Below are 288358 nucleotides of genomic sequence, written 5' to 3' on the forward strand. Positions count from 1 at the left end.
CTTTTCACAAACCAGGAGGCTGTGATGTGCCAGACGTCACACGGCAGGAGGGCCAGAGCCAGGATCCAATTCTGACCCAAACTCTCAACCACCAGGCCTCCCCTGGAGGGAGCAGGTCACCAAGTCCCTGATTCCAGCCTGGTTTCCGGGGTGTCGCGTCCCACGGGCCCTCCCAGGGGCCTTTGCCCCCAGCCCCACGATCAGAGGCAGCCGTGGGCCTGGGGAAGGTCTGCTGGGCTCCGTGACCACCCAGAACGGGGTTGCAGGCCCTCGTGAGAAGGGCAGGTGCCCAGAGATCCTCCTGGGGTAGCTGGAGGCAGGGAGACTGAGGGAGCACCATGCCAGGCCTCCAGCGGGCACCCCCTCCCCAGACCTTTCTCAGATGCCTCTTCCTCCCGGTGCAGGCACGGCTGCGACACATCGGGCCCGAGGAGCTTGTCCAGGCTTTTGTGAACAAGGACCCTCTGGCCAGCACCAAGGCAGAAGGCCCTCGGGCGCGCTGTCCCTGCAGTGACCCACCGTCCCCTGGGGAGGGGGGGGGGGCGATCCCCCTAACATCAGCTGGGCCAGCTTCCTAGCGACCCAGGACAGGCGACCCCAACAGGGTGCGTTTCGGTGGACGAGGGGTTCCCTCCAGCGGTCACTCCGAGAAGTGCGGGCTGGTGCGCGCTGCCCAGGGAAGCTTCCCTCCGAGGGTGGCGAGGCCCTTGGGCCAAGCGCGCAGGGCAAGGTCCTCACACAGATTTCAGAGCTGCCCTCCCCCTTCAGAGCCCAGCCAGCAGGGGACCAACGGGGTCAAATGAAATCAGAACGGGAGACAGTGTGTCTTCTGCCCAGCACCTAATAAATTAATTAAATACGCGATTGCATTCCCGATCAGAGTAGCAAGGTGAACGCTGTGCCTGTACAGCAGGGAGGGAGCTCTCACCCGCGGCGGGCGGGGAAATCGGCGCAGCCACTTGGGAGGGCAGTGTGGCCGTAGCATCAACACTTGACATGCACAGCCTGGACCCCAGCTTTCCGCACCGAATAATTTACCCACCAGATAGGCTAGCACACACCCACGCACACAGAGATGTGCACACGACGATTTGAGATAAACCGTGTTTATAATGTCCACAGGCTGGAAGCAAACTACCTTATCACCCATAGAAACTGGATTTAACATTTTAGAGCATCCATTCATTCTATGTATGTTACGCAACTGTTAAAGAGAATAAAAGCAGCTGTCGGTATGGAGTGATCCCAAGATGCATTGGCGAGAGAGGGAGGTAGAGTGAACAGCAGTGACAGAGGGTGGGGCTGTTTGTAACAACAACGACAGGGAGGGTGCGTGATACGTAGCCACTTGCGCAAGCTGTGGAGACGATCATGGTGGAGACGATCTCTAAGAAGACGGTCACTGCGGTCGTTGTGTTCTATTGGAAATTTGTCTTTTTCTGAAGGATTTTTATGAGTTTTTGCATTAGATAGTTACCCTTTGTCAACTAGATGGACTGCAAATTTTCCTCTCCTAGTGTCAACCACAGTGATTAGGAAACCCAGCAGGGGTGGGAAGCAGACTTGGCCACTCTTTGCTGGCTTTTTGTTCCTCAAGCATTATTTGGCCATTTTCAAGCTTTTTTTTTTTTTTTTTTTTTTTTTTGTGAAGTACATCAAGACCACACATGACATTTATTTACCCACTCTATTGTAAGTGAACATTTGTGTGGTTTCTGGCCTCTTGCCATAATAGGTATTGCTGCTGGGAACATTCTTACACGTTCCTGGTACACATTTTCCTAGGCCATCAGTTCGCAAATGTTTTGGTCTCAGGACAGCTTCCCACTTTAAAAAATTAGGGAGGACTCCAAAGAACTTTTGTTTATGTTGATTTTTCTGTACTGATATTTATCATTAAAATGGCCATCATATTAGCTGTTAAAACTGATAACTTTTTAACTTATTTATTTATTCATAGTAACCCACTATACACAGTTACCATATTTTATGAAACATAACTATATTTTCCAAAATAAAAAAAACTAGTTTTTACTTTTCCGAAATAAAAAAAAAGAGTGACGTTGTTTTACAGCATTTTTACAAATCTCTTTAATGACTGATTTAGAAGACAGCTGAATTTTCTTATCTGGTTCTGCATTCAATCTTTTGACATTATTGGTGGAAAATCTAACCTCCAAAAGTATGTAGTTGGAAAAGGGAAGGGGTATTTTACAGCCATCATCCTATATAATAAAAGGCTAATATGCAAATTGCCCCCTCGGGAGTTCGACTGACCAGGAGTTCAACTGCTCTCTATGATGTGCACTGACCACCAGGGGGTGGCACAGAACGAATTAAGGCCCCAGCCAGCAGCTGGCAGCCGGGGAAAGGAAGGCCCTGGCTGGCAGCCAGAAGGCCCCAGCCAGGCCTAGGGACCCTACCCATTCATGATTTTGTGCACCAGGCCTTTAGTTTTAGATAATTGGGAATGTTCTTTTTTTTATTTTTTTTATTGCCTAAAGTATTAGAAAAAGTATTACATATGTCTCCTTTTTTTTTTCCCCCCGCCCTTGACAATCCCCTGGCCTCCCCTACCCCCCAGTGTCTTATGTCCATTGGTTGTGCTTATTTGCATGCATACAAGTCCTTTGCTTGATCTCTTACCCACCCCCCTGGGAATGTTCTTTGATGCTCCACTGCAACTGGGCGAGTGGTAGTCTTTAAAGATTAGTTGCAATGTGCAATATGAAAATACATCAGTGGACTTTCTGAGCTCTATTACATTAAATCCATTGGGCCATCTTGCATCTTGAGTAGCTCCCTTTTGCCCAGGCATGATTTTGTAATATTATACCTTGGTCATTTGGAAAATATGGCTCCACTGAATCAAGCTGATCTTCCAAATGTTGGCACATTTTATTATAAAAGATTTTAAAATCACCTTTATTAATAACACTTACTGGTCTCATCTATAATAATAAAAGTGCAATATGTTAATTAGACCGGACAGCCTTCTGGACAAAGCAGGGGTTGCAAGGGAAGCTTGGGTCCCAGGTGACTGCTGGTGGCCAGAGTGAAGCCGGGGTCCTGGGTGCTTGCTGGCGGCAGGAGGGAAGCCCGGGTCTCAGGTGCCAGAGACAAGCCGGTGCTGGCAGCCGGGGGAAGGAAGGCCTACTCTTGCACAAATTTCATGCATCGGGCCTCTAGTTAAAAATAAAAAAGTCCTTACTCATGGGAAGCTGTCGAGCTCCCAAAGGTGGGCACGTGTTTTACAAATTCCCAATTTCCTCTTGAAAACTTGAACTCTATCATTGGCCACAAATACTATCAATTGTCCTCAGAAGGGACAGGCTCAATTTGTTCATTTTCAAGACCATCACTGCCAAATACTGACGTCCGAATAACCATATTGGGTCAGTCCCGCTTTCAAGTAAACACTGTCCCCTGAGAAAGGTGTCGGCTCTCAGGTCAGTCACACAGGGTCAAAATTTAATAAAATTGAAAAAAGTTTGTCTCCTCGAGGACGTTCTTAAGTCACACTCGCTGCTTTTCTTTCCCTGTGTGTGATTAGTAGGGAAGAACACAATGACCGCTCCATCCGGCCTGGGTGGCAGCGATTTTCCCATCATTCTCTGACGCATCACTGGTGTCTACGTGAAAAGACTGCAGCATTGTGTAAATAAGAAAATGGTTTTGCCCCTGTGAACCCACAGCACTCTGGGAACCGTTGCCCTAGGACCGTGGTCAGCAAACTGCGGCTTGCGAGCCAAATGTGGCTCTTTGGCCCCTTGAGTGTGGCTCTTCCTATGCCTTAGGAGCACCCTAATTAAGTTAATAACAATGTACCTACCGATATAGTTTAAGTTTAAAAATTTTGGCTCTCAAAAGAAATTTGAATCGTACTGTTGGTATTTGGCTCTGTTGACTAATGAGTTTGCCGACCACTGGCCTAGGATATACCTCGGAGAGAAGTACTGCCTCCCTCACAGGTGGGCACGTGGCCAGCCTTCCAGGGTGGTGCCAGTGAGGCTGTACCCGTTCACCCTGCTAGCAGGGAGCTATTCTTGCTCTGCATCCTCACTGATACTTGAAATTGTCAGATTTCTTAATTTTTGTCAAACTGTTAAGGGGACCATCTTTTCGTGGGTTTTGGACATTCTTGTTTTCTCTCCTGTGAAATGCTTGTCCCTAACTTTCATCCAGTTTTCTATTGGGGATTTGTCTTTTTCTTAAGGATTGTTATGAGTTTTTGCGTTAGATAATTATCCTTTGTCAACTAGATGGACTGCAAATTTTCCTCTCCTAGTTAGTGTCTTTGGTTTTCATTTCCATTATTATGTCTTCCGATCAGTGTGTGTTCTTAGCTGAAACCTAGTGAAAGTTACTAAACGTTTCCTTTATGGTTTTTGGAGAGTTTCTTCAGATACATTCCCAGAAGCGGAATTGCTGGGTCACAAGGCAGCTCCATTTTTAATATTTTGAGGAACCTCCATTCTGTTTCCCAATCTGCAGTCCAACAGCACTCCACATCCTTGTCACCACTTGTTTGCTGTTTTGTTGATGGTAGCCATCCTGACAGGTGTGAGGTGATAGCTCACTGTGGTTTTAATTTGCATCTCTCTGATGATTAGCGATGTTGAGCCTCTTTTCATATGTCTAATGGCCATTGGTATGTCCTCTTCTTTACTGTTTTGTAATTTATATTTTTCCAGGAATTTGACCGTTCCTCCCAAGTTTTCACTTTATAGACAAAGTTATTCAGAATCTTCTCTATCTTTTTAATTTTTTTATCCGATTTTTTTTTTTTTGCCTTCATATTTTGAAGCTGTGTTGTTAGGTGCAGACAAGTTTAGACTTGCAACATACTCTCGATAACTTGAACCTTTTATCATTATACAACTACCCTTTAATCTCTTCTAATGCTTTTCGCCTTGGAGTTTGTTTTGCCTAATATTAACACATCACTGTGGTGTTTATCATATCTGTTTTTCTATATTTTTACTTATCTCCTTAGGTTTGGGGTGTGTCTCTTGAAACTAGCATGCACCTGGGCTTTGCATTGTAGTGATTGTGATTACTGCTGTGTGGGGTCTGTGCTAACTGCTCGCCTGCCTTTGGTGGCCTCCCTCACCTTTCCTGTCCCTGTTTTTCTCCTTTCTTTGCTTTCTTGGATAAGTCCCCCATTCCTCCCCCCCCCCCCGCCCCACTATTTACTGAAAGTCACCTCTCAATTTTAACGTCTATATTTAAGTTTAATTTTTAAAATTGTGGTGTATTTATACAGTGGAATGTTCTACATCAATTGAAAAAATTCCAAAGGATATTGGATGGTACATGAAAGGTTCACGTGGAAAAATATGGAAATATATGTAGTTACATAGCAAAAGGAAGATACAGCCGATTTTCATTATTCATGGTAGTTATGTCCTACAAACTTGTCGGGAACTCTGCATCAGCAAGCACCCATTGCTCCTAAGGGAAACGCAGGGTTAGGTTCCTTGCGAGCCTCTCATCCCAACATTGTCATCAACCAATCAACAAAGAGCCTTAGTTTATGTGTGTTTCTGTTTAAAGACATCTTCTTCAATAAATATTGTTCATTCAATGACATTGAACTCATTGCCAGTAGCACTATGACTCATGCCTGAAAGCGCATCTCACGCCTACGTTCCCTTCGGGCACCACAAGCTTCCTGCTTGGGGAGGCAAGACAGCCCGGCAGCACTGTGCTGGGCACAGGACGCGTGAAATCACCGTGACGCCCGATGGACGGCAGGAAGGACACGTGTCAGCACGGGGCTGAAGCAAGAAGGCCAGGCACCATTTCGCTTAACCCCAGCCTATGTTGGGTGACTCCAGTATTTTGCCACTCTGCACACGTCCGTGAGTGAGAGGGAAAGTGAGGCGCTGGGGGTTACAAATGAATTTTTAGGGAGTAGGTAGAGTCACAAATACAGAATCTATGGATAATGAGGACCGACGATTACATATCATATTGATATATATCATGTTACACTACATCTCCACGTGCATTGGAACATGACTAGAAGGTGAACATCAGATCATTGGTGTTTGTGGATGGTTTTGAGGTTCCGACATTTTCCAAATTGTCTATCGTGATTGTGAACTGACTTCATGTTCCAAAATTCATTGACATAAAGACTGAGTGCAGTCCTTTCATCTCTCCTAGCCCTGTTTCGGTGATAAGACCGAGAACCTGGAGGCTTACGTGAAATGGTTCAACAGGTTGTGCTCCCTCGTGGCCACTGAGGTCTGCATGGTGCGCAGAACCCGGGACGGAGCGGGCGTGGCAGAGCGCGCAGGCGGGAGGAGCTCGCCTGGGGGGAGCCAGAAGGGCTTCTGGAGCCATCTGTCCCCAAGCCCGGCCAGGCTGGGCACCCCCGGGACACCAGCTGCCACCGGGCTTGCCTGCAGTGACATTTCCCCTCTGGGCAGAGCCAGCACGGACCCTCCGGCCTCTAGCAGAGGGTGCCAGGGGCTGCTTGCCTCACGGTGCCTGCCTGCTGGGCCGCGGGCCTGCAGCTCCCTCAGATCTAGAGGTAGAAATGGCCCAGCCTTTAAAAGCCAGGAGACTGCACGCTCCAAGTCCAGCCTCTGGCTTCTCCGGGGAAGCAGGTAGACCGGGCTGGTCTAAACCGACATGCATGTCAGCAAGAACCGTCCATCAGCCAGGCGGCTCTTCCCCACAGCAGAGGGCCCCCCTCTGGCCACCCCGCATCAGGCGAGGCCGGGCCACGCGTCGCCGGGAAGGACTGCAGGCAGCACGCGTGCCCGTGGGCTCTCCAGCACCAGATGATGCGACAGAGCTTGGGGTGCACGGGGCTTTCGGGGGTGAATGCCTGTGGCAGGCGAAGAGGACGAGGCCTGGCCAGAAGGAAACGATGGCCTGTGGCGCCTCTGCGGTGGGAGGGTCCTGTCCCAGGGCCCCCTCGCTCGGCCGCCAGCCCAGTCACCTGCTCCCTGAGGGACAGGCAGGCCGGAGGCAGGGCTGTCTGAGGGGTTCGGGCGGCCCGTCTCTGCAGACACACAGCGCACTGCTGGGGGCAGCAGGCCCAGGCCAGTGTTATCTGCGGGAAGAGCACGGTGGGGCCTGGAGTCTCCCTGGCAGCGGGCAGCGGGTTTACCTGAGTGGAGTCGGCGTGTGGTCCGGGGTCGGGTGTGGTCCCGGCTGGGGAGACCAGCCCGATGCTGGGAGGAAGGAGGAGTGAGCGTGCCTTCTGCCTCTGGAGGGTGTGGCGCTGGCCTGGGAAAAGGGCCTCCCTTGCTGGCAGTGGCCCCCTGCCCCTCACTGGCAGTGGCCTGCGCTGCGCTGCTCAGAGCCCTGAGCCCGAGGCTGCAGATGGCCCAGATCACACATCCCAGCCCGCAGGAGGGACTGGCCGGTGGGCAGGGTGGGTGGTCACGGTAGGGCGGGGACCTGTCATTGCTGAGGCTCAGGTGCTGTCCCCAGCTGTCCAAGAAGAAGCAGAGGGCCCAGGTGATCGAGTTCTTCATCGACGTGGCCCGCAAGTGCTCAACATTGGCAACTTCAACTCCCTCATGGCCATCGTCTGTGAGTAGCTGGCCTGAGCCCAGCACCCGGGCAGGCGGGCGTGGGCACCCGGGCAGGCAGGCGTGGGCACCCGGGCAGGTGGGCGTGGGCACCCGGGCAGGCAGGCGTGGGCACCCGGGCAGGCAGGCGTGGGCACCCGGGCAGGTGGGCTTCGAGCCAGGGATCTCCTCTGAGCAGAGAGTGAGTGCCAGCTGGGCCCGCATCCCCACCCAGAGGTCCGGGAAGGGTGCCAACTTTGAGGTGGGCTCAGCCTGCTCAGGGTGCTTGGCGAGGGTGTGGCAGTATGACCCCGGATCCAGGGAGAGCAGGGCCCAAAGCTGGCCCTGGCGCCGTGTGGGCCAGTGTGCGGAGGACTGGGATGGGGCCTGTACATGCAGAAGCCAGGTCGCCCCCACACACCTACCTGCTGCCTGGCGGCCGAGGCTGCTGCAGACTCAGCCCAGGTCAGGCTGCAGCCGCAGAGGATGGGCAGGGGGCCCACACAGAAGCCTTCCGCCCAGGGCAGTGATGGGAATGCGGCCCGGGGCAAGCCGCCCAGCTCGGCCTCCCGCTGCAGCTGGCATGAGCATGAGCCCCGTGTCCAGGCTGAAGACCTGGGCCAAAGTGAAGACAGCCAAGCTTTTCATCCTGGAGGTGAGCATGGTGTTGGCAGCGGGGGGCGCCGGCCTTCCCCAGGGACAGTGCCCAGCTGCGTCCCTGTCTCCTTCCAGCACCAGATGGATCCAACCGGGTATTTCTGCAACTACAGGGCAGCCCTGCGCGGGGCCGCCCACCGCTCCCTGACCGCCCACAGCAGCCAGGAGAAGGTAGGTCAGAGGCTTGCCTGGTCCTCAAGGCTCCTGCCTGCGCTAGACACCTTGGTCCAGGTGGGCTGCATCAGAGAACCTGGACGCTCACTCCCAGGTCACCTGGTCCACCCCCGCACTTCTATGGCTGTGTGACAGACATGCTGCCCGTCTCCAGTACGGAGAACTCGCCACCTTCCCAAACAGATCAGCCCACTCCACGGGCCTAAGTTTCCCCGTCTGCCCCGCCCAGCTGAGCCATCCTTGCTCTGTGCTGTGCAGAGCGGCCAGCGCCCAGGTCCTCACCTCAAAGCCTTGGCTGACTCGAATGGGGCGGAAGCGGGGGTGGGCTCAGCACTCCCTGATCCAGAAACGCCAAGGTGTCTGGTCCCCAGGGTGACGGGCTGGCCTGGCAGCAGGCGCCCAGCTCTGGCCCCGAGGGCGGAGCCGCCGTGCTCGCACCCTGGGGCTGTGCCCAAGCAGGCGGCTTCGGACAGAGCCTGTCCTCGTGCAGGGCTGAAGCCTTATCAGGGCGCCAGGGCCGCCTCCCTCCGGAGGCCCCAGGGATCCTTCCAGCGTCGGTGGCCTCGGGGCTCCTTGGCTAGCGGCCACATTGCCCCATCGCTGCCTCCGCCTTCCCATGGCCATCGTCCCTGTGCGTGTCCAAAGTCCCCTCTTTACAAGGACATCAGTCCCTGGACTAGACCCGCATGGCCAGTGTGACCTCACCTTAGCCTGATTCCGTCTTAAGAGACTTGCTCCAAACAAGGCCCCACCAGGACTCGGTACACCAACATGTCTTTGGGGGGGACACAGTTTGAAGCAGGACACAGGGTAGGGCCGGCTGCTTCTCCGGGGTGGTCTGAGCCATGAGCAGGGGTCTCTAGGGATCGGCACGGCGCACGGCATGGCAGTGAGGCAGGGGCCCCGCAGGCTGAGCTCGGCAGCCCCACCGTCAGCAGCTGCGGCCACGCCTTTGGCCTCACCGTAGCACAGCGGGGTCAGATCTTCAGCACCAAGAAGGACATACAAGGACAAGCTGTTAAGTATGTGTTTAAAAGGAGGCCACAGCTGACCCCCAGGCCCTATGGACTGACTCTGTGCTCAGCGTGCTCCGTCCGTCCGTCCGTCCGTCCGTCCCCGCAGCAGGAGGTGGGGGAAATGTTCCAGGGCCACCACCCACAGCAGGAGCTCAGTCAGCACCGGGCCTGGGAGGACACCGTTTGGCCTCAGGGAAGCAGACCTGTACCCCCTTCCTTTGTGGTTTCCACGTTGCCCCCCGGTGCATACTAAGTAGCCTGATCCCCACGCAGCCCCAAGCTGCCAGCTGGGCCCAGGAAGTCTCTCCCGCCCTCTCTAGCCTGAGCATGCACCGAGGCCACGGGCTGGGGGCGCCGGCAAGGGCTGACCTACCCTGTCCCTTCCAGATCGTCGTTCCCTTCTTCAGCCTGCTCATCAAAGACATCTGCTTCCTCAACGAGGGCTGGGCCAACCGCCTCCCCAATGGGCACGTCAACTTTGAGGTAGGGTCCAGGGCCCAGGGTCAGACAGGACGGAACAGCTCCGCCAGCAGGAGGGCTGGCCTGACCACCACTCACCACCATGTCAGGGCAGGTGCACTGGCGTCTCCCCACCCTCATCCTCCGCAGGAAACTGAGGCTCACGCAGGGTTGATTCCCACTCTGCAGGCCTCGGCCCAGCACGTGTGAGGCAGAATTCATCCCGGCCCTCAAAGAGCACCAGGCTGACAACAGGCGAGGTGCTGACAGGGGCACAGGGGCGCAGTGCAGGGGCCCGGGGAGGCCCCCAAAGGAGGGGCGCTGAGCAACAGGAGGAAGTAGGCGGAGGGTAGAATGGGCACAAGGGACATTCACCACGGTCAGCTCAAGTGTCCTCTCCTCCAGGAGCCCCCCTGACCTCCCAGGCAGAGGGAGACCCTGCAAAATAGGCCTGGCCAGTCCAGCAGTCGGAGCAGTCCAGGCTGGAGGTGTCATGGCAGAGGCTGGGCTTGAGAGAGGCCACAGGGGTCTGACAGCCTGGGAGCTCCCTCTTCAGGCGACCCCAACACCCACCAGCTATGGGAATCCTGTCCTTTGCCTTCTTGAGTTGGCCTTCAGCACAAGGCTGACGGGCAAGAGCAAGACTGCCAGCTGCTTGCGGGGCCCCAGATTCAGGGTGGAAACCGTGGGGGCGGAGTTGGCCCAGGGCTGATCACAGGAGACCAGGAATGGGGCTCCCACCCAGTCATGACTTGGTGCTGCTATTTATTTAAAATCCTTCTTTAAGTAAGCACATATTTTTCTAGTTAAATAAATGTTTTTAAATTTCACTTTAAAAAATTCTACGTCAATGAATTTTCTTGGCTTATTTAAATACATTTATTTAAATTTATTTGCATATCCTATGTAATAAAAGGCTGATATGCCAATTGTCCCCTTGACCAGGAGTTCGACCGGGAGTTCAACTGGGAGTTTGACAAGGGGGCGGAGCCTGCTCACCAACCACCCGTGGCCCCTCCCCTGGCCGGCCCAGCCCTATACGCCTCGATCCATCAGGGCGGGCCAGCCGGCCCCCACCCATGCATGAATTCATGCACCTGGCCTCTAGTTCTTTAAATAAACAAACTTGCCATAAGTAAGGATAACCACATCTATAATAATAAAAGCGTAATATACTAATTAGACCAGATGAAGCTGGGGCTGCGAGGGACGCCTGGGTCCCAGGTACCAGAGGGAAGCCGGTGCTGGCAGCCGGGGGAAGGAAGGCCTACTCTTGCACAAATTTCGTGCATCGGGCCTCTAGTAAATAAACAGAATGAAACTAAAGTAATGCTCACCTCTAGCTAGAGGCACTGGCTAGTAAGGGCCATAGCCCAGGCCCCAGGGGCTGGAGAGTCCTAGGTGTCAGGTGTGGCTGATTCCTCAGAGGGGATGAAGAGCGGTGATGAACACCCAGGTTTTCTGATGCTGGCGATGCCATTTACTGCCCCGAGTTCCAACTTGCTCACCCAGAGGTGGTGAGAGAAGTCTTGCCAACCCCGCTCTCCCAGGGAATGTCGAGCCCTGGGAGTGGAGTGCCACCATCCTGTGTCTCTGTGACCCTGGCAGAAATTTCTGGAGCTGGCCAAGCAGGTTGGAGAGTTCATCACATGGAAACAAGTGGAGTGTCCCTTCGAGCAAGACCCCAGCATCACCCACTACCTGTGCACTGCCCCCGTCTTCAGTGAGGACGGTAAGGTGCCCCTGGCCTCACTGACTGCTGGGCCCTGGGACTCTTGTGTGGCCTCTTAGTCGCATTGCCAGTCAGGGCCCCAGCTTTGAGCACAACACACCATGCCCATGTTTGCTGGCTCTGGGAGGGAGCAGAGAAGGCTGCCCCCCTCACCGGCCCCCCGCCTGGCTGCCTCCCCCAGAGCCTGCGGAGCTGCAGGTTGGGTCCCCCAGGCCCAGGCTTCCCCCTGGAGAGAGTTTGGAATTGTAAATCTATCTTACCCCACTTCCTCTTCAGAAAAGTGGGGGTGATGGTAAGAACCGCCTTCCCAGAGCTCATGTTCGGATCTTTCCAGAGCTGGTGTGAGTGTGTGCTGTATGTTGTGTAACCCTGGGCGGGTCCCTCGCCTTTTTTGAGCCTGCTCGGCTGCATCTAGAAAGTGGGGGACTGAGAGAGCCTACTTCCCAACGCCAGGTGAGATTTACTCGAGTCGGCACAGCAAAGCCCACAGGACTACACGCAACACTAGCTGTATTAGTTTCTTATTGGTGCTGAAACAAATCACCACAAACGGGGTGACTCAAAACAACACTAACTGATCCTCCTACAGCACTGAGAAAGACGTGACACTTTACCTACAAGGGGGAAACAATCCAAAAGCATCAGATTCCTCATCGGAAACCCTAGTGGCCAGAGGCAATGGCACATTTTTTAATGGCTGAAAGAAAACAAATATCAACCCAGAATTCTATATTCAGTGAAATTATCTTTCAGGAATTCACTATAGATAAATCAAAATTGAATTTTAAAAAACTGTTCAGGTAACCCATAGGAGGACAAAAAATAAAACAGAAACAAAACACAGAGAGAACAAACAAAAAAATAATAAATAAAATAGCAGACTCAAGCTCTACCACATCAATAAATATACTAAATGTAAATGGTCTAAATATACCAAGTAAAAGACATTGGCAGAGTAAATTAAAAAGGTGATGATCTGCCCTGGCCACTGTGATTTCAGTTGGTTGGAGCATTGTCCCATGCACCAGAAGGTCATGGGTTGGATTCCAGGTCAGGGCACATACCTAGATAGCAGGTTTGATCTCCAGTCAGGGTGCATACAAGAGGCAACCAATAGATGTTTCTCTTTCATCTCTCTCTCTCTCCCCCTCCCACCCTTCTTCCCTTTCTCCCTCCCTCCCTCTCTTCCTCCCTCTCTAAAATAAAATTTAAAAAATTTTAAATCATGACCCAACTATATGCTGCCTATAAGCAGCTAATTTCAAATATAATAATACAGACAGGTTAAAAAGTTAAAAATGGGGCCCTGGCCAGGTGGCTTAGTTGGTTACAGCGTCATCCCATACACCAACATATTCCTGGTTTGATTCTTGGTCAGGGCACATACCTAGATTACAGGTTCAATCCCCAGTCAGGGTGCATACAGGAGGCAACCAACCAATAGATATTTCTCTCTCATATCAATGTTTCTCTCTCTCTTCCTCTCTCTCTACAAATCAATGTAAAAATATATCCTTGGGTAAAGATTAAGAAAAAAGAAAAGTTAAAATAGGGAAACATTAACCAAATGAAAGCAGGAATCACAACATTAATATCAGATAAAGTACACTTCAGAGGAAAGAAAATTTCCAGAGATAGAGAAGGACTTTATATAATAACTAGTGGCCCCATGCACGAAATTCGTGCACATTAAAAGGGAATTAATTAGAGGAAATATTTTAATATCACTATTTGCCCTTTCTCTATAATAGAAGTGTCAGAGATGAAAGAAAATTAGTAAAATGTATATGAAAATCTCCCTCCTGTCAGAGTCTGGGGCACCCCACGGGACCCAGAGTCAAGTCCCCACCCACCCGCGTGTGCCTCGAAATCGCACGAGACCCAGACCCGGCCGGCCCCACTCCTGTCAAGCCCCGAAGGGCGGGGGGCACAGCCTCAGATCCCCTGGCCTGGTGCCAGGGCTGAGGGCATGGCCTCAGGTCCCCCAGCCCCAGTGTGAGGGCATGAGGGCATGATGACAATTTGCATATTAGCTCTTTATTATATAGGACAAGAGGGTCAATCTTCCAAGAAGACATAGCAATCCTACCTATGTACCCACCAAACAATAGAGTTGCAAAAGTTGTGAAGCAAAAACTGGTAGAACTGAAAAAGATATAAACAGATCCACAATTATAGTTGGAGACTTCAATATGCCTCTGTCAACAATTGATAGAACAACTAGACAGGAAATCAGCAAAGACATAGAATAGCTCACCAATGCTGTCAAATAACATGATCTACATTTATAGATACTCCCTACAGCTACGCATTTACAAAGTACACTTTTTCAATTGCCCACAGGATAGGTGCCAAAATAGACCATATCCTGAGCATAGAAAACGAGCAGCAAGAAATTAAAATAACTGAAATCACACAGAGTGTGTTCTCTGATCACAATGGAATCGAACTAGAAATCAGTACTTTTGAAATCAGTAATGTAAGACAACAGGAAAATCTCCAAACACTTAGAGTCTAAGCAGCACCCTTCTAAATGCATTAAAAAAGAAGTTCCCAGGGAAATAAAAAATAATTGAGGAAACTGATTTTGTAATTTCAAAACACCCAAAAACGAAGTCACTAAGCCCACATGGTTATACTAGAGAATTCTATTAAACATTTAAAGAGGAATTAATACCAATTCTACACAATCTCTTTTAAAAAATAGAAGAGGGAACTTCTTAATTCATTTCATGAAGCCAGTGTTACCCTGATACCAAAACAAGATAAAGCGAGTATTAAAAACAATAATAAAGACCAATATTCCTCATGAATACAGATGCAACAATTCCTTAGCAAAATATTCACAAATAGAATTTGGCAATTTATAAAAATAATTATAATCATGACCAATTATAATTATAATTTTATAATTATAAAAATAATTATAATCCAGAGATGCAAGGCTGTTTAATATTTGAAAATAAAAAAGAAAATCAATAAATGTAATCCACTATATTAACAGACTAACGGAGAAAATCACTTGATTATATCAATCTATGCAGAAAAAGCATTTCACAAATTTTAATACCCATGCCTGCACAAAACTCTCAGAAAAATAAGAGTAAAAGGGAATTGATCTCTCTTGAGATTAATTGAATTGAAAGACTCAACATAGCAAAGACGCTAATTCTCCTCAAATTTAAGTACAGGTTTAATGCAATTCCTACCAAAATCCCAGCAAGATTTCTCTTTTATAGTTATAAATAAGTTTATTCTAAAATTTATAAGGAGCAACAAAGGAACTAGAATAGTTGAAATAATGTTGGGGAGATAAAATAAGATGGAAGGAATCACTCTACGCAATATTAAGGCCACAGTAATAGAGACAGTGTGGTGTTGGCGGGACATATGTCCATGGGACAGAACAGGGATCCCAGAAATAGGCCCACACAAATATGCCCAATGATTTGGACATTTGGACATCCATAGGCCCCAAAATGAACCTTGACCAAAATCTTAGTCTTTATGCAAAAAATAATAACAAAAGAATCACAGACTCAAATGTAAAACTATAAAAAAAACACACAACAGAAAATCTTTTAAGATGTAGAACTAAACAAAGAGTTTCTTATAAAACAAAATATGACTCAGCAATTCCACTTTTGGACGTTTCTTCCAGAGAAATAAATACTCACATTCACACAAAAACCCTGATGTTTACAGCAGCTTAGCTTGTTATAGCCGAACATTGGAAATAACCCAGAGGCCCTTCAGGAGTGAACGGTTAAACAACGGTTAGTCCATCCACACTATGAAATGCTATTCGGCACCAAGAAGTAAAGTATTGATACACTACCTCATGGACACATCTCCAGAGAATTCTGCTGAGTGAAAAATGACTCCATTTATATAATATTCTTGAAATGACAAAATTTAGATATGGAGAACAGATCGGTGGTTGCCAGGGGTTAAGAAAAGGGTGGAAATGGGAGAGAAGTGGGTGTGGCCACTGAGGGGCAACGTGAGGGGTCCTAGTGGTGATGCATGCGCAGCATTTGACTGTAACAGGGCCAATATCCCAGTGGCCATCTGTCCTACAGTTTTGCAAGTGACTGCCATTCGGAGAAACTTGATAAAGGGTACACAGATCTCTCTGTGTCATTTCTTACAACTGCATGTGAATCTACAATTATCTCCCAACCACAAGTTTAATTTTAAAACCAAAAAGTAGGTCAGACTCTGAGTGCAGAACAGGTTATTATCATCAACCATAATTGTGTAATTTCACTTCATTTTCTGGCTAGGTCTTTATTTGGCATCCTATGAAAATAGAGCCCAGAGAGCCACACAGAAAAAGAGAGATGGAAATCTCTAAGGTGAGTCCGTGTGCCTGGATGAGATGGGGGGCTGGGGGAGGGGTGGAAATCTCTAAGGTGAGTGTGTGTGTCTAGATCAGTGGTTCTCAACCTTCCTAATGCCGCGACCCTTTAATACAGTTCCTCATGTTGTGGTGGCCCCCAACCATAAAATTATTTTCGTTGCTACTTCATCACTGTAATTTTGCTACTGTTATGAATCGTCATGTAAATAGCTGATATACAGGATGTATTTTCACTGTTACAAATTGAGCATAATTAAAGCATAGTGATTAATCACGAAAACATTATGTAATTATGTATGTGTTTTCCGATGGTCTTAGGCGACCCCTGTGAAAGGGGTCACAACCCACAGGTTGAGAACCGCTGGTAAGGTGAGTGTGTGTGTCTAGATGAGATGGTGGGTGGGGGAGGAGGAGTCTCAGGATACAGGAGAGGGGTGGGGTGCTTGGGGCCAGAACAGGGCTGAGGAACCTCATCAGACCCAGCTCATTCGCCTCCTAGGAGTGTCCCCAGCCCATGAGGAGAGGGCTGGTCTGGCCAGGATCTTGGGGTGGGGGTGGACCTCAAGGACTGCATAGAAGGGGAGGCTGGGACCACAGCCCCTCAGGGCTGGTGGCTGCACCTGTGGGCAATGACGACGTATGTCCCGTCCTTGGAAGCCCTAGTCCACATTCTTATGCCGGAACGTGAGACACACACCTCCTGCTCGCTCAGCCCGTGAGCACACAGAGAGGAGCGGAGGGGGTCCCCAGTGGGGGCCTGAGCCAAGGACATTGCACGATGCCCTCTGGGGTGGGGGGCTGCCTGTTGAGAAGGTAACACCTGGAGGGAAAGAAACATAACCACAGGCCGCCGGGCCTGCTTAAATCTATAGGTCTTCTGTTTGGGGGAAGACGTGAGGCTCGGGGCGCTGGAGGAGGAGGAGGAGGAGGAGGAGGAGGAGGAGGAGGAGGAGGGGAAGAAGGAGGAGGAGGAAAAGGAAGAGGAGGAGGAGGAGGAGGAGGAGGAGGAGGAGGAGGAGGAGGAGGAGAGACCGCAGACGCCCTCTGCAGCCCTGCCCAGGCTGGCCCAGGGCCAGGGGAGGCCTGGCTGCCTCACCGCTTTGCACACGGTGCCCCCATGGTCTGGTGCCCGCCACAGTGACCGCAAGGCTCCGGAGACTCTTCTCCTTCTGTGGACCCTCAGCCCGGCAGGGCCCAGACCTCCAGCCACACGGGTGGCACGTGGCTCAGGACAGCGGCGGTTACCTTGCTGGCGGTCTGTCCGTCCTCGGGGAGAAACCGGCTCACTAGTGTCTAAGCCCTGGAGGTTCTGCCACCAGGTGCCTGGGAGCCTTCACAGCCCCAGCAGGCTGTGAGGGGCCGAGCCCACAGGGCCCTGCCGTTCTGCAGAAGGCCCTGCCCTGCCTGAGATGGGCTGGTTTCTGCAGCCCTATGGACCCCCTTTCTGGACCTTTCTGGTCCCAGGGGTTAGCTTTCTAGTGATAGCTGGGATGCCAGTCAGCAGGACAAATGCGAGTCAGAGATGACAACGTGTACAGCACACTGTAAACTGTAGCGCTGGTGTAAACACATCGGTATACCGTGCATACCGTCTCTCACCGCGGGCTTCTGCCAGGACGCAGGCCTGGGAATGGCGTGGCCTTGGGGCAGAGCGGGTGTGGTAACCATTTCCACGCCATAGACCCCAAGCCATGCTGACAGGACCTGGGGCATAGTACGTGCTTGAAAGACCTCAGGTGGACAGATTCTGACAGTCCTATGAAGACCTTTGGTCCCAGCCCCCTCTTTTAGGCAGTCCTTGAGGCCCACCCCACCCCAAGAGATGCCTCTCTTTCTGGGAGTGGGCAGTAGGGGGGCTTATGAAGCAGGGGAAGGCCCTCAGCCCACCACAAGGTCCCCCCATGGACCCCCTCTCAGCCCTTACCCTGAGCCAGGAAGCAGGTACGCTGTGGAGCTGCTAAGCCCTCACCTGGCATGTGACCAGGTCCCCCAGCCAGGAAGTCAGGGGGTGTGATGTGCACCCCTATTCCTGTTCTGCCGGGAGCTGGTCCATGCTTGCTGTTTCAAGGGACCTGGCATATATGGCATACTGTTCTTAATATGTTTGCTCACCTTCTAGGCACTATGTGTTTTAACCAAGGTCTCTGAGAAAGGTTGTTTCCCCAGGTAGGGATTTTCCCCTGAGGTTAGGGAGGGAATAAAACCTCTTAACTAAGTGCCAGGTGGGTAATTAATCACTTTAACTACAAACAATCATGCTTAAGCTACATAATCTTTACTCCCTGGAATGGAGATAAGAAACGCCCTAACCTTTGAAATAGAGATTGATAGGATTGGAATCAACTGGTATAAATACAGATGTAAGAAGACAGAACGAAGAGAGACAGAAATTGGCACAGAACCTACACAGAACGTTCTCTAGAGACAGAAGAACTTTGCTGGAGAGAACATGGCAAAAGATCCTGGACAGAAACTGGCCTCAGAACCTAGAGACAGAACCTAGCTAGAGAACATAGCAAAAGATCCTGGAGAGAGACAGAACCTAGGCACAGAACCTACACAGAACGTTCTCTAGAGACAGAAGAACTTTGCTGGAGAGAACATGGCAAAAGATCCTGGACAGAAACTGGCCTCAGAACCTAGAGACAGAACCTAGCGAGAGAACATAGCAAAAGATCCTGGAGAGAGACAGAACCTAGGCACAGAACCTACACAGAACGTTCTCTAGAGACAGAAGAACTTTGCTGGAGAGAACATGGCAAAAGATCCTGGACAGAAACTGGCCTCAGAACCTAGAGACAGAACCTAGCGAGAGAACATGGCAAAAGATCCTGGACTGAACCTGACTACAGAAATTGGCAAGAGAACCTGACTGGAGAACCTGGACAGAACCTGGCTGGAGAACCTAGCGAGGGAACATGGCTACAGAACCTGGCTGGAGAACCTGGAGAACCTAGCAAGAGACCATGGACACAGAACCTGGCTGGAGATCCAGAGCAGAACTTCCTGGAGATCCAGACCAGAACTTGGCTGGAGATCCTGGCTAGAGATCTTGGCTAGGTTGCTGATCAACTGAACGCTGTCTCCGTGTCATTCCTTCTTCGCCAACTCCGTCCACACCTTTGGGGACCCCTGGACCCGCAGGGGTTGGACCCCGGCACTGTTCAGGATCTGCTGGGCAGAGTGGTATGCTGAGGGTGCACTGACACAGCCTGCTGGCTCCTGGCCACGCCAGCTATCCCAGGACCCTGCAATAGGGCCCAGTCGCCTGGCAGAGGTGAGCAAAGCAGCATATAAGGGTCAAGCTGAAAAGGAAAATGAGGGGCTTGCAACCTAGTTCAGTGTCTGGTTAAAACTGCAGTCTTACTTCCCCCTCTGACTGACTTGGGCGGAGCTGCAGAGCCTAACCCCAGGGTCCCACCACCGCTGACTTGAACTGCAGGGACCCTCAGGGGCCGCCACAGGAGCAGATATATAAGCCAGAGCCTCTCGATAGTTCAGTTCAGGCTTTGGATCCGGAATGCCCTGGACTAGCAGATCTGCGAAAGAAAGGATAAGCTCTCCTCCCTCAGAGCTGGCTGGTGGTTCTCCGTGCATTCTGCCATGACATTGGTGCATTGGCCGAGAAAGGTCAGTGGAGCTGGCTCTTAGGCCACTGCTGACAAGAGCCGACTTCAGGGCACTCGCTTCAGGCTCTGGGACCCAAGGAAGGCGCCACCGGCACATTCGCCTCCGGTTCCTGAACTTGTGGGGTCCGGAGGGACTGCGGGGACTCTGCGCTCAGGTGGACCCAAAAGAGGCAGGAAACACCTTTCTGGGACTTCCAGAAGGGAAGTCAGAATCAGACGTCTGAAACTGAAGTTCTCCCCGGGAAACAGGTCGGAGTTCTGGCCTGTCCTATGGGACAGAAGGGGTAGCTGGCCCCTCCCTAGGTACCTATTGACCTCAGGAGAGCTTGGTTCCTCTAGAGCAGTGGTCGGCAAACTCATGAGTCAACAGAGCCAAATATCAACAGTACAGCGATTGAAATTTCTTTTGAGAGCCAAATTTTTTAAACTTAAACTATATAGGTAGGTACATTGTTATTAACTTAATTAGGGTCCTCCTAAGGCTTAGGAAGAGCCACACTCAAGGGGCCAAAAAGCCCCATGTGGCTCGCGAGCCGCAGTTTGCCAACCATGGCTCTGGAGGAACGGCTTCTGGACGGTTTTCACCGTCTCTGGGACTTCCTGGAGGGAAGTCAAAGCTCAGCCTGGCTAAGGGTCTGAGTCTGGCCGCCTTTGAAAAAGGCAGAAGAGAAGGAAAGGAAAAGGCACCCATTAACTGAGGTCCCGACCAGGAAAAAGCCTTCACGGCCATAAAGGCACAGCTCACTGAGGCGCCGGCCCTGGGGCTCCCAGATGTGACTCGGGACTTTCCAACGGGGCAGCCCTAGGAGTTCTGACTCAGCAGTTGGGACCTTGGCAGAAGCCAGTAGCCTACCTCTCCAAACAGATTGACCCGGTTGCTGGGTGGCCCCCATGCCTCAGGGCCCTTACAGCCACAGCCTTATTCGTCAAAAAGGCAGACAAGCTCACTCTGGGACAGAACTTAAATGTCTAAGTGCCTCATGCTGTTGTCACCCTATGGAAGCTAAGGGGCAGCACTGGCTGACTCATGCTCAGGTGACTCAATACCAAAGGCTCCTACGTGAAAATCCACGAATAAGATTAGAGGCAGTAAGAACTCTTAATCCTGCCACTTTCCTACCCATCCCAGAGGGAGCCCTGAGCATGATTGTCTGGAAGTCCTAGGGGAGGTCTACTCCAGCCGGCCGATCTAACAGACAGGCCTCTACAGAATCTGGACTTAGTATTGTTCACGGGCGGCAGTAGCTTCCCAGATGAAGGGAAAAGACGAGCCAGATAGGCAGTGGTATCAAACTTTGAGATAATAGAGAACCAAGATGGCGGCATAGGTTAACGTCAGAGTTTGCTGCCTTGAACAACTACTTCAAAAGTGAAACTAAAAAACGGAAAGGACATCACCCAGAACCACAGGAACGCTGGCTGAGTGGAAGTCCTACAACTAGGAGGAAAGAGAAACGCATATGGACGCTCAGAGGAGGTGCAGTGCTGAAGTCAAATTCTGAGGTGCGGAGTGCACGGAGCTGGCTGGCGGCGGAGGGCGTGGTTGGCGTTTTCAATCAGGAGGGAGTCGCAGACTCTGAGCTCCAGATACAGGCGAGTCTTTAGGGACCCAGACTCAAACAGGAGAAGCGGGACTGTCTGGCTTCGGTCAGAGCGAGTGCAGCTTTCCCTCTGAGGTCTGCAGCGAGTGCTGGGACTCAGAGAGGCAGAGCCCCTGGGGACAGGACTGAGAGCCACCATAACTGCTCTCTCAGGCCCACCCTGTTGATCCTGTGCGACCCGCCCCGCCCAAGCCCTGCACAGAAGCATTTGCCAGATAGCCTCTCTGCTAAACGCCAGATTAGCACCTCCCTAGAGGACAGAAGTTCTCTCACTGCAGACACAGCTGATTCTCATAGCCACTTGGCCTGGAGGTCAAACCCTCCCTGGTATTAGCTACAACAATCAATGTTTAACTATAAGACTGCGCACAAAGACCACTAGGGGGTGCACCAAGGAAGCATAACAAAATGTGGAGACAAAGAAACAGGACAAAATTGTCAATGGAAGATATAGAGTTCAGAACCACACTTTTAAGGTCTCTCAAGAACTGTTTAGAAGCTGCCGATAAACTTAATGAGATCTACAAGAAAACTAATGAGACCCTCGATGTTATGATGGGGAACCAACTAGAAATTAAGCATACACGGACTGAAATAACGAATATTATACAGACTCCCGACAGCAGACCAGAGGAGCGCAAGAATCAAGTCAATGATTTGAAATGCGAGGAAGCAAAAAACACCCAACCTGAGGGGCGGAATGAAAAAAGAATCCAAAAATGCGAGGATAGTGTAAGGAGCCTCTGGGACAGCTTCAAGCGTACCAACATCAGAATTATAGGGGTGCCAGAAGATGAGAGAGAGCAAGATATTGAAAACCTATTTGAAGAAATAATGACAGAAAACTTCCCCCACCTGGTGAAAGAAATGGACTTACAGGTCCAAGAAGCGCGGAGAACCCCAAACAAAAGGAATCCAAAGAGGACCACACCAAGACACATCATCATTAAAATGCCAAGAGCAAAAGATAAAGAGAGAATCTTAAAAACAGCAAGAGAAAGAAACTCAGTTACCTACACGGGAATACCCATACGACTGTCAGCTGATTTCTCAACAGAAACCATGCAGGCCAGAAGGGAGTGGCAAGAAATATTCAAAGTGATGAATACCAAGAACCTACAACCAAGATTACTTTATCCAGCAAAGCTATCATTCAGAATTGAAGGTCAGATAAAGAGCTTCACAGATAAGGAAAAGCTAAAGGAGTTCATCACCACCAAACCAGGATTATATGAAATGCTGAAAGGTATCCTTTAAGAAGAGGAAGAAGAAGAAAAAGGTAAAGATACAAATTATGAACAACAAATATGCATCTATCAACAAGTGAATCTAAGAATCAAGAGAATAAATAATCTGATGAACAGAATGAACTGGTGATTATAATAGAATCAGGGACATAGAAAGGGAATGGACTGAGTATTCTTGGGGGGGAAAGGGGTGTGGGAGATGCGGGAAGAGACTGGACAAAAATCGTGCACCTATGGATGAGGACAGTGGGTGGGGAGTGAGGGCGGAGGGTGGGGCGGGGACTGGGAGGAGGGGAGTTATGGGGGGGGAAAAAGAGGAACAAATGTAATAATCTGAACAATAAAGATTTAATTAAAAAAAATCTGATGTTGGGGCTGGGGAGGGGACTTGAGATTTGGAGAGCAAAATGCCCCCTCGTAGTCCCGAATTTGCAGTAAAAGTGACTCCTTAATTCGAAAAAATAAAAATAAAAAAAATTAAAAAAAACTTTGAGATAATAGAGGCACAGGCCCTGCCTGAAGGATGGTCAGTGCAGAGGACAGAACTTTGGGCCCTAGTCAGAGCCTTAAAACTCCATAAGGATAAGTGCACTAACATCTACACTGACTCTCGCTATTCCTTCACTCCCTCGTAGCCGTGGGGCCATATACAAGGAAAGGGGGCTCCTGACAGCCGCAGGAAAAGGAATCAAAAATCAGAATGAGATCTTGAGTTACTAAAAGCACTCTGGGAGCCCAAGGAAGTAGCAGTCATCCCCTGTAGAGGACACCAAAAAGGAAAAGACTCGCTCTCAGAAGGGAACCGTCACGCAGATGCAGCGGCAAGGCTATCTGCTAAGGAGCGGGCGGCGCCATCGAGGATCATGCTGGTTCCTGAATTACCTGAACCTCCGAAATACACCCCTCAAGAAGAAGAATGGGCCCAATGAGAAGGAGGTAAAAGGACGAAGGAAGGTTGGTGGATGCTTCCAGGTCATAGGGTCTACGTTTCAGAACAGTTAGCTTGCAGAGTAGTCCTGCCGCAGCGTGAATTTATCCATTTAGGGAAACTAGTTCTAAAGGCCTGGTTAAGCAGATACTATCTAATTGCCCGTCTCCCCTCCTTTTGCGTCCCAGCCTCTCAGCACTGCCTCCACTGTGCACAGAACAATGCAAGGCAGGGTCCTGTAGGACCGATAGGAGTTCAGTGCTGTGGGCAGGCTTCCTCTGAAGATCTAGAGGTAGACTTTACAGAAATAGGGCTTAGTAGAGGAAATAAATATCTTTTAATTTTAGTTACCCCTTTTCAGGCTGGGTTGAGGCATATCCTACCTGCATGGAGAAGGCGAGAGAAGCCACTAAGGCATTACTGAAGGACATAATTCCGCGGTCTGGAATGCCATTAACCATAGGGTCAGATAATGGCCCAGCCTGTGTGGCTGAGGCAGTACAGCAGGTAGCTAAGGCCTTAGAATTAAGTGGAACTTACATACAGTCTACAGGCCCCAGAGTTCAGGGAAAGTAGAACTCATAAACTGGACTCTCAAGCAGGCTATGGCTAAGCTAAGCCAGGAGATGAACTTACCCTGGACAGATATCTTACCACTTGTGTTCCTGTGGGAGGGCTGTGCCCAAGAGCCAGGGTAGGGTTCTCTCCATTTGAAATTCTATGTGGCAGACCCACTCCCTTAATTTGGCCAAAGGGAGATTTGGGGAAAATAGGGAACTTAGAAATTCAGGAACAGCTACAAGGACTTGGGAAAAGTATCCTTAAAGTCCACAGATGGGTTACTGATCTATTGCCCATCTTTCTAGGAACAGCTGTGCACCCTCACAAGCCTGGGGACCAGTTTGGGGTAAAAGATTGGAAAAAGGAACCCCTTAAGCCAACCTGGAAGGGACCTTATCCAGTCGTACTAACCACGCCCTCAGCTCTCAAAGTTGCAGGACTGAGGACCTGGATCCACCACTCCTGGGTAAAAGCAGCCCACAAGCTGGACAGTCAGCATCCAGAGTGGAAGGTGACCTCTGACCTGAACCACCCCCTGCGGATCATCGTCTAGAAGACAGTGGACCCAGCTGACCGACCTGAATCTCCTTATTCCCTCCTATCTGGATAGTTACTGTTTTTGTTTTGGTTTTCTAACAGTTTTATTCTGTCTTCATACAAGTGTCCCCGGAACCCCAGACTGGTATTGGGAGGAGAACTTGTCTGCCCTTGCTACTCCAAAGACCCCCTTGGGGAAGGTGGGGAAGACTCGGGATACTGAACCCCCCTTTTTTTCATCGCTCCCCCCTTCAGCAGGAAGTAGCTAGAGCGGTCATCGACCTTATCCCCAATTCCTGAGTCTTTTGTAATCCTCAAGGCTAAGAATAGCTTGTGGAACAAGAGGGGGGAATAAAAAGGAAAATGGCGGGGGGGAGGGGGGCGGGCTTTCAACCTAGTTCAGTATCTGGTTAAAATTGTAGTCTTACTTCCCCTTCTGACTGACTTGGGGGGACCTGCAGAGCCTAACCCCAGGCCCCGCCACAGCTGACTTGGGCAGAGCTTCAGAGACCCTCAGGGACCTGCCACAGGAGGAGATATAGAGGCCAGAGCCTCCCCACGAGTTCAGTTCAGGCTTTGGATCCGGAACGCCCTGGACTAGCAGATCTGCGAAATAAAGGTTAAGCTCTCCTCCCTCAGAGCTGGCTGATGGTTCTCCCGTGCATTCTGCCACAACAAAGCAGGATCTGATCTGTGCCCCAGCCAGCCCACCCCTTTCCATCTGAGACCCCAAGAGGGTGAGTCATGCAGGGAACAGGTGGCAGCACAGGGACTGGACTTCAACCAAGCCCAGGCTCCTGCCTGCCTCACACTGAAGCCAGACAACCAAGGGATCCGGGCCGCCTGTCACTACTTGAGCCAATTCAGCAGAGACAGGGTTGCATCATGAGCGTTTATTCCAATATTGCCGGCAGTATGATGCCGGCAGCAGGGAGAGTAGCAGGTCATCCACAAAATCTGCTCTGCCCCCCACCATAAGCCAGCTGCTTATATTGGATAGAAGGACAAAGATTACATGGGTAAGCAAGCAAAAGGGCTAAGAATGGGTATGCAAACCAGGCAGTTTACAGGCAATGTGGGCTGGGGGTACCAAAGGCCTGGGGGTTTGCAAAGTCCTGGTGCCTCTGGTTTCTGCAACAAGGTTGTTAATCTTTCCATGATAACAGGCATCTCCCGATGGGGAGGATGGGCTGCATTTCCAGGTGAGCTCCCAGGTCCCGTGTGAAACTCTCAGCCAGGTTGGAAAGTGCCTTCTTTAATCAGAACAAAACAATCACGGCTAACAGAGAGTGATTAATATTTCTTATAATTATAGCTGGTCCCTAGTATTCTCTTTCTGCCCCTAACCACACTACATCCAGCTCCTTCCTCCGGGGCAAACCCCAGGAGTCCTGGGCATCCCTGGAGTGGCCAGAAGCACCTCCTCATCCTCTCATCCCCACCCAACGTGCTCTCAGTGCCTGGCCTTCCCTGGGGCAACGTTAGACCGGTGCCCGGCAGACCTCAGCTGGGACAGCCTCTGCCCCGGCCACACTGCGCTCTGCCGTCAGGAGCAGGGGCCGCGGCACAGGAGTTAGTAGCCTTGGAGATGCATGATGGCAGCTCCGGGACTAATGTCCTTGGAGCTCTGTGAGGCCTGCCCAGGGCCCAGTTCCCACCAGAGCAGGCTGTGTCCTATCCCGGCCACAGGGAGACAGGACACTCTAAAGAAGGCTCCCAGGCCACACCAAGGGCTGAGGCCTTGCCGGTCACCTGGCTCCCTCTTCTTAGCCCTGAGTCACTCGCTGCAGGGGCCAGTGAGGGAACCCCAGAATGCCGAGCTTCAGGGACAGCAGGTGAGGCCCAGAGGCCGGGGGGCCGCTCACCACAGTGTCCTCCCCCGCCTCACACAATCCCTCACCCAAGCCCACCACCCAGCCCTCTCTCCAAGGCCGGTCCCCAGGTGCCTCCCGCAGCCACGCCCCTGCAGCCAGGCCCAGCTCTGCCATCTCTGCCTTCTGGGGTGATAGCAGCAGCCTCCTCCCAGCTGCGAGGAGCTTGAGGAAAGGCTGCTGGAGAAGGAAGTGCAGGGCCCCCGGCTGACACGCCCGAGAGGCCAGTTAAGCTTGTCAGTGCGAATCGAGGGTGTGGCCAGCACTGCTGCCCTCAGGCCTGCTTCTGTGGCCCTGCTTCTGTGGCCCTGCTTCTGTGGCCCTGCTTCTGTGGCCTTGCTTCTGTGGCCCTGCTTCTGTGGCCTTGCTTCTGTGGCCCTGCCTCTGTGGCCCTGCTTCTGTGGCCCTGCTTCTGTGGCCCTGCTTCTGTGACCCTGCTTCTGTGGCCTTGCTTCTGTGGCCTTGCTTCTGTGGCCTGCTTCTGTGGCCCTGCTTCTGTGGCCTTGCTTCTGTGGCCTTGCTTCTGTGGCCCTGCTTCTGTGGCCTTGCTTCAGTGTCCTTGCTTCTGTGGCCTTGCTTCTGTGCCCCTGCTTCTGTGGCCCTGCTTCTGTGGCCTGCTTCTGTGGCCCTGCTTCTTTGGCCCTGCTTCTGTGGCCTTGCTTCTGTGGCCCTGCTTCTGTGGCCCTGCTTCTGTGGCCCTGCACGTCTATTCCCATTGCCTGGCGTGTTGGTCCCCACCTTGTTGATCTGGTCAGAGCTCCTGCCTCTGGGGCAGGCTTCCTGACACGCAGTCCCCCTTCCCCACCCCCCCTCACACCTGCTCCCTCCAGCCTGCCAGCCCCTCAGGGCCCAGCACAGAATGGGTGTCAGGGAGAACGGTGAGGTGAGGCCTGGGCTCACCCCAGGTGGGGGAGGGCGCAGAACAGGAGGGAAGGAGGCGGCCTGCTCCCAGCCCTGCAGAGGCTGATGCATTTGTGCCTCAGGTTTATGAAGGGCCCTGGGCTGCTCTCCCCTCTCTGAGCAGCCACTCGGGCCCAGGCCCCAGTGTAGCCAGGAGGAGGGCCTTCCCTCAGAGAGCCCACCCAGCAGCCCCGCCTCCCCACGTGGGGATCACGGTGCCCTTTCTGTGGGTGCCGCTTCAGAGCCCAGAGAGGGATGGCACCCTGCCCACAGCCACACAGATGGCTCCTTAGCCACACCCAGGACTCGCACCCTTCCCTGCAGAGACCCCTTTGCCCTCCGCCATCCTGGGTGGGCCCTACACTTTGGGGGCAGGTGTCAGCGGCACAGGTGATGCCCAAGATCGACACCCCTGCGGACCGGCTCAGTGCCAGGTAACACACACCCAACACCCATCCCTGGGCTGAAAGCTGCCAGCTCAGCCAGGCGGCAGGTGCCTGGACCTCAGGCTCCGGGACGGCCAGGAAAGGGCCGTGGCCACGGTCTCTCCTTTGTTGCCCGCACTTTCCTCCTGAGCCCTCTGGGAAGGGGACAGTGGGGTAGGGAACGGAACCTCCCTGACGGGCTTGCCACAGAGCTGACTGGGATTCAGAATCAATTGGTTCTCACATGGATGATCCGGGATCCTCTGTTGCTCTGCCACACATTGTGACATCCTTGGAGAGCCCCCCACCATCCCAGCATCTCCCATGCCCTGCAGTTCCCTGGGATGGCATCTCGTTGTGACCAGTGACTTATCCCAGGAATCACCCCACCCCCGAAGTCCTTAACAACAGTTAATATCATTAGGATGTGCTCCTGCTGCGAGATACGTGCACCAACCAAAATGAGGAAATAAATCGAGAAAGACGATGAAGTCAGAAATCATAGCATCCAACCCCGGGAGAGAACAAGGCAAGTCCTGGGGGGAGAGATGGACAGCGTCAAGAAAGCACCAGGGCAGACTGGAGCGAGTAGCAGGCGGGCCTCCAGGGAAGGCCTCTATCGGAGACGGCCGGCCGGCCGGCATGGCCATCCTGACTGTACCCCAGAGTGCCTCTGGGGGGTGGAACAAAGGAGGGGAGGGGGTCTTCTCCCAGCGTCAGGAGCAGAAACCCCACAGAGCAGGCTGGTGGTGAAAGGAGCTCCACCCACTCCCAGCAAAACAAGCCTCAGTGGTGAAAATGATTTTAAGAGAAAAAGCTTCTGGAAATTCAGAGCATAGAGTAAGTGAAGAAAAAAAATAAGAAAATATACTAAAACTCAGAATAGCGAGAGTGTATGTCATCTGGCCCATGACCCACTTTCCCAGTCTTCACTCTCAGCTCAGCATGACAGACGCTCCACTCCAGGCAGGTGAGCCAAGAGCATAGGGCTCCCTCCCAGACCAGGTCCTAGTCAGAGGCCACCATATGTCCCCAAGCGGAACAGGCTGCCAGCATGTCTCATCCCTACCCCCAGCTATGAGTTGCCAAAGGCAAATCCTGAGTAAGTACAAGTTGAGTGGCCTGGGCCCCGTTCCTCCACCAGCCCCCACATTCACAGAACGGAAATTCAGAGAATATTGAGCCCTGATTGCCCTTACCCCAGCTCACTTGTAGGATGAGGTTCCACATTGGGAGAGACAAGCCAAGAAACGCAGGTTGAGCTCTGGGAAGCATCTTGTGACCACATGGCAGGTGTAAGAATGAGGGGGTGGAAAGCGCAGTAGATGGTTGATGCATGAAGAGAATTTTGGCTTTTACCTTCTAGGTCCTTGGGAGCCATTGAAGGGTCATGGTCCCTGAAAGGGTCACATTCTTTTCCATGTGGTCAGTGTACCAGTTGGGAAAGAGGGCACCCCTGAGGGCAGACAGGCCATCATGGAAAAAGGAAAGTGGGTAAAGAGTTAGGGGGTGAAGCTTGCCTACGTCGATGGGTGAATGGATGGACGGATGGATGGATGGGATGGATGGATGAATTGAGGGAGGGAGGGAAGAAAGGAGAGAGTAGGGGAGGGAAAATGGGATGATTGGATAGATGGGACAACAAGATGGGAACGGATGTCAGGGGCAGAGAGGGAGTAGAGTGCTGAAGCCCAGGGGTCTGACACAACCTGCAGAACACTGCCCACCACCCTCTGCTCCTATACTCGCACCCCATTTATATCCTAGTTAATCAATATGAACAGCCTGGGAGAAGAGGTCCAAGATGGCAGCGGAGTAGGTGGAAGCTACACTCACCGCCCCCTCGGGCCAAACTAGAATTACAACTAAATGATAGAACAATCCTCCTGAATGACCAACTAGCTGAAGCTTGCCTAGGTAGATGGGTGAATGGAGGATGGAAGGCTAACTGAAGAGTAGTCTTATAACAAGGATGTACAGAAGACTGGTAGGAAGGGTGGGGATACGCACAGGGCTGGCCCTGCTCCCTGGGCAGTGGCTGAGGTTCTGGAGGGATATCTCAGCTGCGGGAGGTTCCCCCTGAGAAGCATGGGGTCTAAACCCCAAGCCTGACTCCCAAGCCCAGAGCACAGAGTGAGGAAGAGGTGCTCATATAACATCTGGTTGTGAAAAGCAGAAGGGCTTCTGTCTGTCAGGGAGAGATGGGAGTCCACTACAGACACAGGGCCAACACACAAAATTTCCTTCACAGCCACTCACTCTGGGCTCCAGCACAGGGAGGACAGAGTGGCCTGGAGTTGTGGGATGAGAGTCTGGGATTTTGTGACTCTAGGAAGAGAGATGAAGGGACAGCCGTCAGGATCCCTGTGCCGAGTCATTCTCCCATATCATGATGCCATCTTTCTTGGGTGCAGCATTCCCCTCTGCGTGGTATCAGCCTGTGGGGAAGCAACAGCCCCACCCTCTACACTCCCTCTCGCCCCACTCTGCAGAGCTTCCTCCTGCTGAGGAGTCAGTTGCCTTGGCCAGAGTGTAGAGATTTGGGCAGACTGGGGTGAGGGGGGGGGAAGTGCTGTCAGTGACTGAGTTGTGTGGCTTTGGGATGGGAGCCAATTCCCCCACTTTCCTGTGTACCTGCCTGGTGCTGCCCCTCATGAGAGGTCCACTAGAGCCACCCTCTGAGCTCTGGTTCTGGTTTCAGAGGCCCCACCCACTGGACTCCTAGTGGCTCCACCCAGCTAAGGTCAGGGCAAAATCTGGGACAGACTGAGTGGTGTGGCTCTGGGGTGGGGGCAACACTTCCCACCTTCCCCGTGACCTACTGACACCTCCCTCTCATAGGAGATCTACTAGCCCCATCCTCCCAACTCTTGCCAGCCCTACCATCTCCTCCTGGAAGAATCTGGGACAGACTGAGCTGTGTGGCTCTAGAATAGGGACCATTTTTCCCTCACACACCCAACCGGAGCAGAGCCCTCCCTTCACATGGTCAAATCTTGGTCTGAAAAATTTCGTTTGGGCCTGAAAAATTCTGCTGACCTCACCCTGACAATTCTCTGAGACCCCGCTCCCACACAAAGGTGTGCAAGCACCCAGTGGGTGGCGGCTGGACTTGGTAAACCTGAGCACATTTGCTGAGTGGCGTCAGACTCAGCATGGCACCGAGTTTGAACCTGTATCAATTTGGTAAACATGACTTGCCTTACCTGGTAATTCACTGTGAACCTACCTCATGTAACTTGAGTACCACCAGCGGCAGCCAGCGGTGGAGGTAGGCAGAGGCAATCTCAGAGTGCCTTGGAACTTTCGCTGACCTGACCCCAGGCCCAGTGCCGGTAACATCCAGCCCTGGTGCACAGCTTGGTCCTTCCCATGTGCACCCAGGCCCAGCAGAGGCAGCCAAAAACTGTGGGTCACTTGTAGCTCCAAACAGGTTACTGCGGGCCAGTCACAGGAAGCACTTTACACGCTGCACCAGAGCCCTTTCTGAAAAGCCCAGAACAAACAGACCCAGTGGCCAACTCTAGACACCATCAGAGCAGGACCCGGGAAGCCTCACAGTGGCATATCCACAGGGCAGCCTCGGCAGGCACCAAACCCTGCTGAGGCAAATTCTACTTTGGGTACTCGGCCCCTGCACAGCAGTTCACACACCGGGGTCAGGATTGAGCCTCACAGTCAGCCAGCCTAAGGGTCAACCCCAAGCATGAATGGGCCAATCGCAATAGAGGCTCAACCAGCCGTGGGCAAACTACGGCCCGCGGGCCAGATACGGCCTGTTTGGCTGTTCTATCTGGCCCGCGGAGCCGAAAGAGCGGAGGGTTCTCTTGCTCTCCCCTCCGCTCCTTCACCAGCAGCAGTGTTAACATGTATTAGTTCACACAAACACTCCATCCGTGCTTTTGTTCCGGCCCTCCGGTCCAGTTTAAGAACCCATTGTGGCCCTCGAGTCAAAAAGTTTGCCCACCCCTGGGCTCAACTTTAATAGCAGGGCCCACATAACTGACGCAAGAGACATTCCAGGAGCACTCAGCTCAGGTGATCAAGGAGATTACACCATTGGACCCCACAGGACACCTACTATATAAGGCAACCCCTCAAAGACTGGGAGTTGTAGCAGATCTATTTAATAGAAGCAAACACAAAAAGGCAGTCAAAATGGGGAGATAAGAAACAAGCCTTAAATGAAATAACAGAAGTCTTGAGAAAAAGAGCTAAATGAAATGGAGGCAAGCAATTTATCAAACATAGAGTTCAAAGTAATAGTTACAAGGATGCTCAACAGTTTGAAAAAGAACATCCTAGACAATAAAACCCTGATATGCAAATTGACTGAGCAGCAGAACGACTGGTCACTATGATGCTCACTGACCACCAGAGGGCAAATACTCAACACAGGAGCTTCCCCCTGGTGGTCAGTGCACTCCGATGAGGGGAGTGCCACTCAGCCAGAAGCCAGGCTCACAACTAGCTAGCGCAGCAGCGGTGGTGGGAGCCTCTCCTGCCTCTGCAGCAGTGCTAAGGACCCTTCAGGGGATGTCTGCCTGCTGAGTGGAGTGGGCCTAAGCTGGCAGGTGGACATCCCCCGAAGGGTTCTGGACTGCGAGAGGAAGCAGACCGGGCTGAGGGCCTCTAGTAGAAACCATAAAGAAGGATCAGTTAGAAATGAAGAATACAATATCTGACATGAAGAATATCACTGGAAGGAATAAACAGTAAGTTGGATGATGCAGTGGATTGAATCAGCAATTTGGAAGACAAAGTAGAAGAAACACCCAATCAGAGCAGTAAAAATTAAAAGAATTTTTTTAAATGAGGGCAGTTTAGGGAACCTTTGGGACAACATGAAATGTAACAATATTTACATCATAGGGGTACCAGGAGAACAAGAGAGAGAACATAGGATCAAGAACATGTTTGAAGAAATAATGACTGAAAACTTCCCTAACCTGGTGAAAGAAAAGGACACACAAGTTCCAGAAGCACAGAGAGTCCCAAGCAAGACAAACCCAAAGAGGCCCACACCAAGACATACCATAATTAAAATGGAAAAAGTTAAAGATAAAGAGAGAATCTTAAAAGCCACAAGAGAAAGACAGTTAGGTACCTACAAAGGAGCTCCCATAAGACTGTCAGCTCATATCTCGATAGAAACACTTCCAGCCAGAAGGAATTGGCAAAAAAATATTCAAAGCAATGAAAATCAAGGACCTACAACCAAGACTACTTTACCTAGCAAGGTTATCATTTAAAAAAATTCAAAGAGAAATAATAAAGAGCTTCCCAGACAAGAAAAAGCTAAAGGAGTTTATTATCACCAAACCAGTATTACAAGAAATGATAAAAGGCTTGCTTTAAGAAAAAGGAAGAAAAAAAACACAGAAGAATATAGTAAAAGAATAAAATGGCAAAAAATACATACCTACCAATAATCACTTTAAATGTAAATGGCTTAAATGTTTCAAACAACATAGGATAGCTAAATGGATAAGAAAACAATACCCATGTATATGCTGTCTACAAGAGACCCACCTCCAAACAAAAGATACACACAGACTAAAAGTAAAGAGGTGGAAAAAGATTCATGCAAATGGCAGGGAACAAAAGCTGGAGTAGCAATACTTATATTTGACAAAATAGACTTTAAAACAAAGCCTACTAAGAGACAGAGAAGGACACACGTAATGATACAGGGAGCGATCCTACAAGAGGATATAACCCTTGTAAACATTTATGCACCCAACATAGGAGCACCTAAATATGTAAAGCAAATCTTGATGGACATAAAGAGGGAGATTGTCAGTAATACAGTCATAGTAGAAAATTTTAACACCCCACTGACATTAATTAATAGATCTTCCAGACATACAATCAACAAGGAAATGGTGGCCTAAAATGACATTTTAGATCATGTGGATTTAATTGACATATACTGAGCATTTCACCCCAAAGCAACAGAATATACATTCTTTTCAAGTGTGCATGGCACAGTTTCCAAGATAGACCATATGTCAGGACACAAAACTAGTCTCAATATATTTAAGAAGATTAAAATCATATCAAGCATCTTTTCCGACCATAACGGTATGAAACTAGAAATCAATCACAAGAAAAAGACTGAAAAAACACAAAGGCACGGAAGCTAAATAACATGATGAAAGCTTGCACATAAGAGATCGTATCCTCTTTACCAGACCCTTGGCAACACAATTCCAATTAGTTACTGGTGTATAGCTGCAAGTTGACCAGTCAGCTAAAATGCGATCCCATGGACTCTGATGGGATCGAGGCATAGCTGCTCATTCCAAAACAGACACAAAAACAATGTTTAAAGCAAAGACAAAGTTCAAACCAACGAGTGCTCTCAAACTAAATCCTCTAAAACAACAGTCGCCAACCGGTGGTCCATGGACCACTGGGGGCCCGTGAGGTCCGGGAGGTTGGTGACCGCTGCTCTAAAAGGACGGACTGGACACTAGCCTGAGACTCTTGCCTCACAGCAATTGGTGCTGTGAGTGACGTTCACAGATCTAAACGGCAGGAATCCCGAATGGTGGAGACCGAGGATTCCCTCCATATACAAAACAGCAGTGATTAAACCAAGTCCCCAGAGGTTAGGAAAGCAAGCAGAGAACAACTGTAACCAACGTTTCATTTCAGACGAGAGCTCACAGAGAGCTCGCAAACAGAACAGACAGAAGGGAACTCTCAAATTGAAACTAACTTCCTCCCATGGAGGAATCAGGTTTTAAAGCGATAGACTCTCATCCCCTGCCAGAACGGTAGATGATGCGTTGCTGAACGGCTGTGAATGTGCAGGTTGTGTCTCTGCTGGCCCCGATATGGATCTTCAATGTCAGCATACTGAACCTGCTCAGTGCCAACCACATTCCTGCAGTTGGTTAAGCCGTGTCAACCAACGTTGTGGCAAAGGTCGTTTTGTACAAGCAGGAACTGGGATGCCTACAGTATGTTTCTAAGGAAACTGTCAGTGTGAGTTCTTTTTAGCAGTTTGTTAGTACATTTTATTCTAATTCCACATCATGGTTAGTCAGAGTAGTGTAAAGTATTTATTGCCTGATACAATACAATCTTCCAAAATGGAATCAGGAAGAACCAGAGAATTTGAATAGACAGATACAACTAGTGAAACTGAAGCAATACTTTTTTTTAAATATATTTTTTATTGATTAAGATATTACATATGTGTCCTTATCCCCACGTTACCTCCTCCCCCCCAGCCCCCGCTCATCCCCTCACCCCCCCATTGTCCGTGTCCATTGGTTAGGCCTATATGCTTGCATATAAGTCCTTTGGTTGATCTTTCCCCCTTACCTCCACCCTCCCCTACCTTCCCTCCAAGGCCCGACAGTCCAATCAATGCCTCTCCATCTCTGGATCAGTCCTTGTTCATCAGTTTATGTTGTTCATTATATTCCACAAATGAGTGAGATCATGTGGTATTTATCCTTCTCTGACTGGCTTATTTCACTTAGCATAATGCTCTCCAGTTCCATCCATGCTGTGGCAAATGGTAAGAGTTCCTTTTTCTTCTTCCTCTTCTTAAAGAATACCTTTCAGCATTTCATATAATGCTGGTTTGGTGGTGATGAACTCCTTGAGCTTTTTCTTATCTGTGAAGCTCTTTATCTGACCTTCTATTCTGAATGATAGCTTTGCTGGGTAGAGTAATCTTGGTTGTAGGTTCTTGCTATTCATCACTTTGAATATTTCTTGCCACTCTCTTCTGGCCTGCATGGTTTCTGTTGAGAAATCAGCTGACAGTCATATGGGTACTCCCTTGTAGGTAACTGACTTTTTTTCTCTTGCTGCTTTTAAGATTCTCTCTTTGTCTTTTGCTCTTGGCATTTTAATTATGATGTGTCTTGGTGTGGTCCTCTTTGGATTCCTTTTGCTTGGGGTTCTCTGCACTTCCTGGACTTGTAAGTCTATTTCTTTCACCAGGTAGGGGAAGTTTTCTGTCATTATTTCTTCAAATAGGTTTTCAATATCTTGCTCTCTCTCATCTTCTGGCACCCCTATAATTCTGATGTTGGTACGCTTGAAGCTGTCCCAGAGGCTCCTTACACTATCTTTGTATTTTCGGATTCTTTTTTCTTTTTGCTTCTTCGGTTGGGTATTTTTTGTTTCTTCGTATTTCAAATCTTTGACTTGATTCTTGGGATCCTCTTGTCTGCTGTTGGATCTCTGTATATTATTCTTTATTTCAGTCAGTGTATGCTTAATTTCTAGTTGGTCTTTTTTCATATCCTCCAGGGTCTCACTAAATTTATCGGCAGTTTCCATAAAATTCTTGAAAAACCTTATAAATGTGGTTTTGAACTCTATATCCAGTCATTTGCTTTCCTCCATTTCTGTCATTTGTGACCTGTTTCTTTGTCTCCGCATTTTTTATGCTTCCCTGTGTTGGTAGAGTGGCTTTGTGTGCTAGGTGTCCTATAGGGCCCAGTGGCCTCCCCAGTTACCTGAGGTGGACACTCTTGGTGCACCCCCTTGTGGGCTTTGTGCACAGTCTTGTTGTAGTTATGCCTTGATTGTTGTAGGTATCACTGGGAGGAATTGACATCTAGGCCAATTGGCAGTGAGAATTAGCTGTGTCTGCAGTGGGAGAACTTCTGTGCTGAAGACACCCTTCTGGGGCAAGACTTGCTTCAGCGGGGATTTGGTGCTCACTGAGTCTGCCCCCTGAGTGTGTCCCTTATAGATCTGAGGAGTTGTAATCTGGATGGTCCCACTCTGACCACTGGGTACACTGGCTCTTGGATCTAAGGAGGTGCTAATTTAGTCTCTGCCTGTGGTTACCCAGCAGAAGCTACAAAAAGATCTGCAGATTCCCCTTCCTTTTTTGGAGTTTGGAGGTGCCCAGATGAGGCCCAGATGTGAAGCAATGCAAGCTGCTGTGGGTCCTTGGGCCTTCTCTTGGAAGTTCTGGGTCTGTCTGGCCCAGCTGTAATTTGTTAGGTAATTTTCAGGTTGCAAAGGGCCAGGGCATTCATATGCAAAAGCCTCTGCTGCAGCCTGAGTGGGGCGGGGTCTCAAGGAATCAACAGCGTGGAGCAAGCAGCTATGGCAGATCCTCAGCCCTGCCCTAAGGGGCCGAGCGTCTCAGTGTCCTGGTAATTTAATTGCTGCAAGCCCCTCTGAGAGGAAGTCGCCCTTGAGTTCTGCCCTCTGCCAGACAGTCCAATTTCTCCCCGTATGAGTCCTGGGTCCCCAGAGACTTCCCGGAACTGGAGTTCAGAGCAGTCGGGAGCTTGTGACTCCCTCCCAATTCAAAAAGACAGTCGCGTCCTCAGGTACCAGCCCCTTTCCTCGCGTGCTCGAGCCTCCGTACCTTTGCACTTTACTTCTGCAGCTCCTGACTCTCAGTGTGCTTTTCTCTTTCCTTCTAGTTGTAGAATTTCCACTCAGCCAGCCTTCCTGTAGTTCTGGATGATGTCCGTTTTGTCTTTTTGTTGTATTTGTGAAGTTGTTGTAGGAGGCAGCAAGTTCGGTGTTTACCTATGCCACCATCTTGGTTTTCTCCCTGAAGCAATACTTTTTTAAAAGTCCCAACAAATAAAAGTCCTGGACTGGATGGCTTCCCAAGTGAATTTTACCAAATACCCAAAGGAGAACTAACTCCTATTCTTCTAAAACTATTCAACAGGAGGGAAGACTGCCAGGCTCATTTAAGGAGGCCAGCATTATCCTAATTCCAAAATCAGATAAAGACACTACAAAGAAAGAAATTAGCCAGGCTGGTGTGGCTCAGTGGTTGAGTGTTGAACTATGAACCAGGAGGTCACAGTTCAATTCCTGGTTGGGGCACATACCCAGGTTGTGGGTTCGATCCCCATTGTGGGGCATGCAGGAGGAGCCAATCAATGATTCTCTCTCATCATTGATGTTTCTATATTTCTCTCCATCCTCCTTCCTCTCTAAAATCAATTAAAAATATATTTAAAAAATAAAGAAAATTATAGGCCAATATTCCTGATGAACATAAATGTTAAAATCCTCAACAAAAATATTAATAAGCTGGATCCAGCACTATCTTTAAAAGATCATATGCCATGATCAAATGGAATTTATTCTGGGAATGCAAATTTGGTACAAAATCTGCAAATCAGCCAAGTAGTATTTTTTTACAGACAAGTTGCATTCCATTGTATAAGTGTCCCACAGCTTTTGGCTTACACCACAAAGTGAAGGATAAAAACCACATGATCCTATCAGTAGATGCAGGAAAAAAAAATGATAAAATCCAACACCCATTTATGATAAAACTCTCAGCGAAGTGGGAATAGAGGGAACATACCTCAATGTAAGAAAGGCCATATATGACAAACCCACAGCCAACATCACATTCAATGGGCAAAAATTACAAGTGTTCCCCTTAATATTGGGAACAAGACAGGATGCCCACTTTTACTACTCAACATAGTACTGGAGGTCCTAGCCATAGTCATCAGACAAGAAGAAGAAATAAACGGCATCCAAATTGGAAAGGAAGAAGTAAAATTGTCAGTATTTGCAGATGGCACGATACTGTATATGGAGAGCTCTAAGGAATCCAACAAAAAACTATTAGAATTGATAAATGAACTCAGTAAGGTAGCAGGATACAAAATAAATATCCAGAAATTGTGGCATTTTATATACCAATAATGAACTATCAGAAAGGGAAACTAACAAAACAATCTCATTCACAATTGCTTCAAAAAGAATAAAATACCTAGGAATAAATTTAACCGAGGATGTAAAGGGCATGCATTTGGAAAATGATAAAACACTATAACCAAAGGAAATGAAGAAGCTACAAATAAGTGGAAGCTTGTGCCATGTTCATGGATAGAAATGTCCATACCACCCAAAGCAATCTTCAGAGTCAACACAATTCCTAGCAAGATATCAATTGTGTTTTTCACAGAACTAGACCAAATATTCCAAAAATTTATATGGAGCCACAAAAGACCCCAGATAGCCACAGCAATCTTGAGAAAGAAAAACAAAGTTGGAGGACTCGCTCTACCTGATAGCAAACTATACAAGGTCATAGTAATCAAAACAGCATGATACTGGCATAAAAACAGACATACAGATCAATGGAACAGAATAGAGAGCCCAGAAATAAACCCATACCTTTATAGTCTATTAATATTTGACAAAGGAGAAAAAAACATACAATGGGGGTAAGGATCGTCTATTCAATTAAGGGTGTTAGAAAAGTTGAACAGATAAATGCAAAAAAAGAAAGAAAGAAAGAAAGAAAGAAAGAAAGAAAGAAAGAAAGAAAGAAAAACAAAAAGAAAAGAAACTAGACCTGTGGTCGGCAAACTGTGGCTCGCGAGCCACATGCGGCTCTTTGGCCCCTTGAGTGTGGCTCTTCCACAAAATACCACATGCGGGCGCACGTACAGTGCGATTGAAACTTCGTGGCCCATGCGCAGAAGTCAGTTTTCGGCCTGGGCGAGTGTATTTTGAAGAAGTACTGTTGATATTTGGCTCTGTTGACTAATGAGTTTGCCGACCACTGAGACCAACTTCTTACATCACACATAAGAATTAATTCATAATGGATTAAAGACATTAAATTTAAAACCATAAAAAAATCCTAGAAAAAACATAGGCAGTAAAAGCTGGGAAATTTGTAGCAGTATTTTTTGGGGTACATTTCCGCAGGCAATGGAAACAAAAGAAAAAGTAAACAAATGGGACTACATCAAACTAAAAAATTTTGCACAGCAAAAGAAGCCAACCCATTTTTATTTTTATTTTTTTAAATATATTTTATTGATTTTTTACAGAGAGGAAAGGAGAGTGATAGAGAGATAGAAACATCGATGAGAGAGAAACATCGATCAGTTGCCTCCTGCACACCCCTACTGGGGATGTGCCTGTAACCAAGGTACATGCCCTTGACCAGAATCAAACCTGGGACCCTTCAGTCCGCAGGCCGATGCTCTATCCAGTGAGCCAATCCGGCTAGGGCAAGCCAACCCATTTTTAAAAGGAAAAGACAACCACTGTATGGGAGAACATATTTGCCAATGATACATCTGATAAGGAGTTAATATCCAATATTTATAAAGAACTTATAAAACTCAACACCAAAAAAAACCAAAAAAACCACCACAAGAATCTAATTAAACAATGGGCAAAGGAGTTGAATAGACATTTCTCCAAAGAGGACATACAAATGGCCAATAGACATTTTAAAAGATGCTCAACATCACTAATCGTTAGAGAAATGCAAATTAAAAGGACAATGAGATATCACCTCACACAGGTCAAAATGGTTTTCATCAATAAATCAACAAACAACAAGTGTTGGCAAGGATGTGGAGAAAAGGGGACCCTTATGCACTGCTGGTGGGGATGCAGACTGGTGCAGCCACTGTGGAAAGCAGTATGGAGCTTCCTCAAGAAATTAAAAATGGAGAGAGAACCAAGATGGCAGCATAGGTTAACGCCGGAGTTTGCTGCTTTGAACAACTACTTCAAAAGTGAAACTAAAAGACGGAACGGACATCACCCAGAACCACAGGAACGCTGGCTGAGTGGAAGTCCTACAACTAGGAGGAAAGAGAAACGCATACGGACACTCAGAGGAGTCGCAGTGCTGAAGTCAAATTCTGAGGTGCGGAGTGCGCGCCCGGAGCGGGCTGGCGGCGGAGGGCGTGGTTGGCGTTTTCAATCAGGAGGGAGTCGCAGACTCTGAGCTCCAGATGCAGGCGAGTCTTTAGGGACCCAGACTCAAACGGGAGAAGCGGGACTGTCTGGCTTCGGTCAGAGCGAGTGCAGCTTTCTCTCCGAGCTTTGCAGCGAGTGCTGGGACTCAGAGAGGCAGAGCCCCTGGGGACAGGACTGAGAGCCGCCATAACTGCTCTCTCAGGCCCACCCTGTTGATCCTGTGCGACCCGCCCCGCCCAAGCCCTGCACAGAGGCATTTGCCAGATAGCCTCAGGCAAACACCAGATTAGCACCTCCCTAGAGGACAGAAGTTCTCTCACTGCTGACACAGCTGATTCTCATAGCCACTTGGCCTGGAGGTCAAACCCTCCCTGGAATTAGCTACAACAATCAAGATTTAACTATAAGACCACGAACAAAGACCACTAGGGGGTGCACCAAGGAAGCATAACAAAATGCGGAGACAAAGAAACAGGACAAAATTGTCAATGGAAGATCTAGAGTTCAGAACCACACTTTTAAGGTCTCTCAAGAACTGTTTAGAAGCCGCCGATAAACTTAATGAGATCTACAAGAAAACTAATGAGACCCTCGATGTTATGATGGGGAACCAACTAGAAATTAAGCATATACTGACTGAAATAAAGAATATTATACAGACTCCCGACAGCAGACCAGAGGAGCGCAAGAATCAAGTCAATGATTTGAAATGCGAGGAAGCAAAAAACACCCAACCGGAAAAGCAAAATGAAAAAAGAATCCAAAAATGTGAGGATAGTGTAAGGAGCCTCTGGGACAGCTTCAAGCGTACCAACATCAGAATTATAGGGGTGCCAGAAGATGAGAGAGAGCAAGATATTGAAAACCTATTTGAAGAAATAATGACAGAAAACTTCCCTCACCTGGTGAAAGAAATGGACTTACAGGTCCAAGAAGTGCGGAGAACCCCAAACAAAAGGAATCCAAAGAGGACCACACCAAGACACATCATAATTAAAATGCCAAGAGCAAAAGATAAAGAGAGAATCATAAAAACAGCAAGAGAAAGAAACTCAGTTACCTACACGGGAATACCCATACGACTGTCAGCTGATTTCTCAACAGAAACTTTGCAGGCCAGAAGGGAGTGGCAAGAAATATTCAAAGTGATGAATACCAAGAACCTACAACCAAGATTACTTTATCCAGCAAAGCTATCATTCAGAATCGAAGGTCAGATAAAGAGCTTCACAGATAAGGAAAAGCTAAAGGAGTTCATCACCACCAAACCAGGATTATATGAAATGCTGAAAGGTATCCTTTAAGAAGAGGAAGAGGAAGAAAAAGGTAAAGATACAAATTATGAACAACAAATATGCATCTATCAACAAGTGAATCTAAGAATCAAGTGAATAAATAATCCGATGAACAGAATGGACTGGTGATTATAATAGAATCAGGGACATAGAAAGGGAATGGACTGAGTATTCTTGGGGGGGAAAGGGGTGTGGGAGATGCGGGAAGAGACTGGACAAAAATCGTGCACCTATGGATGAGGACAGTGGGTGGGGAGTGAGGGCGGAGGGTGGGGCGGGAACTGGGAGGAGGGGAGTTATGGGGGGAAAAAAGAGGAACAAATGTAATAATCTGAACAATAAAGATTTAATTAAAAAAAAAGAAATTAAAAATGGAACTGCCATTTGATCCAGTGATTCCACTTCTGGGAATTTATCCAAAGAAACCTAAAACACTAATTTGAAAGAATATATGCACCCCTATGTACATCGCAGTGTTATTTACAACAGCCAAGGTTTAGAAGCAGCCCTAGTGTCCATCAGTAGCTGAGTGGGTAAAAAAGATGAAGTACATTTACACAGTGGAATACTACTTGGCTGTAAAAAAAAAAAAGGAAATCCTACCTTCTGTGACATGGATGACATGGAGAGCATTATGCTAAGTGAAATAAGCCGGTCAGAGAAAGACAAGTTCCATATGATGTCACTCATGTGGAATCTAATGAACAAAATGAACTAACAAGCAAAATAGAGACAGACTCATAGACAGCAGGCTGACAGCTCTCGGGCGGGGCGGGGCGGGGGGGGGGGGGAGATTGAGCCAAAAAGAAAAACCTCATGGACACAGGCAACAGTGTGGTGATTGCTGGGGAGGCGGGTGAGGGGAGGTGGAGGAGGGCAGAGGGATATATGGTGATGGGCAGCGGCTTGACGTGGGGTAGTGAGCACACACCACAGTGTACAGACGATGTGTGGTAGAATTGTGCGCCTGAAACCTGTGTAATTTTGTCACCCAATAAATTCAGTAACATATTTACAGCCTCCTGGGCATCCTTTCTCATCTTCTCCTTGTTCTTATAAACATATAGAGATAGTGGTGGAGCAATTTTTAACCAACATTGGATCTTGCCCACATTACTCTATAACTGGCTCTTCTCTGTTGAATGCAATATATACAGGTGCTTCTCACCTTTTAAAAATAGCCGTATGACACCAAGAATGGGTGTTTCTCCATGTATTCAGCCTCTCTTCCACTGATGACATGGGACTGGGGGAAGCAACAGGAAAGGGCACAGTTTTTTGTCACTATAAACAAGGTTAAAATATTGTGTGTGCGTGTCCTGCTGTACTATATTTGTAATTCTATAGAAATTAAATGAATACAGCAAAAAAATCATTAAATTTGACTGCATAAAATTAAGGATTTCTGTTCACAGAAGTACACAATGACAAAGAAAATGGACAGATAATAGGCTGGGAGAAAATACTTGTGAAGTCTAAAATTGGCACAGGTCTAACACATAGATTCCACAGCAACTTCTGTAAATCAGCAGTAAAAAGATAGGGAACACAATTTAAAAGTAAGCAGAGAAGACAGACAGCAAAAACAGGAGTCCTGAAAGAGTAACACTTTTATTTTAAAAAAAGAAAACTAAACTAAAACATCGGGGGGGAAAGCACATAAAAACCAAGGTGAAATACCATTTTATACCCAAATGTCAAAAATTAGGAAGGTAGAAAACATGAGATATGGATGAGACTGCGATGGGTGGCTCTCGGTCCCTGCTGAGAGAGATTGTGTGGTAGCCAGGCTGGCAAGCACTTCAACAGTATTTTGAAAAAATTATGTGTGCATATTTCCGGGATATAATTCCTGCTGTCCCTAAAATGATTGCACGGGGATGTAGGACACAAATCCATCAGAATCCAGACAGGAAAATAAAAATCACGCTAGCATTTCAAGTGAAAGTACAGAGGGCTGATAAAAGGAAATTGAATGGATTTTTTAAAAATGTAAAGACAGCCCTGGCCGATTTTTCTCAGTGGTTAGAGTGTCAGCCTGTGGACTGAAGGGTCACAGGTTCAATTCTCAGTCAAAGGCACACACCTTGGTTGTGGTCTGATCCCCAGCACCGGTTGCACATCTCTCTCATGTTGATGTTTCCCTCTCTCTCTCTCCGCCCCCCTCTCTCATCTCTCTCTCTCTCTCTCTCTCTCTCTCCCTCTCTTTCTCTCTCTCCCCCCTGCTCTCCCGCCTTCCACTTGCTGAAAATCAGTGGAGAAAATAGCCTCAGGTGAGGATTTTTTTAAAAATGCAATAACAACTCCAAAGGAGAAGTAAGGTTTAAATTTTAACAAATATTGACAAACTAGAGACCTGGTGCACAGATTTGTGCACCATTGGGGTCCCTTGGCCTAGCCTGCAGGGATCAGGCCGAAACCAGCTCTCTGACATCCCCCAAAGGGTACCAGATTGCAAGAGGGCACAGGCCAGGCTGAGGGACCCCACCGGTGCACAATCGGGACCACAGGAGGGCTCCAGGGCATGTCTGGCCCTTCTCGCCCATTCCTGATTGGCCAGACCCCAGCAGCAAGCTAACTTACCAGTGGGAGCGTCTGCCCCCTGGTGGTCAGTGTGCATCTTAGCAACTGGTCGAATGGTCGAACGAACAGTCAGACACTTAGTATATTGAGCTTTTATTATATAAAAATTTACTTTCCAAAAAAATTGCATCAACACCCAATCCTCTCCGTCATGAGGAAAAGAGACAGTCAAAGAGAAGCTGTGTCTCAGGACACTGGACAGCAGAGAAGTGCAGGACAGAGCCCTTGCCGGATGCTATGGGCAGCACCAGACGCCTTTGCTCTCTAACTTTTGCCTAATTTCCAATAAGATTTTATTTTAATAAGCAGGTGGCCGTCCCACAGGCAGTAAGTTGCTTGCTGGTTTAACTTTTTAAATACTGCATTAAAAATACGGATCTTGTTTACCGGGTTTTTTGGTGCCCCTCTAAATTCTGCACCTGGGTTATGGTTCCGTTGAGTTGTTTACCAGGAGGCTCACAGAGGCCGTGGCCGGAGATGGCACACATGGAGCCACCAGGGAGGCACCCTCCCTGTCACCCCCAAATAGACATGCGTCTGAGAAGCAGCCCCAACTATCCCAGTCCTGGCCACCCTGACCCCAAAGCCATGCTGGGCCTCCTGCGCCACAAATGCCAGGGGTCAGATGTGCACTTGACTGGGAAAAGCCCTCTGCCAACTCCCCGCCATCAGCTGCTTGCCGGCCTGTGCCCATTTCTTCTCTAAGATGTCCTGGGATCTCTTTCGTCCTCTCCATCAAGCAGCGCCGTCGCACAACTCCCTGAGGTCTAACTTCAGCCCCTCTGGCCTGGGGCTTTGGGGGCGTCAGAGGGGCTGTGGTCCCAGTTTGAGGGCTCACCGTAGAGGCAAAGCTGACCGTACACTCCTGCTCACAGGCAACCCTTTTCTCCAGTCAGACCTGCACTTCCCGGGAGCCAGTCCATGCCAGAGGTAAAGCACCGTGATGCTTACACTGAGGGGCGGGGGCCACGAAGGCACCTACCTCCCCCGTGAAATGCATGAGGGTACAAAAACTCAGTCATCGGGGTTAATAATACCTAATGTGAATTTTTAAAATCAAAACTAATGCAAAAATATCAACATTTTAGAAGTCCAGTGCACAATCCATTGCGCACAGAGCCACCCAAAATGTCAACATTTTCAATAAAGACGGGATTAAATTTTTCCTTTTGCCTCAGACTCCAGCACTTTGAGTGATCCTGTCTTTGATTTTTTAAAATATTGCATAAAAATATTATTTGTGCTGATGACTGAGGTTTGGAGCAGCCTTCTTAAATGTAGTACCTGAGGCAAGTGCTTTATTCATTTCACCATGTCCCGGCCAGCAGATACAATCCGTAAACAAGTAAGCTCAGTAATAACCTCAGAAAGTTATAAAAGCTTTCAAAAAAAAGTAAATAAAATATTATCATATGACCCAGTAATTGTCCTGGGTGTACACCCAGGGGAAGTGAAAATGGACCTCCACACAAGAACTCGTATGTTAATATTCATAGCAGCACTACTCATAGTAGCCAAAGAGTAAAAACACCTCAGATGCCCAGCAACGGGCAAACGGGTGAACAGCCTGTGAACTGTCCACACAATGGTATGTTATTCCAGCCATAAAAACTGAAGCACTGGCAGGTGCTACTGCATGGATGGATCTTGAAAACAGTGACAGGAGCCAGACACAAATGGCCACATACCGAATGGTTCCATTTATATGAAACTAGAGGCCCGGTGCCACAGCCCTCTGACGCCCCTCAAAGCCCCAGGCGAGATCAGGCCTAAACTGGCAGTTGGACAGCTGTCTCTCGCAATCTGGGACCACTAGCTCCTAACTGCTTGCCTGCCTGCCTGATCGCCCCTAACCACCTCTGCCTGCCTGCCTCATCGCCCATAACCACTCTACCGTCTGCCTGATTGCCCCTAACTGCCTGCCCACCTGCCTGATCCCCCCTAACCACCTCTGCCTGCCTGATTGCCCCAACCACTCGCCTGCCTGCCTCATTGCCCCTAACCAGCTCTGCCTGCCTTCCTGATCACCCCTAACCACTCGCCTGCCTGCCTGATTGCTCCTAACCGCTCCCTGGGGGGCAGGGCCAGCGGGGGAAGGGGCCGTGGTCATTCTGGTCTCTGGTCATTCTGGACATTCCACCGTTTCGGTTGCTGGGCTTTTATTATATAGGATGTCCAGAACAGGTAAATCCAGAGAGAAAAGAAGTAAATTAGTAAATAATGAGGACTGGGAGGAAGGGGATGAAGAGCAACCGCTAATGAGCATGGGTTTTGGGGGGGATTTTTTCAAGTGACAGAATGTTATGGAATTGGATAGTGGTGATAGTTGCACAACTTCGTGACTATACACAAAAACACTGAAAAATAGTGACTTTTATGTTATGTGAAATTTTATGTTATGTAAAGAACATCTCAAGTTAAAGAAAAATAAAATAAAGCAGGTGATAGGAAAGTCTGAGGGATGGGTTATCAGGGAGACCAGAAAGGCCTCTATGATGTAAGGACACTTGATGGGACCTGAATGACAAGGAGCCAACTGTGGGTTTAACTAGGGGAAGATCATTCTAGGCAAAGACACCAACCCATGCAAAGGCCCTGAGGCAGAAATAACTGTTGAGGAGTCATTCATTCATTCATTCATTCCACAGATAGTTCTTTAGCACTGATGGCTAGACATTGTCCCCTGGGGATACCACAAGGGACAAACCATCCTATAATATGATGCCAGAATGTGAAAGCAGCTAAGGGCCAGGAAGGAAAATTAGGTAGGGAGGGAAGAGAGTATAGAGTGGGAGGGGGGTGGGCAAACTTTTTGACTTGAGGGCCACAATGGGTTCTTAAACTGGACCGGAGGGCCGGAACAAAAGCATGGATGGAGTGTTTGTGTGAACTAATATAAATTCAAAGTAAACATCATTACATAAAAGGGTATGGTCTTTTTTTTTTTTTAGTTTTATTCATTTCAAACGGGCCGAATCCGGCCCGCGGGCCGTAGTTTGCCCATGGCTGGGCAAGGTGGTCAGAGAAAGCCTTCCTGAGAAGTGACATTTGAGCAGAGGCAAGTGCAATGGTGGAGAATGACAGCAGAAATGTGAAAGGATCCTAACAGCGATGGCCTGAGGCTGTAAGAGGACCCAGAACTGGACTGTGGGTGTACGTACAGCTACTGCAGGGTGTAAGCAAACAATGCCATGGCTGGAGTCGTCTTCATAAGATCCAGATGGCTCTGTCTGCCAGGGTTCTCCATGCTCCCACCCTCCACCTGGGTAGAGCTAGGTGAGTAGATGTAAGTCCCAAACATGACACTGATTGGGGCTAAACAGCTCTGGATTCCTGGGTTCCTCAGGGATCCACCATGGACCTTGGACAGGGTCTCGAATCCAGCAGTTTTAAAGGACTCGGGGCTATGGCACTCTGGCAGACGCAGGGTCCCAGACCCCACCTTTAGGACTCAGGCTCAGGGACCCAGGTGTGCCTGGGAGACACACTGGCAACAGCGTCCCCAGCTGATGCTGGTGCAGGGGTCCACAGTCCTCAGGCAGAGAAAACAGCAGCCTGGGGACTGCCGAGCACAGTGCCAAAGGCCCCCCCACACAGGCGCAGTGGGGACCCACACCCCAACGCCCTTAGCCCAGCCTGCGTGAGGGTTACAATCTACTTCATTGCCAGCAAACATTTAGAATTGGAGAGTGTGCATAGCAAGGGGGCCCCAGGCTTCTCTTGAGATGCTGCACCATCTGCTAATTCTGGGCCACGTCTCCAGACAGCAATTTCCCCCAGCAGCCTCCTCGCCCATCTGTGTAAAGTGTGTGGATGTGCAGGGCTGGGGGTCCAATTGCAGCCACGTCAGTAGACAGAAGCCACACGTGTTCTCTCTGAATCAGCCCTTTCCAATCCTTGGCAGAGAATGGGAATCTGTGGGGAAGGTTCCCAGGATTCGTCGAAGCCTATTTACCTCGTTTAAAAGAACCAGGGAGACACGCTCCTGAGATTCTTAGAGAGCCTCCTGTTCCGCAGAGATCGCGGAAGCCTGCTGGGTGTCCCCTTAAGCCCTCCTTAGGGTGTCAGGTACGTGCCCTCGCCTGGAGAATGTTCTGCTGGCAACGATTAGGGATGAAAATTTTTATTGTTCAAGCCTAGGTAGTCCTAGCTTTAAAAATTCTTATCAAAACTGTACTCTAAGTTTTGTTGTTGCTTTTTTAAGAGAAGTAAGCCTTTATTTCCTTGTTTCTCAAATAGAGCTGGTTGAGCCGGTTGCTTTTTGGAAATTAATCAGAGACCAAACCCCATATCCTCGTCCGACTCCTCCGACTCTTCCTTTGCTTCAACCTTGGCTGGGGCTGCAGCAGGAGCAGCAGTGGTGGCAGCCACAGGGGCAGCAGCCACAACAGCAGATGGATCAGCCAAGAAGGCCTTGACCTTTTCAGCAAGTGGGAAGGTGTGATCAGTCTCCACAGACAAAGCCAGAACGCGCTGGTACCCGTTGAGGATAGAATGGGGCACTGACGCAACAGCTGGGTAGCCAATCTGCAGGCATAGGCTGGCCACTGCGGACACCCTCCAGGAAGCGGGAATGCAGTTTCCTCTGTGATGTCAAGCACTTCCGGGCTGTAGGTGCTGCCTCTGTCACACACCTGCTGGCCGATCAGCCCCAAGGAGAAGGGGGGGGGGGGTGTTTGGCATGTGCAGCAGTGTGGCTGTGCTGGCTCTCACTTCGTCTCCGGTCTGAATCAGCTGGGCATCACTCGGGATTTCAGCGGTGCCCCTGGAGATGTTAGCGGTGATGCCCAAAGCCTGGAAGGAGGAGGTCTCTGGCCCCAGACCAGTGTTCTGGGCTGGCACAGTGGCTTCACACGGGGCCATGGCACCAGCACGGGCAGCAGCTGGCACCTTACTGGCCAGCAGCATGTCCCTGGTCTCAGGGAGGACCTCCCTGGTGAACACAAAGCCTGCATTCGCCCGGATGTGAGGCAGCAGCTTCTGCAGAGCCGGGCTGTTCTCCAGGTGTCCTCCGACGGCCTAGCGCCTCGTGGTGTTCTTGCCCATCGGCACCACCGCCTTCCCGCGGAGGGACCTGCGGATCTGCGGCCTCTGCGTGGAGTTCGCATTGCCTGCTCCCACGATGAAGCATTCTGGATAACCATCCAGAAGTTGGATGATCTTAAGGACGTAGTTGGACTTCCAGGTCGCCCTGTCTCCCCTGGGCATCGCGGCGGTGCGTCAGGGATTGCCACGCAGGGTTTACAGACGATGTCACTCCCACGAGGACGCCTGGCGAGAGCTGTAGGTTTTTTCCTTAATCTCTTGTTTCATTGCAGGCAGGTAGAAGAAGGTCAGTTGGCACTTCCTCAGTTCTTGCCAGGGTTCTCCCACCAGGTTCACAGGCTCATGGAGCACCATTTCTACCTCCCACAGGCGGCGCGCTGACAACCTCCTGCCACGCACAGCAGGGCCTGCTTCTCTCCAGCCTCCCAGAGCATCGCCCACCGGCCCCTCAGCTGCTCATCAACAGGCCCCCAAAGGCCCCTCAAGCTCCCACCCATCGACCATCCCAAAGCCAGTGCCGCAGGTTTCCGTGAAGATAATGTGTTCCAGTTAGCTATCGCTGCATAAGGCATTACCCCAAGCTAAGCGGCTTCCTAAAAACAGCCATTTTCTTTTCTCTCACAATTTGGTGATGATCAGTTCAAGGAGGGCTCAGTTGCAGACTCCTCTGCTCCATGCCACATCCACTGGGGTCCATGGTAGCACCCAGCTGGCAGGTGGGCTGGCCCAAGCGAACCTCGCTGTGAAAGCAGCACCCACATTCTCCCTTCCTCTGAGGGAGGAACTCGGTTCTTTCCCACTACGAGTGTCTTCCTGTGAGTCTCCACGGGGCACTTTACTTCTCATACCTCTGGTCGCCAGTTCTGTGGAGGTTTTTCCCCACAACAAGCAATTTTCTGTGGCACCAGCGAGGTGTCCTACAATTTAATTCAATTCTGACGCTACCTTCCTGCAGATTGTGTCAGATCCCACAGGTTAAGGGCTCAGTCCCCCAGGACGACACACCCACCTCCCACTTCAGACCACGCCTGGATTTCTGGGTACGTGGAGCGCCCAGGGAGCCAGAGGCTCTGTCCAGGAATTCAGGTGGGGCCGGGGGCCATGCTGAGTGGCACAGGTTTCCGAAGTAGCTGCCTAACTTCAGAGAAGGAAAGAGAAACTAGGAATGTTGCCTCCATTCTGGGTCATTCGTCAAGCGTTGGCCCTTCTCTTCCACCTGCCTGCCATTGCCAGCGTGTCAGAGGCCTCAGCGACTTACTTTCCCTGATCCCGAGTTCTTATGGTGGCCAGAGGGACAGACCTATTGTAATGGCCAGCATCAGAACCCATAAATACGACTTTAAATGTTCCCAATTACCGTGTGAGATCAATATTGATTCCCCCACTTTAAAGATAAGAAACTTGAGGCTTAAAGAGGTATGGTCACCTGCCTAACCCATATAGCCAATGCTAGGTTGAAAATATATAGGATTAAAATTAGCTCACGGAGCAGGTGTGTGGAGTGGCGTCTGAACGCAGGAGAGGGCAAAGAGGAAACAGGAAGTGGAAAGCCCAGTGGAGGGGAGAGAGTGTAAAATGGAGAGAAACAGAAGAAGAGGCAGGGAAGGAGAAGAGAGGAGGGAAGGTGAGGAGGTCAGGGCAGTATCAGGGGACGGCAGCTCTGCATTGACTATGCCCACCCAGAACTCACCCCCCTTTACACCCATCCCCCTTTACATGCACCCCTTCCTCCCTGACGTTAGTGTGAGCAATAAAGTAACCCTATCCCCTTCTCCACCAGGGTCCTGGCTTTCCCCACTCAGCCGTGGCATTTCCTTGTTGACCCGACTTGCTCAGGGGCAGCTGGGCACCTCACCACAGTGGGCTAGAGGTGAGGATTTGTGCTCTACCGTTGAGAAGATGCTGTCTCCCCACCCATTGGGAGCAGGAACACATGTTGTTCCAGCTACTGCCGGCATCTATGTGTCACTGACCAGAGAAACCCTGGAAACAAAACCCACGCAGGAGAGCCTGCCTGGCACTCCTTTCCTCTGGTTTCCTCCTCAGGTGAGCCAGTTTAAGTCAGGGCTCCTGTTACTTGCAGCCCAAAGCACCCTAATTGACTATCAGCCTGAGCTGCCCTTGGACGTGTTCCTGGAGCTACCTGCCCCCAGGATGGTGCTGGAAAAATGGCTCCAAGTGCGTCTTCTATTGGCCCATCCAGAGCTACATCCCTGTGCTTTGTAGGTGTCCCGGGGAAAACCCTCTGTTACAGCTGCTTTTTTTTTTTTTTCCACATCAACAACAAATTCTTCAATTCTCTGCACACCAACCAATTCTGACACCAACTGGGTGTCCTATAATCCAATTTAATTCTGACACTAATGACCTGGCAATAGCACAGACACCACAGGTTAAGGGCTCAGCCCCACATGTGTGCTCCACTTCAAATGCCAGTCACAAGTAGCAGATCCCCAGGTTACTTGCACTTCTGTCCCACAACCCCTCTCTTCAAGTTCAATATTTTGCTAGAATGACTCATAGGACTCAGGAAAATACTTTACTTACTGTTATAAAGGATACTAGAGGCCTGGTGTACGAAATTCGTGCAGGGATGGGGGGGGGTGTCCCTCAGCCCAGCCTGCACCCTCTCCAATCTGGGACCCCTCGAGGGATGTCCAACTGCCTGGTGGGATCAGGTCTAAATGGCAGTCAGGATCGGGCCTAAACGGGCAGTCGGACATCCCTCTCACAATCCAAGACTGCTGGCTCCCAACCATTCACCTGCCTACCTGCCTGATCACCCCCTAACCACTGCCCTGCCAGCCTGATCAACGCCTAACTGCTCCCCTGCTGGCCTGATTTCCCCTAACTTCCCTCCCCTGCAGGCCTGTTCCGTCCCCCCCCCCCACATGCCCTTCCCTGCTTTCCTGATCGCCCACAGCTGCCCTCCCCTGCTGGCCATCTTTGACCACATGGGGGCAGCCATCTTATGTGTTGGAGTGATGGTCAATTTGCATAATACCTCTTTATTATATAGGATAACATGGGAACGGCCAAGTGGAAGAGATGCCTAGGGTAAGGCAGAGGGGAGACGAGTGTCCATGCTCTCTCCAGGTGCGCCTCCTCCCCAACACCTCGATGTGTTCATCAGCCGGGGAGCTCTCCAAACCCTGTTGCTTTGGGATTTCATGGAGGTTCCAATACATAGACATGATTGAGGAAATCATTGGCCATTACTTTAATCTACCTGAAGGCTGGGGGTCGGAGAGTCTGAAAGTTTCAATACTCTAACCAAGCTTTGTTCTTTCTGGCAATCAGCCCCCACCCTAAGCTACCAAGGGGCCCCCAGCACCTCCTCCCCTGAGCATACAAAAGACACTCTATCACTCCACAGATGCCAAGGTTCCAGGAACCAGGAACAAAGAAAAATATTCATTTTTTATTATATACACCCGTCATTCTCAATCCATGGGGTTGGATCAAGGGGACTCGTGTCTGCCTCCAAGGGTGAACATGAGGTCAGGCCTGGCCAGCCAGAGCACCTAAATCAGTTGACCACAGCAGTTGGCTCAGTGGGGAACTCATGACACGACACAAACCAGTGAGACTCAGAATATGAAGCGGAAAGTCCTTCTGTCCTGCTGCACCCTCTGGGATTCTGAGAGAACAGAATGCGCTCCCTGGGTCTGCAGGGGGTCACCTTGCACCATCTGAGGAGAGCCTCCCTGCGAGTGAGTGAAGGCGACTGTGAAGACAGCAATGCTGAGAGGGGACCAGAGGAAGCCCAGCTCTAATGATATCATTTGACCTCCTAGATTCACTTGTGCCTATGGTTAGACCAACCCCAGACTCTTCATAAGTGACCGAGTAAATGCTCCTCCACATTGAGTTTGACTTCTGATACTTGCAACTAAACTGGCTCCAGTTAATACATACCATCCTGTGCCTACATGGCCACCAGGCTGACCAGCCTGCTGCAGGGCCCTCCTCAACAGCCCTCGTCACTCATACCCCCAAATCCCAACTCTTTCTTTATTCTTAGAGTTGGGTCCCCTCAGTCGGGAGGAGCTCCCTTTTTAGAGTAGGCCTAATTTGGGAGTCTTTTAAAATAAGCAGTATGGCCCTAGCTGGGCTGCTCAGTGGTTAGAGTATCAGCCTGCAGACTGAAGGGTCTCAGTCAAGGGCACATGCCTGGGTTGCAGGCTTGATCCCCAGTAGGGCACATGCAGGAGGCAGCTGACCAATGATTCTTTCTAATCACTGATGCTTCTATCACTCTCTCCCTCTCTCTTCCTCTCTGAAATCAAATATGTGTGTATATATATACATATATATATATATATGTATATATATATCTCCTATCTAATAATAGACAAAGATGGTAATTGACCATACCTCCACTATGCTTGCCATGGGCTAATCAGCAGGATATGCAAATTAACTGCCAACAAAGATGCGGCCGGCAGCCACACAGCTGAAGTGAACAGGAGGCTTGCTCGCTCCAGTGATGGAGGAAGCCAAGGTCCCCCGGCTGCCGCGGCCCAGCTCTGAGCTTCGGAAGCAACAATGTTTCAATTATAGAAGCTAAACAAACCCTAGGTACCTGCTTTCAGCCAGCCGGGGCCTCAGAGCTTAGAGCGTCAGTGATGACAATAGAGTTTCAATTATAGAAGCTAAACAAACCCAGATACCTGCTTTCAGCCAGCCACAGCCTCAGAGCTGGAGCCGGCTCTCAGCTCCAGTGACAGCTATAGAAGGTAAATAAATCCCAGAATTTTAAAAAAGGGGAAAAAAAAGAGGCTGGGAGCTTCAGTCGCCCACCAGCCTGAAAACAGCCCTCAGCCCCTCACCCAGGCTGGCCAGGCACCCCAGTGGGGACCCCCACCCTAAAGGGGGTGTGACCAGCTGCAAACAGCCATCAGCCCCTCATCCAGGCTGGCCAGGCACCCAAGCGGGACCCCAACCCTGATCCGGATCACCCTTCAGGGCAAACCAGCCAGCCCCCACCTGTGCACCAGGCCTCTATCCTATATAGTAAAAGGGTAATATGCAAACTGACCTTAACAGCAGAAAGACTGGGAATGACTGGTCACTATGACACACACTGACCACCAGGGGGCAGACGCTCAATGCAGGAGCTGCCCTCTGGTGGTCAGTGCGCTCTCACAGGGGGGAGCTCTGCTCAGCCACAAGCCAGGCTGATGGCTGCCAGCACAGCGGTGGTGGTGGGAGCCTCTCCTGCCTCCTCAGGAGCGCTAAGGATGTCTGACTGCAGCTTAGGTCTGCTCCCCGCTGGCAAATGGACATCCCTCAAGGGCTGCCGGGCTGCCAGAGGGATGTCTGATTGCCATCTTAGGCCCAATCCCCCAGGGAGCAGGCCTAAGCCAGCAAGTGGTCACCCCCGAGGGGTCCCAGACTGCGATAGGGCACAGGCCGGGCTGAGGGACCCCCTACCCCTGAGTGCACAAAATTTTGTGCACCAGGCCTCTAGTATTCTAATAATAGACAAACATGGTAATTGACCATACCTTTGCTACTTCTCCCATTGGCTAATCAGCAACATATGCAAATTAACTGCCAACAAAGATGGCGGTTAATTTGCATACGTAGGCGCGAAGCAGCGGAGCAAAGACTGAAGGCGGCTCCGGCCAGAGCGAAGGCCTGGGCCCAGGTGTGGGAGGAAAACCAGTGCCGGCAGCCAGGGGAAGGGAAGGCCTATTGCACAAATCTTTTCATGCAACAGGTCTCTAATATATATATTAAGCAGTATGGGAGAAATTTCAGGATGCCAAAGCACCTAGAGCCCAGGCATAAGGCTGTGCTCAGATGCAAATAACAGGAAATCTTTCACATTGCTGTTTAAATAAAGAAGTTTAGGAGAATGCCCAGAGCATAAACCCAGGCTCCTTCAGCCTTGCTCCTCCATCACCCTTAGTGTGTAGCTTCTGTCATGATCCCATCTGAGTAGGAGAAAGAAGAAGATATGACAACAATGGACCTCCCTTTCCAGTGCATTGGCCAAAAACCCATGTTGGTTGGAATATGCACTGATGGTAGGGATCTTCAATTATTTGCTTATGTATTCCACGTACCTAGAACTGCTGCTCAGCAAACATGTGCTAAATAAATGAGTGGATGAATGGATGGATGTGTGGGTGGGTAGATGGATGGATGGATGGATGGATGGATGGATGGATGGATGGTTGTGTGGGTGGGTAGATGGACGGATGGATGTGTGGGTGGGTGAATGTATGTGTGGGGGTGAGTGGAGGGAGGAACGAATGGATGTGTGGGTGAGTGGATTTGTGTGTGGAGGGGTGGGCAGATGGATGGGTGGATGGATGTGTGGGTGGGTGGGTGGGTAGATGCATGGATGGATGGATGAATGGATGGATGGGTGGGTGGGTGGATGTGTGGGTGAGTGGATTTGTGTGTGGAGGGGTGGGCAGATGGATGGGTGGATAGATGGATGGGTGGGTGGATGTGTGGGTGGGTGGATTTTTGCATGGGGGGGCAGATGGATGGTGGATGGATGGATGGGTGGGTGGATGGGTGAATGTATGTGTGGGGGGTGAGTGGAGGGAGGAAGGAATGGATGTGTGGGTGAGTGGATTTGTGTGTGGAGGGGTGGGCAGATGGATGGGTGGATAGATGGATGGGTGGGTGGATGTGTGGGTGGGTGGATTTGTGCATGGGGGGGCAGATGGATGGTGGATGGATGGATGGATGGGTGGATGGGTGGGTGGGTGGGTGGATGTTTGGGTGGATGTGTGGGTGAGTGGATTTGTGCATGGGGAGGCAGATGGATGGATGGGTGGGTGGATGGGTGGGTGGGTGGGTGGGTGGATGTGTGGGTGAGTGGATTTGTGCATGGGGAGGCAGATGGATGGTGGATGGATGGATGGGTGGGTGGATGGGTGGGTGGGTGGGTGGGTGAATGTTTGGGTGGATGTGTGGGTGAGTGGATTTGTGCATGGGGAGGCAGATGGATGGATGGGTGGATGGATGGGTGGGTGGGTGGGTGGGTAGATGCATGGATGGATGGATGAATGGATGGATGGGTGGGTGGGTGGATGTGTGGGTGAGTGGATTTGTGTGTGGAGGGGTGGGCAGATGGATGGGTGGATAGATGGATGGGTGGGTGGATGTGTGGGTGGGTGGATTTGTGCATGGGGGGCAGATGGATGGTGGATGGGTGGGTGGGTGGGTGAATGTATATGTGGGGGGTGAGTGGAGGGAGGAAGGAATGGATGTGTGGGTGAGTGGATTTGTGTGTGGAGGGGTGGGCAGATGGATGGGTGGATAGATGGATGGGTGGGTGGATGTGTGGGTGGGTGGATTTGTGCATGGGGGGGCAGATGGATGGTGGATGGGTGCCCATACAGGAAAGTTGAGTTTTTACCTTCTAAAGCCCCTACAGTGGAGTCAGGCAAGAGAGAAGAATCTAGAATGGCCACTGAGATCCCTTGCAACATCTGCCACCCATTCCGCATGAGGGCACACAGTCTCCTGGCATCCCCAGGGGCCTTTATCCTCCACAGGTAGGATCTCTTGGGAAATTTCTTCTTTTATAAATCTGAGCAGATCTGGATAACCCCATATCAAACTTTCTTAGGATATTCAGACCCAGCGCAGGACATATGCTTCATTGGAGAAATATGTTCTCCACCTTTCTGTAACTTATCCTGGAGCAAAAATGGTTGACAGGAATGAGATTCAATTGTGACTCCAGTGAGAGCAACAAGCTGACTTCCTCTGCCTTCAGTAACAATATTAAAGCCCAAGCTCATGCAATTTTGAACAAAAGACTTCTTATAGGAACACAAGAAGCCTGGTGCACACAGTTAGTGTACTTGGGGGATCCCTCAGCCTGGCCTGCACCCTCTCGCAGTCCAGGAGCCCTCAGGAGATGTCTGACTTCTGCAAAGGGGGAGAGGCTCCCACCACCCCCGCCACCACTGCTGTGCTCACCAGCGGTGAGCCCGGCTTCTGGCTAAGTGGCGTTCCCCAACTGACCACCAGGGGGCAGCTCCTGTGTTGAGCACCTACCCGCTGGTGGTCAGTGCACGTCATAGCAGCTGGTCATTCAGCAGTTTGGTCAATTTGCATATTAGCCTTTTATTATATAGGACTAGAGGCCCGGTGCACAAAAATTTGTGCACTCGGGGGGGAGGAGGGGGTCCCTCAGCCCGGCCTGTGCCCTCTCACAGTCTGGGAACCCTCAGGAGATAACAACCTGCTGGCTTAGGCCTCCTCCCGGGTGGCAGAGGGCAGGCCCAATCCCTAGGTGCACCCCCTGGTCGGGCTCAGAGCAGGGCTGATTGGGGAGTTGAGGTGCCGCCCCCTGTCATGCACAGAGCAGGGCGGATCGGGAGGTTGCAATGCCACCCTCAGTCACGCTCAGGGTAGGGCCGATTGGGGGGTTGGGGCACCGCTCCCTGTCACACTCAAGGCAGGATCGATGGGGAGGTTGAGGCGCCACCCCCTGTCATGCACAGAGCAGGGCCAATCAGGGGGTTGGGGCGCTGCCCCCTGTCACGCACAGAGCAGGGCCCATCAGGGGGGTTGGGGCTCTGTACCCTATCACGCACAGAGCAGGGTCAATCGGGGGTTGGGGCGCCACCACTGTCACACTCATGGCAGGGCCGATGGGGAGGTTATGGCTCTACCCCGTCACACACAGAGCAGGGCTGGTGGGGGGAGGGGGGCTGGGGTGCCGCACCCTGTCACTCACAGAGCAGGGCTGATCAGGGGGTTGGGGCGCTGCACCCTGTCACTCATAGAGCCTCAGGGCAATCAGGGGGTTGGGGAGCTACCCCCATCAGGCATAGAGCAGGGCTGATCAGGGGGTTGGGGCGCCTTCCCCTGTCACGAACAGAGCAGGGCGGATAGGGAGGTTGTGGCCCCGCCCCCTGTCATACACAGAGCCGCAGGGCGATCAGGGGGTTTGGGCGCTGCACCCTGTCATGCTGATCCCGGTACTGGGAGGCCTTGCAGCTCCACTGATCCCAGTGCTGGGAGGCATATTACCCTTTTACTATATAGGATAGAGGCCTGGTGCACAGGTGGGGGCCAGCTGGTTTGCCCTGAAGGGTGTCCTGGATCAAGGTGGGTGTCCCCACTGGGGTGCCTGGCCAGCCTGGATGAGGGGCTGATGGCTGTTTGCAGCTGGTCACACACCCTTCAGGGTGGGGGTCCCCACTGGGGTGCCTGGCCAGTCTCGGTGAGGGGCTGAGGGCTATTTTCAGGCTGGCAGGTGATTGAAGCTCCCAACTGCTCCTTTTTTTCTTTTTTCTTTTTTTTATTCTAGGCCAGCTTTAGCTCTGAGGCTTGGCTCCAGGTATCTGGTTTGTTTGGGTTCTATAATCAAAACACTGTTTCAACTCCAGTTCTGAGATCCCGGCTGGCTGAAAGCAGGTTTCTGGGGTTTTGTTTAGCTTCTATATTTGTAACAATGTTTCAAACTGCAAGCTCAGAGGCTGGCAGCAGCAGGCGGGGAATGTTGGAGTCCTCCGTCACTGAAGCAAGCAAGCCTCATGTTCGCTTCAAGCTGCCTGGCTGCCGGCTGCCATCTTGGCTGGCAGTTAATTTGCATATCGCCCTGATTAGCCAATGGGAAGGGTAGCAGATGTAAGGCTAATTACCATGTTTCTCTTTTTAGATAGGATTGCCAGCATTCATATCTTATGCAATGCAATAATGTGAAACTTATCTTTAGCAAAGGTACACACAGTCGACAGACCAAATTTAGGTCTATTTTTCCCCAAGGGATAATGATAGAATCATTAAATGTATGGAAAATAAATGACCTGTAAAGGAGAATTTGACTAAGGGTGACCTGGAACACCCCTAACTCTACCAGCCTGACTCTCCCCCTCCCCATACCGCTCCCCCGGCCCCCTCCCCTTCTGCCCTGCAACATTACTCCAATCCTTCTACCCTTGGCTCCACCTGCCAGAATCCCACACTTCTAATAGGGACCTTGGTGGTCTTTTAATAGGTCATTAAAGACACCTTTTTCTATTTGGAAAAAGAACACAACATTTTGAAAAATAGGAAAAAAAGAAAAGTAAAAAGAATCACCCATAATACCCCCAATAAACCAAACTATTTTTGTTTTGCTAATTCCCTTCCAGGCCTGGTGCACACATGCAGACTTACTCTACGTAGTGACAACCAGGGTTTTATTTTGTATTCTGCTTCTGCACTTAACAGTACATTCCAAGCACTCCTTATCTGCATAATCTCCTCAAATTTGCTTAACATGTAAATGAGTTTATTTTCAATGAGTTTATTTATTGTATCTAATGCTGCAATAAACATTCTTGTACACAGAGTTTTGTTTTCTTTTTCTGTGTTGAATGCTGTTCTGAAAGCCACACAAAGGCTGGTGTCAGCTCTGGACTGGCAGCTTGCATGGCCTTGCGTCACCTGAATCCCACATGCTGGCCAGAGGAGCTGCTGGGCCTCTAACATCAGTCTCGTGGCCAACCACAAATGAATTGAAGCAGCATGGTCCCCCAGCGATGGCTTGTCTGAAGAGAGCAGCTTGGAACCCCACCTCTACTTCTGGAAGAAACCATAGCATTCATCTGGCAGGATGTGGGATCAGGCAGCAGACACAGCTGCCCAGTCTCCCGTGCCCACTGGGCTGTCGCCTCTTGGGGGCTATTCCTTCTGCACTGGCTTCTCTATGACAGGCCGACACTCAAGGTGCCCTGCGCTTCTAGGATCAAGTCATGTGCACCTGACTCACTAGACAGGTCAGATGCTTTCCGCCTAGAGAGATGCAATGCTGACTTAGGCCAACAGCAGTGCCTGATGAAGCCACCCCGCGAGTCCGCTGCCCGGGTCCCTCGAGCTGTGTGGGTGCTATCCTTTCTGAACCGAGGCCGGCTGTCTTGCCTTCACTTGCAGCCTTCCAAAGGAGTCTCTTTCTGTACATATCTTTCCTGCCTGTGGACAGAAGGCTCTTCCAGATACAGCCAAGCCCCTGGCAGAGGCGCTCTGGGGTCCCCAGGCACCACTCCAGGTCAGCCTGAGGACCAGCGGTCAGACAAGAGGGCTGGCCTGCCCAGCCCAGCGCAGCCTAGCCAGTGTCTCCTCTCAGTTCTGTCTGCTCAGCCATTCATCACTCTTACCAAACATTTCTTGACAAAGGACTAGGCAATGCCTTCGATCCTGCTAAAAGGCAGCCACCCCGGCAGCCTGTGTCCACTCAGCATCAGCCCCAGGCCCCACCTGAATTCCTGGACAGAGCCTCTGGCTTCCTGGGCTGTGCCTAGTACTGAGAAGAAAATCCAGGCACGGTCTGAATCCTCAGCCTGGCGCCCACTGGTGGGAGTGAAATGAGTGAGGGTCCAGGAGCCAGCTGGACTGGGCTCTCACCTAGCACCACCACTCACTGCTCACCAGCTGGGTCAAGTTCAGGGCAAAGAGCTCACTTCACTGAGCTTCAGTTCCCTCATCTGCAAAACAGGTGTCATAGTTTCTATGGCTGAGGGTCCTCAGGAGAATTGAATTCTGGTCCCTGGACCATGACAAGTTCCAAATCTGAGTCATTTTGTCTCTCACCAGTTCTCTGTCTACAGGGCTTTTCACTCCCCCTCCCTGTTATCGCCTGTGAGCCCTGGGTTTAGAGGCTGCCAGTGCCCCTCTCCCACCCCACCCCTCAGACCACGCCACATGGCAGGGGAAGGGCAGTACTTCCTTCCTCTATCAGACCTCTTGGAGGAGGGAGGAACCTAGGCCACTTCCATTTTTTGAAGTTCCTGGTATATTAAAAATGATGAAAGTTACAGTAACTGTGTACACAGCAAAAATACAGTATGACGCAATATACAGTGGTGAGCAAAACTAGGTTTACAGTTATTCATATGGAAAATATATAATACAAGAATAAATCTATATATATATAAAAGCCTAAGCGACTGTTCCACCATTCCGCCGGTAGCTATGATGCAAACTGACCACCAGGAGGCAGATGCTCAATGCATAGGCATGGAAACATGGAACAGATTGATGAATCTCAGGGGGAAGGGGGGACAGGGAGGGTGGGAAGAGATTAACCAAAGATCTTGTATGGAACCAGAGGATGGTCCCTTGGCCTGGTCTGTGGGGACCTGGCCGAAACTGGCAGTCCAACATCCCCCGATGGGTCCTGGATTGTGAGAGGGTGCAGGCCAGGCCGAGGGACCCGACCAGTGCACGAATCTGTGCACCAGACCTCTAGTAATAATATAAGAATAAACCCTGTGTTTCGCATACTCACAACTGTAAACCTGATACAGGACACTAAACGGGTCTGAGGCCGCCTGTCACTACTTGAGTCAAATTAAGCAGAGACAGGGTTGAATCACATATGAACCTTTATTCCAATAGTGCTGGAAGTATCAGTCACCCTGGAAATTCTGCTCTCACTTTTTTCCTATCGGCTGGCTGATTATATACAGGCGAGGGAGAAGGTAACCACGCACAGCTTTGAGCTGGGCTGCGCGTGTAACAGGGAAAGGGGAGGGGAGGGTCTGCCGTCCGGCCTTCAGGAGCTCAAAATCCGAGAACAAGGGGGCTAATTTTCTGTGATGTTACAAACAGCTCAGTCTGTTCCTGGAACCAGAGGGTGGTCAGCGTCCCTGAGGCAAACTCCCAGGCAGGGTCCAGGCACAGCAACCAAGTCAAACCGTGTCCTGTCCTTGCTCTGCTTTCAAAATGTATTTCTTTTTACAGCCCTTTTTTCTTCCTGCCACACACCCTCCAGTGTCCTGGGGTCTGCAAGGAAACCTCTTGTCTGTAGTTCGTAAGGTGGATAGTCATTAAGCAACTGTGGCTCTAGCCTTATGATGTGCCCTTCCCCCTAGGAAACCTTTCGCCCACCCTTGTATTTGTGTTATTGACAAAACTAGAGGCCCAGTGCACAAAATTTGTGCACTGGGGGTTGGGGGGTGTCCCTCAGCCCAGCCTGCGCCCTCTTCAATCTGGGACCCCTTGAGGGATGTCTAACTGCTGGTTTAGGCCTGATCCCGCATCAGCAGTTGGACATCCCTCTCACAATCTGGGACTGCTGGCTCCTAACCACTCGCCTGCCTGTCTGCCTGATTGCCCCTAACCACTTCTGCCTGCCAGCCTGATCGCTCCCTAACCGCTCCCCTGCCAGCCTGATTGCCCCCAACTGCCCTCCCCTGACAGCCTGGTCACCCCCAATGGCCCTCCCCTGCTGGCCTGGTCATCCTCAACAGCCCTCCCCTGCCGGCCATCTTGTGGTGGCCATCTTGTGATGACAGAAGGGTGTCGTGCAAGGGTGTGACACCACCTATGCTTTTATTATATAGGATAATTGCAGAACTCAGCACATCTTCTGATGAAGCCTGAGTGGGGCAGTCTGGGACAGGACACAAGCTCAGAGTTGCAGGATGGCCACCCACTGCTTGTCATCAGCTGGAGCCAGGGCTGTGCCTTCAAAGTCTGAGTTTTATAGAAACAGACAACATCGAACCAATGCAGAACCTTCACTAAATCCCATTCACAGCAAACAGTAGGGGGTGGAGGACATGTTTAGATGTTTGGAAACGTGTGAAGAGGGAGGGCATGGGATTATTTCATGAAATGACTACCCATTGTCTTGATCGGGGAGTAAGGGACAGCCCACGGGTCAGAGAACAGTCCAGGAAAAACATTTCAGAATACAATCAATAGGGAAAGTGCTTAGGATCAAATGTTAAGCGTGCTTGAACCCAAGTGGTGGCTATCAGTGCTTCCCTGTGCTGTTCTTTCTTGAAGTTTTTTGTTAAGGAAATAAAAGGTGTGGATTGTGCATCTTTCTACATAAGGTGCCATTATGCTGTGCCCCTGCTGGCAGCAGGGTACCTGGTGCCTGAGTATGGGACGCTGGCCGGCCCGAGTGCCATCTTTTCAGGATGGCCTGCTTTGGCGGATGCCTAGTAGGGCAGTGAAGCAGCCCTCACCCAGCCTCCATTTGAACCCTAAACAGACCCTGTCCTCCAGTGACAAGTCTCAGGGTCATGGGGAGCTATAGTTTCCAGGCACCCGCCTTCTGGTTTCCATCTGTCAGAGGTAGAGAGAGAAAGGTCATTTTGACAAATGGCTTGCACCACTGATCTGAACCCAGTCTCTGAAACCCCTGCTCTGTCCTCCGTCAGCATTTCCTACTCTGGTCCTTTGCATATCACTTTTACAATGTTGCCACGTCTATGTTCCACCTATTACTTATTAAATATTTTCCTCTAAGGTACCTCACCTTTTAAAGACTGGTGGCATTACAGCCATCAAAAGTGAAATCACTTGCCATAAAATAGAAGGCAACGTAAAATGAACATTTAATTATTAAAATAATGTTCTTTGCACGTCCCAGAATACCCTTTCTGTATGTTGGCCCCGTGGACTCAGGGGTGACCAGGTCTGGAGACCTGGGGCCTGTCTTCTGTAAAGGCCATCACGTGAGGGGGCCATGGTGTGTCAGTGGGCCCTCCCAGAGGAGGACACGGCAACTCTGATCTGCATGTGACATGTTGGCTAGTATTCAGAAACGTCTCTGGAGTGACCTCGGTGTCTCTAGGGCCTGTCACCTGCAGCCTCTCTCAGAACTTTAAGGTCGGTGAGGAAGACACTCTGAGCAGCCTCTCCAGGACAGCCTGCCCCGTGGGGAGGGGACTGAGTTTCCGCCACCATTTCCCTCTCTGCCACACTCTGGGGGGAGGTGTGACCATGAGCAGCTACAGCAGTGGGGGCAGCCAATGCGGGTCAAGACCTTCACGGGACAGAGCCCAGGGTAGAAACAGGGAAAGAGGCTCAGACAGGGGTGAAGGGAAGACAGCCTGAAAAGACAGAGTTGGTGCCCACCCACAGTGAAAGGGTGCCCAGCCTCTAAGGTAGCCATTCTACTCGGGAGGGCACGCTCTTGGAGAGGCATGCCCGGTCCACCAAAGGGCACAGCGTCTTCACAGCAGCTCTCTAACAGTCGCCCCATTTGGAAATCAATGCAAATGCCCATCAATAGGAAAATGGACAAATCATTTTTAGAATACTATACAACAAAGAAAAAGCCAACAAGTACATGAAAAAAAAATCTCACAGACATAACATTAAGGAAAAGAAACTAGACACCAAAGAATACATATTGTATAATTCTGTTTCTATAAAATTCAAAAACAGGTCCTGTTCTCCACCTGGATCTCTTTGGTGGCAACATAATATTATTAATGATTAAATGTAAGAAAAATATTTAAATAAACCACACAACATAGTGCTGGGTGAAGAGAGTGAGAGATAGAATGATATTTATAACCAATTCAGTTTAATAATTAAGAAGTACACTAAACAATAGTGCACATTTTGCAAGAACACAAAAGATACACTTTAAGGGCATTAGAATGGTTGCCTGTGGGTTAGGAATGGGAGTGAAGGGCAGTGAGAAGGGGAACGCATAAATAATAAGATAGGGGCTTTGCTAGGATGAGAGGGGATCATATGCCATTTAAGAAAGAAAAGGAACAAGAGGAGGAGGAGGAGGAGGAGGAGGGGGGGGGGAGGGAGGGGGAGGGAGTGGGGAAGAGTGAAACTCTGGAAAACCCTTTGAGGTATCCACGGTTGCCCCGGGGAGCCCGGCTTGGCCTCTGATCCCTGGAGCCCCCAAGTGTTCCATGGTGTGCTTTACGCAGAGGTTCCCGTCTTCATGGCCCCCGGAAGGTCAGCATTGCTCCCAGAGGAGGCAGACTGACTCCTGAAGGAAGGAAACCCTTGCCAGGACTGGAGCTGGGAGGTGGCGGCTGGGCCCACCAGAGCTCTGCAGAGAAGGGGAGTTTCAGCTAGAGACCGGGAATTCTCAGGAGCTAGGAGTTGGGGGCAGAGGCAGGGGCAACTCGTGTGTGGTGGAGTCCGAGAAATGGCCCCACGGAGAGAAGGGCTGTGGGCAGCTCAGGCCCAGGCCAGCATGGGCCTGATTCAGACCTCCCCAGGTGTCCTTCACAAGATCTGCATAGCCAAGTGCCACCTGTGCTTTTAGTTACTTAAGATTTTAAATTGACTCATGTTTTTACACTCAAATAAATGTTTTAAAAGGTAGTTTTGCCCTAGCCGGTTTGGCTCAGTGGATAGAGCATCAGCCCGTGGACTGAAGAGTCCCTGGTTGGATTCCGGTCAAGGGCACATTCCCAGGTTGCTGGCTGGATTCCCAGTAGGGGGCGTGCAGGAGGCAGCCGATCCATGATTCTCTCTCATCATTGATGTTTCTATCTCTCTCTCCCTTTCTCTCTGAAATCAATAAATACATATATATTTTTAAAAGGTAGTTTTGTCCAAAGTATTGGCATGGATGTGGAGAAATTGAAACCATTGTGTTCTGTTGGTGAGGATGTAAAATGGTAATGTGGTTTCTCAAAAAATTAAGCATAGCCCTAACTGGTTTGGCTCAGTGGATAGAGCATCGGCCTGCAGACTGAAGGGTCCTGGGTTCGATTCCGGCCAAGGGCATGTACCTTGGTTGCGGGCACATCCCCAGTAGGGGGTGTGCAGGAGGCAGCTGATCGATGTTTCTCTCTCATCGATGTTTCTAACTCTCTATCCCTCTCCCTTCCTCTCTGTAAAAAACTCAATAAAATATATTTTAAAAAAATTAAACATAGAATTACCATATGCTCTAGTATTCCCACTTCTAGGTATTTATGCAAAAAATTTAAATCAGTATCTCAAAGAACTATTTGAACACCCATGTTGATAGCATTCACAATAGCCAAAAGGTGGAAGCAGCCAAGTGTTCACTGATAGATGGGTAAACAAAATGTGGTATATGCATACAACGGAATACACTCATCCTTAAAAAGAAGAAAAAATCTTACATACCACAACATGGATGAACCTGGAGGACATTATGCTAAGTGAAGTAAGCTAGTCACAGAGAGACAAATACTGTGTGATTCCAATTATATGAGGAGCCTGAAGTAGTGAAATTCACAGAAGCAAAAAACAGAATGGGGGGCCGAGGGAGGGGGTGGGAAGTTGTGGTTATAGAGTGTTTGTTTCACAAGATGAAAAGAGTTCTGGGCGGTCGGGATGATAGTGGTGATGGCTGCACAACGTGAATGTGTTTAATGACACTGAACTGTACACTTATAAAATGGTGAAGATGGTAAATTTTGTGTTGTGTGTCTTTTACCACAATTTTTATTTGTGTGGTTTTTTTCCTTTTTATTGAATCTATTGTGGTGATACTGGTTAACAAAATTATACAGGTTTCAGGTGCGCAATTCCACAGCAGTCACCACCATTTCTAAAAGGTATTTTTGTGTCACTACCATAAATGTAAAACCTCTTGACCTAAAGACAAGGTCTCCATAAAACAAAGGTACTTACCCCCGCAAATGCTGGGTGGTCTTCACATCCCGGGAGATGCTGGTGCCGGCTAAGGCTGTGGGTGGAGACCTCATCGCACTCTGCTTAACAGAAAGATGGTGAAGTGCCAGAGACGTGTTCGAAGTGTTTCTGAGCCCACTGTCTGCTCGACAAGCTCAGGAGGGCCCGAAGAGCGTGCTAGAGGGACTTGCCTTCTCCCCTCAGGTGGGCTTCCATAATCATTTCTCATTCTAGGGCGCATGATGCACCCCACACTTTGATAGACCCTTGTAAGGACAAGGGAGGAGGGGCACGAGGGGTCAGACAGGAGCGGCCAGAACATGCCAAGTGAAAGCAGCAGAGCAAGGAGACCCCCATCCGTGCAGGCCCTAAGGGCCCGAGGCTGTCCGGGCAGGCATGCCAGCTCTCAGGTGTTTGAGCATGGGCACCTAGGGCCCAAGGACTCCTTGCCCTGTGGGGAGGCCAGCTGCATGGGGCCAGAGCAGAGCCTCTTTACTGGTGAGTGCTGGGCTTAGGGAGGGGCCTGGCTAATACGGTTGAGGGACTGTACTTCCTGGAGGCAAGTAAACAAAATCCAGCCTCAAAGGGCGGGGCCATAGACTAGACCATTGGTGATGGTGGGGATGGAGCGTGAGAGGGTGGAAGGAAAAACACTGTGGAGAGACATTGTGAAGACTGTCGCTAAGGCACCGGTGGAGGCCTTATGATTCAGCCTGCGTTGCATCCATATCCTTTCCCGGAAACAGCAACTCCGTTTTCCTTGGGGAAAACTCCGGGATTCTCAGTCTGTTTGGTTGGCCAAGGCTGCTCCACCCCTCCTCACTGCAGGAGGCAGGGATACAGGCCTGGCCACCCCTGAGCAATAATGAGGACACTGCCAACATCCTAAAAACTGCTGAATTCAGCAGCACGGGAACCTCCTTCCCCTTCGTGTACCCTTCCGGAAGGGTGCAGAGTGTAACTGACAGGCACATGGGGTGGTGCAGATGGGGGAGTGTGTGGGGGTGTAGAGATGGTCACCACCATCGCCTCCTTGTCCAAGGCCTCGGGTGGTTGGTTTCAACTGGTCTGTAGAGGTCCTTCCTCACCACTCAGGTATCCTCGCAGGTCCAGGCTGCTGGGCTCCCGATGGTCTTTACTTATTTATGTAAATACTAGAGGCTCGATGCACGAAGATTCATGCAAGAATGGGCCTTCCTTCCTCTGGCTGCCGGCACCGCCTTGGCCGGCCGGAGCTGCCTTTCCACCTTCCCACGATGCCCAGAGGCCCGCAATGGCTGGGGCAGTGTGGCACCTGCATGTGCAAATTAACCCACCATCTTTGTGGAGTTAATTTGCATGCTCACTCCTGATTGGCTGGTGTGAGTAAGGTCAACTTGCATCTTTCTCTTTTATTAGTGTAGATATTTCAGAGAGGAAGGGAGAAGGAAAGAGAAACATCCATGATGAGAGAGCATCATCCATTGGCTGCCTCCTGCGGGCCCCCCACTGGGGACAGAGCCGTAACCTGGGCGTGTGCCCTACGGGGAATTGAACCGAGACCTCCTGGTCCACAGGTCGGCCTTGAGCACGGAGCCACGCGGCTGGCGACTCCTTCTACTTATTTACAGACCCCCCCCCCCATGATGTCACTGATGCGCCTTGGAGTTGAGATCTCAGACATTTTCATGATGAAGCTTTAGCCTTTTCTCCTCCGTCTGTGCGTCTCAGACTTTCCCACCGGCTCTGGGAGCGTTCCCAGGCTGCAGGCCCTGCTCCCACCAGCAGGACAGACAGACAGGGCTCTGTGCGGGCCAACGAGCGACGCGCCGCGGGCCGCGTGCGGGAGGGCGGGAGGGCGGGAGCGCGGGCTGGCACGCAGGCGCGGGGCGGGGCGGGGCGGCGCGGGGCGGGGCTGCCAGGCCCGCGCGCTGCCGCGGGGCCTGCGGGCGGGAGGCGGCGGGAGCGCTGTCCTGTGTTCCAGACGCTCCTTTGGGTGCGTCCCGCCCGCGTCCTTGACAGGTGCCCCCGCTCCGCGGCCCGGCCCCGGGGATGGCAGGGGCCCGCGCGCACGGCCCCGGAGCGGCCCCGCGGGGACGACCGCGCGCCACCTGACCCGCCGGCCTCGTCGAGGGCCGTGGGCGCGTCCCCGCGGGCGGGCGGCGGGCGTGGGGGAGGGGCGGGAGCCGGGCCGGCGCCGGGAGGCCGCCCTGCGCTCGGCCGCGCGCCGCCAGCGCCCGCCCCGCCTCTCGGCGCCGCCGGGACCAGGTCCGCGAGCGGCGGCGGCGGCGGCGGCGGAGGGACGATGAGCGGCGCGGCGCGGGCGGGCCCGGCCCGGCTGGCCGCGCTGGCGCTGCTGGCCTGCAGCCTGTGGCCGGCGCGGGCGGACAACGCGAGCCAGGAGTACTACACGGCGCTCATCAACGTGACGGTGCAGGAGCCGGGCCGCGGCGCCCCGCTCACCTTCCGCATCGACCGCGGGCGCTACGGGCTCGACTCGCCCAAGGCCGAGGTGCGCGGCCAGGTGCTGGCGCCGCTGCCCCTCCACGGCGGTGAGTGCGGGCGGGCGGGCCGGGCCGGGTGGGCGGGGGCCGGGCGCGGTCTCGGGCGCGCGCCGCCCGGCCTGGTGGCGCCGGTGCGGGAGGCTCCGGGCTGAGCGACGCGGGGCTTCGTTCCCCCGAAGCCTCGGGAGCCCCGCGGGGCGCGGGAGCTGGTTTACCGCAGGGCGCCCGGCTGCGGGGCGCGGGGCCGGCGCAGACAAAGGCGGCGGCGGGGGGCGGGGGGCTGGACCCGGGCCCCCCTGGACGCTGCAGTGCACCTCGGAGGAGGCCCGCGCCGCGCGTGAAATCGTGCGGGTTTTCTCTGGGGCAAGTGGAGGCGGCGGGGATGGGAGAGGAGAGGGACACCGTTCCTGTTGCTTTGGGCTCCTCTTCTGCCCCCGCAGTTTTACTTTTATTTGACGCCTGAAAACCTCGGGTGGAGAGAATCTGATCGCCAAGGTGTCGGGGGACGGGGAGGGCTGGCCGAAGGGGAAATAGGTAACATTTCCCCCGAATTGTCTTTGAAGCCATTTGGCGCATCCTCTCCTAAGCATACACACGGGCCCCGTTTAATTATTTGGTATAACACACGTGTCTGTAGAAATTGCTGGTCCTGCTCTAAGGGCACCCTCTCCCGCTCCGGGAGCGCGGTTCCCGGCTGCTGTTGGCCCAGCGGGAACTTTTGGGGAAATGCCTGCTGCCCTCTCCCCGCCGCTCTCGCCCTGAGAAGGCTGAGCGGGGTTAAGCTGCTCTTCACGTTAAGGTGACCTGAGCCGGGCGGCCTGTGTGAGGGACGGTGTGCGCCTTGTGCCCTGACACGCAGACAGCCCCTTGTGAGGTCTCCGTGCCAACCTGCCAGGCGCTTCCTTCTCTGAGGCTGTCTGGCTGCGGGAAAGAGCATCGCCTAGGATTTCATTGCAGTCTGTCCCCAGTTTAGACCGGCCTTTGCAACGTCCACTTTCCTACCAATAACCAGGTGCTTAGGGTGCATTTCTCATCTCCACTTGGTTAAAAAAAAAACAACACACACACACAAAAAAAAACGGTCCCAGGCTGCCCGCGGAAACAGCCTGGTCTTTGATTCATCCTGTCAATATTTGCGTGCCTCGTCTGTGCCAGTCACTGTGGTTGGGACACACACACACTGTTGCCACACTGTGGCAGTGACAATGGTCGCCTCTTCTCTGATGCGGAGGAAAGCCCTGCGGGTCACGTGGAAGGTAGGAAGAGGAAGCGAGGCCAGCGAGCTGTTCTGGAGCAAGGCTGGCCCCGGACAGTGTTTTGAAACCTGTGGTTTGTCTTTGGGGTTGGGTTCCCCTGGGCCCCGAGTCCGTGACCATCGCTCCACAGTGCTCACCGACTTGTTGCTTTGCCTGTCACCCCATCATTGAGAACGCTTGTTGAAGTGTTTGGATAGAAGGGCACTGAAGTGTGGGTGAAGGTTATTCCCCTGTCACGGGGTTGAACGTTGTGTCATGCTGTAGGCAAATCGTGTGACACTAGGAAAGCAATTTGGCCCCTTAACCTCAGTTTCATCTGCAAAATGAAATGATGAAATACTTACCTCCTCAGGTTGGTGAGAGGCTTAAATGGTCCCTGCGTTTTTAAGAGAGGGATCTTGTTAACCTACATGGACCTCTGAATTGGTGGGTTAGACACTGCATCAAAGTGAAAACGTTGGAGCAGTGTGTGAAGACGGAGTGTCTTTCTGTCCTTCCCCCCCTCCTTTCGCCAGGGGCTTATTTTGAAATTTTTGTTGTTGCTCGTCCACACTGAGGATATTTATTCCATTGATCTGTAGAGAGAGTGAAAGGGAGGAAGAGGGAAGAGAGAGAGAAACGTCTATGAGAGAGAGTGAGATACATTGATTGGTTGCCTCCCACATGCACCTCGACCCGGGCTAGGGATCCAGCCTGCAACCGAGGTGTGTGCCCTTGATCGGAATCGAACCCAGGACCCTTCAATCTGAGGGCCGATGCTCTAACCACCGAGCAAACTGGCTACGGTGCTAGGGGCTTATTTTATATTTGCACATGAGTTTACTCCAGGTTTTCTCCTGGTGCTGGTGGGATCCTACATGTAGTTTGTGCTAAGGGGTCTACACACACAAGTTCTCTCGGTCCAGCTAATACGAATTGAAACCCTTCTGCGTTGAAATCCTGCGTGCCAGGCAAGGTATTGGGGATGAGGAAGGGGCAAAAGCCATGAACAAAACAGAGAAATATCTCTTTCCTTCCTGAAGTTCCCATTCTAGTTGGGGTCTTTGTAAGTCAATTTACCTGTAACTTGTTTCTAAACCTATGGGTTTGCATGAAATCGAAGATACTTCGCTGCATTTACAGCAGGAACCTAGGAATGTATTTTAAAAACAAGAATGGTGGCGGAAATCTGTTACAATTTTTCATGTTTAAGAAAATGATATGTCCGTTTCAATTTTTGAAAATGGCTTAAAATTGGAATAATGTTGGGGTATTTCACATTATGATATTTGATTTAGTGAGTTTACACATTTTTATGTTTTTAGAAAAAATATTGCATTCTTTATGACCTTCATGCTTTTATAATTTTGAAGAAAATTCTTAACACCTTTATTGAGGACAAAGGGATGTTCAAACTACAAAAATGAAAAGTCTGAGACAGTCCTGGGCAAAACTAAAACAGCTGTGATCAATAGATGTGAAAATAATGAAAAGTCATTTTGAGCATAAATGTTTGGTAGAAATGAACATAAAGTCAAAATAACTACAGTTTTCCTAGAGCTAAAAAACATAATAATGACTCATTTTAAATCTCTGACTTGGTTTGTGAAATTAGAAACCTTCCTTGTTATTTTTCAGTGCTTACTATCAAGTAAATATGTGTGAATTACTAAACAAGATTTATTTGTCCTATACTTTTGAAGAGCAGATTGGCAATTTTTCCTTAGATGCTGTGGTATTTAAAAAGTACATTTTGGAAAGTGTTAAAATTTATAAAATACATCATAAACACAAGTGTACCTTCAAAATATGTTTTTTGTTTTTAAATAGAATGCATTTGTAAATGGAGATTCCTTTGTTTGGTATTAACAAGTTGCATATTTTAACTGGTAGAGTTTATTTTTAGAAATGGACATTTGAAGGAGCATGTCTTGTGTTTAGTTTCTTTGCAAAGGGCGAGCTTAGAACCAGAAACAATGGAAAGTAGCTAGTGTGGTATCTACTGTGGAGCAGACATTGTAAATGTGCTTTATGTGTGCACACACTAACTTTTTGTTTGGGCCTAGAGTGGGGTCGTGAGAGGAGAGGGTGCTGTGTTGATGATGTCATTGTGTATGCAGATGTGCTGATGGGAAAAGTTTGGTATCAGCCACTTTTTGCTTTGCATAGAAATTTTCAGGATTGGATCTTGCAGTTTGATTTCAGGCGGTTCTGAATGATGGTTGTTCTGTAGTTTAGTTGTAATTTTGATGAGGTTGTGGGAGGAGGTGAGTACTGCTTTTACCTACCTGTCATCTGGGCCGGAAGTCCCTAAAAAAATCTTTTAAAACAGACCTGCTAGAATATAACTATTAAGGAGAGTAGTGTGTGTGATTTTCAAACCAATCACATATGTGTGTATATATGTGTACACACATACACATGCACATATTGTGCAGGAATGAAAACATAAATGCAAAAACTTTAAGAATTTGCTTTGTGAGATTACCTGTGTGCAGTTTAACAGATATTTGTCTTTTCTAGATTTGAATTTTGACAGTTGACAGCTATTTTGAAGCTATTATTTTCTCCTGTGCTTACCAACTCTCTCTTTAGCTGATGCGCAAAGAGGATTCAGTTGTGTTTTGCGCCATTTCTGCATCACCGGTGTGAATGCATGGTCCTCAGAGCTGGTTCTTTTAAGGGTAGCAATCTTGACTTATAAAAAGGAAACTTTAGTTTTCAGGACGGTCAACATTTGTGTGTTTCATCTTCCTTGAGATATTTTATTCATTAGTCATATTTCCCATAAATTTTAGTAAGTATAGCTTTCTTTAGTGTTGGAGGCAATTTTGAATAAAAGGGAGCCCTTCAAATGTCAAATGAAATAAATTAAAATACTTAATATGTACCTACTCTGTGCTTGTGTTAATGCAAGTCCTGTGCTGTGTGCAAAAGACATGGAATGCGATTCCTGCCTGAGAGAACTTCATCCCTTTGCCGAGAACATCAGCCTTGTCTGGAGGGCACAGTGAGGGCGTGCCATTGCAGAAGGTGGTGTGGCTGTCTCCAGCCTGCAGGGGCATTTTGTTCTGAAGCAGAGTTCTGCAAACTGCAGTCAGAGGCCAGCCACCTGTTGTTTTAAATAGTTTATTGTGAGGAGCGGCGTCAGAGGAATGGCATAGTGAGAGATACCCCCTGGCCTCTCCCCCAGAAACTTGAGCAAGTTGATCAACTAGAGCTCAACAAAGGATTCCCTGCTCTATATAGAGGTGCTCCTGAGAGACCCACCATTGACGCGTCTGAAGGTGGGCACAGGGGAGCAAACAGGGAGGCGAGGAGGGAGGACAGTTCAGATGGCCAGGTACACAGCCCTGCAGCCGAGGTGGCGGTAGCAGGCGCTTCCTTCGGCTTGGTGGGGCAGAGAGCCTCAGTGGGCGTTCCAGCAGGGCAAGCTGTGAAAACTACAGCTGCGTCAGCCAGGACACCTGGGCGAGGACACAGTGCAGGATTCTGACACATTCTTTGGTGTTCCAAAGAATGGAGCCGCAGAACCCTGCCACCGGTTGGACTCCGAAAGCTCGCTTCCTTTGCCTTTGGTGACAGGTCAAGGAGCACATTATCTGCAAACTGAGAAGTATTACAGCAGAATCACTGTTTCCCTCTGTGAGTGATCCTCAGGTGGAGCATGTGGGGGGAGGGGAACCAGTTGGAGGTCCGGGCCACCATTATAGTGAAGGCAAACAAACCCCAGCCCCAGGCAGCAAGCAGAATGGCTGTGCTGTTCTGTCTGAGGGCAGCTGCTGAAGTCAAAGGAGGGAGTTACAGAGGTAAAAATCGTATGATTCAGTGCCACCTACTGGAAAATAATAGACCTCTTCAGGGAAAGCTGCTAGAGAAAGACCAATAACACACAGGTGCCGAGACAGAGGAGACCCGTGAATACTATGAATAACCATGGTATTCATAAAAAAAAGGAAAAATCTCCAAAAGCAAACTGGGACACATGGAAATATATGACATAAATGACATAGAGAATTCAAAATTGCAGTTCTGAAAATACCAGGATGTGGGAAAATGCAGACAGGCAACTTAATGCATTCAGAAGGCAAATTAACAAAATGAGTACTTTACCAAACAGATTGAAACTTTAAAAAAGAACCAATCAGAAATCCTGGAAATGAAGCATTCGGTTAAGGACATTAAGGGTGAACTACTGAGCATAGGAAACGAAGCTGACCAGATAGAGGAAAGAATTAGCGATAGTAAAGATAGAAATCTATAATGATGCAGAGGGAAGAAGAGAGAGACCTGAGCATTAAAAAAATAATTAAAAAAAAAAAAAAGACCTCTACAAGAACTATCTGACTACATCAGAAAAAGCAATGTAAGACTAATAAGCATACTGGAAGAAGAAGGGGAGAAGGGAACGGAGAGCCTCTTCAAACAGTCGATAAAAACTTCCCAAACCTATGGAAAGAACTAGATCCTTAAATCCAAGAAGCAAACGGAACACCTAGTTACCTCAATTCAAAGAGGCCCTCTCCAGGGTACATTGTATTAAAAGTCAAAAATTAATGATAAGAAAAAATTCTCAAAGCAGACAGGAAAAGAAAGAAGTGGCCTGCAAAGGAAAACCCATCAGATTATCATTGGACTTCTCAGCAGAATCTACAGGCCAGAAGGAACTGGAACCAAATACTCAAAACAACTGAAAGAGAGAAATTACCAAACAAAAACAATATATCCAGCAAAGTTATCCTTTAGATATGAAGAAATAAAGACTTCCCCAGACATACAGCAGCTGAAGGAATTTATCATCAGAAAACCTCCATTGCAAGAAATACTCGGGGTTATTCTACCTGAAACAAAGAGCATAAGGTCACAACACTACATGTAAGATCACCAAAACTCTTAAAACATAAACGGATAATTTCTGACAACAAAAACATAAAAGGGGAGGGAGGTAAAGGTCTGAACTGGCAAAGGAACATGGAGATCAGATGCACTCAGAAGGAAAAAAACTGTAGATATGCAACTTTCTTTTTCATAAACGTAATGGTAACCACACACAAGAACACCAAAAGTAAGATACACCACTTAAAAAGAGAGGAATCAGAGGAAAGAAGTATGGAATACCACCAAACAAAAACAACGGACAGAAACACAAAGGAAAAGAACCAATGGAGGCACAGAGCTCTCAGAAAATAAAGGATTAAATGGCTACAGGAAATCCTCATACATCAATAAGTATCCCAAATGTAAATGGACTGAATTCATCAATAAAGAAGCACAGAGGAGCATATTGGATCAAAGAACAACACCCAACCATATGCTGCCTTCAAGAAACACATCTAAGCTGCAAAGACAAAGGTAGTTTCAAAATGAAAGGATGGGAAATTATTCTCCAAGCAAATAACATCCACAGAAAAGCAAGTATAGCCATACTTATATTTGACAAAATAGATTTCAAGGTAACAAAGACAACGAGACAAAGATGGACATTATATAGTGATAAAAGGGTCACTACTTCAAGAAAACAACACTTCTTAATCTATATGCACCCAATCAGGGAGCACCAAAATATATAAAGCAACTACTCACAGCATTAAAGGGAGAAACCAATCAAAGCAGTCATAGTTGGGGTCCTTAATATTCCATTGACAGCTCTATAGGTCACCCAAACAAAAAATCAATAAAAAAAAATCAGCCTTAAATGACACAATTGACCAAATGGACATAATTGACATTTACATCAGATTACACATTCTTCTCCAGTGCATGTGGAACATTCTCAAGGATAGACCATAGGTTGAGTCACAAAACTAGCCTCAGCAAATTCAAGAAGATTGAAATTATCCCGTGCATATTCTCTGACACGATACCTTGAAATTAGAAATCAACTGCAAAGAGGAAGTAAAGAAACCAGCAAATACCGGGAGATTAAACAACATACTGCTAAAAAATGACTGGGTCAAAGAAGAAATAAAAGGTGAGTTCAAAAGATATATATGCAACCCTGGCCAGTGTTGTTTAGTGGTTAGTGAGTATTCCCACTCACCAAAGGGTCCCAGGTTTGATTCCCAGTCATGGGCACATACCTGAGTTGCAGATTTGATCCCTGGCCATAGTCAGAGCACATGTGGGAGGAAACCAATATCTCTCTCTCTGCCTCCCATCTCTCCCTCCCTCCCTCCCTCCCTCTTACCCTCCCTCGCACTCTCTCTCTAAATCAGTGGAAAAAATATCCTTGGGTGAAGATTAACCAAAATATAAATTAAAAAAAATTTTTTAAAATACATAGAGACAAATGAGAATGACAGTACAACATATCAAAACTTCTGGGATGCAGTGAAAGCAGTAATAAGAGGGAGCTTTATATCATTACAGGCCTATCTCAAGAAACAGAAATCCCAGGTAAACAGTCTTAACATTACATCTTAAAGTACTAGAAAAAAGAAGAACAAAAGCAACCCAAACTCAGCAGAAGAAAGGAAATAATAAAAATTAGAGCAGAATGTAATGAAATAGAGGACAAAAAGACTATCCAAAAATCAATACAACAAAGAGCTGGTTCCTTTTTAAAAAATTTATTGAAAGTATTACATATGTCCCCCCCCCCTTTTTCCCATTCACCCCTTCCATGCTGTACTGCCCTGGTTCCTTTTTTAAAAATACGGTTTTTTATTGATTTTAGAGGAAAGGTAAGTGTGAGAGAGAAACATCAATCAGCATGTGCCCTAACCAGGGATGGAACTGGCAACTTCTCAGTGCATGGGACAACATTCAACCAACTGAGCAACACTGGCCAGGGCAAGAGCTGGTCTTTTGAAAAGATTAATAAAATTGGTAAATGCCTGGCTAGACTCAATAAGGAAAAAAAGAGAAAAGACCCATATAAACAAAATCAGACGTGAAAGAGACGTCACCACGGACATCACAGATATACAAATGATCATACTATGAAATACTTTGAAAGAATATATACCACCGAATTCAACAACCTAGAAGAAGTGACTAAGTTCCTAGAAATATGTAACTTGCCTAGACTGAATCATGAAGAATTGGAAAATCTAAATAGACTGATCAGGAGCGAGGAAATTGAAACAACCATCAAAATCCTCCCCAAAAATAGAAGGCCAGGACCAGATGAATTCACCAGTGAATTGTACCAAACATTCAAAGATTAAAAACCTGTCCTCAAACTCTTCCAAAAACATTGAGAAGAAGGCAAAACTTCCTAACACATTTTATAAGGCCCACATAACCCTGATACCAGAACATGGCAAGGGTAACACACACAAAAGAAAACTATTGACCAATATCTCTGATCAATACAGATGTAAAATTCCTAAACAAAATACTGGCAAATCCAATACAATAATATATCAAGAGAATTATATGTCACAATCAAGTGGGGTTCATTCCATGGGCATAAAGATGGTTCAACATACACAAATCAATCAATGTAATACACCACATTAACAAAAGAAAGGATAAAGATCAGTATCTTATCAATAGATGCAAGAAAAGCATTTGATAAGATACAATATCCATTTATGATTAAAACACTCAATAAAGTAGGAATAGAAGGAAAGTCCCTCAGCATAATAAAGACCATATATGACAAACCCTTAGCCAATATACTCACTGACGAAAAACTGAAAGCTTTTCCTCTAAAATCAGGAGCAAGACAAGGATGCCCACTCTCACCATTCTTACTTTTTTTAAATTCTTTATTATCAAAAGTATTACATATGTCCCTTTTCCCCCCGTTGTCTCACCACTCTTACTTAACATAGTTTTGGAAGTCCTAGCCAGAGCAATAAAGCAAGAGAAAGAAAGAAAAGGTATCCAAATCGCGAAGGAAGAAATAAAAGTTTCACTTTTTGCAGACAACATGATTCTGTACATAGAAAGTCCTAAAACTCCACCAAAAATAACAACTGTTAGAAACAACAAACAAATACAGTACAGTTGCAGGATACAAAATCAATGCACAAAAATCCACTGCCTTCCTATGTACTAACAACAAAGCTTCAGAAAAAGAAATGAAAAAACAAACACAATTCCTTTTGCAATTGCAGCCAAAAGAATAAAATGCCTAGAAATAAACTTAACAAAGGAGGTGAAAGACCTATATAGTACTGAAAACTAAAAGCATTAAGAGAGATTGGCCCTAACCGGTTTGGCTCAGTGGATAGAGCATCGGCCTGCGGACTCAACGGTCCCAGGTTCAATTCCGGGCAAGGGCATGTACCTTGGTTGCGGGCACATACTCAGTGGGGAGTGTGCGAGTGTGCAGGAGGCAGCTGATCGATGTTTCTCTCTCATCGATGTTTCTAACTCTCTATCCCTCTCCCTTCTTCTCTGTAAAAAATCAATAAAATATATTTTTTTTAAAAAAGAGATTGAAGGAGACACAACAAAATGGAAAAATATCCCATATTCATGGATTAGAAGAATCATAATTAAAATGGCTATATTACCCAAAGCAATATATAGATTTAATGTAATTCTCTTCAAAACCTCAATGTCTTTTTTTAAAAGAAATAGAACAAAAAAATCATCAGATTTGTATGGAACCACAAAAGACTGAATAGCCAAAATAATCCTGAGGGGAAAAAGAATGAAGCCGAAGGTATCACACTACCTGACTTCAAATTATACTACAGAGTTACGGTAAAACAGCATGGTATTGGTAGAAAAACAGACAACACATATCAATGGAACAGAATTGAGAACCCAGCTATAAAACCACATGTATGTGGGCAGATAATTTTCAACAAAGGAGCCAGAAACACACAATGGAGTAAAGAAAGCCTCTTCAACAAAGGAAGCCACATGCAAAAGAGTAAAACTAGATTGCAGTTGTCCCCATGTACAAAAATCAATTCAAAATGGGTCAAACACCTAAATAGAAGGTCTGAAAAAATAAATTACATAGAAGAAAACAGGTACTAAACTTATGGACCTTGGTTGTAAACATTTTAGGAACCTGACCCCAAAGGCAAGGGAAGTAAAGGCAAAAATAAATGAATGAGACTATGTCAAACTAAAAATCTGCACAGCAAAAGAAACCAACAACAAAGAGGCAACTGACTGAATGGGAGATGATATTTGCAAACAATAGCTCTGACAAAGGTTTAAAATCCAAAATATATAAAAACTCATAAAACTCAACATCAAACAAATAACCCACTTAAAAAATGGCAGAGAACCTGAACAGACATCTCCCAATTAGACATACAAATGGCCTTACAAATTAGGAAATACAAATCAAAACTACAGTGAGATATCGCCTCACACCTGTTAGGATGGCTATTATCAACAAGTAATGATAAGTGTTGGAAAGTTGCGGAGAGAAAGGAACCCTCATTCAAGGCTGGTGGGAATATAGACCGGTACAGTCACTATGGAGAACAGTCTGGCGATTCCCCAAGAAATTAAGAATATGACCCAGCAGTCCGTCTTCTAGGTATCTACCTGAGAAACTCAACAGCATGTATTCTCAAATGATTTCTTTAAGAAAACATTTAACAATCCCTGTTCTAAAGATTCATTTATACCTTACTTTTTCCCACTAAAAAGTATGTTATGGGTTTTTGGGTAGGAATTTGATTACTACCTAAACTAAATTTTCCCAAACTGTGAGGTCCTCCTGGAAGTTAGGGACAGTCTCTTCTTTGTTTCAAATAAACACCTAGGACTGAGCCTTACTCTAGCAAGCCACTGGAATGTATGATTTGAATTTTTTTTTTGTATGATTTGAATTTAATTCTGTGGTGCTTGGTCTGTACTGGAACTGATGGCAGGCATTGTAGGAAGGTGGAGGAGGGGAGAATTGATGGACAGAGACTATTGTAGGGGCTCTGTTATTCTGTTAGAATGTAAGTGGCATGGAGACCAGAGAAATAACGTATTTGGACTTGTAGTCTAGAAATGTTTCATTGAAAAGGTGGAATTTGAAGTCAAACTTGATGAGTTCTGCTTCCAGCCATGGAGTAGCAAGCATCAGGTTTACCTTACTACCTTAAGTGACTGGAAAACTTGACAAAATTATGAAACAGCAATTTTAGAAATAGGTCAACAAACTGCACAGGACAGTGAAAGGAAATAAGAGCCCTGTAACTGCCCTCGCCTACCACCTGGAGGCTTTCAAGCTGCAGTGCAGTGGGGGTGGGAGGTCCCAAAAGAACCTGGTGGGCTTCCTGACCTGATGAGAAAAGAGTGCAGGTCCAGCTCTGGAGAACTACAGTGGGTTCCTCACTGATCTGCACGTTTTACGAAGGACTGTCAAAAACTCGCAGGTGGCGTTCACACAAAACTGGGAGTCGCTCACATTCCCACTAGCCAGAGAAGAAAGACCTCCTAGTGCCTGGGGCATGGAGTGAGGCCAGATTAGCCCTAGAGAAAAGCCTGTCGGGACCCACCATAGAAGCAAATCTTAAAAGGATCAGACTGAGTTGGAGTAATTTAACTGGTTCAGAACAAAGCCCAACAATAATATTGAAAGAAATCCAATAAAGTCTGGCTCCCAAAAACATAAAATTCAAGTCGGACGTCCAATCAAAAATTAAGAAACAGGGAAATATGACCCATAACTAGACAGAAACACTCAGTGGAAACAGGCCTGGAAATGGAACAAATGATGAAATTGCAGATAAGGCTGTTAAAAGTATTATAAATATATTCAGTTTACTCAAAGAGGTAAAAACCAACAACACATGATCATGGTGAGAGAAATGGATGTAAAAAAGACCCACATCAGACTTCGAGCAGTGAACTCCAAGTTGGAAAAGTGTGGGATTTATATTGACAGAGTGGAGGGGACAGAGTGCACTTGGGAGGTGATATTTCCTGTTTGTTGCTCCCGGTTTATCCCAGGCAGTGACGTGTTAAGCTCGTGTTGGGTGCATACTGCGTGCCAAGAATGCTGCCAAACATGGTACCCAGTTATCATTTAATCCTTTTCACACGCTGGTGACGGGTGATGGGGTGAATGCAGCAGATGAACTTCATGGCATGCCGGGGATGAAATTGTCCTTTCATCCAGGTGTGCAGTAAGATTCCCACTCCTTTTCCTTTGCCCACTACAAATTAATTCTGCTCCCTGTTTTTTTTCCCCTTTGAAGAAGCTTCATGTTTTCCCAACATCTGATTCTTCCCCAACGCCGGTGACACGCTGGGAATGTAGGGTTTTGCAGAAACTAAGCCCTGTCTCAGGGGACCTGCTTAGTTAGGCACTGACGATGCGAAACCAGTGAGTGAACTGGTGGTCTTTCATGAACAGATCTAAGTCCATGGATCCTAAGACAGTTTATTTTAGCAGCTGCTACAGGGCCTGGCTCACAGCGTTTCCCTTGTCTCTGGCAACTCTCTCCCTCCCCGACCATTGTGGTACGCCCACCCTCAGCATTATTTGAACCCCGCACAGTATGACCCCGTTCCTTGGGCCCCATCAGGCACCTGCTCCTGGCTTCTCACTTCTCTCCTTTGTGATAATCACCCCACTTTCCCTTGATCCTGTGTCACACTCACTTGGTAAAATCTCAATTCTGGATGAACCATGTACTATTAATCTTCCCCATGCTTGCTCTCTCCAAGCAGCTGACTGTTGCTGGAGAACATCTCAGAACCCAGCTGATGCAAGTTTAAGATCAGAAAATGGAAGCAAAAACAAATGGGCACTTAACATGGTGCAGTAATCCAATATTTTCTCATAAAGAAATAATGTAACTTTCTGAGACAACATGTTTTTTTTACGTCCATGTGCCTCCTATTACCTCTTCCTGGATCTTTATTTTTAGTCTAGTTCTCTCCTTGACCTCTAGACTCACACAGTCGATGCCTACTTGGTATCTTTAATTTAAATGTCTCGAGGACACCTCCAAATTGATAAGTCTCAAATGGAGTTGGGTTTTTGGGTTCTGGTTTTGCCTTCTAGTCTGCTACTACTGCTCCCCAGTCAAATGGCATTCTTGTTATTTAAACAAATTTAGGTGCCATCCTTGCTTCTTTCCTCATATTTCACATCTAGTCTGTGCTGCCGTTTACCTTCAGGCTGTATCTCTCTTAGTTCAAGTTGTCATTTCTTACTCTCTTTTGTTCTCTTAACTTCCATCAATCTTTTCTCCCTGCAGTAGTCAGAATAAGCTCGAAGCTTCACCAGTCATGTTACTCTTGTTTAAACCCCCTCAGTGGCTTCTCATCTTTGAGTGGAACGCTGAGCTCATGACTGGTACAGGCACTCACTGCTCGGTCCACTCCAGCCTCTTCCCTCAGGCTATTCACCTCGCCCTTGTTCACCATGTGGAAGCTGTTCTGATCAGCTTCTGCTCCTGGGTCTCTACGTTTTCTTTCTTTTTTTTTTTTTAACATATTTTATTGATTTTTTACAGAGAGGAAGGGAGAGAGATAGAGAGTTAGAAACATCGATGAGAGAGAAACATCGATCAGCTGCCTCCTGCACACTCCCCACTGGGGATGTGCCCGCAACCCAGGTACATGCCCTTGACCGGAATCGAACCTGGGACCCCTCAGTCCACAGACCGACGCTCTATCCACTGAGCCAAACCGGTTTCGGCTCTACGTTTTCTTTACAGGTGTGTGCCTTCTGGCTGCCATCTCACTCACCTTCACTCCCCACTGCCCCCACACAGTATCTGCTGTATTAATAGATCTTACTGTTCTCTGGTTCTGTTTAATGGCCAGTTAAAGGGGCAGATGGGCATGGGAGAGGAATTAAAATTTCAGAAGTTAGTGGTCACCAGTGATCAATCGTCAAGTTTAGGCCCCCAGCCTGGGCCTCAGCATTCATATCCTGTGATTGTCCAGCCCAAGCTAGAACAAACGAGTAACAGCTCGACCACATGTCTCCCTGGGAAGCAGAATGTTAGAAAGTCTTTATTTCATCTGAAAAAAGTAACTGGTTCAAATATTTATGGACAATAGTTAATTCCTTGTTTGACAAGTTCTTGTTTGTTTTGTCATGTGAGTTGTCTCCCACAGTGTTATTTTTTTTTTCTAATTGTCCTCCATAAGGACTTAATTTCATGTTTTTATTTTCATGTTCTTCTACCTCCTTCCTCAGCAGTTTAGCTCAACCTCTGGACACATACTTCTCCCCTGATAGTGTGAGCTACACGCTTCCTAGTGTGTGTGTGTGTGTGTGTGTGTGTGTGTGTGTGTGTGTGTGTTGAGAGTGAGTCATTTCTTTTAATTCACATATTAATTCAAGGGATAACAATATTACACACACAGATGAAACCTATGAAGCAAGGAATGATAAGAAACTGTGAATAGAAATTTGCATAAAATAGGGACCCTAGGAAGAAGAAATGTTTTTCCTTTTGAGTTCTTTATATATTTTACATATTAACCCCCTATCAGATTATGAATTGCAAATATTTTCTCCCATTCCTTAGGCTGCCTTTTCATTTGGTTGATTGTATCCTTTGCTGGGCAGAAGCTTTTTAGCTTGAACAGCTTTTTAGCTTTTTAGTCCCATGTATTTTTGCTTTTGTTGCCAAATCTAAAAAAATTATTGCCAAGACCAAAGGACTTTACTGCTTTGTATATTCTTCTAGGAGTTTCACATCTTAAATTCAAGTCTTTAATTCATTTTGTGTTGATTTTTATGGGTGGTGTAAGATAATGCTGTCCAGTTTTATTCTTTTGCATGTGTCTGTCCAGTTTTCCCAGCACTGTTTCTCAAAGAGACTCTCTTTTCCCCGTTACATATTCTTGCTTCCTTTGCCATAAATTAAGTGACTATATATGTGTGGGTTTGTTTTCTGGGTTCTGTATTCTGTTCCATTTATCTGTGTGTCTGTTTTTTTATGCCAGTATCATAATGTTTGATTACTATAACAGTGTGGTATACTTTGAAATTGGGAAGCTTGATGCCTATAGCTTTGTTCTTCATTTTTCAAGATAGCTTTGGCTATTCAGGGTCTTTTGTAGTTCCATACAAACTTTAGCACTATTTGTTCTCTTTCTGTGAAAAATGCCATTGGAATTTTTATAGGGATTGCATTGAATCTATAGATTGCTTTGGGTAGTATGGACATTTTAACAATATTAATTCTTCCAGTCCATGAGTAAACATATCTATTTATTTGTGTTGTCTTCAGTTTCTTTCATTGATGTCTTACAGTTTTTCGTGTACAGGTTTGTCACCTCCTTGGTGAAATTTATTTCAGGGTATTTTAGTCTTTTTGATGCAATTGTTAATGAGGCTTTTTTCTTCATTTCTCTTTCTGATGGTTTGTTATAGTGTATAAAAGTGCAACAGATTTTTATATATTAGTTTTATATCTTATGACTTTACTGAATTAATTTTTTGGTAGAGTCTTAGAGTTTTCTATATAAAATATCATGTCATCTATGAAGAGAGGCACTTTTACTTCTTCCTTTCAGATTTGGATGCCTTTTGTTTATTTGTCTTGCCTAATTGCTGTGGCTCGGATACCGTGTGTTGAATAAGAGTGGTGAGAGTGGGCATCCTTGTCTTTGGTATTATGTTCCCTCTATACTCACTTTGTTGAAAGTTTTTTTTTTAAATCATAAATGATGTTGAAGCTTGTCAAAAGTTTTTTCTGCATCTGTTGATATGATTGTATGAGTTTTAGCTTTCATTTTGTTAGTGGCTATATCATGTTGATTTGCAGATGTTGAACCATCCTTGCATCCCTGGAATAAATCTTCTTGATTGTGATATATGATCCTTTTAATGTATTGTTGAATCTATCATTCTTATTTTTGAAATTATGTTCCAGATGGCCCAGTCTTTGTCAAAACAGTCATCATATCAGAATCAATAGTATAAGAAGTACTAGTACTAGAAAAAAGAAGTGATAAATAAAACAAAATAGGAGTGTTCTAATGGTTTTTTTAATTAAACTTTTTTATTATTAATTTGAGGGGGGTAGAGAGAGAAACATAGATTTATTGTTCCACTCATTTACTAGTATGCATTTATTGGTTGATTTTTGTATGTGCCCTGACCAGAGATCGAACCTACAACTTTGACATTTCAGGATGATGCTCAAATTTAAAATGCCTTCCAATGTTGCAGACTTTCAGTTATAAAATGAGTAAGGTCTGGGGATTTTATGTATAGTATAGCGACTGTAGTTAATATACTATATTGAATATTTGGAATTTGCTAAAAAAGTAGATCTTAAGTGTTTTCACCACAAAAAAAAGTAACTATATGAGGTGATGGATATGTTAATTAGCTTGATGTGGTATAGTATATCACATTTCACATAGTATAGGTACATCAGATCATCAGATTGTAATATATATATACATATATATGTATATACTAGTTTGTTTGTTAATTACACCTTAATCTGGGGGGAAAGTAATGCCTTCAGACCTCCTCTGGGCCTTGGTGGTGTTCTGACTTCTTTCTGTGCATCAGCAGTGTTGAGTTATAGTCAGTGGCTCTGCTCTGTCCTGATGGGCTCTTGGTGCAGCCAGAAACACTGAACACTATTGACTGAGCTGAGTCTCTCAATGGCCACGTCCTTGTTTTTCAGCAAGGATTTCAATCTTGTGTATTTGTGTAGATGACCATGTTGTCACTCAGGAATTCCACATGGAAAGATCACATTTGAGGGGTGAAGATAATGAGTTTGAGATACTCACTATTCGTGCAGAAATACCCAGCAAGCATTTGAAATTTAAAGGCTAAAGCTCAAGAGAGAGATTGAGATATAGACGTTATCTATCTATAGGTGATAATTGATGCCATGGGAATGGATGAGATTGCCCACTGAGAAAAGAGGGCTTAAGGCAGAACCCTGGTGAACACTTTCAGCTTAAGAGACTACTAATGGAAAAATGAGGTAGAATATCCGAGAAGTGGGAGGAAAAGGTGATGGATAGAAGCAAGTAGGAAAGAGAGCCTCAGAAAGAGTTGTACTTGATATTTAATGCTTTTATGGAGTGAGAAATGATATGAGTTAAATAATTAACACTTATGTTGTACTATGATGCCATGTTTGTACAAGGATCTAGCTGTAATTTGTAGTTATTTTGTTTTGCATCAAATACAAGGTGAGGCAAACATTTATAGTTGTTCATATGGAAAATGCCATCTACACTAATAAAAGAGAAACATGGTAATTGTCGTACGACTGCTACCCTTCCCATAGGCTAATCAGGGCGATATGCAAATTAACTGTCAGCCAAGATGGCGGCCAGCAGCCAGGCAGCTTGAAACTAACATGAGGCTTGCTTGCTTCAGTGATGGAGGACTCCAACGTTCCCCACCTGCCGCTGCAGGCCTCTGAGCCTGCAGTTTCAAACATTGTAACAAATACAGACGCTAAACAAAACTCCAAAACCAGCTTTCAGCCGGCTGGGATCTCAGAGCTGGAGTTGATACAGAGTTTCGAGAACCGAAACAAACCAGATACCTGCTTTCAGGAGCGGAGGCCTAAAAGCTGGAGCCTCAGAGCTAAAGCTGGCCCAGAATAAAAAAGAAAACGAAAAAAAGGAGCAGTTGGGAGCTTCAGTCACAGCCTGAAAACAGCCCTCAGCCCCTCACCCAGACTGGCCAGGCACCCCAGTGGGGACCCCCACCCTGAAGGGTGTGTGACCAGCTGCAAACAGCCATCATCCCCTCACCCAGGCTGGCCAGGCACCCCAGTGGGGACCCCCACCCTGATCCAGGACACCCTTCAGGGCAAACCAGCCGGCCCCCACCCGTGCACCAGGCCTCTATCTTATATAGTTAAAAGGTAATATGCCTCCCAGCACCTGGATCAGCGGAGCTGAGAGGCCTCCCGGCACCGGGATCAGCATGACAGGGGGCAGCGCCCAAACCCCCAGATCGCCCTGTGGCTCTGTGTGTGACAGGGGGCGGGGCCACAACCTCCCTATCCGCCCTGCTCTGTTCGTGACAGGTGAAGGCGCCCCAAACCCCCTGATCGGCCCTGCTCTGTGCCTAATACGGGGGAGCTCCCCAACCCCCTGATCGGCCCTGCTCTGTTGGTGATAGAGGGCGGCGCCCCAACCCCCCCCTCCACAGGCCCTGCTCTGTGTGTGATGGGGTAGAGCCATAACCTCCCCATCGGCCCTGCCCTGAGTGTGAGAGTGGCGGCGCCCCAACCCCCTGATCGGCCCTGCTCTGTGGGTGATAGAGGGCGGTGCCCCAACCCCCTGATCCGCCCTGCTCTTTGTGTGATGGGACGGTGTGCCAACTCCCATATCGGCCCTACTCTGTGAGTGACAGCGGGGAGCTCCCCAACACCCTGATGGGCCCTGCTCTGTGCGTGACAGGGGGGAGTTCCCCAACCCCGATTAGCCCTGCTCTGTGCGTGACAGGGGGTGGCGCCACAACCTCCCCATCGACTCTGCCTTGAGTGTGACGGGGCGGTGCCCCAACCCCCCAATCGGCCCTACCCTGAGCGTGACTGAGGGTGGCATCGCAACCTCCCAATCCACCCTGCTCTGTGCATGACAGGGGGCAGCGCCCCAACTCCCCAATTGGCCCTGCTGTGAGCCCAACCAGGGGCTGCACCTAGGGATTGGACCTGCCCTCTGCCACCCAGGAGCAGGCCTAAGCCAGCAGGTCGTTATCTCCCAAGGGGTCCCAGACTGCGAGAGGGCACAGGCCAGGCTGAGGGACCCCCCCCCCCCCCAGTGCACAAATTTTTGTGCACCGGGCCTCTAGTAATTAATAAATAATAATACAGGAATAAACTCTGCTTCACGTGCTTACAACTGTAAACCTACTTTTGTCCCACCCTTATTTGTTGTGTGAGTTGTAACAGAAATTATTTTTGAATCTGACTTTGTAAGTGAAGTGATTTTTATTGACCATCATTTGAAATTACTCTTAAGAGTTTTTTATGTCATGGAGAACATTCAGCAGATATATTTAAGTTCTAAGGATGTGAAAAATAATCAAAATTCATTTGAAATACACAGTAACTAAGTATAGAAGACAAATGATAATGGATGGCTATTGACAATTAAACTTGCTGACAGTTCAGCTGTGTATAGCCCTTCTTCCAATGTTGATTGATATATTCAGCATTATAGGGATATAAAAGATATTTTATTGTTGCCTTCTTAAAAATTCTCAATGAAAGGCTGATATTTATTGTAAAAATGTGTTTCTTTAGAATGTAACCAAAGAAGTAAAAACCATCGATTAGGAGAAAAATTTTAAAACACACATATTTTACTTTTTAAAAATGCTAGATTCAAAATTTAAAAATACATTAACATTTGAGAGCCTTCACAATGAAAATGTTTTGTTCAGCCTCTTCTCAGCATAAGAAGCGGAAGACAATGGAATAATGTCTTCAAAATACTAAGAGAAAATAATAATCCAGAATTTTTTGCCTGAGTATGCTACCATTCAAGAATGAGGACAAATGAAAGATGATTTCGGATGTAAGCAGACAAGTTTACCTTAGAAAGTGACTTTACCCTTAATAGATCCTCATTGAAAGACCTTCTAAAGGATGTAGAATAAGGAAGAAGGAAATGAAACACAGAAGGAAAAGTAAGTTGTGAGGAGCATGATGGTTAAGTTTATGTCACCTTGACTGGGCCACACGGTAGAGATAATGGACAAACATTGTTCTTGGTGTTTCTGGAAGCTTGTTTTGGACGAGATTAACTTTAAACTTGTTAGACTGAGTAAAGCAGATTAAAGCAGGCTGCCCTCCCCAAAGAGGGTGTCCTTCCTCTAATGAGTTGAAGGCCGAATAAACAGAAGATCGGATTTTCCTCCCAGTAAGAGAATTCCTCCTGCCTGCCTGTCCTCGGAGTGGGACATCAGCTTGTTTCCTGCCTTGGGACTCAAACTGAAACATTGGCTCTTCTTGGATTTCAAATAAGCTGTCCATCTTGCTGAATTACCCTGCAGATCTTGGAAGGTATCAGCCTCTAGTCTATAATCATGTGAGCCAGTTCATTATAATAGCTATCTTTACACACACACACACACACACACACACACACTCACCCTTATTGGTCTGTTTCTCTGGAGAACCGGTAGGGGCGCACAGGGTAACTAGTTAGGCTTATTTATTTTATTATTTTTAAAAATATATTTTTATTGATTTCAGAGAGGAAGGGAGAGGGAGAGAAAGAGAGAATCGTCAGTGATGAGAGAGAATCAGTGATTGGCTGCCTCCTACTAGGGATCGAGCCCACAATCCAGGCATGTGCCCTTGACCAGAATCGAACCCAGGACCCTTCAGTCTGCAGGCCGACGTCCTATCCACTGAGCCAAACCAGCTAGGACTAGTTGGGCTTATTTTTATTTTTACTTCTTTTGTAGGAAACAGCTGATAGAATATTGCCCAAGTCAGAATATTTCCACATGAAGCAGAGAGGTCTTTGGCGCAAGGTTTTCCTTTATATTCGTTCTGGCCTAGTCCCCCTGTCACCCTTCCCTCTCGCCCTCCATCAGGTACAGTAAGTGTCTACATGCCAGACATGTTAAAGGCGATGCGAGACCTCACACTTAGGAGACGCTCAGAATAAGCAGCCAGTCACTAATGCAGTGCAGTGAATGCTAAGATGGCTGTGATCTCGGGGTGCCTGGGAGGCATGGACACAGCACCCGCTCCGCTGTAGGGTGTCGGGGAAGATGTTAGCAGAATCCTAAAGCTTCAGAGGTGGTCAGCAAAGGAGTATTAGCATTGGCATTTCAGGTGGAGAAAATGAGACACGGGCTCTGAGAGTGAGAGACACACTGAGGCACCTGCGCTGTGCGCCTGGCGAAGTCTGACCTCCCGTCCTGCGGCCCAGCCCCATGTGGCGCTTACAGCAGCAGACTGACGTCTGGGGCGGGGGAGGAGACATCACCCAGGTCATAACTTGGGGACGGCTACTCTTAGGTGGGTGTTTCCTTTTTTAAAAGATGAGGTCTTATTAAGTCAAATGGATCCTAGTGGAGCCTTTCAGGCCGCTGGATTGGGGAAGAGAAATTTTCTTTTTTTTTTTTTTACTTATTCACTCACAGAACCATTTCAATATTTACATAGTCTTTGTACCAGAATAGTCTTCCTCTTTTCCCTTTACAGTGGAGGTCTTCTTTTTAGAACTTGATTATCTTAAATTTGTATAATGTCGTAACTTTGGCTGTATAATCTTTTTACTTGCTTTTCTCTAGAGTTTAAGAGAAGGGATTAATCTTTCTCTTGTGTTCTTGTGCTCTTCACTTCTGCACACGCTCCTTTCAGTTGGAGTTTCTCAGCATTCCGTGTAGGTTCCGTGGCCGTTACGTTGCTCTTTTCCTTTCCGGATGTTGAAGCACTCTTCATGCTGGTGCTCCATGCTACCTGTGAGCATTTCATTCTGGGCCCGGCATGCCTCCTCGGTACATTCAGAGGTGCTTCAAGATTCAAGACCAAACTGTTTGGTTCTATTCTAATTCTCTGCAGTACTTAGTATGTTGCTGAATGTCTAAGTTATTGTGCATTAAGGTGAGGATTCCATAATTGTTCCTATTGAGAATTGTTTGGTTCTAGTCAAGGAGTAAATACTAGTAAAAGTCGCAGACTATTTCTGGTTTTGATAGGAAAGGCCATACAGGGGAAAAAATTGAAGTTAAGTTTTTCTATAATACAGTATTTTTCAGCTTTATTGGGTATAATTGTCAAATTTGTAAGGTATTGTAGCACAATATTTTTTATTATATGTGATTTCACATTTTTGTGATAACTTCAAGTAAGTTTTTCCTGACACTATGACTAATAAATGCAAAGAAGTCAGAGGTGATGTCCTCTTCTAAACTTTAAGGTAAAAAAAAAAATTTCTGAATTTGAGCAAAATTGCTATTGACATATTTTATGGTTCATAATTATATAGATGTTTTATGTCTTCACTTAATACATTGCTTCAAGTACAAATAACTGGTATTAAATTTTGCCACTTGGTCACCAGCCATAGTCATCATTCCTCTTGTGAAATGTGGGGTTTTTAGCTGTTAACATTTTTATTGTTCAAGTTATTTTTTAATTACAGGAAGGAATAAATGGATAAAATAAGCATACTATAGTATTAAATGCTTATGAAAACCCCTTATTTCCTTTTTCTGAACAATGAAAACGGCTTCTTTGAACAGGAACTTGCACATCTTATTCTTGTTTATCATCGCGTATTCTGTTCTCACCGACACACGTCTTGAGACCTTTCACACGTGGTGGTTTGGGGGAACAGGGGCATTCTTTTTGCTCATACAGCCTGTTGTTGGAGTCTGTTTGGATTGTGCACAGAATCTGTTCTTAGTGGATGGAGATTCCTTTAAGAGATAGACTGTGCTCCGTGGTTGCACCCCTTGCTGTCTCTTTTAGTCTTAGACGTTGTGACCATTACTGAAAGGCTGTCCTTCTCAGTGGACAGTGACATTGTCAGAGCCACAGGGAGGAAGGGTGAGACTGGGGAGCTGTTGGGAGAGGGGACACAGGATGTGCTGCCCAGCTCTGGGGGGTTTCATGAACGTCAGCATACAGTCCCCGTGTCACCAGGCTGGATCACCAGCACAGGACAGGCGGGCACCCATAACACCAACGGAAGGGAATGGATTGGAGGCACCCAAGAGTAGAGGAATTGTTAAAGCCTTTTTCACATAAACATAACTCTTGTGAGGGAAGAATTTTATCTCAATTTTACAAATAAGTGAAAGTGGGAGATTGGAGAATTTGTACCCCCAGGTCTTGCTGGTCCCTAACTGTGTTGTTTCCTCTTTACCACACAGTGAACAATAGGAAGTCAGAGGAGGTCAGGAACGTCGCAGAAAAACGAATGTTTCACAGAAGACAAGTATATAGATCTCTTTCTATATTCTTTTTTTATGTTTTTACTGGGGGTTTTTTTGTGGGTTTTGTTTTTGTTTTGTTTTTTGAGAGAGAGGGAGAGAGAGAGAGAGAGAGAGAGAGAGAGAGAGAGAGAGAGAGAGAAGAAGGGAGAGGGAGAGAAACATTGATATAAGAGAGAAACATCAATCAGTTGCCTCCCACATGCACCCTGACCAGGGATCGAACCCACAACCTGGGTATGTGCCCTGACTGGGAATCAAATGGTGACTTTTTGGTGCACGGGACAACGCTCAACCAACTGAGCCACACTGGCCAGCGCTCTTTAGATATTCTTGATTCTGCATTTTCCTCAAGGTTTGTGCAGCAGTGTATTTTGAAAAATCACAAATGGAGCACTTAAAACAAGCTCTTTGCGCCTACTTGGATATAGTATTGGAAATTTTCCCAAGACACTGAGGTTATCCTAACACATCACCTAAATGCTTATATTTTAAAACAGCATAGTAATCGGTGAAACGGACCGGCATCACTGACAGTAAAGTGTTTCACAGTTTCAGAGTTTCACAGCGCCTTGACTGTGTCTTTCAGTAGTTGACTCCTGAAGTTTAATTTGCTTAAGAAAGAACTAAACTGTGTAAGGGAAAGGGTGAATCAGTTGCAGACAGTGTTCGTCATGACAGACTATGAAATCGTTGGCCACCCACTTATTGTGTACTAAGAGACCTCTGGTAGCAAATCCGTTTTCATTGTTGCCCCTCGCCATGATGAGAGAATTTGGGGAAAGATATTTAAGTGGAAATGATAGATGTAACATTTCTCTGTAGTTAGTGGCATCTCTCCATTTTAGTTTCTTTAAGTAATGTGAACATTTCATTTCTTTTAGTAAACAGTGTGCTTTCAGGGAAAGCAAACATTTCCCCGCTGGTGTCTTTTTCACACTTTATTTTTTATCAATACTTATTTGATGTTCTTATTACTTATTTGCTTCCAGTGTTACTCTTTTGTGCTGTACCCCCCCCCCGCCCCCCCCAGCCTGCACAGTGCTGGCAGGGACTGACTCAGGAGGCAGAGGCCCGCTGCCCTCTGGCCCTGGGAGCCGCAGTCTCCAAGCTTACCTTGGTGGCTTCTTCCTCCCCTGCACTGCCCCCCTTTCATTTTAACCTGTTATAAATTCAGGATGAGGAATGGAAAGAACAGCCAGACACAGGGTCTCAAGACTTACAAAGGGCGTCAGAGCCATGATGCTCATATTTGCAGAATCAAAAATCGAGGTGCTTGCCCTAACCACTTCACATGTATTTGAGGGTTCTTGAAACAAGCTGTTCCCCCAAATCTAGGACAGTGACCATGTAATTTGTATCTCAAGGGATAGTCTTGGTGTATCCCCTTAGACAGGAAGAGTAGTAAGTTAATATGTATCCTAATGTGGAATTAATTGTAGGGTAATTTTTAACAATAAATGTAAATTAGAGGAATAATCTACCTATTCTAATTGTTATTTTAGCTATTATAACTTTCAGATGCAAGCCCAAAGTGAAGTTTTCTAATTTCCTTATACTTACTAAGAAATTTGTTTAAGCATGCTCGAATTTCTTTTTCTTTTTTTAAGCATGCTTGGATTTCAAGAAGACCACTTGATAGCTGAACAAAAGAGTAGTTTGCCTTCCTTACTTAACCCAAGCAAAATCGTCTCCTCCTGGAGGCGGTGAGAGGTGGGGCATGGAGAGATGAGTAAAGGCAAATGAATGAGCGAAATCAGGGGTAGCTCATTCTCCTGGGTTTCTGGCGGGGGGGGGGAGGGGCGGGGGGGGTCTCTGTTTGCCTCTTCTTCCTCCTCTCTTCACCACCCTACAATGGATATTACAGTCTTCTTTATTCTTGTCACTCTGTAAACAGGATTTTCCACTTTTAATTGGGTTACAGGGGCATCTTTCTCCCTTTACAGATGAGGATTTAAATTCTGGGTAATGTCCTTTCTGGATGTATTCATAGCTCTGCTGTCAGTGAGCTGCTTGATGTGCTTCAGAGAAAGAGTTGATTGGTTTTATTTATCTTTACTTCAGAAAAAAATTAATGTGTTTTTTCCTTTTCCCTGTAGTTGCTGATCATCTGGGCTGTGATCCTCAAACCCGGTTCTTTGTCCCTCCTAATATCAAACAGTGGATTGCCTTGCTGCAGAGGGGAAATTGCACATTTAAGGAGAAAATATCGCGGGCTGCTTTCCACAATGCAGTTGCTGTAGTCATCTACAATAATAAGTCCAAAGAGGAGCCAGTCACCATGACTCACCCAGGTAAGCAAGCAAAGGCGGCGGGAGATTTGCTTTCCTCCTAGAAACCGTTGCCTCATAGGTAGGCCTCCCTCTGCTGAAACCATATCTTTTTCATCATAATTCTGTGATTATATTTATTTTTGATATTACCATTTGTCTTTTCCCCTTAGCTGAATTTTTTTCTTAAATAATGGCCATACGAACCTATAAAACTTGTACTTATTAAGAAACTGGCTGTGCCGAAACCGGTTTGGCTCAGTGGATAGAGCGTCGGCCTGCGGACTGAAGGGTCCCGGGTTCGATTCCGGTCAAGGGCATGTACCTGGGTTGCGGGCATATCCCCAGTGGGAGATGTGCAGGAGGCAGCTGATCGATGTTTCTCTCTCATCGATGTTTCTAACTCTCTATCTCTCTCCCTTCCTCTCTGTAAAAAATCAATAAAATATATTTAAAAAAAAAAAAAAGAAACTGGCTGTGATGGAATCATTAGTCATTTTACATTTCTACATTTCGCTTGGAAGCTTTGAAAAATAACGTATTAGATTTGGAATCATTCATCCAGGTATCTCATAAATTCTCAAGGGTTACTTCTTTGAGAAGATGCTTTTATCTTGTCAGAATCAATTTTGAAACTGACTTAGGTATAGCATAATTACAGTTGGAACAATATTATTAATTTCCTGCAGAAACATTTAGGGTATTTCTAATGTAATTGTTTTAATAACAATATATTTAATTTATTGCCAGGCACTATAATATGAGCTAAATAGACTTTATCTTTAGAGCAATTTTAACAATAGGAAAAGGATTTATATTATAATTAGATACATAGAAAATTAGAATAATGTGGGAAAGTAAATTGGTACAATTCTTTGGAGGGAAAGTTGGCACTATCTGATATGTTAAAGAACGCAGACATTGTAGTTCTAGGTACATACTCTAGAGTACTTTTCAAACTTAAATATGCTATCAGTCACCTGGGAATCTCATTAAAATGCAAATTCTGGTTCAGTAGGTCTGGGGGCCAGCATGAGCTTCAGTGTTTGCCATGTTTCCAGGTGATGCTGATGCCACTCTGGTCCCTAGATCTCGCTTTGAGAAACAAGGAGGGAAAGACAGGAACACGGGTTTTAATCCCAGATTTCCCACCACCTTCCTCGGCGACAGAGGCCCCGCTGCCTCCTGAGCGGGAAGCCGCGGCGAGTCTGTTGGGGAGGACAGCAGAACGGCTTTATGAGCCGAGAAGCACTGGCTTTCCTGGCTCATGAATGCGTCACAGCTGCTCTTGCCCGGCTCCTGTAGGACAGCGCGGCCCACGAGAGGGTTAAGGACCCTGGCCTCAGAGCCACCGCGCCCAGAGATCCCCGTGTAGCCCTCCCTTGCTCCCATGTCAGTTGTCGCCCCTTCATTTGAGTAAAGAAAGCTTTGTGCTGTGCATTCTAAAGCGAGCTGGTAAGAGCTGGGGAAGAGACGCCGGGGTCACGCCCCCATGAGTTTACCACCCAAGGCCCCAGCAGGCTCCAGGGGGCCTTCTCTGTGCCTCTCTGACAGTATTTTCCTTTTCCTTTCATGTCGTCATTATTTGTGTACTTGATAGCAGTATGGAAAGTATTGCAGGTTTCTTTAAAGTTTGTGTCTTACTTTCTATTCTGTGCAGTAGTCAGCCCCATACCTGGAACAGAGTGAGTGTCCTGCACGGAAATGGTTTCATACAGACGTCGTTTTGTTCAGTTTTCTTTGAGTTTAAGATACACGTGATAAACTGATGTTCAGATTCCACACTGTGAAGTGTAAGCATTTTGTTTTCTTGACTTGTCGATGTTTCAAGAGGTTGCTCATGTTTGTCCTCGTCAGTGCCCTTCATCTGGTCCCTGAAGGACATTTCCCAATGCAGCGCTGTGACATCACTGACAGGAAGGACGCTCAGTTCGTGGTTTTATTTGTTAAGCAGAATGAGTTGGTGGATATGTGGTAGGATAAAGGGGAGGTTATAGGCTCTTGGATAGTTTAAAACAATGCACATTTGGGGGAAGTTAAGGATTTATTTTCCTGGTTTTAAAAAAATGTATATAGATTTTACTGTTATTTAACAGTCTTAAATTTGTCAAATTATTGTCAAATTGAAAATCTCTTAGTTTTATTTGTGTCTCTGTAATAATTTATAGATATTCTTTTCATTGTTTAAAGAAAAGTGAGGTAATTTAGATAAACATGTAGCCAAATAATGATGTTGCTTTTCTGTCTTCTTCAGTCAGCGGTGTCAAATGCTTTTTATTGTTTCTTCAGCTGGTTGAACAGAATTAGTTGAGTGCCTCTTCACCTATGTCCATCTTATTCTCTTAAATGTATTATCTAGTAGTGACTAGAAAATGTAGAATATTCACTAAGTGAATATAAAAATCACACTTTATGAAAGCAAGATAAATCACAAACACTTTGCAAAACACCTTTAATATCAAGAATTTGGGCTACTTAATATAAATCTGTTACCTTTATTCTAAAAGCCCATCAAGAAAATGAGTAACATAATAGTCATACTATTGTTTTATTCTTTAAAGCTTTTAGGTTCTAATTGAATGTGGATTTAATTACTTCAGTAAAGGTAGAACCTGAAGTATAAATGGACTGCTATGGCAGGAAGTAAGAGTTTAAATTTTATGTATTCTTTTTGCTTTAGTTTGCAGATATTTCTACTTTATCTTCTATGTGATCCATATATTTTTTAAAAATTCATAATTATTCCCCAAGTTATCTAAAACTGAATCACTTAGGAAGTTGCTTTTAAAAAATAAAAATAGCTTTTAAAGAATAACTGCTGATGGTTTTGTTTTAAAACTTTTGTATAAGCTTCGAATTCTTCTTTTATGTCTCTAAATGTTAGGTGGATGTAGAGAACCCCTACCTCTGTCAGATACTTGAGATGGTTCTTCTACAAGCCTTCCTTCTGACTTAGAGATTACAGGCTCCATGCAGTCCTGAGCAGTTGTTGGAACTCATCGCTTGATTTACCTTTTTACCTTTCGTGCTACCCCTTCCTCTCCTGCAGCAGAAGAGGAGGGAGCTACAGTGATATAAAGGGTCTGGGTTAAGAATACTGACCGAGAAATCAGCCCGATCGGGTACAGGTTGGAAGACATTTTTCACTTGATAGCTGTTCACATGATGATGACCCTGGACTTGATGCTACACACTCAGCATTAGTCCCTCCGGCACAGATGCTGAGGAAGGTGATGCGGCCTGGCTGCATGTGTTAGAGGTCTGATGGGGCTCCCTCACCCCTTGACTGATGCCTTAGAGTGCGCCCCAATTCAGGTTTTTCTTGAAGGGGGTGCAGATAAAGAGGTATTTGGCGCAGGATATTCTTTGCCTCTGCAGGAAGTTTGCATTATAGAATGGTTAGCCTCCCAAGGCCCATGCCTAAGACCAGTGGCCTCCCTCCATGTTTGTTCAGTATAAAACCCTCCCCGTAGATCCCGGACTGACGCTCCCTAGGAAGGCTTTCTGCCCCTGCTGAGACCCTGTCAGACTCTAAGTCTAAGGAACCTTTAGAGCAGTGGTTCTCAACTTTGGCTGCACATTAGAATCACCTGGGAATCTTTTTAAAATCCTGATTTCTAGGCCTCATCCTCCAGAAATTCTGTTTCTTTGTTATGGGGTGGGGCCACAACATTAGTAACAAAGAAACAGAATTTCGGGAGGATGGGGCCCAGAATCAGGATTTTATTTTTATTTTATTTTTTTTAATTCTTTTTTTTTTTTAATATACTTTTTATTGATTTTTTACAGAGAGGAAGGGAGAGAGATAGAGAGTTAGAAACATCGACCAGCTGCCTCCTGCACACTCCCTATTGGGGACGTGCCCGCAACCGAGGTACATGCCCTTGACCGGAATCGAGCCTGGGACCTTTCAGTCCGCAGGCCGACGCTCTATCCACTGAGCCAAACCGGTTAGGGCAGAAATCAGGAGTTTAAAAAGATTCCCAGGTGATTCTAATGTGCAGCCAAGGTTTAGAACCACTGCTTTAGAGGAGGAATGAAAAGGGGCCCCTCATGGGGCAGGAGAGTGGGATAGGCTTTGTATTTCCCACTTACTAACATTTCTGGAGTTCTCAGTCCCATCTTGTCATTTTCCTTTCTACCCAGATCATTTTTTTGATCACTTCTTGCAGTGCACATCTTTTTTTTTTTTTTTAATTAATTTCAGAGAGGAAGGGGGAGAGAGAGAGAGAGAGAGAGAGAGAGAGAGAGAGAGAGAGAGAGAGAAAGAGAAAGAAACAACGATGAGAGAGAATCATTGATCAGCTGCTTCCTGCTGGGGGTTGAGCCTGCAATCTGGGCATGTGCCCTTGACCAGAATCGAACCCAGGACCCTTCAGCCCACAGGCTCATGCTCTGTTCACTGAGCCAAACCAGCTAGGGCGCAGTGCAGCTCTTGCTGGTGATGAATTTTCTCATCATTTATCTGAAAATGTCCTTTTTTAAAAACATACTTTTATTGATTTTTTTAAATTTTTTTTTAGAGAGAGAGAGAAACATTGATGAGAGAGAACATCAGTTGGCTGCCTCCTGCATGCCCCTCACCAGGGATTGAGCCCACAACCCAGGCAGGTACCCTAACCAGGAGTCGAACTGGTGACCTCTTGGTGCATAGGTAGATGTCAACCACTGAGCCACACAGGCTGGGCTGAAAATGTCTTTTTTGCCATCATTTTTCAGCACTTTAAAGTGGTGTTGTTTTTCTTGCCTCCTTTTTTTTATGAGAAGCTGTTCTCTTTTATAATACCTTTTTTAAATAAACTTTATTTTTTACAACAGTTTTACAGTAGAAAAATTGCAAGGATCCTACAAAGAATTCCCACAGACTCTGCAGCCAGTTTCCCCTATTATTAATATCTTAACATAGCGGTACATTTGTTATAATTAAGAACCAGTATCGATACATTATTATTAACTGAATTCTATACTTCTTTCAGATTTCCTTAGTTTTTATTGAATGTCCTTTTCTGTGCCAGGATCTCATCCACGGCACCACTTGACATTTAGTCCTGTGTCTCCTTAGGCTCCCCTTGGCTGTGACAGTTTCTCAGACTTCTTTTGTTTTGCTGACTTACTATAAATACTTTTATGGAGTCCTGTTCAGTGATTTTATAGACTGCCCCTCAGTAGGGACTTATTTCATGTTTTTCTCGTGATTAGACTGAGGATATGGTTTTGGGGAGGAAGACCACAGGTGACGTGCCATTCTCATCACAGTGGATCCAGGGCACGCACTGGCCGAAACGTGTGTCGGCTTCTCCGCTCTCTCCACACGGTACTCATTGGAAGGAGATGACTATACACAGGGAGCTAGCCCCGCCCCCTTAGGGCAGGGAATTTATACTTATTTGGAATTATTCTGCATAGATGATTTGTTCCTTCTCCATTTATAAATTTATTCATTCATTTACTTTTATATCAGTGTGAACTCATGGATATTTATACTTTGTATTATCATACAGTACTCCTTTATTTTGTTGCTCAAATTGTTGTGGTTTTGGCCATTGGGAGCTCTTTCAGTTGGCTACTCTGCCTTTGATGTACCCATTACCATCGGTCGGTTGGTTGGTTGGTTGGCCTTTTGCGTTTCCTTCCTTCCTTTCTGGTGCCTTAAGATGTTCTAGGCTCATCTTGTTTCTGTTTCCTGTCACAGTACTGGACTCAGCCATTACTCCAAGGAACTCCTATTTTATTGGAGAAGGATACTAGAAATCAAGACCCGAGCATTACATGTGCTTTTACTATTCACTTTTTGTTGCTTCTGGTCCTTCTCAGCTGACAGAGCAGGGAAATATATGTGTGCATACTGACCCTTGTGTACACATGTCTATAAATATTTCCATATGTAACCATCTCTATCTATGTCAGTGATGGCGAACCTTTTGAGCTCGGCGTGTCAGCATTTTGAAAAACCCTAACTTAACTCGGGTGCCGTGTCACATATAGAAATTTTTTGATATTTGCAACCATAGTAAAACAAAGACTTATATTTTTGATATTTATTTTATATATTTAAATGCCATTTAACAAAGAAAAATCAACCAAAAAAATGAGTTCACGTGTCACCTCTGACACGCGTGTCATAGGTTCGCCATCGCTGATCTATGTTAACCTAAGAATGAGTTGATACTGATATCTCCAGCTCGAATCCATTACCACATGGCTCATGAAGCCTCCTCCTCTTGTTATCTGTAAACTCCCACTCCAGCAATAAGAAACCTGGCCCCCATCATCAATTTTCTTAATTGTTCATTTCACTGAGTTCTCAGGCTTATATATTCTGAAACATAAATAACAGATTTGAAGGCTGTTAGAGTTCTGGTGCTTGGTGTGAAAGTTAGTGTAGGCAGCTTTCCTCTCAGTGTAAATCTTCTCGATAGGAATACCTAACTCTGTACTTAACCTTTTTTCTCCACCCATTTAAAATTCTTGTATCAAAAACTTGTAAGAAAACTTAGAAGTATCTCTAACTTGAAAATGACACAGAACTAGGTGGATCTTGGAAAACATATAACAAAAAGAAAGTATTTATTAAGTCCACCTCCAAATGGGTTCAAAAATTAGTAACAATGGTTTGTGCAAGCCTGGCTTCAGTAGCAGTTCAAGTGGCGGACCCCTAGCAACCTTCATTCACATAAGCTGAGTGTACGCTAACATCTGCCACGCCGCTAAAAACATACATTGAAAGCTTGAGCCCGAGCCAGTGGCTCCATTAGAGTGTCGTCTCCGTACAGCTAAAGTTGCAGGCTCGATCCCTGGTCAGGACACATAGGAGAGGCACCAGTTGGTGTTTCTCACATCAACGTTTCTCTCTCTCTCTCTCTCTCTCTCTCTCTCTTTCCCCTTTTCTCTTTCTGTAAAAATCAATAAAAATAGATCTTCAGGTGAGAATTAAATATATATATATATACACACACACACACATATGGCTTGAGCTGTATCCCGTGAATATAATATTCAGATGTTAGTGAGATGTTGGTCTCATTTTTTATTATTAGAAGTATTGTATTCATTTTACCATTTTATTTTTAATAAAGACATTGATAAACTGATGCCCCCCCCCCAAAAAAAAGGATAGAAAAAGTCTGTAAACAGTGTTTTATCAAAAACAAGTTGAAATTTGAGCATCAAATGAATAATGATAGTAATTATATCAGCCCATTAAATAAAACAGGAACCATGAGTTTATACTGATCTCAAAAATAAGAGTAAATTGAAAGTTTAATTTATCTGGTCTCACAGAGTACTCAATAATTACAAAGGGAAAAAGAGCAATTTCACAGTGGAAATGCCTGGAGAATGGCACTTTTACCAAATGATCAGAGTGAACTTGAGCAGGACGAGACATAGCAAAATGTGCCACCCGGCAGCATACGCGGAAAAGAGCACAGCATCCCTTCTGTTCTGTGTACCCGAGGTGCGTGACCTGACCTGGCCACAAGGAACATCCGATAAATCCAGAATGGAGGGACATTCCACAAAACAGCTGGGCTGTAACCTTCAAAAGTGTCAAGGTCGTGAACATCAAGGAAACTCTGGGAGACTTTCAGACCGACAGAGAGTAATGCGATGTGCTGGCTAATGCGCGTGAGGCTCTGTCTGGCCTGCTATACGAGCATTGTTGGGGGGTTGGGAAGACTTGAAGGGACTCTCACATTAGACAGCAGTAATGTGTCAGTGTTAATTTCTTGATTTTTTTGGTGGTTATACTCTGTTTACAAAATCTTTGTTTGTAGAATACACAGTAAACGGGGTGATGAGGCATCATCATGCTTGTAACTTTTCAATGGCTTTAGGAAAAGAGGTATTAATATAGTTCCAAGTTTTTTGTAAGAGAGTCTTTAACGATATTTTTTTAAATGAATAATTTGAGTCTCTAGGAATAGTTAATATGGAGAAAAGACTGAGGTGAGTTCAGGGAAGATGTATTTGACTATCTGAACGACTATTTTATGGAAGAGGGATTTTCATTGGTCCTGGGGTGTACAGCTTGAAGTTGGGGTATTTCTTATATTTAATGGCATCTTATAGTTTACTGAGAGGATTTTTTTCTTCATTATGCAGTAATGATGTACCTTATAGTCTATGGTATTTTACATGATAAATAAGTGAAATACAGTTTATCTCTTCATTGGTGCTTCTCCAGAGAAGAGAACCAAGGACCACGAATGGGCATTTAGGAACCAAGATTTTAGTTATAAGGTAGCCCCTTCTCTTTTTTTTAATTAAACCTTTATTGTTGAAAATATTCCATATTCCTGTTTTTCCCCCTCTAGCCCGCCCCCACCCCCCACCCCAGGGCTTCTCCACCCTGTTGTCTGTGTCCATGGGTTATGCATAGATGCATACAAGTTCTTCGGTTGATCTCTTCCCACCCACCCACCCTCCCCTGCCTTCCCTCTGAGATTCCACAGTCTGTTCTATGCTTCTGTGTCTCTGGATCTATTTTGTTCATCAGTTTATTTTGTTCATTGGATTCCACATATGAGTGAGAGCATGTGATACTTGTTTTTCTCTGACTGGCTATTTCACTTTTCCAAGTCCCTCCATGCTGTCTCAAAGGGTAAGAGATCCTTCATTTTTACTGCATTTTTACTACATTCCAGGGTGTAAATATACCACAGCTTTCTTATCCACTCATCTATTGATGGGCACTTGGGCTGTTTCCGGATCTTAGCTATTGTAAATTGTGCTGCTATGAACATAGGGGTGCATACATTCTTTCTGATTGGTGTTTTGGGTTTCTTAGGATATATTCCTAGAAGTTGAATCACTGGGTCAAATGGCAGTTCCATATTTAATTTTTTGAGGAAACTCCGTACTGTTTTCCATAATGGCTTCGCCAGTCTGCATTCCCACCAGTAGTGCACGAGGGTTCCCTTTTCTCCACATCTTTGCCAGCACTTGTCATTTGTTGATTTGTTGATGATAGCCTTTCTGACAGATATGAGGTGATACCTCATTGCCGTTTAATGTGCATCTCTCTAATCATCAGTGACTTTGAGCATTTTTTCATATGTCTCTTGGCCATCTGTATGTCCACTTTGGAGAAGTGTCTAGGTTCTTTGCCCATTTTTTCGTTGGATTATTTGTCTTCCTTTTGTTAAGTTGTGAGTTCCTTATATATTATGGGTATTAACCCTTTATCAGATGTATCATTGGCAAATATGTTCTCCCATATAATGGGCTCCCTTTTCATTTTGTGGATGGTTTCTTTTGCTGTGCAGAAGCCTTTATTTTGATGTAGTCCCGTTATTTTCTCCTTAGTTTCCTTTGCCCTAGGACCGTGGTCGGCAAACTGCGGCTCTTTGGCCCCTTCAGTGCGGCTCTACCACAAAATACCACGTGTGGGGTTGCACGTACAGTGCGATTGAAACTTTGTGGCCCGTGCGCAGAAGTCGGTATTTTGTGGAAGAGCCACACTCAAGGGGCCAAAGAGCTGCATGTGGCTCGCAAGCCGTGGTTTGCTGAGCTGCAGTTTGCCAACCACTGCCCTCGGAGATGTATCTGAAAACATGTTGCTATAAGAAATGTCTGAGATTTTGCTGCCTATGTTTCTTCTAGGATTTTTTATGGACTTGACTTACATTTAAGTCTGTTCTCCATTTGAGTTTATTCTGGTGTATGGTGTAAGTTGGTGGTCTAGTTTCATTTTTTGCATGTATTTCTCCAATTTTCCCAACACCATTTATTGAAGAGACTGTCTTGACTCCATTGTAGGTTCTTGCCTCCTTTGTCAATATTAATTGAGCGTAATTACTTGGGTTGATTTCTGAAGTCTGTGTTCTGTTCCATTGATCTATATGTCTGTTCTTGTGCCAATATCAAGCTGTTTTGATTACAGTGGCATTATAGTATAACTTGGTATCTGGTATAGTGATCCCTCCAACTTTGTTCTTCCTTCTCAAGTTTGCTACAGATATTCAGGGTCTTTTTCTGTTCCACATAAATTTTTGGAGTATTTGTTCTAGATATGTGAAATATGATATTGATATTATAGTAGGGATTACATTGAATCTGTACATTGTTCTGCATAATATGGACATTTTAATGATGTTAATTCTACCAATCCATGAACACGATATATTCTTCCACTTGTTTATATCTTCCTCTATCTCTTTTTTCAATGTCCTGTAGTTTTCTGAGTACAAGATTTTACCTCCTTTGTTAAGTTTATTCCTAAGTGTCTTAATTTTATTTTTGTTGCAGTGGTAAAGGGGATTGTTTGTTTAATTTCTTTCTGAGAATTCATTATTGGTGTATAAAAATGCCATCAATTTCTTCAGTCTGCAGGCCAATGCTCTATCCACTGAGCCAAACCGGTTAGGGCTAGCCATCAATTTCTGAGTATTAATTTTGTATCCTGCTACATTGCCAAATTCATTAATTAAATCTAGTAGTTTTTTTGGTGGAGTCTTTTGATTTTCTATCTACAATATCATGTCATCTGCATATAATTACAGCTTTCCTTCCTCCTTTTCAGTTTAGATGCTTTTTATTTCTTCTCTGGTTGCTGTGGCTAGGACTTCTTGTACTATGTTGAATAAGAGTGGTGAAAGCAGACATCCCTGTCTTGTTCCTATTCTTAGAGGAAATGGTTTTAGTTTTTGCCCATTGAGTATGATGTTGGCTGTAGGTTTGCCAAATATGGCCTTTGTTACATTGAGATATGCTTCCTCTGTTCCCACTTTGCTGAGAGTTTTTACCAAAAATGGATGTTGCATTTTGTTGAATGCTTTTTCTGTGTCTATTGATATGATTATGTGATTTTTGTCTTTCAGTTTGTTTTTGTGATGTGTCATGTTTATTGATTTGTGAATATTGTGCTAGCCTTGCATCCCTGTTATAAATCCCACTTGGTCATGGTGTATTATCTTTTAATATATTGCTGGATCTGATTTGCTAATATTTTGTTGAGGATTTTAGCATCTATGTTCATCAGGGATCTTGGCCTGTAATTCTCGTTCTTTGTAGTGTCTTTATCTGGTTTTGGAATTAGGATAAAGCTGGCCTCAGAAAAAGAGGTTGGAAGTATTTCTTCCTCTTAGATGTTTTTAGAATAGTTTGAGGAGGATAGTTGTTAGTTCTTCTTTGAATGTTTCTTAAAACTTCTCTGTGAAGCTGTCCAGACCAGGACTTTTGTTTGCTGGGAAATTTTTTATTACTGCTTCTATTTCATAAGTTGTTATTGGCCCGTTCAGGTTTTCTGATTCTTCCTGATTTAGTTTTGGGAGATTGTATTTTTCTAGGAATTTTTCCATTTCATCCACATTGTCCAGCTTGTTGGCATATAGTTGTTCATAGTATTTTCTTACAGTCCTTTGTATTACTGCAGTGTCAGTAATACATTTATTCGGGTCCTCTCTCTTTGTTTCTTGGCTAGCATTTCATCAATCTGTTTACCTTTTCAAAGAACCAGCTCTTGGTTTCATTGATTCTTTGTATCTTTTTTTTTAGTCTCTTATGTCATTTATTTCTGTTTTAATCTTTATTATTTTCTTTCTTTTACCTAGGGCTTTTCTTGTTGTTCTCTTTCTAATTCTTTAAGTTGTATAGGGTTAAATAGTTTATTATTAATTTTTCTTGGGGTTTTTTTTTTTGTGTTGTTTTTTGTTTTTTGAGGTAGGCCTGTAGTGCTATGAACTTCCCTCTCCAGACTGCTTTTGCTCTTTTCCAGAGATTTGGGGTTATTGCATGTTCATTTTCATTTGTTTCCTGGAAGTTTTTTTCTTTCTTTCTTGATCTTGTTGGTAACCCATTCATTTTTTAATAACATGCTATTATGCCTCCATATGTTTGAGTGTTTTTGAGTGTTTTTACTGTAGTTAATTTCATTTTATTGTGATCTGAGAAAATGCTTGATATGATTTCAGTGTTCTTAAACTTGTAGAGCCTTGTTTTGTGTCCTAACATGTGGTCTATCTTTGAGAATGACCCATGTGCACTTGAAAAGAATGTATAGTCTGAAGTGAAATGTTCTATGAATGTCAATTAAATCCATCTGATCCATTGTGTCCTTTACAGTCACTGTGTCCTTGTTAATTTTTTGTCTGGAAGACCTATCCAGTGAAGTCAGTGGGGTGTTAAAGTCCCCTACTATGACTGTATTGCTGTCGATCGCTTCCTTAAAGTCCTCTAGAAGTTTTTTATATATTTAGGTGCTCTTATATTGAGTGTATATAGGTTTACCAGGGTTATATCTGTTGGATCGATCCCTTTAGTATTATGTAGTGACCTTTGTTGTCTCTTGTGATGGTCTTCGTTTTGAAGTCTATTTTGTCAGATACAAGTATTGCTGCCTCAGCTTTTTTTGTTTGTTTGTTTCCATTTGCATGGAAATTATTTTCCATCCCTTCATTCTCATCCTATGTGAGTCCTTTGTTCTGAGGTGGATCTCTTGTATACAATATTAGTATATCCAATCCTGATCTGATCCTTGGCTTCCCCTAATCTGCTGTATTCCTCCCAGTGTGCTCGTTATTAGTGCTGTGTCATTCTTTATTTCCGACTCATCTTTTTTCATAGTTGCTATCTTTTCTCATGCTGTTGAGCATCTTTGCTATCATTATTCTGAACTCTATATCTGATAAATTTCTTATCTCTATTTTGTTTAACTCTTCTTCTGGAGAATTCTCTTTGTTCTTTCAAGTGGGGATTGCTTTTTTGTCTTCCCATTTTGGCTGCCTATTTGGGTTTGTGCCTATGTATTAGGTAGATCTGCTGTGACTCCCAATCTCTAGAGCAGGACTATGTCAGACACTGTTTCTGACTGGCCCTGCGTATCCTGTTTGGGGCTCTCAGCAATTCACAGCTGTGGCTCCCTCTGCTGGGGCCGGTGCCTTTGGAGAGAACCGAGATGTGCCTTTCCTAACCCTGGGCCCAGAAGGAGATCATGCAAAGACTCAGAGTTTCCAGAGACCTGCCTCGGCCTGCAGTCCGATTGTATTCAGGCTTGATTAGCCTCAGTGTATCGGCCACAGTGCGGGTGAGAGGTCTTTTAACAGGGTGGGGCAACTGCCTTCCCCCCAGGCAAAAACTGCTGGAATAGCAAAGGTCCATCAGAGAAAGATGTCCTTCACAGTGTGAGGGAATGACTCAGCACGGGAAACCGAGGTGGCTGCCCTCCTGGCTCCAACCCCACAGCCTGCAACCCTGGACTCTCCTCACACACTCCAGTCCACTCTGCCGGAGCCCAAAGTGAATGGCTACACATGAAATTTTGTGTGTTGGCCCTTTAGGTGAGTGCCTGCATTTCCAGCCATAGCTCCCTGGCAGACAAAACCCTGCTGCTTTCCACAGCCAGATGTTATGTGGGTTCCTTTCTCAGTTCTGGTTCTCTGGGCTGCAGAGCCCAGCTTGGGGTTTAGACCCCAGAGTTCTCAGTGGGAACCCCCCACAGCTCAGATATCCCTCCGGACCTTCGCATGCTGCCTGTGGGAGCCCTGCCAGCCCTTAGCGTCTCTGCCCCTCCTACCAGTCTCTACGCCGTCTCCACTTTCCGTCCTTGGTTGCCAGAGTGCTCTCCAGCGAGTCTTCAGGGTGGCTTTTCCGTACTTATTTGTATTTTCAGTTTTGTCCTGGAGGAGTGTCAGTGTAGCTTCTACTTACTCCGTCACTATTTTCAAGATTCAGGTAGCCCTTTCTAATACTCAAAACTACCTGTGTACAGAAACAGCTGCCCAAAAAGAGTCAGTAATTTATAGGGGTCTTGTGTTGATAGTGACCCCTAAAACTCTTTTAACTACAAGATTCTGTGGCTCTGCTTCCTGGTGATTTGTCTTCCCAATTAACCCAACCCCATCCTTGTGAAGGAAGGTGGCTTTCTCTTCTGTGCAGGTCTTTGCTCTGCCATCTTTCCCTTTTTATGATGTGGAAAAACAAACAGATTCCATGATGAGTGCATGCAGTCAGGAGACAGTATACGAAGAAAAGACACTGACGTCTGAGTGCTGGGCATTGCGCCTTAGCTCTACGTTGTGAGACTGGAGAACTTCCTCAGCACCCATGTCAGCCTCAGGTTCAAGCTTTAGCGCAGTTACAAGTTATTGGTTTTTTTGTTTGTTTGGTTTTGTTTTTTATTTAAATTTTGTTTTATTGCTTAAAGTATTACATATGTCTCCTTTTTTTCCCCCCCTTGACCTTCCCCCGGCCTCCCCTACCCCTCAGTGTCTTGTGTCCATTGGTTATGCTTTTATGCATGCATACACGTCCTTTGGTTGATCTCTTACCCCCGCCCCCCCCACCCTCCCCGGCCTTCCCGCTGTACTTTGACGGTCTTTGTGGGCACTGACCAGGCACCGTGGTGCTGGTGTGTTATTCCGTACAGCTGCTTTCAGATTAACACGCTTTCACAGGGACAGAGCTCCCGCCCCCCCCCCCCCAACCCTCCCCGGCCTTCCCGCTGTAGTTTGACGGTCTTTGTGGGCACTGACCAGGCACCGTGGTGCTGGTGTGCTGTTATTCCGTACAGCTGCTTTCAGATTAACGCGCTTTCACAGGGACAGAGCTTCCCTTTCGTTCTGTTTCCACACCGGTGTGCCTCTGCATCGCGGTCATTCACTGCCTTGCCCGTCACTTCACATCCACCAGAGGCCTTGGCTCCTGGCTTTCTCACATAAAACCCTGCCGTCATCTGGCCAGCTTCAGGATCCACGTGGAAAGTGACAATCCTACCCTAAATTCCTTCCCTCGTCCTCTGACCATTCTACCACACCGAAGCCTGGTCCCATAGCTACTTCCCTGGGCCTCATTGTCTCCTGGAATTGTAGCTTTTGACCCTCAACTTCAGTGTCTGTCATCTGACTGATGCTTCTTCCCTTTTCTCTGTCACTTGGTTTTGTTGATGCTTCCAGTTCCTTGAACCCGTTCTCCGTTATCCTCCATTCCTCCATTTTAGATGACATGTGAGCCACTATTTTAGTCACTTGGACCAGCAGTTTCATTTGGTCAATAAGGAGTGTCTGCTATCACCTGACTGTCAGTTACCTTTGGGCTCATTTAGCTCCCAAGTGCCTTGAATGTCAGGGTAAGGAGTTTGAACTTTATTTAGCTGGCAGAGGGGTACATCAGAGGCTTTGAACAGAGGAGAGAAATGACAAATGTATGTTAGACAAACCACCGATAAATCTTAGCAGGAAATCTATAATTGATATAACCTATCATCTACATCTGTCAGGATTATTGCTACACTCATTTCATAAAAGAATGTAGCCTGTTTTCTCTCTTGAACTTTTTTTTTTTTAAGATGCGTTGTGGAAAGAAGGGAAGGATACTCCTGTTGAGGGTATATGCTCTTTTAAAAAATATATTTTATTGATTTTTTTACAGAGAGGAAGGGAGAGGGCCAGAGGGCCAGAAACATCGATGAGAGAGAAACATCGATCAGCTGCCTCCTGCACACTCCTAACTGGGGATGTGCCCGCAACCAAGGTACATGCCCTTGACCGGAATCGAACCTGGGACCCTTGAGTCCGCAGGCCGATGCTCTATCCACTGAGCCAAACCAGTCAGGGCTCTCTCTTGAATTCTTTAAGGGGTTAGTGAAGAGAAGAATGGGGAGTACTGGGTTTGAAGAAGTGCAGGTAAGGTAGATACGGATTGGAGAAGGAGCTCAGTTAAGTCAGTGGGAGTGGAGAGAAGGCCTCCGACCTTGAGTGAGCAGACTCATTGAGACACGAGCAACAGGGCGCCTTGATCTGTGCAACTTGGCTGAGATACTGTTACAGAAAATCCCTGCGTCACACTTAACGGTTCCCTCCACAGCAGCATTCTAGAATTTTAAAGCAGTTTTCATCTCTGACTTACAGCATATAGTGTTCTGCTTTACATATAAATAGGGCATTAAATTCTGTAGGAATAACTCTCACGCCATTGACAGTAACCTACCAGAAGTCACAAAGGTATCCTTGGAGCTATCTGCAATCCACATTTTAATGTGAGGATGCAGCATCCCTCCAAAAATACCTTTTTTTATGGGACATTTTCTAGAATTATCTAAGAGCTTTAAAATTTCTTAAAACTTGAGCAGTTGATTTGAACTGAACAAACAAGTTTATCGCTAAAGCGTAGAACCTCCACTAAGTGGGGTTTTGCACAGGATTTCCCCCTTAAACAGGTAAGCTTACAGTAAAAAAGTGGAAAGAAAAAAGCTTACTGGTATAGGAAAAGCACCTCTCTCCACTTGTGTGGGCGGCCACAGCGTGTGGCCAGGTTCAAGCCGCGGACTGAGGAGAGGGCACAGGCCTCTTGTTGCCACGTGCAAGTCCCCGCTTGGAGGGCAGAGCCTCCCCAGCACAATTACAGCCAATAGCTGTAGCTGTGAGCTTGAACCTGTGGTCCGAACACGTGACCCACGTGCCTGAGTGATAGAGTTCAGGTGCATGTAGTTGAGTGGGGTTGAAACCCACGAGAAGGTTGTAAACATCTTGATCACACCCTTACTTTGCCTCCTGGCATCTGCTATAAAATAAAGACACGGCTTGTGGGCGCTGGTGCTGTCCGTCAGAGGGGCAGCGTCCCACCGAGACCCATCTTTCATTCTCATGTCTGTCTTTTCTAAGCCTTTCACCGCCCCCACTCAGGGTCACTGAACCAGGCTGAGCTGGCATGAGTATGCCATGGCCGTGCCGGCTCCCCATATACTGTGGTCTAATGCCTCACAAATTCACGTGCTTTCTGAGTTTGCCTTTTTGGGGTGAAAGAATCAGCTGGGCTTGCTCTGAGATTGATGCCCAGGAGCGAGAGACAGTGTGGAGGGGGTGGATTTCTGATACTTCCCAGCTGGGAGGACTCCCTGAGCTGAGGCACGAATCCTCTTGGAAGCCAGGCAGATTGTGTTGTCGGCAGGTGCCTGAGTGCTTCCCAGGGTGTGGGGAGGAATTAAAGAGAGGGACTAGCAGCCCCAGCATTCTGTGGTAGGGGCTTTTTGGTTTTCGCAGTACGCTGTACATTTACTGAGCACCTGCCATGAATTCTGCAGGTAAGATCTCATTTTTTTAAAGAAGAAACTGAAGTTCAGAGATGTTAAATGTCGTGCTGGAATTTGAATCTAGACATTCTGACTCCAACGCCCAAAGGAGGTTAATTCTGAGCTTTCTTTCGTTGGCCACTAAAAATTGATTTTGTAGTCTGGATTATAGCAGCATTACCATATTTTCCTACTTATCTTTTTTCCCATTACAAAATAGAATTGTTGTGAGGGGGGGCTGGTTTTTACAGAAAAATTGCCCATCCAGCAGTTACATAATTTTAAAACAGGAAGAAAGATAGGTACCAAAATATGTTAGTGCCTCTGATTGTAGAACACTTTTACACGGTGTAGAAGACATTTTAGCATTAGAAAATCACTGTTTTCAAACTATTGAAACTGATTCACGTGGGCATCAGTGGGTGCTGAGTGCATTGCATGAAAGCCTATTGGAGAACTGGGTATTCTGAAAGTACCCCATAGTTTGCTTATTAATTAAAAAGAGAAAAGCATTTGTTTACAGTAGAGAGATCTGGCAGGTAGTAGAGCAGTGGTTCTCAACCTTGGCTGCACATTAGAATCACCTGGGAATCTTTTCAAAATCCTGATTTCTGGGCCTCATCCTCCGCAAATTCTGTTTCTTTGTTACTAATGTTGTGGCCCCACTCCATAACAAAGAAACAGAATTTCCGGAGGATGAGGCCCAGAAATCAAGATTTTAAAAAGATCCCCAGGTGATTCTAATGTGCAGCCAAGGTTGAGAACCACTGTAGTAGAGTAACCAACTGATAAAATTTGCCATCACCAGGAAAGGCAAAATTCTGTATGCATGCTCGAAGGCCAGAATGTTGCCTGTGTAGCATTCCAACCAGAAATGTTTACTTCTGAGATCTCATCATGAAGAAACAATCAGATCCAAAGTAGGGACATTTTCTAAACATGGCCTGAACTCTTCAAAAAGGTCAGTGTTGTGAGCAACCAAAAGTAACTGAGGACCTGCTCTAAACATTTTATTTTTGTAATATGATTTTGTTGATTTCAGAGAGAGGAAGGGAGAGGGAGGGAGATAGAAACATCAATGATGATAGAGAATCACTGATTGGCTGCCATCTGCACGCCCCCGACCAGGAATCTAGCTCACAACCCCGCCATTGCCCTGACCGAGGAATTGAACCGTAACCACCTGGTTTAAGAATCGAGAGTCAACCACTGAGCCACAGCGCACAGGCCACCTCTGCTTTAGATACAAAGACACTAACAAGATAACTAAGCACATGCCCACCAACCTGATTGCATCCCAGGTGCTAAACTAATTCTGACAGTCATTATTAGAGCTAGGCAGAGATATTTGAGTGTGGTCTGTATATTACATAGCACTGTGTATCAGAGTTCATTTTCTTGAGTATGATAAATGAGTTGTGTCCTGTTCTTACGAGATAAGCTGAAGTATTTAAGGAGGGAATGTCATGATTACTCTCAATTGGTTCAATAAAAATAAATACATATAGAAAAGGTAAAATGTTGCCAGTTGACAAATCTGAATGAAAAGTGCATGTGTGTTCATATAGTATTAAATTTTTTTTGTGGGCTTAAAAATTACCAAATAAAAGGGAATTGTGTGTGAAAGTAGCCAAACTCAAGCAGTGGAAGCATAGATTCACATTAAAGAATAATAATGGAGAATATTTAGAAAAAAAACGGTGAAAGCAGGGATCACAACTAGGGTTTTACTTAATTGTCATCTCTGGTAAATTAATCTTGGCTGCCGAGCATATTGAAATACACGGGATTCTGAGGCCACATCCATGATTTATTAGCAGTATTTTGCCAAGGACTTGGGATGTGAGAGTGGTGATGGATGTTCCAGATATTTGTCCTCTCTCCTTGGTGTAACCATTATAGTCTAACTAGAGGCCCGGTGCACGAAATTTCGTGCAGTGGCAAGGGGGAGGGTGTTTTCTCAGCCTGGCCTGTGCCCTCTCGCAGTCCAGGACCCTCGGGGGATGTCCGACTGCTGGCTTAGGCCCACTCCCGAGATGTCCTAAGCCAGCATTCAGACATCCCTCTCACAGTCCAGGACACCTTGCTCCTTACTGCTCACCTGCAGCGGAGGTGGGAGAAGCTTCCACCATCACTGCTGTGCTAGCCAGCTGTGAGCCCGGCTGAGGGGCACTCCCCCTGTGGGAGCGCACTGACCACCAGGGGGCAGCTCTGGCGTTGAGCATCTGCCCCCTGGTGGTCAGTACGTGTCATAGCGACCGGTTGTTCTGCCGTTCAGTCAATTTGCATACTAGGGTTTTATTATATAGGACTAAAGCTTCGTGCACTCAGGGTGGGGGAGGGGGTCCCTCAGCCCGGCCTGCACCCTCTGCAGTCTGGGAGCCCTCAGGGGATGTCCAACTGCCACAGAGGTGGGAGAGACTCCCGCCACGACTGCTGCATTCGCCAGCTGTGAACTCTGGCTTCTGGCTGAGCAGTGCTCCCCCTGTCATTCTGCCATTCGGTTAATTTGCATGTTAGCATTTTATTATATAGGATTAGTTTTAACTCTTATCACTCACTACTTGATCTAACCCTAGTTTTATCTTAAAGCTTACATGTTTCTCTTGCATTAATATCCCCCCAGGAGCTAGGCCAAGTCTTTTGCAAAATTTTATTTATTTATCTTATTTTTTTATCACCATTTTTCTCCTCTATATCCTTTTCCACCTCCACCACCCCCACAATCACCACACTGTTGTCCATGTCCATGAGTTCTCTTTTTTTTCTTTTTTGCTCAATACCTAACCCCTCCCCCCAACACACACCCCAACCACCATAACTGTATGCCTGCTCTCTATCTGTGAGTTTCTCTCACTTTTGCTTGGTACAGTTTGTTCATTAAATTCCACATATGAGTGAAATCATATGGTACTTGACTTTCTCTGGCTGGCTTATTTCACTTTGCATAATGTTTGTTCTCCAAGTCCCATTTATGCTGTTGCAAAGGGTAAAATGTTCTTCCTTTGACGGCAGAGTAGGATTTCATTGTGTACTAGGTGTACCAGTTAATAATGCACATTTTTTCCAATAGATGGAGTTACACATATGTTGATATATATGCGATTTGATATGTATGCTATTTTTGTTGTATTGACAGCAAGCTTCAAAACTTCATATGTCAAATTTGCTAAAAGTGTTAACATCATAGATATTTTTACACTTAAAGATGTCGAATTTCGTGCCAAAGAAAGAGCATTTGTGGGAAGTTTTAATTCATTACGTTACTTTAAAGAAAAAGTTATCGTATACTTTAGGAAGCTTTTGGTGAACATGCTCCATCTCAGGATACTTGTGAACGCTGGTTTAAATGCTTTCAAAGTAATGATTTCGATGTGAAAGACAAGGAACGTCCAGGTCAACCAAAAAGTTTGAAGACCAACAGTTACAAGCGTTATTGGATGAAGGTGCATGTCAAACTCAAAAACAACTTGCAGAAAGATTAAACGCTGCTCAGCAAACAATTTCTGATCATTTACAAGCACTGGGAAAAATTGTAAAGGAAGGAAAATGGGTGCCACATCAACTGAAGGAAAGACAAATGGAAAACTGAAAAGTCATCAGTAAAATGTTGCTTCAACAGCACGAAAGAAAGGCTTTTTTGCATCGAATTGTGACTGGCGATGAAAAGTGGATTTATTTTGAGAATCCCAATTGCACAAAATCATGGGTTGATCCAGGTCAACCATCAACATCTACTGCAAGGCCAAATCGCTTCGGAAAGAAGGCAATGCTCTGCGTTTGGTGGGATCAGGAAGGTGTAACGTATTATGAGCTTCTAAAACCAGGTGAAACCATGAATACTGATTGCTACTGGCAACAAATAATCAATTTGATTGTGAAACGACCAGAATTTGCCAGAAGACACGGCAAAGTAATTTTGCTTCATGATGACGCACCATCACACACTTCAAAACCAGTTAAAGACACAGTAAAAGATCTTGCCTGGGAAGTATTAACCCACCTGCCGTATTCACCAGACCTTGCTCCTTCAGATGACCACTTGTTCTGATCGATGGCACACGCACTTTCTGAGCAGCACTTCAAAACATACAAAGAAGTGGAAAATTGGGTCTCTGAATGGTTTGCCTCAAAACAAGAAAAGTTCTATTGGGACGGTATCCACAAATTACCTGAAAGATGGGGGAAATGTGTAGCTAGTGATGGACATTACTTTGAATAAAGCACTTTTGATGTTTCTCTTGAAATTACTGTGTTTTCTTTGATTACAAAATCCGTCATTAATAACCGGTACACCTAGTAAATATACCACAGCTTTTTTTATCTACTCATCTAATAATGAATACTTGGGCTGCTTCCAAATCTTGGCTATTGTAAATAACACTGCAGTGAACATAATGTGCATATATTCTTTCAGATTAGTGTTTCGGGTTTCCTTGGATAAATTCCCGAAGTGGAATCATTGGATCATAAGGAAGTTCCATTTTTAATTCCTTGAGGTAACTTCCTACTGCTTTCCACGGTGACTACACCAGTCTGCATTCCCACCAACAGTGCCCTAGGGTTCCCTTTTCTCCACATCCTCGCCAGCACTTGCTCTTTGTAGACTTATTGATGATAGCCATTCTGACCTGTGTGAGGTAATACGTCATTGTGGTTTTAATTTGCATTTCTCTAACGATTAGTGATGTTGAGCATATTTTCAAATGTCTATTGGCCATTTGTATGTCCTCTTTGGAGAAGTATCTATTCAGCTCCTTTGCCCATTTTTTAATTGGACTCTCTTTTTCTGGTGTTGAATTTTATAAGTTCTTTACAAATTTTGGGTATTAACCCCCTATCAAATGTATCGTTGGTGAATATGCTCTCCCATTCAATGGATTGTCTTTTCATTTTGATGATGATTTCCATTGCTGTACAAAAACTCTTTAGTTTGATGTAGTCCCATTTGTTTATTTTTTCTTTTGTTTCCCTTGACTGAGGAGCTGTATCAGAAAAAGTATTGCTCTGAGAAATGTTCAATTTTGCTGCCTATGTTTTCTTCTAGGATTTTTATGGTTTTGAGTCCAATTTGTGTGTGTATGGTGTAAGAAGGTGGTCTGGTTTCATTTTTTTGCACGTTATCTGTCCTATTTTCCCAACATCATTTATTGAATAGACTGTCTCTAATCCACAGTATGCTTTGACTCCTTTGTCAAATGTAAATTTACTATAAAGGCATAAGTTTATTTCGGGGCTCTCTATTCTGTTCCATTGATCTGTATGTCTGTTTTTTTATGCCAGTACCATGCTGTTTTGATTACTGTGGCCTTGTAATATAGTTTGATATCAGGTAGCATGATTCCTCCAACTGTGTTCTTCTTTCTCAAGATTGCTGTGGCTCTTTGGGGTCTTTTGTGGTTCCATATAAATTTTTGAAACATTTGTTCTTGTTTTGTGAAATATGCCATTGGTGTCTTCATAGGCATTGCGTTGAATCTGTAGATGGCTTTGGGCCTTATGGCCATTTTAATGATGCTCATTCTTCCCGTCCATGAACATGGTGTGTGCTTCCATTTATTTGTATCTTCCTCGTTGTCTTTCTTCAGTGTCTTACAGTTTTCCAAGTGCAGGTCTTCTGCATCCTTGGTAAATTTATTCCTAGGGATTTTATTCTTCTTGAAGCAGTTGTGAGTGAGATTGGGGTTTTTGTTTGTCTTTCCCTTTCTGATAGTTCATTATTGGTGTATAAAAATGCAACTGATTTCTGGGTATTTATTTTGCATCCTACTGTGTCTTTGCAAATCTTCAAAATCAGGTGTCTGAGACATCCTTAAATCAAGGTCTTGAGGCCAGATTGGCTTTGGGAGTGAGGAATGAGGAGAAGGTCCATGATGTGGGGGGATACTTTTCTTCTAGAAGGGATCCGGTATTATCAGATTTTCAAGGGATTTACAACCTAAAATGATTAACCTAGCGCCTTCACTAGTATTCTGATGATCTATAATTATTTTCATTTCGCTTCACCTGCAGGGTTTTCCTCCTCTGTACTCGCATTATGAGACTACCTGAGTCTGGCTTCTCTCTCTAGTTGCTTTAAGAGTCTCCTTTGCCCTTTGAGGGTTGAGTTTTTATGTAATCAAGAGCAAACACTCCTGCCTATATCTCCTTTACTGCTCGCACGAGCACTTCACTTCCGACACTTCTGGTCACCAAATGTGTATGGGGTTTTCTCTATACCAGCAACCTCAGCAACACCAGCTGGGTGTCCCATAATTCAATTGAATTCTGACACTACCTGAAGTTAGCTTCAGCTCCGACAGGTTAGGGGCTCAGTCCCACAAGGTCCCGCCCCTCACATACACACACCTTCAGAAACCTTCACAAGCCCTAGATTGTCACCTATACTTCTGACCAACTGGCTATAAATCGAGGTTTCCACAACCCCTTTCTAGGGGAAATACTTACATGCACTGGTTTATTACAAAGGATATAATAAAGCAGGGGTGGGGAATGTGTGGCCCCTGGGCCGTGTAAGGCCCTCCTTGGGCCTGGCCATGCCAAGGCGTTGGGGTGAGTTAATTAAATGTTTGACCAAATACCGCAGGCTAATTTTTAAGTTGACAATTTTGTATGGCCTGCGAATGATGTTATAAATATCCAAATGGCCCTTGGCAGGAAAAAAGGTTCCCCACCCCTGTCAGGGATACAGATAAATAACCAGATGAGCACTTACAGAAGACAAGGAATGGGGAAGGGCTCTGACACCCCACCTCCCAACTCCTGCACGTGTTCACCAGCCCGAAGCTCTCCAAGCCAAGGTTTGTGTGGCGTCTTGGTCACCTAGCCCTGATGGGTCATTCAGTCAGCCTCCAGGCCCTCTCCCCTCCCCCGAGGAAGGTCCAAGCGTCTCACCCTGGCTTGGTTTTACTGGTGACCAGTCCCCATCCTCGAGCTATCCAGGAGCCATCAGGAGAGGACTCATTAGAACAAAAGACTCTCCTATCACCCAGAAAATTCCGAGGGATTAAGTTCTGTGTCAGGAACCAGTGTCAAAGGCCAAGACAAAGGAGGTTCCTAATGCTTATCACTTAGGAAATTTCAAGGGTTTTAGGCGCCCTGTGCCAGGAACCAGGGGTAGAGATAAATATATGTATTTTTTATTTCACAGTAGGTAATTTTCCGCTCTCTTTGAAAGGTGAATGTTAAGGAGCCTTGCTTATAGTATGTGCTCAATAAACATTGCTGAAGGGACGGCTGAAATAATTACACACTTCTTCTCCCACACAGCCTTCCCGTTGAAATGAGGTGGTGCTCACGTAGTGTTCTCTGAGTGGATGAGGTGACTGGACGGCTTCCCCTGCTGGCTACCTGTGCAGCCTTCCCTGCTCCTTTTCCAGCTTGAGTCTTCACGGGGGAGCCTCAGGCCTGATTTCCAAAACCCTGCTTGTACCTGGTGTGATTATAAAGCAGTGAGACTGATTGTCGTGGGTCGTGTGTGGGATCCGTCTCAGTTACTTTATAGCCATACCTCGTATCTTACACCACAGACCATTGCCTGTTGAACAACATTTTAAAAGCACAAACCTAAGGTTTCTAAATTGAAGTTTAAATGGTTTAGCATAATATTATGATTTGCTCTAACTTACTGATCAGAGCTTTTATTTCAGAAAGATAATTAAGATGTTAACTTTGTTGCTTGCTTTAAATTTGCAGTTTTCATTTTTTGGGGGGGTTTTTAATCAGTATTCTGATGAATTGCTGTTCTGATAAAGTGGATGGCACAATTTTGAATAAGATAGTACAAAGGTATATGTTCCATTGGATTAAATTTTTCATAAAACTACTTTTAATTAGCTACTTTGAGTTTATTTTCAGTTGCATGTGATCTTTGACTGCACATGATACAAGGATAGTCCTTTTAGTTAAATATCATAAATTAAACATATAAAGTAAATGTTCAGTAGTAGTATTCATTGAAGAAGCCTTTGAAAGGGCAAGTTATGGGGGGTATTTTGTCTTGGTGGTCTACATTTATATGTGCAGACCTTATTCAAATTTGTGTAAGTGGTTATAACTTTCTCTTCCCCCAAATAAAATGTTTATTCTCCTTCCTCTACTGGCCAGAGTCTTTGGAGCTCTTTGAGAAAAGCAAATTGTAAAAGCTGCATGTTGGCCAGACAGCTTCAGTTTATGACAGGACAATTAATCACAGCTAGATTTTTGGTAAAAAAGCTTCCCTTTTTCCGGACTGTAATTTCGTGCTATGCATAGGAGAGTCACCTGCCTTTACTGAACTACAGTAAATTATCTAAGTGAAAGAACTAGATGACTAGAAGTGCAACTTCAAAACATCTTTATAATTAAACTAGAGGCCCAGTGCATGAATTTGTGCACCAGAGGGGTCCCTCGGCCTGGCCTGTGGGATCAGGCCGAAACCGGCTCTCTGACATCCCCCGAGGGTTCCCGGATTGTGAGAGGGCACAGACCAGGCCGAGGGACCCCACCAGTGCATGATCGGGGTGGGGGAGGGACCACAGGAGAGCTCCAGGGCGTGTCCGGCCCATCTCGCTCAGTCCCAATCAGCCAGACCCCGGCAGCAAGCTAACCTACCGGTTGGAGCATCTGCCCCCTGGTGGTCAGTGCACGTCATAGTGAGCGGTTGAGCCACCTTAGCATATCATTGGCATATTACGCTTTGATTGGTTGAACGGACAACTGGATACTTAGCATATTAGGCTTTTATTATGTGGGACTCGATGGTCTGTGACTGTGGCAGAACCTCTGACAGCTGTGAGGAGCTGGAAGCAGCTTGATGCCCAACTCGTCCAGAGTGCTGGAGGTGGATTATCTCAGGAAGTTTGATTTCCCGCGGGCTCTGGGGGGAGCTGGAACGCCGCCTTCCTCCAGTCGACCTGGACTTAGGACCAAAGTTAGTTTCAGTGTTCTTTTTTTAAAAATGTATTTTTATTGGTTTTAGAGAGGAAGGAAGAGGGAGAAAGATATAGAAACATCCATGATGAGAGAGAATCATCGATTGGCTGTCTCCTGCACACCCCCTACCAGGGACTGAGCCTGAAACCCAGGCATCGCACTGAGACCTCCTGGTTCATAGGTCGAACCAGCCACTGGGCCATGCCAGCCAGGCTCAGCTGTTCTTAATAAAAGATACCACCATTTGGCATTTTGCTGCTGTTAATTCAGTTACCAGATTTGTGTCCTAACGTTCAGTGCTATTATGCAGCTGCCCTGCCTGTTTTCTTTCTATTTCTTGTACTAGTTCTACACAACAGGTGTCACAGAAATGTTTCTAAGAATGATTAGTGTGAAAAGTACCAATTTTTGTACTATAAATAACGGCATTTTTTTTTCCTTTTCTGAAGGAGTTGGACTTCCTAAAGAGCATTTTAATATGGAAAACATTTAACAAAGAAAACCTGCCATGATTTTATTACGTATTCTGTGTTGTCTGTTTTCACATTTGACTGATATACTTTCTTTAAATATAGTTGTAATACAAGTTAATATGGCTCTTAACCCTGCAATTGTTTATGCTTTAATATAAGTCTTAAGTGCTACAAAACAAATTCCTGTTCTCGCGTGGTGCCAGCATACATATACCCAACTGTGACTTCATTTCATTTAAAAAGTTGAATCTGAAAACTCTTGCTTTTAGCAGAAATTGTAGTATAGTTTTTCTAAGCATTTTTATGTATTTGATGTTCCTGTGATTTTTAAATGTATATGTATTTATTTTACATTACAGGCACTGGCGATATTATTGCTGTCATGATTACAGAACTGAGGGGTAAGGATATTTTGAGTTACCTGGAGAAAAACATCTCTGTACAAATGACAATAGCTGTTGGAACGCGGATGCCGCCAAAGAACTTCAGCCGAGGCTCTCTGGTCTTCGTGTCAATATCCTTCATCGTGTTGATGATTATTTCTTCAGCATGGCTCATATTCTACTTCATCCAGAAGATCAGATACACAAATGCTCGCGACAGGAACCAGGTGAGCCGCCAGTACGCTAGTGATTGATGCTTACCAGCCATGGAGTTCGTAGATACCTGTTGTGATCGTACATACTACAAATATATTTTCACTTTTTTAAAAAGTTGTAACCTTCAGTCATTTCAATGTTGAAAACATATCCACACGAGTACTTTAAGGATATTTTAAATGCCTGCCTGGGGAAATTACTAAATTATAGCGATCACTTGGAGTATTTGAGGTAGATGGTTAGCTTAATATTATAATGTGGTCTAGCTGATTCTAGTAACATGAAGAAATACAGAAAGTTGCGTATTTAAACTGGTAGCACTGGTTGTCAGTGGGAGGGGAAGGACGATACACATTTCTTTCCATGAGAATTTTGAACTGTGTATTATCTATTCAGAAAAAGAAACTGTTAAAAATCAGTTATCTATCCTGTCTAAGCGTAGCCATGGGGTGCTGGTGACAGGGGAAGGACTGGTAGAAGAGCTGTATGACGTAGCCATCCTAGATAGCCCATTGACCAGCGCAGCCTGGGCGCTTGGTGGACTTCGAACGGGTGAGCAAAGACACGGGAATGACAGGGTGCCTGCCACTTGTAGTGGAGCCCCTACAAACAGAAGTCAGTACGTTTGTTACTTGGTTGTCTGATGTGCTACAAGCAAAATATCCTCCCTGAGAGCTGAGTTCGTGGTGTTAAGTCCCTGTCACCGTCTTAGGCTTTTCTCATAGGAAACTAAGAAGTGAATTGCTTGGAGGGTGGTTTGAAGCCAATTTTTATATAACGCCATCCTCTCCTTAAACAGTCCATACACATCCTTGGGTGGGAAGGAGGGGTGACATTTTCATCCTTCCTCATTCTCATGAAAGGAGCACAGACTTTGGTCTGGAACAGATGTGAGGACCTGAGTTAGATCCTGACCTTACCACCAATTTGCCATAGTTCCTCCTGACAGTTTATTAGCTTCTCAACTTGTTTTTTCACCTGAAAATCAGTATAAAACATCTGAAAACTACTTTATTGAATGTTTGTCTACCAGGCTCTGTGTAGTATCTTGTACCCCTTTAAAATTTTTTTATTATAATTTTTCTTTATAATTTCAGACTTACATAAAAATTGCAAGAATAGTCTAAAGTATTCCCTTGCCCAGATTCTTCAGCTGTTAACATTTTACCATATTTCCTTTTCTATGTGTATATTCATTTTTTAACCATTTGAGAGTAAGTTTGGGATATGGTGCCCCAAACTTAAATATTTCATTAAGTATTTTCTAATATAGTACTGTTAATCTGATCTATAGATTTTTTCTTGAGTTTTGTAAAATTGTCTTAATGATGTCTTTTGTAGCAAAGAAAACCCTGGATTATTCTATCAGATTATATGTTGCATGTACTAGTCATGTCTCTTTCTGTGTCATGAGATTGACACTTACGAAGAGTTACTAGAGGCCCGGTGCACAAATTCGTGCACAGGTGGGGTCCCTTGGCCTGGCCGGCGATCAGGGCCAATTGGGGCCGTCTCACCCAGTTCCTGTCGGGGCCAATGGGGGCAGGCTGTCTGGGGAGGGACCATGGGAGGTTGGTCAGCAGGCCCCGACTGGGGCGTGTCCAGCCCTCTTGCTCAGTCCTGATTGGCTGGACCTCAGAAGCAAGCTGACCTACCGGTCGGAGCATCTACCACCTGGTGGTCAGTGCATGTCATAGCGACTGGTTAAGCAGTCAGCATATTACACTTTTATTATATAGGATAGGCCAGTTTTTGAGTTTGTCTGATGCCTGCTACTCCTTCATGATTAAATCCAGGTTACATGCATTTTTGTCAGCAATACCAGTCTTTTACATCTGCTGAAGTTTTGTTTTGTTTTGTTTTGTTTTAATTCAGGGAGGAAGAGAGAGAAAGAGAAACATCGACTGGTTGCCTCCTATACATGCCCCAACCAGGGATCAAACCCACGAGCCCTGCCCTAACCTGTTTTGCTCAGTGGATAGAGCGTCGGCCTGTGGACTGAAGGGTCCCAGGTTCGATTCCGGTCAAGGGCATGTACGTTGGTTGCGGGCACATCCCCAGTTGGGGGGGTGCAGGAGGCAGCTAATCAATGTTTCTCTCTCATCCATGTTTCTAACTCTCTATCCCTCTCCCTTCCTCTCTGTAAAAAATCAATAAAATATATTTTTTAAAAAAAACAAACCCACGACCCTTTGGTGCAACCAACTGAGCCACACCAGCCAGGACTAAATTTTTTATTTTAAGACTAGAGGCCCGATGTCTGAAACTCATTCATGGGTAGGTTTTCTAGGCCTGGCTGGCGATCAGGGCCAATCTGTGGGGTGACCAGTGAGGCATTCGGGAGCCTCCTGCTGACACCCGCCTTGGCGGGCCTGGCACAGCCCTCTTGCCAGCCCCTCCTCCCAATTGCCCTGCTGCCAATCGTCGCCTCCCTTTGCGGGGCAACCGGGGGGCAATTGGGGGGACCCCTACTGGCACCCATCTTGGCTGGCCTGGAGCCTGTTGGCTGGGGGCAGCTCCTGCTTTGAACGTCTGCCCCTGCTGGTCACTGCACATACTAGCGACCGGTCATTTCACTGTTTGGTTGACTTGCATATTAGGCTTTTATTATATAGGATAGTTGTAGATTCAGATGCATTTATAAGAAATGAGACAGATCTCATATACCCTTCACCCATTTTCCTCCAGTGGTAAAATCTTACGTAACTAGTAAAATACTCAACCAGAATATAGACATTGATACAATCCACTGATCTTATTCAGATTTCTCCAGTTTGACTTGTACTTGTGTATGTGTGTCTGTGTATTTATGTCTCCACAATATCGGGTGACCACTACCGCAGTCAAGGTACAGGAGAGTTTGTCCCCAGCACCCCTTGTGCCGTTCTTTTATAGCCACAGACACCTACCGCCCTCTTACCTCCTACCTAATCCCTGACTACCACTAATCTGTCCCACACACTAGTTTTTTCATTTCAAGGATGCTATACAAAGGGAATCACATAATACTTAACCCTAGAGTTTGGACTTCTTCACCTAACCTAATTAATTCCTTTGAGATCCTTCCAAGTTGTGTGTATCAAAAGTTTATTCCTTTTTACTGCTCAGTGGTATTCCATGGATTGGATCTACCAAGATTTGGTTAACCAACTTGTTTCCAGTTTGGGGGTATCCTATCTAATAAAAGAGAAACATGGTAATTAGCCATACCTCCGCTAGCCTTCCCATTGGCTAATCAGGGCGATATACAAATTAACTGCCAGCCAAGATGGCGGCTGGCAGCCAGGTAGCTTGAAGCGAACATGAGGCTTGCTTGCTTCAGTGATAAAGGACTCCAACGTTCCCCGCCTACAGCTGCCGGCCTCTGAGCTTGCAGTTTGAAACATTGTTACAAATATAGAAGCTAAACAAAACCCCAGGAACCTGCTTTCAGCCAGCCAGGATCTCAGAGCTGGAGTTGAAACAGTGTTTCGATTATAGAACCCAAACAAACCAGGTACCTGCTTTCAGCAGCCGAGGCCTCAGAGCTGGAGCCAGGCCTCAGAGCTGGAGCCAAGCCTCAGAGCTAAAGCTGGCCCAGAATAAAAAAAAAAGAAAAAAAGAAAAAAAGGAGAGACTGGGCGCTTCAGTCACCCGCCAGCCTGAAAACAGCCCTCAGCCCCTCACCCAGACTGGCCAGGCACCCCAGTGGGGACCCCCACCCTGAAGGGGGTGTGACCAGCTGCAAACAGCCATAATCCCCTCATCCAGGCTGGCCAGGCACCCCAGTGGGGACCCCCACCCTGAAGGGGATGTGACCAGCTGCAAACAGCCATCATCCCCTAATCCAGGCTGGCCAGGCACCCCAGTGGGGACCCCCACCCTGATCCAGGACACCCTTCAGGGAAAACCAGCCGGCCACCACCCGTGCAGCAGGCCTCTATCCTATATAGTCAAAGGGTAATATGCCTCCCAGCACCAGGATCAGCGGAGCTGAGAGGCCTCCCGGCACTGGGATCAGCGTGACAGGAGGCAGCGCCCAAACCCCCAGATCGCCCTGCGGCTCTGTGTGTGACAGGGGGCGGGGCCACAACCTCCCTATCCGCCCTGCTCTGTTGGTGACAGGGGAAGGCACCCCAAACCCCTGATCAGCCCTGCTCTGTGCCTGATAGGGGGGAGCTCCCCAACCCCCTGATCGCCCTGCGGCTCTGTGTGTGACAGGCTGCGGCGCCCCAACCCCCTGATCGGCCCTGCTCTGTGTGTGACAGGGTGCAGCGCCCCAACCCCCACCACGGGCCCTGCTCTGTGTGTGATGAGGTAGAGCCATAACCTCCCCATCGGCCCTGCCCTGAGTGTGACAGTGGCGATGCCCCAACCCCCTGATTGGCCCTGCTCTGTGGGTGATGGAGGGCAGCACCCTAACTCCCCTCCCCCCATGGGCCCTGCTCTGTGTGTGACGGGGTAGAGCCATAACCTCTCCTTCGGCCCTGCCCTGAGTGTGGCAGGGTGCGACGTCCCAACCCCCTTATCCTCCCTGCTCTGTGTGTGACAGGGCAGTGCCCCAATTCCCCTATCGGCCCTACTCTGTGAGAGACAGGGGGGAGCTCCTCAACCCCCTGATCGGCCCTGCTCTGTGCGTGACGGGGGGTGGCGCTGCAACCTCCCCATTGACCCTACCTTGAGTATGACAGTGGGCGGTGCCCCAACCCTCCAATCGGCCCTACCCTGAGCGTGACTGAGGGTGGCATTGCAACCTCCCTATCCGCCCTGCTCTGTGCATGACAGGGGGCGGCGCCCCAACTCCCCAATCAGCCCTGCTCTGAGCCCGACCAGGGGCTGCACCTAGGGATTGGGCCTGCCCTCTGCCACCCGGAATCAGGCCTAGGCCAGCAGGTCGTTATCTCCCGAGGGGTCCCAGACTGCGAGAGGGCACAGGCCGGGCTGAGGGACCCCCCCTCCCCCACCAAGTGCACAAATTTTTGTGCACCGGGCCTCTAGTCCAATATAATAAAAGCCCAGCAACTGTTTTGGTCTAAAAACCAGAACAACCAACAGCCAGACCACCAGCCTGTAGCTATGACAAGCACTGAGCCAGACCTTGCTGTGAACGCCCTGACAGCCCCAAATTCCATTCACCCAAACCCCTGACCCTGACAGGAGGGAGGAGGGAGCCAGATACCTGAACCCCTGACCCTGACAGCAGGGAGGCGGGAGCCCCATTCCTCCCAGAATCAGATGTTGGTCAGGTAGCTGTTGGCGCCCTGACAGCTCCAAATCCCATTCACCTGCACCTCAGACCCTGACAGCTGGGAGTAAGGAGCCGGATACCCGCACCCTGGACCCTGACAGCAGGGAGGAGGGAGCCCCATTCCTCACGGAATCGGCCGTTGGTCAGCTTGCTGTCCGAGCCCTGACAGCCCCAATCTCGTTCACGCACACCTCGAACACTGACAGCAGGGAGGAGGGAGCCCCATTCCTCACGGAATCGGCCTTGGTCAGCAGATCAGAGGATTCTGCTTATAGTGAACTAGTGGCCTGGTGCACGAAATTCGTGCACATTGAAAGGGAATTAATTAGAGGATGTGAGCGTGAGGCAGTCCGCATTTCTGAAATTCAATGACATGAATTTTAGCTATTACTTTGCCAAATAAATGGAATTTACAGATATCAGTTAAAAGAGCATTCAGCTTAATATTAAAAACTCTGGCTACCAAGTCAGGTCTGTTTTCAACTTTTTGCCAGCGTTGTAAATTGTTTGCAGTATCTTCCCATTTAGGGTTGCATGTCATGGTTTTGAATAAATCGGGCTTGCCATACTTTGTTAAAATTGCCATAGCATCCTGATATCACTGCTGCATATTTCTGGGACTACCCTCAAAAGATGATGGAAGTATTATCATTTTTACCAATCGGCACATTGTCATTTTCAGATCTAGATTTGAGATAATCCATCAAACCACTGTATTTTTCAACTCTCAACTTAGATTGGTTTGCTTTGATGAAATTTATCCGATTGGCCTCCATTTTTTAATATGAATCCATGATAAACTGTTGAGTTACTTTTCCTGCATTTAAAATAGGATTGAATGTGTCCCGCGCAGAGAGAAATCCATAATACTGCATTTGTGTGACTCGTGTCCTTACATTTTGTCTAGTATTATTGTCGATTACACTGTTGTCTCTGAGTCTTAATGCAATATCTGTTCCCCAACCTTTTTCACCATGTGGAAAAAGAATAGAATATGTCATTGCATCTAATGTAGGAAACAGGATACTGATTTGTTTAATTTTAGTGGCATTTGGATTATTGGAATCTGGTTTACAATGACTGAGCAAGTCCCTTTCAAAAGGAGGTTCTCCATCTTCGTTTCTGAATATGACAGCAACCTTGGTTACACAGGAAAAATTATATCTACCTGGGTCACTGTTACAATCATATTTAATTGCCATTGTTACCTCTGTGGGAGCAATACCTTTTGCTGCTGCTTCAGATTGGGCTTCCTTTTCTACCTCATGTAGCATCTTGTACAATTTTGTTAATTCATTTATGTCATGCATGAGATTGTTGATGTTGATCATGAGTCTTTCTGAGCAGCCCTGGTTTTTTGGCATTGCTAATCTTTTACTTGTAGCTTCAGCTGTATCCAGAAATAAAGAGTTGAGCAAACTTCTGAGAAATACCATCCAAAGGATGTAAAGTTCCAATACAGTGATAAATTTGTCCGTGTATTCTAAAACAGTATGGCCCATATCCTGATGGTGATGCAATATTTGCACCCATGGAAGCAAAAGCAAAAGAACTATTTATGGAACAAATATTTTCCATGAAATTTTTACTGTCAGAATCTTTGTCATTAATCTTTTTAAATATGCTGGATAATCTGGAAAATGTATATCATTTGGACAGACTTTATCTTTGCTACAACATCAAGCAAATTTCCCATCGGATGGTTTTTCATCAGAGAAATTTAGTGATAGGCAAAACTCACATCGAACAGTCATTCCACCACAACTATGTTCGAGAATTGCATCCTCATGTACTCCATTTTTGCTGAGAAGGCAGTTCCTACCAGAATTGGTAGTACTTGTTGATGACTGTTCCCTAGACATATTCTGTCGTCTCCACCACCTTCTTTCAACTTCAAAGGCACGTTGGTCTTTAGACATTTTCTGTCAATGACGCCAGTGTTTTTCAGCATCAGAGCAACATTTTTCCAATAGCTGGTCTTCAGATACATTCTGTCCCAGGCGCTGCCTTCTTTCAAGATCAGACGTACGTTGCTCTTCAGACATTTTCTGTCGATAACGCAGGCATCTTTTGGCTGCAGAGCTACGTTGTATCAACAGTTGTTCTTTAGACATAGTCCTACCTCTCTACTGTCACGATCTGAGATGCAGGTGAATGAGAGTCCTGGCTGTCAGGCTGCTGAGAGCTGTCTGACCAATGGCTGATTCTGGCTGATTCCGTGGGGGTGGGACTTCCTCCTCCCTGCTGTCAGTTTCCACAGCTGTGATGAGGAAGCTGGGGTGACAGAGGGAGCCACGCCCTCCAAGCCACCCTCTTGCTCTGCTCTATGTCCAGCGGCCTCCTGCTCTGCCAAGTCTTCCAAACCTCCCACTCTCCTGCTCTGCTCTCCACCAGCGAAGGTCCCGGGAGCCCCTGGCTGCCGTTGCCTCCCAGGGTGCTTGACACCTGTGTATGCAAATTAGCCCACCATCTTTGTCGGGTTAATTTGCATGCTCACTCCTGATTGGTTGGTGGGTGTGGCTTGTGGGCATTGCAGAGGGATGGTCATTTGCATCTTTCTCTTTTATTAGTATAGAGAGGCCCGGTGCACAAAAATTTGTGCACTCAGCAGGGGGGGTGGGGGGATTCCCCCTCAGCCCGGCCTGTGCCCTCTCACAGTCTGGGACCCCTCGGGGGATGTCCACCTGCTGGCTTAGGCCTACCCCCCACTGGGGATCGGGCCTAAGCTGGCAGTCAAACATCCCTCCGGCAACTATCAGGGGATGTCCATTTGCCAGCGGGGAGCAGGCCTAAGCTGCAGTTGGACATCCTTAGCACTGCTGAGAAGGTGGGAGAGGCTCCCACCACCACTGCTGTGCTGGCAGCCATCAGCCTGGCTTGTGGCTGAGCAGAGCTCTTCCTGTGGGAGCCCACTGACCACCAGGGGGCAGCTCCTGCATTGAGCATCTGCCCTCTGGTGGTCAGTGTGTGTCATAGTGACCAGTCATTCCCAGTTGTTCTGCTGTTAGGGTCAATTTGCATATTACCCTTTTATTATACAGGACTAGAGGCCCGGTGCACAAAAATTTGTGCACTCGGGGGGGAGGGGGGGGTCCCGCAGCCCGGCCTGTGCCCTCTCGCAGTCTGGCAGGTCGGGAGATAACGACCTGCTGGCTTAGGCCTGCTCCCGGGTGGCACAGGGGAGGCCCAATCCCTAGGTGCAGCCCCTGGTCGGGCTCAGAGCAGGGCTGATTGGGGAGTTGGGGCGCCGCCCCCTGTCATACACAGAGCAGGACAATCGGGGGGTTGTGATTCCACCCTCAGTCACGCTCAGGGTAGGGCCGATTGGGGGGTTGGGGCACCATCCCCTGTCACACTCAAGGCAGGGTTGATGGGGAGGTTGCGGCGCCATCCCCTGTCATGCACAGAGCAGGATCAATCAGGGGCTTGGGGCATTTCCCCCTGGCACTCACAGAGCAGGGCCCATCAGGGGGGTTGGGACTCTGTACCCTGTCACGCACAGAGCAGGGCCAATCAGGGGGTTGGGGCACAGCCCCCTGTCACGCACAGAGCAGGGCCCATCAGGGGGTTGGGGCACCGCCCTCATCACCCACAGAGCAGGGCTGATCAGGGGGTTGGGGTGCCGCCACTCTCACACTCAGGGCAGGGCCGATGGGGAGGTTATGGCTCTACCCCGTCACACAGAGCAAGGCCAGTGGCGGGGGGGGGGGGGGGGGGAACCGCACCCTGTCACACACAGAGCCGCAGGGTGATCAGGGGGTTTGGGCGCTGGCCCCTGTCACACACAGAGCCACAGGGCAATCAGGGGGTTGGGGAGCTCCCCCCTATCAGGCACAGAGCAGGGCTGATCAGGGGTTTGGGGTGCCTTCCCCTGTCACCAACAGAGCAGGGCGGATAGGGAGGTTGTGGCCCTGCCCCCTGTCACACACAGAGCCGCAGGGCGATCTGGGGGTTTGGGCGCTGCCCCCTGTCACGCTGATCCCGGTGCCGGGAGGCCTCGAGGCTCCGCTGATCCCGGTGCTGGGAGGCATATTACCCTTTGACTATATAGGGTAGAGGCCTGGTGCATGGGTGGGTGCCGGCTGGTTTTCCCTGAAGGGTGTCCTGGATCAGGGTGGGGGTCCCCACTGGGGTGCCTGGCCAGCCTGGGTGAGGGGCTAATGGCTGTTTTCAGGCTGGGGGTGACTGAAGCTCCCAACCGCTCCTTTTTTTCTTTTTTTTTTCTGGGCCAGCTTTAGCTTTGATGCTTGGCTCCAGCTCTTAGGCCTCCGCTGTTGAAAGTAGGTTTCTGGCCTTTGCTTACAATGTTGCGATCCTGCTGGCTGAAGCCCGGCAGGTTTCTGGGGTTTTGTTTAGCTTCTATGTTTGTTACATAGTTGCTTGCAGCTCAGAGGCCTGCAGCGGCAGGCGGGGAACGTTGGAGTCCTCCGTCACTGAAGCAAGCAAGCCTCATGTTAGTTTCAAGCTGCCTGGCTGCTGGCCGCCATCTTGGCTGACAGTTAATTTGCATATTGCCCTGATTAGCCAATGGGAAGGGTAGCGGTTGTACGCCAATTACCATGTTTCTCTTTTATTAGATAGGATGGTTAGTAAAACTTGGAGATGGCAAACTTGATAGCAGTTTTCATTTAGGAATGGATATTATTGAAATCCTCCATGAAATGATTTGTAATGGATCTATTATTGAAGCTACCATAGGAAATAGTATATCTATAGGTAATATTAAAAATATATCTAAACGTGCAATTCTTTATCCTAAAAATGAGCATGTTCATAAATTAAATGAAGAAATTTTGGATATACTCAGAGATTTTCACACCTACTTGAGTGTTGATTCCATCGATTTAACAGATGACGATGAAAAGGAAAATTTTCCCATCGAATTTCTTAATAGTATTACACCTTCGGGAATGCTGTGTCATAAATTAAAATTGAAAGTAGTTGCAATCATCATGCTACTGAGATATCTTAACACATTGTTTGCGGGTAGTTTTTTTTTTTTTTTTAATTGATTAAGATATTACATATGTGTACCCTCCCCCCCCCCCCGCTCATCCCTTCACCCCCCCCGTTGTCCGTGTCCATTGGTTAGGCCTATATGCTTGCATATAAGTCCTTTGGTTGATCCTTCCCCCTTGCCCCCACCCTCCCCTACCTTCCCTCCAAGGCCAATCAAAGCCTCTCCGTCTCTGGATCAGTCCTTGTTCATCAGTTTATGTTGTTCATTATATTCCACAAATAAGTGAGATCTTGTGGTATTTATCCGCTCTCCAGTTCCATCGATGCTGTGGCAAATGGTAAGAGTTCCTTTTTCTTCTTCCTCTTCTTAAAGAATACCTTTCAGCATTTCATATAATGCTGGTTTGGTGGTGATGAACTCCTTTAGCTTTTTCTTATCCGGGAAGCTCTTTATCTGACCTTCCATTCTGAATGATAGCTTTGCTGGATAAAGTAATCTTGGTTGCAGGTTCTTGCTATTCATCTCTTTGAATATTTCTTGCCACTCTCTTCTGGCCTGCATGGTTTCTGTTGAGAAATCAGCTGACAGTCGGATGGGTACTCCCTTGTAGGTAACTGACTGTCTTTCTCTTGCTGCTTTTAAGATTCTCTCTTTATCTTTTGCTCTTGGCATTTTAATTATGATGTGTCTTGGTGTGGTCCTCTTTGGATTCCTTTTGTTTGGAGTTCTCTGTGCTTCCTGGACTTGTAAGTCCATTTCTTTCACCAGGTGGGGGAAGTTTTCTGTCATTATTTCTTCAAAAAGGTTTTCAATATCTTGCCCTCTCTCTCCTTCTCGTACCCCTATAATTCTGATGTTGGTACGCTTGAAGTTGTCCCAGAGGTTCCTTACACTATCTTCATATTTTTTGAATCTCTTTTCTTTTTTCTTTTTCGGTTGGGTATTTTTTGTTTCTTTGTATTTCAAATCTTTGACTTGATTCTTGGGATCCTCTTGTCTGCTGTTGGATCTCTGTAAATTATTCTTTATTTCAGTCAGTGTATGCTTAATTTCTAGTTGGTCCTTTTTCATGTCCTCCATGGTCTCACTATACTCCTTGAGGGATTCATTAAATTTATCGGCGGTTTCCATAAAATTCTTGACAAACCTTATAAACGTGGCCTTGAACTCTATATCCAGTCGTCTGTCCTCCTCCGTTTCTGCCAATTGTGACCTGTTTCTTTGTCTCCGCATTTTGGCTGCTTCCCTGTGTTGATAGAGTAGCCCTGCGCGCCAGGTGTCCTGTAGGGCCCAGTGGCTCAGCCTCTCCAGTTACCTGGGGTGGACACTCTTGGTGCACTCTTGGTGCCTTGGTTGATGTAGGATCACTGGGAGGAATTGACCTCCAGGCCAATTGGCTGTGGGAAGCAGCTGTGTCTGAAGTGGGAGAATGGTCCCCCTCTGACCACTGGGTACAGTGGCTCCTGGATCTAAGGAGGTGCTAATTCAGCCCCTGCCTGAGGCCACACAGCCGGGGCCACGAAGAGGCTCAGCTGTGAAGCAATGCAAGCCGCTGCGGGGCCTTGGGCCTTCTCTTGGAAGTTCCGGGTCTGCTTGGCTGGGCTGTAGTTAGGTACATTCACATGCAAAAGCCTCTGCTGCAGTCTGGGTGGGGCGGGGTCTCAGGGAGTCAAAAGGGCGGAGAAAGAAGCTATGGCTGATTCTCCGCGCCCGGAGTCGCGCGTCTCAGTGTCCCGGTAACGGCTGCAAGCACCTCTGAGGGAAATCCGCCCTCAAGTTCGCCCGCTGCTGCCTGACAGACCAGCCTCTCCCCGTATGAGACCTGGGTCCCCAGAGACTTCCCGGAACCAGAGTTCAGAGCAGTCGGGAGCTTGTGATTCAAAAAGACAGCCGCGTCCTCAGGTGCCACCCCCTTTCCGCGCGCGCGAGCCGCCGCCGCCGCCGTACCTCTGCACTCAGCCTCCGCAGCTCCTCTGGCTCTCAGCGTGCTTTTCTTTTCTTCTAGTTGTAGAAGTTACACTCAGCCAGCCTTCCTGTTGTTCTGGACGATGTTTGCTCCGTCCTTTGGGATAATTTTCAATTGTTGTGTGAGGCGACTATTTCCCGGTGTTTATCTATGCCGCCATCTTAGTTTCTCTCTGTTTGCGGGTAGTTTTTATCGCGCACTAACAGGTGGCGCGGGCCATTTTTGCTAATTTTTTGACAAATGGCAACATTCAGTAAAATTACGATAACTTTAGTTTATGTATTTATACGTTACCCGCATTCTATCGCTAGTCTATAAAAAACGTATTAATACGTGTCCCGCGCCGCACTACTACCAGTCAACGTAAAACGTATAAATACGTTTCCCGCATTCAATGTGTTAATAGTAAATGGGGTCTTTGTAATGGTACTAGATTTATTATCACAAGATTGCAACCTAACATAATCGAAGCTGAAGTATTAACAGGATCTGCAGAGGGAGAGGTGGTTCTGATTCTAAGAATTGATTTGTTCCTGTCTGACACTGGCCTCCCATTTAAATTAATTTGAAGATAGTTTCCCATGATGCCAGCATTTGCAATGACAATTAATAAATCACAAGGACAAACTCTAGACGGAGTAGGAATATTCCTACCTAAACCTGATTTCAGACATGGTCAGTTATATGTTGCTTTCTCTAGAGCTCAAAGAGCATGTGATGTTAAAGTTGTAAATACTTCATCACAAGGGAAATTAGTCAAGCACTCTGAAAGTACTTTTACTGTTAATGTGGTATACAGGGAGATATTAGAATAAGTTTAATCAATTTATCAGTCATTTGTATCAATGTTGTTTTTGTATCATGTTTTTGTTTTTATATCATGTTTTTGTTGTTTTTATATCATGTTTTATGTCATATCTTTATTATATCATGTTGCTATTGTTTATTAATAAATTTATATACTATTTTCATATACATTTTACTATTTTTTTTTAATCTCTGAAACTTCTATATAGAGAAAGGGTGAATAGCGATATTAAAATATTTCTTCTAATTAATTCCCTTTCAATGTACACAAATTCGTGCACCAGGCCAGTAGTTATAAATAAAGTGACTATGAACATTTATGTACAGGCATTTGTGTGGACATGAGTTTTCATTTCCCTGAAATTTGGGGGTTATTATGGAAAGCATTTATTTAATTTAGTAAGAAGCCCCAATTGATCACTCTCACATTCCCACTAAATACATTTCCCTGATCCAGTTCCTCCTTTGTATTCTTGATGACATTTGATGTTGTCACTCTTTTTATTTTGGCCATTCTGGTAGGTATAGAATACCTCTTTTGTGGTTTTTCTTTACGTTTCCCTAATGGCTGCTGATGGTGAATGTTTTTTCATGCTTATTTGCCAGCAGTATAACCTTTTCAGTGCAGTGCCCATTTATGTATTTTGTCCATTTTCCACTTGGGCTGTGTTTTTACTGTTGAGTTTTGAGAGTTCTTCATGCATTCCAGATACAAGTCCTTTGTCAGAATTGTGGTTTGCAAATATATTCTCCCAGTTTGTATCTTGTCTTTTCAACCTTTTAACAGGTTCTTTTGAAAAGCAAAATTTTTAAATTTTGATGAGGTTCAATTTATTGATTTTTTTTCTTTTATGAGTCTTGGTTTTCTAGTCAAGTCTAAAGATTTCTTTTTCTAAAAGTATATAGTTATAAGTTTTATAGTTTTACATGTTACATTTAAGTTCATAATCCATTTTGAATTAATTTTTATATACAGTGTGACGTTTAGGTTGAGGTTACTTATTTAGCTTATGTATGTCCAATATTGCACCTTTTTCAAAAGTCAATTGGGCATGTTTTGTGTGAGTATGTTTCTGGGTTTTCTCTTCCACCGATGTCCCTCTGTCCATACCACAATGTCTTGTCTGTATTTTAGGCTTTGGTATTGGGTAGAGTGATTCCTCTCACTTTATCCTTATTTTTCAAGATTGTTTTAGCTATTCTTGGTCTTAGAGCCTCTCCATATAAAAGTTTTGTAATCCTCACTTGAAGATATGTTTTTATTGATTTTTATAGAGAGGAATGGGGACAGAGAGAGGGAGAGAAACATTGATGTGAGAGAGAAACATCAGTTACCTCCCATATGTGCCCCAACTGGAGATTGAACCCATAGCCTAGGTATGTGCCCTGACCAGGAATTGAACCTGCAATCTTTTGTTTACAGGATGACACTCCAGACAACTGAGCCATCTGGCCAGGGCTCTTCATACAAATTTAAGAATAAGCTTGTCTGTATCTCTGCCAAAAAAAATACAAACACACACACACACACACACACACACACACACACCACCCCTAATGGGCTTTTATATGAATGCATTAAACCTATACGTTAATGCTCTGGCTGGTGTGGCTCAATTGTTTGAGCACCTTCCCATGTACCAAAAGGTCTCCAGTTCAATTCCTGGTCAGGGCACGATCCCCAGTAGGGGGTGTGCAGGAGGCAGCCTATTGATGTTTCTCACATCAATGTTTCTCTCTCTCTCTCTCTCTCTCTCTCTCTCTCTCTCTCTCTCTCTCTCCCTCCCTCCCTCTCTCCCTCTCTCCCCCTTCCTCTCTCTCTAAAAAATCAATTAAAACATTAAACAAATAAACCAACAAAACCTATAGATTAATTGGAGAGAATTGATATATTTACCATGTTGAATCTTCCAGTCTGTGAACTTTGCATTTTTTTCCATTTATTTAGGTTGTTTTTTTATTTTTTTTCTTCAGCACTTTATAGGTTTTAGCATACAAATCCTATATATGTTTTAGGTTTATACCTAAGAATGTAAATTTGTTTGGAGTGACTGTTAACGGTAATATAATGGTAAATGGACTGTAAGTGTGTTTTAATTTCAAGTTCTATATGTTCATTGTTAGTATATTGAAATGTGGTTCACTTTTTATTGTGCAACCTTGGTAAACTCACTTATTATTATAGACTAGAGGCCCGGTGCACGAAATCCATGCACGGGTAGGATCCCTAGGCCAGGCTAGCTATCAGGGCCAATCTATAGGGTGACTGATGGGGTGATTGGAGGGCCCCCGCTGGCACCTGCCTTGGCTGGCCTGGGGCCTGCAGGCTGGGGACAGCTTCTGTGTTGAACATCTGCCCTCTGGTAGATAGTATGCATCATAGCGACTGGTCGTTCCACCATTCAGTCTATTTGCATATTAGGCTTTTATTATATAGGATTGATTGTGTGGTATTTTCTTTATAGACCATCATGTTTATCTGCAAGTAGGAACCATTTTATTTCTTCCTTTTCAATCTTTCTTTTCCTTGACTTATTGAAATGGCTAGAATTTCTAGTACTGTTTTAAATAATGTGGTGAGAGTGAGCATTCTTGCCTGATCTTAGAGTAAAGGATTCAGTCTTTCATTGTTAGTAATGTTGTTAGCTGTTGTGTTTATAGATGTTTATAACCAAGTTGAGGAAGCTCCTCTCTACTTCTAGTTTGCTGAGAGTTTTTATCACAAGTGTTGAATTTTGTCAAATGGTTTTATGTGTCAATTAATGTGATCATATATTTTTTGCTTGTTTTCTTCTTTAGCCTGTTGACATGGTGGATTGCATTCATTGATTTTTGAATGTTGAACCAGACTTGCATACCTTGACTAGCACATGATCTGGCCTTGCATACCTATAATAAATCCCACTTGGTTATGGTATATAATTTTTTGTGCATTGCTGGATGCTATTGACTGATATTTTGTTGAGGAGTTTTATAGACACTAGTTGGGTGGGGGTTCTAAAAATTGGATCTGTTTAATAGTTAAAAGACTATTCATGTTGTCTGTTTCATCTTTATTGCATTTTGGTGATTGTGGCATTTGAGGAATTGGCCCATTTTTTAAAAGAAAATATTTTATTGATTTTTTACAGAGAGGAAGGGAGAGGGATAGAGAGTTAGAAACATCGATCAGCTGCCTCCTGCACACTCCCTACTGGGGATGTGCCTGCAACCAAAGTACATGCCCTTGACCGGAATCGAACCTGGGACCCTTGAGTCCGCAGGCTGACGCTCTATCCACTGAGCCAAACCGGTTAGGACTGGCCCATTTTCCATATAGCAAATTTATAGCATAGTTTTTCATCGAATGCCCTTGTTCTCCTTTCGATGGCTGCAGTATTTGTAGCAGTATTCCCTGTTCATTCCTGATTTTCATGGTTTGTACCTTTTCTTTTTATCTTTGTCAGTTATGCTAGAAATTTCTAGATATTATTGATTTTTTCCCAAAGAACCAGCTTTTTTCCATTTCATTTTTAACATATGAACTTAGATTATTTATTTGAAACCTTTGTCTTTCTAATGTAAGCATTTAGTGATGGACATTTTTCAGCACTACTTCAGCTGTGTCCCACATACTTTGATATTCTGTATTTTCATTTTTATTCAATAATATGTAATATTTTCTTTTGAGACTTTCTCTTTGACCCTTGTATTATTTAGAAGCATGTTTTTTTAAAATTTTCACTTGTTTGCTGTTGTCTGTTACTGGTTTCTAGTTTGATTCCATTATAATCAGAGAAATACCCTGTCTGATTTCAGTTCTTTTAGATTTGTGGAGGTTTGTTTTAGACCCAGGATGTGGTCGGGTTTGGTAAATATTCCCTGGGTGCTTGGAAAAAATGTGTGTTTTGCTGTTGGGTGGAGTGTTCTATGGCTGGCAGTTAGATCGGTGCCGTCAGCTCACTTCTGAGAAAAGGTGGGGTGGAAAGGTCACCTCCCACTGGGCCCTTCCACTGTTGTGGGAAGAGGGCTGCATCTTTCATTGATTTTTGGCTGGAGTAGGACAGGTATAGGCTGCTCTTCCTGGTACTTTGGCTACAAGAAGCCGGCTTTCCCTCCCGGTTGGTCTGTTCTGTCTGCAGCTGCAGATGGAGGCTTCAGCAGCACGTTGTCTGGGATAGATGAGGCCGTAAGGAAGCCAGGGAACGCGCTGGCCTGTGCTCCTCACGTCTCCAGGTCCTGCAGCAGCCCTTTCAGAGGCTCCCTGTGCCCGTGAGGGTCTGGTCCCGGGGTTTTAGGTATAAGTGGGTGGCCTGAATCCCCTACTACCTCACAATGAAGAACTCTTAGATGAAAGTGTTAACTGATCTAAAATATGCTACTTCCATAGATAAGATTATTTTATATACATGTATGAAATCAGATTTATAGCCTTAAAATAGAATGCATCAGTTTTACAGGATTTTTGACAAAATGAATATATGTGAAATCAAATTCTAATGAATGGAGGAATACAGTGGCAGGTCAACACTAGCAAAATGACGGCATTTGTATATTTATCATAAAAGCACCTCACAAATTCTGTCTAACGATGTTTGAAGAAATTAGACGTTAGTTGAAGTTCTTCAGTGATGTTGCTTCATTTTTAAATTTGAACGCCATAATACATGAGCATGATTTTTAAAAGTAAGTAGTAGCACAAGGCTTTGTTCCTTGCCCAGTCTTTTCCTACTCCTTTATCTGTTCCTTGTCCTATGAACTTCAGATATGTAAGTAGCATGCTATATTACTTATTAAAAAATAAAGATTTTTAATATGATACCATTATAAAACACTAAAAGTAAAATAATCAAGAATTGCTCTGAAATGGTGCTCTTGACAAAAAGCCCTTACAATGGTGGGTTGAATGTAGCATCTCAAGGACTTTTCAGAGAGCGGATGGTTCGCCCCAGGAGCCTGCTGTGTGACCGTGTGCTTTAATTAGCACTGGCCGGGCCTGTGTGCGGTGGGTTCGGCGCGGTCACCATCTGGTGCAGGCCACAAAAGGGAACTTGCTTCCCAGTGCTCGTTTGCAGCTGACGGCATGCAGGCTTCCAGAGCATTCTTCTCCAGACGCAGCTGCCGTGGAAAGTGATGTTCTGACCTCCCTTCCTCCTTGCGTTTTTCCTAACGTTGAGAAACACTCGACAAAATTATGTGGCATAAAAAGCTTAGTTTATTAAAGTTTAATAAGAAGGTGGAAACCTTTGGCTCTTTTAAAAAGGAAGCCAGCACTATCAGCAGAGGAAACACTGAGTTTAAGGAGCGACTCCTTGTCGCCCATAAACTGTCATCAGGAAGCAGCCTTTTGTACAGAATATGCTACCGAGAGCCGTGCGTTGTCAGTAATCTTCTAAGCACAGCGCATTGAACACAATTGACACCATTTTACATGTGAAATCAGAGTCTAAGGCTTTGGCTTTTCAGTATCCTGCTGAGTATCTGTGGTTTGCTCTTTCTGAAAAACCGCTAGAACCCACCCAAATAAGTGCAAATAGCTCCGATGATGGCTCACGGAAAACTTAAACCTTCTCGCGAGTCAGTGATTGTTGTTACACAAGAGGATGGCTGTTCGGTATGTTTATGTTGAAAGGGTGCCTGAGGTTTTTCTGAGAAATGTAAACTGCTTCAGAATTACGTGGTTAATATTACACCTTTATTCCCACGGTAGTCGAGTTTGATTCCCAAAAAGAATAATAGATTTTAATTTTACTGTTGAAGAATAGGGCAGATGTAAAAAAAAATTCCATGACCTAATGGACTCCTGAGTTTAGAATGTCCCCTAATGAAAATTCTCTGTGAAAATGCATACAGTTAAAAATTTTTAAAAATATATTTTTATTGATTTCAGAGAGAAAAGGAGAGGGAGAGAGAGAGAGAGATAGAAACATCAATGATGAAAGAGAATCATTGATCAGCTGCCTCCTGCACGCCCCACACTGGGGATCAAGCCTGCAACCCAGGCATGTGCCCTTGACTGGGAATCGAACCGTGACCCCCAGTTCATAGGTCAACGCTCAACTACTGAGCCACGCCGGCCGGGCCGGTTAAAACGTTTTAATGCTCCTTGGCAAAATGTGTGTACAGTATTCTTATACTTAATAAATATCTCAGGATTACTGGAACAAAAAATGCTTTTGTTGCCTATTTTTCTCTTGGAAGGCAGCTATTTGGAGATGCACTTGCATGTGAGTGTAGACGAGGATGGCTAATACTTTGCGTATATACCATTGATCTTTGAAAAATGATGGGTTCAAAAGATCTCCCTTCCAAAGTTGGGGGGCGGGGGTGGAGGGTTCTGCACACTGTCAGGATTTTCCCCTAGGAAAATACTATGCAGTCAAAAGAAATAGACTTCTTCTGTCACTCATTGTTGGATGGTAGATTGAATTTTATTGTGTTTATTAGGGATTAACAATCCCAGAAGAACTGGGAAAGGAAAATAGATGTTTAAGTTGAGAATGTATTATTTTACTACTTTTTTAATATACTGCAATAACTGTCTTTTTTGTTTTATGTCCTGCTACTATGATCCATTTACATAAATAAATACCACTTTCTATAGAGAGACTATGTGCCTTTTAAACATTATACATCAAGAGTCAAAGATTTTGTTTTTCTAGCACTAAATATGCCCTTGAGATTAGAGTGTTTCTAAGACATTTATTTCTACACTAGAGGCCCGGTGCACAAAAATTTGTGCACTCGGCAGAGGGGGGGGTCCCTCAGCCCGGCCTGTGCCCTCTCGCAGTCTGGGACCCCTAGGGGGATGACCACCTGCTGGCTGAGGCCTGCTCCCCGGGGGATTGGGCCTAAGATGGCAATCAGACATCCCTCTGGCAGCCCGGCAGCCCTCGGGGGATGTCCACTTGCCAGCGGGGAGCAGACCTAAGCTGCAGTCGGACATCCTTAGCGCCGATGAGGAGGCGGGAGATGCTCCCACCACCACTGCTGTACTGGCAGCCATCAGCCTGGCTTGTGGCTGAGCAGAGCTCCCCCCTGTGAGAGCGCACTGACCACCAGAGGGCAGCTCCTGCATTGAGCGTCTGCCCTCTGGTGGTCAGTGTGTGTCATAGTGACCAGTCATTCCCAGTCCTTCTGCTGTTAGGGTCAGTTTGCATATTACCCTTTTACTATATAGGATAGAGGCCTGGTGCATGGGTGGGGGCCAGCTGGTTTGCCCTGACTGGTGTCCCGGATCAGGGTGGGGGTCCCGCTTGGATGCCGGCCAGCCTGGGTGAGGGGCTGATGGCTGTTTTCAGGCTGCTCGCATCCCCTTTAGGGTGGGGGTCCCCCCTGGGGTGCCTGGCCAGCCTGCATGAGGGGCTGATGGCTGTTTTCAGGCTGCCCGCACCCCCTTTAGGGTGGGAGTCCCCAATGGGGTGCCTGGCCAGCCTGGATGAGGGGCTGATGGCTGTTTTCAGGCGGGCCAAGCCTGCAACTGAAGTTCCCAGTCTCTCCTTTTTTTCTTTCTTTTTTTTTATTCTGGGATTTATTTACCTTCTGTAATTGAAACTTTGTTGCGGCTCCAGCTCGAAGGCCTGCTGGCTGAAAGCAGGTATCTGGGGGTTGTTCAGCTTCTATAATTGCAACATTGTTGCTTAGAGTGCAGCTCAGAGCCCAGCCACAGCAGGCGAGGAACCTTGGCTTCCTCCATCACTGGAACTGACTCAGTAACTGCTTAAATGAATTAAAGAATGAATTATTGGGAAAGCATACAGGTGCCATCAAAATATTGTGTGGGATAAGAGTTACTGGTGAGGTTAGATTGATATTACTCTAGATAAGTCAGGGTGCTTTGCAGAGGAGGCAGTGACATTTGAGCTGAATTTTAAAGGATGAATAAGACTTCATCACAGAGAGACTGGAAGGAAAGTCAGGCAAGGGGCTATTTTCCTCAGAGCTGTGGAGGGAGAAAAGGAGAGACCGGAGAGGTGAACGACATCAGGAGTGGTGGGAGGAGACCGAGAACGTGCACTGACACTGGACTAGCCTGTCGGCACGAGGAGACGAAGGCCTTGAATCTCATGCTGAAGAATTTAGACTTTGTTCTCTAAGCAGGAAGGAGTCATCAGAGGTTTTTCAGCAGTGGAGTGATACAAGATTTTATTTTTAAATGGGAAAAGCTTAGGAGAAAGGAGCTCTTAAAGGGAAATATTGAAAAGCAAAAGAAGATAATATTAATAAAGGCAGTTTGTGCAGAGAGCTGGGGGGAAGGGGCATAGGTAGATGTTTCCCTTGGAAAAGCACGAGGATGCTTTTTTCGAGACAGGAAAGGTGGTAGTGATGATAGTGAATGGAAGCGGCTGCAGACTACAAGGCAGGCTCAGGAAAACTACACTCCCAGCACCTGCATTTCACGTTGTTTAAAGGCAGACCCAGCTGGATGCTGACAGATCTCATTCCGTTCCTGTGGGAGAGCTCTGGTAACGTAAACAGGGACCTGAGGGAGTCTCCTTGAAGGGACCTGTCCTCAATATACTGGGAACCCTCTGTCTTTGAACAGATGGTTCCCGTTAGATTAAGCAGTGTGAGCTGTTTTACGCTGTTTTACGCTGTTTTCTACCAATGTCAGGCTTTTGGCACTCGGAGTCCCACTATAGAGTAGTGTTCACAGGGCATTACTGGTGTCGTTAACCAGGTGAAATGAGATAACCGGGCCCCTGGCGATCGGTATCCCTGTGTATTTGCAGTATGAGAGGTCTTTAAGCATTGACAATGGGAATGCTTTAGGACCAGGAAGTCAGGAGACCTCCAGTTCTGGTCCCAGCACTTTCACCAACTTTAGGCAGGTCACCTCAGCTCTCTCTGGGCTTGGATTTCCTGCTTTGTAAACTGATGCGTCCCTGTGGCTTTGTCCCATTCTGATATTCTGTGTTGGGCAAGGTGGAAACTTGAGTAGTTTTCTTACCTAATGAATAGGGCACAGTCAGAGTACCGAAAAGGATTTAGTGGAAATGCTTTGGGCATTAGGGTTAGTTGTTTATACTTAGTACTAGAGGCCCGGTGCACAAAAATGTGTGCACTCGGGGGGAAGGAGGGGTTCCTCAGCCCAGCCTGTGCCCTCTCGTAGTCTGGGACCCCTCGGGAGATAACGCCCTGCTGTCTTAGGCCTGCTCCCGGGTGGCACAGGGCAGGCCCAATCCCTAGGTGCAGCCCCTGGTTGGGCTCAGAGCAGGGCCAATTGGGGAGTTGGGGGCGCCACCCCCTGTCATGCACAGAGCAGGGCGGACCGGGAGGTTGCGATGCCACCCTCAGTCACGCTCAGGGTAGGGCCAATTGGGGGGCTGGGGCACCGCCCCCTGTCACACTCAAGGCAGGGTCGATGGGGAGGTTGTGGCGCCACCCCCTGTCACGCACAGAGCAGGGCCCATCAGGGGGTTGGGGAGCTCCCCCCTGTCACACACAGAGCAGGGCCCATCAGGGGGTTGAGGAGCTCCCCCTGTCACTCACAGAGTAGGGCCAATAGGGGAGTTGGGGCACCGCCCCCTGTCACACACAGAGCAGGGCGGATCAGCGGGTTGGGGCGCCGTCCTCTATCACCCACAAAGCAGGGCCAATCAGGGAGTTGGGGCGCCGCCACTGTCACACTCAGGGCAGGGCTGATGGGGAGGTTATGGCTCTACCGCACCACACACAGAGCAGGGCCTGTTGGGGGGGTGGCGGGGGTGGTGTTTGGGCACCACCCTCTATCACCCACAGAGCACGGCCGATCAGGGGATTGGGGCGCCACCACTCTCACACTCAGGGCAGGGCCGATGGGGAGGTTATGGCTGTACCCCGTCACACACAGAGCAGGGCCCGTGGCGCCGGGGGAGGGGGGGTTGGGGTGCTGTACCCTGTCACACACAGAGCAGGGCCAATCAGGGGGTTTGGCTGTTGCCCCCTGTCAGGCTGATCCCAGTGCCGGGAGGCCTCGTGGCTCCGCTGATCCCGGTTCTGGGAGGCATATTACCCTTTTACTATATAGGGTAGAGGCCTGGTGCACGGGTGGGTGCCGGCTGGTTTGCCCTGAAGGGTGTCCTGGATCAGGCACCCACTGGGGTGCCTGGCCAGCCTGGGTGAGGGGATGATGGCTGTTTGCAGCTGGTCACACCCCCTTCAGGGTGGGGGTCCCTACTGGGGTGCCTGGCCAGTCTGGGTGAGGGGCTGAGGGCTGTTTTCAAGCTGGGGGTGACTGAAGCTCCCAACCGCTCCTTTTTTCCTTTTTTTTTTTTTTCTTTTTATTCTGGGCCAGCTTTAGCTTGAGGCTTGGCTCCAGCTCTTAGGCCTCCACGGCTGAAAGTAGGTTTCTGGCCTTTGCTTACAATGTTGCGATTCTGCTGGCTGAAGTCCGGCAGTATTTGTTACAATGTTTCTTAAACTGCAGGCTCAGAGGCCTGCAGCCGCAGGCGGGGAACGTTGGTTTCCTTCGGCACTGAGGCAAGCAAGCCTCATGTTAGTTTCAAGCTGCCTGGCTGCCGGCCGCCATCTTGGCTGACAGTTAATTTGCATATCTTGCTGATTAGCCAATGAAAAGGGTAGCGGTCGTACGCCAATTACCATGTTTCTCTTTTATTAGTGTAGATAGTGAGTCTCAAGCTTTAGTGTGCATATAGGGGCACTCCTCCTCCTCCTCCTCCGCCGCCTCCTCCTTCTCTTCTCACTCTTCCTTCCCCTCCCACACCTCCTTCCTCTCCCACCACAACTCCTCCTCCTCTTTTTTCTCCTCCTCCTGTTTCTCCTTCTGTTATCAGTGGAAGTGGGATATCCTTTTCCCCACTAAGGGCTGGGAATGGAGTCCTTATGATATCTCGAGAAAAAGAGTTTTCTGAGACTCATACCAGAGGATGAGTGGCATTTATTTGCATGGAATTACATCCCTGGGTTTTCAAGATCCCATTGCCCTTAATCCAGTCCTGGAAGAAGTATAACTGGGGCCTCAGTAGAGCTGGAAGCAAAGCCAGTGTCCAGAGGTTCTGCTCCTTGTTGCAGCCGGCTGCATTGAGCTCCTGCTCAGCATCGGCTAGTGCAGTCCATTCTGCACTAGTAGAATGCCCGGGGGGTCCAGGTGGCCATAGGCCATGTCGGGAATGCAGGGGAGCCAAGAGAGCATGCCTCCTACACAAGAGTCCCAAGAAAACCAAGTTCGCACGATGGCCAAGAGAGCCAGGAGCACACGAGGGCCAAGGAGCGAGCTCCTTTGTTTAGGGACTTCAGTATCTCAAATCTTTGCTCATTTGAAGTGGCCACGCCTACTTTGACCAGTGACCTCTTCCCAGGTGTGACTGACAGCAAGCACCTTTGCTAGTCCCTCCAGCTTTACTGGACATGCGTCAGTCTCCTCCCAGTCCAGTCCTTCCCCCTTCAATTCTTCAGGGACGAGACTGGTGGCTCCCTGGAGAGTGTAAAGCTGTAGCTTCCTGGTGAATATGCCTAAATGACATGCTTAATTTTTGGCCTTCCCTTTGCTCCTTTCCTGTTATTAATAACTAGGTCAATTACAACGGCATCACCACTGCTCCTCCTGCTCCTTCCACTCCAGCTCTACCTCCTCCTCCTCTTGCTCCTCTGCTTCCACCTCCTCCTCTTCTCTCCTCTTACCCTCATTATCCTCCTCCTTTTCCTGGGGGCACACTTTAAAACTGCAAATTCCCAAGACACCGCTCTCTCCAGTCTGATGGGGGAAGTTTGGATTGGACCTGTTTATCAGCTTCGATCTGGGCACATCACTTAATCTCTCTGTGTCTCCGTCGTCTCTTCTACAAATGGGAATAATGTAGTTCCTTTCTCATAAAATGATTGGGAGGATTGTATGAGTCAGTACATGTGAGGGGCTCAGAACCTAGCACATTGTACGTACTTAATAAATCTTAGTTGCTATACATGTCATCTTTGTTTCATATTATTAAGCATTTGTGGTAGATTTAAAACATTTGCTCATAGTCCGACCAGCGTGCTCAGTGGTTGAGCATCGACATATGAACCAGGAGGTCGCGGTGCAGTTCCTGTCAGGGCACATGCCGGGTTGCATCCCCAGTGTGGGGCGTGCAGGAGGCAGCTGATCAATGATTCTCTCTCATCATTGATGTTTCTCTCTCTCTCTCCCTCTCCCTTTCTGTCTGAAATCAATAAAAATATATTTTTTTAAAAAACAAATATTTGCCCGTGGACCACACCTTGAAAAACAGTTACTTAATGGCATGGTGGTCAGGTGAAGGTAAGGGGCCTTCATGAAAAAAACGATCTTCACAAAAGGAATTTGTGCTTCACCTTAGATCGGCGGTTCTCAACCTGTGGGTCACAATCCCTTTGGGGGTCGAACGACCCTTTCACAGGGGTCGCCTAAGACCATTGGAAAACACATATATAATTACATATTGTTTTTGTGATTAATCACTATGCTTTAATTATGTTCAGTTTGTAGCAATGAAATTGGGGGTCACCACAACATGAGGAACTATATTAAAGGGTCGCGGCATTAGGAAGGTTGAGAACCACTGCCTTAGATATTTGAGAGTCAGCAAGACACTAACAGCATTACAACCTAGTGAGGGGGAGGGGAAGTAGTGGCTTGTAGACAGTAAGTGAGAGACCACAATCATAGCGAGACATACCTGTCAAAAGTGGCAGGAAATGTTGAGAGATTTAAAACTCAAGGGATGATCCATAAGAAGGTAGTAACAGAAGCCAAGTCCAAAGAAAAATATTACCGTGAAGATATCTGACATTAATATCAAACACAGAGGAAAGATGTTCGGAAGTGGAAGGGGTGATACGTCCAGGAATTGGTGGGTGATATCTAATGTACACACGCTACCTGAATCCCTAGCATCTTGCTGAAGGCTGCACACCTGCTCCCGCAGTGCCGGCTCTCCTCTCTCTGATACTCCCCAATCGGATGTGATGCCACACCTCACTAGAAAGCTGGGACAGCCATCCATGACTCCCTTCTCATGCCCCCACGTCCGTCAGTCACTAGGTTCTGTCACTTTTACCTCCTAAATGGTTCTTTGTCCAGCCCCCTCCCCACCTCAGTTTGCCTAATTCAGGTCCGTCTTTTCTCGCTGAAATACTAGACCCTACCTGGTCTCGCTGCCCCCCGGTCTTTCCTGTGTTACATTCTGCTCAGGAAGCCAGATCTGAATTCTCCAAAATCCAGATCTCCTATGGAATCTTGTGTTTAAAATTCTTCAGTAGAATTCTGATCTGAACACCAGGGAAGCAGTAGATATTTTTTTAATCTTCCCAAATCTCTTTTTTAAAATACAAGAGCTTCTAGCACAGCAAAAAGAAACCCCACAGACAGGATAGGGATGCCAAGCAGCATGGCACCTCCAAGAACTCCCGGAAAAGGAGTGATCAGGCCACACTCCAGGCAGCCTGAAGATCAGCGCTGCAGCTCCGAGGAAGGAAGCCAGGGGAAGAAGAGGGGCCCTGAGAATGAAAACCCAGGAATTAGGAGAAGAGTTCGCTCTGAGGGAAAACCTGAGCAAGTAGATCTGAGAACAACTGTGAGGCAGAGGTGGCACCACAGACTCTTAATTTGTGAACAAGTGAGAAAAAGACCTTGGAACCCAATTGGGAACGTCAGAGGTACCGAAGGTGGCGGGGCAGCCGCGGCCCTGGAGCATACATGCGCCCTCACTCAGACTGAAAGCCAGCGTCTTACTCACTGGATAAATGTATACACATTTCATGTTACGCTGGTGTGCTGCTCTGCTCTCTGATAAGCGGCAGGTGTTGGCCAAAGCAGTGAGAGGCATGACTTGGAAAAGTATCTCTATTTCCCATTGATCTGAAAACCTCAAAAGAATCAACAGAATAACTACTACAAACAGAAACGATTTAGTGAAAGAATAGAATATAGTCCTAGCCGGTTTGGATCGAGCTCAGCCCTAGGACTGAAGGGTCCCAGGTTCGATTCTGGTGAAGGACATGGACGTTGGTTGCAGACTCGATCCCCAACCCTGGTTGGGGCGTGTGCAGGAGGCAACCAATCAATGTATCTCTTTCACATCGATGTTTCTCTCTCTCTGTATCTCCCCCTCCCTTCTACTCGCTCTAAAAATCAATGGAAAAATATCCTCGGGTGAGGGTTAACAAAACAACAAAAAAGAACAGAATATAAAATTAACATGCAGAAATAATCGGAAGATATAATGAGAGGGGAGGTACCATTTACAACTGGATGGAAGGATGGACAGACAGATGGATAGACAGCCAGATGGATAGAGAATTAATCTAGGTATCAACTTAACAAAACTATAAAATTTATGTGAGAAAAATGACAAAACACTCCTGAAAGACCCAGGAATGTACTTAAACAAATGGAAAAGACATACTTTGTTCCAATTGAATATACACATTCAATAAAGTAAAGATGTCAGTTTTCCTTAAGTTCATTTATAATTTGATCCCAATAAAATTACCTTCACATATTTTGGGGGGTTGGGTAATGTAATTATAAGATTCATATGGAAGAATAAGTAATTAAGAATAGCCAGGGAAAAAAACCTGAAAAACAGGAGCAGTGACCAGTGGCTAACCACACCAACTTTTATAATCCTATATAATGAAAGGGTAATATGCAAATCAGCTGAAAGGCAGAACGACCGGTTGCTGTGATAATGCACTGACCACCACGGGGCAGACGCTCGATGCAGTAGCTGCCCCCCTGTGGTCAGTGCCTCTCCCGCCTCCACTGCAGTAAGGAGCCAGGAGTCCCGGACTGCGAGAGCCCAGGACCGAGAGGGATATCTGACTGCCGGCTTAGCCCTGATTCCCAATCGGGGCTAAGCCGGCAAGTGGACATCCCCCAAGGGGTCCTGGACTGAATGAGGGCACAGGCCAGGCTGAGGGACCCCCTTCCCCCCCCCCCCGACTCCAGTGCACAAATGCCGTACACCGGGCCTCTAGTACAACAAAGCCTCTTATTTAAAAGAGTGTTAAAAGCCCATGAATAGAGCAATAGAACAAATGCAAAATCTAAAACTACAACTGCATATGGAAATTTAATACAGTATGTAATAGAAAGCATCATCTCAAACAGTGGGGGGAAATGAACTCTTTTCTTTTTTTTTTTTTTTTTTAATCCTCACCCCAGGATATTTTTCCCATTGATTTTCAGAGAGCATAGAAGGAAGGGAGGATGGGGAGAGAGAGACACACACATTGGTTGGTTGTCTCCCGCACACGCCCCTACCAGAGCTGGAGAACCTGCAACCGAACTATGTGCCCTTAACCAGGAATCAAACCCACAACCCTTTGGTCGACACTCTGAACATTTAGCAAAACTGGCCAAGACGAAAATGAACTTTTTAATAAATGGTTGTGGGACTGGAAAAGGATTGTACACAAGGATAAATTTCAAATGAATTAGAAGTCTAATTATAAACAATAAAACTTCAAATACTTTTAAAAATATTTTTTATTGATTTCAGAGAAGAAAGGAGAGGGAAAGATAGAAACATCAATGATGAGAGAGAATCATTGATTGGCTGCCTCCTACATGCTCCCTACTATGACCTCCTGGTTCATAAGTCGATGCTTAACCAGTGAGCAACACTGGCCAGGCAAAACTTTAAATATTAGAAGAAAATATGGGCTAAAATTTTCCTTTATAATGGTGAATATGGAAAACTTTGAATTATGACTCAAAATCCAGTAAAATAAAAGAAAAATGACTGTATTTTTAAAGGAAAATCAAAAGATAATTGAATGACAAACTAGAAAAAGATAATTGCAACATTTCACAAAGGGCTAGTGTCCCTGATATATATTTTTTTAAAAAAACTAAAAACCTGATAGAAAAAAACAGTTCACTTAAAAAAATTCAAATGATATTTAAAATGTTAAAAAGATGGTCAACTGCACTCAAGTTAAATGTAAACTTAAAACCATATTGGAGATACCACTTCATATTGATCAGCTTGTTTAAAAAAAAATCTAAAGTTTGACAACACACTCTTGACAAAGTAATAGGGAAAACAAGCGTTCTTATACATTGATGATGGGAACACAGAATGATACAGTTCTTGTGGTGGAACTAGTGTAATCAGATAGATACTTATCCTTTGCCGTAGTCTTTGTAACCCCATAGCCTGATGATAAACTTACAGAAATTAAAAATGACACATATGCCATACTGTTCATCATGATATTATTTATAGCAACAAAAGACTTGGGCTACCCACATGTCCACCAGTGGGAGTCTGCTTGAATAAACTGTGCTCTACACAGTAAAATACTCTGCAATGGAATAGAACATGCCTGTAAAAGAGGGGGTTCTGTGGAGATCACCACATGCTGCTGGGGGTTTCATGCAGAACAGTGTTAGTTTATTGTAAGAAAGACGGGAACTATGAAAACACATTCCTTTATGTGGATTACATATCACATATCTACATATATGCACGCATACACATATATGCTTAGAACTTCAAAGGAAAAAATATAAGGATAAAGCAAAATTAACATAAAGAGTTATTACTTTAAAGGAAAGGGAACAGGGTAGAGGAGATAAGTGAGACTTGCCTGAACCTGGTCTTATAGTTTGACTTTGGAACCATGTAAGTATTTTAGATAATTTTTTTTTAAAGAAAGAAATGAAATCAAAATTGAAAATAAATGGAAAAAAACTATATTTCAAGATGGTGGCATAAACAGATGAAAAACGAATTATTTTAGGGAAATTATTTTTGACAGTACTTTTCTATTGGGATATATTTTTAAAATATAAAAAAAGTCTAAGTGCATTTAGAGTCTTATTGTTAGTAGTATTGATTGTTTGAAACTAGTATATGTCTACTGTGGGATAAAATGGATGTGATTATATTAATGATATTAGAAATCAAGATTTTCAGCATAAGAGAAAATATTAAAATCAAAGAAATTAAGTAATAACTCTATAATCTTAATTTTGAATTGGAAATATCACTATGAAGTCCTTTATTTTCCTTTTTCTAAAAAGTGCAGCACTCATCTGCCCATGACAGCCCAATAACCAGTACCCCTGTTTATAGAATTCCAACTAATAAGTGGAGAATGACAGAATTAGAAAAGTACCATTTTATATTCTTAATAAAATAATCTCTGCCCCATCTCATTCCACCTTGAAGTTGCTCTGGGGTTATCTTTAAATGCCATTGCCCACTCAAAGGAACCAGGAGTTCTTGGAGAAATGGCCTATTCAAGGTTTAGGGCAGCAAATATGTGAGATGAATATAGTTTCAGAAAGCAAGAAAACTTGAAACTACCGAAATGGTGTCTAAAGGACCTGTGTTCCTCCTTAAAGGAGCTTGCCTTATCCAAAGATGAGACAGACCATTGAAACAGGAGGCTGTTAGAAGACCAACTTGCTGTTCTAACAATCAGGTTTTTAAAAAAGATTCATCCTGCCCTAGCTGGTTTGGCTCAGTGGATAGAGCGTTGGCCTGCGGGCTGAAGGGTCCTGGGTTCGATTCCAGTCAAGGGCATATACCTCGGTTGCAGGCTCCTCCCCGGCCTGGGCCCTGGTCAGAGCACGTTCAGGAAGCAACCAGTCAATGTGTTTCTCTCACATCGATATTTCTGTCTGTCTTTCCCCTTCTCTTCCACTCTCTCTAAAAATTAATAGAAAAATATCCTTGGGTGAGGATTAAAAAATAAATACAAATAAAAAAGATTCATCCTGGGGGTTTTTTCTGAACAAATTATATTGCATAGTAACCAGCTAGTTGATGAGGGAAAGTTCTTTATAGAAGAATTCCAACTAATAAATGAATTATAGACTTAGAAATCACCATTTTGTAATCCTTAATGAAATGATGTTTTTAGGCAGTGATCGTTCATGGCTGCTAAAATCAGAGGAAATACTGATTGATGGAACTTACAATGCATGGATCACACTGACAGAGCTGGAACCTATTGACATGCTTGATATCACTGAAAGTTGGAGAATCTAACATTTGTCCTCATGATGGGATGCATTAGGAGGTATTCTTGTCAAAGCAATTGAACCTGGATCTAACAACCATTCTATAATAAATGAGCCAAGTAAAATGACACAGGAAGGAAACAGCAGCCAAATTCAGAATGTGGGACAGGTAACCCAGTGTTCTCTTTTAAAAACAGCATTTTAAAAACGTATGGTAGAGACTTCTGCTTATGGCTAAGATGGGTAATGGACTCGGTTTACCCTCCTGCCTGAAACAGTTAAAAATAAACAACAGAAAGAAGATAGAAAACAATGTTTTCAAGACACTAGACAACAGACAACAAGGGAAGATGATTCCTGGAAAATGGGACAAAAGAGATGAGCATTGTTTAGCTTGAGGTTTTGCAAGAGTCCACAGTGCGCTGAGGGGACGCAGAGCAGAGCCCAGTGGGCCGCCTGATTTGTGACTTGGAATGAGGCCGCTGGATTCACAGGACAGTTAGCGAAGAGGAGAGAAATATGCAGAGAAAGCAAAGCCCTGAGGTCTGGTGAGGGTCTGATCAGCCCTTGATCAGCCGTTGTGTGTGCGGAAACTCCCTGAGGCTGGGAGAAGACCATAAGGATTCAAAGGATAGCACCCAGGAAACCATGCCTGGTCCCAGACTGCAGAACCTCATAATCCATAGGGCAGAGGATGGGTCTCATTGGGCTAAAAATCAAGGTGTTGTCAGGGCTGCATTCATCTCTGTAGGCTCCAGACAAGAATCTGTTTCCTTACCTTTCCAGCTTCCAGAAGCCCCCAGCATTCCTTGGTTCATGGCCCTCTTTCTTCATCTTCAAGGCCAGCAGTGTCAGGCTGAGTCCTCACACTGCCATCTCTCAGCTTCCCACTTCCTGTTCTTTTCCATTTCCCAGGACCTTGTGATTACATGGGTCCTGCCCAGATAGTCCAGTCTCCTCTCCTGTTTTAAAGTCAGCTGTTTGGCAACCGTAACTCTACCTGCAACATTAATTCCCGTTGCCATGTGACAACATGCTCATGGGTTCCTGGGATTAGGATCTGGACATCTTTGGGGGACTCATCACTCTGCCTATCACACATAAATTCAAATAATTAATTGGAAACAGCAAGGTATTTACAAGAAAAAATGATCCAAATAAAAATTGTAGTGATAAAAACTAATGTCTGAAAGGAAAAGTAAACTGACATATTAATGGCAGATTAGGCGTTGTAGAAGAAATGATTTGTGAACATAAAGTCATAGCCATAGAAACTACCAAAAATGAAATGCTGAATTACACAAAAATGTGAGCAGACCATTAGTGAGCTCTGGGACAACCTCAAGCAACCCAATATAGATGTCATTAGAGACCAATAGAAAATGGGGGGCATGTCAGCCAAAAAAATACAAGGGAATAAGCCTGAGGACAGTGCAGTTGTCTCGCTGAGATCAACACAGGGAGAGACGCTAGAGCAACATCTTTAATTTTATATGCACCACAAATACCTTCCAAATATGAAGGTGAAATTCGCCTATACAAACCTGAAAGAATTAATCACGAGACCTACACTAAAGAAACGTTAAAGGAGGTGTCCCCCAGGCAGAAGGAAGATGGCATCACTGATGTGGAAGTACAGAAGGGAGGGAGGGAGAGAGAGAGGGTAGGCACGAGAAGTATGTTTAGTATGCAGGTACCTGACATTTTTCTCATTTAAATTTTTTTAAAAGATAGTTATTACAAATAACATATCTGATAAGGGATTCGTATCAGAATATATAAAGAACTACAATTTAACAAAACATTCATTGTGCCTTCTTTGTCTGCGAGGGGTTATTTGGTTTGTTTCCTCCCCTGCGGCACCTAGAATGTTGCTCACATTTAAGTGACGTGACTGTCCTGTGTTTGCGTGCGGGGCAGGTGCAGAGCCGTCCTCTGCTGCCGTCTCCATGAAGCCCCTCCAGGACGACTGAGGGCAGAGACGATCTCTGGGTGGGGAGCGTCTCTGCCTGTAGTCCCCCGTGTTCCTGCCCTGATGGCTCAGCTGTTTCTTCCTTGCGGAGTTTGATTTGTTGGGTATTTCTGAAATCCTCAGGCCCGGGGAAGCCCTAGCTTTGCCCTCATCTCTCAGCTCCTAGTGGATTCCCCATGTTGTTCTGTTGACTTATCTGTAAAGGAGCCTGAGCAATCTGAGCTCCGGGCCTTGGGGCTGTCAGGCAGAACCCCTTTCCTCTCCCCTCCCTGGCCCCAGCGCAGCTGTGATGCTGTGTCTATGCAGAACGCCCCACGGCGCTCAGACACCTCCCCCCCCCCCCCCACTGCACTCTGGGGTGTGGCAATGCCCTTGCTCCTGGTTTTGTTGAAGGTGCTGTCTGTGGACTTTTGCTTTTACTTTTAAAGTTGCTCTGTGTGGTTTGATGAGGAAATTTGGTAAGATTTTAAAAATTACCCAGGCACCCCCACCGGTCCCACTTGAGGGCCACTTCAGTCAGGCTCTTCTTCCTGTCCTTCACTGAACAGCTCTTACCAAGGCCACCAGGACCTCTCTTTGCCATCTCCAGTGGTCAATTCTTAGTTCTCCTTATCCTTGACCTCAAACATCATATGTCCAAAACGGAATTCTTCCAAACCTGCTCTTCCTGCATCGTCCCCTGTCACTGAATGCGGTCTGTTCCCTGAGCTGCCCCGGGCAAAGCCAGTGTCATCTTTGGCCCCTTTCTGTCTCTTAAACGCCACATCTGACCCATCAGTCCTCAGAACTGCCTTCAAAATATACCCTGTTATACGTTAACTCCAAACAATCCCAAAAGGAAACTAAGAAGATGTCATTTATAATAGCACCAAAAAGAAAAAATTATTTAGGAATACACTTAACCCTGGAGGTGAAAGGCATACACTGAAAAGCAAAAGACACTGCTGGGAGAAATGAAAGAAGACACAGAGTGGAAAGACATACGGTGTTTACAGACTGGGAAACATTAAGACTGTGAAGACAGCAGCACTGCCAAAGGGATCTACAGATTCAGTGCAACCGCTATAAAAACCAAATGACTTTTTTGCGGCAATAAATACATCCTAAAAAACTCATATGGAAATTCAAGAGATCCCAAATTGGGAAAAGTCTCTTTTTGTTTTCTTTCTTTTTTTTTTTTTTTTAAACAGTCTTTATAAAGAACTAAGTTGCAGGTCTCACACTTCCTGATTTAATAACTTACTACAAAGCTACAGTAATCAAACCTGTGGCACAGGAATAAAGAGGAACCAGTAGACTAGAATACAGAGCCCAGAAGTAAACCCTTGTGCATATGGTCAAGTGATCTTTGACATGGGGCCAGAACTATTCAACGCAGAAAGAACAGTCTTTTCACAAATGGTTCTGGGAAAACTGGATACGCAAATACAAAGGAATGAAGTGGGTCCCTTATATAAAAATTAACTCAAAATGGATCAGAGACCTTAACATAAGTAAGACTCTTAGAACAAAACATGGGAAAGCTACATGACATTGGATGTGGCAGTGATTTCTTGGATATGACACCAACAGCACAAGTAAAAAAAGGGGGGGGGGAGGGATAGATTGGACTACACCAAAATTTAAAACAGCATCAAAGGACACAATCAACAGAATGCAAAGGCAACGAGAGGATGAGAGAAAATATTTGCAAACCATATAACTGATAAGGGAATAATAGCCAGTATATGTAAAGAACTCCTCCAACTCAACAACAAAAGAGCCAACACCGATTTTTAAAACACACAAAGGACTTGAAGAAACATTTCTCCAAAGATACATGAACGGCCAATAAGCACATGAAAAAATGCTTGACTTTACTAATCATTAGGAAAATATAAGTCAAAACTACAGTGAGATACCACCTTGCACCCATTAAAATGGCTACTCTCTAAGAAACAATAATGTTGGTGATGATATGGAGAAATTGGGGCCCTTGTGCACTGTTGATGGGAATGTAAAATAGAACAGCTGTTGTATGTAGTTTCCTCAAAAAATTAAAAATAAAATTACCCTATGACCTAAGCAGTTTCACTTCTTGATATATACCCAAAAGAACTGAAAGTAGAGTCTCAGAGATATTTGTATACCCATGTTCATAGAATTGTTCACAATAGCTGAAACATAGAAGCAACTGAAGTGTCTGTCCATCAGTGGATGACTGGATAAGCAAATGTGATATGCACATGTAGTTTAATATTATTTAGCCTTATAAAAGAAAGACTTCTGTGAAATGCATAACATGGATGAACCTTGAGGATATTATGCTAAGTGAAAGAAGCCATCACAGAAAAACAAAAGCATGAAGATGGAAAGCACAATGATGGTGGCCAGGGACTGGGAGAAGGAAGGAACGGGAATTGTGTTGAATGGGAACAGTCTTTCAGACTTACAAGAGCTATGGGGATGGATGGTGGTGATGACTGAACTGTGGTACATTTTATGTTACTTATGTTTTAACACAATTAAAAAAGAAACTAATTCAAAAGAAGACAAAAAGGGAAATAAGGAACAGATGGAACAAATAGAAAACAAATGCCAAGATAATAGATTTAAGCATAACCATATCAATAATTATATTAAAGTATATGGTTTAAACACCCCAATTAAAGGAGAGATTAACAGATTGGATTTAAAAAAAAAAAAAAGACCTAACCATATGATGCCTACAGGTAAAAATACAAATAATCCCCAGCTGGTTTGGATTATGGTAAGAGTGTTGGCCCACAGACTGAAGGATCAAGGGCATGCACCTCGGTGGTAGGTTCGATTCCTGACCCAGGTCGGGGCATGTGCGGGGGACAACCAATCAATGTGTCTCTCTCACATCCATGTTTCTCTATCTCTGTCTCTCCCCCTCCCTTCCACTCTTTAAAAATCAATGGAAAAAATAAAAAACAAACAAACAGATCAAAAGGATGAAAATTGCTACACCATCTATATATATAAAGAGCCAGGGGCCGTCACATCCAAAACAACCAAACGGATGACCATACAGGCTGAATAGGGTGACCAGGCCGGCAGGGGGGTTAGTGCAGGATGACTAAATGGCTGAGCAGCAGGCTGCGTGGGGCGACCAGGCTGGCAGGGGGGTTAATGAAGGATGACCAAACAACTGAACAGCAGGCTGTGTGGGGCAACCAGGCCAGCAAGGGGGGTCTGTTGGGTGTGACCAGGCTGGCGGAGCAGGGGGCAGTTAAGGGCGATCAGGTCGGCAGGCAGAGGTGGTTAGGGGCGATCAGGTAGGCAGGCAGGTGAGCAATTAGGAGCCAGCAATCCTGGATTGTGAGAGGGATGTCCAACACTCAGACCCTATCCCCAAGATCGGGCTAAACCGGCAGTCAGACATCCCTCGAGGGGTCCCGAATTAGAGAGGGTGCAGGCTGGGCTGAGAGGACCGCCCACCCCACCCCCTGCATGAATTTTGTGCACCGGGCCTCTAGTCCTATCTAATAAAAGAGTAATGTGCAAATTAACCATCACTTCACAATAAAGATGGCGGCACCCACAGCCAATAAAGAGGGACTATGCAAATTAATGTGACAAAGATGAGTGGGCAGGAGGCTTGGCTTCCTTGGTCGCTCCAGCCGGCTCTGTGCCTGCCACCCAGACAAAGCCATAGTGGCAGGGCCGAGGCAGAGGTGGTTAGGGGCAATCAGGCCAGGAGGAGAGGGCAGTTTGGGGCGAGCAGTCCAGCAGAGGGGGTCATTTGGGGGCAATCAGGCCAGCAAGGGGGGGCAGTTGGGGGTGAGAAGGCTGGTGGGGGAGTAGTTGGGGACGAGCAGGCTGGTAGGCAGACTGGTTAGGTGTGATCAGGCAGGCAGGTAGGTGAGTGGTTAGGAGCCAGCGGTCCTGGATTGCAAGAGGGTTGTCCGACTGCCAGTTTAGGCCCTGTGTGATCGGGCCTAAACCGGCAGGTGGACATCTCCCAAGGGGTCCCAGATTGGAGAGGGTGCAGGCCGGGCTGAGGGACATCCCCCCTCCCCACCCCGTGCACAAATTTCGTGCACCGGGCCACTTTATTTCACAATAAAGTTGAACTGTAGAGATTTCAGAGCCAAGCTGTTGCAAGGGACCAAGTCATTTCTTAATAATAAAGTGGTCAATTTAGTAAGAGGATATTGCACCTAAACATTTGCACAGTTAATAGCAGAGCTTCAAGATAATATGCCAGTAAAGTGAAAACTGATAGAACTGCAGTGAAAAGTAAACTTGCAGTGATAGCCAGAGATTCCCATGCTCCCTCTCAATAACTGGAAGAATAAGTAGAAAGTCCGTGAGTTTATAAAAGATTTGAATAACATAATCAATTAACTTGACCTGACAGACATTTGTAGAACACTCCATTTAACAAAAGCTAATGAAAATGATATTCTGAAAACAGTCAATTCCCATTCGTTGCTTTTATAGAAATGAAATTGATTTTTGTATACTGATCTTGTATCTCTCACCTTGCCAAACCCATATTAGTTCTGGCAGCTTTTTAAGAGACTTATTCAAATTTTCTACATAGACAGTAATATCATCTGTGTATGAATACAGTTTTACTTCTTCATTTCTAATAATGGTTCTTTTCTTTCTTCCTTGTTGTGTTGGTCAGAACCTCTAGTACAGTGTAGAAATAAAAGTCAGAGCACAGATCTCTTGTTCCTCATCTTCGGAAAGAGTGTTTAGTCTTCACCATAAGTATGATGACAGCTGTCAGTTTTCATAGGTGCTCCTCATCAGCATAAGGAAGCTACCTTTTATTCCTGTTTTGCTAAAAGCTTTAAAATCCAGAATTGATGTTTAATTTTGGCAAAATTTCCTCTCTTCATCTACAGAGATCATATGGTTCCCTTTATCTGTTCATATGCCAAATTACATCGATTAACTTTTTTAATTTATTTATTGTCTAAAGTTTTACATATGTCTCCTTTGATTAACTTTTTTTAAAATATATTTTATTGATTTTTTACAGAGAGGAAGGGAGAGGGATAGAGGGTTAGAAACATCAATGAGAGAGAAACATCGATCAGCTGCCTCCTGCACACCCCCCACTGGGGATGTGCCCGCAACCAAGGTACATGACCTTGACTGGAATCGAACCTGGGACCTTTCAGTCTGTAGGCCGACACTCCATCCACTGAGCCAAACTAGTCAGGACCTTCGATTAACTTTTTAATGTTAAATCAGGCTTGCATTCCTGGAATAAACCCCACCCGGTCATGATGAATTATCGTTTTCATATATTGTTAAATATAATTTGCTGAGGGGTTTTTTTTGAATTTTTACATCTATGTTCAAGAGGGATTCTGGTCTGTAGCTTTCTGTCCTGGAATGCTTTTGTCTAGTTTTGGTATCAGGATGATGCTGGCTTCACAGAAGAAAATGGGAGGTATTCCTGCCTTTTCCATTTTCTAGAGTTTGTGTAGAGTTCCCCTCCCCGCTTAAATGTTTGTTAGAAATACCCAGAAACCATCTGCCTGGAGTTCTCTTTTGGGGGAAAGGTTTTAAACTACAAGTGCAATTTCCTTTAGCAATATGGGCTATTTAATTCATCTGTCCATCTTGAGTAGCTTTGGTCATTAGTGTTGTTCCTGAAATTTGTCCGTTGAGTTGTTCATAATACTCCCTTTATGGTCCTTACAGTCAGCAGTGATATTATCTCTCTCTTTTTTTAAATCCTTACCCAAGGCTACTGTTCCCATTGATTTTTAGAGAGAGTAGAAGGAAAAGGAGAGAAAGAGATACACACACATCGATGTGAGAGAGACACATCGATTGGTTGTCTCCCCATTTGTCCCAATGGGGCAGGGATCAAACCTGCAACCCGGGTATGTGCCCTTGACCAGGAATCGAACTCATGACACTTTGGTGCAGGGGCCGAAGCTCTAACCACTGAGTCACATTGGCCAGGTCTCTCTCTCTTTTTTTTTTTTTTTTTTTTTTTTTTTTTTTTAATGTGCCTAGGCATGAAACAGCTCTGGCCACCGACACAGGCATCAAGCTAGGATGAACTAAGGACTGTACATCTGCTTTGCCCCTGACTGATATAAGAGTAACACCACCCATCAGCTCTCTTTTTTTATATTGCTGATTTATGCCTTCTCTCTTTTTCCCCTTTCAGTTTGGCCAGAGGCTTATCAACTTTATTGATTTTTCTCTAAGAACACCAGGTAGCTTCGTTGGTTAAAGCAGCGGTCACCAATTGGTGATCCACGGACCACTGGTGGTCCGTGAAGTCCAAAAGGTTGGCGACCGCTGGGTTAGAGTGTTGTCCTGATACAACAAGGTTGCAGGTTTAATTCTCGATCAGGGAACATATAAGAATCAACCAATGAATAGAACAGCAAATCAATGTTTCTCTCTCTCTCTCCTTCTCTCTCTCTCTCTCTCTTTCTCTCTCTCTCTCTCTCTCTCTCTCTCTCTCTCTCTCTCTCATCAATAAATATCCTCACTCTTTGGGGGAAGTTGTTGTTTTTATAATCTCAAAAATAGTACTCCTGCCCCATAAAAAGGTAAATTGCAGTGTATCTGTATAGTGGGATGCTGCATAGTGGGATGCCGCATAGCATAAGAGAAAAATGAACTGTTGATACATGCAGCAGCATGATTAATCTCAAGATAGTTATACTGAGTAAAAAAACCATACACAAAGCAGTACATTCCATCTATGTAAATAAATGTAAATATCATTCCCTTATGTAAAACTCATGAAAATGCAGGTATAGTAGCAGAAAATAAGTCACCGGCAATGGGGTGGGAGGGTGGGGGGACAAAGGAGTAAGAACCACAGGGGCATTGGTGGAATGGTAGATATACTATCTTTCTTTTTTGCTTTTAATCCTGACTTGAGGATTTTTTCCATTGATTATTAGACAAAGTAAAAGAGAGGGGAAGACAGAGAGAAATATTGATGTGAGAGAAACACATTGATTGGTTGCCTCCGGCACAAGCCCCGAACAGGGCCCGGGAGGAGCCTGCAACCTAGGTACCAGCTCTTGATTGGAATTGAACCCGGGACCCTTCGGTGTGCAGGCCAGCACTCTATCCACTGAGCTAAACCAGCTAGAGCTAGATACACTATCTTAATCATAGTGACAGTTTTTTGGATCATGTAAAAACGTCACATTGTATATAGTATATGCAGTTTATTACAAGTCAGTTATACCTCCATGAGGCTGATATTTATTTACATATATATTTATGCTAGAGGCCTGGCGCATGAAATTTGTGCATAGGGTACAGACCCTAGGCCTGACCTGAGATCAGGGCCATCTTCCCCGGCTACCGGCTCTGCCCCCCTCTGCCACCCACCCCCGGTTCCCTCCTCACCATCAAGCAATTGGAGCTTGCTGGTTGGGGGGAGGGACCAAGAGGTTGGCCATTCCCGCCCGCTCGCCAGCCCTGTCCCCGACGCCAGTCGCCCTCTGTGTGTGGAGTGACCGGAAGGGTGGGGGCTTGGCCTGGCATCACCTGTGTCTGCCACCACCACCCCCAGTTCGCCATTCCCCATCGGGCAATTATGGCCTGCGGGATGGGGACAGCTCCTGTGTTGATCATCTATCCCCTGGTGGTCAGTGCACATCATAGTGACTGGTCGTTCTGCCATTAGGTCAATTTGCATATTACCCTTTTATTATATAATAGAGGCCTGGTGCACAAAAATTTGTGCACTCGGGGGGAAGGGGGGTCCCTCAGCCCGGCCTGTGCCCTCTCACAGTCTGGGACCCCTCGGGAGATAACGACCTGCTGGCTTCGGCCTGCTCCCTGGTGGCAGAGGGCAGGCCCAATCCCTAGGTGCAGCCCCTGGTCGGGCTCAGAGCAGGGCTGATTGGGGAGTTGGGGTGCCACCCCCTGTCATGCACAGAGCAGGGCGGACTGGGAGGTTGCAATGCCACCCTCAGTGACGCTCAGGGTAGGGCTGATGGGGGGTTGGGGCACCACCCCCTGTCATACTCAAGGCAGGGTCGATGGGGAGGTTGAGGTGCCACTCCCTGTCACACACAGAGCAGGGCCAATCAGGGGGTTGGGGCACTGCCCCCTGTCACTCACAGAGTAGGGCCCATCAGGGGAGTTGGGGCTCCGTACCCTGTCACGCACAGAGCAGGGTCGATCAGGGGGTTGGGGAGCTACCCCCCCGTCACACGCAGTGCAGGGCCCGTGGCGAGGGGTTGGAGCGCCGCCCTCTGTCACCCACAGAGCAGGGCCAATCAGGGGTTTGGGGCGCTGCACCCTGTCACACACAGCAGGGCCAATCAGGGGGTTGGGGCGCCGCCCCCTGTCACACACAGAGCTGCAGGGCGATCAGGGGGTTTGGGCGCTGCCCCCTGTCATGCTGATCCCAGTGCTGGGAGGCCTCTCGGCTCTGCTTTTCCCGGGGCTGGGAGGCATATTACTCTTTTACTATATAGGATAGAGGCCTGCTGCACGGGTGGGGGCCGGCTGGTTTGCCCTGAAGGGTGTCTTGGATTAGGGTGGGGGTCCCGCTTGGGTGCCTGGCCAGCCTGGATGAGGGGATGATGGCTGTTTGCAGCTGGTCACACCCCCTTCAGGGTGGGGGTCCCCACTGGGGTGCCTTGCCAGTCTGGGTGAGGGGCTGAGGGCTGTTTTCAGGTTGGCGGGTGACTGAAGCTCCCAACCGCTCCTTTTTTCTTTTTTTTTTTAATTCTGGGCCAGCTTTAGCTCTGAGGCTTGGCTCCAGCTCTGAGGCCTCTGCTGCTGAAAGCAGGTATCTGGTTTGTTTGGGTTCTATAATCGAAACACTGTTTCAACTCCAGCTCTGAGATCCCGGCTGGCTGAAAGCAGGTTTCTGGGGTTTTGTTTAGCTTCTATATTTGTAACAATGTTTCAGACTGCAAGCCTCATGTTCGCTTCAAGCTGCCTGGCTGCTGGCCGCCATCTTGGCTGGCGGTTAATTTGCATATTGCCCTGATTAGCCAATGGGAAGGGTAGCGGAGGTACGGCTAATTACCATGTTTCTCTTTTATTAGATAGAATGCTATAAAACATCTGGAGGCTCTCGCTCTCTCTGTGTATATATATACATTTATATATACATATATTATGGAGGGGACTCATATATTAAAAGAGACTTACTTGAGAGGCATAGCAACCAAATGCAGTGTTTGGACTTCATATCCTGATTCAAACAAGCTAACTATAAAAAGACATTCTGGGGACAACTAGTAAAATTATAGTATAGTCTGAGTATTTGATGAGGTTGATTGATTATTGTTAATTTTGTTAGATAAGACAGTGACACCAAATGAAAGCCCATTGTTAAATATAGTGAAGGCTTTATACGTGAAATTATACAAGCTTGTGATGTGTTTTGAAAACCTCTCATACAGTAAAGAGGGAGAATAGCTGAAAAATATAGATAAAACAATGATCATTGAAGCTGGTTTGTGGGTGCAAAGAATTTCATTAAATTATTTTCTTTGCATATTTTTAATTACCCCTAATTTTTTATGTTTTTATGACTGTTTATCCTCAGGACAGAACCCAAGGTATTCCTCCTGTGATCCCCACAGTGTAGAATCTGGCTGTGTGTCAAGGGACCATTTGTCCCCAGGTGCCCGTTCGCACCGATCGTCCCGGGTAATTATTAGTAGGGCCTCTGACTGCCAAGCATTCTAATCTGAACAGTGAAATGGTGCTCAGCCTGGTTGTGTTGACCTGTAACTCCCTTCCCGTGCCTGCACGTCACACTGTCTGCCTTCACTAGGTTCTTCTTTGTCGGAATCCCCCTGGTGACCCTTATGCTTTTCCTTATCTGACTCCTTCCTGCCCGTTTTCCCAGCCAGAGCTCAGGCGGCATTTCCTCAGCGCCTCCCCTGCACGGCTCCTCGGCCCTCTCCCTCGGGCCTGCCTCAGCATGGCGCTGCCATGCTCCGAGGGTACGCACTGTTGGAGGAGGCTGGCCCCAATTCCGTTTGCTTTGCGAGATCAGAGGTCCACTGTCTTTTCATCTTGGATTCTTGGTATCTGGCAGCGCTAGCTCTCTGTGCCTGGCAAAATGTTGCATCAGTCCAGCCTTAGAGATTCTCTGACTTAACCCTCTCGGATAAATGAAAATGACTCAACCCTGGAAAGGTAAATAGACCTTCCTAAGATGACAGAGCCTGAGTGACAGGCAGAAGTAGGATTCATGGCCAGGCCCCTTCTCCCACACCGGGTAATGTGATGAGCTATTTCAAGGAGCATTGGAGGTTTCCTTTCACCAAGACGGAGCTTAAACATCTAACATCATCCAGGGTGTCCATGGAGCAGAATAAAAAACTATTGGGAGCGCTGACATGTACAACAAGGAGATTTTGATAATGCTGGAATGTTCCCAATGCTTATTAAATACAAAACGCAGCAGTGATTATGCCATCTGGCCCTTTAGCTATATTCCCTTTTTAGTTATTCAACCAGAATACTGAGTCTATAGGAAAACTGCCAGTTTCTCTAACTTTCAGTTCTCTTTTGGAGCCCTCTCATATGCTGTGACATGGAGAGTGATGTAGATAGGGACTTTATACATTTAATTATTTTAAAGTAAAGAACATTATTCAGAGATCTTGCACTTAATGTCTACTTTTCTTTGCAATGTCCATAGCGTCGTCTTGGAGATGCAGCCAAGAAAGCCATCAGCAAATTGACAACCAGAACAGTGAAGAAGGGTGATAAGGTACAGTAATGAAGTAACTTTAACACTATTAAAACAACAACGTAGATTTGCTTTTGATTTAGTGGGAGAGAATATATCAATTGTGTCTCATTTGTTAGTCTATTATTTTTCTCCAAGTATACTCTAATGCTTTATTTTAAACTAGCTTCTCTTTGAAATCTTAACATTTTTTTATGTATTTTTTTTTATTGATTTCAGAGAAGAAGGGAGAGAGAGATAGAAACATCAATAATGAGAATCCTTGATGGGCTGCTTCCTGCACGCCCCACACGGGATCAAGCCCACAACCTGGGCATGTGCCCTGATCAGGAACTGAACTGTGACCTCCTGGTTCATAGGTCGACATTCAACCAACTGCTGAGCCACACCGGCCGGGCTGAAATCTTATTCTCACTATGCCTGCCATTTGGAGACCCTCGTGTAGTTCTCTACCTTTCCTGGACTTTAAATGCGCTTGCTGTTATTAGCTTACCGATGACTTACAGTTACCTTACTTAGGGTATTCAACAAAATTTTCTTCTGCAACACCTAGCATCCTTTTGGGAAGAACTCTGATGGAGCTGTTTATGCACTAAGTAGCCAGGAACATGTGTCTTGCTCTACTTTCTTTTTTTCTTTTCTTTTTTATTGAATTTATTGGGATGGCACTAGTTAACAAAATTATACAGGTTTCAGGTGCACAAGTCTGTAATACATCATCTGTACACTGTATTGGGTGTTCACCACTCCCAAGTCAAGTCTCTGTCCATCACAATTTATCACCTATACCCTCCTCTATCACCCCCAACACTGCCCCACCCCTGGCAATCACCTCTCTGTTGTCCGTGTCCATACGTGTTTCTTTTTTCTCTTTTACTCAACCCCTTCACCCACCCACAAGCTGTCAGCCTGCTCTCTACTATGAAAATGTCTATTGTAGTTCATTTTGTTCGTTAGATTCCACATGAGTGAAATCATATAGTACTTTTCTTTCTCTGACTGACTTATTTCACTTAGCATAATGCTCCATGTCCATCTATTCTGTTGCAAAGGGTAAGAGTTCCTTCTTTTTTACAGCCAGGTTGTGTTCTATTGTGAACGTACCACAGCTTTACTTTCTTACAGTCGTTTGTATTTCTTTGGTGTCAGTTGTCTCTTCCCTTTCATTTCTGATTTTATTTATTTGAGTCCTCTTTTTTTTTTTTTTTTCCTCTTTTTTTCTTGATGAGTCTGGTTAAACGTTTATCAGCCTTGTTTATTTTTTTCAAAGAACTAACTCTTTGTTTCATTGATCTTTTCTATTTTTTTTAAATATATTTTTATTGATTTCAGAGAGGAAGGGAGAGAGAGAGAAAGGTAGAAACGTCAATGATGAGAGAGAATCATTGACTGCCTCTTGCACGCACCCCACTGGGGATCAAACCGGTGACTGCTTGGTTTCTGGGTCAAGGCTCAACTACTGAGCACATTGGCCAGGCTGAATTTTTTTTTTAGAGCCTATTTTGTTTATTTCTGCTCCGATCTTTACTATTTCCTTCCTTCTACTGACTTTGAGCTTTATTTCTTGTTCTTTTTCAAGTTCCTTTAAGTATAAAGTTAGATTGTTTAGTTGAGCTTTTTCTTGTTTCTCTTTTTTTTAATATATGTTTTTATTGATTTGAGAGCGAGAGGAAGGGAGAGGGAAAAAGAGAAACATCTATTGGCTGCCTTCTGCACAACCCCTACTGGGGAATGAGACCACAACCTGGCCGTGTGCTCTGACCAGGAATCGAACTGGAGATCTCTCAGTACACGGGATGATAATCAATTAAGCCACACCAGCCAGGGCAAGATTGTTCTTGTTTCTTGAGATAGATCAGTAATGCTACCAATTTCCCTCTTAGGACTGCTTTCTCTGTGTCCACAGATTTGGGGTTGTTGTGTTCTCATTTTTATTTGTTTCAGGGTTATCTTTGATTTCTTCCTTGATCTCACTGTTAACCCATTCATGTCTTTGTATGTTTTTCAGGGTTTTTGTGTGATTGATTTCTAGTTTCATACCATTATGGTCAGAGAAGATGCTTGTATCCTAGTATGTGGTCTATCCTAGAAAATGTTCCATGTTCCCTTGAAACGAATGTATATTCTGCTGCTTTGGGGTGAAATGCTCTGGAAATATCAATTAAAGCCATCTGATCTAGTGTGTCATCTAAGGCCACTGTTTCCTTGTGGATTTTCTGTCCAGGAGACTTATCCATTGATGTCAGTGGGGTGTTGAAATCTCCTGCTGTGACTGCATTGCTGTTGATCTCTCTCTTTATGACCATCATGATTTGCCTTATATATTTAAGTGCTCCTATGTTTTGGTGCATAAATGTTTACAGGGGTTATATCCTCTTGTTGGATTGCTTCCTTTATCATTATACTAGAGGCCCACTGCGCAAAATCGCGCAAGACCCCGACCCGGCGCACCGTGGGACACAGTGTCAAGTCCCCACCCACCCATGCGCGCCTCGCCGTGCACACAGACCCACCCACCTTGAAGACAGTTGTGGATGGATATAAGAATAGTTTCCTGCCCTAACCGTTCCTTCTCGGGAGCACTTAAATTGGCCTCCATTGGAAGATGAGAATTGAACAGAGCAACACTTCCTTGTTCCCATGAGGAAATCATATGACGTTCAGCAGGTGCCTTTGGTGTTTGGTCGTTACGGCGTGATGGTGCCACGGCCACGGGGGTTTTATAATAGAGATAGTGACCTTCTTTGTATCTTACTATAGCCTTTGTTTTAAAGTCTGTTTTGTCAGATATAAGTATCGATACTCCAGCTTTTTTTGCCCCTGCCATTTGCGTAAAATATCTTTTTCCATCCCTTTACTTTTAGTCTATGTGTATCTGTTGTTCTGAGGTGGGTCTCTTACAGACAGCATATATATGGGTCTTGTTTTCTTATCCATTTAGCTACCCTTTGTTTTTTGTTTGGAGCATTTAAGCCATTTACATTTAAAGTGATTGTTGATAAGTACATATTTATTGCCATTTTATTTTTCTTTTATTCTTCTGGTTTTTCTTCTTTTTAAAGCAGGCCCTTTAACATTTCTTGTAATACTGGTTTGGTGATAACAAACTCCTTTAGCTTTTTCTTTTCTGAGAAGTTTCTTATTCTTTCTCCTTCAATTTTAAATGGTAGCCTTGCTGGGTAAAGCAGTCTTAGTTGTAGGTCCTTGCTTTTCATCACTTGGATGTTTCCTGCCAATCCCTTCTGGCCTGAAATGTTTCTGTAGAGATCAACTAACTCTCTTTCTCCTGCAGTTTTTGGCTGTGCTTTCTCAGACTTCGCCAGCTCTCCTTCGTGTTTTATTTCTTTAACATTACATGGAAACCTAGGGGTCCAGATTTCAGGGGAGTCTCAGTTAACAGCCCTGCTTCTGCTCCATGAGGACAGGACAGCAACTTAAACTTAGACCCTGATCCCGTACAGTCACGGTTATCTAGAATGAAAAAAATTACATCTTCGGAAGTATAGAGTCAAATCACCTTCTGCCCTGCACCCACTCTCATGTTTTAGCAAAGAGCTCTGGAAGGATCATTCAGCTATTGTCATATGTCGGTTTTACCACTGTGTTGCCTGGACTCCCTTTTATTCCTATTGCCTTCACACCACCACATTTGATTTTTCATGACACAGCTCCTGAAAGTGGAGACGTTGTCAGTAAACTTTACTGTACACTCGGGAAAGAAAAGAGTAAAGGCACTTGCAGAAAATGTAAGCAGCATGATAACAGCTGCAGTCACCTGGGCGCTCTCTTGGCCTGGTCTTCAGCTGCCACATTCATTTCATCCTGCCTCGTTGCTCAGGCCAGCACAAAGCACTCCTTCCTCGCTAGAACCAACACCTCTTCTCAGTGTGTGTCTTCTAGACCTGCCACGAGTTCACCCCTGAGTTCCAGCCCACGTGGTGGTGACACAACAGTGTCACCTTTCCTGGCTTAGGTTCTTGGAAATGCTCTGTTTAATGACAAATCAGGGAAACCTGTCCCCAAACCAGAGAAGGAGGGACATCCGTTGTTCTGGATGACCCAGTACCTGGCTGAGTCTGCCTGAGTCTGGAAAAGATCCAGTATCAAGGGGAGCCCATGAGTTTTCTACCCCAAGTCTGCGACCATCCTTGGGGCGGCCTTCTGGAGAGCCAGCGTCTGGGGGCTCGTCGTCTTCTCTGCCTGCACTTAGCCACAGGCGACTCCTGGTGTGCAGTGGCACCTCCTAGACCTGAATAGGATGCAGCGGGACTGGGGAAGGAGATAGGAAAATGGTCAGGGTAACAGCTCATTTGAATCTTAAAAGAAATTAGAATTCAGAGGGCGAAGGGGGCATAGAAGAGGGTCTGGGGGGTAAACAGTGAAGGACAGAGACTTGACGGGGTGATGAACACAATACAGTGCACAGATGTGTTGTAGGGGGGAAATTGGAATTCTGACTTCTAAGATATTACACAAACAGAATTAGTATGAATTGTTACAACATAGTATAAAGACAAAGTAGGCTGGTTTAGATATAATTTGGGTTGATCCAGTTAAGCAAATAGAAACATTAAATTGTTTTTATAACCTTTCACTTTATAATCACTCGTTTCCTCGAGTTGCCACAGGGAGGTTCTTGTCTGAATTGCTTCTCTTCGTTTATACATTGTTCACTGCAGCGTGTGACTTTGGTTCCTATGCTTTGCGTTTCAGGAAACAGACCCAGACTTCGATCACTGTGCCGTCTGCATAGAGAGCTATAAGCAGAATGATGTTGTCCGGGTTCTCCCCTGCAAGTATGTCAGCCTCCTCGGTTTAAAAGAAACACTGGTGGTGGCGTGTATATCTCCCTCAGAGTGGGGAGGGGCTGCTTTCCGAGCCGCCTGAGCCGGGCTTTCCTGCAGCTCCACCTGCACGGAGCTGGAGCTGGACCTGGAGCTGCAGTCAGGGCGAGCCGTGCTGGCCGCCAGAGCTGATTGCACAAGGTTTCTCTGGTTATGAGAAACACAAGGGCACGACCTCTGGCCACTTCTGTAGGCTAGAGAGCATGAAGGTCAAAAATATTTAATTCTGTGAATTCTGTGGGTTTCAAAACGAGCCACCATTCCTCTCCTTGAATCATTGCACGCCCCTAGTCCCTGTGATAATGCCTCAGCAGTGGGCGGGGTGCCAGAGCCTAGGGACCGCGGTTGTCCTTTTCTGAGCCTGGTCATGCAGAGTGGGAGCTGGGTGGGCGCTGCATGCCGTCCCCGGGTCAGGTGCTTTGCTCTGTGCAGGTCACGTTTCCAGTCTCCTGTAAGGGGTCAGTGTTTTCTCCCCGTGGAGGGCAGTGAAGCCAACAGTACCTGCCAATGCCATGCTATTCAGAAATGGCTGAGCTGCCTAGCCAGTGTGGCTTAGTGGTTGAGCGTTGACCTGTGAACCAGGAGGTCAGGGTTTAATTCTTGGTCAGGGCACATGCCCGGGTTGCAGGCTCAATCCCCGGTAAGGGGACATGCAGAAGACAGCTGATGAATGATTCTTTTTCATAATTGATGTTCCTATCTCTCTCTCCCTCTCCCTTCCTTTTGAAATCAATAAAAATATATTTTTTTAAAAAGAAGGAATGGCAGAGCAGCTACGGAGGTCTGCTCAATGCTGGGCCCCTGGCACAGGGCCAGACCTGTCTCAGAAGGAGGCGTGCGCCTGCACTTCGGTGCCTGACAGGAGCACGTCCTCTGTTAGCGTGCCAGTCCCTGCATGGTGCTCCCCATACCTGGGAATGTGAAACTATTGTTTTGTTTTGTTTTGTTTTTAATATATTTTATTGATTTTTTACAGAGGAAGGGTGAGGGATAGAGAGTTAGAAACATCGATGAGAGAGAAACATCGACCAGCTGCCTCCTGCACACCCCCTACTGGGTATGTGCCCACAACCAAGGTACATGCCCTTGACCAGAATCGAACCTGGGACCTTTGAGTCTGTAGGCCGACGCTCTATCCACTGAGCCAAACCGGTTAGGGCAACACTGTCCAACTATTGATTGGAAGAATAGGGAAGTACCTATTGAGAAGCCTAAAATCAAAGATTTTTTTCTCTTCCTTCTCCCTTGATTTATAACACATCCCCACAACCCCACGCCTCTGATAATGCCAGATGGGAATGAATGAAATAATGAATAAGCGTTTTCTCCATGAATTACTGGTATTATTTTACTTATTCACAAAGTGTCCTATTTTGAGCCTAGAAATATCTGTTTTAAAAGATCATGGAACTTAAGAATACCTACTTTACATATGAAGATAAATCTATAAAATTAAATGTGAGTTGCATTTCCAGTATTCTGTTCTATGTAGTCATTTACAGCCTAAAGCATGGGGTGAAAGCAAATACCAATCAGGAAAAGGTCGGTAGGATACGTGATAAAGATGGTCAGCTGCTCCCTGCTTTTTTTTTTTATTTATTTATTTTGGTTAATCCTCCCTCGAAGATATTTTTTCCATTGATTTTTAGAGAGAGTAAAAGGGAAGGGAGGAGAGGGGAGAGAGAGAGGACATCAATGTGAGAGAGAGGCATCAATTGATTGCCTCCTGCACGTGCCCCAACCGGGGCTGGGGGTTGAACCTACAACTGAGCTTGACCGGGAATCAAACCCACAACCCTCCAGGTGTACAGGCCAACGCCCTAACCACTGAACACACCGGCCAGGGCCATGCTCTGTTTTTGAGTATCAGAATTTTGGCAAACTTGACAGCATTTCTTTACACCCATAGCTAGGGCACCGCTCACTTCTGCGCTGCCCTTTCTGCATTGGAGCAGGTTGTTTGTTACACTTACGTCTTCAGTCGTAGCTTTCTCTAAGCTACACCACACACCCTGCTCAGCAAAGCATGTCACCTCACTGAGATGGCAACGATGCACGGCTCTGGGGTTTATACAAATCAGCCGCACTGAGACATGCTGTGGGACCCAGGTGACAGCCTCTGGCCTGGAGCCGGGTTTCTCAGCCTTGGCATGGTGACGGGCTGGGGGCGGCAGGTGTTCTGTGCCCTGCAGGGTATTTAGCAGGATCCCTGGCTCCAGCCCGTAGATGCCAGGAGCACTCCCCCCCCACACCCCACACCCTCAGCCCCGCACATAACTGTAACCATTCTGGGTGTGTCCAGTGGAGACCGGCCTAGAGCATGGCTGCACACGTACTCGTTTTTACTATGGTCTTCTCCAGCCTCCTCCTTTCATAGATCCCCTCACGCACCTTCACCTGAGCTCTGGTACTGCTGCTCACTGCGCCCTCTGCCTGGGCAGGCCCCCTGCCCTTCCTCTCGGGTCTCCGGTCTCTGGCACCGCGTAGAGGTATGACTGCTGCCGCTGCTTTTCGCTCTTGCTGCCAGGCAGCTCTGGTTCCTCTTGCCTCCGGTGCCGCCGAGCCCTTCCCCTGGTCGGCTCGCCGGTCCTCACAGGGCGCTTCTGGCTGTATTTGTTCTCCTTAAACACCTGCCCTTGTTCCCTTATTCCTCACTGTCGGCAGACACCCTCACCATCAACCTCAGAGAAAACACTGGCTAATAGTTGAAACTGCTTCCTGACCCGGCCGCCACAGCACCCGCCCCACGGCACCCGCCCCACGGCACCCGCCCCACACCACCCGCTCCACACCACCCGCCCTACAGCACCCGCCCTACAGCACCCACACCACACCACCCGCCCCACACCACCCGCCCCACGGCACCCGCCCCACACCACCCGCCCCACACCACCCGCCCTACAGCACCCGCCCTACAGCACCCACACCACAGCACTCGCCCCACACCACCCGCACAGCACCCCTGTCCTGTCTTCTGACGGCCTGTGTGCCCCCTGCCCTCCCCGTGGGCTGCTCTGACCGCTCCCTCCATCTGCTCATCAGCTTTCAGGCCCTCCTGCTCGTCCTCACAGCTCTCACACCCACCTCCAGACACCCCTGCAGGCTCTGCACTGGCTGTCCCCAAGAGGGGAGAGGGAAAGCCCAGTGCTTCTGTGTCTGTCTGTCCCCAGGGCTAACAAGCCTGTGTGGAGCCTGAACTGACTCCGCTCTCGAGAGCACGCCTCTGGGTTGCTGGCTTGTGCATGGCCTTTGCTTCCCACCTTCTGCCAGGTTACTGTTCTGTGGACACGGTGTTGGTGTTGCTTTGGGACCTGCTGCTGTGTCAGTTGACGGCAGCTGATCATCCTTTGGATGTTAGCCAACTTGCCTTAGAAGCTGAAAAAGTCACCTTAGACCTTTTATTTAAAGGTCAGCCACATTTTTCATAAGATAAAAATACTCTCCATAAGCAGAGTGCTGCCTGTGGGTGAACATAGGCCTGAGATGCCACCTTAAGGGCTGAAATGGGTCAGGCATCTGGCTGCTGGCCCTGTGCTGCCCCGCCTCAGAGGGCGGCCTTCTTACCACAGTGTCTGCTGCCAGTCCCAGCGGGGCAAGTGCTTGTCTCTGACCTTGAATAATCCTGGATCCTTTTATATTTGCCAGGTTCTTGCACGGCACCGAGAGGCTGCAGAGCTGTGAAAGCAAGTCGCCTTCCCTGTAGACTCCACCCACCCCAGCGTTCTGCTCACTCTAGTTAGCAGCGGGGGGTGGGGAAGGGGGGCGCTATCCCAGGACTGTGGGTGCCGTTCCCTTCATGTGCCATGCGTTTCGCATTCTGGATCCCAAAGCATCCGCCGTACAGGAATAAAGGCCTGCGCTGGAGTCTGATCTGCTTGTCCTTTTCCCATGTCCCTGTCCTGAACTCACCCGCTTCCCAGCCCAGGACGCCACTCCGCCCTGACCCTGTAGGGCCCTTCTCTGCTTTTGTGTGTATTTTTATTGTTTTATTCTTTTATCGAGTCTATTGTAACCTGGGAAGGGGCTCCTTTGCAAGGTCAGACTGGCCCCAGGTGTCCCCCCTGAGGTGTCTGGATGCTTGCGGCCACCCGCAAGCTGGCCAGGGTCACTCTGGTGCCAGGCATGCTCAGGCGCCCTGCCCATTGATTGTGATACCGTGTGAAACATTCATGTTATTTTCCCTGAGTGTGTGTTTGGTAACACCTTTCACTAGCACGTCCTTGATGCTGCTCTAAGTATGCCATGTGTACAGTGTTTCACGTACTGCTTCCAACAGCCCCCCTCCTCCCCACCCCACCCCTCACCCCCCACCCGGCTTCCAGAAGAGACAGCCGGGAGTCGGAAAGGGCAGCTGCCCAGGTCAGACTCGCAGGGCTCTGCCCGGAGGGAGGGAACAGCCCAGCGGAGCTTGTGAAACAGTAGAGCTGAGGAGAGAGAGCGGAGGGGGAAGAGAATGCTGGTGGCGCCAGGAGAGGGACTGGCTGTGTCAGAAGGGCCAGCGGGGGAAGAGGAAGACTGCTGGGTTTATTTTCAGAAGAGAAAAGAGAGGGGTGTGCTGTGGGTCAGGGGAGGCGGGAGCGCAGCTCGCTGACGGGTGGGGGTGGGGGCTGGGAAAGCCATGGGTGGACGGACGTCACAAGGAAAAGGTTGGGGACTTTTTAAAGAGAATATTCCTTCTGGATTTTGACTTATCTAAGGAAGGAGGGCGCTCTCAGTTTGTACCTTGAGAGCCAGGTAGTCTTTGTTGTCCTTCATTAGGCTGCCCCATAGCAGGGCCAACACTTTCTCTTCAATCAACAAACCCAATAGAAGAGAAATCTGTAACTAAGGTTTAGCAGTGGTTCTCAACCTTCTGGCCCTTTAAATACAGTTCCTCATGTTGTGACCCAACCATAAAATTATTGTCGTTGCTGCTTCATAACTGTAATGTTGCTACTGTTATGAGTCGTCATGTAAATATTTGATATGCAGGATGGTCTTAGGCGACCCCTGTGAAAGGGTCGTTCGACCGCCAGAGGGGTCGCGACCCACAGGTTGAGAACCGCTGGTTTAAAGGAAGAGATGAGCAGGAAATACTCAGCTCTTACAGCTTTAAAAATTAAATATGGGAGGATGCCGTTTTGTTCTTCCTGAATAGCCAGAAATAGAAAAGAAAGGCAGGACAAAAACGGGGAAAGCAAAAATGCTAGCGAGAGTGGGAGGCCAGAGCCAAACCATTGCAGACCCCCCAGGCCACTGCTGCTTGTTTAAACTGAGGTCCCCACAAACATCTGCTCAAAGTCAGCTGCCCACCCATCCCTGGACCAGAGTGACCTGTCAGAGATCACCTGTCACCCGGCCAAAGCCCATTGTCCACCCTACATAGGACTGGCCTAGAGCACCTCCCACCTCCCCCACCCCACCCCCACCCCCAGCACTAACCAAGCCCTCAATGTCCATGGTCCTCCCAGAAACCTAGGCCAGGTATGAGGCAGATGCCCCCTTGTAAGGGGAGGATCTGTCATTTATGTCAAACCTAAAGGGGTCTCTACCCCCTAAAAGGATTGAAAGCCTAGCTCTGGTCTTGGTTGGACTGCAGCCAGCAGGGCACAGTTATCAGCTATGGGGTAGTCCCCACTCCGAGCACGAGCACGCCCTCAGGGTGCCTGCGCTCAGGCCTTCGCCTCCCTCTGGGAGCGCACGGACGAAGATGCGAGGAGCAAGAAGCGGGCATGATGCCTTGTGAATACCACACGTACAGGGCGTCCCCAAAAATGCATGCACACTTTGAATCGTTGTTAATTCCAGTGGGTTAAATCTGAAAAGGATGAAGCATGGGAATCAATAACGATCCAAAGTGTGTTTACGTTTTGGGGGGACACCCTGTGTTTAGATCTCAGCTACTGTTTGGTGACTTCCACCTCTTAAGTACAAACCTTCAGATTTAAATGAGAGCCTTCAGGGACCATTGGGTTCTGGTTCAGTGCATCCTCTGCAGGCTTCAGGTTAGACTGATAAATTCATTCTTCAAGATCTAGCTTCTTACCCACAAAATGGACGCAAGGCCACCGCCTGGGAATAGGAGGTGGGTGTGCGTTGTTCAGCTGAACTCTCAGCACAAATAGTTCTTTCAAATCCCAATTGAGGCAAGAGTTCTCACAGCTCTTGTCTAAGTCAAAACTGCGTTTTTAAATAGCTGAATATAACTACAAGCCAGATGCAAATTAACAAGGTTTTAAAGACACACCATGGTTCAGTTTGGTATCTTTCTCAAAATGTCTTCATCTTATCCCAAGACTCAAATTCCAGTTCCTCCAAAGGCACCTGGAATGTCTTGCGTGGCCAGGCCCCCGGCTCGCACGCCTGTCTCAGCCTCAGAGCTGCCGCGGGGGGCCTTGAGGAGGACAGTGTTTGCTGTAGCTCCCTCACGTCTTTCTCCCTTCAAGGGACACAGGTTCTTTTCTAGGAACGTAAAACCCTCCGTGGCTGACTTATTTCCAGTCACCAGATCGTGACTTTCTGTTCTCCTGAATAAGAGAGAATCACCTCTCCGCTCTCTCCCTTTAACATTACAGCTGAAGCTGCTAGCTAAGTGTTATCTGATCTGAAATACAGTTCATCTCTAAAAATAGTCCCAACTACCCTATGACTTGTGCAGCCATTTAGCATAAGGTTGCTTAGAAGTCTTTTTAAATAATGTTTAAATGATATTTAAACAGAGTTCCGTGAAATGAATTAATAATTGTACAGAGAACTCTTTTCATTTAACTTTTATTTAATATATTTTTGAAATTCTACTTTTCTGCTTTAACCGTTATAGAAAACATAACCAGTTTATAAAGTGTAATTCATTGTCTTCATTCTTAATTTCCTCCTAAGTTTCCTCAAATCTTTTTTGGAATTTGGTGGAATAAAAGACCAAACAGCCAAATACTACTTACCAATTCTCATTATACAATCTTATCGATATATAAGACTAGTGGCCTGGTGTACGGATTTGTGCACATTGAAAGGAAATTAGAAGAAATATTTTAATATCGCTATTCGCCCTTTCTCTATAGTAGAAGTGTCAGAGATGAAAGAAAATTAGTAAAATGCATATGAAAATAATATATAAATTGATTAATAAGTAATAACATGATAGAAAAACAACAAAAACATGACATAAACACAACATTGATAAAAACAATGATAAATTGATTAAACTTATTCTAATATATCCCTGTATACCACATTAAGAATAAAAACACTTTCAGAGTGCTTGACTAATTTCCCTTGTGATGAAGTATTTATAACTTTAATGTCACATGCTCTTCGAACTCGAGAGAAAGCAACATATAACTGACCATGTCCAAAAACAGGTTCAGGTAGTAATATTCCTACTCTGTCTAGATTGGCACCAGCGAGAGCTTTATATGTATCACGCATGTGTGAGTCACCGTTTATTTTTAAATTGCCAGTGCGCTTATATATATAGACTAGAGGCCCGGTGCACAAAAATTTGTGCACTGGCGGGGGGTGGGGGGGGGCCCTCAGCCTCACTTGTGCCCTCTCACAGTCTGGGACCCCTCAGGAGATAACAACATGCTGACTTAGGCCCGCTCCCGGGTGGCAGAGGGCAGGCCTAATCCCTAGGTGCAGCCCCAGGTCGGGCTCAGAGCAGGGCCGATTGGGGAGTTGGGGCGCCGCCCACTGTCACACTCAAGGCAGGGTAGATGGGGAGGTTGCCGCACCACCCCCTGTCACGCACAGAGCAGGGCTGATCAGGGGGTTGGGGCGCTGCCCCCTGTCACGCACAGAGCAGGGACCATCAGGGGGGTTGGGGCTCCGTACCCAGTGACACACAGCAGGGCGGATCTGGGGGTTGGGGCGCCACCCCCTGTCACCCACAGAGCAGGGCCGATCAGGGTGTTGGGGCACTCCCCTGTCACACTCAGGGCAGGGCCGATGGGGAGGTTGCGGCTCCACCCCGTCACACACAGAGCAGGGCCTATGAGGGGCTTGGGGCACCACACCCTGTCACACACAGAGCAGGGCTGATCAGGGGGTTGGGGAACTCCCCCCTATCAGGCACAGAACAGGGCCGATCAGGGGGTTGGGGCACCTTCCCCTGTCATGAACAGAGCAGGGAGGATAGGGAGGTTGTGGCCCCGCCCCCTGTCACACACAGCCGCTGGGTGATCAGGGGGTTTGGGCTCTGCCCCCTGTCATGCTACTCCAGGGGCCAGGAGGCCTCATGGCTCCGCTGATCCCGGTGCCGGGAGGCATATTACCCTTTTACTACATAGGATAGAGGCCTGGTGCATGGGTGGGGGCCGGCTGGTTTGCCCTGAAGGGTGTCCTGGATCAGGGTGGGGGTCCCACTTGGGTGCCTGGCCAGCCTGGATGAGGGGATGATGGCTGTTTGCAGCTGGTCACACCCCCTTCAGGGTGGGGGTCCCCACTGGGGTGCCTGGCCAGCCTGGGTGAGGGAATGATGGCTGTTTGCAGCTGGTCACACCCCCTTCAGGGTGGGGGTCGCCACTGGGGTGACTGGCCAGCCTGGGTGAGGGGATGATGGCTGTTTCCAGCTGATCACACCCCCTTCAGGGTGGGGGTCCCCACTGGGGTGCCTTGCCAGTCTGGGTAAGGGGCTGAGGGCCGTTTTCAGGCTGGCGGGCAACTGAAGCTCCAAACCTCTCCTTTTTTTCTTTTTTTCTTTTTTCTTTTTTTTTTTTTTAAATATATTTTATTGATTTTTTACAGAGAGGAAGGGAGAGAGATAGAGAGTTAGAAACATCGATGAGAGCGAAACATCGATCAGCTGCCTCCCGCACATCTCCCACTGGGGATATGCCCGCAACCCAGGCACATGCCCTTGACCGGAATCAAACCCGGGACCCCTCAGTCCGCAGGCTGACGCTCTATCCACTGAGCCAAACCGGTTTCGGCTTCTTCTTTTTTCTTTTTATTCTTGGATTTATTTACCTTCTATGGCTGTCACTGGAACTGAGAGCCGGCTTTCTCTCTGAGGCTCAGTTCTAGCTCTGAGACCTTGGCTGCTGAAAGCAGGTATCTGGTTTGTTTGGGTTCTATAATCGAAACACTGTTTCAACTCCAGCTCTGAGGCCCGGCTGGCTGAAAGCAGGTTTTCTGGGGGTTTGTTTAGCTTCTATATTTGTTACAATGTTTCTTAAACTGCAAGCTCAGAGGCTGGCAGCGGCAGGCGGGGAACGTTGGCTTCCTCCGTCACTGAAGCAAGCAAGCCTCCTGTTCGCTTTAAGCTGCCTGGCTGCCGGCCGCCATCTTGGTTGGCAGTTAATTTGCATATCGCCCTGGTTAGCCAATGGGAAGGGTAGCGGAGGTACATCTAATTACCATGTTTCTCTATTATTAGATAGGATTGGACTCAGGAGCTTTTCTGTCAGCTATGTTAATACAGTTCCTTTGCACTTGGACCTAATAGTTTTTCAGTGTATAATTTCTGATGCAATTCTCCATTTTCTTATAGGCATGTTTTCCACAAGTCCTGCGTGGATCCCTGGCTTAGTGAACACTGTACCTGTCCTATGTGCAAACTGAACATTTTGAAGGCCCTGGGAATTGTGGTATGTTGCCTGTTTTGTGAAGTATCATCTCTCAGTGTAACTGAACAGCACAAGTGGACAGTTACCTCTCACGAGAAGACACTGGCTCCTTTGCCAGGTGTGGTGTCCGACCGCGCCTTTCTCCCAGCCCATCTCGGGGAACTCCCACAGAGAAGGGCAGGCGCTGTGCTGGCCCCCAAGGGCGCCTGTCGGGTGGTGGGCGTGTGGGGAAGAACTGGAAAAAGGAACAGAATGTAGATGGGCTTCATTCCAGTAGCAATTTTTCCTGCGTTCAGCATAACATAAAACTGTGTCATCACTTCTGTTCCTTCCTCTTGAATTTGGCTTTGTTCTCCTGGGTGTTGGTAAGTGGCAGCAGCGAAGGTGGGCGGTGGCAGCCCTGGGCGAACCTTGACCCCCGCAGTGGCGTTGGTCGGGGCACAAAGAGCACTTCAGCTCTGGCGGGGCGAGTGGGCGCTGAGCTGCGAGGACCCCCGAGACTTCCTACAGTTACAGTTCCTTCATTAAGAGAGGTATATATCCAGGATTATTGCTTTTTAGACAAAAAAAAAAAAAAAAAAAATACTCTCTTGTCTCCAAAAAAAAGAGTGAATGGATAATCTCCTTATGAATGAAAAGTTTAGTTTGACCCAACAGACGAATCCCCATTTTAGCTTGGCAGCCCAGAGCAGGCCTAAGCATTCCTGTTTGACATACGCTCTCAGGTGACAGTTCAGGTGCAGCCCTAGAGGGACATTCCTCCCCGTTTAGCCTCTCTTCAGAGCTCACTGACGTAGCTGAACAGGGTTTTCAGCACCGTGGACGCTCGGACTGCCTCGCAGGGTCGCTGGCCTCGGCTAAATGCCAGGAGCATGGCCTCCTGGTCACACTATAGAAATGTCTCCAGACATTGCCAAATGTCCCTTGAGGGACAAAGTCTGCCCCGTTTGTGGGGTGTAACATAGAGCTGCCGTCGTGTCTGCATGTGGAAGACACTGGAGAATACTAGCTTGGCCTCTTTTGTTGCCTCCAGCCTCCTTGGTGGTTTTTTGTTTTGTTTTTAATCCTATTTCAACTGTTAATACTTTTCCTCCGTTTTAATGAAAATTCTTCTAAAATGTATTACAAGCCACCATGGTTCCTTGTATGTTAAAAATAATAATAATAATAATAAACCTAACTGTCATTATAAGCACCAGTGATTACACAGTTGGGCTTTGGGCTGATGTAGAACGAAATTATTTTGCCTAGGAAGCTATTTGTGTTAGGTGTGGTTTGCTGTCACTTCTCTGTTGATAAGCTGCTCTCCGCCACCATTCCCAACCCTGCTTCTAATATGCTATCTGCTGTTGGCTAAAAGGATGAAGGTTGCTAGGGAAACCAAACATCCATATTGTGAAATCAGAAGACTTGTATATCCACTTGTCAGTTGGTAAGCTTTGGCCCCAAGGCAGCTCTGTGCCTCTCCAGGATTAGACGCTGAGGTTTTGAAACCATTTTCTTACAATTCAAAAGTCTTTTCAGCATTACCTGCTCTTGGTTTTAAGCTTTACTTGTGTTTAAAGGAGGAAGATATTTAAAAACTGACGACTAGATAAATGGGGCATTACAGAGAAGTTACTAGGATGAAGGGGTGTTGTATGTTATCTGCTGTCCTTGAGCATTGAACCAAAGTTACACCCTTGACTATTGGTCAGCTTTATGCTAAGACTAGAGGCCCAGTGCAGGAATTCATGCATGGGGCGGGGGGCGGGGGGGGGGGGTGGTGGTGGACTGTGGGCAGTGGTTGGCTGGCCACAAGAGGTTGGCTGTGGGAGCGCACTGACCACCAGGGGGCAGCTTCTGCGTTGAGCATCTGCCCCCTGGTGGTCAGTGTGTGCATAGCGACCGGTTGTTCAGTCATAACAGTCGCTTACGCTTTTATATAGATGTGCTCTGCCTCTGAGCTGCATCCACAAGGTTGTCATATTTTTATAAACGTGAAGTAATCCAGTTTTCTCAGTTCTGCAATGGATTTTCCTTAGTACCTTTTTTGGGAGGAAATTACCTGTTTCTTTTTTTTTTTTTTTTTTTTTACCTTTTTATTTTAAAGAAAACCTCTTGGGAAAAGGTAGTGGAAAAGGTAGATGGGGAGAAAAATGAGAGGAAATCCTGTGGAAAAAACTTGGTGAAGTCATTTCAACACAGTGTCAAACCTTTAGAAATGGTTATTCTTACAAGTCCTTTTAACCTGGAAATATTTTGCAGCCAAATTTGCCCTGCACTGATAACGTAGTGCTCGACATGGAAAGGCTCACCAGGACCCAGGCCGTGAACCGGAGGTCAGCCCTCGCTGATCTCGCCAACGACAACGCCCTCGGCCTCGAGCCTCTTCGCACGTCGGGGATCTCGCCGCTTCCCCAGGACGGGGAGCTCACGCCGAGGACGGGAGAGATCAACATTGCAGTGACAAGTAAGTGGGCCCTGTGCCCGGCGAGCAGCAGACTTCTGCTGCCGTTTGGTGTGTTGACAGTCCGGAGGAGAGTTGAGTGAGTCACGGGACAGTGACTTCATCTGTAGCCGATGGGTACTTTTGTTAAAACAGCTGTTGGAGATAAGAAACTTGCTTTATGAAAGGGGCTTGTGTGTCTGTGTGGAATTAAATGACGAGCTGCCCTGACCAGTAGTTGTTCAGAGGTTTGTCTCAGTAGCTGTTTAAGAAACATGTTTTGAAATGATGTGATGCAGACAGGCATTTCAGAAGGCCCTGCAGCATGGGGGAGGGTGTGACTGAGCACTGGTTCCCAGGCTGCACAGCCTCCTGAGAAGCTAACCCAGAATCTGGACTTCAGGGTTAGCTGAGGTGGCCTGTCGCTGCTCACTGTATCTCGCATTCTGTGTGGAGTTCGGTGTTTCGGGCTCGCCTCTTGGTATAATTGTACACACGGCGGGAGAAGAGCCAGAGGGGATCTGCCTTAAATGCTCTGGGGCGTGTTGTGAGCATCGCCAGTGCCGAACCATGGACGGAAGAGAAGCAGCCCAGTGTTTGGGTGGCCAGGCCTAAGTCCGTATGAGTGGCTGGTGGGCGTGCATGCGGCCTTGTGGACATTCACCGTAGCCAGTCCGCTGTTTCTTCAGTTCTGTTCTTTCCTTGTTATTTTCATCTAACAACTCGTCATCCCATCTCATCACCACTCTGATGCTGCCTTTTCCAGAATGTGCTATTGCTTGCCTCTAGCTTCAAGCCCTAAACCTAATGAGACTCCGCTTAACTCAGAGTCAGTGCAATAGTAAAGCTGTTAAGAAATATTTTCCCCTTCACATAGTGAGACTTGTGTGGACTGTTCAATTAATGTATATATGTTTCTCAGCAACCAGAAGTTATTAGAAAATGATTTGCCAGGTTTTATTCTATCATTTGTCTAAACTCAAGGAGACTTCATTCAGTTATACAATAAGTAAAACTAGTCTTCCATATGGTTTGACTCATTTCTGACCATTTCCAAGTGATTTATTTTAATAGCACTTCATATTTTTCTCTGTTGGTATTTAGGTTTTATGCTCTAGATTTTTTTAATTGATCAAGTAGTAAAAAGTTGTGTGTTTGTTAATGAGTTTTTGTAGGCCCTTCATTGATCAACACTTATTGAGCACCTACTACAACATTAAGTGCTGATTATTCTGTTATATTTTATGTAGAAATGTCCTTTCAAAATCGTCTATTTTGATGATAAAAGATACTACTTCATTCATCCAATTAATCACCGTGAGAAGATTTTATGCATGTTAATAAATAAAATTCATGTGGTTAAATCACGCCACAGCTGCCTCTATTTTCCCTCAAAACTCTGTAGCACCATAGCAACTACAGTGATTCAGACAGCACCCACTGTGTGCAAGGCACTGTGCTAATACACCCTGGAGGTCAGAGGTGACGAGACCCCGGCTGCAGTAAACCCTTTGCTAAAACACCCCTGAGCCCATCAGTATTGTTATGATATAGGTGTTTATTTCCTTTTGATTACTAGTTTTTATCACTGACAGCCCACACATATATGGGTGGTACACTCAGAAATCATTGAAGTTCTAAAAGTTAGTCTCCTTACCTTGTATAAAAGTCTGTAGGTAGAAAAAAATTAAAATGCTGTGTTGCGCTTCTTGATACTGATGACCAATCATCTCTTAATTTTTTTAAATGCCATTATACATTTTTCCTAACTTAAAATATATGCGTGTAAAATGGTGCATTTTGTATGGGTCCTTGAATGTTTATTTTGACTTAAAAACTCATAAATTCACTCTAATGAGAAATCGATAATCCAAGGAGCAGTGGCTGCATTGTTATTTAAAAAGAATGACTTTGCCAAGTCTTTTAATAATATAAACCAAGGTGGGCAGAGAATTAAAGATCACTACTTTTAAAATCCAATGAAAGTAGAATCACCTTCTTCTAGAAAATTTCTAGAATTGCACACACTGTTTTGCAAAGTTGTAGGATTCATGAAAACCAAATTAAGAAACACACAAGTTGCACACAGCTTTTGCATATAAACAGCTGTCATTTCAAGCAGGAATCTCTTCTCTCTGCCTTAATGCAGACATGTAGGAATTTTACTGTGTGACACTTTGGTAAGCCAGCCCTAGTCAGTGTATACTGTAGCAGACATTTGAGAGTTCAGACTTTTAGGACGTCAGATTGATTCTCAGGTTATTTTCAAGATTCTCAGTAAATATTGTATTTGGAAATTTGCAATACAGACGTTGAAAAGTTAGGGAAAATATAAACTGACTTCCTGGACCTAGAGTGAGACTAGATAAAAATCCTTAGAGTTCTGTGTGCCAGAGGCTTTCAACTCTGTGATGAGCCAGGTGTCTTGTGAGTCACCTACCTTCTTCCTAAAGCTTGACAGAGCCAGACCAGCCAGGGCTGCTTCCAGCGCTGGGGCTGGGAGGGCAGTCCTCGTTGGGAGACGCCAATAGCATGTGCTTTTTAAGTAAAGACTCTGAGTGACCCTCGCATAAGAGAAAAGAAGGTGGAAGTGAATGCCGTGGAAGGCCAGCCTGCGGACTGCCCACGAGACCCTTGGGAGCCACCATTCCATGTTTCTAAGCCATTCTCCAAGAATGAATGACATAACCGTGCAGACGTGACAGAACGAAGAAGGAAAGGTCTCATGTATGGCTAGTCCACTTTACTGTCACTTAATTTGACAAGTGAAAAAATCGACATCCATGTGCAATTTTATATACGTATTTTCACTACAGTTTTTGATGGCCACACTCCTCACAGACCTCAGGACCTGAACTGGAAGAAATATTTGGGCCATGCTTTCCTCTCTCCCTTGCAGCTTTCACCACTCCTTCCACTAACCTTCTCCAGTTAGTAGCTCTCTGGCAAACCTCCTCCTGCTTCACTTCCTTGAGCCAGTCTGGGCTCACACCTCCGTTGACGTCTGCGTCGTTGCTTTTGAGGGAAATGTTGACATCGATTTGACTTAAGCCTTCTCCCCAGAGTGATTTCCTCCCTTTCCTTTGTCAACAGAAGAATGGTTTATTATTGCCAGTTTTGGCCTCCTCAGTGCCCTCACACTCTGCTACATGATCATCAGAGCCACAGCTAGCTTGAATGCTAATGAGTAAGTAACAAATTGTTTTTTGGATTGCATGTGCCAGATCCCAGGAAAATATGTAGAGAAACTTTAATAAAGATGGTGAGAATTGGCTTTCACCCGTTTCATACTGATTCTGATGGGATCACACCTAGCAAAACCATTTATTTCAGGAACAGTCACTCAGATTGGGAGTTCACCTCGCTCAGCCACAGTAGCTCACTTGAGAAAAGATCCAGGGCTTCTCCTTAGCCACAAGTTTAGAGTGAATCAACCATGTGATGCTGATGCCACGGGAGCCGGTACAGCTGAGGATAAAGGCATTTGTGTCCTGGTCACTGACAGAACAGCCCCTTTAAAGGCCGCGTACCTGTCGGACGTGACCTGGAGTCTATGCCCTGAGCTTTGGGTGGAGCTCTGCACCCTGGCCGAAGGTCACGGAACAGGGACGTGGATGTTTAGCCTGCAAGGAAGAGGCAAAGATGCGATCAGGAAACAGTCAGGAGTGAAGGGAGGAGGAAGTAACTGTAAGCTGTATATCCAGAGGCAAAACAAGGACCAAAGAGTAGGTTACAGGAAGGCAGATGTCACCCCGGTGACAGGAAGACTCTGTCGGAGGCTACTTGCCAGGGAGGTGGTTTGCTGTGGAGAGCGGGGAGTGCTCAGGACTAGCGAGCTGGACGTCACTTGTCAGGGCTGCTCTAGGTGAGGTTTTTCAGAGGATGGAACAATGGGTTAGATGGCTGTTCCCATCCATTTTGATCCAGTGATTTTCCAAGATTAGCTTTCCATAGGGTAAGATAGAAAACAGTTTTTGGTTTTTTTGGGCGTTTACTGTAGGATAATGTTCAGTCACTTACCAGTATTCAGGCAAACTAATTCAAGACGGGAGCACCCCTGGGACACTGCCCAAATCTATAATAATAAAAGCGTAATATGCTAATTAGACTGGACAGCTGAACAACCTTCCGGACAACCTTCCAGACGAAACCTGGGCTGCGAGGGCTGAGGCAAGCCGCTGTGGCTGCGAGGGCCAAGCCCTTACAGAATTTCATGCATTGGGCCTCTAGTCTGAACATAAATGGTACAGGTGGGATTCACATGCTGCCCACATTCGATTATGTCTGCCATTTCATAACCAACCAAGCTCATGTAATGGATTCAATTAAATGCTCATTGTTCAGCCGTAGAAACTATGGATAAGTAACCTCCAGTTCAGTGACATGATTCTATTACCTCTCACCTAATCTGTTGGCTAGATGCTTGTAGGAAGTGCCCTTGGCATTCCTGAAGGATGACGTGTTGGGGAGTGTCATAGTCAGTAGGCATTCTTCAACCTTCAAATTCTTCAGCCTCACCCAACAGGTCACCAGCTGGCTGTTTCTGTTGGGCCCAGCTGATGCAGTTTTACTTCAACACACACAATATTAACTGCTCAAACTCTGGAGGCAGACATGCATGAATATGATTCCCTGAGCTGGGAAGTTATATTTATCTGAAGCTCATTTCAGTCCTTCATGAAACAAGGATAATGGTAGGAGTACATCATAGCACCTAAAGTGTTTAGCACAGTGCCTGGTACATAATTAGTGCTCAATAAATGTTAGCCCATCAATTCCACTGAGCTTTTTTAAGTTCTGTGAGTAAGACAGCCATCTGCCTTTATCATTTTCTTTCATGAAATAGATTACAGAGTCATAGGAGCTCTGCGAGTGCCTGTGATTCAAACCAGTCTGGAGGGAAATACTCATTTCACCTGCAGTCACCTCTTTTGCTTACTCCCATGCTGACCCATCAGGCTAGATGATTTCACAAATGAGTGAAAACTAGTCACAGCAAATAGTGTCACTATGAGCACTTTTAGAAAATTTTAAAGTAATTTAATGGTCAGCTTGCAGCCACTCAGAATCGGCCAGATGCTCAGGTCATGCATCAGATATTTTAGAGAATGCTCAATAGACCTGTTACCTATTAGAAATCCAAGTACCTGAAACATCATATTTCAGTTCCATGCATAAATGCCTGCATGGCTTAGAATCTAAGTCATAGATCTTAGATCCATGTCTTAGTCCAACCTTTCTCCCATTAGCCTTGATGCTGCAATTATTCATTTGAATATTATTTCTGTGCCTTCGATCAAAGCCATTCTGAAAGATGATTTTCATGATCCCATTTAAAGAGAGAAAATGAGAGAGTGTGAGAGAGAGTGTGGGGAGATGCATGAAAGATGGTCACCAGAATATTAATGGTGAATCTTAATTTAGTAGACTTACGGTGTTTTCTCTCCTATTGTGCTTTTATGTGTTGATGTTTTTATAGCATGAATGACTTAATTTTTAAAAGCCTTTTTAATTGTAAGAGATAATAGTCACTCAATGTCTCTTCCCCCAAAATGTTGATGAAAAATTTTAATTCCAGAGAAAAGTTTATTTTAGCAAATAAATTTGTAAGTATTCTTCATTAATGAATTTTTTTAAATCTATCTTACTTCCCTTTTTGCCTTTACCAAAAAATTACAACCAAAATGAGATTGCCTTTGCAACTTAATAGTTCGCTTTTAATTTTCTAGGTCACCTCATTCATTTGTAAGATAATCTTCTATTACAGTTTACTTTTCTGACCCTGTTACACTGAACTTGTGTTGTGATTTAAGCCAGACCTAGACCCAGTCGAGTCACTTGTGAAAATTTGTGAAGCAGCACTGTCCGGCTGAAAGGGCAGGCATGCGGCACCCCCTGGCGGGCCTCAGCCTCCACCCACGGGGAGGATTGCTGCCCCCAGGGGCGAGCGCACTGCCATCTCCCTCACCCCCTCTGCAGGGTTACCCAGGGCTTGACGCTACTGGCTTAATCAGGAGTCAATCAAAAGTCCATGTACCTGGGGTCACTCCTACTGTGAGGAAATACTCTAAGTACTCAACCATCACTAATTATGCTTTTTAATTTTTTTAACATTGCAAATCTAGTGAATTTTGAGACTTTGCAATATAAACAGGATAGTAGTCAAAGAAGCAAATAAACCAAGGTAAATATATTTTTATATATTTGAGTTTCATACCTCTGTTTCTTAGTACCTAAGTAAGCAAGGTTATTGAAGTTCAGTTTCCAAGGAGGTTTTCTCCTCTACTTCATTATTCAAATGAACCTTGTTAAAGCCTACCATTTACAGGCTTATATTTGTGTCAAGCTAATTTTCTCTCAACAGAAGAAAAGTAAATACTGTCTTTTTTTTTTTTTTTGAGGAACAAGTTATAAGTTAAATCTGTGGGTGATGTAGGAGATATTTTGAGTTGAGCGGAAGGATGAGTTAGATAGTCTCTACAGCCCATTCTCAGTTCCTAAATTTGGATTCATGGAAATCATGTCCTAAAATTTGCAGAGTGTAACCCATACATTCAAGATTGACACAGTCTCGGCAGGAGGAAGAAGCCGGCTGTGGTTAGCATGATGAAGTAACTGGGACAAATGTCAAATCCTGTGACAATGCCCCAGACCCAGCTGCCGGCTCTGCAGCAGGCCAGTGGCCTGGGCTGTCTCCCAGCACCCTTCCTGAGCCGTCCTCCGTGGGTCACGGTAAAGCGTCTAGACCAGGGGTGGGCAAACTTTTTGACTCGAGGGCCACAATGGGTTCTTAAACTGGACCGGAGGGCCGGAACAAAAGCATGGATGGAGTGTTTGTGTGAACTAATATAAATTCAAAGTAAACATCATTACATAAAAGGGTACGATCTTTTTTTTTTTTTTTTTTTTTAGTTTTATTCATTTCAAACGGGCCAGATCCGGCCCGCGGGCCGTAGTTTGCCCACGGCTGGTCTAGACCACATCAAAGGAATTGATGACTTTGGTTTACTCTCCACTCAATATTTCTCAGACTTTAAGAGGAGCACTGACATATCTCAATATAAAAGGGTCTGAAAATTCAAGATTTGATGTCTTGGGGAAGCTTAGCTTAGAAAAAGAGGAACCTGGGTGAGATGAGAGGTGTCTCCAGGTGCTGGGAGGACTCCCAAAGATGAGAATAGCCCCTACTGAGACCGTATTCCTGCACTGGGCTCTGTTACTCCCACCTGGCCCCGTTAATACTCCGAACAGTCCCTGGTGAGTCCCCAGGACTCACAGAAGCAACACTTACTGTGACACCTTCTGGAGGCATCCGCAGGGAGGTAGACTTCCACTTGACGTAAGAAAGAACTGCTGTCAGAATTGTCCCCCGGGACAGCATGTCTTGAAGGCTAGTGAGCCCGCCTGGACCTGCTTATCAGACAGAAGCTACAAAGCTGGAGCTGTTCAGAGGCAGGTCCTGCATCAAGTGGAAGTCTAAGGTTCCTGCCGGTCTGAGAGTCCCTCCTGAGCGGAGCGTCCCAAATGGGCCCTTCCCGGAGCGATGAGAGCCAGAGGAGGGGGCGTTTTAGACCATCTCCCACTGTGAGGTCCATTCTGCATGTGACCCAGGACTGCCCTGTGTACGGCTGGAGCAGAAATTTCCTAGGCGTTGTCCTTGCTCGTGCAGCGCTCCGATCTGTTCAGTACTTGGTTGCTGATGCTAGTCGTGAGCTCGCACACTGATTTACAGTCCATGAATAAGTTTGAAAAACTCTGATCTAAAGAACTTTGAATTTTTAGTTCTCAACTGTTTGCTCACACTAGCACCCATCTTTGTCTATTTTTCTGAGAGAGCCTTTCTTGTAACAATGCCAGCAAAGACTTGAACTTGTCCGAGCGGGTTAATGAACCCTCTTCTTCATCTGAGCATTTGCTTTTCCTGTTAGCCTCCCTGAGCCTGAGATACATACAGAGGAGTAACCTCAGGCCTGTCCGGCCTAAGTGACCCCGAGAAATGGCGTAGGAAGCGGAGCCTGGCATTGAAACGGCGTCCTGGGTCAGTCCTTTCCCTGCACCGCGTGTCTCTGCTGCTCCGGAGAGCGAGCCGTTGAAGGGCTCAGGCAGTGTGGGGGAAGATGACAGATTTGGTTTTCTAAAAACAGTATGACAAAAAGAATTAAAAGCAGTGGGACCTTTGATTGGACTTCTGTACTGTCTTTGGCAGTGGGCTTTTTATTTTTTTCCAGAAGTACCTTTAATTATGGCTGCATTAGTTTATAATAAGTAAGTTTAAAATTTTTGATTCACCCATTAAAAGTCCTCATATCTGATAGCCAGCTTTTCTGAGGAAATATTACCAAAACAATGTATCTTACATATGCACTAGAGTAGTGGTCGGCAAACCGCAGTTCGGCAAACCGCAGCTTGCGAGCCACATGCGGCTCTTTGGCCCCTTGGCTCTTCCACAAAATACCACGTGCGGGAGCGCACGTACAGTGCGATTGAAACTTCGTGGCCCATGCACAGAAGTCAGTTTGCCGACCACGGCTCTAGAGTAATTAATAAAGCCTAGAGCTTACGTGAAGCTGCTGTGAATGGTGTTTCATTGCTCAGATGCCAGTGTGCCCTGCATGCAGCCTGGGGCCCGGCTGTGCCGCTCAGTGCCCTGCAGCGTTGACCTGAGCCGAGCACTTGCCACCGGAGATGAGCTGGGTAGCTCAGTACCGCACAGGTGGGGGTGCACAGGCTTCCTGGAGGGGATGACTTAGGAGCAGGCTGGGCATCGTTGGGCACAAAGCGAGGGAAAGGCAGAGCAGTTCAGGGAGTCGTGTTTGATGTGTCTGCTGTAGGTGGCAGTGGCGGTGGTAGGCGGACTCTAGAATTTGAACATTATTCTTGTAAACGGTGCGTAATGTGTAAGGCTTTTCAGCAAAAAGTAATTCCTGGCGGCTGAGAAGCTGCTCCGGCTGGTAGACTGGAGGCAGGAAGATAAGGGAGGTAAAATGCAAAATTGAATGAGGAAGTCAGGGTGGTAAGGGAGGAGATGAAATCAAGAAATGTTAGCGATTGTGTGGTAACAAAGGCGATGGTTTGAACTACGGACCTGGAACTCGGCAAAGAGAAAAGCGGGCAGAACTGGGGACCGGACTTGGGAACCTGGAAGTGAACCGGGCAGCGCAGGGTTCAGGAAGGAGGGCGGTCCTGGTCCGTCCTGCGGCTGCAGGCAGGCAGCACTAGCCCAGGGCAGTGAGGAGGCAGCAGAGGACTTGAGGTGCCTCAGGCACTGATGCAGGCACACGTACCCATGATCCGGGAGTTCCCATAAGAGCCATACCTCCCTGGAAGTCCGTGCTCTTCACATATTATTTCAAAATAAATAATGGCGTTCTTGTTTGAGGAAAAGGAGGAGCATGTTTTAAGAACAACAGTGACAGATTTCAGGACACTCAGTTTGAGCATGTGTTCAAGCCAGGAACAGTTCAATTGTGGAGTTGTCCCCACCTTTTAAACAGGAAGCTGTTAGCCTACACTGTCCCCTGCATTTCTCTGGGAATATGAACACATTCTAAGGGGACGTGGATCTGAGGCTGCTGAGTTCAGGGAAATGCCGATGGCTTACTGGCTTCCCCGGGGGGCTTGGGAAATAGCTTGGGAAAAGCGGGGGCAACCCTCAGCCACTGTCGGTTAGGATCCCTTCCTCTGTTATTTTAAAACATTGACAACTACCCTTTCACTAATTCCTGACCTTTTTTCCTTTTATTCCATAGGGTAGAATGGTTTTAAAGAAGAAACAAACTGCTTTCTGACTGATTGCCTTGAAGGGAAAAAAGAACCTATTTTTGTGCATCATTTACCAATCATGCCACACAAGCATTTATTTTTAGTACATTTTATTTTTTCATAAATTGCTAATGCCAAAGCTTTGTATTAAAATAAATAAATAATAAAGTGAAAGGCTGTGCTGTTGCGTGTTATTCACCCACTTGTGTTTGGAAGGCTGATTTGGAGGTCACATGCCCAGGTTTCTGTTTCAGAGACAGAACGTGCTCGCGACTCCCCCTGGGAGGACCAGTGCCACTCATTCTGTTGGCATTTTCATGTTGGCTCCTACTCTGCCCGACTAGGACCCCAGCCTGTGTGTGGTAATGTCCTTCGGGCTCTTCAAGGTCACCATTCACTCTGATCGTATCTTGTTCCTTTGTTTGTGGTTGCTATCCCTCCAGCCACAATGGCAGCTCCAGGGACATGACATTGCATCGCTTGCCACTACCCGCCTACCTAGTAGAGTGCTTTGCACATAGTAAGTGCTCAATAAATATTTGTGGGATGAAGGGTTAAGTGTAAGAAAAAAATCTCCAAAAGTCTCGCTGATTAATAAGTCTGCTGACTTTTAAACCTAGTTTTTACAGCATCCTTTTAAATATAGCAAATTCTAAAAGTTGGATGAAAGCAATTTTACGTATATAAATGGTATATTTTTGCTTTATTGATGAGCAAGACGTTGAAATATTTTGTTATATTGAATCATATGAGCTTGAAGAATTATCAGTCTGTGTTTCACCCGAGGATATTTTTCCATTGAAAATTTTGGAGAGAGTGGGAGGGAGGGAGAAAGAGAAACATCAATGTGAGAGAGACATTGATGTGGCTGCCTCTTGCACACGCCCCAACAGGCGACCCTTCTGTGCACAGGCCAGTGCTCTACCACTGAGCCACACTGGGGTCATATGTGTGACATTTTGAGCACTGAGTTCTCAGCCTTCCACCTCAGCATACCTGAGGGTGAGAACATATTCCCGTTGGTAGCAGGTTCCTTCAGCAGTCATGCTCAAATTGGTAGGCTGGGTTGAAGAGTTTTTTCCTTTGTTTTGTCTTTTGTTTTTTTAGCTATAATTCACATACCATAAAACTTACCCTTTTAAAGGGTAAGCCATTTCAGGGTTTTTTAGTATACTCACAAGGTTGCACAACCATCACAACTGTCTAACTACGTCGCATTTTCATCACTCAAAAATGAAGTCCTGTACCCATTAACAGTCACCTCTCACTATCTACTCTCTGTCTCTATGAATTTACCTGCCCTGGACGTTTTCTATAAATACAGTCATACAGTATATGGCCTTTTAATCCTATGTAATAAAAGCCTAATATGCAAATCGACTGAACGGCAGGACGACCGGTTGCTATGACACACACTGACCATCAGGGGGCAGATACTCAACACAGGAGCTGCCCACAGGCCCCAACAGGTGGCAGTGGAGGATAGGGCTGGCGAGCGGGTGGCACCAGGCCAGCCAAGGCAGGTGCCAGCAGGGCCCCCTCAGTCTCCCCACCAGTCACCACACAGATCAGCCCTGATCGCCCGCCAGGCCTAGGGACCCTACCTGTGCATGAATTTCATGCACCGGACCTCTAATGTATACACACACACACCCACACAGACAGACATATCTGTGTATATGTATGTATTTTTTTTTTATTTCAGAGAGGAAGGAAAAGGAAGAGAGAGATAGAAACTTCAATGATGAGAGAATCGTTGATTGGCTGCCTCCTGCTGGCAATCGGGGCACATGTGCCCTGACCGGGAATCAAACTGTGACCTCCTGATTCATAGGTCAGTGCTCAACCACTGACCCATGCTGGTTGGGCAGTATGTGGCCTGTTGTGTCTGGCTAATTAATGTCTTCAGGTTTTATCCATGTTGTAGCAGTAACAGGACTTTATTCTTTTTTATGGTTGAATAATATTCCATTACATAGATACACCACATTTTGTTCATCCAGTCAGCCAGTGATGGCTGTTGGGTTCCCACTTTTGACTGTTGTAAACAAAGCTAGTATAAACATTAGTGAATGGGTTTTGTGTGAACTTTTTTCAGTTCTCTTGGTACATTTCTAGGAGTGGAATTGCTGGGTCATAGGGTAACTTGATAAATTTAAATTGTTGAAAACTGCCAAAGTGTTCTCCAAAGCAGCTGTACAATTTCACAATGTACAAGGGTTCCAATTTCTCCACATCCTCACCAGCACTTACTACTTTTCTTTTTGAAAAAATTACAGCCATATTTTTAGTGAGTGTACAGTAGCACCTCATTTTGGTTTTGATTTACATTTCCCTAATGACTAATGATTTGAGTATCTTTTCATTTGCTTGTTGGCCACTTGAGTGTCTTCTTTAGAAAAACGTCTATTCAAGTCCTTTGCACATTTTTAATTGGACTATTTGACTTTTTGTTGTTGAATTGTAAGAGTTCATTATATATTCCAGGTATTAGACCCTTATCAGACGTATGATTTGCAAGCATTTTCCCTTCAAGTCCTTTTTTCCTTTCTTTTTTATTTTAATAAATTTTTTATTGATTTCAGAGAGGGAGAGACATAAAAACATCAATGATGAGAGCTGCCTCCTGCACACCCCACATTGGAGATTGAGCCACAGCCTGGGCAAGTGCCCTGACTGAGAATCAAAACGTGACCTCCTGGTTCACAGGTTGACAGTCATTGGTCCACCCCCGTTGGGCTACAATTGCCCTTTATAAAACCGCATTCCCTTCCCCTGCAGTCGTCCCTGTCTTTTTGTTTTTAATTAAAATGTAGTTGGTGCCTTGGCTGGTGTACTCAGTGGTTAGAGTGTCGACCCACGCACAGAAGGGTCGTAGGTTTGATTCCGGGTCAAGGGCACGTTACCTGGGTTGCAGGTTCAATCCCCAGCCAGGGTGCATTCAGGAGGTAAACAATCAATATATCTTGCTCACATTGATGTTTCTCTCTCTTTTTCCTCCTTCCCTCCTCTCCCCCTCTCTCCCACTCTCTAAAAATTCTATGGAAAAAATATCCTCAGGTGAGGGTCAACTCATTATATATTATATATATTTCATATATTAATTAAAGGCCCGGTACACAGATTCGTGCACATTGAAAGGAAATTAATTAGCAGGTGGCCTGCAGGGCAGGACTGGGCAAGACGGGCTGGACACGCCCTGGAGCCAACCTCTCACAGTCCCTCCCCGGCCAGCCACATCTGGGGTGGTGCCAGGGCTCAAAGGGCATTTGCGGAGTGAGTGGGGTCCCTCTGGCAGGTGGGGTCCCTCAGCCTGGCCTCCAGGGATTGGGCCAAAACTGGCTCTCCGACACCCCCAAGGGGTATGGATTATGAGAGGGCGGTTCTCGGGTGACGCACCCCAGAATCAGGCTCCCTCCTCAGGTGCGTCACCCGAGAACCACAGCTGCCAAGTCACCACAGCTCGACAGCTACTGCATTGAGTGTCTGCCCCCTGGTGGTCAGTGCACATCATTGCTACCGGTCAGACGGTTGCTTAGGCTTTTATATCTATATATATAAAAGGCTAATATGCTAAGTGTCCGACCATCCGGGTAATGACCTCACGTAGCAACATCCGGCTTCCTCTCCTTAGCAACTAGCTCAGCCGTGGGCAAACTACGGCCCGCGGGCCAGATCCGGCCCATTTGAAATGAATAAAACTAAAAAAAAAAAAAGACCGTACCCTTTTATGTAATGATGTTTACTTTGAATTTATATTAGTTCACACAAACACTCCATCCATGCTTTTGTTCCAGCCTCCGGTCCAGTTTAAGAACCCATTGTGGCCCTCGAGTCAAAAAGTTTTCCCACCCCTGGGCTAGCTCCTTACAGCTTCTTCAGCCCAGGAACCCGATTTGCTTTATAGCCAGGCACAAGCGTTTATACTTTTAACTAAATGCTGTGAAGCGTTTTCACATGTCTCATCTCATTTGATCCTCACAGAAGTCCTGGAGTAAGTAGATAGGAGACTCAGTAGAATCCTATTTTCTTTTCATTAGCTGGAAAATGGAGATTTAGAAAGCTTAGAAACTTGACCCGACTGAAAAGAAGTAAGAAATGGTGGACCTTGAAAATGACTTCAGGTTTTCTCACTGCACATAATATAGTCAAACACTGCTGCCCTTAAATATTTTACCCTTTGTTCTCCCTGCGTGATCTATAATAATAATCTGCTTCATGTTGATATTTACTGCCGTGTTGCTGACAATTACCTGAAAGAGAAGTTGGGGTGCTTCACTGGGCTGGAAAAAGTTTAGCTACATCAGAAAGCAGGTCTAATTAAGCAAGTTTATTCTATATCTGTAAAAGGCTAAGTTGACTAGCGCATGCATGATACATATAAAGCTGTTGCTGGTGCCAATCGCATGCGTGTGTTTCCATCTGTCATTGTCAATCATGAATTTGGTTGACACTTCTATTATAGAGAAAGGGCAAATAGCAATATTAAAATATTTCTTCTAATTAATTGCCTTTCAATGTGCACGAATTCGTGCACCGGGCCACAAGTACCTAGATAGTTAACTATATGTATTATATTAGTTTCAGGCCTACGATATAGTGATTTGACAATTATATACCTTACACTGTGTTCATCACACTAAGTCTAGTAACTATCTGTCACCATGCCAACTTACCACCATTGTTGACTATATTCCCCTTCACCCTTTTCACCCCTCCCCTCTGACAACCATAAGTTTATTCTTTGTTTCTGAATCTGTTTTTGTTTTGTTTTGCTTGTTCTGCTTTTTAAAAAAATTCCACATATCAGTGAAATGAAGTATTTGTCTTTCTCTGTCTTATTTCATTTAGTACAATACCTTCTAGGTCCATCTATGTTGTCTCAAATAGCAAAATTTCATTCTTTAATTGCTGAGTAATATTCCATTGTGTATATATACCATATCCTCTTCATTCATCTATCAGTGAACACCTGGTTGCTTCCCTAGCTTGGCTATTGTAAATAACTCTGCAGTGAGCATAGTGGTGCATGTGTTTTCAAATTAGTATTTTTGTTTTCTTCAGATAACTGTCCGGAAGTGGGATTGCTGGGTCATATAGTTGTTGTATTTCATACTGTTTCCCCTAGTGGCTGCGCCATTTTGCAGTCCCACCAAGCGTGCATGAGGGTTCCCTGTTCTCCACATCCTACCAGTGCTTGTTGTTTGTTGATTTATTGATGGTAGCCATTGTGACAGGTGTGAGGTGATTCCTCATCGTGGTTTTGATTTGCATTTCCAAATTGTGGTGATGATTAATGATGTTGAGCATCTTTTCGCATATCTATCAGCCATATGTATGCCCTCTTTAGAGAAATGTCTATTCAGGTACTCTGCCCATTTTTTACTTAGATTGTTTGGTTTTTGGTGTTAAGTTGTATGAGTTCCTTATATATTTTGGATATTGACCCCTTAGCAGATATATCATTGGCAAATATATTCCCATTCAGTAGGTTGTCCTTTTGTTTTGTTGATGGTTTCCTTCACTGTGCAGAATCTTTTTAATTTGATCAAGTCCCATTTATTTACTTTTGTTTTTATTTCCCTTGCTCAAGGGGACATATCCATAAAGATAATTGTAATGTTGATGTCAGATAGTTTACTACCTATGTTTCCTTCTAGGAGTTTTATGGTTTCAGGTCTTACATTTAAGTCTTTTAATTCATTTAGAGTTTATTTTTGTATATGATATTAGACACTGGTCCAGTATTATTTTATTTTTTTGCACATGTCTGTCCAGTTTTCCCAGCACCACTTGTTGAAGAGACTGTCATTTCTCCATGGTATATTCTTGCCTCCTTTGTCTTCAATTAATTGATCTTATATGCAAGGGTTTATTTCTGGGTTCTGTTTTTGTGCCACTACCATACTATTTTGATTATTATAGCTTTATAGTAGTTTGAAATCAGAGAGCCTGATATCTCCAACTTTGTTCTACTTTCTCAAGATTGCTTAGCTATTTGTGGTCTTTTGTGATTCCATATAAATTTAAAATTATTTGTTATACTTCTGTTAATTTAAAATGCCATTTGTATTTTGATAGGGATTACATTGAATCTGTAGCCTTCTTAGTGGTCATTTTAACAATATTAATCCTTCTAGTCCATGAGCACAGTATATTTTTCCATTTATTAATGTCCTCTTTATTTTCATTCTTTAGCATCTGACAGTTTTTAGGGTACAGGTCTTTCACCTCCTTCATTAAATTTATACCTATTATTTTATTCTTGAGATGCAATTGTAAATGAAATTGTTTTTGTAATTTCTTCTTCTGATCATTCATTATTAGTGTGACATATTTCTGTATTAGTTTTGTATCCTGATACTTTACTGAATTCATGTATTCTGCTAATCTTTTGGTGGATTCTTTAGGGTTTCTATACATACTATCATGTCATCCGCGAATGATAGTTTTACTCTTCCTTTCCATTTTCAATGGCTTTCTTTTTCTTGTCTTGTCTGATTGCTGTGGCTAGGACTTCCAATACTGTACTGCATAATAGTAGTAGGAGCTGGCATCCTTATCTTGTTCCTGATCTTAGAGGAAAGCTTTCAGTTTTCACCACTGAGTGTGATGTTAGTTGTGGGATTGTCATGTATGGCCCTTATCATTTTAGGTAAGTTCCTTCTGTACCCACTTTTTTGAGAACTTTTACCAGAGATGAATGTTAAATTTGTTAAATACTTTTTCTATTAAGATGATCATATGATTTTTATCTTTGGTTTTGTTGATGTGATGTATCACATCAATTGTTTTGTGGATATTGAACTGCCCTTGCATTCCTGGTATAACTCCCACTTGATCATGGTGTATAGGCTTTTTAATGTATGTTGAATTGGGTTTGCTAGTATCTTGTTGAGAATTTTTACATCTATGATCATCAGAGATAGTGGTCTGTAATTCTCTTTTTTGGCCTGGTTTTGGTATCAGGTTAATGCTGTTCTTGTAGAATGAGTATAGAAGCCTATCTTACCAATTTTTTTTAATAGTTTGAGAAGGATAGGTATTAATTCTTCTCTAAATTTTTGGTGGAATTCACCTGTGAAGCTGACAGGTGCTGGGCTTTTGTTTTTTGTAGTTCTTATTATTGTTTCAAGTTCATTGCTAGTATTCGGTGTGTTCAGATTTGCTGTTTGTTTCTGATTTAGTCTTCGAAGGTTGTCTGTTGTTAGAAATGTATCCACTTCAGTTGTCCAGTTTTTTGGCATATAATTGTTCAGTGTTCTTTAATGATCCTTTGTATTTTTGTGATGTTGATTGTAATCCCTCTTCTTTCATTTCTAATTTTATTTATTTGAGCTCTTTCTCTTTTTTCTTTTTCTTTTTTAATATTATTTCTTTTTATATATTTTTTATTGGATTTCAGAGAGGAAGGGAGAGGGAGAAAGAGACAGGAACATTAATGATGGGAGAGAATCATTGATTGGCTGCCTCCTGCACGTGCCCTACTGGGGATCGAGCTTGAAACCCAGGCATGTGCCCTGACAGGAATCAAACTGTGACTTCCTGGTTCATAGGTTGATGCTCAACCACTGGGCCGCATCAGCTGGGCACTTTCTCTTTTTTCTTGAAGAATCTTGCTAGAGGTTTATCCTTTCAAAGAACTAGCTCTTAGTTTCATTGATCTTTTCTATTGTTTTATTTTGTCTCTGTTTTGTAGTTTCTGATATTTATTATTTTTTTCCTTCTACTTTGGATTGTGTTCTTTTTCTAGTTTCTTCATGTGTAAAGTGGATTGTTTGGTTTATTTGGGATTTTTCCTGTTTTTAAATGTAGGCCTGTAAAGCTATGAACTTCCCATAAAACACAACTTTTGGAAAGTTGTGTTTTCATTTTCATTTGTCTCAAGGAAGTTTTGGGGGATTTTTTTGGTGATTGTTTGTTATTATTAATTTTCATCTAAGGATATTTTTTCCATTGATTTTTAGAGAGAGTGGAAGGGAGGGGGGAGGGAGGGAAGAAGAGAGAAACATCTATGTGAGAGAGACACATCCATTGATTGCGAGGCACATGCCCCGACCTAGGCTGGGGATTGAGCGTGCAACTGAGGTACATGTCCTTGACCAGATTCAAACCCATGTCACTTTGGTCCTCAGGCCAACACTCTAACCACTGAGCAAAACCAGCCAGGGCTGATTTCCTTTTTGCTTCATTGGTTGTTTAGTATCATGGTGTTTAATCTTCACATATGTGTGTTTTTTCCAGCTTTCTTCCTGTAGTTGATTTGTGGCAGTGTGGTCAGAAAATATGCTTGACATAACTTTAATCTTAGTAAAGTCGAGGCTTATTTTGTGACCTAATACGTGGTCTATCCTAGAAAACGTTCTATGTGCCTTTGAGAAAACTGTGTAATCTGCAGTTTGGGGATGAAATGCTCCTTGAATATCTATTAAGTCAGTCTAGTCAAGTGTGGCATTTAAAGCCATTATCTCCTTGTTGATTTTTTGTGTGGATGATCTATCCATGGACATATGTGGAGTACCAAATTCTCCAATTATTGTATTACTGTTAATTTCTGCTTTTATGTCCATTGATACTTGCACCTATGTTGAGTGTATAAATATTTATCATTGTTATATCCTCTTTTTGGGTTAACTCCTTTATTATTATGTAATATCCTTTTGTCTCTCCTTTTTTTTAAATATATTTTTATTGATTTCAGAGAGGAGAGAGGGAGAGAGATAGAAACATCAGTGATGAGAGAAACTCATGGATCTGCTGCCTCCTGCACATCCCACGACTGGGGATCGAGCCCACAACCTGGGCATGTGCCCTGACCAGGAATCGAACTGTGACCTCCTGGTTCATAAGTTGATGCTCAACCACGGAGCCATGCCGGCCGGGCTCTTTTTACATTCTTTGATTTGAAGTCTGTTCTGCCTGCTATGCGTATTGCTATCCCAGCTTTCTTTTTGTTTCTTTTTGCATGGACTCTTCTTTTTCTATCCCTTCACTTTTAGTCTGTGTGTGTGTGTGTGTGTGTGTGTGTGTGTGTGTGTGTTATCTAAAGTGAATCTCTTGGAAGCAGCATGTAGAGGGGTCTTGTTCTTTTATCCATTCAGCCACTCTATGTCTTTTGATTGGAACATTTAGTCCATTTACATTTAAAGTAATAATTGAGCCAGGCCGGTGTGGCTCAGTGGTTGAGAGTCAAACTATGAACTAGAACATCACTGTTCAATTCCTAGTCAAGGCACATGCCTGGGCTGCCAGCTCAATCCCCAGTAGGAGGCATGCAGGAGGCAGCCGATTGATAACTTTCATCATCGATGTTTCTATCTCTCCCTTCCTCTCTGAAAAATCTATTTTAAAAATTAGTAATAATTTATAGGTATGTGCTTATTTTGTTAATTTTTTTGGCTGTTTTTGTTCTCTGTTCCTTTCTTAATTCCTTTCCTTTTGATTTGCAGATATTCTTTAGTTTTGTTTGGGTTCCTCTATATTTTTTGTAGGTTTTTGGTTTGTGGTTACCATGAGGTTCATAGATATTCATCTATATATATAGTTATTGATATATATATATATATATATATATATATATATATATATATATATCTACACTAATAAAAGAGAAAAATGGTAATTGGCGTACGGCAATACCATTTTCATTGGCTAATCAGGGCTATATGCAAATTAACTGCCAACTAAGATTGGCAGTTAACTGCCAACAAGATGGCGGCTAATTTGCATATGTAGGCACAATGCAGGGAGGCGAAGGGAAAGCAGGAAGAAGCCCCCTGCCACTGACAGTGATCGGAAACCCAGGGGGGAGCTAAGAGCTGGGGGGCAGGGCAAAGGCGGCCCTGGGGCCGCCTTTGCCCTGCCCCCCAGCCATGATCGGAGAATCAGGTGCCTTTGCCGCCCTGGCCAGTGATAGCAGGAAGTAGGGGTGGAGCCAGCGATGGGAGCTGGGCACGGTCGAAGCTGGCAGTCCCAGGAGCTAGGGGTCCCTTGCCTGGGCCTAAAGCGAAGCCCACGATCGTGGCGCCCCCCGCTGCCACTGCAGGTCCCCGCTGCCCGGGCCGGACGCCTAGGCCAGAGGCGTTAGGCCTGGGCAGGGGTGGAGCCTGCAACCGCGGGGAACTGGGGGTCCCCTGCCCAGGCCTGACACCTCTGCCGGAGGCCTCAGGCCTGGTCAAGGGGCCGATCCGGTGATTGGTGATCGGAGGGTGATGAGGGTCAACTCCTCTGGCTGAGGCATCAGGCCTGGGTGGGGGGTGGAGCTGGGGGTTGCGGGGATATGATGGTCCCCTTGCCCAGGCCTGAAGCCTGGGTCAGAGGCGTCAGGCTTGGGCGGGGGGTGGAGCAAGCGATCAGAGGGAGATGGGAGTCCCCTGCCCAGGCATGATTCCTGGGCCAGAGGCCTCAGGCCTGGGCGGGGGCCAGAGCCAGTGATCGGGGGGAGATGGGGGTCCCCTGTCCAAGCCTGACACCTCTGGCGGAGGCGTCAGGCCTGGGCAAGGGGCCACTCAGGCGATCGGAGGGTGATGGGGGTCAACGCCTGAGGGCTCCCAGTATGTGAGAGGGGGCAGGCTGGGCTGAGGGACACTCCCCACCCCCTACCCCCACCCAGTGCACGAATTTCGTGCACCGGGCCCCATATATATATATATATATATATATATATATATATATATATATATATATAAATATATATATTTAAATAAATATATATATATAAATAAATATATATATATATATTTATATATATAGCAGTCTATTTTAAGCTGATACATGTTCTATATCTTTTTGTTTTGTGTATCCCTTGACTATTTAGTTATAGTTAATGTTGCTACTTTTGTCTTTTAACCTTCATATTAGCTTTTTAAGTGGTTGATTTACTGCGTTTGTTATATATTTGCCTTTACCATTACGATTTTTTTTCTTATATCTTCTTATTTCTGGTTATGGCCTTTTCTTTTCTGCATAAAGAAGACTCTTTAACATTTCTTGGAAAACCAGTTTAATTGTGATAAAGTCCTTTAGTTTTTGCTTATCTGGGAAACTCTTTCTCTCTTCTTCAGTTCTGAGTGATAACCTTGCCAGGTAGAGTATTCTAGGTTGTAGGTTCCTTTCTTTCAGCACTTTAAATATTTCCTGTCACTCCCTTGTGGCCTGTACAGTTGCTGCTCAGAAATCAGCTGATAGCCTTAAGGGGTTTCCCTTGTATGTGACTTGTTTCTTTCTTGCTGCCTTCAAAATTGTTTTTTTTTTATCTTTAACTTTTGCCATTTTAATTACAGTATGTCTTGGCATGAGCCTCTTTGGGTTCATCTTGTTTGGAACTCTCTGTGCTTCCTGAACCTGAATGTCTGTTTCCTGCCCCAAATTAGGAAAGTTTTCAGCCAGTATTTCTTCAACTGTACTTTCTGCCCCTTTTCTAATTCCTTCTAATGTGTTCTTCATTTCAGTTACTGTCTTTTTCATCTCTGATCGGCTCTTTGTTATATTTTCTACCTCTTTGTGGAGTTCTTTATCTGGCAAATTGCTTATCTCTGTTTCACGAGTGTTTTTCTCCAGGTATGTTTTGTTTCTTCATTTGGTAAATGTTCTTCTGTCTCCCATTTTTTGTTTGACTTTATGTGTTTGTTCCTGAGTTAGATGAAATAGCTCTCTCTCTCCTAATCTTGCAAATGTGGTCTCTATGTAGACTGTGTGCCAATGGTTTGGGTAGGCTGTTCCTTATCAGGGCGGTGCATGTGGGCACCTGGTGTGCTGCGTGGCCAGGATGAGTGGGTCCCGGGTCGGGCAGCGGTGTGTGCTTCCTTGCTCTTCTGATCCAGGCGGGCTGCCCAGTGTGCATGTGGTGCGCCCCATTTCTTTAACTGTCTGTTGCCATCGCACCGCCCTACTTGTTCTGCACTTTCTCTACAGGACAGCCCTGTGCGAGGTACCACAGTGTTGCTCTAGTTCACATTCTCTCTGGTCAGGGGAGCACCCCCTGAGTGTGCAACCCAATGGGTGCCTGCAGCTGCATCCTGCTGGTGCACTGGATCAGTCTCCAGCCGAGGGGCCCCGTGCACGCACACTCCTGCTGGAGCCAGCTCCGGGAGGGTTGGCTGGAGACTCCTTGCAGCAGCCCTGCACTCTTGAGGCACCCAGCCTGCCATATGTGGTCCGTCTCACTTGTTGTGCAGAAGCTGTTCAACTGGCCCTCTCTTGCCTCTCAGGAGGAATTGCTCTAAGTAGAGGTGTACATTCTGTGTGTTCTTGGGAGTGTCGAGCTCAGCATCCTCCTACACCACCATCTTGGGCCTGCCTCCCAAGTTTTAATTTTGATGGGAATCCAGTGTGGCTGTTCTTTCTCTGGTTTGTGTTTTAGGTGTCATATCTAGGAAACGATTATGTAACTGAAGATCACAGAAACTTCCAGGAGTTTCTGTAACATTCACAGAGCATAGCTTTCCACGAGGAGGCCCAGGAATTTTGGAAGGAGTGAAGTAGATGCAGGTTGGCTCCTGGAATTAAAAGAATGGGGTCACAAAAGAAAACATTTAGAACATTATAGCTCAGAGCTAGCTAACAGACAAGCCCACGGGCAAGAAATAGGGTTGGCACATTTGGGTCAGTGACAAGAGGAAGATTCTCGACACCCATAGGTAAAGCGACCCCTAGGAAGACTCCCTCGGACAGGAGAGCAGCAGAACCGCCCCGAGAGGGAAGCTGGAGACCTTGCTGGAGAGTGCTTTCCTACTGAGGGGCCTAAAGAACAGGTCCAGATAACATCAGAACCGACTTCAGCCTGAGGAGAAGGGTAAAGGTAACCAGAGTGAGAAGATGCCCAGGGGGGGAGCTGTGCTGGCAGCAATGGCCTGCAGTCTCTGAAGAGGCTTTGGAACCCAGAAGTCCAGCAAATCTGTAAAAGTTACACAGTTCCTTCACTCCGGCTTTCTTTAAAGTTTTTTATAAAAGTTCCCTTTGAAGAAAGTGTCAGTTGGTCTTACCTAACCACGAAGGGGCAAGGGTTTCCTCCGCCTGGGTCAGAGCCTCGGGCAGGCTGCCGCCCCCCCCGCGCCCCACCCCCGACCCCGGCGCCTACTCCTGCTCTGGGCAGAGGCAGAGGCAGAGGCAGAGGGGTCCTGGCCACAGCCGACCCAACACCTCCCTCCCGGAGGCTCTTTCCTCGTGACCAACACACACCGCACATGACTACGATAGGAATGGCCCAGGCTCATGGACAGAGAAGAGTCCTGCAGAATTCAAAGACACAAGTGATTTCTTTCTCTTCAAACCCAGAAAAATGCATTTCCAGCACCTCGCTTTTGGTCACATGCTTAACAAACTGTAATAGGGGGTTACATCCTAGGGATTTAGGGCAATTTATAAAGGCAAAAAGTAAAACGTCCCAGTTACTTTCTAAAAACTCAAATCACAGTGAAAGGCTGACAAGTACAGGGACTGCAGCTTCCTCAGGGGACATCAGTCATGTCCTCATGCCACCATCACCGAGAGGAATTGACCTCCAGGCCAATTGGCTGTGAGGACCAGCTGCAACTACAGTGGGGAGCTGCTGTGCAGGAGGCACCCCTATGGAGCAGGACTTGCTTCAGTGGGGCTTTGGTGCTCACTGAGTCTGCCCCTTGAGTGTGCCGCTTATGAATGTGTAGAGTTGTTACCTGGTGTGGTCTCACACTGACCACTTGGTGCACTGGCTCTTGGGTCTCTAGGAAGGTGCAAAGGCAGCCACTGCCTGGGGCCACTCAACAGGAGCTACAGAGAGATCTTTAGATTCCTCCTTTTTGTATCAGGTTTGGAAGTGCCCAGATGAGGCCCAGCTGTGAAGCAAGGCAGGCTGGTGCTGGTGCTGGGTCGTGGGCCTTTTATTGATAGGTTTAGGGCTCCCTGACCCAGCTGCAGCTTGTTTGACAGATTTTAGCCTGAGCAAGGACAGGCCATTCATATGCAAAAGACACTGCACACAGCTTGGGTGTGGTTGTAAATTGGATGAGATAGGGTCTTAGGGAATCACAGGGGCAGAGCAAACAGAAATGGCTGCCAATTAGCTCTGCAACCCGGGAGGTCCCACCATAGGAACAATGATCCCTGTGGGCACCTCCATCTGGGAGAAAGCCACCTCAATGCCAGCCAATCCACTTTCCTCATATGTGTCTGTCCCCCAGAGCTTCACCCTGGTGCTGGAGCTCAGAGGCAGTGGGACCTTGTAAGGTCAGTTCATGGTGCAGGCCTTTAAAGAGGAACAGCTGGGTCTCCAGCAGCCTCTGTATCACTGAGCCCCAATCCATACTGGTTTTTACAGCCCATAGTTCTTACTGCCCATAGGGACTCCTCTTCCCAGCTCTGGAACCCTGGGCTGGGCATCTGGTGTGGGGCTAGGACCCCTTGCTCCTCAAGGCAGCCTCTGCAGAGACAATCACCCTCCCGATTTAAAAAAGGCACATGTGGGTGCCAGACCAACCTGTCCCGTGCCTTCGCACCTCCTATGAGTCTCAGTGTGCTATCTTCTTTACTTCTCTAGTTGTAGGACTTCCATTCAGCCAGCTTTCTAGCGATTCTGGATGATGGCTGTTCTGTATTTTAATTGTAATTTTGATGTGGTTGTGGGAGGTGGCAAGTGCAGGCATTTACCTGTGCTGCGATCTTCAAATCTCCCATCTCTTATTTTTTTTTACAGCCCCAGAGTCTGTAAGAAAGCCTCTTGTCTATAGTTAGTAAGCTGAATAATCATTAAACAACTGTGATCCTATTCTTATTGTGTGTCCTTCCCCCTATACAGGGGTGGAGAGGGAGAATAAGGAGGCAATAGAAACGTTGACATGAGAGAGAAACATCATCAGCTGCCTCCCGTGCATGCCCTGACTTGGGATGGAATCTGCAACCTTTTGGTGTACAGAACGATGCTCCAACCAACTGAGCCACCCAGCCAGGACAACATAGGGTGCCTTAAGAATTAAATGTAGCATCCCAGAAGAATACTACATCTTTGAAGATCAGAAATCTCAGAAAAGGGTTTCCCTAATACTGTCACAGACTCTCTAACAGTTACATTTGTAAGTAGGAGGGACCTGTGGTTTTGTAAACATTTCCTGTCTTCATCTTAACCTGACAGGCTTCTCCTAAATGGCTCAACTCTACACAGTTCTTTTCCCACTTTGCATCTACATCAACAGTTCCCTCAAGGCATAGACAAGCTTCCATTTCTCTTTGCTAGAAATGAATCAGAAAACGAGTACTTAATAAAATTTGAGACCAAGAATATAGGAAACAATAGATTATCCAAAAAAAGAATATGTGGATCATAATATTCTTCTTCCCCAATATTTAGGGCAAATTACACACTTTAAATATGTGCATTTTGTTATATGTCAATTATACCCCAATAAAACTGTAACATGAAACACAGTTGTTCAGAAAAGGAAATGCAAGCATGGCTTAGTTCTGAATAGCACAAATAGTCAAATAATGTAAACATTGAATTTTCTTTAAAATGTAATTATGCGGAGGCAACAGAGAGATGTGTGGCTGTGTAAGGGCTAGATGGGGGAGTCCTCCACAGTGGGGGTTCAGCAGGTAAAGTCTAAGGCTGGAAACATGCTGTTTAGGGACGTGGGGGGAAGTATGCCACGAGTCGGCTCCCAGTGGCTGTCTCTGAGGAAGGGGGTCGCAGATTACTGGTCTTAGCACATGTGGGAGGAACTGTCTGAACCATGTTCAGGTATAACTTTAATATAAATAAGAACTTGTAGGGCACTACCAGAGCCTCAGAGTCACTACCTCAGTCTGCCTGGTGGTGGAGCGGCTCCGTGTGCCCCGACCCCGGGCTCAGACAGGAGACACGGGATTTCCCAGGTGATCGCGGGCCCTCGGCAGAGTCTTCAGGTTTGCGAGTGGAGGCTGTGTGAGCGCGCCAGGCAGCTTTTGCTCTGAAGAGCTCCGGTGGGTCATCTTCTGAGGACCCAAACGTTGGAATTGGCTGCTTAAAGCGGCTTAAATTGAGGGGCGCCTGAGTTCTTTGCACTTTTCTCATGACAAGAACCCAAAATATAGACACATATTTGAGATAATGTGATGCTTTGAAGATAATTCACCTTCTTTCCTCCACGCCCCGTGGGAAGTGTGGGGAGTAGAGGCCTGATGACCTAGTGACCTGTCCTTCTTGTCCCCTCTCCAGGTGGTCACTTTCAGCGCAGCTCTCTGTCCCCTCGGAGCCTGGTGTATGAAAGTGAATTCTCCACACTCGAGCCTTCCTTGGACATGTATGATGAGAACAAAACCTGATTTTTTACAAAGGGGCCGTTGGGGGTCACCTCTTCGGTGATTTGATTTACGATCACCTTCCTTGTTTTGTATTCTTCTGTCAGCGTCTGTTTTGGAAGAATGGCAGCGCTTTCCAAGCTCAGGTGGGGGCTCAGGGGTAAATTGCGAAGGTCCCCCCTGGTGAGGCTTTGAGAACAGCCTTGGTTCCCAGGTGACCTGGTGGCAGCCAAACCCCGCCCACAGCTGGCCACTGACCATGGCCCCGACAAGCCTGGCTGTTTGCAGAGGAGCCAGCCCAGGGTTCATGGTGCATCGTGAACATGTGTCTGAAGAGCCACATGCTGTCTGTGCCGGGCGATGCTGGCATTTAAATACCTTTGTGCTCCTCACTTAGGATGCGTCCTAACGCCCACAGGCGCGCTTCTTACCGACGTGGGCACGAGTTGCTGCTGCATGGCCCACTCTGTATTTTCCTGTCTCTTAATCTACTTCCTGTTAAAAGGCCTCTTTCTGAAGGTTCCTGAGAGAAAGCCTCCCCTTTTGTCCCTCCTCTGAGACTGACCACCTAGAGCGTCGCCACGGGCAGGCTGTGCCGGACAGGCATCGTCCACACGGTCACAGAGCATGACAGAAGGTGTCACACGCTTCTGTGACCACCGAACACTGAAGGCTCTGTCCCCAAGGCCTGTGACTTATTTGCTTAGCAGCCACTGAGGCGCGTGGGGAGGTGGCACCCAGGAGGCCAGCCTGGCAATCATCCCAGCGTGACAGCCAGTGGGTGTCAAAATCGGAAGGGTTCTGCATGCTTTTTTCTAGAAGATCGGATCACCCCCTCGCCGGCAGACACCGGACGAGCACCTCGCTTCAGGCTTCACCGGTCCAGCCCAGTGCTCTCCGCCAGCCTCGGGTCGGATGAGGAAGGCGCAGGAGCTTACAGAATAATGCTGGTGGCCCGCGCAGCGCAGATCTGGGACTCGTGCCCTGACTCACCTGGGATGACATCAAGTTAACCTCACAAGAAACATGCATTTTAAGAGTAATCCCAACACAGAATCACGATGAGCAAATTTACGAAACAAATCTAGACATCCTTGTTGCTCAAGGACGCACCCTAGTCCAGCTGTTTCTCCTGGTGACACCGCGGAGTGCCAGAGCCCGCCTGTCTGTTTCTGAGGACGGACCTTCAGTCTCTGCACGCCAAGAGTTAGACCAGCAGCAAACCGCACGCGTCCCCATGCCGCCCTTCTCACGGACCCGCCGGACAGGAGTGCGAGGGGACCCTCGCCCTTCCCCACGGCCCCGGCTTCTCTTTCACAGCCTCTCTGCTTGCGATTTGTCGCTAAGATGCCTCGGACACAGTTAGGCCCGGAGCAAAGCCCGCACAGAACCAGGCGGAGCAGCCTGAGGCTCCCCGTCTCGGCAGCTTTGGGGTTTCATCGCTCCAGGTTGGAACAGTGCAGAGTTTTAAGGTCTTGGCAGGTTTTTCTTTTTCCCTTTAGCCAAGGGCTTTGTTCGTTTCCTAGTTATAGTCACTGCACTAGACAAATATTTCTTATAAAAAACAGCTTCAAGCGGCCCCGTTCATGGACAGGTTGGCCACCGGCTTGGCGAGAGAGCGGGGTCCGGGCGCCTGGGCGCCGTCTGGCCTGCGGAGGCCCCGGACTCGCGCCTGCCTCGGGGTTTGGTTCGGCTCCTCCCGCGGGGAAGGGCCGCTCTCACCATGGGCACCACACCGGCTTTTCTGAACCAGAACTCAGATCCGAGCGCAGCATTTTCTTCCGACCTGTGCGGTCTCACAAAAGCAGTTACTTTCCATTAAATTACTTGGGAAGAAATGTAAAATTCAGGCCCCTAAAAGTCCACTTCTTGATGTCGTATTTGAATTTCTGGCAAATCTAGGGCACACGCTTCCTGCCGGAGAACCCAGGGGGCGTTTCTTACAGGGAGTCCCTGCGGGTGGTGCTTCAGGTCCAGGCAGACACTGTTTCCTGGACGTCGGAGCTGCTTTCCTTCTCGGCTCCACAGTGCCCCGCGTTGTCCGGAGGGACAGGGGCGTCTCCGCACAGGCCACGCACGTCGGGCAGAGCGAGGGAGGCATGACTGTCTCCAAAGCGGCCTCTTTGCTGGCAGCTGAGCTGAGGGAAACCCTCGCGAGCCACCCAGGGGCCTGGCGGGGCAGCAGGGCTGCTTGGGGGTGAGCTTGGGGGTGAGAACACACTCCTGCCCCGAGAAGCTCAAGTCTCAGAGCTTGTGGGCCAGGCGTGTGCGGTTTGGGGGCGGAGAGGGCTTTTCCCACATCATAGGAGTGTCTCCGCTGTCGCAGATCTCCAGCCACCGCGGGTATTCCCCGGGGAGTGTATGGTAACCTCTGATCGTTTGGGGGGTACGGTGGAGGGACTATTTGAAGATAGAGGGGGCAGAGCCGTGACTTCCACCACAGACCTCTGTCCCTGCGGTGGACTCTGAGCTGGCAGCAGGCCCCAGGGCATGTGGGCTGAGGTCCGGAGCAGCAGGAATTGGGTTGACAGTTAAAATGCCAATGCCTACAATTTGGTGATTTTTAACTTCCTGAGGGAAGAACTTCCCATAGCCCTCCTTTTCCGTTATTTCAGGGACAGAGGAGAGGTGGCTGGCCAGCTGGCCACAGGCGGAGGCCCAGGCTCGGCACCCATGGCAGGGTGGGGGTGGTGGGTGGTGCTAGCAGGCTGCTGTCCACCCAGGGCCGCCTGCCTCTGCCCCCTCAGGGGAACACCAGTTCTACCACCAGGGGGTTAGCAGTACCTTGTAACGTCTGGTGAGCCCCACTTTTTAAGAAAGGCTCCATCTCCCTGCCCCTCCTCAGGCCTGACTCAGAGAACGCCCAGGAGGCACTCCCCTGAACACCCGCCAGCGCCTGCGCCTGCCACGGCCTGGCTTCCAAAGATGTGGTTGTACCTTGCCAGGTGGCTCAGGTGGTTAGAGCATCGTACCGTTCACCAGAAGGTTGCAGTTCAGTTCCCAGTTAGGGCACATACCTAGGTTGTGGGTTCGATCCCTAGTTGGGGCACATCGAGGAGTGCGGGAGGCAATCCAATGTTTCACATCGATTTATCCCTCTCTCTCTCTCTCAAATCAATAAAAACATATCCTCCAGTGAGAACTTAAAAAGAGATACAGTCACAAAGGGTTTAAACAAAATAAGATTGCTAAATTAACTAACTTCATGTCTCCTGTGGGCTTTATAAGTTCTTCTCATATTTTTATTACCCCTCACATCCAATTCTTTCCTTGATCTACCTGTTAAACAAAACTGGTTTTAACTGGCCCTGGTGGTGTGTTCAGTGGTTAGAGCATCACCCTGCCCACCGAAGGGTCACAAGTTTGATTCCCGGTCAAGGGCACGTACCTGGGTTGCAGGTTCCATCCCCAGCCCCTGTTGGGGCAGGTGCAGGAGGCAACCGACTGATGTGTTTCTCTCGCGTAGATGTTTCTCTCTCTCTCCCCCCTCCCTTGCACTCGCTCTAAAAAGGATCAATTGAAAAAATATCCTCAGGTGAGGATTAACAAAACCAAAACAAAGCAAAAAAACTGGTTTCAGCCGAAGAAAAATCAAAATGTTGCCTTGCTGTTGACCTTCAATATTTATGCAGCGTTTCTGCTGTGGGCAAACAAGGAGGTGGTATTGATGTCAGGTCACCTTGACAAGTTGTTGCTGCTCACAAATATCATGCAACAAAAACACTGATTTCCGGGAGGTGGGACTTGGAAGGAAAAGGTAGGATTATAAGGCTGATTTTGTCAACAGGCCTTTATCTCGTTCTCACCATGTGCCAAACACAGACACTCAGAGTTCATGAACCCAGCGGTCATGAAGATTTGGCTGGCATAGGAAACCGGCACATTACCAGCCAACTGGGCTGTGAGACCAGATGTAATGAGGGTGAGTCATGAAGAGGGGGTTGCCCAGGGCGCACACAGGGGCGTGGTGCAGCGTGGAGAGGCCAGGAAGCACCTCGAAATGCAACACCCAGTGATGGCAAGCCGAGGGGGCTCGGGATGGCAAAGGGACTTACCTGGGATTTCCCCTCTCGCACGTCACCCTAGCTCACGCCGTTTTTCTGTTTTCTTCGCTCTCACTTGGGGAAGAAGCAGATATGTTATGACACGTGTCTCCTTGGGGCTTGTTGGAGTCAGATGCTGGGCAGGGAAGCTTTGCTGTAAGAGGGCCTAAGTCTCTGTTCAGAGAGAGAGCTGGTACAGGGGTGGGCGGGGTAGGCACTTCCATGCCTGGGGGCCGGGCCTGCCTTAAGCAGGAAACTTCTCAGTGGGAAAGGAGGGAGCCACGCGATTGGAGCGGAAGCCCGGGCTGCTAGTCTTGGTGACGGGGTAGGTATTAGGGGGACCCAGGGAGAGCCCCGTGGGAGCTGGCGGGTGTCCAGGGCGCATGGAGACCCAGCGCTGGTCTCCAGCAGAAATTTGGGGAAGGAAGAGTGATCAGGGCGTGGCCCTCTGTGCATCAGACACCGGGGAGCTGTTTTAAATGCACATGTCACCTGTACCTGCATGAGCCTCCATCTCAGTGCAGGCCCTCAGGTGCCCCAAAACGCGTCTCTCTCTCTCTCTCTCTCTCTCTCTCTCTCTCTCTCTCTCCCTCTCCCTCTCCCTCTCCCTCTCTCTCTCTTTCTTTTTCTCCCTCTCCCTCTGTCTTTTCACTCCCCTCTTTCTCTCCCTCCCTCTCCCTCTCCCCCTTTCCCTCTCCCTCTTTCTCTCTCTCACATACTCACACACACACATGCACAGAGTATGCACACACAAAGTATGCACACAGGCACACACACTCTCCTTCCCACACACACTCCCTGGACTTAGAACCCCACAGGGAATGTCTGCCTGCCCTGGTGTTCCGTTATTCCAGATGATGCTGGAAGCCAGCGTGGGCTCCGGTTGCCCAGGGACACGAGAGCCAGGCGTGCAGTAAAGCCCCGGGGGCTGGCTGAGGTGCGGGCAGAGGAGCTGCTGACAGCAGCTGATTGAGAAAAAGCCCTGGTGTGATTCCCCTGCTCAGCCTCACCCACCGCCAGAAGCAACGCTTGGATCCCATGCGGACGGTGCTCCCTGCTCCACACGAGTGCGGGCAGCCGCTGTGACACCCGCAGTTCAGCGTCCTCCCTCCTGAGAGCAGCTGTTACAAGTGCAGCGCGTCCCGTTTCGCCTTTTCTTTTCGCTTGGTTGGTAATTGTCCCAAAGCCACTGGACCAATGGGCGTGAGTGTGAGCGTGAGTGTGCATGTTCATGTGATACCCGGACGTAGCTGAGCTGTCAGCAGGCCTGGAAAACGCCTATGCAGTTCAGGTATGGTAACAGGTTATGCGGTTAGGTATGGTAATAGCCTGTGCGGTCAGGTATGGTAAAGGTCTATGCGGTTCAGGTATGGTAACAGCCTGTGGGGTTCAGGTATGGTAACAGCCTGTGCGGTTAGGTATGGTGGCAGCCCGTGCGGTTCAGATATGGTAACAGCCTGTGCAGTTAGGTATGGTAAAGGTCTATGCGGTTCAGGTATGGTAACAGCCTGTGCGGTTAGGTATGGTAAAGGTCTATGCGGTTCAGGTATGGTAACAGCCTGTGGGGTTCAGATATGGTAACAGCCTGTGCGGTCAGGTATGGTAAAGGTCTATGCGGTTCAGGTATGGTAACAGCCTGTGCGGTTAGGTATGGTGAAGGTCTATGCGGTTCAGGTATGGTAACAGCCGAGAAACTACAGGAACCAGACAGAGACCGTGTGCACCTGCGGAGCCTGCCTGCCTTCTGTGCTGACGCGTCTCCTGCAGAGGCCGCCTCGCCGCCCGGCTCAGGTCCCAGCTCACACCCCTCCGGAAGGCCAGGGTGAGGGGTCTGGAGCCCCCTGGAGCCAGGGGCGCCCCTGGGTCGTTGCACAGCCCAGAGGTTTGCCCTCTTTCTGAAGGGGGTCCTGGCAGACCCCAGCACCCTGAGCTGGAAGAAAGGAGACGGGATCCCCGGCAGCACGGCTGAGAGCAGGCCCCTGTTCTCCAGAGCTGCGTCCCAGGAGCCCTCGGACCCGGGCGGACAAGGGCACGGCAGCCTCAGTTGCTGAAAGGACGACATAGTGTCTGTGCTAAGACTGCTCTCGTGGTCCCCGTGGCCTGGGACTTATCTGGGATTGTCCCTCTCGCCCATCACCCTAGCTCACGCCATTTTCCCGTTTTCTTCACTCTGATTTGGGGGAAAGGAAGATACTTTACAACAAGTGAAAAACAAGCACTTTGAACTTCATGCAACTGGAGTGTTAAACCTGCAGGACGCAGTGCTGCTGGAGTGCTAAACCTCAGTGCTGGGTCCTCCTTCCTCCTGCGGGCTCTCCCTCAGCCGTGTGCCTGGGGACACGCGGTGTGCGCGGGGACACGCGGTGTGCCCGGAGACACGCGGGGTGCGCGGAGACACGCGGTGTGCCATGGTGTGCCTGGAGACACACAGTGTGCCCGGAGACACGGGGTGTGCCATGGTGTGCCTGGAGACACACGGTGTGCCTGGGGACACGCGGTGTGCCCGGAGACACGCGGTGTGCCCGGAGACACGGGGTGTGCCATGGTGTGCCTGGAGACACACGGTGTGCCTGGGGACACGCGGTGTGCCTGGGGACACGCGGTGTGCGCGGAGACACGCGGGGTGCGCGTAGACACGTGGGGTGCCATGGTGTGCCTGGAGACACACAGTGTGCGCGGGGACACGCGGTGTGCCCGGAGACACGCGGTGTGCCATGGTGTGCCTGGAGACACACGGTGTGCCTGGGGACACGCGGTGTGCCTGGGGACACGCGGTGTGCGCGGGGACACGCGGGGTGCGCGGAGACACGCGGTGTGCGCGGGGACACGCAGTGTGCCCGGAGACACGCGGGGTGCGCGGAGACACGCGGTGTGCCATGGTGTGCCTGGAGACACACAGTGTGCGCGGGGACACGCGGTGTGCCCGGAGACACGCGGTGTGCCATGGTGTGCCTGGAGACACACGGTGTGCCTGGGGACACGCGGTGTGCCTGGGGACACGCGGTGTGCCCGGAGACACGCGGTGTGCCCGGGGACACGCGGTGTGTGCGGGGACACGTGGTGTGCCCGGAGACACGCGGTGTGCCCGGAGACACGCGGTGTGCCTGGAGACACGCGGTGTGCGCAGGGACACGCGGTGTGCGCGGAGAGACGCGGTGTGCCTGGAGACACGCGGTGTGCCATGGTGTGCCTGGAGACACGCGGTGTGCCTGGGGACACGCGGTGTGCCTGGGGACACGCGGTGTGCGCGGAGACACGCGGTGTGCTCGGGGACACGCGGTGTGCGCGGGGACACGTGGTGTGCCTGGAGACACGCGGTGTGCATGGAGACACGCGGTGTGCGTGGAGACACTCGGTGTGCGCGGGGACACGCGGTGTGCCAGGAGACGCGGTGTGCGTGGAGACATGCAGTGCGGTAACAGCCTGTGCAGTCAGGTATGGTAACCAGGTTACCAGGCTGTTAAGTGCCCATAGAGATGTGAGGCTGGGCGGCAAGGCCTGGCTCTGCAGCCTGGAAGGACTCGCCCTGTCTGAAGCAGCGGCCCTGGCACAGCACGGCTGGTGCAGAGGCAGCTGCCAGAGCGCTGGGCCTAAGCCCAGTGTGGGCCCAGCTCAGCAGGAAGCGTCTTCACCAGCCTCCCGGTTCTCCTGCTGTGGAAGCTGGGGGCGGGGGAAGCTGAGCGCCCCGCTCTCCGCTGCAGAGGCCTTCACCCCGGACCGCTCCCAGGGCCCTCAGTCCGGTTAATGCTGGGCCGGCGCCGTTCCGTGCTCTCCAGTCCACTGTGGTCCACATGGGGTGCCAGTCACGGCCGCTGATGCCCTCAGCAGTGGTCACCCTCTCTCTCCAGAAATCTCTACAGCTACTGGCAACTACCGAGTTACAGACGATTGTTCTGAGCGATTTTTACAAATTTAACCCAACACATGTAAACTCTAATTTGCGTTCAGAATTATCCTTCGTCCACGTCTAAGGCCAGGTAGATTTACACTGTGTGACATTAAATGACTTTTCTGGTGGCTGGGAGGAACCAAGCCGAGATGTTTGTAAAAACAAAAAGTGGGGGTGGGGGAGGCGGACTGCAATGTCCAGGCCATTTTTTCCTTGGGTGAGTCAGCTGCTCCCAAGCGGAAAGGCTGGCCACTGGTGACTGCCAACATGCCCGATGGACCAGGTCACCACGTGTGGCCAGTGCCAGGGTCCCAGCTCCCTTCCTGGGTGCCCAGCCTGAGATGACCCATGCCGTCCTGGAGAGAAGCAGAGCGGGCACTGTGCCCATTCATAGTGCCCAGGCCAGGCTGCTGACCCGCTGGAGGAGTGGTGCCCTGGGCCAGTGCGTGGGGCCAGATTCTGGTGTCTTAGCTGAGCGTGGGAAGCAGGGTCTACTCCCGAGTGGCAGTGGCTCTAAGGAAACCACCAATGGGGTTACAGAAACAGGAACGGACGCCAAGCCGGGAAATGCTGTTTGGGGTCCAGGGAACTCCGGCACCTATTAGAGCAATCCTGGTCCTGGACGAGAGAAGGTGTCCCACCCGAGGCCATATATGTCACAATTGTTTTTGACCCCCGGTAGCTTTTGTATTCATCAAATGGTAACGTTGCCCCTTTCGTATTGGGGTCATTCAAGAGCTGCACTTACTCTGGGTTCCTGCTAACTATGCACACATCTCAGAGAATGGCACACTAACTATTTTTCTATCTACAACACAGGTGATTGGGTGGGGAGGCTGGGTTACACCTTCATGTGGCCAATGGCTTAGCTTCTACCTTGAGAGACGAAAGGGAAACCGTACACTTGAATTTTAATCCACCATTGGCTAGCTTGTGCCAGAAGGAACACACATCAAAGATCCAAGAAGCAAAACCGATCACTAGCTTAATTTGGGGACTCCCTGTGGGAGGAGTTATCGTGTCTAGAACACACACACCTACAAGTAGACTGTGAGCTGGTTTCTTGGCAACCAGGTCTTAAAAGCCCTTTAAAATGTTCTGGACAGCACAACTCCTGGGTCCGTAGGGTTGATGTAAGTATACCTAAGTAGTGAAATTGTATGGTATATGTCTACATGCCAATAGTGTACACCTGTATGTGGGATTTGCTAATGTAACCATTTCAATAAAAACCTATTGAAAAAGCTGCTTTGCCGCACGGAATCCTGTTGGTGGTAACCTGTCAGTGAGGAGTCTTACAGAAACCCCAACCAACACTGGCTTAAGCAAAAGGGGCTGCCGCGAGGGGCTCGCAGGAGCTAAATGCCAGGGGACTGTTTGTTTCAGGGGCGTGGCCTGGTTCGGTCCTCAGACAGGGATACAGGGCACGTTGCTAGCTTTGCTGCCTCCAGGTAAACTTCAGGCTCAGGCACAGGTTGGTGGTAGCCCTGTGAGCAGTGGAGCTGATCTAATTCCCCAGGAGGTAGCCCAGGCCAGAATGGCATTTCCTTAACCCTGCCTGCTTGCTGGGAGGCACGTGGTCATCACCAAACTGGCCACCATGGTCACAGAAGTAGAGTGTGTTAGTGGTCAACATGGGTTCCACTTCTGCCACTGCCTGCGGCGCCACCTGAAAGGTGTGGTTCCCACAGCATCCACTCTTTCTGTGCAGCATCTTGATTTTGCTGCAGGTGCCCCATTCAGGTAGAAAAGAGCGGGAGCCAGGAAGGCCTGCGCATGAGTGCCACCCCTGCCACGCGCAAGTGTGAACTTGGCAGGATTTCACCTGTCTGGATTTTTGTTTTATCGTCTCTCAAATAAGGATCATAAAATACTCACTGTTAGGGTCACCGAAGGAGGAACGCACGAGGCCAAAAAGGGTAAAGGATTATGAATTTATTAGGTCACCTGGATATCAGATGGGCTGAGCCCCCAAATGGCGCTAGCACCCAAAGACGGGGAGTCAGAGGTTTTTAAAGGACTCTAGGTGGGCTTTTTCTGGGCGGAGAATGCTCTGTGCAGGTCTGGATTCTGGGAAACTCCAGAGGGGAGAGAGAATGGTCTCAGCAAGTGGAGTGTCCATTGTGAAGGGGGTTTTGATTTCATTTATTTGGTCAGACCTAACACCTACCTCACCCAGTTAACGTGTGAGGATTAGATTTAAAATAATGTAAGAAGTCCAGTATCCCAAATACACAGATAACTCTTACAACGCAACAATAAAAAGGCAACCTCATTTATTTATTTTATTTTTTTCAGAAAAAATGTTGCTTTATTATGACATAGGAAAGACTACAAGCCATGAAGGAAGGGAAGAGCCAAACAGTTCCTCAAACAACACAGTACGATCATCAGAATATTTTCCCTACAATTTTAGTTTTTGGTTATAACAATCACTTCAACTATTAACACACACACACACACACACACACACACACAGCCCACCCCGGCAATTTTACACAGTCAAAGCATACACACCAGGCCTAACCCACAAAAGCTCGGGTATATAGTCCTGGGACATTCTAGCGCCTGACAGGAGAGGGGCTGCGTGGGCCAGAGCGAGGCCTGGCCGCTCAGTCCTCAGGCTGCCACTGGGCCAGGGCCTGACCCCATTATCCCAGCATCTACACGGCTTGGAACTCACTCCACACATCCGAAGAGGGAACGTCCACCATTTCACTGAGAAGCATGAAGTGGCGGCCAACATTTCAGAAATTCCGGTCATTTTAAATACACGGATGGGAGCGGAGGGGTCACCTATGAGTCCTTAGTGTCAGACCCACTGGGTGAGGATAGGAACACCTACATAGAAGTGGTTGTTAAGAAACAACCATTTTCCTGAATTTAATAGCTGGATTGGGAACTTTATAAAAAGGAAATTTAATGTAATATTTTGTTCCTAACAAGATCAATTCAAATAAGCACGGCTACCACGGACCTCCTGCTGGGCGTCGACCTGTGAGCCAGGAGGTCACGGTTCGATTCCGGGTCAGGGGTCAGGGCACAGGCAGGAAGCGGGCAGACCTGGGGCAGCTCCCCTCCCCGGAGCCCTTCCAGGGGCAGGGATGGAGGTAAGTGCTTAGTACACCAAGGTCAGAGGGAAGAGAACTAATGCGGATACACAAGTTTCAAATAATGTCCACAAAAGATATACCTGGCCCCACCGTCCCTCCCTACCCTTGCGTCCTCAGGGCAGCTGAGCCTCTGAGCACCAGCGCAGGCAGGGAGGGTGGAGGGAGCACAGACTGGGAAGCAGGCTGCCCAGACCACAGGTAATCTTCCAGAAACCCCAAGGCCAACACGTCTGCTTGGTCCCCACTCTGCATCTGTAACCGCCAGTCAAGCGAGGAGGACACAGCAGCACACGCACAGCTCGAACACATTGCCATTTCTAAAAATCTGCACCCATCCATACTTCTCTGAAAACACTTGCTATTTTAAAACATGCTTTAACAGAGCAGGGCAACCCAATTTAAAATGGACAAAGGCCCTGGCTGGTTTGACTCAGTGATTAAAGCATCAGCCCACGGACTACAGGGTCATGGGTTCGATTCCTGATCTAGGGCACGTACCTCAGTTGCAGGTTCCATCCCCAGCCCCAGCTGGAGCATATGTGGGAGTCAACCAATCAATGTGTCTCTCTTACATCAATGTTTCTCTCTCTTTCTCCCCCTCCTCCTTCCCTTTCATCCTCTCTAAAAATAAACGGGGAAAATATCCTCGGGTGAGGATTCAAACATAATAATAAAATAAAATTAAATTAAATTAAATTAAATTAAATTAAAATAAAATAAAATAAAATAAAATAAAATAAAATGGGCAAAGGATGTGAATAGACATTTCCCCAAAGAAGAAACACAAATGACCATCAAGTACACGAAAAGGCTCTCCAGCCCAGCCAGTGTGGCTCAGTGGCTGAGCGTCAGCCTATGAACCAGGAGATGATGGTTCGATTCCAGTCAGGGCACGTGCCTAGGTTTCAGGTTCGATCCTCAGTTGGGGGCATGCAGGAGGCAGGCGATCAATGATTCTCTCCCATCATTGATGTTTCTATCTCTCTCTCTCCATCTCCTTTCCTCTCTCTGGAATCAATAAAAACATGTTATTAAAAAAACAAAGATAGGCCGAGGCCGGTTTGGCTCAGTGGATAGAGCGTCGGCCTGCGGACTGAGAGGTCCCGGGTTCGATTCCGGTCGAGGGCGTGTGCCTGGGTTGCGGGCATATCCCCAGTGGGAGATGTGCAGGGGGCGGCTGATCGATGATTCTCTCTCATCGATGTTTCTGACTCTCTGTCTCTCTCCCTTCCTCTCTGTAAAAAATCAATAAAATATATTTAAAAAAAAACAAAAAAAAAACAAAGATACTCCATATCATAAGTCATTACAAAACTGCAAACCCAAACCACATGAGATGCCACTTCAGACCCACTAGGATGGCTATAACAACAAAGATAGGCAATAGCAAATGTTGAGGAGATAGAGAAACTGCAACCCTCACACATCTCTGGTGCCAATGGGAAATGGTGCGGCTGCTTTGAAGGACAGTTTGGTGGTTCCTCAAAAAGATAAACATGGCCCTAACCAGTTTGGCTCAGTGGATAGAGCGTCGGCCTGCGGACTCAAGGGTCCCAGGTTCGACTCCCGTCAAGCGCATGTACCTTGGTTGCGGGCGCATCCCCAGTAGCAGGAAGCAGCTGATCAATGTTTCTCTCTCATCGATGTTTCTAGCTCTCTATCCCTCTCCCTTCCTCTCTATAAAAAATCAATAAAATATATATTTTTTTAAAAAAAGATAAACATGGCCTTGCTATATGACTGAACAATTCCGCTCCTAGGGACCTGCCCAAAAGAACTGAAACATGTCTCCATGAAAACTTGTACACAGCTGTTTATAGCATGGTCATTCACCGTAGCCAAAAGGGGAAACAACACAAATGTCCAACTGATGAACAGATCAGCAATGTGGCTATCCACACAATGGACTGGGATTCAGCCATGAAGCAGAATGAAGCACTGACATGCTAGAGCAGGGGTGGGCAAACTTTTTGACTCGAGGGCCACAATGGGTTCTTAAACTGGACCGGAGGGCCGGAACAAAAGCATGGATGGAGTGTTTGTGTGAACTAATATAAATTCAAAGTAAACATCATTACATAAAAGGGTACGGTCTTTTTTTTCAATAGTTTTATTCATTTCAAGCAGGCCATAGTTTGCCCACGGCTGTGCTAGAGCCTGCATGAACCTTGAACAGGTGATAGTAACTAAAAGAATTCAGACACAAGGGCCACATATTAAGTGGTTTTATTTACATGAAATGTCCAGTGTGAGCAAATCTATAGGGATAGAAATGGGTTAGTGTTGCCAGGAGTGGAGGGAGGTGGGGAGTGGGGAGTGACTGTTAATGGCTAAGAGGTTTCTCTTTTGAAGTAATAAAAATGTTCTGGATTAGATAGTGGTGATGGTTGTACAGCTTTGTGAATATACTAATAGTCACTGCATTGTGTGATTTAAAAGGGTGAGTTTTAATGGGATGTGAATTATCTATACTAATAAAAGGGTAATATGCTAATTAGACCAGAGATCTTCCAGACGTCCTTCTGGACAAAGCCATGGTGATGGGGGCCGAGGCAGAGGTGGTTAGGGGCAATCAGGCAGGCAGGCAGGCAGAGGGGTTAGGGATGATCAGGCAGGCAGAGGCAATTAGGGGTGATCAGGCAGGCAGGCAGGTAAGCAGTTAGGAGCCAGTGGTCCCAGGTTGTGAGAGAGTGCAGGCTGGGCTGAGGCACAAATTTCATGCACTGGGCCTCTAGTATCTAATAAAGAAGAGTTCTCAAAAGGTGGTCTCCAGGTCAGCAGCATCAACATCATTAGAACTTGTTAGAAAAACAAATACTCCAGGTGGGGCCCAGCAATCCGCGTTTTGACAAGCGCTGCAGGTGATTCCGATGCAGCCCAGGTTTGAGAACCTCTGGAGTGAAGAAACCAAATAATCCTCACCTCCTCTCCGGTTGTTAACCAGTTCCTCCAAATTATTGAGATTGCAAGGACACCTTATCAATTTAAGTTTCCAAGGTTTAGAGAGAACCAGCCTCTACATCTGGAATGTAGATTCAGAGTCAGGCAACATTTCAGAAGACTTTTGATCGCTTTGGCCGTCAACCATGAAAACACCTGTTTATATCGACATCTACCATATTCCATTATTGAATGCCAGTGACAGAACCCCAGTTGGAAAGTAACTTAAATTAAGCTTCCCAGGGTGATTCTGCCCTCCTCCAGGGCCCTGGCAGACCAGGCCAGCAGGGTGATCCTGCCTCCCAGTTGGCCCAGGACAGTCTGCATGTTGCCCCAGACAGAGTTACCAGCTTCACTCAAGAGTCAGTGCTGGGACTGTGAGGGGTGGACTCCTACAGGCCAGCACTGGAGACCCGCATCCCAGCGCCGGGTGCTGCCCGCCGGTGCCCGTGCAGAAACCTCCGCTGGCCCCAGGGCCACCCAGCCTTAGGATCCTGCCAGCCTCGGGGCTTCCTGAAACCTGTCCCCGGCTCCTAGAGGTCCTCTTAGTCTCAGGCCCGAGTGTCCAAATTCAGAGAATTATTAGAACTGCCTAACCCTTTCCAGCTGCCCTTTGCAACGTTAGCACTCACTGGCCGCACTGCCCAATCAGCCAAGGTGTACCTCCAAACGCTCTTTACATTTCCCCCAGACCCTGGGCAGGTTTTCTGCCCTCTGCACAACCAGCTCCTCCCTGCACAGCCAGTTCCTCTTGGCCTGTGTGCTCGGCCACCCCAGGCAGACCCCGTGACCGCGGGGCTGGACCGTTCCTGGCGGATGAAGCTACAACGCTGGGGCCCCAGGGGAAGGGGAGGCATACATCGCGGAGCGGGCGGGCGTGGGGGCGGGGCCTGCGCGGCGGGGCCTTTGTGGGTGGCTGGGGCGGGACGTAGGGCGTGGCCTTTGTGGGTGGGGCGGGTGGGGGCGGGACCTTGGTGGCTGAGGCGGGCGTGGGGGCGGGGCCGAGCGGGCCGTGCTTGAGTGGGCGGGGCCTGCATGGACTGGGCCGCCTGGGAGAGCCGGCGCCGGCGTCCTGCGGTCAGGCCGCCCGCCAGGGGGCGCCGCTCGCCCCGCCCTCTCGCTCGGCCCCGGAGCGGCGGCGACGGCGGCGGCGCTTCCGCCTGGCGGGCCGGGCCGGTGCGAGTGGCCGCAAGATGTGGCTGGGCCCCGAGGAAGTGCTGGTGGCCAACGCGCTGTGGGTGACGGAACGGGCCAACCCCTTCTTCGTGCTGCAGCGGCGCCGGGGCCACGGCAGGGGCGGCGGCCTCACGGGTGAGAGAGCGCAGCAGCCCGGCGGGAAGGGCGCGCCGGGTGGCGGGGCCGGACGACCTGCCCGGACAGGCCCGGCCTCGGCGCGTCGGCGCGGACGCGCACGTCGGCGCGCGCGGCGGGCACGGGCGCGAGGCCGAGCCCGACGGGCCGGGAGGCGGGGGCCGGGGTGGCGGGGCGAGGGCTGCCAGCCGTGGGGAGCCGGCGAGGGGCGGAGTGAGGACGCGGCGCGGCGGGGCGGGAGGAGACCGAGGCGCTGCACTCGGAGGCGGGTCGGGAGCCGGTCCACCGGGAGGCTGGCGGCGGCCTCTGCCCGCGCTCGGTGCCGGCGGCTTCCCGGGGCTCCGCCAAGTGGGTGCCGCCGGACCGCCCGGCCTCTCCCCCGCCTCAGTTTCCCCGAGGGCCAGCTCACCAAGGAACGGCCCCTTAGCGAGATCAGCGGCTCCGCGAGCTGCGGGCTGGCCTCCCCCCGCCTCCCGCCTCCCGCTTCCCTGCCACCTTCCCTGGTTCTTGGCGCATCGGAGCTGCAGGCCAAGCCTTTGCCAAGTGGCCCGTGTGCCGCGCTCGGGGGAGCTAGGCGGGGGCGCCTGTGCCGTGTGGCATCGCCGCTCCCCGGGATGAGGCTGCGCCGGCAGGCGCTCCTGCAGCACGGCCTGTGGGGTCCACCTCTGCAGGTGTCCGGCCCCTGGGCCCGGGGCCTGTGCCGCCGGCCAGGGCAGAGCTGGGTCCGGCTCGGGCTCGGGCTCGGGCCGGACCAGGGCCTGGGCGCAGGGGCCCTGTCGTTGCCCTGCAGGGCTGTGCGCCACAGTTACCAGATGTTCCTGTTGATCGTGAGAATCTTCTCTAACCTAGTCCTGCCGGGGGCAGAGGCTGCCCGCTGCTGCCAGCCTCGCCTGGGCGCCCCTCCTGATGCGGGAGAGACGAAAACTGCTCCCTCCCGCAGCGGGGGGCGGTGCTGGGCCTGCCTCCTGCCAGGACGCGCGGGGAGGTGACAGCAGCTTCTGGAGGGGCTGGGAGCGCACCCTTGGCAGCTCCTGCAAGCCCGCGTTGGAAATTGGGGAGCCAGTGCCCAGCACCGAGTTGCCGTGAACAGTGTGTCGGACCGCCAGCGGCTCGGAGCCTTGTTCTGTGCGGATGTATCGGTGGGTGATCTCAGCCAGTGGCCGGGCCCTCTGGGCACCCTGGCTCGCTCCCCAGAACACCGTGTTCTGGTCACTTGGCAAAGGCTTGGTCTGCGGCCCCGGTGGCACCTTCCTGCCCAGAGAAAGCCCTTCCTACGTCTTTTACCCCTTTGTGTCCCCCAAGGCAGCTCCCCAGGTCCCCCCAGGAAACCGCGTCTTGAACTCCCCACTCTGGCTAGGTTTTGCGGGTCCTGCCATGGCCTTCCCTGGGCCATCGCAGACGCGGATGGGCAGGAAAGGCGCACACAGTGATGTGGTTTCAGTCCATCTGTCTTACAAGCAGCTGCCAACCGTACTCCTCGGGAAGAGCGATGGCCCCTCCACTGTAAAGCTTCCAGGTCTTGCCAACAGTGTAAGGATGAAAACGAAATTTCCAAGACCGGAAGAGAAATCCCAACAGCAATCATGAGAAAAAGTCTATAGCTTGAATATGCTGTTTTAACTGCAATTTAGAAAAGCATTTTAGGACATTTCAATAAAACCTGTGAGAAATTACAGACTCCTGACTTGGATGTATGTGAAGAGTACCTTCTTTTGTAATTGGTAATTTTATTTATTAAAGACTGGAAGGGAAAATATGGTTAAAATGGAAAACGAAACGAAAGTCTTAAAGTTGAGTAATAAAATTGATAGAAATTATTCTGACATCAACAGGAAAATGATAACAAAATACTTTGAGATCATATCAAAAGCAGGACTTCATTAAAAGGAAAATGTAGCCCTAACCGGTTTGGCTCAGTGGATAGAGCGTCAGCCTGCGGATTCAAGGGTCCCAGGTTCGATTCCAGTCAAGGGCATGTACCTTAGTTGCGGGCACATCCCCAGTAGGAGGTGTGCAGGAGGCAGCTGATCGATGTTTCTCTCTCATCGATGTTTCTAACTCTCTATCCCTCTCCCTTCCTCTCTGTAAAATATCAATAAAATATGGGTTTTTTTAAAAGAAAAAGTAAATTTTAAATAGGAACAATGAACAGATTTTTAGATAGCTTGATAATTCAGTTAATGAATAGGACTGAATCAAGTTAGAACTTTCCTCTGATTTGTTGGGGAAATAGTCACAACAAAGGGTATATGTGATGAGAAGGAAAACTTGAAATGCCCTAAAATGCTTCAAAGATGAGGGGGAAAAAAACAAACTAGATCCTGTTTTCCCAAATTGGATACCTCTAAAAATTTGCATGTCCTTTTCAGTCATGACTTTCAAGGCTGCAGAGAACTTCCTTAAACTTTCCATCATAAAAAGGATCCTGTGGCAGAGGAAAGTCTATGTTATCCTCCTGTTGTAGATAGGGGAAATGATGTTACAAAGTCACTGTCTTATGAAAAAAGCCATCAGAGTTCACCAAAAGTGTCGGGGGTGGGGTGGGAATGTATCTCAAGTGATGTCTGGCAGTGAATAAAACACATTGTGTAATTTTTCTAGATTTTGTGGTATTATTTTTGTTTTTAATTTGTAACTGTTGGACTTTGTCATTCTAAAGTATTGTTTACAAAGCTGGCTGTGCTTTTCTTGGAGAGGGCATCCCAGATTGTTTCAGCTGTGGGCTTCCTAAAACCTGCATGTGGGTGCTCCAACCTGAGCCTCAGCCCGGGCTCAGAGCCGTGTGGTGTGTTTGACAGGGCATCGTGGGTCTGTATAAAGTAAATAATATGAATATGGGGAGAGGCTGGTGGTGCCCCTGCCTGCAGGTGCGTCTGCGTCAGGAGGACCAGCAGCAGCTTCCAGGAAGAAGCGGGGGGATTGTTTGGCAGGAATCAGACATGAGGAAAAGGGAGTCAGTTGATGGAAGAGGCGATATGCTGCAGGGTGCTTCTTTCTCTGGGCCCCGTCCTGGCTGCCGGGCTCAGCTCTCAGCGCCACCCTCCCTCACTCTCCACCTCTCTCCCTGCTCCCAGGTCTTCTTGTGGGCACCCTGGACGTGGTATTGGACTCCAGCGCCCGCGTGGCCCCCTATCGAATCCTGCACCAGACCCAGGACTCACAGGTCTACTGGACAGTGGCGTGCGGTAGGAGACCTGGATCGGGGGGTGCTGGGCAGGGCCTGCCCTGAGAGGGGCCGGAAGGGAGGGGACACGGCCGGGTTCCTAGGCTGGGTGTTGCCCCCTGGAGCCCAGCACTGCCCCTCACTCAGACAGCACAGCCCAGGCCAGTGTCCTGCTTAGGAAGGCAGCTTTGCTGGTCACAGGCCTGGCAGTGCTGAGTCATCTGCGGCAGGGTTGGGAATACCCACGTGCAGAGCAGCGAAAAATGTGAGTCACCCAACACAGATTCCCAGCTGAGGTGGAACAAGGCGTTCTTCTGCGTTCCTGTGTCAGCTCTCAAACTGCAAACAAGTGTCCTTTCATTGTCTAAATACCTTGTTTCTCCCGTTTTTTCTTGGTGATTTGCTGTTGAGAGTGGCCCCAAGTTAGTGATGAAGTGCTGCGTGCTGTTCCCCAGGGTGGGAAGCTGTGGGTGCCCCACGAGCCAGGGTGCACGGTGGAGGAGCTTGCTGCAGGCCTGAGCCGCAGTGTGCTGGCCGAGTGCAGTGTTAGGGAACTCACATGCAAATTTTTGAACAAAAAAACACATAAAGCAAAGTTATGTATTGATCAGTTGATGAAAATGTGACCAGAGGCTTCAAAGAACTTGGCCCTATAGATCCCTGGGAGCGGCCTGGTGGGTTCCGTATTCTAGGAGCTGTGTGGGCGGGACTGCTGTAAGGAACAAGAATCGGCTGCCCTTGCCGCCCTCGACAGCGATTTTCAACCGGTGTGCGGAAAGGACTTTCAAAACGTGAAATTCCTGACATTTAGTCATGGGCACTGGCCTCTTTTTCTTAGATTGTCAAATAACATCAAATGACAACAGCCAACACGACAATAGCCATCCAGTGTAAATGAATCTCAAAATTATACCTATTTTTTTTGTCAGATCAGCAAAAGATATAACACTTTTTGGTGTGTCCCCGAAGGTTTATGTGTGCCGTGAGATGCAAAAGGTTGAAAATCACTGCCCTATAAGACACACACCCACCTTCCTAAGAGTCTGGGGAAAGTCCCCTTGCAGTGGGTGCCTGGCTAGGGTCACCCGGTTAAAGGCAGTCATCGCCAGCACTCGGGGTGCTGCCTGCAGCCGGGCACTTCGGTGAACCTCCCAACAACTGCAGAAGGCGGAACTTTGGTCTTCCCTAATTTGAAGATGAGGAAACTGGCCCAGAGGGGTTGAGTAACTTGTCCAAGGCCACGCAGACTGCAGTTCAAACCAGGAGTATCTGCTCACGTCCCTGTGCTGAAAAGCTCTCTCTGTGCTGGCAGCCACGGTGTCACTGTCCCCAGGATAGTGGCTTTCCTGGAGGCCTGAGAAAAGATAAGGGTGCGCACAGCTGAACGCCAGCTTCGGGAGAGGAGGGAGGGAGGGCTGGCGCACAGGTGGACAGCAGCCAGCACAGTCCCTCTGACCAGGTGGCCCTGGCCTGGGTGCCAGGCCAGGTGGTGTCTTCCTCCCAGGTACCTAACAGGCGTCCTCCCCCTCAGTGTGAACGGGTAAAGGCAGGCTGAAAAGGCTGTTTGCCAGGGCCACCCTGGACGGCGGTGGGAGCCCTGCTCTCCTGGTTACAGAGCCTGAGTGATGCTCTGGGCCTCCTGTGGGGTGGGAGTCCCTGAGCAGGGCAGGGGAGATCCTCGCTCTCAGCGGGCCCTCAAGGTTTCCATCTCTGTGTCAGTGTGTCCTTCCCAGGGGGCGAGTGGGGAGGGGGCCGTGGCTGTGCGAGCAGCTTCTCTGTGGGGAGAGAGGAGTGTGGCCCGGCTCTGTGGGAGCCCCTTTGGTGGCAGTGGGCCTAGTGCTGGGAACTCAGGCCACACAGGCTGACCTGTCCCCCTTTACCAGCCCCCTGGCCTCTGCCGGAGCCTCCGCCCCTCTGCCCATGCCCCATGCCCAGCCCCTGCCCTTCAGCTCTCCCAAACCAGACCTGGTTGTGCTGACACTTGCGGTGAATCCCGGCTGCTCAGCTGGCCCTGAAGGAATTGCAGGGTTGCCTCCTGCATTTCTGCCCTCGTCCTTCAGCTCACACCTGGCTGTCAGCCAGACCGGACACTGGCAGGACCCGAAGTTCCCAACTGCACTTGTCCTGAACAGTGGGAACAGCATCCCCCTGTGTCCACCTAATCTCCTCCCACTCTGATGTCACCCCCTGTGGAAAACCTTCCCAGAATCCCCAGGCCCATGTACCCACTCTTCCTTCTTGCTCCTTGGGACCTGCCATGTCTGCACTTGCACACGGCATGCTGCTGGCTCTCCTGCTAGATCAGCAGCTCCCTGAGGACAAGGGGAAGCTCTGCAGCTGGGCAGCCTGGGTTAGAGTTATGGTCTGGTCATTTCCCAGCTGTGTGACACTGGGCAACTAACTTAACCTCTCTGTGCCTCAGCTTCATCCTATAAAATGAAAATAATGATACCTATCTCCAAGGTGTTCTAAGAATTAAATGAGTTAATCCACAAAAAGTTCTGAAAACGGAAGTAGTACTGATTAGTGTAATTAGCTTTTACATTCCTTTTACCAAGCATGGAGGTGGCATAGTTTGTGTTTACTTGCACTAAATGAAGATTGTGTTACTTTTAACTAATAATTCTTTCAAATGCAGATACGTAAATATTTATTACTGAAGTGCAGACAGATTCATAGAGACGATGTAGTCACATTTCCTTCGGTTTTATACTTTCAGGAACATGCATAAAAGCAAATGATACAGTAGAGTTGCATCATGTGCAGATTTAACTTCCAGATTCAAATGTGGGCCTTGGCAAAAAGACAGGGAGAAATCCTTCCCCTACCAACTAGACCTTGGCCTCCATGCAACAGGGAAAGGAGGCCATAGCAAAAAATGCAAAGAAAAGTGGTAAAAAGGAATGGTCTTGTCTGGGTGCTCCAGTGTAATTCTGCCCGCCTGTGGTGGCTCACTGTGAGTTATCTGAGCCCTGAGCCCCGGTTTAATTGTTCTCACACGGGCATCCTCACCCAGGCCAATGGAGAGGGTCCTTCCTTGGAATTGCTTGTTAGGGGCTAAATTGCTGGGGTACATGTAAAGAAACAAACAGATCAACCCCAGCCAAGTCAAGTCAGCTGGGCTGTGACATGTGAAGAGCTTTGAGCAGGTACCTGAAGGGGCGGGGGGGCGGGGGGGAGCGAGAGGGACACAACTTGGGCGGGGCAGGGTGAGGGCTGAGTGTTCAGCTGGTGGAGGAAGAGTGTCTCCAGGTGGGGAAGGATGGAATGACTTGGCTCAGGCACCCAGCAACCTGTCTGTGGTCCACAGCAATGCTAGACTTGTGGCTTAGCCGAGGCTCCTCCACACCACGAGGTCAACTGAGCCACTTGGGCACTCATGACCCGTACACTGTCTGACCCCAGGACAGCTGGGAGGGTGGAGGGCCTTCACTCCTCTTCTTATTCCTGTCTTCATTCACTCAGAAAACAGTGTTTAAGTGCAGGCTCCATGCCTGGCACATGCCGGGGGCAGGGGAAGCCGGGCCACGTTGGCACTTCCCTCATCCTTTTGCTTCTCCTGGGGACCCTTCCCCCAGTTCCCTGATGGGGACAGAGAGGGCAGCTGCCCCACCCTTTGGGAATGGCACTAGTCTGCCTTTCTCAGTGTTTCCATGTGGGCTGGGTCTGCGGTGCCCTCCAGGGCCCCTCCCTGGAGAGGACAAGCACCGCCTCCCAGGCGAGGCAGACATGTCAGGCCAAGTGGAAGCTGAAGGGCTCAGATGGGTGCTCGGAGGGGGCAAGAGCAGGGCTGGGGTGTGAGCTGGAAAGGGAGGGCTGAGCATTGCAGGCAAAGGCCTGGGTGGGTGCATCTGACCTCGGAGAGACAAGGGAACCGCAGGCCTGGCCTGGCCTGCCCAGCAGGAGACTGGCCAGCCGGGCGAGGAGTCCTGCAGGAAGCTCCAGCTGCCATCTGTGGACTCCTGAATTCTCAGGGGGAGCTGCAGTCATTTATACCAAGACTAACCATGTCTGCTGAGTCACCTGTGTATCAAAGGCCACATTTAGTTCTTTCATCTCAAAGAGCAAGCTTCAGAACTGAGCAAATTTGTAGATGTATAGACCATTTCTGGGAGGACACATAGGAAACCAGTGGTCATTCCCATTCAGCTTCAGGGGAAAATGAAGGCTTTATTTTCCATGTGGCTGCAATTCTGCCTGAATTTGTGTTTTAGTGTTCATTTTCACCAGGACTACTTATGACTTTTGTTATATAATGTATGTAAAGCTTAAGAGGAAAAGAGTCAGCAGCTTGAAGATTGTAGTCACTTGGACATAGCACCTCAGGTCATCTTTTTTCTCCGAGCTCCCCTTTAAGGCCTGGTGATTATGTGATTTCCCTCTTCTTTACTCACCAAACCTCCCCTAGGCTCTTCCCGCAAAGAGATAACAGAACACTGGGAATGGCTGGAGAACAACTTACTGCAGACGCTGTCCATCTTCGACAGTGAGGAAGATATCACCACTTTCGTCAAGGGCAAGATACACGTAAGGTTCACTTTCTCTTCTCTGTGCTGGCAGCACACGTTTATCTGAATGTATGTGTGTTTTCCTTTCTGTTCCTTAGGTTAGATTCCTAGCAAGGCACTGCACGTATGCCAGCTTACTTCATTTTTTTTTTTTAAATATATTTTATTGATTTTTTACAGAGAGGAAGGGAGAGAGATAGAGAGTCAGAAACATCGATGAGAGAGAAACATCGATCAGCCGCCTCCTGCACATCCCCCACCGGGGATGTGCCCGCAACCCAGGTACATGCCCTTGACCGGAATCGAACCTGGGACCTTTCAGTCCGCAGGCCGACGCTCTATCCACTGAGCCAAACCGGTCTCGGCCCAGCTTACTTCATTTTAACAACACAGCATTGGTCTTATCCCCAGCTTACAGAGGTGAAACCGGAGTGTCATTGCCAGTCCCTTGCTGTTCAAGGGGGCAGCTGAGCTGATTGCCCATGCAGGCCCATCTTCCCCTGACCAGCCACTGGAATGTGACTGAGTGGGCAGTTTCCATTCCCGCAAAGGGCCCAAGAGCAAGTGTATGGATCCACAGCTGCTTGCCAGCAACTTGGCTGGCAGAGGAGGAAGCTGGAGGTGATAGTATAGTTGGAGGCATGTTTGTGTTTTAAAACTAACATGACTTAGAAATGCACAGACCCATGACCCAGCAATGTCATTCCTTGGAGTTGACCTTGCAGTGTATTTATTCATATGTGCAGAACTAGAGGCCCAGTGCATGAAATTTGTGCACAGGTGCGGTCCCTAGGCCTGGCCTGCTATCGAGCGCGAGCATCTGGCATGGAAGGGGAGCTCCCAGCTGGCCTCTGGGCCCTGGGCAGCACCTGGGCCCCCATGCGCCCCCCTCTGCCTGGGTCACGGCACCCGTGTCCCCACACAGGGATGCGGTGAGCGCGGCCAGATGCTGCGGGCCGGGGCGCAGTGTGGGCCTCTGGGCTGACCAGTGGCACTGCACAGAAGCCACACGGGCAGTGCACTCTCTCCTGCCGGCCTCGCATACCAGCTCCTGTGTGAACCCACAGGGAGCCCGACCGGCCCCAGCGGCCTGGCTCACCGGAAAAGGCCACTCGCGTGCACACGCAGGTGCAAGGGCCCCGTACCTGAGCGTGGGGGCTCCAGCAATGCACAAGCCCTGGCGTCCCAGGGGAGGGTAGCGGGGGAGTGAGAGCAAACTCGGTGGACACCCCGCATTCTCACCGCACCTCTGTCCCCATCACCCCCACCCCCAGGTAGCTGGGCGAGAGGTTACAGCCCCCTGCCCTGGCGCTGTGTCACTGACACCCACCATGTTCCACGCCACCCCCTGGTGGTCAGCACATGTCATAGTGAGCCGTCAAACTCCTGGTCTCCCAGTCAAATGACCACCTCTAGGGACAAATTGTATATTAGGCTTTTGTTATCTAGGATGGCAAATGTGTCAGGATGTCCCCGCAACACTGTCGCAAAAAGACTGAACAGTGCACCCCCAGACCTATGGTCAGGGTAACAGCCACACTCTCCTTTGCAGAACAAGAGTGATGAAATGAGAGCAGAGCATTTACTGGGCACTTTCTATGTGAGTCCTGTGCTGAGCACTTATATTTGGGGCACTGGGTAAGTCACAGGTGGTGTACATAGTGGACTATCTTACAGCTATCAAAATAATAATTATGAGAATTGTAGCAACATGTAAAACCAGATACCATGATGATATTTAGATTGTTTCCTCTTGCGAGTAATTAACATGATAATGAGCATTTATCTGAATGTATGTTTGTTTTCCTTTCTGTTCCATTATTGCCTTAGGTTAGATTCCTAGCAGGGCTCTTACTGGTGCTGAGTTTGCCCTTGTGACTTTATTACACCACAACTTTTTAGACCTGGCAGAAGACATAAAGAGCTCCTCAGCTCTTCTCTGGGCACTTTGGAGTTCAAGGCAGGACCTGTGTTGCCTACTAGCTCCAGGGAAACAGGCAGAGAGCTAGACTCTAACAATGATAATAACAGCAACATTTTTATTTATTTTTAATATTTTTTTTATTTCAGAGAGGGAGAGAGAGCTAGAAACATCAATGATGAGAGAGAATCATTGATCGGCTGCCTCCTACACACCCCCTACTGGGGATCAAACCCACAATCTGGACATTTACCCTTGACCAGAATCGAACCTGGGACCCTTCAGTCCACAGGCTAACACTCTGTCCACTAAGCCAAACTGGCTAGGGCAATAAGAGCAACATTTTTAAATGCTTCCTGTATGCCAGACTCAAACAAACCAATGTACAAAATAGGAGAAGAGGTTCTAAATGACTCATGGGATGAAATGGAAAATAGAAAATAGTTTAGAACTGAATGATAATTGAAATACTACCGCATCTTAGAATTGATGGGATGCAGCAAAGCAGTACAGAGTAGAGAATGTAAAGGCTTAAACCTCACATAAAAGAACAAAGGGCAGAAATTAATGAGCCAGTGTCTAACTCAGTAAGTGAGAATTCCAGAGAAACCAGGAAATTAGAAAGAAGGAAACAGCAAAGGGTAGAAGTTAATTCCGTAGAGAACAAAGGAACTATAGGAAGAGCAGCAGACCCCACAGAACCCACAAGCCCATGGTGGAGGGATCCAGGGCGGCAGGAGCCTCCTCTAAGCAAGCAGCCATGAAGGTTTGTGAGCAGCACCTGTGAGGGACTGTGACAAGCACCTATATAGAAGCAGAATTTAAAGAAAAAGAGATAATGTTATAAATAGCTTTAAGCCAATAAATTTAAGAATGTAGACAAACCCTGGCTGATTTTGCTCAGTGGGTAGAGTGTCAGCCTGCAGACTGAAGGGCCCCAGGTTTGATTCCGGTCAAGGGCACATGCCTGGGTTGGAGGCAATCAAGAGCACATGCCTAGGGTGTGCAGGAGGCAGCTAATCAATGATTCTCTCATCATTGATGTTTCTATCTCTCTCTCCCTCTCCCTTCCTCTCCGAAATCAATAAAAATATATTTTTTAAAAAGAGTGTAGACAAGATGGATACTTTATTAGGCATTTATTTCCAATTGCTACCTCAACAAGTTAACCACAAGCTTAGTGCACAAAACAACACAAACTCAGAAATGGATCTTGTCCTAGCTGGTTTGGCTCAGTGGATAGAGCATCAGCCTGCAGACTGAAGGTCCTGGGTTTGATTCTGGTCAAGGGCACATGCCCAGGTTGTGGGCTCAATCCCCAGTAGGAGTCAGCCGATCAACGATTCTCTCTCATCATTGATGTTTCTAGCTCTCTCTCCCTCTCCCTTCCTCTCTGAAATCAATAAAAAAAATTTTTTTTAAAAAAAGAAAAGAAATGGGTCTTATGAGCTAAAATCAAGGTGTCAGCAGGGCTCCCTTCTTTCTGGAGGCTCAAGAGAATGCGTTCATTTTCCAGCTTTTAGGGTTCACTTGTGTTCCTTGGTTCTTGACCCCTTCCTTCATCTTGAGTGCCAGCAGGGTGGCATCTTCAAATCAATCAGTCACACACCCCCTATCTTGTGCCCTCTGTGACCCTTGATTATAATGGGCCCACCCAAATAATCCAGGATAAGCTGCCCCTCTCAGAACCCTATTTAATCACATCTACAGAGTCACCTTTGCTCTAGGAGGTCACATTTTCCCAGGTTCTGGGGGTTGGGGTGTGGACATCTTTGGGGCTATTATTTGACCTACCATCCTATATAATAAAAGCCCAATATGCTAAGTGTCCTGTCCAACCAATCAAAACATAATATGCTAATGATATGCTAAGGCTGCTCAACCACTCACTATGACGTGCACTGATTACCAGGGGGCAGATGCTCCGACAGGTAGGTTAGCTTGCTGCTGGGGTCCAGCCGATTGGGACTGAGCAAGACAGGCTGGACTTGCCCTGGAGCCCTCCCGCAGTCCCTCCCTGGCTGGCCAACCTCCCACATCCCTCCCCAGCCCTGATTGTGCACCGGTGGGGTCCTTTAGCCTGGCTTGTGCCCTCTCACAATCCAGGACCCCTTGGGGGATATTGGAGAGCTGGTTTCAGTCCGATCCCGCAGGCCAGGCCTAGGGACCCCACTGGTGCACAAATTTGTGCACCGGACCTCTAATATAATATAAGTTAAACCAAGACTCAGGAAGGAAGATGCCTAAAACTATGAAAGACATGGAGTCAAGAATTTAAAGTTTAGAGAGAAACCAAGATGGCGACATAGATAAACACCTAAAATTGTTGCCTCACTCAACCACTTCAAAAATACAACTAAAAGACAAAATGGACATCATCCAGAACCACAGGAAGACTGGCTGAGTGAAAATTCTAAAACTAGAAGGAAAGAGAAAAGCACACTGAGACTCAGAGGAGGTGCAGAAATAAAGTGCAGAGGTACGGAAGCGCACGCGGAAAGGACTGGCAACTGAGGACGCGGTTGTCTTTTTCAATTGGGAAGGAGACACAAGCTTCCAACTGCTCTGAACTCCAGTTCTGGGCGAGTCTTTGGGGACCCAGACTCATACAGGGAGAAACTGGACTGTCTGGCATCGGGCGGAACTCGAGAGCGGCTTTCTCTCAGAGGTGCTTGCAGCAATTACCACGGGACACTGAGACCCGGGGCCTCTTAGGGCAGGGCTGATGATCAGCCATAGCTGTTTGCCCCGCCCTGTTGATTCCCTGAGACCCCGCCTCATCCAAGCTGTGTGCAGAGGCTTTTGCATATGAGTGACAGGTCAGGGCATGTCCTTTGTAAAATTACCTAACAAACGCAGCTGGGTCAGAGAGATTCAGGATATCCAAAAGAAGGCCCAAGGCCCCACAGCAGCTTGCATTGCTTCACAGCTGGGCCTCATCTGGGCACCTCCAAATCCCAAACAAAGAAGAGAAATCTGCAGATCTCTCCGTAGCTCCTGCTGGGTAGCCTCAGGCAGAGGCTAAACTAGCACCTCCTTAGAGATCCAAGAGCCAGTGTACCCAGTGGTCAGAGTGAAACCATCCAGATTACAACTCCTCAGATCCATAAGGGACACACTTAGGGAGCAGACTCAGTGAGCACCAAAGCCCCACTGAAGCAGGTCTTGTCCCATAAGGGTGTCTCCAGCACAGAAGTTCTCCCATCATAGACACAGCTGATTCTCACAGCCAGTTGGCCTGGAGGTCAATTCCTCCCAGTGATACCAACTACAGTCAAGGCTTAACTACAACAACACTGTGCACACAGCCCACAAAGGGGTGCACCAAGAGTGTCCACCTCAGGTAATTGGGGAGGCTGAGCCACTGGGCCCTATAGGACACCTAGCACACAAAGCCACTCTGTCAACACAGGAAAGCAGCAAAATGTGGAGACAAAGAAACAGGTCACAAATGACAGAAATGGAGGAAAGCAAACTACTGGATATAGAGTTCAAAACCACAGTTATAAGGTTTTTCAAGAATTTTCTAGAAACCGCTGATGAATTTAGTAAGACCCTCAATAAGTCTAGTGAGACCCTCGAGGATATGAAAAAGGACCAACTAGAAATTAAGCATACACTGACTGAAATAAAGAATTATACAGAGATCCAACAGCAGACTAGAGGTTCGCAAGAATCAAGTCAAAGATTTGAAGTACGAAGAAGTAAAAAACACCCAACCGGAAAAACAAAAAGAAAAAAGAATCCAAAAATATGAAGCTGGTGTAAGGAGCCTCTGGGGCAACTTCAAGTGTAACAACATCTGAACTATGGGGGTGCCAGAAGAAGAGAGAGAGCAAGATATTGAAAACCTATTTGAAGAAATAATGACAGAAAACTTCCCCTACCTGGTGAAAGAAATAGACTTACAAATCCAAGAAGTCCAGAAAACCCCAAACAAAAGGAATCCAAAGAGGACCACACCAAGACACTTCATAATTAAAATGCCAAGAGCAAAAGACAGAGAATCTTAAAAGCAGCAAGAGAAAAACAGTTACCTACAAGGGAGTACCCATACAATTGTCAGCTGATTTCTCAACAGAAACTGTACAGACCAAAAGGGAGTGGCAAGAAATATTCAAAGTGATGAATAGCAAGAACCTGCAACCAAGAGTACTTTACCCAGCAAAGCTGTCATTCAGAATTGAAGGTCAGATAAAGAGCTTCACAGATAAAAAAAAGCTAAAGGAGTTCATCACCACCAAACCAGTATTAATGAAATGCTAAAAGGTATTCTTTATGAAGAGGAAGAAGAAGAAAAAGGTAAAGATAAAAATTATGAGCAATAAATACATATCTACCAACAAGTAAATCTAAAAATCAAGTGAATAAAAAAATCTGATGAACAGAATAAACTGGTGAATATAATAGAATCGGGCCATAGAAAGGGAGTGGACTGACAATTCTCGGGGGGAAAGGGGTGTGGGGGTGCGGGAAGAGACTGGACAAAAATCGTACACCTATGGATGAGGACATGGGGGGGGGGGGTAAGGGCAGAGAGTGGAGTGGGAACCAGGTGGAGGGGAGCTATGGGGGCGGGGGGAGAGGAACAAGTGTAATATGAACAATAAAGATTTTTAAAAAAAAGAATTTAAAGTTTACTCAGTGATTTTTACAGTCCAGCAATATCCGCCAATAAATATAAAGCCCTAGCCCTGAGCTAGACTGGCTCATTCCCATTGGTGGAGAGGCTTACTCATGAGTAGGTGCCAATGGAGAATGAGAGCATTCAGGGTCACCCAGGTGCAGCTGGAGAGAGTGGAGCAGCGGCTGCTGGCTGAGACCCAGGAAAGTGGCCCCAGGGGCAGGATAGCCAGTGGTGGCCCACAGGTTGTCCAGAGCCCACCTTGAGCTTCTAGTAGGTAGAATCCAGGGCAGCAGAGACAAAAGCAGGACCTTAATAATGAGGAGAGAGCTTTGCCAGACCCATTTCCCAGAGCCAGTTTCTATAGGAACGGTTCAGGGCAACGCCCGAAGCAGCTTGAGAGAGAGAGATGGAAGTCATGGCAACTGCAGTGCAGCTCTACTGAGAGGGCATCAGAGCATACCTCACCGGTGGGGCCACAAGCACTGGCCTTGAACTGGCCCTGTGGCCCAGAGTGATATCTTCAGGCACTCAGCCAGTAAAGACTCAGGCAGGATGCAGTTGGCATAGGTGTGCCCTGAGCCCTGTGGCTGGTCTGTAGGCATGGGCAAAAGCAGGAAATCCCTGGTAGGTGGGGTGGGGAGGGGCATCAAATACAGGACTCCCCAAGACATCATCATAAGGAAAGCACCTCACAGAACAGTCACTGCACGATGCCATTCAGGTAAGAATGCGGGAAGGAGAACGGCATGTGTGTGCTGTCCGGAAGAAACCAGGAGAGTGGCTGTGGAGTAGGAAGCGGAGTCCCTGTTCAAGAAATATGCTCTTCTCTGTGTATTTTTTACTGATACACTTTTTAGAAATGTTACATAAAATTAAATGTTTATGTAAAAAGTCACTGCTCTGCCATAGTAGTTCAGGGAGTTAGGGGAGCGTGCCAGTCACACGGGCAGCATCGGTCTGACCACGCTCTGCCAGAGCAGCCGACTGGGCCTAGCCCAGCCTGTGGCTTTTAGGCCAGCATCCTCGGTGCCACCACCTGAATCCTCGGGCCTCCCTGTGCCAGCCTTTGCCTGTCTTGGCCGTGGGAACCCTGGGCCTTCCAGGTACCAGTCCCCTTGTTCTCTTGCAGGGCATCATAGCTGAAGAGAACAAGAACCTGCAGCCCCAGGGCGATGAGGACCCCGGGAAGTTCAAGGAAGCTGAGCTGAAGATGCGGAAGCAGTTTGGGATGCCCGAGGGGGAGAAGCTAGTCAACTACTACTCCTGTAGCTACTGGAAGGGCCGTGTGCCCAGGCAGGGCTGGCTCTACCTGACTGTCAATCACCTGTGCTTCTACTCCTTCCTGCTGGGCAAGGAAGGTGAGCGTGGGCGCCCTGGCATCCCCCCGGCTACCCAGCTGACCCTCACCTCCTGACCTCACCTCTAGAAAGTCCATTACCTTTCCAGACTGTCCAAGTCCGTGAGGGATCTCCTTCCTCTCAGCCCCCAGATATTCTGTCCCCACACATCCAACAGGTCGTCTCCCCCAAACCAAGTGCCACCTCAGCACCCTATGACAGGAGCACCCAAACTTGAGCCAGGCACACACTGGGCTCTCGGGGACTCCTGTCCTGCCTGTGTCCGCTGATAGGGTTTTTCACATAGTGACTTTCTGCATGGGGCCTCTTTTAGGGCAAGTGTTCAAGGGCACACGTGTCCGTGAGGGGCTCTAGGTGATTCTGTGCCCTGGTGTTGCAAGTTCCTCCCTGGGGAAGCCCTGGCCTCAGGACACAAGGCAGACTCCCCAGAGCTAGCCGGTGCCTGCACTGCACCTTACCCCAGAAGGAGCCTCCAGGGCTTCGCCCGTCCCCGTGGCCCTGCCTTTCCATGTGGAGTGCGCCCAGCACAGCTAGGATCAGGCGTGGGGGAGGGCGGGGCAGGGGGGAGGGGGGCTTGCTCAGTACAGTTTCCCCCAGTGCGGGTGGGAAGTGGGAGCCCGCCCTGCCTAACCCCCCAGCCCATTTGACCCAGTGGTGGTGTGTCTGTCCCCACCGGCGTCCAGTGAGCCTAGTGGTGCAGTGGGTGGATGTCACCGGACTAGAGAAGAACGCCACCCTGCTCTTCCCCGAGAGCATTCGCGTGGACACCCGAGACCAGGAGCTCTTCTTCTCCATGTTCCTCAACATTGGCGAGACCTTCAAGCTCATGGAGCAGCTGGCCAACCTGGCCATGCGGCAGCTGCTGGACAACGAGGGCTTCCTGGAGGACAAGGCGCCGCCCAGGCCTGCCCAGCCGCACAGGAACATCTCTGCTCTCAAGCGGTGCGTGGCCGAGTGGGGGCCACTCGGGAAGGGGAGGTGAAGGTGTAGCTGCAGGGGGGGCACCGAGAGATTCGAGGGAGGTTTGTCCTAAGAGGCACATTCCTTCTCCCAGCCTGTGATGGGGGGTCTCACACACTCCTTCGTCTTGACAGGAAGCTGAGGCACAGAGGTTGAGTAACTTGCCCAACGTCCCTCAGCAAGTGAGCAGGAAAGCCAGATGCAGCTGTTGACAGCCTGTCCTCCCCACCAGCTCAGCCAGGGTGCCCCCAGAGGCCGCTCTGGATGGCTTCGGTGATCAGGTCCCAGAGCTCACTACCTCCACCCCACCAAGATTGACAGCTCTTCTCCGTACCCCTTGGCCAGTGGCCCCTCATACCCTCTGCATTGCTGTAGCTTTGGGGCCCTGGCCTGGAGGTTTGAGGTCTCTGCCACTCTGTGGGAATTGGTAGACAAAAGGGCAGATACTGGTGGCCAGCCCCTCCGGAGCACTTCTGTTTGACTCCTCCATTGTAGCTTCACAGGACACCCGCAAGGCTGCCCGGGAGCCCCTGGGTCCCACAGCCAGTTCACACCCGCGTGCTCAGATACCATGGCCTAAGCCCAGAATCGGGTGTGCCTTCAGGACCAGGATACTGTCAAAAGATGTCACTCTCCTGATACAAGTGACAGGGTGTCTTTTGGAACCTTCTGGAAAGAAAATGAGCAGGGCCAGGACATGACAGTCCCTGGCGCTGTCCATCAGGGTGTGCTTGCCGGGCCCTGCTCAGGCTACTGGACTGTCCCCAGGACAAAGCCACGACAGAGGGGAGGAGCAGGGTGCCAGGCCCCCACCTTGCACAGCCATGGGCCAGGCGGGTGTGCACTTTATACCAAGCAACAGCATCGTGCCTGTCGGGAGGCCCTTGTCTAGGTTCTAGATGGTCTGGGTCTTTCTAGTCAGAAGCAGCAGGATGGATTCGGAACCCCCTGGACAAGCAACGAGCCACACCCCGGAGCCTCCAGGTGTCCTCCCAGAGCTGGCAAGTCTCAGGGACATGCTGTTTCCTGACCACTCCCCTGCTGGGCATACGAATGTCCCACATTTTACTTGGCCACTTAAGGTGCATGTTTCACAGAACTCTGAGATCCCTGGGCATGAGTTGCTCACAGGAGGACCCCAAAGAGCCCAAATCCAATTTGAAAACCCAAATTTTGTCCCCTCCCCTCCCATCCCCAGAGACCTAGACGCACGAGCCAAGAACGAGTACTACCGGGCCATGTTCCGGCTGCCCAGGGACGAACGCCTGGACGGCCACACAAGCTGCACCCTGTGGACTCCGTTCAACAAGCTGCACATCCCCGGCCAGATGTTCATCTCCAGCAACTACATCTGCTTTGCCAGCAAGGAGGAGGACGGCTGCCACCTCATCATACCCCTGCGGGAGGTGAGCACCCGGCCCCACCAGCTCTGCCCTGCCTCTCCTGGTTGGCCCCTCAGCATTCAGTGATGGACACGTGGTGAGTCAGCACCTGCCTGTGCAGGCCTCTTGAGAGTGGCTGCACAGGATTGGTCCCCAGGGGTCACCTGGCCTCGTGGGCAGACGGAGTGGGGCTTTGGCCAGGAGAGCTCACTCTAGTACCTAAGGAAACTTCAGGAAGGATCCAAGCCTTTCTGCTGGGAATGCCCCTCAGTCCTGCCTTCCCAGACTGCAGTGGGGCTGTGGCAAAGCCCTGCTGGGCTGGGCTCGGAGGATGCTGACCCTGCATCGACCCCGCCATGTCATTCTCAGAGGCCGCCTCACTGTTCCTCTCTGACGTCTGCCTGGGCTGTGGCTCCAGCTCTAGCAGCGTCATTGGGAGCTGGCTGTCGCTTGTAAGAGGTGGAGACCTGTTCTCCTTTGACTGCAGTGAGAAATGTGGACAGTGAGGGAGAGAGGCCCCGCCCAGGTGAAGGCACGAAGGCCCTGGCCCCACTATCAGGCAGGTCTCAGAGCCCCCTTTCCCTCTTGGCCCAGCGGGGCAAACTGGCTGAAGCACAGTGAGGCGCCCCTGAAAGCCTGCCCTGTGCTCTCCATGCCTGTGCAGCTCTGTCCACACTTCCTCGGCCGGGCCAGACATGCCAGTCAGCGGGTACTTTGGCAATCCATGCTTAGGACGCCATGCAGGCAGGCTGCTCCCCAGGCTTCAGAGCAGGGGATGAACTGGCCAGTGGGAAACTTAGAAGGGCCAGTGGCTAGGCCCACCCTCCTCATGACAGGCCAGCGGGGCTGTGTGATTGATAGGTGAAAAACGAGATTTAGATGCGCATGGAACTTACAGCAGCAGGCAACAGAGTCGGAACAGATCATAGTGGGCCCGCGTGCCCCCATTCACTCACCGCACCTCCCCGGAGAGGGCCACCTGAGGCCACTTTGCTGTCGCGGTCACAGAACCTTTCTGTCTTTCTATGGCAAGACACAGACACCCAGTGTTTTTGCCCTCCCAGGTGACCATTGTCGAAAAAGCCGACAGTTCCAGTGTCCTGCCCAGCCCTTTGTCTATTAGCACCAAGAACAAAATGACCTTCCTGTTTGCCAACCTTAAAGACCGCGATTTCTTGGTTGAGAAGATTGCTGACTTCCTCCTGAAAACATCATCTAAGCCAGGCGACAACAGCGCAGGAAGGAAAGCCAGCGTCATGGATCCAGCCCCAGAGGTGAGAGGGCGCTGTTGGGGGGCGGGGGGTGGGGGGGGTCAGGGCCAGGAGAGGATCCAGGCAGCGCTGTGGTGCCTGCCATGGGCCTGGGCAGGGAGGGTCCCTGCTGGGTGCGGGGTGGAGAGCCTGACCTGCCTTGGTGGTCTCAGGTGTGCAGCCACCATGCACTACCTGACGTCACAGGCCTCTGCACCACGTCACACACACCCCAGTCCTGAGCGTCCCCACCCCGCCCACCTCAAGTCCCACCGCACAGGAGAGGCCTTTGCTGGCTGGGCCTGCCTCCCTGTGAGCCTGTGCTGCACTGAGGGCCACACTGTTCATTTACCTGGTGCTTCTCCCGTCAGTCTTTCAGCCTGAGATTCCTACAATATAAGACCCCCTGTGCCCTGGCTGGTTTGCTAAGTGGTTAGAGTGTCAGCTGGTGGACCGAAGGAAGGGGTCACAGGTTCGATCCCCGACCCCCTTTTAAAAACTTAACTGCAATTATTATATCAACATAATTCACAAGCATTCCTGAATATGAAATACTTGTATTCACCTTTCCCCAAATGCAGATGTACTTTTTACAGTTTAATTATTGGAATTGAAGTACACATAGGTCATATATCACGCTTAGTTAATACATCTTTTAAACTCCTTTTTATCTATAGATTTCTCTCTCTCTCTCTCTCTCTCTCTCTCTCTCTCTCTCTCTCTCTCTCTTTCTCTCCCTCTCTCTCTCTCAGTACTTTTTTTATGGAATTTGGGTCATTTGTGCTGTAACTTCTCCAAGTGGTTTTCATTGACTGCATTCTCCTGTTTCCTGTAAGTTGGTGGTTGACTAGTAAAATCCAGAACAAATTCATGTTCCATTGTTTGTGTTTGGGGGCAAGTCTTCTCATAGGAAGGACTGAGGTGATGGGTACTTCCCCCAAGAGATATACGACACCTGGTCTTCTCGTTGGTGCCGTTAGGGTTGCCTAGATCCACTCATTCATTAGGGATTGCAGGAGGGCAGCACTCCAATTCTGTCATCCCTTCTGTTTGTCAGCTGGAATAATCCTGTAAAGGAAATTTCCCCTCATCAATTTTTTAGGGCCCCTGAGGCACAGTTCATATACAAAAGGGAAAACAAATCTTCCTCTTTCCTGTTCTTCACCAGTTACAATGATGAGTTGGGCCCGGCTAGTGTGGTTCAGTGGTTGAGCATCGACCCATGCACCAAGAGGTCACCAGTTCGATTCCCAGTCAGGGCACATGCCTGGGTGGTGGGCTTGATCTCCAGGAGGGGTGTGCAGGAGGCAGCCAATCGATGATGTTTTTCTCTCTTTGATGTTTCTGTCTCTCCCTGGCTCTCTCTCCAAAATCAATAAAAACTTATTTTAAAAATAAGATAAAATGATGAGTTGGACTCTGGCTGGTGTTGCTCAGTGGTTTTGACTGTGGACCCATGAGCCGAAGGGTCACAGGTTCAATTCCCAGTCAGTCAAGGACATGTACCTGAGTCGCAGGTTTGGTCCCCAGCCCGTCGGGGCGTGGGAAGGAGGCCACCAGTCGATGTGTCTCCCTCACAGCAGTGCTCTCTCTCTCTTTCCCTCTCTCTCAGTCTCTCTCCCCCCTTCCAAGCCCCCCTCCTTCCTCCCTTCCTTCCACTCTCTCTAAAAATCAATAGACAAAAGAAATCTTCGGGTGAGGATTAACAACTAAAAAATAATAATGAGTTGTTCGTCTAGTATCCTCTAAATGTGATCAGTTTGTTTTTTATGTTTAGTTTTTAGTATAATTATGAACTTGCAGATTTAAGCAACTTGATGTGTTTCAATCCATGACAGAAATTACCCTAAGGCCGTCTGTGCCCAGAGGGAGCTTATTCATTCAGGTTGGCATATGTTCTTTGGACATAACCATAGCCATGTTTGATTGTTTCCTTGCTTCCTGGTGTGACAGGCTGTATGTGCTGTTGGTCTTTCTGAAATTACGCACTTCATGGTGACAAGAGCCCATTAGATCAGCAGCCCTGCTATTACAGGCCCACATTCCCACTGAGGGCACTGGAGCTGGCGGCAGCATGTGCCCGCAGCTAGCCAGAGCCCGCCTGGCCCGGCCCATGGAGGCCTGTATATTTTCCACCCCTGTAATCGATGCTCAGTAAGTTATTGGGGGTGGGAGGGGCCCGGCAGAATCAGTGTCCAGTAGAGACATTAAGAAAGGTTTCTTAGAGGAGGTTGGGCTTGATCTGACTAAGGTTGGGTGGGTGAAAAGGGACATGAGCAGGGATTCTGAGCTGCCTTCATGAGGTCCAGCACCACTCATGATAGGGCCTGATGGCCAGAGGGAGCAGACCCCATGGCCCCTTCCGAGCTCACCATTCATTCATCCAGCTCGTTTTTACTGCATTCCTCATAGGTACCAAGTGCTATTCTAGGCACCAGGAATAGAGAATGAACAGAGTAGACGAAATTCATGTCCTCTTAGAGCTCATATTCTAGTGAGAGAGACAGTAAGCAAATAAACACCCAGAGTGTTAGGTGGTGATAAGGGCCGTCGATAAAAATAAATCAGGATAAAAAGGGATTAGGAGTGCCAGGGGATAGTGGGGGTCAGGTGGCATTTGAGCAGGAAACTAAAAGAAGAGAGGCCAGACAGCTGGGCACAGCTCCTAAAACTAGCGGAAACTGGTGGAGGAGTGAGAGAGAGAGGAAGCAGGAAGCTGGAGCACGTGAAGCCAGCACAGGGGCCTCACAGGCACTTTAGCTTTGACTCTGAGTGAGAAGAGAAGCTTTTGGAGAGTTTTGTCGAAAAGAGGGACACAGTCTGTTTATGTTTTAATAGAATTACTCTGACCGTCGTGTTGAGAATGCTTATAGGCACAGCTGTCACAGCAGCCACATGTGGCTGTTGGCACTGAAATGCAGTTAGTCCAAATTGAAATGTGCTTAAGCACAAACTACACACCAGACGTTGAAGATTTAGTATGAAAATGAGAATGTAAGATATCTATAATTTTTATATTAATTCCATGTTGAAATGGTAATATTTTGGCTATATTGTATTAAATAAAATATATCTCACCAATTTGTTGTTTTTTTATTTATCTTTATTTTTGAAAGTATTGCAGATTTCCCCTATTTTTCCCCCATTGACCCCTTCTGGCCTGCACCCAACCATCCCAATTTATTGTTTTTTAACTAGAAAATTTTAAATTACATATGGGCTGTCGTGATATTTCTCTTGGGCAGTGCTTGACTAGAGAGTGGCAAGAATAGAAGCAGAGACGAGCTGGAAGGCTCTGCCAGGAATCAGGACACAAGGTGAAGGGCCTTGGTTAAGGGTGGTACCGGTGAAGTTGGTGAGAAGTGGTCAGATTCAGGATACACATTTTTTACTGTGGTAAAATACACATAAAATTTACAAGCTTAACCATTTTTTTAAATATACCTTTTTATTGATTTCGGAGAGGAAAGGAGAGGGAGAGAGAGATAGAAACATCCATGATGGCGAATCATTGATCAGCTGCCTCTTGCACACCCCCTACTAGGGATCAAGCCCGCAACCTGGGCATGTGCCCTGACTGGGGATCAAACCTCCTGGTTTACAGGTTGACACTCAACCACTGAGCAACACGGGCTGGGCTACCTTAACCATTTTAAATTGTACATTTCAGTGGCATGAAGTATATTCACACTAATGTGCAACCATCGCCAACATCCACCCACAGAACATTTTTCATTTTGAAAAACTGAATCTGCCCTGGCTGGTTTGGCTCAGTGGATAAAGCATCGGCTTGCGGACCAAAGGGTCCAGGGTTCAATTCCAGTCAGGGGCACGTACCTTGGTTGCAGGCTCCTCCCCGACCCAGGCCCTGGTCAGGACTCGTGCTGGAGGCGACCAATCAATGTGTTTCTCTCACATCGATGTTTCGCTCTGTCTTTTCCTCACTCTTCCATTCTCCCTAAAAATCAATGGAGAAATATCCTCAGGCAAAGATTAACAAAAAAAATTAAAATAAAAAAGAAAGAAAGAAAGGAGGAAGGAAGGGAGGGAGGGAGGGAAGAAGGAAAGAAAGAAAAACTGAATCTCTGTACCCATTCTCATTTAACACTCCTCATTACCCCAGGCCCCGGTAACGACATTATTCTTTCTCTCTCTGTGAACTTGATTATTCTGTGTACCTCATATAAAGGGAATCATACGGTATTTATTCTTTTGTGATTGGTTTATTTCACCTAGCATAACATTCCATTATATATGCATATATATGTATATATGTATGTATATGTCATTTTGTTTATCCATTCAGTTTTTTATCCATTTTTTAAAGTTAATTTTTATTTTCAATTACAGTTGACATTCAATATTATTTTATATTAGTTTCAAGTATACAGCCTAGTGGTTAGGCATTTGTATAATTTACAAAGTGATCCCCCTGATAAGTCTGGTACCCACCTGGCACAATACATAGTTATTATAATATTACTGACTATATTCCCTATGCTGTACTTTACATCCACATGACTGCTTTGTAAATACCAATTTTTTTAATATTTTTTTATTGATTTTAGAGAGGAAGGGAGAGGGAGAGAAAGAGAGAGAAACATCAGTAATGAGAGAGAATCATTGATCGGCTGCCTCCTGCACGCCCCTCACTGGGGATCAAGCCCAGAACCCGAGCATGTGCCCTTGACTGGAATCGAACCCGGGACCCTTCAGTCCACAGGTCAACTGACACTCTATCCAATGAGCCAAACCAACCAGAGCAATACCAGTTTTTTAAAGTTTTTTTTTTTTTTTATTGATTCGAGAGAGAGAGAGAGAGAGAGAGTGAGAGAGACATTGATTTGTTGTTCCACTTATTCATGCATTCATTGATTCCTATATGTCCTCTGATCTGGGATCGAACCTGCAACCTTGGCATATTGGACAACACTCTAACCAACTGAACTACCTAGCCAGGACCCAATTTTTTTCCCCTTTTTAAAAAAATATATTTTATTTATTTCAGAGAAGAAGGGAGAAGGAGAGAGAGAAAATCAATGATGAGAGAGAATCATTGATCGGTTGCCTCCTGCATGCCCCCTACTGGGGATTGAGCCCACAACCCGAGCATGTGCCCTGACCGGGAATCGAACGGAGACCTCCTGGTCCATAGGTCAACACTCAACCACTGAGTCACACCGGCCAGGCCCAATTTTTATTTCTTTATCCCTTCACCATTTTGATCCAGCTCCCCCATTCCTCTTCCACCTGGCAACCCATCAATTTCCTCTATTTATGACTTTGTTTCTGTTTTGGTTGTTCATTTATTTTGTTTTTTAGATTCCACATATAAGTGAAACCTTATGGCGTCACTAGTCATCAGAGAAATGCAAATTAAAACCAAATGAGATATCACCTCACACCTGTCAGAATGGCTATCATCAATAAATCAGCAAACAACGAGTGTGGGTGAGGATATGGAAAAAGGGGGCCCAACCAGTGTGACCCAGTGGTTGAATGTCGACCCATGTACCAAGTCACTGATTTGATTGTGGGCTTAGTCCCCATTGGAGGGTGTGCAGGCAGCAGCCAATGGATGTTGATGTTTCTCTCTCATAGATGTTCTTGTCTCTCTCGCCTTCTCCCTTCCTCTCTCTCTAAAATCAATAAAAACACTTTTTTTACAAAGAAAAAGGGGAACCCTTGTGCACTGTTGGTGGGAATGTAGATTGGTGCAGCCACTGTGGAGAATTATGGACGTTCCTCAAAAAAGTAAAAATAGAACTACCATATGATTCAACAATTCCACTTCTGGGTATTTATTCGAAGAAACCTAAAACACTAATTTGAAAGAATATATGCACCCCTATGTTCATTGTAGTGTTATTTACAATAACCAAAATTTGGAAACAGCCCAAGTGCCCATCAGTAGATGAGTGGCTATAAAAAAAAAGAAGGAAATCTTACCTTTTGCGACAGCATGGATGGACCTGGAGAGTATTATGCTAAATGAAATAAGCCAAGTACCACATGATTTCACTTATATGTGGAATCTAATGAACAAAATAAACAAAGTGGAAACAAACTCATGGATACAGATAACAGACTAACATCTGTCAGGGGTAAAAGGTGAAAAGGGTGAAGGGATTGAGCACAGAAAACAAAGGACTCATAAACACAGACAACAGCATGGTGACTGCCAGAGGGAAGGGGGTGGGGGGAGTAGACGAGGGTAAAGGGGGGGATAAATGGTGATGGAAGGAGACTTAACTCGGGGTGGTAAACACAGTACAGTAGAGTTGTGTACCTGAAACCTATATAACCAATGTCACCCCAGTGATATAATTTTTTTTTTTTTTAGTGTGTTTGGCAGATGGCACTAATGGAATTTTTGTTATCTGTCTCCCTGAGTAGGGTGATTTAAGCTATTTACCCTCTGGTTGGGGAGGAGAACTGCAAACCATTTACGCTTTTTTTTAAAAAAAAAAAATAAGCCTTTATGTTGAGAGTATTACAGATGTCCTCCTTTTTTCCCCCCACTGCCCCCCTTCCCGGTTCCCACCCAATTCCCGGCCTTCACCACGCTACTGTCTGTGTCCATAGGTAAGATCTTTGGTTAATCCCTTCCCACGCTCTGCCCCTCATCACCCTTTCCTCTGAGTTTCGTCAGTCTGTTCCATGCTCCCATGCCTCTGATTCTATTTTATTCACCAGTTTATTTTGTTCATTAGATTTCTGGTTTGTTTATTTTGATTTTTAGATTCAATTTTGATAGATATGTATTTAGTGCCATTTTATTGTTCATATTTTTAATCTCTTCTTCTTCATCATCATCTTCTTTTCTTCTTCCTCTTCTTAAAGAATACCCTTCAACATTTTATGTAATACTAGGTTGGTGGTGATGAACTCCTTTAGCTTTTTCTTGTCTGTGAAGCTCTTTATCTGACCCTCAATTCTAAATGAGAGCTTTGCTGGGTAGAGTAATCTTGGTTGCAGGTCCTTGCTATTCATCACTTTGAATATTTCTCCCCACTCCCTTCTGGCCTGCAAAGTTTCTGTTGAGAAATCAGCAGGCAGTCATATGGGTGCTCCCTTGTAGGTAACTAATTGCTTTTCTCTTGTTGCTTTTAAGATTCTCTCTTTGTCTTTAACTCTTGGCATTTTAATTATGATGTGTCTTGGTGTGGGCCTCTTTGGGTTCCTCTTGTTTGGGATTCCCTGTGCTTCCTGGACTTGTAAGTCTATTTCTTTCACCAGGTAGGGGAAGTTTTCTGTCATTATTTCTTCAAGTAGATTTTCAATATCTTGCCTCTCTCTCCTCCTTCTGGCAACCCCATAATGCAAATGTTGGTATGCTTGAAGTTGTCGCAGAGGTTCCTTACACTGTCTTCATTTTTTAGATTCTTTTTGCTCTTCTGATTGGGTGGTTTTTTTACTTCCTCATATTCCAAATCATTGATTTGATTCTCAGAATCTGCTACTTTACTATTGAATCCTTGTAAAATTATTCTTTATTTCAGTTAGTATATGCTTAATTTCTGACTGGTCCTTTTCCATGTCTTTGACATTCTCACTAAGATCCTTTAAAGTCTCGTTAAATCCCTTGAGTAACCTTATAACAACCATGGCGTTGAACTCTGTATTCAGTAGTTTGCTTGTTCCCATTTCTTTCGTTTGTGACATGTTTCTTTGTCTCAGCATTTTGGCTGATTTCCTGTGTCTGTTTCTATGTATTAGGTAGAACTGCTTTGACTCTTAGAATTGGTAGAGTGGCCTTGTTTAGTAGGTGTCCAGTGGCTTAGCCTCCCCAGTCACCTGAGCTGGGCACTCTAGCTCCACCCCTGTTTGGGCTGTGTGCACAGTCCTGTAGTTGAGCCTTGATTGCTATTGGCATCTCTGGGAGGAGTTGACCTCCAGTCCAATTGACTGTGAGGACCAGCTGTGACTATAGTCCAGGAGACACCCCTATGGAGCAGGACTTGTTTCAGTGGGGCTTTGGTGCTCACTGAGTCTGCCTCTTGAGTGTGTCACTTGTGGATGTGAAGAGTTGTAATCTGCTATGGTCTGAAGCTACCTATCATGTGTACTGACTCTAGGGCCTCCAGAGAGGTACAAACTCAACCACTACCTGGGGCCACCCTTCAGGAGCTACAGAGAGATCTGCAGATGGCTGCTATTTGCTATTTGTATTGGGGTTGGAGGTGCCCAGGTGAGGCCCAGCTATGAAGCAAGGCAGGCTGGTGGTAGTACCAGATCTTGGGCCTTTTATTGATAGGTTTGGGACACACTGTCACCAGCTGCAGCTTGTTTGAGAGATTTTAGCAAAGCCTGAGCCAGGACTGACCATTCATTTAGAAAAGCTGCTACAAACACCTTGGTTGGGGCTGCAAATTGGATGGGGCAGGATTTCAGGAAATCATCAGGGTGGAGCAAACAGTGTGCTCCAGGCTGATGGAGGCTCAGATATGGCTGCCAGTCAGCCCTGTGACAGGGGAGGTCCCAGCACTGGAACAGTGACCCCTGTGAGGACTCCTGTCTGGGAGAAAGCCCCCCCCCCCCCCGAGTTCCTGCCCCAATGCCAGACAATCTAGTTCCTCCCTGTATGTGTCTGGGTTCCCTCAAAGCCACCTGGTGCTGGGAGTCTGAGTAAGTTCGTGCACCAGCCCTTTAAAAGGAACACCTGGGTCTCCAGCAGCCTCCATGTTACTGAGCCACAGTCCCCACTGGTTTTTACAGCCCATAGTTGTGGGGACTTCTCTTCCCAGCTCTGGAACCCTGGGCTGGGGTCTGGTGTGGAGCTGGGTCCCATTGGTCTCCACAGCCAGCTTCCACAAAGACAATCTCCCTCTGATTAAAAAAATGGTACATGTGGGTGTCAGACCAGCCCATTCTGCGTCTCTGCCCCTCCTACCAGTCTCAATGTGCTTTCTTCTTTATTTCTCTAGTTGTAGGCCTTCCATTCAGCCAGCTTTCAGGCGGTTGTGAATGATTGTTGTCCTGTATTTTAGTTGTAATATTGATGTGATTTTAATATATCTTTTTTATTGATTTCAGAGAAGAAGGTAGAGGGAGAGAGAGATAGAAACATCAATGATGAGAGAATCATTGATTAGCTGCCTCCTGCAGACCCCTACTGAGGATTGAACCCACAGCCCAGGCATCTACCCTGACCAGAATCGAACTGTAACCTCTTGGTTCATAGGTTGACATTCAACCACTGAGCCACACCAGCCAGGCAGTAAATTTAATTTTTAAAAAAAGATATGTATTGCCAAAACCGGTTTGGCTCAGTGGATAGAGCGTCGGCCTGCGGACTGAAAGGTCCCGGGTTCGATTCCGGTCAAGGGCATGTGACTGGGTTGCGGGCATATCCCCAGTAGGAGATGTGCAGGAGGCAGCTGATCGATGTTTCTCTCTCATCGATGTTTCTAACTCTCTATCTCTCTCCCTTCCTCTCTGTAAAAAATCAATAAAATATATTAAAAAAAAAAAAGATATGTATTCATTCATCTTTTGATGGACACTTGAGTTGCTTACACCTTTTGGCTGTTGTGAATGATCATCCTATGAACATGGATATAAAAATTTCTACTCATTACTCTTCAAGACCCTACATGTAGTTATTTTGGAGAACTTCCCAAAAGTAGGATTGCTGGATCAAACAGTAATTCAATGTTTACTATTTTGAGGCATTATCATATGGTCTTCCACATAGTTGCACCAATGTACATTCCTACCAGTAGTGTAAAAGGGTCCAGTTTCTCCTGATCCATGCCAATGCTTGTTATTTTCTGGGTGTTTTTTTTGTTTTGTTTTTTGTTTTGTTTACAATAACCATTCTAATGGGTGTGATGTGATATCTCATTGGTTTTGATTTACATTTCCCAACGATTAGTGATGTTGAGCATCTTTTCATGTCTTATTGGCCATTTGTATATCCTCTTTAGAAAAATGTCTATTCAGGTCCTTTGCCTATTTTTTTAAAATATCTTTATGGATTTCAGAGAGGAAGGGAAAGAAGAGAGAGAGAGAAACATCAATGATTCTCTCATGCTGTACTGGGGATCGAGCCTGCAACCCAAGCATGTGCCCTGACCAGGAATCAAACCATGACCTCTAGGTTCATAAGTCAACTCTCAACCACTGAGCCAGGCCGGCATCAGGTATTTTTTTAATTGGGTTGATTTTGTTGTTGAGGGTTAGAACTTCTTTATATATTGCAGATATCAGCCTCTTATCGACATATGATTTTCAAATATGTCCTCCCATTCTATAGGTTGCCTTCTTATTCTGATAATTATGTCCTTTGATGCAGATAAGTTTTTAATTTTAATATAGTTCAGTTTACCTATTTTTCTTTTATTACTTGTGCTTTTAATGTCACCTCCAAGAAATAACTGTCATTTCAAAATGTCATGAAGCTTTTCCTCTGTTTTATTTTAAAAGTTTTATAATTTAAGCTCTTGTATTTAGGTGTTTGCTCCATTTTGAGTTAGTCTTTGTGTATAATGTGAGGTAAGGCTCCAACCTCATCATTTTGTGTGTGATATCCAAGTTTTTCAGCACCATTTGTTGTAAAAACTATTCCTTCCACGTTGAATGGTCTTGGCACCCTTGTTGAAATCATTTGACCGTAAATGTGATGGTTCATTTTTGAACTCTCAATTCTATTCTATTGGTCTATATGTCTGTCTCTATGCCAGTGCCATACTGTTTTAACTGCTGTAGCTTTACAGTAAATTTTTAAATCAGGAAGTCTGAGACCTCCAACTTTATTCTTTTTCCGAGATGTTTTTGGCTATTTGGGATCCCTTGAGTTTCCATATGAATTTTAGAAAATATTTTTCTATTTCTGAAAAAAAGTCATTTGGTTTTTATAGCGGTTGCACTGAATCTGTAGATCCCTTTGGCAGTGCTGCTGTCTTCACAGTCTTAATGTTTCCCAGTCTGTAAACACCATATGTCTTTCCACTTTGTGTCTTCTTTCATTTCTCCCAGCAGTGTCTTTTACTTTTCAGTGTATGCCTTTCACCTCCAGGGTTAAGTGTATTCCTAAATATTGTTTTCTTTTTGGTGCTATTGTAAATGAAATTATTTTCTTATTTTCCTTTGGGATTGTTTGGAGTTAACGTATAACAGGGTATATTTTGAAGGCAGTTCTGAGGACTGATGGGTCAGATGTGGGGTATAAGAGACAGAAAGGGGCCAAAGATGACACTGGCTTTGCCCGGGGCAGCTCAGGGAACAGACCGCATTCAGTGACAGGGGACGATGCAGGAAGAGCAGGTTTGGAAGAATTCCGTTTTGGACGTATGATGTTTGAGGTCAAGGATAAGGAGAACTAAGAATTGACCACTGGAGATGGCAAAGAGAGGTCCTGGTGGCCTTGATAAGAGTTGTTCAACCCTGACCAGTTTGGCTCAGTGGATAGAGCATCGGCCTGCAGACTGAAAGGTCCCAGGTTTGGTTCTGGTCAAGGGCATTTACCTTGGTTGCAGGCGCATCCCCAGTGCGGGGTGTGCAGGAGGCAGCTGATCGATGTTTCTCTCTCATTGATGTTTCTAACTCTATCCTTCCCCCTTCCTCTGTAAAAAAATCAATAAAAAAAATTTTTTTTTTAAAAGAAAGAGTAATGCCCTAACTGGTTTGGCTCAGTGGATTGAGCGTCAGCCTGCGGATGCAAGGGTCCCAGGTTCGATTCCAGTCAAGGGCATGTACCTTGGTTGCAGGCACATCCCCAGTAGCGGGTGTGCAGGAGGCAGCTGATCGATGTTTCTCTCCCATCGATGTTTCTAACTCTCTATCTCTCCCCCTTCCTCTCTGTAAAAAATCAATAAAATATATTTAAAAAAAAAAAAGAGTAAAAGCAAAAGTGCACAGACAGCATCTTCAACAAAACCAGGAGAAAAGGCATTGCCACACCCCTGACTGCAGTGGTGGGGTCCAAGCACCGCGGGGGGGGGCCATTATTCTGCATAGACACAGCATCACAGCTGCGCTGGGGCCAGGGAGGGGAGAGGAAAAGCCCTAAGGGCCTGGAGTTCAGAAATAACCAAAAAATAGCTCCCTCCCCCTAAAAGTGATGCCTCACTGAACAGAACCCTCAGCAAGTGACTCTGAGAAACAGCCCATGAAACTGGGAGCAGATTCCTCAGGCTCATTGACAGATAAGGACTAGTAAACAGAACTGCATGCAGAATCCACTAACGAGCTGAGGGCAGAGGGAGAAGCTAGGGTGGCGTTCGCCATCGAGAATCGCAAAAACACCCAACAAAGCTCTGCACCAGGGCACTCTCGGTCTGGACTAGGTCCTTCCCCTGGATTCTAGCAGTTTGTCATGAAAAAGTATTTAGTGGCCCCCAAATCCATTTCAGAACACCAGCTAGGGCAGAAGGGTGGGCTGTGGATATGAACTAGCAGGCTTATCTTTTTCTCCTTTTTAAAGTTTTTATTAAAAACTGCTCTACTGTGGTACCATGGACTTACACTATGCTGTGCATATTGAAAGAGTAGAGTTTGATGGGTTTAAGTGGAGAGTCCACAAGCAGGGGACATAGAAAAGGGGGAGTGTGGTGCGGTGGCTGGTGGGATCAGAGGTGATGGGAGGACGCAAGGGCAGAAGCCCAGCCCAGACTGGAGCTGGCAGAGGGAGCCACTGGCCCACGAAGCCGAGAAGGCCATGCAGTGGCCACCTGTCATCAAAGGTGGCTTCTGTCCACTGAACGTGGTTTCCTGCCAGCAGTGCCATCCCCAGGCTGGGTGATAGCAGAATGGCAGAAGCCCCTGCATCCTCCTTGGCTCATCCTCATGTTCCCTGTAGAGTCACCACTGCACGTCCTGGTGGCCACTGGGGGACACAGTACCCCAAGTTCCCTGAGGCTATGAGTCGAAATGCTAATTAATTAGTGTGGGGTCATCACCCCAGGTCTCAGCAGAACCCACAAAGCGTGGGGCCAAGAGTGGAGAGAGATGTGCCCACGTGAAGACGGGAAACTGCTGCTGGCAGAAGTGGAAGTGGATTCCAGGGAGCCAGTGACCAGTGTCCACCCACGAGCAGCACTGTTTCTGTCGGTGGGCACTCTGGGCAGGAGCTGAGGGGAGAACCAGAGAGGGCAGTGGCTCTCGACCACCTGACCCCTGGGCCAGAGGACAAGCTCCCTGCACAGGCCATTGCCCACAGTGGCAAGCTTTCCTGGAAGTCAGGTGCCCACAGGCAGATATAGTCTGGAGAGCAAGGGGCAAAGGCAGGTGTCGGGCATCACCCAGACCGTGCCTAAAGGGGCTAGGATGCCAGTGCTTCCCTGAGGAGACCTCCTCCTTGGCAGGAGGGGAAGAGTCAGGGCTAGGAACTTACCTACTTGCTCTATGAGCATGGAGGGCCGGAGGCTCGGTTCCAGAAAGCCAGGGAAGAACCCTGAGGTTCAGGGCTTCCTTGCAGACCTGTGTTCCTGGTGCCCCCCTTCTGCCAGCCCTATGTGCATTCCCCGTAGGTTCCCAAAACCCACAGGGTTCATTTCTCTTGCCGTTGGCTAGCTGTGCAATGGGAAAGCAGATTCCCAGGCTCCTGCACTGGGGCGGGGCCTCCCCTAATACAGGTTAGACCAGCCGTGGGCAAACTACGGCCCATGGGCCGGATCCAGCCTGTTTGGCTGTTCTATCCGGCCCTCGGAGCCGAAAGAGCGGAGGGTTCTCTTGCTCTCCCCTCCGCTCCTTCACCAGCAGCAGTGTTAACATGGCAACGTCAGAAACACGGCCACAGCTCCTTCTTCTGAGTCCAGTTTAAGAACCATTGTGGCCCTCGAGTCAAAAAGTTTGCCCACCCCTGGGTTAGACCCTGCGGGGAGGTAGCCCGAAGTAGAGATAATCCACAGGCGAGGACCCCTTCCTTACATCCAGTTCTAGGTCTGTGCCCTTATCTTTGCCCCAGAGCCCCGGGAGTGCAGTGGACGGGCAGCCTGAGGAAGGCCGCCTTCCCTCACTCACCCTGCAGGAGGCACCTGCAGGAGGGACCCGTCGCTCTGAAAAGGCTGTCAGGCTTGGGCCTGCGCTGGGGCCGGGCTCTGCGCCACGTTCCTGCAGGGCTCGGTGCGCGTGCTCCATGGGGTCCCCAGTGCTCTTTCCTGGCAGTCCCAACCTGAGCTGATGCCTGTGGCCAGGGGCCCGGGAACAGTCATGGCAGATGCCACCATCAGCCATCTCTGGGGCCCGCTGGGTCTGCAGCCCAGAGGCTGGAATAAGGATAGTGTCCCTGGGAACTCAGCACTGCAGGCAGGTCCCTGGGGTACACGAGCTGGCTCCTCAGAGTTTCTCCTCTCCTGGCCCTGACCTCACTGAGCAGGCCGCACAGGATGGGCCCAGAACCCTCCAGTGAGAAGCCAGCCGGCGTGGGCGGGCCTGGTGAAGGAGGAGTTCAGCGAGGCGGTGGGACCAGGCCGAAGCGTAGGCTCCTGCTGGTCCAGACCAGGTGTGCCCACCCCGTGCTGCCCGCTTCGGGCAGTGACTGCGTGCACCTGGGAGGCCTGCAGGCTCAGTGTCGCCCTCTGTGTTGTACTTTCCAGTCTCCTCCAGCTCCTCAGGAGGCACCAGAGCAGCCCGCCAGCCCCGGCTCACCCTGTGGTGGCTGCCAGAGCTCCGTCGCGCAGGAGGCGCCCACTGCTTCCCAGGGCCTGCTCAAGCTCTTCCGGAGAAACGTGCCAGTGGAGGACCTGGGGGCCAAAGGGGTAAGCCCAGAGTGGGGCTCCATTGCCATGCCAGGCCCACGTGTGGGGGGGCAGGGCCAGCCTGTGATTCTGTGCCCATCACAGGCAGTGTCGTCCCTATGGACCCCAGGCCTCTGCAGGGAGGCCCGTGTGCCTGCTGCCTGAGGTTGGTGCTGTGCTCAGTGCAGCCTGAGCTGGGGGCATGTACTGTGAGCCCTTGGAAACCTGAGGTGGCGGTCAGTGTGCCAGATGGAGAAGGAAGGTGGGAGAGCAACCTGGGTCACACGTAGCTCCTCATTGCCTTTCCCCCAGGCCAAGGAGAAGATGAAGGAGGAGTTATGGAACATCCACTTCTCTGAATACGGGCGCGGTGTGTGCATGTACCGCACGGCCAAGACCCGGGACCTGGTGCTGAAGGGCATTCCCGAGGGCCTCCGTGGGGAGCTCTGGCTCCTCTTCTCTGGTGAGCTGCCCTGCCAACCCCCAGCTGGCTCCTGAGCTAGCCAGGCAGGAGCTGCCTAACCTTCACAGGGTGGAAATGGGACTCCACTGTGAGGGGCCTGGTTCGGGCCCACACCAGGAGCGGAGTCCCGGAGAGCAGACGGCGGGGCAGGGCGCTGTCGCCGGCTGACACCTCTCCACCTGCAGTGGGACTCGAGTAGCCCCCCTGGCCTCCTTTCCCTGGGACAGACTCTGACCACATGCACACCCTTGGCCACTTGGACAGTTTCAGGAGGAGGGGTATCAGCCATTGGAACTTGGGTGGGGTGCCCCCAAGGAGCAGTCATGAGGGAACCTTTGCCTCCCACCACACGACTGACCCCAAAGTTCCACTTCTCTGTGGCCCATTGTCGTCTCCAAACTGCCTGTCACTGCCCTGAAGCCCCAGGAGGGGAGGAGACAGCGCCAGCCGTGTCTCCACAGGGGCCTGGAATGAGATGGTGACTCACCCTGGCTACTACTCGGAGCTGGTGGAGAAGTCCACAGGGAGGTACAGCCTGGCCACGGAGGAGATTGAGCGAGACCTCCACCGCTCCATGCCCGAGCACCCTGCCTTCCAGAACGAGCTCGGGATCGCCGCGCTTCGGCGGGTGCTGACTGCCTATGCTTTCCGAAACCCTACCATCGGCTACTGCCAGGTAAGGGGCTTATCAGGGACCAGAGAGCATCACCCACCAGAGGCTCATGGGAGCAGGTCCCCATGGCCCTGGGCCTGAGTGATGGCCTCACATCATAACTTCAAGGGTGCCGTTCCAAGGTGTAATTAAAAACAATTGCTCATCTCATCCCCATGCTATATATTGTTACCTTCTATGTGCTTCTGGTATAGGTCCTGGAGTCATTTGATTATTTTGTGTGTGTGATAAAAACACATAATAAAACTTAACGCCTTCACCATTCATTCTTAAGTGTACACTCCATGCCAGTGATGGCGAACCTTTTGAGCTCGGCGTGTCAGCATTTTGAAAAACCCTAACTTAACTCTGGTGCCATGTCACATATAGAAATTTTTTGATATTTGCAACCATAGTAAAACAAAGACATATTTTTTATATTTATTTTATGTATTTAAATGCCATTCAACAAAGAAAAATCAACCAAAAAAATGAGTCAGAGGTGACACACGTGTCATAGGGTCGCCATCACTGCCCTATGGCATTAAGTATATCTGTGCAGCCTTCACTACCATCCATTGCCAGAACGCTTTCAGCAATTCCCCTAGCTACCCCTGGCAACCACTGTTCTTTCTGTCTCTGTGAACCTGACTCCTCGAGGAACCTCAGATAAGTGGACTCAGAGAGTATTTGTCCTTTTGTGGCTGGCTTATTTCATTAGCATAGTATCCTCGAGGTTCATTCATGTCGTAGCTTGTGTTAGCGTTTCCTGCCTTTTTAAGGCTGAGTAATATTTCATTGTGTGTAGAGAACACACTTTGTTAATCCAGTCATCTAAGGATGGACACTTGGCTTCCTTCATCTTTGGCTGTTGTGAATATGCTGCTATGAACGGAGTACACAGTATCTGTTCCAGTCCCTGCTTCCAGTTATGTTGTTTATATACCCAGAAGTGGAAGTGCCAGTCATATAATGATTCTATATTTAAATGTTTTAGGATTGCCATAGCATTTTCCACAGAAGTTACACCATTTACATTCCCACCAGCAATGCACAAGGCTTCCAGTTTCTCCTCATCCTCACCAACCTTTGTTATTGTCTGTGTTTTTGGTAACAGCCATCCTCATGGGGTGAGGTGTCATCTCACTGAAGCTTTGATTTGCATTTCTGGCAGGTTTGATTGTAAATCTAGCGGGCGTTTTTCTGGTCAGGTCAGATGGCTTCCTGTTTCCCATAGCTTGCTCCTGGGCTTCAGAAAAACAGACCAACTCCCCCCAAATCACTTTCTGTAGGGCCAGTGTTCTGCACGAATCTCACCAGTGCACGGGAAGCCGGTATGCGAGCTTTAATTTTTAAGCTAAGATGTCACCACTGAAGTGCTGTGCGGGTCCCAGTCTTGCCATAGTCTCCCTGTAGCCATAGAGCCTCGCACACAGCTCACTTACACGTCCGCCTGTGCTCACACACCTCCGACACCGGATGCCACTCAAGAAGTGCCACGCGCTCATGTCTGCCTTCTCAGTTTTCCAAGTGCCTGCTGCCCAATTTGAGGGACGTGGCTGACTGTTTTTGTCAAGTTGATTTCCTGCAAATTACTTTTTGACAAATTATACATAGCCCAGTGGGATGGTTTGTTGTCGCCAAACTTGATTGTAGTGCCAAACCCTTTGGGGGAATTGACAGTTTTCCTTGGTGTCCAGCTCCGGAGCCTCCTTCACCATCTCTGTGCCCACAGGCCATGAACATCGTCACCTCTGTGCTCCTGCTCTATGGCAGCGAGGAGGAGGCCTTCTGGCTGCTGGTGGCCCTCTGCGAGCGAATGCTGCCCGACTACTACAACACCAGGGTGGTGGGTGAGTGCCTGCCGGCTGGTGGCTCCAGGGTGGGGCCTCCCTGGGCTGGCTCCCTGCCCGGCATGTCCTACACGGGAGCCCTCGGAGGCCTCAGCCATGCTGCAGGCTGAAGACAGCCCCTGTCCCCGCTGGACAAACCGCGACGCTGCCAAGTGGAGAGCCATGCAGGCAGCCCTGGCCGTCCAGGCAGACTGCCTGTGGACCCCTGGGATGGCTGCAGGAAGAGCAGGCCTTACATACTGGTTACATACTTACATACTGGTGGTGGGTCAAAGTCAACTGGTGCCTAAATTCCGAAACATCTAACTCTTCTTAAGCTTTTTTATTGTGGACAATTTCCAGCCTCACAACTAGAGTGTACAGTACACCGTGCACCTCTTACCCAGCCCAGCTCTCACGGCCTCAGCAGGGGTTCTGTGTTAGCAGTGGAAGTGCACTTGCCAGTGTGTTCTGTGATGTACAAAAGTATGCTCTTTCAAGATTCGTTTCAGGGGTCTCTACTCTCGGGGTCCTTTAGAATCATATCTGTTCATCAGCTTCAAGGCAGGTACACACAGAAGCCACCAAGATCACTGTTACTGTCCCAGAAAAAAATCCCCAGTATAATGGAAGAAATAATTATTTTAAACCACCAAATGTATAACATCTCCTCCTGCCAGCCACTCCTGGGGCGTCCACAGGAAATCTGGTGAGACAACCAGGGCCTGCCTGCATGTGGCTCTCCACTTTGCAGCTGAATAGGCGGAGCTGGCCAGGGACCCCTGGGCTTCCTGCCCCTTAGGCCCTGGATTCCACGCCGGCCACCGTCCACTTCTGCGTGCTCTCACTAGGGGCCCTGGTGGACCAAGGAATCTTCGAAGAGCTCACGAGAGACTTCCTGCCCCAGCTCTCTGAGAAGATGCAAGACCTCGGGGTAATCGCCAGCATCTCGCTCTCCTGGTTCCTCACCCTCTTCCTCAGCGTCATGCCCTTCGAGAGCGCTGTGGTCATTGTCGACTGCTTCTTCTACGAGGGCATCAAGGTGGTCCTGCAGCTGGCCTTGGCCATCCTGGATGCCAACGTGAAGAAGCTGCTGGACTGCAGCGACGAGGGCGAGGCCATGACCATCCTGGGCAGGTGACTGAGTGGCCTCCCTTCTCCTGCTGGAGAGCCCGCCCTTCCTCGGCCCTGGGCACTCCTTGGTCAGCAGGAGCCCAGCCAGGGCAGAGTCAGGGGCACTCCAGGGGGGGGCTGGGGCCTCCTCTCAGTGGGAGCTAGATGGCAGAGGGTAGTGGTCACCACCTGGAGAAGATGAAACGGGTCAGCTCAAGCATGTTGGGCGGGAGGGCCATTGGGCAGGGAGGAGCAGGGCCCAGCAGCGTCACTCCTCGCACCCCCAGCCCGAGGGCTCACGCAGGCCTGCCCTGATTGCTGGAAAGTGGTCCTGGCATCTCCTCCTCTCCAGTCCTCACAGACACTCTGGAGGATCCAGCCCCTCCCTCCAGGCCCATGACACTCCTGCCATGAGCCCCGAGCCTGCTTCATTATGGTTCTCCCTGCGCCCCTCTCACCCACCAGCATCCCACAGGGATCTTGCTGATCAGAATATCACCATCTCTCCCCTGGACATGGGGGCTCCCTATACCACTGGTGGTTCTCTGTACAAAGGAGCTGAGTCCCCCAGCCTGGCCTTCAGACCACTTACATCCAGGCCCCTCCTGGCCTCATTCCAGCCGAGACCCTGAGCTCTGTATAGTCCTGCTGCCCGTGTGCACGTGTTTGGCCCACCTGGAATGCCAGCTGCCCAGGACAGCCTGGGACACTGCCCCTCAACTGCTGAGCCAACCCAGGTGCTGTGGGAGGTTCAGCCAGTGGCCAGAGCCTGAGACGGTTCTCATGCCCTTCTCACACCAGAAACATCAGGCCTTGGGCGGGAACCTGTGGTGTAGATCAGCCACCCTCTCCCACCTGAGTGTCAGCCCAGCCCAGCAAGCCTGGGAGGGCGTGAGATCCTGGGCGGCCAAGGTCAAGCCCTGTCCTAAGGCTGTCCCTGGGGAAGCAGGTACCTACGCCCCCCCACAGCGGGGCCCCTTGCGCCTTTCTCCCGGGGCATTCCTTTGGTCCCTGATTCTTCCTGGCCAGGGAGTCCCCAAGTCCCCGAGGGCTCGACAAAGGTGGGGAGCACATCCTTCCAATGGACAAAGCGTCTCCCAGTATGTGAGGATCTGGCTTATCCAGGGTCCTGCCCAGGGGACCCCAGAGGACAGTCTGGCTGCCTCAGGCCTTGAGGGAGCAAGGCCTTCTCTCCACTACCTCCCGGGGGATAACTGATGTGCAGGGCTCATCTCTCACCGCCCTGCAGGATGCCCAGCCCTCGGCAGGCTCCTTCATTCATTGGGAGACTATGCAAATTAAGTCCCTCCACATCACTGTCGCCTGTTAGCGGTCCAGACTTCTGTCCTTTAATCCCTCCAGATACCTGGATAATGTGGTCAATAAGCAGAGTGTTTCTCCGCCCATCCCACACCTCCACGCCCTGCTGACCAGTGGAGATGACCCTCCTGAAGAGGTGGACATCTTTGACCTCCTTAAAGTGTCCTATGAGGTCAGCATCCCAGGTCCCGGGGATGTTTGGCCAGGCCGTTCGTTTGGTCCCTGGGGTGCGGGTGGCCCTCTGCTCTGTGGTTTCACCTCACCTCACTGAGTCACCCTTGGCCCACAGAAATTCAGCAGCCTGAGGGCCGACGACATTGAACAGATGAGGTTTAAGCAGAGGCTGAAAGTGATCCAGTCTTTGGAGGATACGGCCAAGAGGAGTGTGGTATGATGGCCCCAGGTTGCCGGGGGCAAAGGTGGGGTGGTACCCCATTGGGTGCTCCTGCTGTGCTGCCTTCAGGGCTCCCCTCAGGGTGGGGCAGGTGCAGTTCCCTAGTGCTGCCTCGGTGGGACTGGCATCAGGGCGCCTGTGCCAGTCACTGTGTCCTGCTCGTGGGTTGGTCACTGGGAAACGTATCTGACACGCAGTGTCCGCAGGCCAAACGCGACCTGACTCTGTGCTGAGCCCTCGCCTGGCAGTGCCCTGCCTCTGGGCAGTGACACTCAGGCACCCTCCACCCCCCCAGCCCACTGGAGGCCTGCTCTAGCCTTTGTTCCCCTCATCTCTGGAGGGAGGGTTTCATGAGAAGTTCTAGAACGATTTCCAAAGAGCCAGTGTCAGGGTCTTCCCAGGGACCCAGACAGCAGCCACGCGATGCCTGCCCCTCACCCGTGTCCTTGACCCGGCATTCCGGACAGGGAGCTCCCCGTCCCCACCGGGAGGGAGTGTGAACCGAGCGGCAGGTGGTGTGGAGGGAAGCCATGGACCACACCCTCCTTCCTGAATGGACTGCCTCCTGTGCTTGACCAGCGGGCAGCACCAAGACGGGTTCTCCTCCTTCGTCATCCGCGCGGCGATTCTCTCAAAGAGCGCCTGGCCTTCACCACGGCGGGAACTTGAGAAGCTGTCACTCACTCGTTTCTCTCTCTCCTCCCAGGTCCGGGCTATACCTGGGGACATTGGTTTCTCAGTGGAAGAGCTGGAGGACCTTTACATGGTGTTTAAGGTGACAGCCAAGAGCCAGGGCAGCACCGGCCCCATCCTGTCCCCGATGCATCCTCATGCAGCGGCCAGACTGCATGTGGTGGGAGGAAGTCCTTGGAGTTTAGGCAGGACATGATCTTAGTGTTAGAAAACCCGCTCGCCGGCTCACCCAGGAGAGGGAACGCCTGGCCTGTGTGACGAGAGCCTGAGCGTGCACAGCTTCACGCATGGCAGCGCCCGGCTCACCCGCTGTCTGTCAGGCTCCCAGCCCGTGTCCGGCTCACCCGCTGTCAGGCTCCCAGCCCGCGTCCGGCTCACCCGCTGTCTGTCAGGCTCCCAGCCCGCGCCCGGCTCACCCGCTGTCTGTCAGGCTCCCAGCCCGCGTCCGGCTCACCCGCTGTCTGTCAGGCTCCCAGCCCGCGTCCGGCTCACCCGCTGTCAGTCAGGCTCCCAGCCCGCGTCCGGCTCACCCGCTGTCAGTCAGGCTCCCAGCCCGCGTCCGGCTCACCCGCTGTCTGTCAGGCTCCCAGCCCGCGTCCGGCTCACCCGCTGTCAGTCAGGCTCCCAGCCCGCGTCCGGCTCACCCGCTGTCTGTCAGGCTCCCAGCCCGCGTCCGGCTCACCCGCTGTCAGTCAGGCTCCCAGCCCGCGTCCGGCTCACCCGCTGTCAGTCAGGCTCCCAGCCCGCGTCCGGCTCACCCGCTGTCAGTCAGGCTCCCAGCCCGCGTCCGGCTCACCCGCTGTCTGTCAGGCTCCCAGCCCGTGTCCGGCTCACCCGCTGTCAGGCTCCCAGCCCGCGTCCGGCTCACCCGCTGTCAGGCTCCCAGCCCGCGTCCGGCTCACCCGCTGTCTGTCAGGCTCCCAGCCCGCGTCCGGCTCACCCGCTGTCAGTCAGGCTCCCAGCCCGCGTGCCTGGGAGCTCTCCCTGCGGAGAGGCAGGCTGTCATCGGCGCCGGTCGCCCTGTCCTCAGTAGCCCCCGTGGAAGGAGATGTTTCTTTCCAGTGGTTTTAGCGAAAGGCTCGGTGCCGTGACTGCAGGAGAGTGTCGCTGGGTCAGAAGGGCCATCTCCTGCCCCATTGCGTGAGGCTGGGACAGAGGGGCCTTCCAGGTGCTGTTAGCAGGCGAAGGGGAAAGGGTGCTGAAGGCCACACTGGTCGGTTCCGGTCATTTCCCTTCGGCCCCGTCTCCTCTGGTTCAGCCCCTGAGGTGGCCGCTGTGCTGTGGCCTTAGGGTCAGAACAGTCGAGCCAGCGCTGCCCCTTGCCCACCATGGCCACCGTGACCGGTCCCAGCACCCACACCTGTGAACAAGGGCTGGGGCTCCAGCTTGAGGTCCTGGGAGGCTGTGCAGCTCGGCGCTCACACTCGGGCCTCCGCAGCCGTGGCTGGAGGAGGAGGGTGGGCACGTGGGCCCCGTCTCACCAGGCTGTGCCCCTGCAGGCCAAGCACCTGGCGAGTCAGTACTGGGGGAGCAGCAGGCCCACCGCTGTGCGTCGGGACCCCAGCCTGCCCTACCTGGAGCAGTACCGCATCGACGCCAGCCAGTTCCAGGAACTCTTTGCCAGCCTGACGCCCTGGGCCTGTGGCGCCCACACGCCCGTGCTGGCGGGGCGCATGTTCCGGCTCCTGGACCGAAACAAGGACTCACTGATCAACTTCAAGGAATTCGTGACAGGGATGAGTGAGTGGCTCAGGGCCGTTTTCCACTGGAGACGTGGGCGCCCAATGGGGTTCCTCCGTCCCTCAGCCCAGTGCTGCCCACGGCTGGGTCTGGGCCCCAGAGAAGCGGGGAGCTCGGGACAGCAGGAGGCCTGGGCCCACTCCAGGACCCTCCCCAAGGGCGGCAGTTGTGAGGAGGGCCCAGGAGACGGGGAGGAGGAGAGGGCATGCGTGGGGGTAAGAGCCCTCTTGCCAGTGAGCCTCTTCCCTCCACAGGCGGCATGTACCACGGGGACCTGACGGAGAAGCTCAAGGTCCTCTACAAGCTGCACTTGCCCCCCGGTGAGCCTCCCTCCCACTCCCCGGGGAAGGCCCCTCACTGTCCAGAGCTGCCCTGCAGCATCCAAGCACAGTCCTCTGGGGGGGGTGGGGCAAGTGGAGTGGGGGCTCCCCCTCCCCATGAGCCAGTGCTGAGGCGCACCCCCATCTTCGTCTGAGAGTTAGCTAGAGTGGCTTCGAGGAGAGCTCTCCAGGGAGGGTCCCTGAGGGGCTGGGGCTGGGCAGGTGGAAGTCCTGGCCCCAGGCCCTGCTCTGGGTGGTGCCGCCCTCCTGCTGCTGCTGCTGGCCACAGTGTCAGCACTGCCTGGGAGGGATTTGCTAAATGCTGGGGCCACACCCACCCCAGAGGGTAGTTTTTAAGCCGGATCTGTGCAGCCAGAGCGGGAAGCCCTGCTCTCACTGCCCTCGCCTGTGGCTGGTTTTCCCTGTAAGACCACAAGCCACAGTGGCCTCCAGGGAAGTTGTATTGGCCACCAATGATTCTGCTGAGGGAGGCTGGCGCTCTCTCCCACTGGGCCAGGCCCTGCCACCTCCCCAGTGCCACACACTGCGCAGCCCGCACTGCACTCCCTCCCACAACAGGGAGAATACGCCCCACTGAACCGTGTGGGTCCCTCGGGGACCACTTTCAGAGAAAGTCCCCATGTGGACCGGTGTCCAGGATGCAGGGAGAGAGAAGAGCGAGTCACTGTGCGCAGGTGGTCCCTGCACATACGCTGGCAGGAGCACAAACATCAGAGGGCCTCTGGGCCACAGCACAGGGAGGGAGGCTGGCCGCTCCCTGGCCTCCAGCTGCACTGGCTAGACTTCTACCTGCGACAACTATTACATTTCAAAAACAACGTCAAAGTCAAGAAAGTAGCCATAACCAGAACCCGGCTTCATGATGACCACGGGCTCTATGGCGGGCAGGGAGTGGGGGCACGCCAGTGGGGGGCACACCTTATCCAGGACTCAGGACGGCCTCCCGAGAGTCACATTGTTTCTCCCTGCCCTCGCCCTCCTTTCGCTCTGAGCACAGCCCTGAGCCCCGAGGAGGCCGAGTCAGCCCTGGAAGCAGCCCACTACTTCACTGAGGACAGCTCCTCGGAAGGTGAGCGCTGCTGGGACAGGTGGCCTGCAGCCCTGAGGGGTGGGGAACCTGCCTTGTTGGGGTGCTCGTGAACCAGGGCACTGCCTCTCTCTGGGCAGATCCCTGGGGTGTTCTCACTCATTTCTCTTATCTCTGCCTTCCTGGACTCTGGCCTCGCCCTCCCTCCCTGTGCCCTTCACTCCCCCCTCTCCTTTCCAGCATCTCCTCTGGCCTCAGATCTGGATCTTTACCTGCCCTGGGAGGCTCAAGGTCAGTCCCTGGGGGCAGCGGCACCCTCTGCCCTGGGCTTCCTCCAGGCCTTGGGCTCTGTCGTCCTCACAGTTCCCTGCACGGTCAGGAGGCCTGCAAGCTTTTGGTCCCAGGGACGCTCCTGAGTGGCTAAGTCCTGAGGAGGACCCATAGCCAAGGGCTTGTCATGGGTGGTCAGTGAAGGCACGCAGCACGGGAGGCTTGTGCAGGCACCAGAGCGTCAGCTCCACAGCCGTGTGCAAAAAGTGTCCCGTTGTCTCATCCGGAGGAACAAGCACAGACGCTGTCATTGCGACCAGGCAAAGCACGAGCAGGGTGCATGGCAGAGAGGAGGGTGGTGGGTGCTTCCTTGAGAAATGTTTTCCGTGTCCCACGCACCTTCCTGTTAGGGGTGAATGTTTGTTTAAACCCCTGTGCTGCACTTAAGCCCTTGGGCGCATCAGATCCAGATGGTGGGGCATTCTGGGCCTGGGCCTTAGCAGTCGAGCTGGTGCTGTATAATGTACTTACCCAAAGGGACCAACACTCTGCCCTGTGACTTCTCGGGGGGATGAGGGGAACATTACACACCAAGGATAATACACCCAACAGAAATTACAAACAGCACGTAGCAAGATGCCCAGGGCAGGCCGGATCTGTGTGTTCAGTGGTTAGAACATCAGCCTCGCACCAAAGGGTCGTGGTTTCTATTGCTAGTTAAGGGCACGTGCACATACCTGGGTTGTAGGGTTTGGGTTGTTTTAAATATATTTTTATTGATTTCAGAGAGGAATGGAGGGGGAAGAGAGAGATGGAAACATCAATGATGAATCGTTGATCTGCTGCCTCCTGCACGCCCCACAATGGGGATGGAGCCCAAACCTGGGCATGTGCCCTGACTGGGAATCAAACTGTGACCTCCTGGTTCATAGGTCAACACTCAGCCACTGAGCCACGCCGGTTTAATCCCCAGGCCCAGGTGGAGAGGGTGCAGGAGGCAACCAATCGATGTGTCTCTCATATTGATGTCTCACTCTCCCCCGTCACTCCCTTCCTTCCACTCTCTCTAAAAATTAATGGAAAAAATATCCTCAGGAGAGGATTTAAAAAAGAAGAAGAGATACAGGGCCGAGCGGTATTTAAAACTTCATCCCCGGCTGGTGTGGAAGGTCAGACTGCTGATTAGGCCCCTTTGGTTTGACCTTTTCCAGCAGAGATTACAGAACTTAGTTCTTGGCGTTTTTCTCCGTAATGTGCACCATCATTCACTTAAACACTGAATGGAGCGATTTACATTCCTTTGAAAGACAGGAAGTGCGAGCTGGTGGCTCTGGGTTTCATGTAGCCAAGTGGAGAGGAGCAGCGCCTCCTGCTGACAGGCGGGCGGCCATGCAGAGAGCAGAGCAGCCCTGCCACCGGGGCGTGTTGGCTTCTGCAGGAGACCACGGACTAGCCGCTCACGGACCTCAGCGTGGAGTCGTAACGGGAGAATGTTCTGTGTTCTTTTTTCGGTGTCCAGAAGCCCTGCGGCAGGAAGAGGGCGAGGGAGCTGGAAGTGAGGACGTCCAAGGAAAAGGAGGAGGTATATACAGGCCATCTCCGCTGCTGCCGTGGAGGCAGGGCCCGCGGGGTGCGGTGCCCTGTCACTTCGGGAAGGCCCCCACCGGGGACATGGCAAGCCCCGCCTGAGTCCAAGGCTCTCCCTGTGGAAAGGGGGGATGTGAGGGAGGCCCTGCTCCTGTCAGCCCCAGGCCTGGATCTTCTAATAGCTGTGAACACCTCCCCTCCCCACCCCCGCTGCCGCCACCTCCTCCCGGGTGCCTGCTTTCTGCCAGGACCCTTCTCATGCGTCCTCATTCCAGCCTCCCGTGGTCCCATCACCATCTTGGGGCTTGGGGAAGGCGGGTTGGCTCATCTTTATCAGTTTAGGTCAAACCTACTTTAGCGTAGCCCAGGGGAGACCCCTCCCCTGAGTGTTCTGGAGTGTTCTTTCACCACGTCCCCAAATGCCATGGTGTTTGTAAAAGGGCCAGGTAACTCCATGCCAGACCACACCCCACCTCACTCATTCCCCGCTACCAGCCCCCGCCCTCTGTCATTTGATAGAGGAGTTTAATTTTTTCTCCCAACTCGCAGAGGAGAAGGGGACCAGCCCCCCCGATTACCGGCACTACCTTCAGATGTGGGCCAAGGAGAAGGAGGTTCAGAAGGAGACCATTAAGGACTTTCCCAAGATGAACCAGGTAGGCCCCCCGAGCCTGCAGTAGACACTGTGTGAGTGGCCTCGCTGGTCCTCCCACCGCACCCAGAGGGCTTCTCTCTGCCTCTGGATCCCGCTGGTCAGATGGCAGAGATGAGTCCAGAAAGACAGGAGGCCAGGTGTGTCAGGACCTGTTGGTTCGTGTCGTGGGGTCAGCTTGCTCACAGTCACTCAGGACCCACGAACCAGAAAAGCACTGGGGAAGGTGGGCCTCTGAGGGGCAGAGGCTTGGCACACCCCCTTCAAGGAGACGTGTCACGGCGCTCCTGCTGATGGGCCCACACGCGCGCTGCACACGCAGGCTCCCGGTTGATTTGCTGGTCTCTAGGTTTGGAGCCTGGCGTCTCAGTGAATTCTCAAGGCCAGACCACAGACATGTAACCAAAGGCAGTTATTTTTAAATATATTTGTATTGATTTCTGAGAGGGAAGGAGAGGGAGGGAGAGAGATAGAAACATTAATGAAAGAGAAACATCTATCGGCTGCCTCCTGCACACCCCACACTGGGGATCCAGCCTGCAACCCGGGCATGTGCCCTGACCAGGAATCAAACCGTGACACTCAGCCACTGAGCCACACCTGCTGGACCAGCCTGAGGGTGGCCCTGCTCTGCCCAAAGGGGCCCCTGCTGTCGGGCACCTCACCGCGGGCAGGAGGCATCGTGTGTGATCTCAGGACCTGGAACCGGACCTCCTTCCCTCATTGACCGGCCACACTTGCCTGGTCACCACCCTCTAAAGAGCTTTGTCAGGAGTTGAAGTCGCTCTGATTAAAGATATAAAAAGCTGAAGGTGGCTCCAAAGCACAGCGAGGAAATCTGTGTAGTCACTGGGTCCAGAGACTCACGATAGAAAAAGGCCCATCTCTGCTGACAGAGGACGCAGACAGAGAGAGTCCAGGTCGTTCTCTGTGCCTGAAGGGCAGCTGGGAGAGAGAGCCCTCTGAGGCCACGCTTCCCTCTCCGACCCTCATGGTTCAGTCTGACCTGGCACCACAAGGTGCGGGCGTGGATGTGCCAACAAGACCACACCCCACGCAGGTGGGTGGCCAGCACTGGCAGCCTGACCTGTCTTCCACCAGCTCCCTGCCCTTGTTCTGTTTTTCCCTTTAAAAGGAGCAGTTCATTGAGCTGTGCAAGACGCTTTACAACATGTTCAGTGAAGACTCCAGGGAGCAGGCCTTGTACCACGCCATCGCCACAGTGGCCAGCCTGCTGCTGCGCATCGGGGAGGTGGGGAAGCGGTTCTCGGCGCAGCCCGGCAGGAAGGCCCGGGACGGGGCCCCCGGGGAGGACCAGCCCCCAGCCCCCGACCCCCCGCAGGACCCTGCCCAGGAGCTCCAGCCACCAGCTGTGGGCGACCCCCAGGCCAGAGCTGGTGGAGACACCCAATTTGGGAAAGCACCGCAGGAGAGCCAGGTGGTGGGCGACGGGGGCGGTGGCGAGGGCCTGGGCTCCCCCTCCCAGCGTCTGTCTGATGATGAAACCAAAGACGACATGTCCATGTCCTCCTACTCGGTGGTCAGCACGGGCTCCCTGCAGTGTGAGGACCTGGCCGACGACACGGTGCTGGTGGGCGGGGAGGCCCGCAGCCCCTTGGCCCCCAGCCGCAACGGGGGCTCCGTCGACACCGACTGGAGCATCTCCTTCGAGCAGATCCTGGCCTCCATCCTGACTGAGTCTGTGCTGGTGAACTTCTTTGAGAAGAGGATGGACATTGGACTCAAGATCAAGGACCAAAGGAAAGTGGAGAGACAGTTCAGCTCCTCCAGTGACCATGAGCATTCTGGGGTTTCCAGCTGAACACTCGCACGTGGGGCCGACCCCCGCTTCCCTCCGGGTCTGGTCTCTCCCTAATCACACCCTCCCTTCTCCCAGAAGCAGTGACCTGTAGAGGGAAAGGAGGCTGAACAGCGCAGTGGGGCCCAGGCAGAGGCTCCTGCCCTTCTTCCAACCCTGGGCCCTGGGGCCCGCAGATGCCAGAGCCTCCTGTGTGCCTCTGCCTGCCCAGGGCATGCCCACCTGCACCACCACCAGGCCACGCCGAGCCCCCCACAGGCTCCCCTGCAGCCGCCTGCTCAGAGCGTTCCTGTTCGGAGCACCTGCCTGTTGGGCACCAGTGGCCGCTCTCCGGGAGCCCCTGAGGGACGCTGGGTGCCAGGCAGGCGTATTCTAAATGTTCCTTCAGCTCGTCATCCTCACCATTAACCTTAACACATTCCTCAGGTCCTGATGTCTTTCCTTGTATTCTTTTCAGTTAGCTAACAGCCACACTGTGTTTAATGCCTTAATACGTCCCTGAAAGAACAGAAAACCACACTGTGGCCCTGGCCGGTGTGCTCAGTGGCTGAGCGTGTCCCATGCACCCAGAGGTCGCAGGTTCAGTTTCCTGTCAGGGAACCTGCCCAGGTTGTGGACTTGGTCCCCAGTAGGGGGCGTGCAGGAGGCAGCCGGTGGATGTTTCTCTGTCTTGTCCACGTTTCTCTCCCTCTCCCTTCCTCTCTCTAAAATCAATAAAAACATATTTTTTAAAAACAACCATGCTGTACGTGAGCCTGAATGTGGCCCTTGCCCACTGCTTGGGGCTCCTGGCTTCTCCGCCTCGGGCTGCCAGACAGTCCCTACAGGGTGGGTGCCAAGGCCCCAGGGAGATGGGGCACAGAAGGTGCTGATGGAAGCTGAGCTGAGCAGGGCTGCTGGTGGCCTGTGACAGGGAGCCCCCAGCTCTGCGCTCCACAAGTGTGAGCAGCCTGGGCTTGGGTGCCGGGAGCAGGCTGCGGGGCCACAGGCTGAGCCGCAAGCACCCTCTTGCTTCGCATCAGGAGCGGATCATCAGTGTCCAGTGTTACACATGCACGCACGCACGCACGCACACACACACGCACACACACGGGAGCTCTTGCTTTTGAAAAATCTAATATTGAAAGTCTTGGCAGCGCGGGTCCTCATGGGGCACAGGTCCCGAGCCCACGCCCAGGAAGTGGCCCGCGATGCGATCCCAGGCCGTGGCTCCGGCCCCCGCAGAGCCCTTCACTGTGGTGCCTGAGGCTACAGCCCAAGTATCTTCAGCTCAGGAAGTTAGAAGATGGGTTCCCTGGACGCCTGGCCGTCTCCCCGGGTTGCCGGGGTCTTGGGGTCGTGGAGCAGGGACTCTGGTCCGCTCTCAGAAGGAGCGACAGCTGCGCGGACACAGCAAGTTTCTGAAGCCGGTGGCCGCCATCGGCTGCCCGGGCCCAGGCGGGTGTGCCCTGAAGGCAGCCCTGTGACTTGGCCCAGCCCCTCAGCAGACGCTGCACGGTGGACGGACTCAACGGCCAGTCTTTTCCTGATGTTCTGCGGCTGCCCGGCAGATGGGTGCCCTGGCCTTTGCCTGTGTGTGTCTCCCCAGAATCCAGCATTGCACACTAGCCCTGTCCCCTGACTTCCGCTGTCTCCCTGCCTGCACTCCCCATGTCTCCCTGTCCCCCCTCTGGTGTTTGGGCGGGTCCTGCTCTAGGATTCTTTCCCAAGGAGGAGCCTGGGGCGGAGAGGGGGGTGGGGATGTGGGTGGGGAGGATCCGTGCCTGAGTCTCAGGTTTCAGCCGTGTTTGCAACATTCACAGTTCAATAAATATTGAATGAATTTTTTTAAAAATCTAATATTACAGTTTTGAGACATAACTTACCATAAAATTTGCTTGTTTTAATTTACAATTCAATGGTTTTTAGTAAATTTATAGAATTGTGCAACCATCACCAAATGCAGTTCCACAATATTTTCATACCAAGAAAGCCCCCTCTCCCCACCCCTCTACCCACCTCCACCCCCGCCTATGTGCAGCCAATCCCCATTCCACCCTCAGCTCCAGGAAACCATGACTCCATTTGCTGTCTCTTTAGAGCAGCGGTTCTCAACCTGTGGGTCGTGACCCCTTTGGGGTCGAACGACCCTTTCACAGGGGTCGCCTAAGACCATTGGAAAACACATATATAAATACATATTTTTGTGATTACTCACTATGCTTTAATTATGTTCAATTTGTAACAATGAAAATACATCCTGCATATCAGATATTTACATGACGATTCATAACAGTAGCAAAGTTACAGTTATGAAGTAGCAACGAAAATAATTTTGTGGTTGGGGGTCACCACAGCATGAGGAACTGTATTAAAGGGTCTCGGCATTAGGAAGGTTGAGGACCTCTGCTTTAGATGTTATGGTGTTTCAAAAATCACTCTCTCTTTGGTTTTATCTTGTTTACAATTTCTAGGGCACAGTGTCAATAAAGGCAACAAAACATCAAGGAAACTGAACAACTGTGTTTTTCTTTTAAAAAGTCATTAATTGGGTGGTCCTGGTCAAAAATGGTGACGGCGGCTGCTAGGTCAATCCCAGGCGCAGCTGGCAGGACCTGTGTCTCGTGGCACCCACGGCGGGGGAGGCTCAGCCCACGGGGAAGGCCCTCCCCTACTGTCGTGCTCCCCAGGGTGGCGTGACCGTGCTGAGCATCTTCCTGCAGCCACACTGCAGGGAGCATGAGCGACCGACCCCCCGCAGGTCCCAGCCGTGCCCTGGGGAGATGATAACCACTCTGCCCCGTAACTCTCATGTGGATCTGCTTCTGACTGACGTGGAGATGAATAAAAAACCGGGACCACTGCCCAGTGGGAAGCAGCACCGGTCTGGACCATTACGCTCCCCTCGAACATGGGACCTTAAGCTGACCTTCTTTCTTCATCGCAAATGATGACTCGAGTATACTGATCTCTGCTTATGGCAGGAGATGGCTTAAATAAATAACTTAGATGGGTGATTTTAAAAAGTCATTAATGTCATTTCCTTTCTAGTATTTATACAAATAACCACATGCTTTGCCGTAAAGTAATTTCAAAGGATTCATACTAGAAAGACTGTTTTGGGCCATAGTTAAGATCCTTATACAGAGAATCCCACACAGGCCCCAGCCGGTTTGGCTCAGTGGATAGAGCGTCCGCCTGCAGACTGAGGGGTCCCAGGTTTGATTCCGGCCAAGGGCACATGCCTGGGTTGTGGGCTCAATCCCCAGTAGGGGATGTGCAGGAGGCAGCCGATCAATGATTCTCTCTCATCATTGATTTTTCTATCTCTCTATAATCAATATTCCTCCCTTCCTCTCTAAAATCAATTTAAAAATAGTAAAATGGTCTTAAAAAAAAATAAGAATCCCACACAGCAGTTTAGTCTTCAATTGATTGTAATTAATTACAAAGATTTAAATGGAAATTAGGATAAATGTTTTATATACCATGGAGAAGTATAAATTTTAGAATATACCAAAGAAGATCTGAAACCAAGATTACTATTCCAGCAAGGCTATCATTCAAAATAGATGGTGAAATAAAGAGTTTCCCAGACAAAAAATAAAGGCTAAAGGAGTACATCATCACCAAGCCAGCATTACAAGAAATGCTAAAGGGAATGCTATAATTAGAAGAAATAGAGAGAGGGAGGAGAGAAAATGGCGGAGGTTTAGACAGATGTGTCGGTGCCTTGTCCCGGAGCAGATAAGGGCGGGCAGCTGAAACGGGTAGCATACAGCCCGAATAAGCAGAGGAGATTCAGCTGAGACAGTCTGCAGCCAGGAAAGACAGAGAAATCCTAGATAAAGGGAACGGTTAGAGGCTGAGGCTGAAACCTCTCCAGGTGCGCTGGCACAGCCGCGGAGACCGTGCCATCTTGGGTGACTGTCGCCGGCATCCAGAGACCAGCTACTAACCCGGCAACAACGGCTCTCAAGCAGCGCGACTACGTGAACTCAGAGGAACTCGGCTTCTCCCCACAGAAAGGTTAGACTTTCCCCAAAGATGTGGTTTGCAGTTTAGGTTGGAGAGTGGAACGCGCGCAGGGGGGTGGGGGCTCTGCGCCCCACAAAGACCGCGGCCGTTGGAGCCAGCGTGACCCACGAGTGTGGAAGGGCACCCCCAGGGCTACTGGCAGAAGGGAACGCTATAAATAAGCCCACAGTTGGACGGGACACAAACGGGCAGCCTCAGATTACGCCAGTTTGCCGGCCACTCGGTGCCAGGAGCCAGAGCGTGCGCAGAGACTTCGCGCAGATTTGGAAGGTGAAGCGTTGCGAGTACGCACAACTTCCCAGGCTCTTAAATCTGTGCGTTTGATTGTTGAACCCAGTGCAAGGGACTACCCAGTTGGGGTCAGTCACAGAGCTTGTAAGGGAAGGCTGTTTTGGGGGAGCCTGGGAAACAGAGCGGGGAGTGACTACTGGAAAACCAGCTCTGGGCGGAGGACATTCCCAGACCAGCTTCCGGTACAATAGAGAACACCTGGTCAGAGAGGTCCTATACCCTCGGAGGTCAATCCCGACGCACTGCCACCCAGAGGCAGAGCCATGAACTGACTCTTCTGTAAATACAGATAAGGGCTGTCTGGGAAACCAATGTAGCCTGCCTTAAAATCAGGACTGTGGCTTACAACACAGAGGAACAGTGTATCAGAGGAAAATTCAACATTCTCCTGAATACCTGGTGTGCCAAAAAGAGGAGCAGAAGATCTGAAGCACCTTCATTACAGCCCATTTTTTTTAATTATTTTTTTTTAATTATTGTTTCACCTTTTAACTAAGAAACCATTTATTTTCTTTTTTCATCACCTGATATTACCCTTTTAATTACTACATTTTTATTTTTAACCAGTATTATTACTGCTGCCATTTTACCATTTTTTTTTAAAGTGTCATTTTATTTTCTCTTTATTTTATTTTGGGACTAAGGTTCTCCATTCTATTTTCATCGTTCCTTTAGCATCATTTTCCTCTACCTCAATTGTGCTGCTGTGCTAAAACTCTCTTCCCCACTTTTCCCCTTTTGCTGTCCTGTTTCTCTTACCCTATTCCTGCTTTAGATTTTTCCTATTCTTCATACGCCCAGTCTAAATTTCACCCTACTTATATATCCCTTTTCCAATCACCTGCTCTAAATCCTTATCCACCTCTCCCTTATCTTTCTTCACTATCCAAATTTTTTATTCTCTCCTTTTCTCTATTGTTCTGTTGTTGCTTGCTCGATTGATGAGTATATTGTGTATTTTTTTCTTTTCTTTTCTTTAAGGATTGTATGTGAGGTTGTTCTGCTTTTTCTTTTTCTTTTTCTGTCTCCCATTCCCCCTCCCCACCCCACCCCCGGCCAGTTATTTTTGTGCTTCTGCTTTCCCTTGCCTCACTTGATATTATTGGCTGTTTGTAGTTTGTATTCACTCCAGAGATCCGTTGCTGGAATTTGTTGGGATTAGTGGCGGTTCTATCGGAGTTTTCTCCTCATATGAATAGTCTCCTCCCCTCTTCTACTTCATTCTATTTTTCTTTTTTTTTCTTTTTCTTCTTTTTTTTTTTTTCTCTTTTTTTCTGTTTTTCTCTCTATCTTTTTCTCTTCTTTCTTCCTTACCCCCCAACTCTCTTAGCTTGGGTGGCCATCTTTATTTGGGGTTATTAATACCGTAATTCATTTGTGTTCAGTGCCTGGTACGTTGTGCCTTGTTGTGTTGTATTTTGTGCCTTAAAATCAACGCAGCAGATCCAAGCAACAGCGGCCTCCTGATCTCCACACGCTCTGTCTGAGGAACAGCTGCTGTGGGTGAAGCCTCCCTCCACCAGCCAGAAGAGCCACAACAGCTGTGAACAGCACCCATCAGAAGACCCGCTAACAACAGAGGAGCAGCTGCTACCACAACCGCCCAAGGAGCAACCACAGCCCGAGGAGCCACTGCCACCTAGGGAGCAGCCACTGAACGACTCAATATCTATATACGTCAGTGAGATCAAACATGGGTAGACAAAGAAATCCCCAAAGGAAAGAAAAGGAGGACTCACCAGAAAAGAAGCTAAGTGATACAGAGGCATACAACATGACAGAAAAAGAATTCAGAATAAGGGTCCTAGAGTGCATACACCGGATGGAGGAAAAAATCGACAACTTATCCAAGAAGCAAGAAGAAACAGATGAAAAAATCGACAACTTAACTAAGACCCAAGAAGAAATGAAGTGCGATATAGCTGCAATAAAGAACACCATTGAAAGTATCAACAGTAGACTAGGAGAAGCGGAAGACCGAATTAGTGAATTAGAAGACAGGGAAGCAAAACACACCCAAACTGTACTTCAGTTGGAGAAAAAAATTAAAAGACAGGAGGAGAGCCTAAGGGAGCTTTGGGACAACATGAAACGAAACAACATACGAATAATAGGGGTGCCAGAACAACAGAAAGAGGAACAAGGATTAGAAAACCTATTGGAAGAAATAATATCAGAAAACTTCCCTGAGGTGGGGAAGAAAAAAGTCACACAAGCCCAGAGAGTCCCAAGCAAGGTGAACCCGAAAAGACCCACACCAAGACACATCATAATTACCATGGCAAATGTTCAGGACAAAGAGAGAATCTTACAGGCTGCAAGAGAGAGACGGAAAGTTACATACAAGGGATCTCCCATTAGATTATCAAATGATTTCTCAACAGAAACACATCAGGCCAGAAAAGAATGGACGGAAATTTACAAAGTGATGCAAAGCAAAGGACTGAATCCAAGAATACTCTATCCAGCAAGGCTATCATTCAAAATTGAAGGGGAAATAAGAAGCTTCACAGACAAAAAAAGGCTAAGGGAGTTTATCACCACCAAGCCAGCAATGCAAGAAATGCTAAAGGGACTGGTGTAAAAAGAAGAAATAAAAATCCCAGAAAGAAAACAGCCACACACACAAAAAAAGAAATGGCTACAAACAAGTACCTTTCAATAATAACCTTAAATGTAAACGGGCTAAATGCTCCAACCAAAAGATATCGAGTGGCTGAATGGATAAAAAATCATGACCCATACATTTGCTGTCTACAAGAGACCCACCTCATTAGAAAGGACTCACACAGACTGAAAGTGAAGGGATGGAAAAATATCTTTCAGGCTAATGGAAAAGAAAAGAAAGCTGGGGTAGCAATACTTATATCGGACAAAATAGACCTCAAAGTGAAGGCCATAACAAGAGATACGGAAGGCCACTTCATAATACTAAAAGGATCAATACAACAAGAAGATATAACCCTGATAAACATATATGCACCCAATGCAGGAGCACCCAAATACATAAAAAATCTTCTGGAAGATATCAAAGGAGAGATCGACAACAATACAATCATAGTAGGGGACTTTAATACACCACTGTCATCACTGGATAAGTCCTCTAGACAAACAATCAGCAAAGATACAGCAATACTAAATGACTCACTAGATCAGATGGACTTAATAGACATCTACAGAACACTTCACCCCAGTGCCACGGAATATACATTCTACTCAAGTGCTCATGACACATATTCAAAAATAGACCATATATTGGGTCACAAGCAAAGTATCCCCAAATTCAAGAAGATTGAAATCATAAAAAGCGTCTTCGCAGACCACGATGGCATAATATTAGAAATAAACTGCAATAAAAACAACCCAAAATACTCAAACACCTGGAAGCTGAATAGCATGCTATTAAATATTGATTGGGTTACCAATGAAATCAAAGAAGAAATTCAAAACATCCTGGAAACTAATGACAATGAAAACACAACAATCCAAAACCTATGGGACACAATGAAAGCAGTCCTGAGAGGGAAGTTTATAGCTCTACAGGCCTATCTCAAAAAACAAGAAAAAATAGTAGTAAATCAGCTAACTCTACAACTCAAAGAATTAGAAAGAGAGCAACAAGAAAACCCCAGAGTGAGCAGAAGGAAGGAGATAATAAAGATTAGAGCAGAAATAAATAACATAGAGACCAAAAAAATAATACAGAAAATCAATGAAACCAAGAGCTGGTTCTTCGAAAGGATAAACAAGATTGACAAACCTCTAGCCAGACTCACCAAGAAGCAAAGAGAGAGGACCCAAATAAACAAAATCAGAAATGAAAGAGGTGAAATAACAACAGACCCCACAGAAATACAAATGATTGTTAAAAAATACTATGGACAGCTCTACTCCAGCAAACTAGACAACCTGGAGGAAATGGACAAATTCCTAGAAAAATACAACATTCCAAAACTCAATCAGGAAGAATCTAAAAATCTCAACAGGCCAATAACTATGGAAGAAATTGAAGCAGTCATCAAAAAGCTTCCAGCAAACAAAAGCCCAGGACCAGACGGCTTCACAGGGGAGTTTTACCAAACATTCAAGGAAGAACTAAAACCTATCCTCCTCAGACTACTACAAAAAATTCAAGAGGAAGGAACACTTCCAAGCTCATTCTATGAAGCCAGCATCACCCTAATACCAAAACCAGGTAAAGACAACACAATGAAAGAGAATTACAGGCCAATATCCCTCATGAACATAGATGCCAAAATCCTCAACAAAATCTTAGCAAATCGGATCCAGCAGTACATCAGAAAGATCATACACCATGACCAAGTAGGATTTATCCCAGGGATGCAAGGATGGTACAATATCCGCAAATCAATAAACGTGATACATCACATAAACAAATTGAAAGAAAAAAACCACATGGTCATATCAATTGATGCAGAAAAAGCATTTGACAAAATTCAACACCCATTTTTGATAAAAACTCTCAGCAAGGTGGGAGTAGGAGGATCATACCTCAACATAATAAAAGCCATATATGACAGGCCCACAGCCAACATCATTCTCAATGGACAAAAACTTACACCATTTCCCCTAAGAACAGGAACAAGACAGGGATGCCCCCTCTCACCACTCCTGTTCAACATAGTACTGGAAGTGTTAGCCATTGCAATTCGGCAAGAAGAAGAAATAAAAGGCATCCAAATTGGAAAAGAGGAAGTAAAACTGTCCTTATTTGCAGACGACATGATATTATACATACAAAACCCTAGAGACTCCATCAAAAAGCTACTAGACTTAATACATGAATTTGGCAATGTAGCAGGATACAAAATTAACCCCAAGAAATCTGAGGCATTTCTATACACCAATAGTGAACTTTCAGAAAGAGAGATTATAAAAACAATCCCGTTTACCATCGCACCAAAAAAACTAAGCTACCTAGGAATAAACTTAACTAAAGAGGTAAAAGACCTCTACTCAGAAAACTACAGGACGTTGAAAAAAGATATAGAGGAAGACATAAACAGATGGAAGAACATACCGTGTTCATGGATTGGTAGAATCAACATCATTAAAATGTCCATACTACCCAAAGCAATCTATAAATTCAATGCACTTCCCATTAAAATACCAACGGCATACTTCAGAGATCTAGAACGAACTCTCCAAAAATTCATCTGGAATAAAAAAAGACCCCGAATAGCTGCAGCAATCCTGAAAAAGAACAAAGTAGGTGGGATCTCAATTCCAGATATCAAGCTGTATTACAAAGCCACTGTTCTCAAAACTGCCTGGTACTGGCACAAGAATAGGCATATAGATCAATGGAATAGAATAGAGAGCCCAGAAATCGGCCCGAACCAATATGCTCAATTAATATTTGACAAAGGAGGCAAGAACATACAATGGAGCCAAGATAGTCTCTTCAATAAATGGTGTTGGGAAAATTGGACAGATATATGCAAGAAAATGAAACTAGACCACCAACTTACACCATACACAAAAATAAACTCAAAATGGATAAAGGACTTAAATGTACGACAGGAAACCATAAAAATTCTAGAAGAATCCAAAGGCAACAAAATCTCAGACATATGCCGAAGCAATTTCTTCACTGATACAGCTCCTAGGGCACTTGAAACTAAAGAGAAAATGAACAAATGGGACTACATCAAAATAAAAAGCTTCTGCACAGCAAAAGAAACCATCAACAAAACAACGAGAAAACCCACTGTGTGGGAAAACATATTTGCCAATGTCATATCTGATAAGGGCCTAATCTCCAAAATCTATAGGGAACTCATACAACTTAACAAAAGGAAGATAAACAATCCAATCAAAAAATGGGCAAAGGACCTAAATAGACACCTTTCAAAAGAGGACATTCAGAAAGCCAAGAGACATATGAAAACATGCTCAAAGTCACTAATCATCCGAGAGATGCAAATCAAAACAACAATGAGGTACCATCTCACACCTGTCAGACTGGCTATCATCAACAAATCAACAAACGACAAGTGCTGGAGAGGATGTGGAGAAAAAGGAACACTTGTGCACTGCTGGTGGGAATGCAGACTGGTGCAGCCACTATGGAAGACAGTATGGAGTTTCCTTAAAAAACTGAAAATGGAACTCCCATTTGACCCTGTGATCCCACTTCTAGGAATATATCCCAAGAAACCAGAAACACCAACCAGAAAAGATATATGCACCCCTATGTTCATAGCAGCACAATTCACCATAGCTAAGATCTGGAAACAGCCTAAGTGCCCATCAGTAGATGAATGGATTAGAAAACTGTGGTACATCTACACGATGGAATACTATGCTGCTCTAAAAAGGAAGGAACTCTTACCATTTGCAACGTCATGGATGGAACTGGAGAGCATTATGCTAAGTGAAATAAGCCAGTCAATGAAGGAAAAATACCACATGATCTCACTCATTCATGGATAATAGAGACCATTATAAACTTTTGAACAATAATAGATTCAGAGGCAGAGCTGCCTCAAACAGATTGTCAAACTGCAGTGGGAAGGCCGGGGAGGGTTGGGGGGCAGGAGGTAGGGGGGTAAGAGATCAACTAAAGGACTTGTATGCATGCGTATAAGCATAACCAATGGACATAAGACACTGGGGGATAGGGGAGGCTGGGGGACTGTCTAGGGCGGGGGGATAAAATGGACACATATGTAATACCCTTTGTAATACTTTAAGCAATAAAAAAATTAAAAAAAAAAAAAAAAAAAAAAAAAAAAGAAACAACACCAAAAAAAAAAAAAAAAAAAAAAAAAAAAAAAAAAAAAGAAGAAATAGAGAAAGAAACCCAGGCATATAGAATTAAAATGGCAATAAATAAGTACCTGTTAATAATAACCTTAAATATAAATGGATTAAATGCATCCATCAAAAAGACCTAGGGTAGCTGAATGGATACAAAAACATGACCCAACTATATGCTGTCTACAAGAGACCCACCTCAGAACAAAAGATTCACACAAGATGAGAGTGAAGGGATGAAAAAAAAATCTATGTAAATAGAAAATGCTGGAGTAGCAAATTAGACTTCAAAATGAAGGCCATCACAAGAGACAACAAAGGTCACTACATAATACTGAAGGGATCGATCCAACAAGAGGATATAACCCTGGTAAACATATATGCACCCAATATAGAAGCACTTAAATATATAAAAGAAACTTGTAGAAGACTTTAAGGGAGAGAACGGCAACAATACAGTCATAGTAGGGGACTTTAACACCCTGCTGATTTCACTCGATAGATCTTCCAGACAAAACAAGAAAATAGACACTTTAAATGACACACAGGATCAGATGGGTTTAATTGACATTAATAGAACATCTCGCCCTAATCAGTTTGGCTCAATGAATAGAGTGTTGACTGCGGACTGAAGGGTCCCAGGTTTGATTCCAGTCAAGGGCATGTATCTTGGTTGCAGGCACATCCCCAGTAGGGGGTGTGCAGGAGGCAGCTGATCGATGTTTCTCTCTCATCAGTGTTTCTAACTCTCTATCTCTCTCCCTTCCTCTCTGTAAAAAAAATAAATGAAATATATATTTTTTAAAAAATAGAACATCTCACCCCAAAGTTGCAGAATATACATTCTTCTCAAGTGCACATGGATCATTCATAAAGATAGACCACATGTTAGGATGCAAAACAAGTCTCTACAAGTTCAAGAAGATTGAAATCATATCAAGCATCTTCTCATATCAGTGGAATGAAATTAGAAATCAACTACAATAAAAACACCCAAAAACATTCAAAGTCATGGAGGCTAAATAGCATGTTATTAAACAATGAATGGGTTACCAACAAGATCAAGAAAGAAATCAAAATCTTCCTGGAGTCAAACCAGTTTGGCTCAGTGGATAGATCGTCGGCCTGAGGACTGAAAGGTCCCAGGTTCAGTTCCGGTCAAGGGCATGTACCTTGGTTGCAGGCACATCCCCGGTGGGAGGTGTGCAAGAGGCAGTTGGTCGATGTTTCTCATCGATGTTTCTAACTCTCTATCCCTCTTCCTTCCTCTCTGTAAAAAATCAATAAAATATATATTTTTTAAAAAAAAATCTTCCTGGAAACAAATGAAAATGAACACACAACAACCCCACATCTCGGGAACTCGGCAAAAGCAGTCCTGAGAGGGAAGTTCATAGCAACAGGCCTACCTCAAAAAACATGAAAAATTAATAAACTCTTTAACCCTATAACTTAAGGAACTAGAAAGAGAACAACAAGAAAAGTCCAGAGTAAATAGAAGGAAGGAAATAGTAAAGATTAGAGCAGAAATATTTAACCAATACAAAAAATCAGTGAAACCAAGAGCTGGTTCTTTGAAAGGATAAACAAAATTGATAATCCATTAGCCAGACTCATCAAGTAACAGAGAGGACCCAAATAAATAAAATTAGAAACAACAGTGGATAAGGAACCACTGACACCACAGAAATACAAAAGATTGTAAGAAAATACTATGAACAACTATATGCCAACAAGCTGGACAATGTGGATGAAATGGACAAATTCCTAGAAAAATCCAATCTCCCGCCGTAACCAGCTTGGCTCAGTGGCTAGAGCATCGGCCTGCGGACTCAAGAGTCCCAGGTTCGATTCCGGTCAAGGGCATGTACCTTGGTTGCGGGCACATCCCCAGTAGGGGATGTGAAGGAGGCAGCTGATCGATGTTTCTTTCTCATCGATGTTTCTAACTCTCTATTCCTCTTCCTTCCTCTCTGTAAAAAAATCAATAAAATATATATATATTTTAAAAAAACAGAAAAGAAAAATACAATCTCCCAAAACTGAATCAGTAAGAAACAGAAAGCCTGAATAGGCCAATAACAACTGATGAAATGGAAGCAGTAGTCAAAAAACTCCCAGCAAATGAAAGTCAGGGTCCAGATGGCAATGTGGGAGTTTTACAAAACATTCAAAGAAGAACTAACACCTAACTAAACTCCTCAAACTATTCAAAAAAATCCAAGAGGAAGGAACACTTCCAAGCTCTTTTTATGAAGTCAGCATTATCCTAATTTCAAAACCAGATAAAGACACTACAACGAAAGAGAATTACAGGCCAGTATCCCTGATGAACACAGATGCTAAAATCACCAACAAAATATTGCAAATTGGATCCAGCAATATATTAAAAAGAGTATACACCATGATTAAGTGGAATTTATTCCAGGGATTTAAGGCTGGTACAATATTCGCAAATCAATAAACATGATACATCACATAAACAAATTGAAAGACCAAAAAAAATCACATGATCATATCAATAGATGCAGAGAAAGCATTCGACAAAATCCAACACTGGCTTTTTATAAAAACTCTCATCAAAGTGGGAATAGAGGGAGCATATCTCAACATGATAAAGACCATATATGACAAACCTATAGCCAACATCATACTCAGTGGGCAAAAACTAAGAGCATTTCCCCTAAGAACAGGAACAAGACAGGATGTCTGCTTCCACCACTCTTATTCAATGTAGTACTAGAAATCCTAGCCACAGCGATCAGACAAGAAAAAATAAAAGGCATCCAAATTGGAAAGGAGGAAGTAAAACGCTCACTATTTGCAGATGACATGATATTGTACATAGAAAACCTCAAGCCTTTAACTGCTAGCCTTTAACCACCAAAAACTACTAGATTTAATAAATGAATTTGGCAATGTAACAGGATACAAATTCAACACCCAAAAATTGATGGCTTTTTTATACACCAATAAAGAATTTTCAGAAAAAGAAACTAAACAAACAACCCCATTTACCATTGCAACAAAAAAATTAAAATACTTAGGAATAAACTTAACCAAGGAGGTAAAAGACCTTTACTCCGAAAACTACAGACATTGAAAAAAGAGATAGAAGAAGATATAAACAGGTGGAAAGAATATTCTATGTTCATGGGTTGGTAGAATCAGCATCATTAAAATGTCCATACTACCCAAGACAATCTACAGATTCAATGCAATCCCCTTTAAAATATCAACAGCATATTTCACAGACCTAGAATAAATACTCCAAAAACTTATATGGAAACAAAAAAAGACCCCGAATAGCTGCAGCAATCTTGAGAAAGAAGTACAAAGTTGGAGGAATCACAATACCAGATTTCAAGTTACACTACAAAGCCACTGTAATTCAAAGCAGCCTGGTACTGGCACAAGAACAGGCATATAGATCAATGGAACAGAACAAAGACCCCAGAAATCAACCCAAGACATTACGCTCAATTAATATTTGGCAATGGAGTCAAGACAGTCTCTTCAATAAAAGGTGTTGGGATAATTGGACATATACTTGCAAAAAAATGAAACTAGCCCACCAATTTACACCATACACAAGAATAAACTCAAGTCCTGGCTGGTTTGGCTCAGTGGATAGAGTGTGTCAGCCTGCAGACTGAAGGGTTGCTGGTTTGATTCCAGTCAAGGGTACATACCCAGGTTGCTGGCTTGATTCCAATAGGGGGCGTGCAGAAGGCAACCAGTCAATGATTCTCTCTCATCATTCATGTGGTTTTTTAAAATATATTTTTTTATTGATTTCAGAGAGGAAGGGAAAGGGAAAGCAAGATAGAGATAGAAATATCAATGATGAGAGAGAATCATTGATTGGCTGCCTCCTGCATGCCCCCCACTGGGGGTTGAGCCTGCAACCCAGGCATGTGCCCTTGACCAGAATCAAATCCGGGATCCTTCAGTCCACAGGCCAATGCTCTATCCATTGAACCAAACTATCTAGGGCTCTTCTCACTCATGTTTCTATGTCTCTCTCCCTCTCCCTTCCTCTATGAAATCAATAAAAATATATTTTTAAAAAATAATAAAGTAAAAATGGATAAAAGACCTAAATGTAAGTCGGGAAACTATAAAATTCCTAGAAGAAATCATAGGCAGCAAAATATCAGACATATCTCACAGCAATATCTTTACAGATATATCTTCCAGGGCAAAGGAAACTAAGGAGAAAATAAACAAATGGGACTACACCAAAATAAAAAGCTTCTGCACAGTAAAAGAAACCGTCAACAAAGCAACAAGAGAGCCCACTGCATGGGAGAACATATTTGGCAATGTTATCTCTAATAAGGGTTTAATCTCCAAAATTTATAGGGAACTCATACAACTCAACAAAAGGAAGGTAAACAATCCAATAAAAAAAAATGGGCAAAAGACCTAAATAGACACTTCTCCAAAAAGGACATACAGATGGCCAAAAGACATGAAAAAATGCTCAAGACACTGATCATCAGAGAGATGCAAATTAAAATGACAGTGAGCTATCACCTCACACAAGTCAGAATGGCTACCGTCAATAAATGACAAGTGCTGGTAAGGATGTGGAGAAAAGAAAACCCTAGTGCTGGTGGGAATACAGACTGGTGCAGCGAATATGGAAATATGGAGTTTCCTCAATAAGCTAAATATGGAACTGTCATTTGACCCAGTGATCCCACTTGTAGGAATATATCCTAAGAAACCTGAAACACCCATCATAAAGAATGTATGCACCCCTATGTTCATAGCAGCACATTTACAATAGCTCAGATCTGGAAACAGCCCATCAGTAGATGAGTGGATAAAGAGCTGTGGTACATTTACACCATGGAATACTATGCAGCAGTAAAAAAGAAGGGATCTCTTACCCTTTGAGACAGCATGGAGGGACCTGGAGAGCATCACGCTAAGTAAAATAAGCCAGTCAGAGAAAGATAAGTATCACATGATCGCACTCAGATGTGGGATCTAATTAACAAAATAAACTGATGAACGGAGTGATCCAGAGGCATGGAAGCCTGGGACAGACTGTGGAATTTCGGAGGGAAGGTGGGAGATGGTGGGTGAGTGGGAACTAATCAACCAAAGAACTTGTATGCACATGTGCATGACCCATAGACGCAGATAGTAGGGTGGGAGGGCCTGGGACAGGGGGCGGGGTGGGCTGGAGGGGGTCGATGGGGGAAAAAACGGGACATATGTAATACTTTCAACAATAAAGATTTTTTTAAAAAACCAGCAAACAAAAAACAAATGCTAGCCAGCAAAGGGCCAGTCCTGGGGCACGCGGCGTGAGCCACCGGCCGCAGAGCTGGGTGGAAAAGGCGGCACTTCCAGCTTGCTGTAACTTAATTTAGGACAGCTCGGAATGTTCCTCTTGTCAACAGTAATGTTAATACATGGATAATGCAATGAAAGGTTTAATGTATTTTTATTCTGTGTATTTAATTGTATATTTTAACACTGCATACCAAGCAATGTCATGCACCAAACCGTTCATCAAGTGATTCTTTTTTTTTTTAATATATTTTATTGGTTTTTTACAGAGAGGAAGGGAGAGAGATATAGAGTTAGAAACATCGATGAGAGAGAAACATCGATCAGCTGCCTCCTGCACACCTCCCACTGGGGATGTGCCCGCAACCCAGGTATATGCCCTTGGCCGGAATTGAACCTGGAACCCTTCAGTCCGCAGGCCGACGCTCTATCCACTGAGCCAAACCGGTTTCGGCCATCAAGTCATTCTTATAATTTTCAAGAAAAAAATATATGTATATGGGTTTCAAAGGATTACATGTTTATTTCAGAAAGGAGGAAAAAATACAGGAAAGTAGAAAAACAATTCTTCCTACTCCTTGAGATTACTACTCAAAAAAATAAAAAATTACTACTCAGTATTTTAGCTTTCATTTTTTCTATATTTATCTTTTTCAAAGTTGAATTCATACCATATCGGAAATTTTTATTCTGCTCTGTTTATTAAGCAAAAATATCCTTTGCATATGTCTTCTCTCAACTACAATTGAAACGAGGTCAACCAAGTCTGGTACTCGACCAAAAAGCGAGACAGGGATTGGACTACAAGTGTGTGTTTCATCATTATCAGATGCTGGAAATCTGGGGAGGTGACAGGTAAAAACCCTAACATCCACCTGCCCCTTAAGCTTATTAGGAGTGAGATTATGTGGGGGAGCCAGGGGAAGGGAATGTGGTGGGAGGGAGTTGCAAAAGGGGGGCTCAGGGGTTTGCAGTCCTGGGATTTGAGTCTCTGGGGTCTTGGGTCTTGATGAATGCCTTCATTACTGGTCCCTGGAACTGGACCGTCTGTCCTGAAACCCAGGAAGGGGTGAGTGGGCGTGCGTCATCCAGTGTTTCTGAGGCCTGGTCGACCAGCTCCCACATTCCTGGTGGCCAGTCGTGTAAGTTCAGGGCTGGGTTAAAGGCTCTTTGTTCTTGCCAGGTCAACTGAGAATTGCAACAAAACCT

At 47.6% G+C, this 288358-nt stretch overlaps 3 protein-coding genes and 1 pseudogene across 6 annotated transcripts in view; 3 read left to right on the forward strand and 1 right to left on the reverse strand.

Moving 5' to 3' along the window:
- RASGEF1C (RasGEF domain family member 1C) overlaps positions 1–15932 on the forward strand; it is a gene marked incomplete at both ends in the record, with an annotated part of 24386 nt that extends 8454 nt beyond the window's left edge. Inside the window, 10 exon segments of the mRNA XM_081091067.1 lie at positions 405–479; positions 6172–6261; positions 7453–7513; positions 7516–7554; positions 8111–8187; positions 8265–8360; positions 9767–9862; positions 11447–11570; positions 15857–15880; positions 15883–15932. Of these exon segments, the coding sequence (XP_080947193.1) occupies positions 405–479; positions 6172–6261; positions 7453–7513; positions 7516–7554; positions 8111–8187; positions 8265–8360; positions 9767–9862; positions 11447–11570; positions 15857–15880; positions 15883–15932 (732 nt within the window).
- Positions 15933–48478: 32546 nt separating this feature from the next.
- LOC308519946 (large ribosomal subunit protein uL10-like) lies at positions 48479–49414 on the reverse strand (annotated as a pseudogene). The gene has a single exon. The product of its transcript is annotated as a large ribosomal subunit protein uL10-like (transcript).
- Positions 49415–68867: 19453 nt separating this feature from the next.
- Positions 68868–211249, forward strand: RNF130 (ring finger protein 130). 3 transcript variants are annotated; one of them, XM_081091928.1, is made up of 9 exons: positions 68868–69129; positions 94191–94385; positions 121112–121362; positions 164825–164896; positions 169589–169671; positions 179189–179285; positions 181512–181716; positions 184786–184879; positions 191442–191655. In XM_081091928.1, the coding sequence occupies exons 1-9, from the start codon at positions 68883–68885 to the stop codon at positions 191455–191457; spliced, it is 1260 nt and encodes a 419-aa protein (XP_080948054.1). In that variant the 5' UTR covers positions 68868–68882; the 3' UTR covers positions 191458–191655. The 3 variants fall into 3 exon arrangements, with proteins under 3 accessions (XP_080948054.1, XP_080948055.1, XP_080948056.1); XM_081091929.1 differs by lacking the exons at positions 184786–184879; positions 191442–191655 and adding an exon at positions 207623–211249 and having other exon boundaries at positions 68871–69129; XM_081091930.1 differs by lacking the exon at positions 184786–184879 and having other exon boundaries at positions 68874–69129; positions 191442–191634.
- Positions 211250–222830: 11581 nt separating this feature from the next.
- Positions 222831–271492, forward strand: TBC1D9B (TBC1 domain family member 9B). Its single transcript, XM_081092365.1, has 22 exons — positions 222831–223001; positions 226076–226186; positions 230573–230691; positions 238350–238578; positions 239262–239520; positions 240737–240944; positions 241985–242194; positions 256711–256872; positions 257164–257314; positions 257776–257990; positions 259702–259819; positions 260650–260935; positions 262274–262403; positions 262521–262619; positions 263332–263400; positions 264818–265058; positions 265313–265378; positions 266397–266468; positions 266667–266717; positions 268216–268278; positions 268833–268939; positions 270071–271492. The coding sequence occupies exons 1-22, from the start codon at positions 222884–222886 to the stop codon at positions 270755–270757; spliced, it is 3771 nt and encodes a 1256-aa protein (XP_080948491.1). The 5' UTR covers positions 222831–222883; the 3' UTR covers positions 270758–271492.
- The last annotated feature ends 16866 nt before the right edge of the window (positions 271493–288358 follow it).

The sequence above is a fragment of the Myotis nattereri genome (assembly GCF_964212035.1).
Source record: "Myotis nattereri genome assembly, chromosome: 5".
Taxonomy (NCBI): Eukaryota; Metazoa; Chordata; class Mammalia; order Chiroptera; family Vespertilionidae; genus Myotis; species Myotis nattereri.

Excerpts from the sequence above, each read along its gene's own strand:
- RNF130 (XM_081091928.1), top strand. The coding sequence starts at position 68,883 with ATGAGCGGCGCGGCGCGGGCGGGCCCGGCCCGGCTGGCCGCGCTGGCG. Across the intron at positions 121,363-164,824 it reads ATGCTCGCGACAGGAACCAG|CGTCGTCTTGGAGATGCAGC; the intron begins GTGAGCCGCCAG and ends CAATGTCCATAG. Across the intron at positions 169,672-179,188 it reads GTCCGGGTTCTCCCCTGCAA|GCATGTTTTCCACAAGTCCT; the intron begins GTATGTCAGCCT and ends ATTTTCTTATAG.
- TBC1D9B (XM_081092365.1), top strand. The coding sequence starts at position 222,884 with ATGTGGCTGGGCCCCGAGGAAGTGCTGGTGGCCAACGCGCTGTGGGTG. Across the intron at positions 265,379-266,396 it reads CAAGCTGCACTTGCCCCCCG|CCCTGAGCCCCGAGGAGGCC; the intron begins GTGAGCCTCCCT and ends CTCTGAGCACAG. Across the intron at positions 268,279-268,832 it reads CGTCCAAGGAAAAGGAGGAG|AGGAGAAGGGGACCAGCCCC; the intron begins GTATATACAGGC and ends CCCAACTCGCAG.